Source organism: Pristiophorus japonicus, unplaced genomic scaffold (genome assembly GCF_044704955.1).
Source record: "Pristiophorus japonicus isolate sPriJap1 unplaced genomic scaffold, sPriJap1.hap1 HAP1_SCAFFOLD_337, whole genome shotgun sequence".
NCBI lineage: Eukaryota > Metazoa > Chordata > Chondrichthyes > Pristiophoridae > Pristiophorus > Pristiophorus japonicus.
In genome coordinates this window covers 480,393-757,387 of record NW_027253183.1, presented here as the reverse complement: position 1 = coordinate 757,387, position 276,995 = coordinate 480,393, and the positions used below count along the sequence as shown (strand labels likewise).

At 49.1% G+C, this 276,995-nt stretch overlaps 1 protein-coding gene and 1 long non-coding RNA gene across 3 annotated transcripts; both read right to left on the bottom strand.

Moving 5' to 3' along the window:
- Positions 1 to 40,888: 40,888 nt before the first annotated feature.
- LOC139250030 (uncharacterized) lies at positions 40,889 to 80,071 on the bottom strand. Its single transcript, XR_011591257.1, has 4 exons — positions 79,934 to 80,071; positions 70,551 to 70,594; positions 49,822 to 49,865; positions 40,889 to 41,615 (listed from the first exon to the last, which is right to left on the bottom strand). It is a non-coding gene; the product is annotated as an uncharacterized lncRNA (long non-coding RNA).
- Positions 80,072 to 81,619: 1,548 nt separating this feature from the next.
- LOC139250029 (uncharacterized) lies at positions 81,620 to 180,780 on the bottom strand. Of its 2 annotated transcripts, none has more exons than XM_070872593.1 (4): positions 180,713 to 180,780; positions 120,453 to 120,806; positions 89,502 to 89,846; positions 81,620 to 82,300 (listed from the first exon to the last, which is right to left on the bottom strand). In XM_070872593.1, the coding sequence occupies exons 1-4, from the start codon at positions 180,720 to 180,722 to the stop codon at positions 81,888 to 81,890; spliced, it is 1,122 nt and encodes a 373-aa protein (XP_070728694.1). In that variant the 5' UTR covers positions 180,723 to 180,780; the 3' UTR covers positions 81,620 to 81,887. The 2 variants fall into 2 exon arrangements, with proteins under 2 accessions (XP_070728694.1, XP_070728693.1); XM_070872592.1 differs by lacking the exon at positions 180,713 to 180,780 and adding an exon at positions 133,051 to 133,222.
- Between the last annotated feature and the right edge of the window lie 96,215 nt (positions 180,781 to 276,995).

The following is a 276,995-nucleotide window of genomic DNA, read 5'->3' as shown; positions in this document are numbered from 1 at the left end:
CCTTGTGTTTCACCGGTATGGTGATACGTCCTACCACAAGGATTTGCTCTCCTGAGTAGCCTCACCACTCTATCTTCGACTATTTTCCAATGGAAAATCACTGAACTTGTCGACATATAGCGATTCCGGTATTACGCTCACTGATGCTCCAGTGTCGATTTCCATTGGTATCCTGGTTCCTGCAACGTCGACTTGGATGACGATATTTTGTGAATTTCTGTTAGATACCTTTGTGGTCCTGATGACATGTATCTCCAGAACCTGCTCGTCCTGTTGCTTCTCTTCAATGCTATGTAGTCTCTGGCGATTCCTACTTCCTCGGTCCAGTCACTCGTACTGTCACACAGGTATGTGTTCAGACACAAGTCCATGGCACAAGTATGTTGGCAGGTTGGTAACCTGTCAAAGGGTGTTGGGCAGGAATCACCAATAGCATCTTTTCTGTTTCTGTACGTGTTGCCCAGGAACCAGTCTCAGCTGTGAGCCCGTGACAAAGCTGCCCCCAGGGGCATGGGCCCCACCTGTGAAGAGATCGCAAAGTTTCTCTTTAAGGAATGGACTCAGTCGAGAATATTTTGTGGATTTTATTTTTGGCTGAGGGTATTTGTCCTGAGCTGGGGTCACCCTGTGCAGATAAGAAAAAGCTGTTTTTTGTTAAACTCCAGAGACTGCATGGCAGTTAGCTGTGACAAAAGAACTGTCAGTCATCCATTGACAAGGGGCCGTCGACCAGGAAGGGGGGCCATTGACAAAGGGCTGTCGGCCAGGAAAGGGGGGCCATTGACAAGGGGCCGTCGGCCAGGAAGGGGGGCCATTGACAAGGGGCCGTCGACCAGGAAGGGAGGCCATTGACAAGGGGCCGTCGGCCAGGAAGGGGGGCCATTGACAAAGGGCTGTCGGCCAGGAAAGGGGGCCATTGACAAGGGGCCGTCGGCCAGGAAGGGGGAACATTGACAAAGGGCCGTCGGCCAGGAAGGGAGGCCATTGACAAAGGCCGTCGGCCAGGAAAGGGGGCCATTGACAAGGGGCTGTCGGCCAGGAAGGGGGGCCATTGACAAAGGGCTATCGGCCAGGAAGGGGGGCCATTGACAAAGGGCCGTCGGCCAGGAAGGGGGGCCATTGACAAAGGGCCGTCGGCCAGGAAGGGGGGCCATTGACAAAGGGCCGTCGGCCAGGAAGGGGGGACATTGACAAGGGGCCGTCGGCCAGGAAGGGGGGACATTGACAAAGGGCCGTCGGCCAGGAAGGGGGGCCATTGACAAAGGGCCGTCGGCCAGGAAGGGGGGCCATTGACAAAGGCCATCGGCCAGGAAGGGGGGTCATTGACAAAGCCACTCTAATATGCAAAAGCACTTCTCATCTCCATCTCAGAAGAAGAGCAGAACAATGAATCCACTAGCCTGGCCAGCCAAAGAGGAGCCAGGTCTTTCCCAACACAAAGACTGAGAGAAATGCCCAGACTAAGGGCCAATAGTCCAATACACATGGGTTGGATGGCCCATCACTGACTAAGTGCCCATGCTTAGAAACAAAACGAGTTTAAAGATTGGCGGGAAAGATAGGGGGTAGCATGACTCCAATAGAGACTGGCTCTTTCCACTTTATTTTTAGCTTGTAGCTTGGAGCTTGCAGCTTGTATCTAGAGAGAGCTTTCTCTCTCTCTCTCTCTCTCTCGCTCCACCAAGATCGATGGACCAGAGGAAGAAGTCGCAGTGCTGCAGAAGAAGCCGCCAAGACTGAAAACCAGGCAGTGACTTCCCACAGCTGAGCTGAGCGAGGACACCAACAGTGTGTGTAGTGGTGAGCATGATCGCGTGTGTCCCAAGCTGGTAACCAGAGATCCCAGGTGAGCTGGGTGAGACTAAGGGCTCAGGGTTTTCTCAGAAGTGAAGCTTTTCAGGGCTATTCTGGGGAGGAAGCTTCGACTGGGTAATTTGTTGGTAGGGGTGGAGTTAGAATCCACCAGGGAATTACTGCATGTTACTAGGTCTCACTTTGTGCTGTATGTATGTTGTTTGGAACCTGGATTTTATTCTCCACAGAGACAGTGATTTGTTTTAGTGGAGCATGTTTTTAAACAATGTATGTTAGACCAAATAAAATCAATACGATTTTTCACCGAACTATTCCTGTCCATGATTTATTCCATTTACGCTCTGAATAATAATTCCCGGGTACAGAATTCTCGTCCATCCAGCAATTGGGCTAGTATTGAAACCACTTACACCACCTTATCCACCGGCCTGCTACCAGTGCCACATTAAGGATGTTATAGCAGCGCATTTGGAAAGAGGTGACATGATAGGTCCAAGTCAGGATTTGTGAAAGGGAAATCATGCTTGACAAATCTTCTGGAATTTTTTGAGGATGTTTCCAGTAGAGTGGTCAAGGGAGAACCAGTTGATGTGGTGTATTTGGACTTTCAGAAGGCTTTCGACAAGGTCCCACACAAGAGATTAATGTGCAAAGTTAAAGCACATGGGATTGGGGGTAGTGTGCTGACGTGGATTGAGAACTGGTTGTCAGACAGGAAGCAAAGAGTAGGAGTAAATGGGTACTTTTCAGAATGGCAGGCAGTGACTCGTGGGGTACCGCAAGGTTCTGTGCTGGGGCCCCAGCTGTTTACATTGTACATTAATGATTGAGATGAGGGGATTAAATGTAGTATCTGCAAATTTGCGGATGACACTAAGTTGGGTGGCAGTGTGAGCTGCGAGGAGGATGCTATGAGGCTGCAGAGTGATTTGGATAAGTTAGGTGAGTGGGCAAATGCATGGCAGATGAAGTATAATGTGGATAAATGTGAGGTTATCCACTTTGGTTGTAAAAACAGAGAGACAGACTATTATCTGAATGGTGACAGATTAGGAAAAGGGAAGGTGCAACGAGACCTGGGTGTCATGGTACATCAGTCATTGAAGGTTGGCATGCAGATACAGCAGGCGGTTAAGAAAGCAAATGGCATGTTGGCCTTCATAGCGAAGGGATTTGAGTACAGGGGCAGGGAGGTGTTACTACAGTTGTACAGGGCCTTGGTGAGGCCACACCTGGAGTATTGTGTACAGTTTTGGTCTCCTAACTTGAGGAAGGACATTCTTGCTATTGAGGGAGTGCAGTGAAGGTTCACCAGACTGATTCCAGGGATGGCGGGACTGACATATCAAGAAAGATTGGATCAGCTGGGCTTATATTCACTGGAGTTCAGAAGAATGAGAGGGGATTTCATAGAAACGTTTAAAATTCTAATGGGTTCAGACAGGTTAGATGCAGGAAGAATGTTCCCAATGTTGGGGAAGTCCAGAACCAGGGGTCACAGTCTAAGGATAAGGGGTAAGCCATTTAGGACCGAGATGAGGAGAAACTTCTTCACCCAGAGAGTGGTGAACCTGTGGAATTCTCCACCACAGAAAGTTGTTGAGGCCAATTCACTAAATATATTCAAAAAGGAGTTAGATGTAAGTCCTTACTACTCGGGGGATCAAGGGGTATGGTGAGAAAGCAGGAATGGGGTACTCAAGTTGCATGTTCAGTCATGAACTCATTGAATGGCGGTGCAGGCTAGAAGGGCCGAATGGTCTACTCCTGCACCTATTTTCTATGTTTCTGTTTCTCTTTCACTTGAGGTCATCTTTACCTCCCAAATTGTCTGCAGACATTCACATATGATTAGGCACCATCATTTCATCCTCCCAAAAGTCCCTCTCAGCCTTCCTCCATTGATTCTGAACAGCAATTTACTCTCAACTTCAAATACACTGCTAACACTGACTTCAAATACACTCCTGATCATCCTTTGTGACACACATTCTCACCCTCAGCCTCACAATGCCCTGCAAAGCTAACACAAATTTCTTCTCTTTGCAAGGAGATCATTTCTTTTGCTTTACGCACCACTTTACACAATTACACAAACAAATACTTTGAAAAAGTTCACCTAACAACTGGCACTTTCAATTTGTTCACTGCTGTGCGATGGGTTACTACTTCTGCACCACTCTGCTTGTCAGCATTGTCTTGTTTAAACCTCCACCTGCTTTGTGCAGCACTCACTGCTCCACCTTACAATTTGAAGCAATCACATCACGTAATCTTCCCTTTGTAAATTGATACAGCCATTACACATACTCTCAGTTGTCATCATATTATCGTGCCACAAGTCCATTTCCACCCTTCACTTTTAGTGCTTGAGACCAATTGTTTCAGTCGACCGCAAATACATTGACAAAATCTTTTGACACACAGTGATGCTGCACTTGTGACCAATTGACCTTGTGAGCCAACACTGCCCCCGAGCTTGCAAACCACCCGCTTGGCCAGCTTTCCCTTCAGAGCCTTCACGTAAGACTGTCTTTACTTTGCAATGGACTGCAGGAATTCCCCCGACTACTGGTGGCCATTACTTGACTATTTACCCAGTGTCTCTCAGCCTCACTGTGTTGATTGTGGGCAGCAATTGAATGAGTTATTTAAAAGTTGATCTTGCTGCTAGCAGAGAATGGTTTCGATCCATTGACCTCTGGGTTATGGGCCCAGCACACTTCTGCTGCACCACTCTGCTCAGCTGCTTCAAACTAATATTCCACTGGATCTGCATTTCAAACTATCCCCAGGTGCCACATTTCTCTTTCACTGGAGGTCATCTTTACAATCATAGAATCATCGAATCACAGAAATTTACAGCACGGAAGGAGGCCATTTCGGCCCATGGTGTCCGCACCGATCAACAAGAGGCTATCCAGCCTAATCCCACTTTCCAGCTCTCGGTCCGTAACCCTGCAGGTCACGGCACTTCAAGTGTACATCCAAGTACTTTTTAAATGTGGTCAGAGTTTCTGCCTCTACCACCCTTTCAGGCAGTGAGTTCCAGATCCCCACTACCCTCTGTGTGAAGAAATTTTCCCTCAAATCCTCTCTAAATATTCTACCAATTACTTTAAATTTATGCCATCCGCTTGTTGACCTTTCTGTTAAGGGAAATAGGACCTTCCTATCCACTATATCTCGTCTCCTCATAATTTTATCCAGCTCAATGAGATCTCCCCTCAGTCTCCTCTGTTCCAAGGAAAACAAACCCAGTCTATCCAATCTGTCCTCATAGCTAAGATTCTCCACTCCCAGCAACATCCTCGTAAATTTCCTCTGTACCCTCTCCAGTGCAATCACACCCTTCCTGTAATGTGGTGACCAGAACTGCACGCAGTACTGCAGGTGTGGCCTAACCAGTGTTCTATACAGTTCAAGCATAACCCCCCTGCTCTTATATTCTATGCCTCGGCTAATAAAGGCAAGCATTCCGTATGCCTTCTTAACCAACCACCTTATCCACCTGGCCTGCTTCCAGTGCCACATTTCTCTTTCACTTGAGGTCATCTTTACCTCCCAAATTGTCTGCAGACATTCACATATGATTAGGCACCATCATTTCTGTTGTGTTCAGACTAAATTCACAGGACTGTATCGCAAGGTCAAACTGTTGTGACCTTGGTCTCTTTATTCAGACTCTGGAGTGGAGAAGCAGCATGGTGAATCACCTTTTATACCTGCTTGTCCCAGGGTGCACAGGTGACCTTTTGGTCTCCCACAGGTGAGCCTAGTGGCAAGTCTTACATTTGTGTAAGGGCTACATACATACATAACATCACTCCCCCCCCAAAGTCTTATTGTGCAAGTTATTTGCAAGTTGAGACGATCTGGTGCCCCGTGTCTCCGGGTCGATCGCCTGGGTTGAAGTTCTGACATTGTTCATCCTTGTGGTTGACGGTGAAGTTGATCGTGTTAGTGGGTCACTGGGAGCCAGGTCCTTTCACAGTGGTTCCTGGTTATCTGTTGTTCGCTGTTTGGTCTTGTCCAAATGCTTTACTCGTTAGCCCGGAACATGGTTTCACAATTACACGCTCTGTTTTCATCACACACACTCCATTCAACCCCTTGGCTAATGCAGTATTGGTGGTCCAACTGGGGCCCTGAACATGGTCTACATCACTTATTCTGATGTTGGGTGGAGGGCCGTGAAATCATGGTGCATTCTCTGCTGGTGGCATGTGGAAGGCTCGGTTCTGAGTGATTCTGTCTGGTGATTGTGTAACACCCAGGATAGCCGGGTCTGTCGGGAGACTACCGTGACACGCGTGGTGCTGACCCTGAGGCCTGGCGAGCCCAGGATGGCCGCAATGGCCTTGAGACTTTCGGTCGTGGCGGGAGGCCTAGTGGTCCCAGTGGAGATTGGGCTGTAGTATGGGGACCCCGGACCACCGACTGTGTGTAGCCGCCCTGCCTTACTTTGTAACATTGGGATGGGTCTATTGTCTCTGCGACGGATAGGTTGCCACATCCCGTCTAGCAGTCCACCTTTGGCAGGCGGTAACATGGGATCCTGGCTGGTCCAGGTCCTAAGCTGGTGGGCTGTTACAGTTAACCCCTCGCTTTCTAGCACTTCCACAACTGCGAGTGTGTCTGCAGGCTGCGCTGTTTCCACCCCGGGGGTGGGCAACGGTGGCCAACTGAGAGCATAGGTGCCGCTGTCTGTGCCTGGCCCGTGGCGGATCATGTTACAGTGCACAGACAGTGTTGGACATTCTCCAAACAACACATCGATAATGGTGCCTCTGCTCTCCCAAACTTGTGGGGTGAGCAGCTTGTCTGACTCGAGCACATATTGGGACACTCTTTGGTACGTCTCTTTAGTCCCGTGATCACAGGCTGCTGCTTTGTTTAACTTATTTGCTCCATGTTCAATCGTTTGTTGCTGCACAACACTCCCGACCCCGTGCGGTAACATCTCACTTGCTACGAATACTTTGTTAGATACATATACAACTGGTTGGGGTTCGCCCGCTACTTTGGCTTGTTGTAAGGTACCCCCATACAATGGTACATCATTGGCCACGAAAGACCGCTCGCAAGGCTTACATGGTGCACACAATTTATTGGAGCGTAGTGGGTTCCTGGCCTTCTAAGCGGCCGCCCCTTTACCTTTGCCCCAAACCCAGTCGTCTTCCCTGCTGGGCGACACATCCCTCCGTTCTGTTGCGGCGAACTCCCCCGGTCTGGTCACTCTCTCGTCCCGTGGTCTGGTCACTCTCTCGTCCCGTGGTCTGGTCACTCTCTCGTCCCGTGGTCTGGACACTCTCCCGTCCCGTGGTCTGGACACTCTCCCGTCCCGTGGTCTGGACACTCTCCCGTCCCGTGGTCTGGACACTCTCCCGTCCCGTGGTCTGGTCACTCTCCCATCCCGTGGTCTGGACACTCTCCCGTCCCGTGGTCTGGACACTCTCCCGTCCCGTGGTCTGGTCACTCTCTCGTCCCGTGGTCTGGACACTCTCCCGTCCCGTGGTCTGGTCACTCTCTTGTCCCGTGGTCTGGTCACTCTCTCGTCCCGTGGTCTGGACACTCTCCCGTCCCGTGGTCTGGTCACTCTCTCGTCCCGTGGTCTGGACACTCTCCCGTCCCGTGGTCTGGACACTCTCCCGTCCCGTGGTCTGGACACTCTCCCGTCCCGTGGTCTGGACACTCTCTCGTCCCGTGGTCTGGACACTCTCCCGTCCCGTGGTCTGGACACTCTCCCGTCCCGTGGTCTGGACACTCTCCCGTCCCGTGGTCTGGACACTCTCCCGTCCCGTGGTCTGGACACTCTCCCGTCCCCTGGTCTGGACACTCTCTCGTCCCATGGTCTGGTCACTCTCTCGTCCCGTGGTCTGGACACTCTCTCGTCCCGTGGTCTGGACACTCTCTCGTCCCGTGGTCTGGACACTCTCTCGTCCCGTGGTCTGGACACTCTCTCGTCCCGTGGTCTGGTCACTCTCTCGTCCCGTGGTCTGGACACTCTCTCGTCCCGTGGTCTGGACACTCTCTTGACCCGTGGTCTGGACACTCTCCCGTCCCATGGTCTGGACACTCTCCCGTCCCGTGGTCTGGACACTCTCTCGTCCCGTGGTCTGGACACTCTCTCGTCCCGTGGTCTGGACACTCTCTCGTCCCGTGGTCTGGACACTCTCCCGTCCCGTGGTCTGGACACTCTCTCGTCCCGTGGTCTGGACACTCTCCCGTCCCGTGGTCTGGACACTCTCTCGTCCCGTGGTCTGGACACTCTCTCGTCCCGTGGTCTGGACACTCTCTCGTCCCGTGGTCTGGACACTCTCCCGTCCCCTGGTCTGGACACTCTCCCGTCCCGTGGTCTGGACACTCTCCCGTCCCGTGGTCTGGATACTCTCTCGTCCCGTGGTCTGGACACTCTCTCGTCCCGTGGTCTGGACACTCTCTCGTCCCGTGGTCTGGACACTCTCTCGTCCCGTGGTCTGGACACTCTCACCTCCCGTGGTCTGGACACTCTCTCGTCCCGTGGTCTGGACACTCTCTCGTCCCGTGGTCTGGACACTCTCTCGTCCCGTGGTCTGGACACCCTCTCGTCCCATGGTCTGGACACCCTCTCGTCCCGTGGTCTGGACAATCTCTCGTCCCGTGGTCTGGACACTCTCTCGTCCCGTGGTCTGGACACTCTCTCGTCCCGTGGTCTGGACACCCTCTCGTCCCATGGTCTGGACACCCTCTCGTCCCATGGTCTGGACAATCTCTCGTCCCGTGGTCTGGACACTCTCCCGTCCCATGGTCTGGACACCCTCTCGTCCCATGGTCTGGACACTCTCTCGTCCCCTGGTCTGGACACTCTCTCGTCCCGTGGTCTGGGCGCCCTCTCATCCCGTGGTCTGGACACCCTCTCGTCCCGTGGTCTGGACACCCTCTCGTCCCGTGGTCTGGACACCCTCTCGTCCCGTGGTCTGGACACTCTCTCGTCCCGCGGTCTGGACACTCTCTCGTCCCGCGGCCTGGACACTCACTCGTCCCGCGGTCTGGACACTCTCTCGTCCCGCGGCCTGGACACTCACTCGTCCCGTGATCTGGGCACTCTCTCGTCCCGTGGTCTGGACACTCACTCGTCCCGTGATCTGGGCACTCTCTCGTCCCGTGGTCTGGGCACTCTCTCGTCCCGTGGTCTGGGCGCCCTCTCATCCCGTGGTCTGGACACCCTCTCGTCCCGTGGTCTGGACACCCTCTCGTCCCGTGGTCTGGACACTCTCTCGTCCCGTGGTCTGGACACTCTCTCGTCCCGCGGTCTGGACACTCTCTCGTCCCGCGGCCTGGACACTCACTCGTCCCGTGATCTGGGCACTCTCTCGTCCCGTGGTCTGGACACTCACTCGTCCCGTGATCTGGGCACTCTCTCGTCCCGTGGTCTGGGCACTCTCTCGTCCCGTGATCTGGGCACTCTCTCGTCCCGTGATCTGGGCACTCACTCGTCCCGTGATCTGGGCACTCTCTCGTCCCGTGGTCTGGACACTCACTCGTCCCGTGATCTGGGCACTCTCTCGTCCCGTGATCTGGGCACTCTCTCGTCCCGTGATCTGGGCACTCTCTCGTCCCGTGGTCTGGGCACTCTCTCGTCCCGTGGTCTGGACACTCTCCCGTCCCGTGGTCTGGACACTCTCTCGTCCCGTGATCTGGGCACTCTCTCGTCCCGTGATCTGGGCACTCTCTCGTCCCGTGGTCTGGACACTCACTCGTCCCGTGATCTGGGCACTCTCTCGTCCCGTGGTCTGGACACTCACTCGTCCCGTGATCTGGGCACTCTCTCGTCCCGTGATCTGGGCACTCTCTCGTCCCGTGATCTGGGCACTCTCTCGTCCCGTGGTCTGGGCACTCTCTCGTCCCGTGGTCTGGACACTCTCCCGTCCCGTGGTCTGGACACTCTCTCGTCCCGTGATCTGGGCACTCTCTCGTCCCGTGATCTGGGCACTCTCTCGTCCCGTGGTCTGGACACTCACTCGTCCCGTGATCTGGGCACTCTCTCGTCCCGTGATCTGGGCACTCTCTCGTCCCGTGATCTGGGCACTCTCTCGTCCCGTGATCTGGGCACTCTCTCGTCCCGTGGTCTGGACACTCACTCGTCCCGTGATCTGGGCACTCTCTCGTCCCGTGGTCTGGGCACTCTCTCGTCCCGTGATCTGGGCACTCTCTCGTCCCGTGGTCTGGGCGCTCTCTCGTCCCATGGTCTGGACGGTCTCTCGTCCCGTGGTCTGGGCGCTCTCTCGTCCTGTGGTCTGGACACTCACTCGTCCCGTGATCTGGGCACTCTCTCGTCCCGTGATCTGGGCACTCTCTCGTCCCGTGATCTGGGCACTCTCTCGTCCCGTGGTCTGGGCACTCTCTCGTCCCGTGGTCTGGACACTCTCCCGTCCCGTGGTCTGGACACTCTCTCGTCCCGTGATCTGGGCACTCTCTCGTCCTGTGATCTGGGCACTCTCTCGTCCCGTGGTCTGGACACTCACTCGTCCCGTGATCTGGGCACTCTCTCGTCCCGTGATCTGGGCACTCTCTCGTCCCGTGATCTGGGCACTCTCTCGTCCCGTGATCTGGGCACTCTCTCGTCCCGTGGTCTGGACACTCACTCGTCCCGTGATCTGGGCACTCTCTCGTCCCGTGGTCTGGGCACTCTCTCGTCCCGTGATCTGGGCACTCTCTCGTCCCGTGGTCTGGGCGCTCTCTCGTCCCATGGTCTGGACGGTCTCTCGTCCCGTGGTCTGGGCGCTCTCTCGTCCTGTGGTCTGGACACTCTCTCGTCCCGTGGTCTGGACGCTCTCTCGTCCCGTGGTCTGGACACTCTCTCGTCCCGTGGTGTGGACGCTCTCTCGTCCCGCGGTCTGGACACTCTCTCGTCCCGCGGTCTGGACACTCTCTCGTCCCGTGGTCTGGACGCTCTCTCGTCCCGTGGTCTGGACACCCTCTCGTCCGTGTCGTGATGCCTCCTGCCGTGATCTTCCTCACCAGATATTTTGCCTCTGGTGTCAGGAAGACACACTCGGATTGTTTCGGCCGGAGTCCCACTCCGCATGGTCGACCTGGAGCCTCTTCCATCGTGGCGAAGGGGTCGTCGGCTTCGGGTGGTAGGTACCGCGCCTGTCCCGCTGCTCAGTTGAACTTTACCTCCTCGTGGTTGTGAGGAGCAGTCTGTGACTCAGGGATCTGCGAATGGATCTACACTTCGATGCCTGGTTCAGCTGGAAGTGGGGGTATGCTCGATCTTTGGGAAAGGGAAGCCTCGTTCACCGGAGGAGGTACACAGAGGTCTTCCCAGTTCCATCGGATCTTCCCCGTCCACCTCCTGCCAAGCAGCGTTGGCCCATCACCTGAAACAATCCACAGTGGTAAATCGTGCACTGCTCCCTCATGGAATACTCTTATGTCCACACTACCAATAACTGGTATCAGTTCCTTGGTGTGGGTGCACAGCTTTGCCTGAATCAGGATCAGCTTGGCTCGTTGTGCTCTGTCGCCCCATAGCCTCTCGAAAGCCTTCTGGCTCATGACTGATTGACTCGCCCCCGTGTCTAGTTCCATGGAGACTGGAGTGCCGTTAAGTTCAGCTATTAACATTATCGGAGGGCTTTTGGTGGTGGAGGTATGTATCCCATATACTTCCTCTTCATCCTCAGGTTCAGTTGCCTCTCCTGCTCGTTGGATCGGTCGTCCTCTCCTGACTCTGCCACGTGGTGAGTCAGAGATAGTTTGTACATTCGCTGCAGGTGCCCCATTGTTCCACAGCCCTTGCACACATAGGGCTTGAGTCGGCATTGATGAGCTCTATGGCTGCCCCTGCAGTGCCAACATGGTGCTAATGGATACGCATTCACGCCCCACGGTGGACTCTGAGTTACTCTAGGCCTAGGTCTGGCCTTTGTAATCGGGTGGGCCCTGCCCTGTACAGGTCTGCCTGCTGCAAACATTATTTTGTGCACGGTGCTTGCCGGTGAACTTCGATTCTGTGAAGATATCTGTTTTGTGTTATCGCTCGTGGATATGAAAGCCTGGGCTATCGTGAGGGCCTTGCTCAGATCCAGGGATACAGCAGACAGCAGTTTGTGAAGGGTGACCTTGTGGCCAATTCCAAGCATGAAAAAGTCCCGCAACATTTCCCCCAAGGATCCTGCAAAGTCTCACTGCCCCACATTCTGGCCCTCGGAGCGATGGTGTGTGTAAAAGTGATACCTGGCTTGAGGATGCTCTCCTTTGGCTTGAGGTGTTCCTTCGCCAGCGTACACAGCTCTGTGTAAGATTTGTCTGTTATTTTGACCGGTGCCAGCAAATTTTTCAGGAGGCCACAAACCGAAGACCCACATACGGTGAGGAGAATCACCCTGAGCTTGGTCGCTGTCTCAGCCGTGTCCAGTTCATTGGCCATGAAGTACTGGTCGAGGTGCTCCACAAAGGCTTCCCAATCATCACCCTCAACAAATCTCTCAAGAATAACAATGTCAGGCATTACCGAGTAAAATTTCCTGATCTGTTACTCGTCGCCAATTTGTTATGTTCAGACTAAATTCACAGGACTATATTGCAAGCTCAAACTGTTGTGACCTTGGTCTCTTTATTCAGACTCCAGAGTGAGGAAGCAGCATGGTGAATCACCTTTTATACCTGCTTGCCCCAGGGTGCACAGGTGACCTTTAGGTCTCCCACAAGTGTGCCTCCTAGAGGCAAGTCTTACATTTGGGTAAGGTCTACATACATACATAACAATTTCATCCTCCCAAAAGTCACTCTCAGCCTTCCTCCATTGATTCTGAACAGCAATTTACTCTCAACTTCAAATACACTGCTAACACTGACTTCAAATACACTCCTGATCATCCTTTGTGACACACATTCTCACCCTCAGCCTCACAATGCCCTGCAAAGCTAACACAAATATCTTCTCTTTGCAAGGAGATCATTTCTTTTGCTTTACGCACCACTTTACACAATTACACAAACAAATACTTTGAAAAAGTTCACCTAACAACTGGCACTTTCAATTTGTTCACTGCTGTGCGATGGGTTACTACTTCTGCACCACTCTGCTTGTCAGCATTGTCTTGTTTAAACCTCCACCTGCTTTGTGCAGCACTCACTGCTCCACCTTACAATTTGACGCAATCACATCATAGAAACATAGAAACATAGAAAATAGGTGCAGGAGTAGGCCATTCGGCCCTTCGAGCCTGCACCACCATTCAATATGATCATGGCTGATCATTCCCTCAGTACCCCATTCCTGCTTTCCCTCCATACTCCTTGATCCCTTTAGCCGTAAGGGCCATATCTAACTCCCTTTTGAATATATCTGACAAACTGGCCTCAATCACTTTCTGTTGTAGAGAATTCCACAGGTTCACAACTCTCTGAGTGAAGAAGTTTCTCCTCATCTTGGTCCTAAATGGCTTACCCCTTATCCTTAGACTGTGACCCCTGGTTCTGGACTTCTCCAATATCGAGAACATTCGTCCTGCATCTAACCTGTCCAATCCCGTCAGAATGTTATACGTTTCTATGAGATCCCCTCTCATTCGTCTAAATTTCAATGAATAATAAGCCTCGTCAATCCAGTCTTTCTTCACATGTTATTCCTGCCATCCCAGGAATCAGCCTGGTGAACTTTCGCTGTGTTATGGGCATTAGGCACCTGCTGAATATATCAAAACTTATATAGGTTTAAAGTGGCCGCATATAAAATGGCTGCCCAAGCATGATGGGAACTCAGTTAGTCAAGCAATGAACTGTTGACTGAGGCTGACCGAGCAATGACCTAGTGAGGCCCACTACCGGGAATGCCTTGGATCATCCATTTGAGACAAGATAACTATAACGAACCATTATATTACCTGGTATGGAATGTCTTTAATCAAGGACTTCGCACAGCAGAGCCCCAAGGAACAGAGATAAGGGGGGGCCTACATAACGAGGTTATTAATCAGCCCGAACTGACAAGAACCGAACATACAGCCCCTGAGGTATCAGGGGAATTCTTTTGGGTTAAAGAAACCTATATGTAATCTATAATCGTTATGATTGGATTGTGTCCAGCCGAAGTGGGCTGAGTAACTGCAATGAACTATTGTAAAACATATAAATATCGATGAATTTCTTTGTTCGGTGGAGAGAGGTGCCTGGACTTAGACCAGAGGCTTCCTCCCCGCCGGCGTAAATAAAGGCTGTTTTGGCATTGGAACCGATCCCGAGTGTTGAGTGATTCTTGCGTGAAAACATCCACGCTAACAGTGGCGTCACGAACAGGATTTCCCGGAGTCGCTGGACGCCCTTGGAAAAACCCGGGTGAGTATAAAAAATGTTTAATTATAAAGGGTGTGGGAGGTGGAAGCCGGTTGATCGACACGAGGAGACAGTCTAATATCTCAAACGCCTAGCCTGAGCCTGAATTAAGAGGACTTTAGTCCCACGTGACGGCCAGGAACTAAGTAGGCGTAGGGAACACACTTAGACCGTGGGATCGTGATACCGAGCGACACTTCCCAGACCCAGTAGTGTGATTTGAAAATATACCCCGGAGCACAGTGACCAACGAAAACCAAACCTGTGAACAGAGTCGGACCGACAGGCAAAACGGTGGTAGGTAGTCGCTCAGGAGGCGTGGGGCACTGCGGGAATTGCTTAAACACGTTTTAAGAATTGTATAAGTTTGTGTAACAACAGAACTTGTGACCTGACAGTAGCCAGGAGACGGTCTACTACAAGTTACGCGAGGTAGAAAGCGGACCTCTGAGAGTAGATTCCTAACGGTTCTAGTCCTACCCAAGAATGGCCAATAAAGCAAATAACCTTGAGTGGGGACCAGAAGGGTCCCTTACTCGCCACCTGGCGGAAAAACAAAAGAAACTAATTGAGAATATGATTAAGTCAGGATAGGACCTCTAGGACCCGCCAGCAAATAAGCGGGAATGGTGGGAGAAGGAAAAGAAAGATAAAAATGAAAAGGCTGTGGTCTTGATACTGCGAGCCCACGTAAAATTAACAGAGGAAGTAAATCAATATGTCAGAAATAAAAAAAAACCTGATAGCGATTATCTTAAGTGAAGTATGGATCCAAGAATAGAGCCGGCTAAACAATAAACTTTGTTGAATGAAAAGAGACTTTTGTGAATGTCTGTCTAGGAATAAGATAAAGAACAGAGAAGGGAAACTGTAATGCCTTTTTTAAAAAAAAGAAGCCTGTGTGTGTGTGTCGAGGCTGCAGGCTGGGGAAGTAAGGTCCCATTTTTCCTTTGTGTAAAACCTTGACGCGAAAGCTTCTAGCTCAGTAAAGAGATTTTTACATATGCTGCGTCAGAAGCTAAAGCTTAAAAAAAATGTAATTTATGAGATACTGTATCACAAAATTGAAGTTACAGAGCAAAAGGTTAAAGTTTTTGATCAGCTTCTGAAACAGAACTTAGGCAAAAAAAAACAGTGTTACCATATTTGACATTTTGTAATTCAACAATAAATATAAATTCTGCAAAAGGGGAGCAGAAATTAGGATGGGAACAGTGAAGAATTAATTTTGTTGTGAAGGTTTCAAGTACCACTGGTTAAGAAAAGGCACAACAAAATGCGATACATTTAAAACAAAAAGTTAAATCTGATCTCTTTTTAAAAAAAAATAAAACTAAAAGGTTTGAAAAAAGATGTAACGTACTAAATAAGTGCTGAAAAAAATGTGTTTGCGTGGAAATTCGTAACCTCGTCGCCAGTTGTAGTATATGTAAGCATTCTAATAATGACTCCATGAGTTAAGGGTATAGTACTTGAACTGTAGTGACCTTAGTCCGTTTATTGCAGCTCCTTGAGTGAGGACACAATGAGGCGAACTCCCTTTTATACTTGGTTACCTGCAGTTTGCAGGTGACCCTTAGGTCTCCACCAGCAGCTCCCTCTGGTGGTACAGGTATGGAGTGTACAGTGTGAAGGTACATTCAGTGGTCTAGTGTTACAGTATATACATTAACATACATAACATTCCCCATGACCGATGTCAGTCTAACCGGTCTATAATTCCATGTTTTCTCTTTCCCTCCACTTTTAAAAGGTGGGGTTACATTAGCTACCCTCCAATCCATACGAACTGATCCAGAGTCTATAGAATGTTGGAAAATGACCACCAATGCATCCATTATTCCTAGGGCCACTTCCTTAAGTACTCTGGAATGCAGCCTATCACGTCCTGGGGATTTATCGGCCTTCAATCCCATCAATTTCCCTTGCACAATTTCCTAACTAATAAGGATTTCCTTCAGTTCCTCCTTCTCACTAGACCCTCGGTCCCCTAGTATTTCCGGAAGGTTATTTGTGTAGTGTATGTAGGCACCTGTAGTAATGACTCCACGAGGCAGGGTATGATACTTAAACAGTGTAGACTGTAGTCCTTTATTTGCAGCTCCTGAGTGAGGACAACAAGCTGCAAGTTCCTTTTTATACTGGGTCACCTGCAGTGTGCCGGTAACCCTTATGTCTCCAGCAACAGCACCCTCTGGTGTACAGGTAAGGTGTGTACAGTATAAGGATACATTCTGTGTGGCATAACAGTGTTACAGACATCACACAGTAAACAGGCATGCATACACAACAATACTCCCCCCTAAGCATTTTTCATGTCCTTATTGTCATGACCAGGGGAGGTGATCAGTGGTGGGCTATGGGAGGTTGTGGTGAGGGTTGTGTGGTCGCCAGGTGTGACCCCTGTGCTTGAGATTGGCCTCGTACGTTTCTCCTCCCTCACACACAGACCAAGTGGGTGTCACTGTTGTGGGATCCCTCGGGGGGGTAGCCACGGCAGCAGTGGGTGGTGTGTATACACTGTGATGTGGGTAGTTGTGGGGTGGTGGGCAGGGCCACAAGACTGGGTGGGCTCCTTGTCCACCAATTGGGATGAGGGTCAGGTTATCCCAGGGTTTGCCAGGGAAGCTGGAGGATATTGGCCTCAAGCTCCTGGTGTTGGCCCTGGTGGCCAGGGATTGTAGGGCTGGTCTGGTGCAGGTTGCCATTGGTGGTGGCTGGGCTGCCTATTGACCACTGTCCCTGTAGTGGGTCTGCTCCCACTGCCTGTGTGTGTGTGTCCTGCAAGGGGCATCACATTCATGCCAAAGGTCCAGGCTACATGGTCAGGTAGCTTTCTGGACCTGGGGGTCTCCCATAGGGAGATTCCATTGGCATCGGCATGGTCCCTGTAGGACCCAATGTCCTTTGGCAGTGTCCTACCCGTATACATGATCACACATAGTCGAGCCTGCATTATACATTCTAGCATTTGCATCACTTTTGGGTGTCCTGGTTTCAACAGACATGATTACATTAGGCATTTCACATTCTCTATCATTATTGTTAAGCATAATAAACTTGTTCATAACCTTACTGATACCTGCATTCATCTCATTAGTCACATTAGTTAAACCAGCATCACAATTCATTGTTACATTGCATACATTTTCATACTTGGAACCTTTAATCATATCTTTAGCTTTAAAGTCCATGTACTCAAATAGTTGAAACTTCCCCTTTAAATTTCTTTGGTTACCAGTCTCCTTTAAGGGAGCCTTCAAATCCGATTGGTTGTTCGGTGTCACGTGATGCTCCTCCATCCTCACTCGTGGTATGGCGGCAGCCATTTTGATGACAAATTTTTCTCCTCGAGGTGCTGGTGCCTGCAGGTGGGCTGTGGTGGTCTTTTCTTCCACAGGGCCACTTCGCCTGATGTGGACCAGGTTCATCCAATTCCTGCCCAGCAACGTGGGACCATCGCCAGCTACAATCCACAGGGGGAGTTTGTTCAACACGCCGCCCTGGGAGACCTGGACGTCTATGCTGCCAACGATTTGGATTTTACCTTTGGTATCGGTGAGCAGCTTTGCCTGGACCGGAGACAGTTTTGGTCGATTGGCAGGATTTATCCAAATTTCTTCAAAGGTCATTTGGCTCATCACAGACTGTCTCGCCCCTGTGTCGATCTCCATAGAAACTGGGACCCCGTCAATGTCTACTTTTATCATCCACGGAGAACTTTCAGTGGAGCAGGTCCAGGGGTTGAGCAACTTCACCTCCCTCTGTGTCGGAGCCCCGGTGATCAGCCAACTCTTCAGAGACGCGGTGAGTAAAGCTTTCTCTGCACATCCTTTGAAGGTGCCTTTTCTCTTTGCATGCATAGTCTTTGTAGTGGCACTGGTGGGCCCTGTGGTTTCCTCCACAGCGCCAGCACGGGGCTAGCTGGTTTGCCCCATGTGGTGGACTCAGGGTTGTGGGACTCGGGGCAGCGTTTCTGCCCTTAGAAGTATCAATGTGGTGCACTGCTCGCGTCGGTTTAGAGTCCCTTAGTGCTTCATTTAGGTGGTCGCCAAAGTCGCACGGTGCAGTCAGTCTCCTTAAGTGTTGCAATCTTTCTACAAAAGTGTCCCAATCTTCCCCATCGGTAAATTGCTGAAAGTTGCTGAGATTCGACATGCTGAGCGTGTGGTTCGTGACCTCGTATTCCCGTCGCCAGTTGTAGTGTATGTAGGCACCTTATGTAATGACTCCACGAGGCAGGGTATGATACTTAAACAGTGTAGACTGTCGTCCTTTATTTGCAGCTCCTGAGTGAGGACAACAAGCTGTGTGTTCCTTTTTATACTAGGTCACCTGCAGTGTGCAGGTAACCCTTAGGTCTCCAGCAGCAGCACCCTCTGGTGTACAGGTAAGGTAAGTACAGTATAAGGGTACATTCAGTGTGGCATAACAGTGTTACAGACATCACACAGTAAACAGGGATGCATAAACTACAATTTGTATCTTCCTTAGTGAAGACAGAACCAAAGTATTTGTTCAATTGGTCTGCCATTTTTTTGTTCCTCATTATAAATTCACCTGATTCTGACTGCACGGGACCTACATTTGTCTTCACTAATCTATTTCTCTTCACATATCTATAGAAGCTTTTGCAGTCAGTTTTTATGTTGTAAGGGGAATAGATCGGCGTTTCTACAGATTTACAAACCTCTGAGAGAAGAAATTCCTCATCTTAGTTTTAAATGGGCAGCCCCTTATTCTAAGGTTATGACCTCTATTTGTAATCTCCCCCATCAGTGGAAACATCCTCTCTGCATCCACCTTGTCAAACCCCCTCATAATCTAATACGTTTCGATAAGATCACCTCTCATTCTTCTGAATTCCAATGAGTAGAGGCCCAACCTATTCAACTTTTCCCCCTCATACAAACATAGAAAATAGGTGCAGGAGTAGGCCATTTGGCCCTTCGAGCCTGCACCACCATTCAATAAGATCATGGCTGATCATTCACCTCAGTACCCCTTTCCTGCTTTCTCTCCATACCTCTTGATCCCTTCAGCCATAAGGGCCATATCTAACTTCCTCATGAATATATCCAATGAACTGGCATCAACAACTCTCTGCGGTAGAGAATTCCACAGGTTAACAACTCTCTGAGTGAAGAAGTGTCTCCTCATCTCGGTCCTAAATGGCTTAGCCCTTATCCTTAGACTGTGTACCCTGGTTCAGGACTTCCCCAACATCGGGAACATTCTTCCTGCATCTAACCTGTCCAGTCCCGTCAGAATTTTATATGTTTCTATGAGAGCCCCTCTCTTCCTTCGAAACTCCAATGAATACAGGCCCAGTCGATCCAGTCTCTCCTCATATGTCAGTCCTGCCATCCAGGGAATCAGTCTGGTGAACCTTCGCTGCACTCCCTCAATAGCAAGAATGTCCTTCCTCAGATAAGGAAAAACTTCTTCACTCAGAGAATTGTGAACCTGTAGAATTCTCTACCACAGAAAGTTGTTAAGGCCAGTTCGTTAGATATATTAAAAAGGGAGTTAGATGTGACCCTTACGGCTAAAGGGATCAAGGGGAATGGAGATAAAGCAGGAATGGGATACTGAAGTTGCATGATCAGCCATGATCATATTGAATGGTGGTGCAGGCTCGAAGGGCCGAATGGCACCTATTTTCTGTGTTTCTATCATCCATTGTGAGTGTGCACACATACAGGCCAGCAATCAACAGGCACTTCAGCTCCTGTATCGTGTTGGTGAGAAACAAGTTAAGGTGAAAGAGAGTGTGGCAGATGTAATGTGAGGAGTTAGGGGATCATGTTCTCAATTTCATCACTCGAGTAAGGTCGGTTAGCCTTTTCCTGCATTGGTTGGGGGTCCGTTGGTGAATGGAGGTCCCTGAAACCTCCTCCACAATCTCCCTCCAGGCTTCGGTGAAGACGCTCCGAGTTGCTCTCCCACCACTTTCAGGGAAGAGTAGCCGCCTCCTTCCCTCCACAACTTCCATTTGAGTCTCCAGCTCTGTGTCGCTGAAGCGGCTGGCCCTCCTCAAACCTCCCCTTGCAGCCATCGCCTCAGATTTAAGTCAGAACGAACTCAAGACACAGCTGCAAAACCTGCCCTTTAAGGTTAGCATCAAAGGGCAGGGAGGGGAATGTCGCGCTCCAAACACCACTCCGCTGCCACACCGCTGAAAGCAGCCCTTACCACCAGGCATTACCACTCCGCTCCGTTTCGGGCCCAAAAAGCCCAATTTCCCTCCTAACACCACCCCATCCATTTCGAGGTAAGCGGCGCTCAAATGCAGTGCATGTGACCCGTTTCGGGTGGAGGGAAATTTTGGCCCCTCGGTTTCCCAATATTTCCAGAAGTTTTTTGTGTCTTCTACCGTGAAGACAGAGACAATGTATTTGTTTCATGTCCCTGCCATGTCCTTATTCCCCATTATAAGTTCTCCTCTAAGGGACCCACGTTTACTTTTGCTGCTCCCTTCCTTTTTACATCCCTACAGAAACTTTTACAATCGGTTTTTACATCCTACAGAAACTTTTACAATCTGTTTTTACATCCTACAGAAACTTTTACAATCTGTTTTTACACCCTACAGAAACTTTTACAATCTGTTTTTACATCCGACAGAAACTTTTACAATCTGTTTTTACATCCGACAGAAACTTTTACAATCTGTTTTTACATCCGACAGAAACTTTTACAATCTGTTTTTACATCCTACAGAAACTTTTACAATCTGTTTTTACATCCGACAGAAACTTTTACAATCTGTTTTTACATCCTACAGAAACTTTTACAATCTGTTTTTACATCCTACAGAAACTTTTACAATCTGTTTTTACATCCTACAGAAACTTTTACAATCTGTTTTTACATCCTACAGAAACTTTTACAATCTGTTTTTACACCCTACAGAAACTTTTACAATCTGTTTTTACATCCGACAGAAACTTTTACAATCTGTTTTTACATCCGACAGAAACTTTTACAATCTGTTTTTACATCCTACAGAAACTTTTACAATCTGTTTTTACATCCTACAGAAACTTTTACAATCTGTTTTTACATCCTACAGAAACTTTTAAAATCTGTTTTTACACCCTACAGAAACTTTTACAATCTGTTTTTACACCCTACAGAAACGTTTACAATCTGTTTTTATGTCTCTTGCTATTTTACTCTCATATTCTTTTTTCCCTCTCTTGATCAATTTCTTGGTCATCCTTTGCTGAATTCTAAAATCCTCCCAATCCTCAGTCTTACTGCTCCTTTTGCCAACATTATAAGCCTCTTCATTTAATCTAATAACCTCATATTATCTTTATCTTCTTTTGTTAGCACCGGTTGGATCATTTTTCCCGTGGGGTTTTTATTCCTTAAGCGAATGTATATCTATTGTGAAATATAACATTTTTCTTTAAATGTTTGCCATTGCTTAGCTATTGATATCTTTTAATCTAGTTTCTTTTAATGCAGTTTCCCAACCTACCTTAGCCAATGGTCCTCTCATACCCACGTAGTTTGCTTTGTTCAGATTGAAGACCCTGGTTTTAGATGTGACTGAGTCACTCTCAAACGCAACATAAAATTCTGTCATACTATAAAGATTTGCATTTATATAGCCTTTCATGACCACCAGACAATGAAGTATTTTTTGAAGTGTAGTCATTATTGTAATGTGGGAAATGCGGCAGCCAATTTTCACACAGCAAGCTCCCACAAACAGCAATGTGATAATGACCAGCTAATCTGTTTTTTGTTAAGTTGATTGAGGAATAAATATTGGGCAGGACACCAGGAACAACTTCCCGACTCTTCTTCAAAATAGTGCCATGGGATTTTTTACATCCACCTGAGTGCAGATGGGGCCTCAGTTTAACGTCTCATCCGAAAGATGGCACTTCCGACAGCAGTGAACTGGAGTGTCAGCCTAGAGTTATGTGCTCAAGTGCCATGGAGTAGGGCTTGAACTCAGAACCTTCTGACCCACTGAGCCACAGCTGACACTATGGACATTATGGTGAAAAAGGCCCCTTTACTACAAGGTTATTAATGAACCCTCTCTCATTGCACAGTACTAGATCTAAAATAGCCTGTTCTCTCGTTGGTTCCTCGACATACTGATCTAGAAAACTATCTTGAGTACTTTCCATGAACACGTCCCTCTGTCCTCACCAAACATGCACTTTCCAGCAGGTGTCGCTGGTTAGCACAGGATAATTAAAGATAATCCAGGATAATTAAAGCAGTTACCACAAGTACTCTGGCTGAGATCACTTCATTCAACATGGAGCAAGGATCCAAAGTGAGACCCTTTTCACGTGAAGCCACATCAAAGAGCCACTGGAGCTTTGGGAAGAAACACATTCTGAAATGTGTATGTGAGTGGGAAGGAGGGTCTCAAGTCTACGAAGCAACGTTGGTTTGGAGTTGCGCTCTTCAGGATAAACTGACATGGGGTCAGGGGGTTACGATGCTGCTCGTGTGGAGGATAAGTTCTCCTCCAATTTGCACACCATCCTGACTTGGAAATATATCGCTGTTCCTTCATCGTCGCTGGGTCAAAATCCTGGAACTCCCTCGGGAACAGCACTGTGGGAGAACCTTCACCACATGGACTGCAGCGGTGCAAGAAGGCAGCTCACCACCACCTTCTCGAGGGCAATTTGGGATGGGCAATAAATGCTGGTCTTGCCAGCGACGCCCACATCGCAGAACAAAAATAATCCCTTTTTTCATTTAATCACTCCTGCCTCCCACCCTATCATAGACCTCTCCTTTTGTTCTTTCCTCCCCTCCCTCTTTCCCTGTCTCTGCACTTGTCTAAAACCTGTTACATCTCTAACTTTTTCCAGTTCAAATGAAAGGCCAACAAGCTGAAACATTAACTCTGTTTCTCTCTCCACGGATCCTGCCCGACCTGCTGAGTATTTCCCAGTGTTTTCTGTTGTATTTCAGATTTCCAGCATCCAATATTTTGCTTTGGTTAAAAAAGCATACGAGATCCTGGGCTTTATAAATAGAGGCATAGAGTACAAAAACCAGGAAGTTATGCTGAACATATATAAATCACTAGTCCGGCCCCAGCTGGATTAATGTGTCCAAATCTGGTCACCAGACTTTAGGAAGGACGTGAAGGCTTTGGAGACTGATTGCGAGCTGGATACAGATTCAATAGTAACCTTCAAAAGGGAATTGGATAAATACTTGGAGAACAAATTTCAGGGATTATGGGGAAAGAGCGGGAGTGCGACTAACTGGATTACTCTTCGAAAGCACCAGCACAGCCCGAATGGCCTCTTTCTCGGCTGTACTACTCCAGGATTCTATTTAGAATTATAGATTTGAAGTAATTGGTAAAAGAGCCAGAAGTGAGATGAGGAGAATTATTTTTACACAGGAGTTGTGACCTGACCTGCACGGCCTGAAAGGGAGGTGGAAGCAGATTCAATAACTTTCTGAAGGGAGTTGGATAAATACTTAATGGGGAAAATACAGGGCTATGGGGAAAGAGCAGGAGAGGGGAACTAATTGGATAGCTCTATCAAAGAGCCAGCACAGGCACGGTGGGCCGAATGGTCTCCTTCTGTGCCGTACAGTTCGATGATTTAACGTGTTCCCTACTTTATCAGTTTCCTGTCACATTGTCACGTCTCTTCACTTCATTATTTTACTTCTCAGAAGTCTCACTTTTGCAGATATATTTACTCTATTGATGCGTCTGTAGATTGGGGAGAGAGGGTGTCTGTTGTTGTGGGTTTTTAATGTAAAAGGCTCGGAGTGGTTTGTCTCAACAGACTCTCTCTCCTCCGAACTGAGACCTGAGCCCTTACTCTCAGGCAGCCCAGTTAACCACAAGCACGGTCGGTTACTGGAGAACACGTGATGCCTACTACATTAGGGTGTAAATATCACACTAGGCCTCGTGGAGAGGCTAAACCACTGATCACATTTCTGTACAATTAAAAATTATTCACAAAAGCAAAATCCCACAAGCAGAATACTAAACAGAGCAATAGTTATAGAATTATTTGACAGCAAAGAATGAGGCTTTGAGGCTGATTTTAATCCTTCCCGCCCAGTGAAACTGGGCAGGTGGACAGTTAAGGCATAGAAACATAGACATAGAAAATAGGTGCAGGAGTAGGCCTTTCGGCCCTTCGGGCCTGCACCACCATTCAATAAGATCATGGCTGATCATTCCCTCAGTACCCCTTTCCTGCTTTCTCTCCATACCCCTTGATCCCCTTAGCCGTAAGGCCATATCTAACTCCCTCTTGAATATATCCAATGAACTGGCATCAACAACTCTCTGCGGCAGGGAATTCCACAGGTTAACAACTCTCTGAGTGAAGAAGTTTCTCCTCATCTCAGTCCCAAATGGCCTACCCCTTATCCTAAGACAGTGTTACCTGGTTCTGGGCTTCCCCAACATCGGGAACATTCGTCCCGCATCGAACCTGTCCCGTCCTGTCAGAATCTTATACATTTCTATGAGATCCCCTCTTATCCTTCTAAACTCCAGTGTATAAAGGCCCAGTTGATCCAGTCTCTCCTCATATGTCAGTCCAGCCATCCCTGGAATCAGTCTGGTGAACCTTCGCTGCACTCCCTCAATAGCAAGAACGTCCTTCCTCAGATTAGGAGACCAAAACTGAACACAATATTCCAGGTGAGGCTTCACCAAGGCTCTGTACAACTGCAGTAAGACCTCCCTGCTCCTATACTCAAATCCCCTAGCTATGAAGGTCAACATACCATTTGCCTTCTTCACCGCCTGCTGTACTTGTATGCCAACTTTCAATGACTGATGAACCATGACACCCAGGTCTCGTTGCACCTCTCCTTTTCCTAATCTGCCGCCATTCAGATAATATTCTGTCTTCGCGTTTTTGCCCCCAAAGTAGATAACCTCATATTTATCCACATTATACTGCATCTGCCATGCATTTGCCCACTCACCTAACCTGTCCAAGTTACCCTGCAGCCTCTTAAGAGTCCCCCTCACAGCTCACACCGCCACCCAGTTTAGTGTCATCTGCAAACTTAGAGATTTTACATTCAATTCCTTCATGTAAATCATTAATGTATATTGTAAAGAGCTGGGGTTCCAGCACTGAGCCCTGCGGCACTCCACCAGTCACTGCCTCCCATTCTGAGAAGGACCCGTTTATCCTGACTCTCTGCTTCCTGTCTGCCAACCAGGTCTCTATCCACGTCAGTATATTACCCCCAATACCATGTGCTTTGATTTTGCACACCAATCTCTTGTGTGGGACCTTGTCAAGAGCCTATTGAAAGTCCAAATACACCACATCTACTGGTTCTCCCTTGTCCACTCTACTTGTTCCATCCTCAAAAAATTCCAGAAGATTTGTCAAGCAAGATTTCCCTTTCATAAATCCATGCGGACTTGGACTGATCCTGTCACTGCTTTCCAAATGCATTGCTATTTCATCCTTAATAATTGATTCCAACATTTTCCCCACTACTGATGTCAGGCTAAACGGTCTGCAATTACCCATTTCTCTCTCCCTCCCTTTTTAAAAAGTAGTGTTACATTTGCTACCCTCCAGTCCATAGGAACTGATCCAGAGTTGATAGACTGTTGGAAAATGATCACCAATGCATCCACTATTTCTAGGGCCACTTCCTTAAGTACTCTGGGATGCAGACTACCAGGCTCTGGGGATTTATCAGCCTTCAATCCCATCAATTTCCCTAACACAATTTCCAGCCTAATAAGGATATCCTTCAGTTCCTCCTTCTCACTAGACCCTCGGTCCCCGAGTACTTCTGGAAGGTTATTTGTGTCTTCCTTCGTGAAGACAGAACCAAAGTATTTGTTCATTGGTCTGCCATTTCTTTGTTCCCCATTATAAATTCACTCGAATCCGACTGCAAGGGACCTACGTTTGTCTTCACTAATCTTTTTCTCTTCACATATCTATAGAAGCTTTTGCAGTCAGTTTTTATCTTCCCGGCAAGCTTCCTCTCGTACTCTATTTTCCCCTCTTACTTAAACCCTTTGTCCTCCGCTGCTGAATTCTAAATTTCTCCCAGTCCTCAGGTTTGCTGCTTTTTCTGGCCAGTTTATATGCCTCTTCCTTGGATTTAACACTATCCTTAATTTCCCTTGTTAGCCACGGTTGAGCTACCTTCCCCATTTTATTTTTACTCCAGACAGGGATGTACAATTGCTGAAGTTCATCCATGTGATCTTTAAATGTTTGCCATTGCCTATCCACCGTCAATCCTTTAAGTATCCTTCGCCAGTCTATTCTAGCCGATTCACGCTTCAAACCATCGGGATCGGATGGAATCCCTGCTGAAGCACTGAAGTATGGCGGAGAGGTACTACCGGCGCGAATACATGACCTCATCTCTCTCATCTGGAGGGAGGAGAACATTCCGGGAGATCTCAGGGATGCAGTGATCATGACCATCTTTAAAAAAGAGGACAAATCCGACTGCGGCAACCAGAGGAATCTCTCTGCTATCAGCCACTAGGAAAGTCGTCACTGGAGTCCTCCTCAATCGCTTTCTCCCTGTGGTCGAAGAACTCCTCCTGCAGTCACAGTTCGGATTTCCTCACCTGCGGGGCACAACGGACATGATTTTTGCAGTGCGACAGTTGCAGGGAACAGCAGCAGCCCTTATACATGACCTTCTTCAATCTTACAAAGGCCTTTCGCACTGTCAGCCGTGAGGGTCTATGGAGCATCCTCCTCCGTTTCGGAAACCCCCAAAAATTCATCAACATCCTCCGCCGGCTCCACAAAGACATGCAGGCTGTGATCCTTACCAATGGATCCATTACAGACCCAATCCATGTCCGGACCGGGGTCAAACAGGGCTGCGTCATCGCCCCAACCCTTTTCTCAATCTTCCTCGCTGCCATGCTCCACCTCACAGTCAACAAGCTCCCCGCTGAGTGGAACTAAACTACAGAACCAGTGGGAACCTGTTCAACTTTCGCTGTCTCCAGGCCAGGTCCAAGATCATCCCAACCTCTGTCGTCGAGCTACAGTATGCGGCCGACGCCTGCGTCTGCGCACATACAGAGGCTGAAATCCAGAACATAGTCGACGTATTTACTGAGGCGTACAAAAGCATGGGCCTTACGCTAAACATCCGTAAGACAAAGGTCCTCCACCAGACTAGATACAGCAAGCTAAAAGTAAGGTGTGACCATAGTCCTTTATTACAGGTCTCAGAGTGCCTCTCCAGCCTGTGAGGCCCCCTTATATACAGCTGCTCCCAAGGGATTGTGGGATCCCTTGGGACTCCAGGGGATAAGCCCTCTGGTGGTTAGACATAGTATTTACAGGTTTACATACATAACAACACTCCCCCTGCCCGCCCCCCCCCCCCCCGCCCACCAAAAGTTAATCGTGCAACTATTTACAATCTGAGTCGATCTGGGGCCTTCCTTTCCCTGGTTGATCGTCTTGGTGCAAATGCTGGTTTTGGTGAGTCTTTTGTTGGGCCCTCGCTGGCCTTGCTGGGCTGCTGGAGGTGGTGAGTCCTGCTGGGCTGCTGCTGGTGATGGGTTCTGCATCGTGGTCACCCGCTGTGTCGGTTGCTACTTGTGTGTGTGTTGGAGGGTCGAAAAAGGTGGAGTCTATTGTGGGTTGTTCTGGATAGTCCGTGAATCTGAGTTTGGTTTGGTCCAAGTGTTTCCTGCAGGTGAGTCCATTTGAGAGTTTGACCACAAACACCCTACTCCCCTCTTTGGCCAAAACAATGCCAGGGAGCCACTTGGGACCTTGTCCATAGTTCAACACAAATACAGGATCATTTATCTCAATTTCACAGGAGACATTTGTGCGATCATGATATGTATTCTGTTGAAGCTGCCTGCTCTCTACCTGTTCATGTAGATCAGGGTGTACTAACAAGAACCTTGTCTTAAGTGCCCTTTTCATGAGCAGTTCAGCGGGAGGGAACCCAGTGAGTGAGTGGGGTCTTGTGCGGTAACTCAGCAGGACTCGGGATAAGCGAGTCTGCAGTGAGCCTCCAGTTACCCTTTTCAAGCTCAGCTTGATTGTTTGAACTGCTCGTTCTGCCTGACCGTTGGACGCTGGTTTAAACGGGGCAGATGTGACATGTTTGAGCCCATTGCGGGTCATGAACTCCTTGAACTCGGCACTGGGAAAGCATGGCCCATTGTCACTTACAAGGACATCAGGCAGGCCGTGTGTGGAAAACATGGCCCATAGGCTTTCAATGGTGGCAGCGGACGTGCTTGCCGACATTATCACACATTCAATCCATTTGGAGTACACATTGACAACCACTAAGAACATTTTTCCCAAGAATGGGCCTGCATAGTCGACATGGACTCTGGACCACGGTTTGGAGGGTCAGGACCATAAACTTAGTGGCGCCTCCCTGGGTGCATTGCTTAACTATGAACATGTATTACATTTGTGCACACAGGACTCTAAGTCCGCATCGATCCTGGGCCACCACACGTGGGATCTGGCTATCGCTTTCATCATTACGATGCCTGGGTGGGTGCTGTGGAGATCACTAATGAAAGTGTCCCTGCCCTTTTTTGTCACCACTACCCGATTACCCCAGCAGAGGCAGTCTGCCTGTGTAGACATTTTATCTTTGCGCCGCTGGTACGGCTTTATTTCTTCCTGCATCTCTAACGGGACACTAGACCAACTCCCGTGGAGCACACAGTTTTTTTACTAAGGACAGTAAGGGGTCCTGGCTCATCGAGATTCTAACCTGTCGGGTGGTAACAGGTGATTGCTCACTCTCGAATGCTTCCATTACCATGACTAAATCTGCGGGCTGTGCCATCTCCACCCCTGTGGTGGGCAATGGCAGCCTACTGAGAGCATCGGCACAGTTTTCTGTGCCTGGCCTGTGGCGGATGGTGTAGTTGTATGCGGACAACGTGAGCGCCCATCTCTGGATGCGGGCCGATGCATTCGTATTTATCCCCTTGCTTTTAGAAAAGAGGGATATAAGCAGCTTATGGTCGGTGTCAGATTCAAATTTGAGCCCGAACAGATATTGATGCATTTTCTTTACCCCTTAAACACACGCTAACGTTTCTTTTTCGATCAAACTATAGGCCCTCTCGGCCTTAGACAGACTCCTGGATGCATAAGCAACCGGTTGCAATTTCCCAAATTCATTAGCTTGTTGCAATACACACCCTACCCCGTACGACGACGCATCACATGCTAGTACCAAACGCTAACATGGATCATACAACACAAGCAATTTGTTTGAACATAACAGCTTCCTAGCTTTCTCAAAAGGCATTTTCTTGGCTTTTACCCCATACCCATTCATCTCCTTTACGCAGTAAAGAGTGCAGGGGTTCTAACAATGTGCAAAGACCCAGTAAGAAGTTACCAAATTAGTTCAGGAGTCCCAGAAATGACCGCAGCTCCGTCACGTTCTGTGGTCTCGTTGCGTTCTCGATTGCCTCCGTCTTCGAATCGGTGGGCCTGATGCCGTCCGCCGTGATTCTTCTCCTCAGGATCTCTACTTCAGGCGCCAGGAAAACGCACTTCGAGCGTTTTAGCCTGAGCCCCACACGATTAAGCCGACTAAGAACCTCCTCCAGGTTCTGCAGGTGCTCGACGGTGTCCCGACCTGTAACCAAGATGTCGTCCTGGAAGACCACGGTGCGCAGGACCGACTTCAGCAAGCTTTCCATGTTCCTCTGGAATATCGCCACGGCCGATCGAATCCAAAATGAGCATCTGTTGTAACTAAAGAGACCTTTGTGGGTGTTGATGCAGGTGAGGCCTTTCGATGCTTCCTCCAGCTCCTGCATCATGTAGGCCGAGGTCAAGTCCAGCTTCGTGAACGTTTTTCCTCCCGCCAGCGTCGCAAATTGGTCGTCTGCCTTCAGTAGTGAGTATTGATCCTGCAGTGAGAAACGATTGATAGTTACTTTGTAATCACCACAGATTCTGACGGTGCCATCTCCCTTGAGGACAGGAACATTCGGACTGGCCCACTCATTGAATTCGATCGGCGAGATGATGCCCTCTCATTGCAGCCTGTCCAGTTCGATCTCCAACCTCTCTCTTATCACGTAAGGTACCGCTCTCGCCTTGTGATGGATGGGTCGTGCCCCGGAATCAAATGGATCTGCACTTTTGTTCCTTGGAACTTCCCTATGCCTGGTTCGAACAGCGAGGGGAACTTATTTAGGACCTGGGCACATGAGATGTCCTCAAAGGATGAAAGCGCTCGGACGTCGTCCCAGTTCCAGCGTATCTTCCCCAGCCAGCTCCTGCCGAACAGTGTGGGGCCATCGCCCGGTACCACCCAGAATGATAACTCGTGCACCGCTCCATCGTAGGAAACCTTTCCGGTAGCACTGCCGATTACAGGAATCAGTGCCTTGAGGCCTTGCTGCACCACAACTTATCGAAAGTCTTTTTGCTCATTATGGACTGGCTTGTTCCATGGACACCGGGAGTCCATTTAATTCAACCTTCAGCATTATCGGGGGACACTTTATGGTAAATGTATACACCCCATATACCTCTGCCTCCTCGTTCTGAGGCTCTGGTTCATCGTGGTCCACCGTGGATCTGTCATCCTCTGCAACATGGTGGCTTGCAGGATTAGCAGGGTTTGCAGCTTGCCTGCACATGCGTTGGAGGTACCCATTGTTCCACATCCCTTGGAAACGTACCCTTTGAAGCAGCATGAATGGAAACGATGATCACCCTCGCAGCGCCAACAAGGTGTTAATGGCCTTGCATTCATCACCCTTGATGGTGGACTCAGTCATCTGCGGTCATGCAGTTGCAGGCGTGTAAGTCCAGCCCTGTACATTTCGATTCAAAAACAATGTTACCTTGTTCACAGTACTTGCAGCAGCACTCGTGTGCTGAGAAATGTGTTTGGTATTGTCACTGGTGGCGATAAATGCCTGGGCTATCACGATGGCTTTACTCAAGGTTGGGGTCTCTACAGTTAAAAGTTTGTGAAGTATTACTTCATGGCCAATGCCAAGTACAAAGAAGTCCCTGAACATGTGCTCCAAGTGTCCTTCAAATTTGGAATGTCCTGCAAGGCGCCTTAGCTCGGCGACTTAGCTCGCCACTTCCTGGCCTTCAGACCTCTTGTACGTGTAGAACCGATACCTCGCCATCAGAACGCTTTCCTACCGGTTTAGAAGCTCCTGGACCAGTGTGCACAACTCATCGTACGACTTCTCTGTGGGTTTCGCTGGAGCGAGCAGATTTTTCATGAGGCCCTGCAAACGGTGAGGAGGATCGCCCTTCGTTTGGTAGTGTTCGCTTCTACTTCCAGCTCGTTGGCCACGAAGTATTGGTCGAATCGCTCCACGGAGGTTTCCCAATCATCTCCCTCCGAAAATTTCTCCAGGATGCCCTCGGTTCTCTGCATTGTTGCGGTGGGGTTCGCCGTTTGTATCTCATCGCCAGTTGTTACGTCTTGAATAAAGAGTCAGACTCGATACTGCAAGCTCAAAGTAAGGTGTGACCATAGTCCTTTGTTACAGATCTCAGAGTGCCTCTCCAATCTGTGAGGCCTCCTTCTATACAGGTGCTCCCAAGGGATTGTGGGATCCCTTAGGACTCCAGGGGATAAGCCCTCTGGTGGTTAGACATGGTATTTACAGGTTTATACCTCCTACATGCGCTACTGCGCAAGGCAGACGACTGGGTATGGGGGAATTCACAAGAGGCTGCCTTTAAGAAAGCCAGAAACTTATTGTGTTCTAACAAACTGCTTGTCCTGTATAACCCATGTAAATGATTGGTGTTAGCTTGCGATGTGTCATCATACAGGGTCAGGTGTGTGTTACAACAAGCTCATGAATCGGGAATTTTGCAACCATTTGCGTATGCATCGAGGAGTTTGTCCAAGGCCGAAAGGGCCTACAGCATGGTTGAAAAAGAGGCTCTGGCGTGCATTTAAGGGGTAAAAAAAAATGCACCAGTACTTATTGGCCTCAAGTTCGAGCTTGAAACTGACCACAAGCTGCTCATATCGCTATTCTCGGACAGCAAAGGGATTAATATCAATGCCTCTGCCCGCATCCAAAGATGGGCGCTCACGCTGTCGGCATACAACTATGTAATCTGCCACAGACCGGGCACAGAGAACTGCGCAGATGCTCTCAGTTGGCTACCATTGCCCACCACCGGGGTGGAAATGGCACAGCCAGCGGATTTGCTCATGGTCATGGTCATGACGAGAAGTCCCCCGTTATGGCGCCCCAGATCAGGACCTGGAACATCCAGGATCCTTTACTGTCCTTGGTAAAAAACTGTGTCCTCCATGGGAGCTGGTCCAGTGTCCCAGTGGAGCTGTCCCTGTAGGCGGACTGCCTTTTGAGGGGCAATTGTGTAGTCTTGCCCAAGAAAGGCAGAGACACATTTATTTGCAAACTGCTAAACACCCACCCAGGCATCGTAATGATGAAAGCCATAGACAGATCCCACGTGTGGTGGCCCGGTATCGACTCAGATTTAGAGTCATGCGTGCGCCAGTGCAACACTTGCTCTCAGCTGAGCAATGCACCCAGAGAGGCACCGCTAAGTTTGTGGTCATGGCCCTCCAAACCGTGGTCGAGGATCCATGTAGACTATGCGGGCCCATTCCTAGGCAAAATGTTTTTGGTTGTCGTAGACGCTTACTCAAAATGGATTGTGCAATAATGTCTGTAAGCACATCCACGGCCACCATTGAAAGCCTACGAGCTATGTTTGCCACGCACGGCCTGCCTGATGTCCTAGTCAGCGACAATGGGCCGTGCTTCACCAGTGCTGAATTCAAGGAATTCATGACCCGTAATGGGATCAAACATGTCACACCTGCCCCGTTCTCACCCGCATCCAATGGCCAGGCAGAACGGGCAGTTCAGACCATCAAGCAAAGCTTGAAACACGTGTCAGAAGGCTCCCTGCAGACCCGGTTATCCCGAGTACTGCTCAGCTATGGCACCAGACCCCACTCACTCACCGGAATTCCCCCAGCTGAGCTGCTCATGAAAAGGGTGCTTAAAATAAGCCTCTCTCTTGTCCACCCTGATCATCCAAATGGCTCACTGGCACGGTCACAGCCAAAGAGGGGAGTAGGGTGTTTCAGGTCAAACTGACCAATGGACAAACACACAGAAAACACTTGGACCAAATCAAATTGCGGTTCACCAACAGCTACGTACAACCTGAAGAGGATACCACCAACTGTGACCTTCCAACACACACACACAAGTGGCAACTGACATCACAGTTGACCACAAAACCGAACTCATCATCCCCAGCCGCCCGGCAAGGCCGGCTGCCCAACAGCCCAGTGATGAACTGACCAACCCACCCACACCAGCATTGGTACCGAGACGATCGACAAGGGAGCGTAAAGCCCCAGATAATCTCACCTTGTAAATAAGTGGTGTTGACTTCATGGGGGAGTGATGTTATGTATTTAACGCTTTGTAATCTGCATCACACCTGACCACCAGAGGCCCACCTGTTGGAGTCCCAAGGGACCCCAGCATCCCTTGGGAGCACAGTATATAAGCAGGCCTCCCACGAGGTACCTGTACTCTGGAATCTTAATAAAGGAGCGAAGGTCACACTTGCTCATTACACTCAGTACTCAGTCTGACCATTTATTATGAGTGTAACACTGGCCATTTTTCCACAGTGAGGATTTGGAAAAGTTACATTAAAATATTAGAATTTTACAAAAATGAAGTGTGTTGACAGACGGTTAACGATGGACTGAGATGGAAAGTGACTAACATGCTAATTGGGCTGGATGTTGAAATCGTTTCCCCAAAGCCTGATCAATAAGACATTGCTTGTCCTGTCTCAGTATCTACTCCCTGCTGCTGCTGGGCTTCACTGACAGCCCTTCCCTGCCACTTGTTTTTCTGAAGCTGTTCCTGGGGTTGCTGATGTCATTGGTCAGGCCACATCGATTTTATTGCATTTACAGAAATCACTTACAGCATGTTCAGGTGTTTTGCTAAAATAATTCGACAGTGCTCTTTATGTGGTGCAGAGATTCACAGCCAATCAGTATTTTGCATTTTTAACACAAAATACAAACAATGAGGAAAGCAGAATACAAACAGCGACGAGCACAATTGTCAGGGTGCAGACTGTGGCACTGCTTCACAGTGAGTGATGTGAGGGGGTCTCACCCATTGTGGTGTGGACCACACTATCTACAACACTAAGGGGCTGAAATTGGCCCTTTCTATAAGGCTTCTGGCCGTGTGAAAGTGTCGGCCACGGGTCGGTGCGGAATGGCACCGAGTCTCTGCAGAGGGGCCACCATTTTAAAAATTGTTCTTCCTCGAGTTTGGAGCGGTGTAGGGGACGGTTCCGCCTGTTTTCCTGCCGCGGCGTGCACCCGCTGACCCCTTACCGACCGGCAGTGACCCCTTCCCGGAATTACCCCTCGGGAGCAGCCCCACCGCCGATCGGTGCCCCAACAGCTTTTGCTGTCGGTACATTCTCTGTGACTTGGCCACACAGCTGCCCTTAAAGGGGAGGTGGCACTGCCCGCGATGCAATCTTATTTTTTTGTCAGCCCGACCCGGCAATTGGGTGTCAAGCCACTGGCCCGGCCGAAACCCTCCCTGGTGGCCCAGTGTTTGCACTAAAGTGGCTGCAGAGTTCGCGGGCCCTCCCCTTTAACTGATGGGGGAGGGACATTGTGACACGCCAGCGCGATGACATCATCAGCACGGCACTGAAGGCTTGCAGCATCGGTCACTCTGCCCCGCCCCCATTCCACCCCCTCCAGTGATGGTCACTTCGCTCCGCCCCCACTCCACCCCACCAGTGATGGTCACTCCTTCCCGCTAGTGATGGTCACTCCTCCCTGCCCCCACTCCGCCCCACCAGTGATTGTCACTCTGCCCTGCCCCCACTCCGCCCCGCCAGTGATGGTCACTGCTCCACACCAGTGATGGTCACTCCGCCCCACCAGTGATGGTCACTCCGCCCCACCAGTGATGGTCACTCCGCCCCACCAGTGATGGTCACTCCTACCTTGGGGGTGATATATTAGTATGGATAGAGGATTGGCTAATGAACAGAAAACAGAGAGTTGGGATAAATGTTTCAGTCTCGGGTTGGCAATCAGTAATTAATGGGGTGCTGTCGGGTTCAGTGCTGGGACCCCAACTATTTACAATCTAGTTTAACGACTTGGAAGAAGGGACTGAGTGTAACGTAGCCAAGTTTGCTGATGATACAAAGATGGGACGAAAAGCAATGTGTGAGGAGGACACAAAAAATCTGCAAAAGGACATAGACAGGCTAAGTGAGTGGGCAAACATTTGGCAGATGGATTATAATGTTGGAAAGTGTGAGGTCATGCACTTTGGCAGAAAAAAAATCAAAGAGCAAGTTCTTATTTAAATGGAGTAAGATTGCGAAGTGCTGCAGTACAGCGGGACCTGGGGGAACTTGTGCATGAAATACAAAAGGATAGTATGTAGGTACAGCAAGTGATCAGGAACTCCAATGTAATCTTGGCCTTTATTGCAAAAGGGATGGAGCATAAAAGCAGTGAAGTCTTGCAACAGTTATACAGAGTATTGGTGAGGCCACACCTGGAATACTGCATGCAGTTTTGGTTTCCATATTTACGAACGGTTATACTTGCTTTGGAGGAAATTTAGAGAAGGTTCACTCGGTTGATTCCGGAGGTGAGGGGGTTGACTTATGAGCAAAGGTTGAGTAGGTTGGGCCTCTACTCATTGGAATTCAGAGGTGATCTTATCGAAACGTATAAGATTATGAGGGGGCTTGACAAAGTGAGGATGTTTCTACTGATAGGGGAGACTAGAACTAGAGGGCATGATAGTAGAATAAGGGGCCGCGCATTTAAAACTGAGATGAGAAATTTCTTCTCTGAGGGTTGTGAATCTGTGGAATTCACTGCCTCAGAGAGCTGTGGAAGCTGGGACATTGAATAAATTTAAGACCATGATCGGATCAGCCATGATCGTATTAAATGGCAGAGCAGGCTCGAGGGGCCGTATGGCCAACTCCTGCTCCTATTTCTTATGTTCCCTGCCCCCACTCCGCCCCGCTGGTGATGGTCACTCCTCCCTGCCCCCACTCCGCCCCTCTAGTGATGGTCACTCCTCCCTGCCCCCACTCCGCCCCTCCAGTGATGGTCACTCCTCCTTGCTTCCACTCCGTCCCTCCAGTGATGGTCACTCCTCCCTGCCCCCACTCCGCCCCTCCAGTGATGGTCACTCCTCCCTGCCCCCACTCCATCCCTCTAGTGATGGTCACTCCTCCCTGCCCCCACTCCGCCCCGCTAGTGATGGTCACTCCTCCCTGCCCCCACTCCGCCCCTCCAGTGATGGTCACTCCTCCCTGCCCCCACTCCGCCCCTCCAGTGATGGTCACTCCTCCCTGCCCCCACTCCGCCCCTCCAGTGATGGTCACTCCTCCTTGCTTCCACTCCGTCCCTCCAGTGATGGTCACTCCTCCCTGCCCCCACTCAGCCTCTCCAGTGATTGTCACTCCTCTCTGCCCCCACTCCACCCCTCCAATGACGGTCACTCCTCCCTGCCCCCACTCCATCCCTCTAGTGATGGTCACTCCTCCCTGCCTCCACTCCGCCCCGCTAGTGATGGTCACTCCTCCCTGCCCCCACTCCGCCCCTCCAGTGATGGTCACTCCTCCCTGCCCCCACTCCGCCCCTCCAGTGATGGTCACTCCTCCTTGCTTCCACTCCCACCCTCCAGTGATGGTCACTCCTCCCCGCCCCTCCAGTGATGGTCACTCCTCCCTGCCCCCACTCCGCCCCTCCAGCGACGGTCACTCCTCCCTGCCCCCACTCCACCCCTCCAGTGATGGTCACTCCCCCCTGCCCCCACTCTGCCCCTCCAGTGATGGTCACTCCTCCCTGCCCCCACTCCGCCCCGCTAGTGATGGTCACTCCTCCCTGCCCCCACTCCACCCCTCCAGTGATGGTCACTCCTCCCTGCCCCCACTCTGCCCCTCCAGTGATGGTCACTCCACCCTGCCCCCACTCCGCCCCGCTAGTGATGCCCACTGTGCCCCGATGATGAGGCCACTTGAGCCCCACTCCAAAAGACGGCACCAAGTGCTGAATTTCTCCGGTTTACCCGCCCCGTCCATTGGGGCAGCCAGAACACATTAAAAACAGGACAAGAAAGAAAAGAAAGGCTTATTGGGTTTGGATGAAGACAACTCTTCGGCCCACTTGGACTCATCCCTCCGGAACACCAGCCCTCATGTCCCATCCAGCTGTTCCTTAAATGAATCCAGTGGCCTGGGAAAACATTCCAGCTGTTACATAAGAACATTAGAAATAGGAGCAGGAGTCGGCCATTCGGCCCCTCGAGCCTGCTCCGCCATTTAATATCATGGCTGATCTGATCATGGGCTCAGCTCCACTTCCCCGCCCGCTCCCCATAACCCTTTATATTCCTTTATCGCTCAAAAATCTGTCTATCTCCACCTTAAATATATTCAATAACCCAGCCTCCACAGCTCTCTGGGGCAGAGAATTCCACAGATTTACAACCCTCTGAGAGAAGATCACCTTCTGTGTGAAGAAGCAGATCCCAATGTCTGTCCTAAGGTTACCCTCTTTTCCTGGTGTATCTGAAAGTGTTGTTCCGATGTTTATACAGCTCCTCTAATGGCCTCAGGAAGTTCCAAACTGCTTTACAGCCAATGAAGTAGTTTTGAAGTGTAGTCACTGTTGTAATGTAGGAAACATAGCAGCCAATTTACGCACAGGAAGCTCCCACACACAACAATATGATAATGACCAGATAATCTTTTTAGTGATGTTGGTTGAGGGATAAATATTGGCCAGGACACCGTGGATAACTCTCCTGCTCTTCGAAATAGTGCCATGGGACTGTTTACATACAACGGCCTTATGGTGAGAGATTGTGTAGAATGGGCCGATACTCTCTGGAGTTTAGAACAATGAGAAATGATCTCATTAAAACATAAAAGACTTTGAAGGGGATTAACAGGGCAGATGCTGAGAGGTTGTTTCCCGTGGCTGGAGAGTGTGGAAGTTGGGTCATTGAATATATTTAAGACAGAGATCGACAGTTTCTTCACCGATAAGGGAAGAAGGGGTTATGGGAAGCGGGCGGGGAAGTGGAGCCGAGTCCATGATCAGATCAGCCATGATCTTATTCAATGGCGGAGCAGGCTCGAGGGGCCTACTCCTGCTCCTATTTCTTATGTTCTTCAGAGGACAGACGGGGCCTCCGTTTAACATCTCATCCAAAAGACAGCACCTCTGACTTTGCAGCACTCCCACAGTACTGGGAGTGCCAGCCTCCATTATGTGCTCAAGTCTCTGGAGTGGGGCTTGAACCCACAACCTGCTGACACAGAGGCGAGAGAGCTGCCCATTGATCCACGGCTGACACTGGAAATGTGTCTGATTTGAGGTCGCTCTTTGGAAGCCGATGAGCTGAGCTATCCTTACACTCATTATTTTAACTTTTATTTGCCATTTGATAAATACATCGCTTTAAGCTTTTTATTGTAAATTTAAATAACCTTTCTCCCAGATGCTTTAAACCAGTCTCTGATTGGCTCAAATCCTGCATCAAATTAATGTTTTATTTATTCCGGACACTAAACATCAGCCCATTGAAGTGACCAGATATCGCTATTTGGCAAAACTCAGGTCATTTCTCTCTCCGTTAACACAAGACCTGGGCGATGTGGATATAGGAATTCATTACCGTAAAGCCAATTGAATCACAACCAGACTCGTGCTCCCAGATTCTAGTCAAGAAGCATGTTATTGCTCACTGGCACAGTTAGAGAACATTCAATTTTATTTATTCAATTTTAGTAACAGAGAATCACCCCTGATGGTTTGGTGGGAAAGTGCACTGTGTGGTACTGAGGCAAACAGACCAGGGAGATCCCAGTGGTGTATGTGGGTCTCACTATCTATCCTGAGACAGGGTCCCAGTGGTGTGTGTGGGTCTCTCTATCCTGAGACAGGGTCCCTGTGGTGTGTGTGGGTCTCACTATCTATCCTGAGACAGGGTCCCAGTGGTGTGTGTGGGTCTCTCTATCCTGAAACAGGGTCCCAGTGGTGTGTGTGGGTCTCTCTATCTATCCTGAGACAGGGTCCCAGTGGTGTGTGTGGGTCTCACTATCTATCCTGAGACAGGGTCCCAGTGGTGTATGTGGGTCTCACTATCTATCCTGAGACAGGGTCCCAGTGGTGTGTGTGGGTCTCACTATCTATCCTGAGACAGGGTCCCAGTGGTGTGTGTGGGTCCCACTATCTATCCTGAGACAGGGTCCCAGTGGTGTGTGTGGGTCTCACTATCTATCCTGAGACAGGGTCCCAGTGGTGTGTGTGGGTCTCACTATCTATCCTGAGACAGGGTCCCAGTGGTGTGTGTGGGTCCCACTATCTATCCTGAGACAGGGTCCCAGTGGTGTGTGTGGGTCTCACTATCTATCCTGAGACAGGGTCCCAGTGGTGTGTGTGGGTCTCTCTATCTATCCTGAGACAGGGTCCCAGTGGTGTGTGTGGGTCTCTCTATCTATCCTGAGACAGGGTCCCAGTGGTGTGTGTGGGTCTCTCTATCCTGAGACAGGGTCCCAGTGGTGTATGTGGGTCTCACTATCTATCCTGAGACAGGGTCCCAGTGGTGTATGTGTTTCTCACTATCTATCCTGAGACAGGGTCCCAGTGGTGTGTGTGGGTCTCACTATCCTGAGACAGGGTCCCAGTGGTGTGTGTGGGCCTCACTATCTATCCTGAGACAGGGTCCCAGTGGTGTGTGTGGGTCCCACTATCTATCCTGAGACAGGGTCCCAGTGGTGTGTGTGGGTCTCACTATCTATCCTGAGACAGGGTCCCAGTGGTGTGTGTGGGTCTCACTATCTATCCTGAGACAGGGTCCCAGTGGTGTGTGTGGGTCTCACTATCTATCCTGAGACAGGGTCCCAGTGGTGTGTGTGGGTCTCACTATCTATCCTGAGACAGGGTCCCAGTGGTGTATGTGGGTCCCACTATCTATCCTGAGACAGGGTCCCAGTGGTGTATGTGGGTCTCACTATCTATCCTGAGACAGGGTCCCAGTGGTGTATGTGGGTCTCACTATCTATCCTGAGACAGGGTCCCAGTGGTGTGTGTGGGTCTCACTATCTATCCTGAGACAGGGTCCCAGTGGTGTGTGTGGGTCCCACTATCTATCCTGAGACAGGGTCCCAGTGGTGTGTGTGGGTCTCACTATCTATCCTGAGACAGGGCCCCAGTGGTGTGTGTGGGTCTCACTATCTATCCTGAGACAGGGTCCCAGTGGTGTGTGTGGGTCTCACTATCTATCCTGAGACAGGGTCCCAGTGGTGTGTGTGGGTCTCACTATCTATCCTGAGACAGGGTCCCAGTGGTGTGTGTGGGTCCCACTATCTATCCTGAGACAGGGTCCCAGTGGTGTGTGTGGGTCTCACTATCCTGAGACAGGGTCCCAGTGGTGTGTGTGGGTCTCACTATCTATCCTGAGACAGGGTCCCAGTGGTGTGTGTGGGTCTCACTATCTATCCTGAGACAGGGTCCCAGTGGTGTGTGTGGGTCTCTCTATCTATCCTGAGACAGGGTCCCAGTGGTGTGCGTGGGTCTCACTATCTATCCTGAGACAGGGTCCCAGTGGTGTATGTGGGTCTCACTATCTATCCTGAGACAGGGTCCCAGTGGTGTGCGTGGGTCTCACTATCTATCCTGAGACAGGGTCCCAGTGGTGTATGTGGGTCTCACTATCTATCCTGAGACAGGGTCCCAGTGGAAACACATACATTTACCTCAGTGTAGCTGAGTCAGGGAGCGGGTGAGGATTCCTGTTTCTAACCACAACCTAGTGACCCCTGACAGAAAGTGTGGGCAGTGAGTGAGGATAGAATGATGCCCCAAAGGCTCACGTGTGAAGAATGGTCACCTGGGGCGAGGGAGGGATGGGCCCCGGGACCTATGGGACTTCAGTCCGACAGGGCTCTGCACCTTTGGTGAGGAAATTCGACAATAATTATTGAGCAGAAATACCAATAAACCCCAGTGAACACCTCTCTACCACTCTTTCCTCCTTTAAGACGCTCCTTAAAACCTACCTCTTTAACCAGCTTTTGGTCATCTGCCGCAATTTCTTCTAATGTGGCTCAGTGTCAAATTTATCTGTTTTGTCTTATCACGCGCTGGGAAGTGCCTGGGACGTTTTACTACGTTAAAGGTGCTATATAAATAAAAGCTGTTGTTGTTGTTGAGGTCCTGTGGGATCGGAGGTACCGGCCACAAACACTGTCCTTCACCAAACCACTTGTAGGTGCTAAAGAATGTATTCCCAGTCACTATGGGCGTTTGATGGCAGCATATTCGGTTGTCTCCTCACTGATTATTAATGTCGGGCCCACGGTTTTCTGTCGCAGGAACTGAGTATCGGCGTAATACAGCTCTCCTTCCTCCGACTGAAACACAGTGACATACATAAATACACAGATTACCACACGGAAACAGGCCTCTCCCCCAACCCACGCACTTACTTAAAGCACAAACCCATCAACCCACATCAGAGGCAGAGCCGGGATCCCCTCTCATTTATACATAAGCTGAGGTTCCGTCAGTGTCCTGCTAAAGGCACTGGCCCTCAGTAACGTTCCGGGGGCCTCTGGTACCTGGTCTCAGTGGCCTTTGCTCACGTCTGACCCTCGACATTAACTCGAGGCGGGAGTAGTGAGAGCTGGGGACTGGGCCGTACGGCAGACCATCAGGCCCTTCACACCGTGAGGCCCGGGAGATTCTAACTCTCAGGCCTGCTCTGCACAGGCCCCGTCGCTGTCCTGCCCAAACACGGCGGGAGGGTGAGCTGGCAGGCGGGAGGGGGGGTGGGGATTACTGGCGGGAGGGGGATTACTGGCGGGAGGGGGATTACTGGCGGAGGGTGGGGGGGGGGGAAAGGGGGGGAGGGGGATTACTGGCGGGAGGGAGGGAGGGAGGGGGATTATTGGCGGAGGGAGGGAGGGAGAGGGATTACTGGTGGAGGGATGGAGGAAGGGGGATTACTGGCGGAGGGAGGGAGGGGGGAGGGGGATTATTGGTGGAGGTAGGGAGGGGAATCACTGGCGGAGGGAGTGAGGGAGGGAGATTATTGGCGGAGGGAGGGAGGGAGGGAGATTACTGGCGGAAGGAGGGAGAGGGATTACTGGCGGAGGGAGGGGGAGGGGGATTACTGGTGTAGGGAGGTAGGCAGGGGGATTACTGGCGGAGGGAGGGGGGAGGGGGATTATTGGTGGAGGGAGGGAGGGGAATCACTGGCGGAGGGAGGGAGGGAGGGAGATTACTGGCGGATGGAGGGAGGGAGATTACTGGCGGAAGGAGGGAGAGGGATTACTGGCGGAGGGAGGGGGAGGGGGATTACTGGTGGAGGGAGGTAGGCAGGGGGATTACTGGCGGAGGGAGGGAGGGGGAGGGAGATTATTGGCGGAGGGAGGGGGAGGGGGATTACTGGCGGAGGGAGGGAGGGGGGAGTGAGATTACTGGCGGAGGGAGGGAGGGGGGAGCGGGATTACTGGCGGAGGGATGGAGGGAGGGTGATTACTGACAGGAGGGAGGGAGGGAGGGAGTGGGATTACTGGCGGAGGGAGGGAGGGAGTGAGATTACTGGCGGTGCAAGGGAGGGAGCGGGATTAGTGGCGGAGGGAGGGAGGGGGGGAGGGGGATTACTGGCAGAGGGAGGGAGGGGGAATAGTGGCAGAGGGAGGGAGGGGGATTACTGGCGGAGGGAGAGAGGGAGGGAGCGGGATTACTGGTGGAGGGAGGGAGGGGGATTATTGGTGGAGGGAAGGAGAAGGATTATTGGCAGAGGGAGGGAGGGGGGGGATTATTGGCGGAGAGAGGGAGGGAGGGAGGGAGATTACTGGCGGAGGGAGGGGGATTACTGGCGGAGGGAGGGGTAGGGTGATTACTGGCGGAGGGAGGGAGGGGGAGGGGGATTACTGGCGGAGGGATGGAGGGAGGGTGATTACTGGCAGGAGGGAGTGAGGGAGGGAGCGGGATTACTGGCGGAGGGAGGAAGGGGGGAGGGGGATTTCTGGCGGAGGGAGGGAGGGGGAATACTTACAGAGGGAGGGGAGGGAGGGGGATTACTGGAAGAGGGAGGGAGGGAGGGAGCGGGATTACTGGCGGAGGGAGGGAGGGAGGGGGATTACTGGCAGAGGGAGGGAGGGAGGGAGGGGGATTACTGGCAGGAGGGAGGAAGGGAGTGGGATTACTGGCGGAGGGAGGGAGGGGGGGAGGGGGATTACTGGCGGAGGGAGGGAGGGGGAATACTGACAGAGGGAGGGGAGGGAGGGGGATTACTGGAAGAGGGAGGGAGGGAGGGAGCGGGATTACTGGCGGAGGGAGGGAGGGAGGGGGATTACTGGCAGAGGGAGGGAGGGAGGGTGATTACTGGCGGAGGGAGGGAGAATACTGGCAGGAGGAAGGGAGGGAGTCGGATTACTGGCGGAGAGTGGGAGAGAGGGGGTTTACGGAGGGAGGGAGGGAGGGGGTTTACGGAGGGAGGGAGGGAGGGGAATACGGAGGGAGGGAGGGAGAGAGGGGGGATTACTGGCGGAGGGAGGGAGGTAGGGAGATTACTGGCGGAGGGAGGGAGCGGGGAGGGAGATTACTGGTGGAGGGAGGGAGGGAGGGGATTATTGGCGGAGGGAGGGAGGGAGAGGGATTACTGGTGGAGGGAAGGAGGGAGGGAGGGGGATGACTGGCGGAGGGAGGGAGGGGGATTACTGGTGGAGGGAGGAGGGGAGGGGGATTACTGCCGGAGCGGGGGAGGGGGATTACTGCCGGAGCGGGGGAGGGGGATTACTGGCAGAGGGAGGGAGGGAGGGGGATTACTGGCGGAGGGAGGGAGATTACTGGCAGAGGGAGGGAGGGAGATTACTGGCGGAATGGGGGAGGGGGATTATTGGCGGTGCGGGGGGGAGGGAGATTACTGGCGGAGGGAGGGAGGGAGGGGGATTACTGGCGGAGGGAGGGAGATTACTGGCGGAGGGATGGAGGGAGCGCGTTTACTGGCAGAGGGAGGGAGGGGGTTTACTGGCAGAGGGAGGGAGGGGGATTACTGCCGGAGGTAGGGGGGGAGGGGGATTACTGGCAGAGGGATGGAGGGAGGGGGTTTATTGGCAGAGGGAGGGAGAATACTGGCAGGAGGAAGGTAGGGAGGGGGATTACTGGCGGAGAGAGGGAGGGAGGGGGTTTACGGAGGGAGGGAGGGAGGGGGTTTATGGAGGGAGGGAGGGAGGGGGTATACGGAGGGAGGGAGGGAGGGGGGATTACTGGCGGAGGGAGGGAGGTAGGGAGATTACTGGCGGAGGGAGGGAGCGGGGAGGGAGATTACTGGTGGAGGGAGGGAGGGAGGGGGATTACTGGCGGAGGGAGGGAGGGAGGGGGATTACTGGCGGAGGGAGGGAGGGAGGGGGATTACTGGCGGAGGGAGGGAGAGAGGGGGATTACTGGCGGAAGGAGGGGGAGGGGGATTACTGGCGGAGGGAGGGAGGGAGGGAGATTACTGGCGGAGGGAGGGGGATTATTGGCGGAGAGAGGGGGATTACTGGTGGAGGGAAGGAGGGAGGGAGGGGGATGACTCGCGGAGGGAGGGAGGGGGATTACTGGCGGAGGGACGAGGGGAGGGGGATTACTGGCGGAGAGAGGGTGGAGGGACCTTCCTGTTCCTCCGGCCCCACAAGTCAAATTTATAGCAAGTCCCTTTCTCACTTTAAACCCTTGATTAAATCATCCCTCAACCTTCGAAACCCCAGACAATACAAGCCAAGTTCATGCAACATATCCTCATAATTGCACTGTGACAAAGCACTCAGACCGGTTCCTGCTCTTTTAAAGCTTCCTGTCCGAGGCCTCACTGCAACACGCACAGACTCTGGCTGCTGACTGTCACTGGCACTGAGCCACACACACACACACACACTCCCCCCACACACACACAAACACTCTCCACAAACACATAAACATACACTCCCCACCCACCCACACACACACTCCCCACCCTCACACACATACACACACACACTCCCCACCCACACGCACTCCCCACCCACCCACACACACTCCCCACCCTCACACACATACACACACACACTCCCCACCTACACGCACTCCCCACCCACCCACACACACACTCCCCACCCACATACACACACACACTCCCCACACACACACTCCCCACCCACACACACACTCCCCACCCACACACACACTCCCCACCCACATACACACACACACTCCCCACACACACACTCCCCACCCACACACACACTCCCCACCCACACACACACTCCCCACCCACACACACACTCACCACACACACACACACTCACCACACACACTCCCCACCCACACACACACACACTCCCCACCCACACACACACACACTCCCCACCCACACACACACACTCCCCACCCACACACACACACACTCCCCACACACACTCCCCACCGACACACACACACACTCCCCACCCACACACACACAAACACCCTCCCCACCCACAAACACACACACACCCCACCCACACACACACAAACACCCTCCCCACCCACACACACACACACACACTCCCCACACACACACACACACACCCCACCCACACACACACAAACACCCTCCCCACCCACACACACACACACACACTCCCCACACACACACACTCACCTTCCCCACCCACACACACACTCCCCACCCACACACACACGCGCACTCCCCCCCCCACACATACACACACACACTCCCCCCACACACACACATTCCCCACACACATGCACACACATAAGAACATAAGAACATAAGAATTAGGAACAGGAGTAGGCCATCTAGCCCCTCGAGCCTGCTCCGCCATTCAACAAGATCATGGCTGAGCCAGATCGAGCCAGTTCTATTTCCATGCTAATACATTTCCTCTGACTCCGCGTACCTTTATCTTCTGCAGTCACCTTTTGTGTGGCACCTTATCGAATGCCTTTTGGAAATCTAAATATACCACAACCATCGGTACACCTTTATCCACCATGCTCGTTATATCCTCAAAGAATTCCAGTAAATTAGTTAAACATGATTTCCCCTTCATGAATCCATGCTGTGTCTGCTTGATTGCACTATTCCTATCTAGATGTCCCGCTATTTCTTCCTTAATGATAGTTTCAAGCATTTTTCCCACTACAGATGTTAAACTAATCGGCCTATAGTTTCCTGCCTTTTGTCTGCCCCCTTTTTTAAACAGAGGCGTTACATTAGCTGTTTTCCAATCCGCTGGTACCTCCCCAGAGTCCAGAGAATTTAGGTAGATTATAACGAATGCATCTGCTATAACTTCCGACATCTCTTTTAGACCCTGGGATGCATTTCATCAGGACCAGGGGACTTGTCTACCTTGAGTCCCATTAGCCTGTCCAGCACTACCCCCCTAGTGTTAGCGATTGTCTCAAGGTCCTCCCTTCCCACATTCCCGTGACCAGCAATTTTTGGCATAGTTTTTGTGTCTTCCACTGTGAAGACCGAAACAAAATAATTGTTTAAGGTCTCAGCCATTTCCACATTTCCCATTATTAAATCCCCCTTTTCATCTTCTAAGGGACCAACATTTACTTTAGTCACTCTTTTCCGTTTTATATATCGGTAAAAGCTTTTACTATCTGTTTTTATGTTTTGCGCAAGTTTACCTTCGTAATCTATCTTTCCTTTCTTTATTGCTTTCTTCGTTATTCTTTGCTGTCGTTTAATATTTTCCCAATCTTCTAGTTTCCCACTAACCTTGGCCACCTTATACGCATTGGTGGCCAAGGTTAGTGGGAAACGAGTAGATTGGGAAACACACAAAGGGTTTCACAGAGACAATCCCTTTGAACAAAACCCAGCCTCGTGTCGGGTGCCCACACACACCGATAATCTGCGGCACCTGCTCCTGACCCTTCCAGCAGCTCACCGTCCCTCTGCCTGCACAATAAGGTGCGACTTAACAGGAGAGAGGAGGCCGGGACAGGAGGGCCCACAGACACAACCCCGAGAGCCTTTGGAGGGGAGCCGCTTGGAAATGATTGTGCCTGGGAGCAGAGGGATTGGGACAGGCTGAAGCCGGAGGCTTCGCCCTCACTCAGGGACAGGAGCACCTTACGTTATCCCTTCTCTCCCTACTGACATCCTGACCCACCATCACCCAGGGTCCAGTCACACCCAGCGGGCTCAGAGTATTCCCACCGCAGTAATAGTCACAATGTCATTGGGACCCCGATTGCCATTTCGGGTGGGAGCGGGCAGGAGCCTGGGCTGTGCTCACACCGACCCGACCCGACCCACGGGCCATGGAACGACAGATTTAAATGAGGCCGGTGGCTCACAATCGCAGGGAGGAGGGGGAGCTCGGCACCACTGGAACGGTCACCTGACCATCGCTCCCCCAGTCAGTCACATGACCATCACTCCCTCAGTCAGTCACCTGACCATCACTCCCCCAGTCAGTCACCTGACCATCACTCCCCCAGTCAGTCACCTGACCATCACTCCCTTAGTCAGTCACCTGACCATCGCTCCCTCAGTCAGTCACCTGACCATCGCTCCCTCAGTCAGTCACCTGACCATCGCTCCCCCAGTCAGTCACCTGACCATCACTCCCCCAGTCAGTCACCTGACCATCACTCCCTTAGTCGGTCACCTGACCATCACTCCCCCAGTCGGTCACCTGACCATCACTCCCCCAGTCAGTCACCTGACCATCGCTCCCCCAGTCAGTCACCTGACCATCGCTCCCCCAGTCAGTCACCTGACCATCACTCCCCCAGTCAGTCACCTGACCATCACTCCCCCAGTCAGTCACCTGACCATCACTCCCCCAGTCAGTCACCTGACCATCACTCCCCCAGTCAGTCACCTGACCATCGCTCCCCCAGTCAGTCACCTGACCATCACTCCCCCAGTCAGTCACCTGACCATCACTCCCCCAGTCAGTCACCTGACCATCCCCACCCCCAGTCAGTCACCTGACCATCGCTCCCCCAGTCAGTCACCTGACCATCACTCCCCCAGTCAGTCACCTGATCATCACTCCCCCAGTCAGTCACCTGACCATCACTCCCTCAGTCAGTCACCTGACCATCACTCCCTCAGTCGGTCATCTGACCACTAGTCCCCGGCCCGGGAGTCAAACTAGACCCCAACCTGTGAAAGTCACGTGAGTTCAGGATCAGGCTGGGCCTATTATTAGGGAGGGTCGCTGAGCACTTGGACTATATGAGCTGGTCAGAGAGAGCCAGCATGGATTTGTAAAGCAGAACTCATGTCTAACGAACTTAGTTGAATTTTTTGAGGTGGTAGCTAAGGTGCTCGATAAGGGAGAGTCTGTAGATGTTGTTTATATGGACCCAGGCATTGAAAAAGCTTCCACTTTCGAACGGCTGGAGCTGGTCAGTGACATTATCAGAGTCGCCTATTGACCCAGATGACAGGCTTTGCTACAGCAGGAAATTCAATATTAGTTTTTGTAAATGACAACGAATTCAATGCTTGTTCAGAGTCACACGATCACACTGATGAATTTCTGTTTCCGTGAACAAGGTATGGCAATTCGACCTTATGGCTTTAAAGGGATGCACCACGTGTTACTCAGCTCCACCCGAGCTCCACCTGAGATAGATCAGAATATCTTTAAATGGCGAGAAGCTAGGAACTGTGGAGGAGCGAGAGATTCAAGGGTCCATGCACAGAAATCATAAAACCCAGGGGACTGGTACAAACAATAATTACAAAGGCTGATGGAATGTTGGCCTTTATCTCAGGGGAGCTGGAATACAAAGGGCGGAAGTTATTCTACACTTGGATAAAACTCTGGTTACAACACATCAGGGGCACTGCGTTCAGTTCTAGGCACCACACCCCAGGAAGGATATTGGCCTCGGAGGGGGTGCAGTGGAGATTCACCAGAATGATTCGGGGACTAAAAGGGTTAGATTATGAGGACAGGTTGCACTGACCAGGCTTGTATTCCCGAGTATAGAAGATTAAGGGGTGATGGAATTCAGGTGTTTAAGATGATCCGAGGAATTGATAGGGAAGGTACTGTGGGAAACTATTTCCTCTGGATGGTGGAGTCCGGACATGACCTTAACATTAGAGCTCGGCCGTTCAGGGTGAAATCAGGAAACACTTCTTCACACAGAGGGCAGTGGGAATCTGGAACTTACCCAAAAAAGCTGAGGCTGGGGGGGTCAATTAAACATTTCAAAACTGAGATTGATAGATTTTCGTTAGGCAAGGGTATTAAGGGTTACGGAACCAAGGCGGGTAGCTGGAGTTGAGATACAGATCAGCCCTGGTCTGATTGAATGGCGGAACAGTTCGAGGGGCTGAATGGCCTGCTCCTGTTCCTATGTTCCCTCACTCACTGCCATGGTTACTGGTACTGTCCAAGCTACACATGATAAACAGTTGCTTGGTGTGATATCAGGAGGGGCTGTTGTCATTTGTAAACTGTTTCCCAGCAAGAGTCAGCTCCTTCAGAAGAACACTGGTCATAAGTAAAAGAAACACTCTATAACGTCCAGGGCTGGAGAGGAAGTGATGGTGTATTTAACAGCAGGATATCGGTATAAAAGCTGTTGCTCAGTACTCACCACAGTCGAGGTTGCGGCTGCCTGTTTATTAGTCTGGGTTGCAGCTGAAATATAAGAACCTGTGTGAGTTTATTATAGCTGCCACATGTATGACTGATAATCACAGTGAAACCAGTGTGGTCAAATACTCTTCGACTGTATCCCACTCAGCAACCTGCAGCAAACCATGCAGCATACATGTGGTGATAAGCCACACACTCTGTCAGTGCTCTACACTGTACACCACGGGAGTCAGGTGTGGCTCAGTGGGTAGCACTCTCACCTCGGGGTCAGAAGATGGTGGGTTCAAGCCCCACTCCAGGAACTTGAGCCCATAATCCAGGCTGTCACTCCAGGCTGGACTGGTGCACATTCCCCTGAATGATCCTGTACTTGTGGTCTGACACCACCTGTACAATGATGGATAGAAGCCTTTGCTATAGATGCCCACCTTGGGATAGTCATTATGGGTCTTGTTGGCTGTGTATGTGCCATCGATGAGACCCTGCACTTTACAGAAGCTGCAACAGGTAAAAGTGCTGTGCCCACTCGAGCTGTTGCCTCCTTTCAATGGACAAAGTGACGAAGGTGTTTCCCCTGCAAACCTCGGCTCCCGGGGCCTGCTTGCGGCATCAGCGGACTGAAGTAATACTAATGTTACAAATGTCTCCAGTGGTGGCTTGAAAGGATCTGAACAAAAGCTCAATGTTGTGATGTTCACCCACAATGGCCATGTCTGTCCCTGTGCTCGGCCCACTCTGGATTCCTGGCTTCAGCACGTGGCATAACTCTGTCACAGACTGCTTCGTGAGTGGAGACAGAAAAGACGGGTCTCCTCAGGTATGGCCAAGTAGGTGTGAAAGTGTAGTAGCTGGGCAGAGTCAGAGTGGGTGCCAGACTCGAGATATAAGCACATCTGTGCTTTTCCTCTCTGTGACACCCTCCACCTCCTCGATCTCCAGGCCAGCCGCTGACAGACCCAATGCAACGTCCATGTTTATCACCAAAATGGCCCAAGCAAACATCGTCACCAGCATTCTGTGTGACTGTGTCCATGCTGCATTCTCCCTCCTCGGCCTCTATGCAGCCTTTGACACAGTCGACCCACACAATCATCGTCCAACATCTCTCCTCCAGCTCAGTGCTTCCACTTATCTGCATCAATGGATTCTCTTCTCAAAACTCCCCCAAAGATGGATCCTTGGCCCCCTCCTTTCTCACATCTACATGTTACTCCTCGGCAACATTACCCAGACGTTGTACCTCACTACCACTTCGCTCGAGCCCTCCTCGGTCTCTAAATTGTCAGACTGCTTGTCCCACATCCAGCTCTGGATGAGCAGAAATTTTATCCAATTGAATATTGGGAAGACCAAAGCCATTGTTTTCAGTCCCCGCCACAAACTCCGTTCCCCCCTCTCCTCACCCCCTCCTCTCCTTCCCCCCTCTCACCCCCTTCCTGACCCCTCTCACCCCCTTCCTGACCCCTCTTCCCCCTCTCCTCTCCCTCCCCCTCTCTCCTCTCCCCCTCCTCTCCCTCCCCCCTCTCACCCCCTTCCTGCCCCCTCTCCCCCTCCCTCCCCCCTCTCCTCTCCCCTCTCCCCCTCCTCTCCCTGCCCCCTCTCACCCCTTCCTGCCCCCTCTCCCCCTCCCTCCCCTCTCTCACTCCCCCTCTCCCTCCCCCCTCTCCTCTCCCTCCCCCCTCTCCTCACCCCTTCCCTGCCCCCTCTCCCCCTCCCTCCCCTCTCCCTTTCCCCTCCTCTCCCTCCCCCCTCCCTTCCCCCCTCTCCCTCCCCCTCTCACCCCCTTCCTCTCCCTCCCCCCTCTCACCCCCTTCCTGCCCCCTCTCCCCCTCCCTCCCCCCTCTCCTCTCCCCTCTCCCCCTCCTCTCCCTGCCCCCTCTCCCCCTCCCTCCCCTCTCTCCCTCCCCCCTCTCCCTCCCCTCTCTCCTCTCCCTCCCCGCCTCCTCTCCCCCTCCCTCCCCCTCTCCCTTCCCCCTCCTCTCCCTCCCCCCTCCCTTCCCCCCTCTCCTCCTCCTCTCCCTCCCCCCTCTCACCCCCTTCCTCTCCCTGCCCCCTCTCCCCCCTTCCTGCCCCCTCTCCCCTCCCTCCCCCCTCTCCCCCTCCCTCCCCCCTCTCCATTCCCCCTCTCTCCCTCCCCTTCCCCCCTCCCGCACTCCCCCTCCTCTTCCCCCCTCCATCCCTCTTCACAATTCCTGTCTGAGGCTGAACCAGACTGTCATGTATTCAACTATCATTGTAACCCAAATATAAGCTGACCTAAGTTGTACACCTTGAGAACATTGACCACAAAGGGGTGAACTTGTGGGAGACACTCCTAACCTGGACTTTCAGGTAGAAAAGGGGAAGCTCCACCCACCTTCATCACTTGAGGTCTTGGTAATAAAGGTAACTGGTCACAGAATGACCTTCTCTCAATTATGTGCATTTATACTGTATAGTAAAGATATATCATTGGCGATGAGAAACTGGGATTTAAACCACGCGAGCATGGCCACGAGCAGCACAGATGAGAGGTACTGTGTTGGTGATGATTGGGACGACTTTATTGAGAGACTACAGCAAAGTTTTGTCACTAAGGAATGGCTGGGACAGGATTCGGTCGACAAACGCAGGGCTCATCTCCTGACAGTTTGTGGATCCAGAACGTACTCCCTGATGAAGGACCTTCTAGCGCCAGAGAAGCCGGCGGACAAGACGTTCGAAGAGCTCAGTAAGTTGATCGGGGAACACCTTAAACCGGCGAGCAGCATGCACATGGCGAGACACCGGTTTTACATGCACCGGCGGCGAGAATGGCAAAACGTTCCAGACTTCGTGGCAGATCTCCGGCGACTGGCGAGCCTATGTAAGTTCCCAGATACATGCAGAGCGGAGATGCTGCGAGACTTTTTTATTGAGGGCATCGGTCACACTGGGGTTTTCAGGAAACTGATTGAGACCAAAGACCTGAGCTTGGAAGCGGCGGCTCTGATAGCCCAGACATTTATCTCAGGGGAGGAAGAGACAGGAATGATGTATGACAAAAATCTTGGCTCAAATGCGGCAAACGACCAGGGAATCAACATTGTTAACGCGGCACACAGTTCTCCAGGCAGACAGGAGCAATCGGACATGCCCGAGCATGTAGTCGAACCCAAAGGGGGCATTCAACAGAGACAATGGCTAGCTGAACGGCGATTCCATCGCAATGGACAATGCGGCCAGTAATGGGGCCATCAACACCTGTTAATGGTACGCTTAAGGACAGTTGCAGAGACAGTCAGAGACGATCGACTGGTAATGGACCTTTTGTTTTCAACAACGGGGCCTCCAGCTCATGTTGGAGGTGTGGAGGCAAACACCCAGCCAGAGCTCGCAGGTATCAGCAATATACCTGCAGAAACTGCAACGTCAGCGGTCACTTGGCGCATATGTGCAGGAAGCCTGCAGCCAGGTTGATGTACGAGGAGGACGGGCCCAATGTAAGCCCTACGAGGCCAAATGAATACTGGGGTAAATCGCTGGAAGCTGAAGTTCAGCGAGTTCATGTGGAGCACATATACAGTTCATATACCAGGACGCCACCGATAATGATGAAAGTGCTCCTCAATGGCATCCCAGTATTAATGGAGCTAGACACGGGGGCCAGCCAATCCCTGATGAGTATCAAACAGTTCGAAAGGTTGTGGGTGTCCAAGGGCAGGAGGCCAAAATTATTGCCGATTGACGCACAGCTACGGACATATACAAAGGAGATCATTCCTGTGCTAGGCAGCGCCACGGTAAACGTGACCCACAAAGATTTGGAGAACAGGTTGCCACTCTGGATTGTCCCGGGGGACGGTCCCGCACTACTGGGGAGGAGTTGGCTTGCTGTCATGAACTTGAAATGGGGCGATGTCAATGCAATATCTTCTGTGGAGCGAGTATCATGCTCACAGGTCCTGGACAAATTTGACTCATTATTTCAACCCGGAATCGACACTTTCATGGGGGCCAATGTCGTGATTCACATAAACCCGGACGCCAGGCCAGTACAACACAAGACCAGAGCGGTGCCGTACATGATGCGGGAAAAGATAGAATGCGAATTGGACCGCCTGCTGAGGGAAGGCATCATCTCACCAGTTGAATTCAGTGACTGGGCGAGCCCGATCGTGCCGGTGCTCAAGACGGATGGGTCGGTCAGGATATGTGGCGATTACAAGGCCACCATCAATCGGGTGTCACTCCAAGACCAATACCCGCTACCGAGAGCGGAGGACCTCTTTGCGACGCTATCCGGTGGCAAACTTTTTTCAAAATTGGATCTGACCTCAGCTTACATGACCCAGGAGCTGGCGAGTGAGTTGAAGAAGCTGACCACCATCACGACACACAAGGGGTTGTTTGAGTACAACAGATGTCCGTTCGGGATTCATTCGGCCGCCGCGATCTTTCAGCGAAATATGGAAAGCCTCCTCAAGTCGATTCCAAGGACGGTGGTTTTTCACGACGACATCCTCATCACGGGTCGCAATACTGAAGAACACCTCCACAACCTGGAGGAGGTGCTACGCAGACTGGACCGGGTAGCGCTGTGACTGAAAAAGGCGAAGTGCGCCTTCTTAGCTCCAGAGGTAGAATTCCCGGGGAGGAGGGTAGCAGCAGACGGGATCAGACCTACTGCGTCCAAAACAGAAGCAATCCAGAGAGCACCCAGACCCCGTAACACGACGGAGCTGCTTTCGTTCCTGGGGCTCCTGAACTATTTTGGTAACTTTCTTCTCAAATTGAGCACGCTATTAGAGCCGTTACATGTGCTCCTACGCAAAGGTCGCGATTGGGTCTGGGGGGACAGCCAGGAAAGGGCTTTTGATGGAGCATAACAAATTGCGTGCTCTAACAAACTGTTAACGTTATATGACCCGTGTAAGAAACTTGTTTTAACGTGCGATGTGTCGTCCTATGGTGTCAGGTGTGTGTTGCAGCATGTGAATGCCCAATGGGCAGTTACAGCCGGTAGCTTATGCCTCCAGAAGTCTGTCCCAGGCAGAAAGAGGCTACGGGATGGTAGAAAAGGAAGCGCTAGCATGTGTATATGCAGTAAAAAAAATGCACCAGTACCTGTTTGGCAGCAAATTTGAGCTGAAGACAGATCACAAACCACCAATGTCCCTTTTGGTCGACAACAAGGCCAAAAATGCGAATGCATCGGCCCGCATACAGAGGTGGGCACTCACGTTAGCCGCCTATGACTACACAATTCGGCACAGACCGGGCACTGAAAACTGCGCCGATGCACTGAGCAGGCTCTCACTAGCCACCACTGAGGGGACAACTGAGCATGATGCTGAGATGGTCATGGCTGTTGAAGCTTTCGAAAGCGAAGGCTCACCTGTGACAGCCCGTCAGATCAAAGTCTGGACAAATAAAGACCCGCTACTGTCCTTAGTTAAGAAATGTGTCCTGAATGGGGACTGGGCAGCCACGTACGGGACATGCCCTGAGGAATTTAAACCGTTTGATAGGCGCAAGGATGAACTCTCGATTCAGGCTGTTTGCCTACTGTGGGGAAACCGAGTAGTCATGCCCCAGAAGGGCAGAGAGGTGTTTATCAGAGAACTTCACAATGAGCACCCGGGCATTGTCATGATGAAGGCAATTGCCAGGTCACACGTTTGGTGGCCAGGAATCGATGCAGACCTGGAACTTTGTGTTCGCAAGTGCAACAGGTGTGCTCAGCTGGGCAATGCACCCAGGGAAGCCCCCCTTAGCCCCTGGTCCTGGCCCGCCAAGCCATGGTCATGCATCCATGTGGACTACGCAGGTCCTTTCATGGGAAAAATGTTTTTGGTTGTCGTTGACGCCTACTCCAAATGGATTGAGTGTGCCATTTTAAATTCAAGCACATCCTCTGCCACGGTAGAAAGTCTACGGGCAATGTTCGCCGCCCATGGTCTACCGGATGTCTTGGTCAGCAACAATGGCCCGTGCTTCACAAGCACTGAATTCCAGGACTTCATGGCAGGCAATGGAATTAACCATGTCAGAACGGCACTGTTCAAGCCGGCCTCAAACAGCCAGGCGGAACGAGCAGTGCAGATAATCAAACAGGGGATGCTCAGAATCCAAGGGGGTTCCCTCCAAAGCCGCTTATCATGCCTCCTGTTGGCCAATAGATCCCGACCACACTCGCTCACAGGGATTCCACCCGCAGAGCTGCTAATGAAAAGGACGCTCAAAACCAGGTTATCCCTTATACACCCCACCATGAAAGAAATTGTTGAGAGCAGGCGTCAGTTACAATGTGACTACCATGACAGGAATGTGAGGGCGCGATGTATTGATGTCAATGACCCTGTTTTTGTCCTTGATTATGGTGCAGGTCCCAAATGGCTCGCAGGCACTGTGATTGCCCAAGAGGGGATTAGGGTTTTGGTAGTTAAACTTACCAATGGACAAATCTGCCGCAAACACGTGCATCAAACTAAAAGGAGGTTCAGCAACCTCATAGAAGAAGCAGAGGAAGAACATGACATAGAGTTTACTCCACCACAGGTGACCGAACACCGGAACCAAGTGGAGGAGAGCCCAGTCACTGTGGGCAGTCCGGACAGGCCTGAGGCACCGCAAACAGCAGACACTCAGGCCAGCGCCCAACAACCGGAGCCCCAACTCAGGTGCTCTACAAGGGAGCGTAAACCACCAGAGAGACTTAATCTGTGATCCCAACAAGACTGTGAGGGGGTGGTGATGTCATGTATTCAACTATCATTGTAACCCATGTATAAGCTGACCTAAGTTGTACACCTGAAGAACATTGACCACAAGGGGGTGAACTTACGGGAGACGCTCCTAACCTGGACTTTCAGGTATAAAAGGGGAAGCTCCGCCCACCTTCATCACTTGAGGCTTGGTAATAAAGGTAACTGGTCACAGAGTGACCTTCTCTCAAGTATGGGCCTCGTGTGCAGTTATACTGTATAGTAAGGACATATCACAGACTGTTCGCAACCTTGGTGTCATATTTGGCCCTGAAATGAGCTTTCGACCACATATCCACAGCATAACTAACACCGCCTATTTCCATCTCCGTAACATCACCCGTCTCCACTCTTGCCTCAGCTTATCTGCTGCTGAAGCCCTCATCCATGCCTTTGTTACCTCTAGGATTGACTATTCCAACGCACTCCTGGCTGGCCTCCCACATTCTACCATACGTAAACGAGAGGTGATCCAAAACTTGACTGCCCGTGTCCTAACTCGCACCAAGTCCCTCACACACTCTCCCCCTCACACACACACACACACACACACACACACACACACACACTCTCCCTCTCACACACACACTCTCCCCCTCACACACACACACACACACACTCTCCCCCTCACACACACACACTCTCCCCCTCACACACACACACACTCTCCCCCTCACACACACACACACTCTCCCCCTCACACACACACACTCTCCCCCTCACACACACACACACTCTCCCCCTCACACACACACTCTCCCCCTCACACACACACACACACTCTCCCCCTCACACACACACACACTCCCCCTCACACTCTCCCCCTCACACATACACACTCACTCTCCCCCTCACACACACACACTCTCCCCCTCACACACACACACACACACACACACACACACACTCTCCCCCTCACACACACACACACACTCTCCCTCACACTCTCCCCCTCACACATACACACTCACTCTCCCCCTCACACACACACACTCTCCCCCTCACACACACACACACACTCCCCCTCACACTCTCCCCCTCACACATACACACTCACTCTCCCCCTCACACATACACACTCACTCTCCCCCTCACACACACACACTCTCCCCCTCTCACACACACACACACACACACACACACACTCTCCCCCTCACACACACACACTCTCCCCCTCACACACACACACACACACACACACACACACACACTCTCTCCCCCTCACCCCTGTGCTCACTGACCTACATTGGCTTCTGGTTAATCATGGCCCCGATTTCAAAATTCTAATCCTTATTTTCAAATCCCTCCATAGCCTCATCTCTCCCTCTATCTGTCAAACGTCCCGTGGTTGCATGGATATGAAATTGGTTAAGTGACAGGAAAAAGAGCGCATCAGAGAGTCATAGGGGGACACAATGCCCCCCGCACGCACCCCGTTTTTTACCATCGGTATGTCACGTGTCACCACAACTGTCCCCTTCAACTTCAGTCCACAGGGGCACCAGGGAGGGTCTCGACCGGGCCAGCGGCCCCCATGCTGCCTGTTGGTGGCCCGGCCGAACCCGCGGTATAATTGTCGGGCTGACCTGGCAGTCGGCCGACAAGAAAAACATGGCGGCAGCGGCAGTGGGTCCTCCCCTTTAAGGGAAGCTGCACGGCCGCTGCAAAAGGCCACAGCCTCACCGGGCCACCGGGAAAAGGTTGTTTTGGCACCGCCGAGTGGGCCGAAGATTTTCCCAGGGGAATGTCGCTATCGGGGGGTTGGATCGGCAGTGTGCACGGTGATGATGTGTTTAACACCGATCGGCAGCAGAGGGGTGGTAAGGGTGGGATCGGGGCACCGCCGGGAAAACTCGGGAGAGCAATTGGGCTAGCAGCAGCCATTCCAGCAAAAGTCCCCGGCCACTCCACTCCGCAGTGGGGCCGCTGATTTACGGTGGTAACAGGCCTTCAGGAGAGGGGCGAATTTCAGCCCCATAGAATCATCAAAATTTACAGCACAGAAGGAGGCCATTCGGCCCATCGTGTTGGCGATGGCCGACAAAGAGCTATCGGCCTAATCCCACTTTCCAGCTCTAGGTCCGTAGCCCTGTAGGTTACAGCACTTCAAGTGTACATCCAAGTACTTTTTAAATGTGGTGAGGGTTTCTGCATCGCCCGCCCTTTCAGGCAGTGAGTTCCAGACCTGTTATGTATGCAATAAAGGTTCAAGCTGAGTATTGTTTTACTAAGCAAGGTCCAACCTTGGCTCTGCTTTATTTAGGCCCAAAGTGCCTGACTCGCAAAATGGCTGGCCTTTTATACCTGAGCAGCACCATGAGCGTGCTGCTCAGTGTCCTCCAATAGTGACAATAGAATGTACATACATGACAATACCCACCTCTGAGATCTTATCACAGACTTTCACAGGTTGAGACGGTCCGATGCTTTGTGCTTCCAGGTTGACCGTCTCAGTTCAATTCCAGCCTTGGGTGAGTGTGCGGGGTCTGTTGTGGCTGATGGCTGGATGACTGACTTGTTGGGGGTGGCAGTGGCCCTGTCAGGAATTGCAAGTCCATTTTTATTGAACATGTCTGTGATGGAAATCCCAGGTTCACTGATGACCCTTGAACCCACTGAAGACTGCTGGTAGGTTGGTTGGTCGTCGATGGTTTCTTCGTCCGACTGCTCTGGCTCGTCTGTGTGCCTCAGCTTTGTCTGATCCATGTGGTTCCTGCAAGTTTGCCCATTCTTGAGCTTAATAACAAATACTCTGTTGCCCTCCTTGGCCATGAGCGTGCCAGCGATCCATTTGGGACCCTGACCATAGTTCAACACATATACAGGATCATTAACAGAAATCTCGCGTGACACAGTTGCGCGATCGTGGTAACCTTGTTGACTTTGTCTTCTGTATTCAACATGATTATTTAAATCCAGGTGTACCAGAGATAGCTTGGTCTTAAGATCTCTTTTCATCATGAGTTCAGCAGGCGAGACCCCTGTGAGTGTGTGGGGTCTTGTCCTGTAACCAGCAGTATGCAGGACAAGTGGGTCTGCAGTGACCCTTAGGTTACTCTCCTCATGCTTTGCTTGATAATTTGTACTCCATGTTCAGCTTGCCCGTTGGACACAAGCTTGAACGGTGCTGACTTTACATGTTTTATGCTGTTAAGTTTCACAAACTCCTGAAACTCCTGACTGGTGAAACACGACCCATTGTCGCTCATCACTATGTCAGACAGATCACGTGTCGCGAACATGACATTGAGATTCTCTATGGTTTCCGTGGACGTGCTGGATGACATGATTATGCATTCTATCAACTTCGAATAAGTGTCCACCACCACTAAAAACATCTTGCCCAAAGGGACCTACAAGATCTACATGGATCCTGGACCAAGGTTTGGAATGCCATGACCACAGACTCAGCGGCGATTCCGCTGGTGCTTTGCTGAGCTGCATGCAGATGTTGCACTGATGCATGCATGCTTCCAGCTCAGAATCAATTCCTGGCCACTATACGTGGGACCTGGCGATGGCCTTCATCATCACTCTACCAGGATGTGTGCTGTGTAACTCATGCACAAACTTCTCTCTCCCTTTTTTGGGCATTACAATGCGACTGCCTCACAATATGCAATCTGCTTGAATAGACAGTTCGTCCTTGCGATGAATGTACGGTTTGGCCTCCTCGCACATTTGCTTAGGTATGGCAGACCAATCCCCTTTGAGGATGCAACCCTTTACCACCAATAAAATTGGGAAATGGCTGTTCCAGGTCTTAACTTGTTGAGCCGTGACAGGGGTTCCTTCACTCTCAAAAGCATCCATGATTAACATTAGATCCGCCGGTTGTGGCCTTTCCACCTCCGGTGTGGGCAACGGCAACCGGCTCAAAGCATCGGCACAATTCTCTGTGCCAGGTCTGGGGTGAATGATATAATCATAGGCAGATAATGTCAGCGCCCACCTTTGGATGCAGGATGAAGTGTTGGTATTGATACCTTTGCTCTCGGAAAACAACGAAATGGGCGGCTTGTGATCGATCTCTAATTCGAACCTCAGACCAAACAGGTATTGATGCATCTTTTTAACACCGTACAACACGCTAAAGCTTCTTTTTCGCCCATGCCGTAGGCTCTTTTTGCTTTGGACAAACTTTTGGATGCATATGTGACAGGTTGAAGTTTCCCCGACTCATTGGCTTGTTGGAGTACGCAACCAATTCCATATGACGATGCGTCACAGGCCAAAACTAAACGCTTACATGGGTCATAATGTACCAGCAGCTTGTTCGAGCAAAGCAGATTGGTGGCTTTCTCACAAGCTCTGCCTTGCGATGTGCCCCACACCCAGTTGTTGCCTTTTCTCAATAGCACGTGCAGTGGTTCCAGTACTGTGCTCAATTTAGGTGGGAAGTTACCAAAGTAGTTGAGTAGGCCCAGGAACAAATGCAGCTCCATCACATTCTGCGACTTGGGTACATTCTTGATAGCCTTGGTTTTCACGTCAGTAGGTCTGATGCCATCAACAGCGATTTTCCTCCCGAGGAATTCGACCTCCGGTGTCATGAAGACGCACTTCAAGCATTTCAGTCTGAGTACCACTCTATCCAAATGCAATAGAACCTCTTCCAGGTTGTTCAGATGTTCCTTGGAGTCACGACCGGTGATCAGGATGTCATCTTGGAACACGACGGTTCTGGGAACGGACTTCAGTAGACTTTCCATATTCCTCTAGAATGTTGCTGCAGCCGAGTGAATTCCAAACGGGCACCTGTGGTAAATAAACAGTCCTTTGTGCGTGTTAATGCACCTAAGTCTCTTCGGTGTCTCGACCAACTCCTGCATCATATCGGCCGACGTCAAGTCCAGTTTTGTGAACGACTTCCCTCCAGCTAGCATCGCAAACAAGTCATCAGCCTTTGGTAACGTGTACTGATCTTGTTTCAAAACCCTGTTGATCGCAGCCTTGTAGTCTCCACAGATTCTGACTGTGACATCACTTTTCAGCACAGGAACAATGGGGCTGGCCCATTCATTAAATTTGACCGGTGATATGATCCCTTCACGCCGGAGTCTGTCCAGTTCAATTTCGACCTTCTCCCTCATCAGATACGGCACTGCCCGAGCTTTATGATGGACAGGTATTGCATCTGAGTCCAGGGGGATCTGCACCTTGGCTCCTGTGAAGTTACCGATACCCGGTTCAAACAGCGAGGGGAACTAGCTCAATACTTGGTCACATGTATCTTCCTCCGATGACAACGCCTTTATGTCGTTCCAGTCGCATCTGATTTTCTCCAACCAGCTCCTGCCGAGCAGCTTTGGGCCATTGCCTGGAACAATCCACAGCGGTATCTCGTGAACCGCACCGTTATATGACACATTAATTTGTGCACTGCCAATCACCTTTATCAGTTCTTTGTACGTGTGCAGCTTGGTGTTAACAGGGCTCAGCTTGGGCCTCACAGTCTTAGTATCTCACAGCTTATTACATGCCCTCTCGTTCATGATCGATTGACTCGCCCCCGTGTCCAGTTCCATCGATACCGGTATCCCGTTAAACTTCAGATTAATCAACATTGGTTTACTCTTGGTTATGAAAGAGTACAGTCCATACACTTCCTCCTCTGGCATCTCGGATTGTGTATCCGGATCAGCGCTAGTCTGACTCTCATCCTCCACATGGTGTGTCGCAGCTCACTTGCTCATCTGCGGACACTTGCGCTGGAGATGCCCCACTCTCAGACAACCTTTGCAACTATATTGCTTAAATCGGCACTGCTGGTGCCGATGATTTCCCCCACAACGCTAACACGGAGAAGTCGGATAAATTCCTGCTGGCGGACTTTGGGCAGCCACAGGTTTCGTGAACGCAACCAGATAGGCCCTGCCATGTGCCGCTCTGCCGAACACCGAATCAATCACATTTACAGTACCTGAGGAGGTTTCGTTCTTCACCGATATTTGCTTTAGACTCCTGTCCATCATCGACTGCGTCGGCGGCACTCAGGAGCAGCGTCGAGGAGGTGCGTGGAGAGGCCTATAAAAGGCACAGCAGGGAGTCCGGGGCCCAGCGTCGAGGAGGTGCGTGGAGAGGCCTATAAAAGGCACAGCAGGGAGTCCGGGGCCCAGCGTCGAGGAGGTGCGTGGAGAGGCCTATAAAAGGCACAGCAGGGAGTCCGGGGCCCAGCGTCGAGGAGGTGCGTGGAGAGGCCTATAAAAGGCACAGCAGGGAGTCCGGGGCCCAGCGTCGAGGAGGTGCGTGGAGAGGCCTATAAAAGGCACAGCAGGGAGTCCGGGGCCCAGCGTCGAGGAGGTGCGTGGAGAGGCCTATAAAAGGCGGGACTTGTGCAGCTACAGGGAGAAGGCAAAAAAGAAGTAGAAAGAAATCAAAAGGTGACGTCACAGCCAAGAGGGTAAGTGATTGGCTGGTGATTGGTGAGTAGTTTTTCTTTTTTCTCTTCCATATCAGTCAGTAACTTTTAACATTGTTGTTGCCAATTTAAGTGTATCTAAGGGTTAAGTCATGGCAGGAGAGCTCGGTCGGGTGTTATGCTCCTCCTGTACCATGTGGGAACTCAGGGACGACACCAGTGTCCCTGACGACTATATCTACAGGAAGTGTGTCCACCTCCAGCTCCTGACGGTCCGCGTTGCGGAGTTGGAGCTGAGGGTGGATTCACTCTGGAGCATCCACGATGCTGAGAATGACGTGAGTATCACGTGTAGCGAGTTGGTCGTACCGCAGGGAAAGGGTCCACAGCCAGATAGGGAATGGAAGACCAACAGGAAGAGCAGTGCAAGGAAGGTAGTGCAGGAGTCCCCTGTGGTCATCCCCCTGCAAAACAGATACACTGCTTTGGGTACTGTTGAGGGGGATGACTCATCAGGGGAGGGCAGCAGCAGCCAAGTTCATGGCACCATGGCTGGCTCTGCTGCACAGGAGGGCAGGAAAAAGAGTGGGAGAGCTATAGTGATAGGGGATTCAATGGTGAGGGGAATAGATAGGCGTTTCTGCGGCCGCAACCGAGACTCCAGGATGGTATGTTGCCTCCCTGGTGCAAGGGTCAAGGATGTCTCGGAGCGGGTGCAGGACATTCTAAAAAGGGAGGGAGAACAGCCAGCTATCGTGGTGCACATTGGTACCAACGACATAGGTAAAAAAAGGGATGAGGTCCTACGAAACGAATTTAAGGAGCTAGGAGCTAAATTAAAAAGTAGGACCTCAAAAGTAGTAATCTCGGGATTGCTACCAGTGCCACGTGATAGTCAGAGTAGGAATCGCAGGATAGCGCAGATGAATACGTGGCTTGAGCAGTGGTGCAACAGGGAGGGATTCAAATTCCTGGGGCATTGGAACCGGTTCTGGGGGAGGTGGGACCAGTACAAACCGGACAGTCTGCACCTGGGCAGGACCGGAACCAATGTCCTAGGGGGAGTGTTTGCTAGTGCTGTTGGGGAGGATTTAAACTGATATGGCAGGAGGATGGGAACCAATGCAGGGAGACAGAGGGAAACAAAAAGGAGGCAAAAGCAAAACACAGAAAGGAGATGAGGAAAAGTGGAGGGCAGAGAAACCCAAGGCAAAGAACAAAAAGGGCCACTGTACAGCAAAATTCTAAAAGGACAAAGGGTGTTAAAAGAACAAGCCTGAAGGCTTTGTGTCTTAATGCAAGGAGTATCCGCAATAAAGTGGATGACTTAACTGTGCAAATAGATGTTAACAAAAATGATGTGATTGGGATTACGGAGACGTGGCTCCAGGATGATCAGGGCTGGGAACTCAACATCCAGGGGTATTCAACATTCAGGAAAGATAGAATAAAAGGAAAAGGAGGTGGGGTAGCATTGCTGGTTCAGGAGCAAATTAAGGCAATAGTTCGGAAGGACATTAGCTTGGATGATGTGGAATCTATATGGGTAGAGCTGCAGAATACCAAAGGACAAATAACGTTAGTGGGAGTTGTGTACAGACCTCCAAACAGTAGTAGTGATGTTGGGGAGGGCATCAAACATGAAATTATGGGTGCGTGCAATAAAGGTGCAGCAGTTATAATGGGTGACTTTAATATGCACATAGATTGGGTTAACCAAACTGGAAGCAATACGGGAGAGGAGGATTTCCTGGAGTGCATAAGGGATGGTTTTTTAGACCAATATGTCGAGGTACCAACTAGGGGGGAGGCCATCTTAGACTGGGTGTTGTATAATGAGAGAGGATTAATTAGCAATCTCGTTGTGCGAGGCCCCTTGGGGAAGAGTGACCATAATATGGTGGAATTCTGCATTAGGATGGAGAATGAAACAGTTAATTCAGAGACCATGGTCCAGAACTTAAAGAAGGGTAACTTTGAAGGTATGAGGCGTGAATTGGCTAGGATAGATTGGCGAATGATACTGAAGGGGTTGACTGTGGATGGGCAATGGCAGACATTTAGAGACCGCATGGATGAACTACAACAATTGTACATTTCTGTCTGTCGTAAAAATAAAGAAGGGAAGGTGGCTCAACCGTGGCTATCAAGGGAAATCAGGGATAGTATTAAAGCCAAGGAAGTGGCATACAAATTGGCCAGAAATAGCAGCGAACCCGGGGACTGGGAGAAATTTAGAACTCAGCAGAGGAGGACAAAGGGTTTGCTTAGGGCAGGGAAAATGGAGTACGAGAAGAAGCTTGCAGGGAATATTAAGACGGATTGCAAAAGTTTCTATAGATATGTAAAGAGAAAAAGGTTAGTAAAGACAAACGTAGGACCCCTGCAGTCAGAATCAGGGGAAGTCATAACGGGGAACAAAGAAATGGCGGACCAATTGAACAAGTACTTTGGTTCGGTATTCACTGAGGAGGACACAAACAACCTTCCGGATATAAAAGGGATCGGAGGGTCTAGTAAGGAGGAGGAACTGAGGGAAATCCTTATTAGTCGGGAAATTGTTTTGGGGAAATTGATGGGATTAAATCCCCAGGGCCTGATGGACTGCATCCCAGAGTACTTAAGGAGGTGGCCTTGGAAATAGTGGATGCATTGACAGTCATTTTCCAACATTCCATTGACTCTGGATCAGTTCCTATAGAGTGGAGGGTAGCCAATGTAACCCCACTTTTTAAAAAAGGAGGGAAAGAGAAAACAGGGAATTACAGACCGGTCAGCCTGACATCGGTAGTGGGTAAAATGATGGAATCAATTATTAAGGATGTCATAGCAGCGCATTTGGAAAGAGGTAATATGATAGGTCCAAGTCAGCATGGATTTGGAAAGGGAAATCATGCTTGACAAATCTTCTGGAATTTGTTGAGGATGTTTCCAGTAGAGTGGACAAGGGAGAACCAGTTGATGTGGTATATTTGGACTTTCAGAAGGCTTTCGACAAGGTCCCACACAAGAGATTAATGTGCAACGTTAAAGAACATGGGATTGGGGGTAGTGTGCTGACATGGATTGAGAACTGGTTGTCAGACAGGAAGCAAAGAGTAGGAGTAAATGGGTACTTTTCAGAATGGCAGGCAGTGACTAGTGGGGTACCGCAAGGTTCTGTGCTGGGACCCCAGCTGTTTACACTGTACATTAATGATTTAGACGAGGGGATTAAATGTAGTATCTCCAAATGACACTAAGTTGGGTGGCAGTGTGAGCTGCAAGGAGGATTCTATGAGGCTGCAGAGCGACTTGGATAGGTTAGGTGAGTGGGCAAATGCATGGCAGATGAAGTATAATGTCGATAAATGTGAGGTTATCCACTTTGGTGGTAAAAACAGAGAGACAGACTATTATCTGAATGGTGACAGATTAGGAAAAGGGGAGGTGCAAAGAGACCTGGGTGTCATGGTACATCAGTCATTGAAGGTTGGCATGCAGGTACAGCAGGCGGTTAAGAAAGCAAATGGCATGTTGGCCTTCATAGCGAGGGGATTTGAGTACAAGGGCAGGGAGGTGTTGCTACAATTGTACAGGGCCTTGGTGAGGCCACACCTGGAGTATTGTGTACAGTTTTGGTCTCCTAACCTGAGGAAGGACATTCTTGCTATGGAGTGCAGCGAAGGTTCACCAGACTGATTCCCGGGATGGCGGGACTGACCTATCAAGAAAGACTGGATCAACTGGGCTTGTATTCACTGGAGTTCAGAAGAATGAGAGGGGACCTCATAGAAACATTTAAAATTCTGACGGGGTTAGACAGGTTAGATGCAGGAAGAATGTTCCCAATGTTGGGGAAGTCCAGAACCAGGGGACACAGTCTAAGGATAAGGGGGAAGCCATTTAGGACCGAGATGAGGAGGAATTTCTTCACCCAGAGAGTGGTGAACCTGTGGAATTCTCTACCACAGAAAGTTGTTGAGGCCAATTCACTAAATATATTCAAAAAGGAGTTAGATGAAATCCTTACTACTAGGGGAATCAAGGGGTATGGTGAGAAAGCAGGAATGGGGTACTGAAGTTGCATGTTCAGCCATGAACTCATTGAATGGCGGTGCAGGCTAGAAGGGCCGAATGGCCTACTCCTGCACCTATTTTCTATGTTTCTATCATACATGATTGAGCGATCTGGATGGCCCTTTTTAAATCCAACTCCTCCACTGCCAGAAGTTTGTGCAGGATCACCTCGTGGTTGATACTGAGAACAAAGAAGTCCCGCAGCATGTCTGCCAACACCTTCCTGAACTTACACAGTCCCGCTAGACGTCTCAGGTCAGCAACGAATTCCGCCGTGCTCTGGCCCTCCGATCGAACGTGTGTATAAAACCTGTATCTCGAGATGATGATGCTGTCGTCTGGCTTGAGGTGCTCCCGTACCAATGTACGCAACTACTCGTACGTTTTCTCTGTTGGATCACTAGGCATGAGTAGATTCTTTATCAGACCACAGATCTTTGAACCGTACACAGTGAGGAACACAGCTAGGCGCCGATCTGCATCGTTGACCCACTTCATTTTGTTGGCCATGAAGTACTGGTTCAAATGGCTCACAAAGTCTGCCCAATCTTCTCCCTCCACGACTTGCTCTAAAAATCCAATCGTGTTCATTTTGCAAACAAAGGTTCTTGTATTCTCGTCGCCAAATGTAATGTATGGAATAAAGGTTCAAGCTGAGTACTGTTTAACTAAGCAAGGTACAACCTTGGCTCTGTCTTATTTAGGCTCAAAGTGCCTGACTCTCAAAATGGCTGGCCTTTTATACCTGAGCAGCACCATGAGCGTGCTGCTCAGTGGTCTCCAACAATGACGCCATCTGGTGGCTACAAACAGAATGACTTGGACGTGGGTGCACAGGGCACAATTTCAAAATGTACAGATGACACAATATCTGGAAGTACAGTGAACAGTGAGGAGGATAGTGACAGACCAGGAAGACATAGACAGGCTGGTGAAATGGGCGGACAGGTCGCTGATTAAATTTAACACAGAAAAGTGTGAAGTGATACATTTTGATCAGAAGAATGAGGAGAGGAAATATAAACTAAAGGGTACAATCCTGAAGTGGGTGCATGAACAGAGAGACCTGGGGGTACATGAGCACAAATCGTTGAAGGTGGCAGGATGAGAAAGTGGTTAAAAAAGTATTTGGCATCCTGGGCTTCATAAATAGAGGCATAGAGTACAAAAGCAGGGAAGTTATGGTGAACCTTTATAAAACACTGGTTCGGCCTAAACTGGAGTATTGTGTCCAATTCTGGGCACCACACTTTAGGAAGGATGTGAAGGCCTTAGAGAGGTGCAGAAAATATTTACAAGAATGGTTCCAGGGATGAGGGACTTCAGTTACATGGACAGACTGGAGAAACTGGGGTTGTTCTCCTTGGAGCAGAGAAGATTGAGAGGAGATCTGAGAGAGGTGATCAAAATCATGAGGGGTCCAGACAGAGTAGATAGAGAGAAACTGTTCCCATTGGTGGAAGGGTCGGGAACCAGAGGTCACAGATTTAAGGTGATTGTCAGAAGAACCAATGAGGTAAAACCTTTTGACGCAGCGAGTGGTTATGATCTGGAATGCAGTGCCTGAAAGCTTGGTGGAGGCAGATTCAATCGTAGCTTTCAGAAGGGAATAGGTCAGTCCCCGAAGGGAACAGGTTTACAGGGCTACGGGGAGAGGGCGGGAGAGAGGGACTCACTGAAGTGCTCTTACAGAGAGCCAGTACGGGCTCGACGGGCCGAATGGCCTCCCTCTGTGCTGTAACCATTCCAGGATTCTATTCTATGGTTCTAATTAAATAAATCTGGAATAAAAATCTAGTATCAGTAATGGTGACCATGAAACTACCAGATTCTGGTTCCCCAATGTCCTTTGGGGAATGAAATCTGGCCTATATGTGACTCCAGACCACAGCAATGTGGTTGAGTTCTAACTGCCCTCTGACATGACCGAGCAAGACACACAGTTGTAACAAACTGCGACCAAGAAATATACTCACTGTGGGAGTAGCATCACCTCACGGGCTGCACCTTCCCAAGGGCAATAAATGCTCTTTGTGAACGATTAAAAAATTCATCGGCCATCTCTGGCCACCTGCTGCAGACACTCTCACCCTGACTTTATCACTTCAAGACTCGACTATTGCAGTGCTCTCCTGGTTGGCCTCACATCCTCCGTCCAACATAAACTTTAGCTCATCCATAACTCTGCTTGCCTATCCTACACTGCGTCACTCCCCACATACACTGCGTCACTCCCCACATACACTGCGTCACTCCCCACATACACTGCGTCACTCCCCACATACACTGCGTCACTCCCCACATACACTGTGTCACTCCCCACACACACTCACACTCCCCACACACATACACCCCATATACACACACACACTCCCCGCACACACACACACTCCCCGCACACACACACACACTCCCCGCACACACACACACACTCCCCGCACACACACACCCCATACACACACACACACACTCTCCACACACACACACTCCCCGCACACACACACCCCATACACACACACACACACTCCCCACATACACTGCGTCACTCCCCACATACACTGCGTCACTCCCCACATACACACACACACTGCGTCACTCCCCACACACACTCACACTGCATCACTCCCCACACACACACACACACACAATCCCCACAAACATACACCCCATACACATACACACACTCCCCACACACACACACTCCCCACGCGCGTGCACACTCCCCAAACATACATTTCCCCCCCACGCACACACACACACTCCCCGCACACACACACACTCCCCGCACACACACACCCCATACACACACACACACACTCTCCACACACACACACTCCCCACTCGCGTGCACACTCCCCAAACATACACTCCCCCCCTCCCCCCACACACACACACACACCCACACACACTGTGTCGCTCCCCATACACACTGTGTCACCCCCCACACACACACTCCCCACACACACTGCGTCACTCCCCACGTGTACTACATCATGAGTCCGGTTTGTGTGGTATAAATGCAGCATTAAATGTTCACACATGAAGTAGGTTGATCCTGTGTCCATTGCTTCACCTGGGAGCAGTGAGCTGCAACACATCTACACAGCACCAACTCCAAGGTTAACGTTCCAATGGGGGTAACTGAACTCTGTCTGCTCACCAGTGGGAGTGGGTTTGAAATCGGCCGCGGCTGGAGGGATGGAGATTGTGTCTGTGTGTCCGTCTCCACGTGGCTCTTACAGATCTCAGGACAACACATCCCTCACTGGACACTAAACATCAACATTGCTGAGAGAGGCGGCAAGAATTGAAGTAGAAATTGTTCCAGTGGTGAGCTCTGTTCCAAGTCTGAGGGTGAGGCACATTAGTGATGCCCGACAGAGGGAGCTTTACTCCACAGCTGACTCTCCTATATCTTCACCAGCTTGATGCAGCTATTGAGTGCTTGAAATGGGAAAGTGTTCCATTTTTCAGAGATAACAATAAGTAGAAGATTCATCCGATTGATTTTTAGAAACATCACAAAACAATAAATATTATTCGGACTAATCAGCGGAATGAGTAATGAATTGGGTTTCTTACCACTGACTGTTGCATACACCGTGTTAAGCTCTCCAGCGGGGGGCCTAGGGAGATGGTGCAGAAACAGAAAGTCAATGATTCATTTACAGCATAAATATCAGTGAATGTTTCTGTACAACTTCACACTGGCACTGCTGTGAGCATAAATATCAGTGAATGTTTCAGTACAACAACTTCACACTGGCACTGCTGTGAGCATAAATATCAGTGAATGTTTCTGTACAACAAATTTACTCTGGCACTGCTGTGAGCATAAATATCAGTGAATGTTTCTGTACAACTTCACACTGGCACTGCTGTGAGCATAAATATCAGTGAATGTCTCTGTACAACTTCACACTGGCACTGCTGTGAGCATAAATATCAGTGAATGTTTCTGTACAACAACTTCACACTGGCACTGCTGTGAGCATAAATATCAGTGAATGTTTCTGTACAGCTTCACACTGGCACTGCTGTGAGCATAAATATCAGTGAATGTTTCTGTAGATCAACTTCACACTGGCACTGCTGTGAGCATAAATATCAGTGAATGTTTCTGTACAACTTCACACTGGCACTGCTGTGAGCATAAATATCAGTGAATGTCTCTGTACAACAACTTCACACTGGCACTGCTGTGAGCATAAATATCAGTGAATGTTTCTGTACAACTTCACACTGGCACTGCTGTGAGCATAAATATCAGTGAATGTTTCTGTACAACTTCACACTGGCACTGCTGTGAGCATAAATATCAGTGAATGTCTCTGTACAATTTCATACTGGCACTGCTGTGAGCATAAATATCAGTGAATGTTTCTGTACAACAACTTCACACTGGCACTGCTGTGAGCATAAATATCAGTGAATGTTTCTGTACAACAACTTCACACTGGCACTGCTGTGAGCATAAATATCAGTGAATGTTTCTGTACAACAACTTCACACTGGCACTGCTGTGAGCATAAATATCAGTGAATGTTTCTGTACAACAACTTCACACTGGCACTGCTGTGAGCATAAATATCAGTGAATGTTTCTGTACAACTTCACACTGGCACTGCTGTGAGCATAAATATCAGTGAATGTTTCTGTACAACTTCACACTGGCACTGCTATTAGCATAAATATCAGTGAATGTTTCTGTACAACTTCACACTGGCACTGCTGTGAGCATAAATATCAGTGAATGTTTCTGTACAACTTCACACTGGCACTGCTGTTAGCATAAATATCAGTGAATGTTTCTGTACAACTTCACACTGGCACTGCTGTGAGCATAAATATCAGTGAATGTTTCTGTACAACTTCACACTGGCACTGCTATTAGCATAAATATCAGTGAATGTTTCTGTACAACTTCACACTGGTACTGCTGTGAGCATAAATATCAGTGAATGTTTCTGTACAACTTCACACTGGCACTGCTGGGAGCATAAATATCAGTGAATGTCTCTGTACAACTTCACACTGGCACTGCTGTGAGCATAAATATCAGTGAATGTTTCTGTACAACAACTTCACACTGGCACTGCTGTGAGCATAAATATCAGTGAATGTTTCTGTATAACTTCACACTGGCACTGCTGTGAGCATAAATATCAGTGAATGTTTCTGTACAACTTCACACTGGCACTGCTGTGAGCATAAATATCAGTGAATGTTTCTGTACAACTTCACACTGGCACTGCTGTGAGCATAAATATCAGTGAATGTTTCTGTACAACTTCACACTGGCACTGCTGTGAGCATAAATATCAGTGAATGTTTCTGTACAACAACTTCACACTGGGACTGCTATGAGCATAAATATCAGTGAATGTTTCTGTACAACAACTTCACACTGGCACTGCTGTGAGCATAAATATCAGTGAATGTTTCTGTACAACTTCACACTGGCACTGCTGTGAGCATAAATATCAGTGAATGTTTCTGTACAACTTCACACTGGCACTGCTGTGAGCATAAATATCAGTGAATGTTTCTGTACAACAACTTCACACTGGCACTGCTATGAGCATAAATATCAGTGAATGTCTCTGTACAACTTCACACTGGCACTGCTGTGAGCATAAATATCAGTGAATGTCTCTGTACAACTTCACACTGGCACTGCTGTGAGCATAAATATCAGTGAATGTTTCTGTACAACTTCACACTGGCACTGCTGTGAGCATAAATATCAGTGAATGTTTCTGTACAACTTCACACTGGCACTGCTGTGAGCATAAATATCAGTGAATGTTTCTGTACAACAACTTCACACTGGCACTGCTGTGAGCATAAATATCAGTGAATGTTTCTGTACAACTTCACACTGGCACTGCTGTGAGCATAAATATCAGTGAATGTTTCTGTACAACTTCACACTGGCACTGCTGTGAGCATAAATATCAGTGAATGTCTCTGTACAACTTCACACTGACACTGCTATGAGCATAAATATCAGTGAATGTTTCTGTACAACTTCACACTGGCACTGCTGTGAGCATAAATATCAGTGAATGTTTCTGTACAACTTCACACTGGCACTGCTGTGAGCATAAATATCAGTGAATGTTTCTGTACAACTTCACACTGGCACTGCTGTGAGCGTAAATATCAGTGAATGTTTCTGTACAACTTCACACTGGCACTGCTGTGAGCATAAATATCAGTGAATGTTTCTGTACAACTTCACACTGGCACTGCTGTGAGCATAAATATCAGTGAATGTCTCTGTACAACTTCACACTGGCACTGCTGTGAGCATAAATATCAGTGAATGTTTCTGTACAACTTCACACTGGCACTGCTGTGAGCATAAATATCAGTGAATGTTTCTGTACAACTTCACACTGGCACTGCTGTGAGCATAAATATCAGTGAATGTTTCTGTACAACTTCACACTGGCACTGCTGTGAGCATAAATATCAGTGAATGTTTCTGTACAACTTCACACTGGCACTGCTGTGAGCATAAATATCAGTGAATGTTTCTGTACAACTTCACACTGGCACTGCTGTGAGCATAAATATCAGTGAATGTTTCTGTACAACTTCACACTGGCACTGCTGTGAGCATAAATATCAGTGAATGTTTCTGTACAACTTCACACTGGCACTGCTATGAGCATAAATATCAGTGAATGTTTCTGTACAACTTCACACTGGCACTGCTGTGAGCATAAATATCAGTGAATGTTTCTGTACAACTTCACACTGGCACTGCTGTGAGCATAAATATCAGTGAATGTTTCTGTACAACAACTTCACACTGGCACTGCTGTGAGCATAAATATCAGTGAATGTCTCTGTACAACTTCACACTGGCACTGCTGTGAGCATAAATATCAGTGAATGTTTCTGTACAACTTCACACTGGCACTGCTGTGAGCATAAATATCAGTGAATGTCTCTGTACAACTTCACACTGGCACTGCTGTGAGCATAAATATCAGTGAATGTTTCTGTACAACTTCACACTGGGACTGCTGTGAGCATAAATATCAGTGAATGTTTCTGTACAACAACTTCACACTGGGACTGCTGTGAGCATAAATATCAGTGAATGTTTCTGTACAACTTCACACTGGCACTGCTGTGAGCATAAATATCAGTGAATGTTTCTGTACAACTTCACACTGGCACTGCTGTGAGCATAAATATCAGTGAATGTCTCTGTACAACTTCACACTGGCACTGCTGTGAGCATAAATATCAGTGAATGTCTCTGTACAACTTCACACTGGCACTGCTGTGAGCATAAATATCAGTGAATGTTTCTGTACAACTTCACACTGACACTGCTGTGAGCATAAATATCAGTGAATGTTTCTGCACAACAACTTCACACTGGGACTGCTGTGAGCATAAATATCAGTGAATGTTTCTGTACAACTTCACACTGGCACTGCTGTGAGCATAAATATCAGTGAATGTCTCTGTACAACTTCACACTGGGACTGCTGTGAGCATAAATATCAGTGAATGTCTCTGTACAACTTCACACTGGGACTGCTGTGAGCATAAATATCAGTGAATGTTTCTGTACAACTTCACACTGGCACTGCTGTGAGCATAAATATCAGTGAATGTCTCTGTACAACTTCACACTGGCACTGCTGTGAGCATAAATATCAGTGAATGTTTCTGTACAACTTCACACTGGCACTGCTGTGAGCATAAATATCAGTGAATGTCTCTGTACAACTTCACACTGGGACTGCTGTGAGCATAAATATCAGTGAATGTTTCTGTACAACTTCACACTGGCACTGCTGTGAGCATAAATATCAGTGAATGTTTCTGTACAACTTCACACTGACACTGCTGTGAGCATAAATATCAGTGAATGTTTCTGTACAACTTCACACTGACACTGCTGTGAGCATAAATATCAGTGAATGTTTCTGTACAACTTCACACTGGCACTGCTGTGAGCATAAATATCAGTGAATGTTTCTGTACAACAACTTCACACTGGCACTGCTGTGAGCATAAATATCAGTGAATGTTTCTGTACAACTTCACACTGGGACTGCTGTGAGCAGGAAAGAGCACAGAAGCTTCAAAGAACGTCTCTCTCTTAAAATGAAATTCTGCACAAGTCATGACCGTTTGGTTGATGTTCGATCGACTCCTGATTGAAGTGGGTTATGTTTGTCTCCTATACATAACAACAACAACTTGTATTTATATAGTGCCTTTAACGTAGTGAATGTCCCAAGGTGCTTCACAGGAGTATTATTTGAGATAAAGAATTTGACACTGAGCCACATAAGTAGAAATTGGTGCAGGTGACCAAAAGCTTGTTCAAAGAGTTAGGTTTTAAGGAGCGTCTTGAAGGAGGAAGGAGAGGTAGAGAGGCGGAGAGGTCTAGGCAGGGTGTTCCAGAGCTTGGGGCCCAGGCAACAGAAGGTCAGCGAGCACAGGGGTGATGAGTGAGCAGGACTTGGTGCGAGTTCGGACACGGGCTGCCGAGTTTTGGATTACCTCTAGTTTACGTAGGGTATAATATGGGAGGTCAGCCAAGAGTGCTTTGGAATAGTCAAGTCTAGAGGTAACAAAGGCATGGATGATGGTTTCAGCAGCGGATGAGCTGAGGCAAGGGCGGAGATGGGTGATGTTACGGAGGTGGAAATAGGCGATTGTAGTTATGCTGTGGCTATGTGATCGAAAGCTCATTTCAGGGTCAAATATGACACCAAGATTGCGAACAGTCTGGTTCAACCTCAGGCAGAAGTTGGAGAGAGGGATGGAGTCAGTGGCTAGGGAACGGAGTTTGTGGCAGGGACCGAAAACAATGAACATAAGAACATAAGAAATAGGAGCAGGAGTAGGCCATACAACCCCTCGAGCCTGCTCCGCCATTTGATATGATCATGGCTGATCCGATCATGGACTCAGGTCCACTTCCCTGCCCGTTCCCCATCACCCCTTATGCCCTTATCAGTTAAGAAACTGTCTATCTCTGTCTTAAATATATTCAATGCCCCAGCTTCCACAGCTCTCTGAGGCAGCGAAGTCCACAGATTTACAACCCTCTGAGGGAAGAAATTCCTCCTCATCTCAGTTTTAAATGGGCGGTCCCTTATACTAAGATTATGCCTCCTAGTTCTCGTCTCCCGTATCAGTGGAAACATCCTCTCTGTATCCACCTTGTCATAGAAAAACATAGAAACATAGAAAATAGGTGCAAGAGTAGGCCATTCGGCCCTTCGAGCCTGCACCACCATTCAATGAGTTCATGGCTGAACATGCAACTTCAGTACCCCATTCCTGCTTTCTCGCCATACCTCTTGATCCCCCTAGTAGTAAGGACTACATCTAACTCCTTTTTGAATATATTTAGTGAATTGGCCTCAACAACTTTCTGTGGTAGAGAATTCCACAGGTTCACCACTCTCTGGGTGAAGAAACTTCTCCTCATCTCGGTCCTAAATGGCTTACCCCTTATCCTTAGACTGTGGCTTACCCCTTATTCTTAGACTATGCCTAAGAAAGGCAGAGAGAAATTTGTACATGATCTACATAGCACTCATCCTGGTATTGTCATGATGAAAGCCATTGCCAGGTCTCATGTATGATGACCTGGAATTGACTCTGATCTGGAATCATGTGTGCATCAGTGCAACACTTGTATGCAGCTAATTAAAGCATCAGCGAAATCGCCGCTGAGTCTGTGGTTGTGGCCATCTAAACCATGGTCCAGGATCCACATTGACTTTGCAGGTCTCTTCCTGGGAAAGATGTTTTTAGTTGTGGTGGATGCATATTCCAAGTGGATATGGTGTATAATCATGTCATCCAGTACATCCACAGCTACCATTGAAACATAGAAACATAGAAAATAGGTGCAGGAGTAGGCCATTCGGCCCCTCGAGCCCGTACTGCCATTCAACGAGTTCATGGCCGAACATGCAACTCCAGCACCCAACTCCCGCTCCCCCGCCACACCCCCCAATAGCGAGGACCACATCTAACTCCTTCCCGAACGCATTTAGTGAATTGGCCTCAACAACTTTCCGTGGTAGAGAATTCCACAGGTCCACCACCCCCCGGGCGAAGAAGTTTCCCCCCCATCTCGGCCCCAAATGGCCCACCCCCATCCCTAGACCGTGACCCCCGGTCCCAGACCCCACTAACACCAGGAACATCCCTCCCGCATCCAACCTGTCCAAACCCGCCAGAACCCGAAACATTTCCATGAGATCCCCTCTCACTCCTCCGAACTCCAGCGAATACAAGCCCAGTCGATCCAGCTCCCCCCCCTCACCCAGACACGTCAGTCCCACCATCCCGGGAATCAATCCGGTGAACCCTCGCTGTACCCTCTCAACAGCAAGAGTGTCCCCCCTCAAGTCAGGAGACCAAAACTGCACACAACACTCCAGGCACAGCCTCACCAGGGCCCTGCACAACCGCAGCAACACCTCCCCACCTCTGCACTCAAATCCCCCCGCCATGAAGGCCAACACGCCACCCGCCCTCCCAACCGCCTGCCGTACCTGCATGCCAACCCCCAGTGACCGATGTCCCACGACACCCAGGTCTCGTTGCACCTCCCCTTTTCCTAATCTGTCACCATTCAGATAATAGTCTGTCTCTCTGTTTTTACCACCAAAGTGGATAACCTCACATTTATCCACATTATACTTCATCTGCCATGCATTTGCCCACTTACCTAACCTATCCAAGTTCGCAGCAGCCCACCAAACTGTGCTCCAGCAAATTGTTGGGGATGTTGAGGTGCTGCCCCGGGGGAGTGGCACTGGGTCAGTGGAGCAGGAACCTGCTGTCCTTTCTCAGTATGACAGCTATCCTGATCCCATCACTGCCACTCCGCCATTGCACTTGTCGCTGGCCGTCATCCAGCCAGCCCAGACTGCTGCTGCCCAGCCTGAGGTGGTGGAGTCTACAGCCGAGCCTTCCAGGCCCAGAGCTGGTCGAGGGTGTCCTGCAAGGCCTTCTGTAGTATCTGGCCCTGACACGCAGCAGTCTTCCACCAGCCGTGCCTCAGCGGAGGAACGCTAGACTAGTTAAAGCAAAAAGGGGATAGAAGGAAATGCACAAGGGTGATTAGTAAATATATTATGTTGTTCTGATATAAATTTGGATTGGAATTTTTAATCTTTGCTGTTGTCTCTCATTTCAGTTTTGGGGCTTTGGAATAGAAGGGAAAATGGATGTGGTCATGGGGACGTCCAAAGGAACCGGGAAGTGGGATGGAACTCTGATGAGACGGTCACGGATCTCAGAATCTTATACGTATCGAAACGATCACCTCTCATTCTTCTGAATGCCAATGAGTAGAGGCCCAACCTGTGATGCAGACAGTTTCCATCTGACAGTGCAGAATTAGGTATTAGCAGGCAATAGACTGGGCCGCTGTGATAGTTGAGTTAGTGCAGAGGTCTATGTTGGTAAGGGTGTATTGGGCCAGTGTATTTTGTAGATGGGGTCAGGACTAGAAAAGCATTGGTGCATCTTGGAGATTAATGATCCCGGTGACTGCGTGCATCATGTTGTGTCTTTGATCCCGCTTGTCACAATGATGTCAGGAACCAGAGCTCAGAGGATAGCCTTTGTCTCTCAGGAGCCATGATCCCAGTCTGCCTTCTCCTTGAAAGAGTTTAGGCACAGTGGATGGTCTTAAAATGGAGGGATCAGAACATTCACCGCATGATGAGCTGGTCACTGAACTGCACATTGAGGGGGTTAGAAACCCCCGGAGTTCAGGAAGACCGTGGTGTAATGTGTTGGGTCCAAAGTGGGCATGGATACCAACAACAATGCCTTGGACTTTGGCGAATCCTGTGATGTGGAATAATTCCAATGCAGTGCATCACAACTAATAAAACAAAACTGCACTTTAAAAAATACAATCACCAGCCGCAGCTCTCAAATCCCACGTCCATCATCAAAAACGCTGCTGTGGAAAAGCCAGAAGCCCTTTGCGTACCGACCTGCTGAAAGCACTGGCTCACTTTATGTGGGTGAGCAGAGCACAATGGACATTGCTCCTGGGAAAACTGGGGAATGCTGCTAGCCACCATTAGCATTCATTTCCACAGATTACAAGATGTAAAATGGGCTCCTGCACATTTTCCACACGTGCATTAGAGCGGTCTAACAGGATTCCCCGCACTATTTCCTGGCCCAGGTGCCTTTCCGTTATGACCCACTGACTGGGAAGTATGGCACCAGATATTCCCAGAGTTACCAAGGATGAGGGGGTCTGTGTTACAAGGATAGGCTCGAGCGACTGAGATGGAATTTTCTTCAAACAGGAAGATTGAGGGAGGATTTGATCGAGATGTTCAAAGTGATAAAAGGAGTAGATGAGTTACAGACAGATAGACGCTTTACATTGGCAGTTATATGGAAGACACAAGGCCGTGAGCACATGGACCCCCGGCTGAGCGCACAGCCTGAAGCAGCGCTCCCACCTGGAAAATTCCAGCCGTAAAATTTCAAAGGTGCAGAAGGAGGGAAGGGCATAAAGAGAAAACACAACAACGAGAGCACGGGACAGAGATACAGAAGGACAATAAGAGAAAGGGAGGGAAAGGTTGAGATACAGTCACATGGAGAAAACAGGTGGGACAATGAGAGTGTGTGGCAGCGAGAGAGAGAGAGAGAGCGGGCGATACAGATGGACAGAGAGAGACAGAAGAAGGAGAAGGAGAGAAACACTGAAAGAGAGGGTGTAAAACACAAAACTCCTTTAATCACCTGAGAAGTTGCAGTGTATTTTATAACTGGGTGATTTAATGCTGTTTATGTTTGTATTTATTGACCTGTACAGCAAGAGAAAACCCTCAGTCCCCAGCTAGTCTGCCCCCATTCTTGGGCTGATTCCATCCCCTGCACCAATCAATATCAGACTGAAATGAGACAGGAAATGAAATTGTATTTACCCTTCCGCTTTTAATCTGCTTTGAAAACATGCCCATTTTTTCACGTAGAATACTGCGGCTATGATGATGCAGAGTAAGGCGGCTAATACCAGGGCACAGACTGCAATGCTGATGATGATATTCAGAGACCACTTTTCAGATAACTCTGTAAAATATCAAAAGGTGACGTATAGTTCAATAGCAGTAAGGTGAATCGAGTAAAGACTCGGATTCCTGTCCTTCAGAAAACCAGGTTTAATATAAGCACAACCGAGACAGGCAGCTCCCCCTCGGTATAACATTAAAACCAGGTTTAATATAAGTACAGCCTAGACAGACAGCTCCCCCTGGGTATAACATTAAAACCAGGTTTAATATAAGCACAACCGAGACAGACAGCTCCCCCTCGGTATAACATTAAAACCAGGTTTAATATAAGCACAACCGAGACAGACAGCTCCCCCTCGGTATAACATTAAAACCAGGTTTAATATAAGTACAACCGAGACAGACAGCTCCCCCTCGGTATAACATTAAAACCAGGTTTAATATAAGCACAACCGAGACAGGCAGCTCTCCCTCGGTATAACATTAAAACCAGGTTTAATATAAGCACAACCGTTAAGTTCCCTCAGTAACCTTTTCCTGCTTTCTCTCCATACCCCTTGATCTCTTTAGTCGTAAAGGCCATATCTAACTCCCTCTTGAATATATCCAATGAACTGGCATCAACAACTCTCTTTGGCACGGAATTCCACAGGTTAACTACTCTCTGAGTGAAGAAGTTTCTCTTCATCTCAGTCCTAAATGGCCTACCCCTTATCCTAAGATTATGTCCCCTGGTTCTGGACTTCCCCAACATCGAGAACATTCTTCCCACATCTAACCTGTCCAGTCCCGTCAGAATCTTATACGTCTCTATGAGATCCCCTCTCATCCTTCTAAACTCCAGTGAATTAAGGTCCAGTTGATCCAGTCTCTCCTCATATGTCAGTCCAGCCATCCCTGGAATCAGTCTGGTGAACCTTCGCTGCACTCCCTCAATAGCAAGAATGTCCTTCCTCAGATTAGGAGACCAAAACTGAGCACAATATTCCAGGTGATGCCTCACCAAGGCCCTGTACAACTGCAGTAAGACCTCCCTGCTCCTATACTCAAATCCTCCAGCTATGCACTTGGACTGGGGTAAGGTACTTTGGCTGGGGGAGGGATGTACTTGGTCTGGGGTAAGGTACTTTGACTGGGGGAGGGATATACTTGGACTGGGGTAAGGTACTTTGGCTGGGGGAGGGATATACCTGGACTGGGGTAAGGTACTTTGGCTGGGAGAGGGATATACTTGGTCTGGGGTAAGGTACTTTGACTGGGGGAGGGATATACTTGGACTGGGGTAAGGTACTTTGGCTGGGGGAGGGATGTCCCTGGACTGGGGTAAGGTACTTTGGCTGGGGGAGGGATGTACCTGGACTGGGGTAAGGCCCTTGCTGTCTTCTGGGGAGCTCTGTACTCTGTCGCTTCAGGAAGTCAAAGTGGATCGAATTACAATGTGCAAAGTCAGTGAGACCTTGGGATGGGCGGTTCCAGTTACACATTCCAGTGAAACTTCAGGGTGTGGCTTATCCTCCACAAGGACCAATCATTGACAAAGGGTGGAGCATGGCGGCCATTTCTGCAGTACAAATAAGTGTGCCCATTTCTTTTCCCATGTCTGTTTTCCCCTCTCCCTTCTCTTTTGTTCTGAGTGGCCCACACCCAAAATGTCAACTCCTCCGTTTTCTCCACAAAAAACAGACTTGCCGAGACATTCCGTATGTTCTGTTGTTGTTCCAGAGTTTTGATCCATTCTTACATCGCCACTATTCAACTCTGGCATTTCGCACATCACTAACAACATTCCCACTCTCTGTTCCACAGCACGACAGTAACCACTGTGTCTGACGGTATATTTCCACTGGTCCACCCCACTGTGTGAAGGTTACACATGTTCCCAGTAAGGAGCTGTTACTGTGACCCTGCCAGTGTGAGCTAACATTGACTTATCGGTTACATTGAGCTGGGTCCCTGCTCCATAGATGTAGCTCCACACACTGCAGCTGTAGGCAGCAGTATCACTGAGGGACACATTCACGATGGTCAGAATGTAACTGTTACTGATGATGTTCCTGGAAGGCAGAAAACGGTCGTGGATACCCCGGGACTTGGTAATGGTGCCATTCACAAACTGGCTCATCACCCACTCGCTGTTGTTCCCGGGTCGCTGGCAGTGCCAGTGGACATCAGCGTCACTCACACTGGCATTGTACATGGCACATTGTAACTGCACGGTTTCACCCTCTGGGACCTTGCTGACTGTTGGATGCTGAACAAGGACCGGATCAGCCAATGGATCTGTACATGGGAAATATATGGAGTCTGACACAAAGAAATATATTTCTCCAGCGTTCAAAGTTTAACAATTTATAACATTTGGAGTTAGAAGGTTATGTCCCACTCCAGAGACTTCAGCACATATCTAGACATTCCAGTGCAGTATGGAGTGCAGTAGGCTGATACTCCCAGTGCAGTGCTGAGGGAGTGCTGCACTGTCCGAGGTGCCAGCTTTTGAATGAGTTGTTAAACCGAGGCCCCGTCTGCTCTCTCAAGTGGATGTAAAAGATCCCACGGCACTATTTTGAAGAAGAGCAGGGAAGTTATCCCCAGTGCCCTGGCCATTATCACATTGCTGTTTATGGGAGCTTGCTGTGTGCAAAGTAGCTGCCGTGTTTCCTACATTACAACAGTGTCTACATTTGAACAAGTACTTCATTGGCTGTAAAGTGCTTTGGGACATCATGAGGTCATGAAAAGCACTGTAGAAATTCAAATCTTTCTTTCTCAGAGTCACAATGTCATGGGTTCAAGTCCCACTCCAGAGATCCCAGCACATATCTGGACACTCCAGTGCAGTATGGAGTGTGTGCTGCACTGTTGGAGGTGCTGTTATTGAAATGAGATGTCAAACCAAGATTGGCATCTCAGTTGGATGTAAAAGATCTCACGGCATTATTCGAAGATTAGCAGGGGAGTTCTCCCAGTGTCCAGGCCAACATTTATACCTAAAACACATGATCTGGCTATTTATTTAATCGCTGTTTGTGGGACCTTGTGTGTTTCCTAAATTACAACAGAGACTACACTTCACATGTACTTCATTGGCTTATGTAAAGTGCTTTGGGACATCCCGAGACTGAAAGGCGCTATAGAAGTGCAGGTTCTTTCTCTTAGTGTCTATCCCTGGTGCCTCCAAAAGGCCAATGGAAGGCTGGGACCAGGCATATCCGGGTCCAGGAATAATTTGCAGCCCTCCCATGCACTCCAGGCAGAGTTATAGCAGCAGAGTGGGCGAGAGCTGTGGATAAGAACATAAGAAATTACGGACATTGGAACAGGTTCTGGGGGAGGTGGGACCAGTACAAACCAGGCGGTCTGCACCTAGGCAGGACCGGAACCAATGTCCTCGGGGGAGTGTTTGCTCTTGCTGTTGGGGAGGAGTTAAACTAATATGGCGGGGTATGGGAACCAATGCAGGGAGACAGAGGGAAACAAAAAGGAGACAAAAGCAAAAGACAGAAAGGAGATGAGTAAAAGTGGAGGGCAGAGAAATCCAAGGCAAAAAACAAAAAGGGCCACTGAATATAAAGGGGCTGGAGGAAGGGTCAAAACTAAAAATCATGCTTTAAAAACTAGTATTAAAACAGTCTACCTAAAAGCACGCAGCATTCGAAATAAAGTAAATGAGTTGACGGCACAAAGCATTACAAATGGGTATGATTTGGTGGCCAATACAGAAATGTGGTTGCAAGACCAAGACTGGGAATTAAACATACAGGGGTATCTGGCGATTCGGAAAGATAGACAAGAAGGGAAAGGAGGTGGGGTAGCTCTGTTAATAAAGGATGATATCAGGGCAGTTGTGAGAGACGATATTGGCTCTAATGAACAAAATGTTGAATCATTGTGGGTGGAGATTAGAGATAGTAAGGGGAAAAAGTCACTTATAGGCCCCCAAATAATAACTTCACGGTGGGGCGGGCAATAATCAAGGGAATAATGGAGGCATGTGAAAAAGGAATGGCAGTAATCATGGGGGATTTTAACCTACTGATCGATTGGTCAAATCAAATCGCACGGGGTAGCCTGGAGGAGGAATTCATAGAATGCATATGGGATTGTTTCTGAGAACAGTATGATACAGAACCTACAAGGGAGCAAGCTATCTTAGATCTGGTCCTGTGTAATGAGACAGGAATAATAAATGATCTCCTCATAAAAGATCCTCGCGGAACGAGTGATCACAGTATGATTGAATTTGTAATACAGATTGAGGGTGAGGAAGTAGTGTCTCAAACGAGCGTACTTTGCTTAAACAAAGGGGACTACAGTGGGATGAGAGCAGAGTTGGCTAAAGTAGACTGGAAACACAGACTAAATGGTGGCACAATTGAGGAACAGTGGAGGACTTTTAAGGAGCTCTTTCATAGTGCTCAACAAAAATATATTCCAGTGAAAAAGAAGGGCGGTAAGAGAAGGGATAACCAGCCGTGGATAACCAAGGAAATAAAGGAGAGTATCAAATTAAAAACCAATGCGTATAAGGTGGCCAAGGTTAGTGGGAAACTAGAAGATTGGGAAAATTTTAAACGACAGCAAAGAATGACTAAGAAAGCAATAAAGAAAGGAAAGATAGATTACGAAGGTAAACTTGCGCAAAACATAAAAACGGATAGTAAAAGCTTTTACAGATATATAAAATGGAAAAGAGTGACAAAAGTAAATGCTGGTCCCTTAGAAGATGAGAAGGGGGATTTAATAATGGGAAATGTGGAAATGGCTGAGACTTTAAATAATTATTTTGCTTCGGTCTTCACAGTGGAAGACACAAAAACCATGCCAAAAATTGCTGGTCACGGGAATGTGGGAAGGGAGGCCTTGAGACAATCACTATCACTAGGGGGGTAGTGCTGGACGGGCTAATGGGACTCAAGGTAGACAAGTCCCCTGGTCCTGATAAAATGCATCCCAGGGTATTAAAAGAGATGGCGGAAGTTATAGCAGATGCATTCGTTATAATCTACCAAAATTCTCTGGACTCTGGGGAGGTACCAGCGGATTGGAAAGCAGCTAATGTAACGCCTCTGTTTAAAAAAGGGGGCAGACAAAAGGCAGGTAACTATAGGCTGGTTAGTTTAACATCTGTAGTGGGAAAATGCTTGAAACTATCATTCAGGAAGAAATAGCGGGACATCTAGATAGGAATAGTGCAATCAAGCAGACGCAGCATGGATTCATGAAGGGGAAATCATGTTTAACTAATTTACTGGAATTCTTTGAGGATATAATGAGCATGGTGGATAGAGGTGTACCGATGGATGTGGTGTATTTAGATTTCCAAAAGGCATTCGATAAGGTGCAACACAAAAGGTTACTGTAGAAGATAAAAGTACGCGGAGTGAGATGAAATGTATGAGCATGGATCGAGAATTGGCTGGCTAACAGAAAGCAGAGAGTCGAGATAAATGGGTCCTTTTCAGGTTGGAAATCGGTGTTAGTGGTGTGCCACAGGGATCGGTGCTGGGACCACAACTGTTTACAATATACATAGATGACCTGGAAGAGAGGGCAGAGTGTAGTGCAACAAAATTTGCAGATGACACAAAGATTAGTGGGAAAGCGGTTGTGTCGAGAACACAGAGAGGCTGCAAAGAGATTTGGATAGGTTAAGCGAATGGGCTAAGCTTTGGCAGATGGAATACAATGTCGGAAAGTGTGAGGTCATCCACCTTGGGAACAAAAACAGTAAAAGGGAATATTATTTGAATGGGGAGAAATTACAACATGCTGTGGTGCAGAGGGACCTGGGGGTCCTTGTGCAGCAATCCCAAAAAGTTAGTTTGCAGGTGCAGCAGGTAATCAGGAAGGCGAATGGAATGTTGGCCTTCATTGCGAGAGGGATGGAGTACAAAAGCAGGGAGGTCCTTTTGCAACTGTACAGGGTATTGGTGAGGCCACACCTGGAGTACTGCGTGCAGTTTTGGTCACCTTACTAAAGGAAGGATTTACTAGCTTGAAGCGGGTACAGAGACGATTCACTAGGCTGATTCCGGAGATGAGGGGGTTACCTGATGATGATAGATTGAGTAGACTGGGTCTTTACTCGTTGGAGTTCAGAAGGATGAGGGGTGATCTTATTAGAAACATTTAAAATAATGAAAGGGATAGACAAGATAGAGGCAGAGAGGTTCGGGGAGACTAGAACTAGGGGGCACAGCCTCAAAATACGGGGGAGCAAATTTAAAACCGAGTTGAGAAGGAATTTCTTCTCCCAGAGGGTTGTGAATCTGTGGAATTCTCTGCCCAAGGAAGCAGTTGAGGCTAGCTCATTGAATGTATTCAAGTCACAGATGGATAGATTTTTAACCAATAAGGGAATTAAGGGTTATGGGGAGCGGGCGGGTAAGTGGAGCTGAGTCCACGGCCAGATCAGCCATGATCTTGTTGAATGGCGGAGCAGGCTCGAGGGGCTAGATGGCCTACTCCTGTTCCTAATTCTTATGTTCTTCTGTTCTTATGTAGGAGGAGGAGTAGGCCATTTGGCTCCTCGAGCCTGCTCCGCCATTCAATAAGATCATGGCTAATCCGATCATGGACTCAGCTCAACTTTTCTGCCCATCTCCGGAATCAACCTGGTGAACCTTCTCAGAACAGCCTCCAATGCAAGTCTATCCTTCCGTAAATACGGAGACTAAAACTGCACGCAGTACTCCAGGTGTGGCCTCACCAATACCCTGTGTAGAAGTGTGACGATAGAATTAGATTAGTTCTCACTGGAGCAGGGATATTTCATTGAGAGAGGACATGAAGCAGGTTTTTTAAATGCTGAAAATAGACTGGGATATAGAGGGCATAATTTCAAAGTTTGCAGATGAGGAGGAAAGCAGCAGCCTCCAGGAGGACTGGTGAAATGGGCAGATACATGGCAGATGCAATTTAATGCAGAGAAGTGTGAAGTGATGCATTTTGGAAGGAAAAATGAGGAACGGTAATATGAACTAAATGGTGCAATTATAAAGTGGGTGCAGGAACAGGGAGCCCTGGGGGTTCACATACACAAATCTTCATAGTGGCAGGACAAGTTGATGAGGCTTTAAAAGAGCTAAAAACCCCTGGGTTTATAAATCGAGGTGTAGAGTACAAAAGCAAGGAAGTGATGCTAAACCTCCATACATCACTGGTTAGGCCTCAGCTGGACTATTGTGTCCAATTCTGGGCACCACACTTTAGGAACGATGTCAAGGCCTTGGCGAGGGTGCAGAGGAGATTTACTAGAATGAGACCAGAGATGAGGGACTTCAGTTATGTGGAGAGACTGAAGAAGTTAGGATTGTTCTCCTTAGAGCAGTGAAGTTACAGGGGGATTTAATCGAGGTGTCAAAATTCTGAGGGGTTTTGCTGAAGTAAATGAGGATGAAATGTTTCCAGTGTGGGGAGGATCAGTAACCAGAGCACACAGATTGAAGATAATTAACAAAAGTACCAGGGGGGGAGGGGGGAAAGAGATGAGAATTCCTTTTTACGCAGCGAGTTGCTGTGATCTGGAATGCGCTGCCTGAAAGGGCGGTGGAAGATTCAATAGTAACTTTCAAAATGGAATTGGATAAATACTTGAAAAGGAATAAAATTGCTGGGCTGTGGGGAAACAGCAGAGGCAGTGGGACTAATTGGATCGTTCTTTCAAAGAGCCAGCATGGGCACGATGGGCCGAATGGCCTCTTTCTGTGCTGTAAGATTATATAAAAGCTTGGATAATACAAGTGTAAACTTTATCAAAGTTTGATTCAAACAGAAGGAAGTTGGAGCATAAATCTGGTCAATGGGACTGTGGAGCGAGAACAGCTTGTATTGTGAGACAGCAAGTACCTAAAATATACAGCGCATGGTGTTTGTCTCAATGTTATACCAGTGATGGTCATCCCTGCCCTACTTCAATAACTGCACTTGGTGCGAGGGGGAACACATCCTCTGCCCAGAACATCGCAAATCCCAGCCAAACAATTTTTATAGAATTAACCACAAATCATTATTTCAGGTGAATTTATAAAGAATGAACAAATCCTGTAGGGAGCGGAAAGGAGCAGCATAAAAATCAACTTAGGAATTAAATCGAGGGTAAGGGAGGGATATGTGGGTGGGGGAGGGGAGGGGATGTGCGGGGACATGGGGATGTGGGTGGGGGAGGGGGAAGTGGGTGGGGGAGGAGACGTGGGGGAGGGGGGATGTGGGTGGGGGAGGGGACGTGGGGGAGGGGGGGAAGTGGGTTGGGGAGGGGACGTGGGGGAGCAGGATGTGGGTGGGGGAGAGGGGGCGTTGGTGGGGGAGGGGACCTGAGGGAGGGGGAGGGGACGTGGGGGAGGGGGCAAGGGGGAGGAGATGTGGGGGAGGGGGAAGGGACGTGGGGGAGGGGGAGGGGTGATGTGGATGGGGGAGGGGACGTGGAGGAGGGGGAGGGGTGATGTGGTTGGGGGAGGGGATGTGGGGAGGGGGAGGGGTGATGTGGATGGGGGAGGGGACGTGGGGGAGGGGGAGGGGTGATGTGGTTGGGGGAGGGGACGTGGGGGAGGGGGAGGGATTGATGTAGGAGGGGGAGGGGACGTGGGGGAGGGGGAGGGGTGATGTGGATGGGGAGGGGACGTGGGGAGGGGGAGGGGTGATGTGGTTGGGGGGGGGGACGTGGGGGAGGGGTGATGTGGGTGGGGGAGAGGACGTGGGGGAGGAGGAGGGGTGATGTGTTTGGGGGAGGGGATGTGGGGGAGGGGCAGGGTGATTGGATGGGGGAGGGGACGTGGGGGAGGGGGAGGGGTGATGTGGGTGGGGGGGGGACGTGGGGAAGGGGGAGGGGTGACGTGGGTGGGGGAGGGGACGTGGGGGAGGGGGAGATCAGCACAGCCCGGGTTCAGCTTTCCCGATGTGAAACTTTGAATGGGCCGCGCCGCCCGTTAAAGGGACCACGCATCAAAAAGCAAATGCAGGGTAACACTGATGGGGATATGTGTGGGTGTGAATGGTAACTTGGGCAAGGAGTCAGGGCCTGTGGACTGGACCATCACGAGGAGAAAATAGGCACAGATAAATGTGAGAAATTATTGCAAAACTATCTGCTGCTGAGTTGCACTGTGACGGATTACTGGCACTTTAATGTTTAGTAATGTTGAATTTTAAAAGAATCAAATCGCCTTAGAATTCCTAATCCCTGTCAGTGTAAGTGAAATCACACTTTAGGCGAAACAATATATTTCCATCAAGTTTGGGAAGCTCCTGTGTTCTATTGAGAAGTGAAGTGTGTATAAGAGGGATCCCACAATGCCGTGCTCCCAGTGAGAAGCCACAGTCCCATGGAATGTGGGTCAGATATAGGGCCACAACATCACAGCCCCAATTCTCCAGTCCATGCTCCCAGTGTGTGTGTGCCTCTCGACTGGGAGTGTATTGTTGTAAAATTACCCTCTATGTAGTAACGCTATTATGAATAAAACCAAATGTAACTTATACTTACTGGTTACATTGAGCTGGGTTCCGTTCCCGCTGATATCGCCCCACACTTTACAGTAATAGGCGGCAGTGTCACTGGGCTGCACGTCTGTGACTGTCAGAATGAAGCTGTTATTGGAGGTGTCTCTGGAAGGCTGGAGACGGTCAGTGGAACCTGGGCTCCCTCGTGTGCTGCCACTTGCCTCATGTGTTAAAATCCACTCCGTATCTTGCCCCGGTAGTTGCCGGTACCAGTGGACATCGGTGTCTCTCACTCTGGCGTTCCTCATGGTGCACTGTAACCTCGCCGTGTGACCCTCTGTGACACGTTCCAGGCTCGGAGACTGGGTCAGGACAGGGACAACTGCACCTTTAATGGGAAAATATCAATCACTTAAAAACCGGTCTGAAGGTTGATAAATGTCTGAAGTGTTTCAATGAAAACTGCAGGCAGCTCACCTGAGCTTCAGTAAATTCTAAACAAATGATCATTATATGGCCTGATATGAAAAGCTCCAGGATTTCTTTGCTTCATGCATACAGCTGCCTCTGCCACTTCCTCCCCAACCTCCCCGAGTCTTCCTCCCTGATCCCCATCACTGCAGATTCTCCCCAATCTCCCTCCCATGCCTTCTCTTCACTTATTTCCCAAATGATGCTCACACCCTGGCCCATTGATTTCTTCTCAATACACCTCCTGACTCCTCTTTATCCCTTACTGTCATGTGTCTGACATGTTACTGCTTACACTATTACAAGGTGTGCCACCAGAGGGCACCGCAGTGGGAGACTTGCAGGTTCCCTGTACAGGTGTGCCTGACCTAGTATAAAAGGCAGACCACCAGGTGTGATCCTCACTCTGGAGTTACCAATAAAGGACTAAGGTCACTACAGTTCAAGTACAACACATTGCCTCATGCAATCATTGTCAGCGTATCTAAAGACAACAATTGGCGACGAGATTAGGAACCTTCACGCGAAAATGGCTACCCTTGGTACATTGCAGCAGTTTGCCGATGCTGATGATTGGGATGTCTTTGTGGAGAGGCTCGATCATTTCTTCACAGCAAAGACCTGGCAGGAGAAAACCCGGCCACACTGGCTGATAAGTGCAGAGCTATCCTGCTAACCAGTTGTGGGCCCATCATCTATGACCTCGTCAGGGACTTGCTGGCACCAGCGAAGACAACGACCAAGACGTACAAGGAGCTTGTAACGCTGATCCAAGAGCAACTGAAGCCCAAGGAGAGCATCCTCACAGCCAGACACTGGTTCAGCACCCACCGACGGCCAAGAAATTGCAAAATATGCTGCAGACCTCAGGAGGCTGGTGGCACCGTGTGATTTTGGCGACCACATCACTGAAGCGCTGCGAGACATTTTTGTCATTGGAATCGGCCATGAGAGCCTTCTTCATTAGCTACTGTCTGCGGATACCACAGTCACACTGCAGAAGGCCATCTCTGTGAGCCAGACATTCATGACCTCGACCTGCGTTTCTAGGCAGATGACCCATCCTCAGGACTCAAACCCTGCAAGTACTATGCACAGAGTGGCGTCTTTTAGAGGCTGGACTGTAGAACGTGAACCTTCTCAGGGAAGAGAGAACAGACCCCTGAGGCCCTTAGCTCAGAGTTCGCCGAGGGGCACTAACCGAGTATCTCCATTCTGGCATTGCGGAGGGAATCACAGGGCTCACCAGTGCCGTTTTAAAGACTGTGTGTAAAGGCTGCAGCACAAAGGGCCACCTCAAGCGAATGTGTAAGAGAAATATGACTCACTGTGTCGATGAAGAGTCTGCAGATGGCCATGAATCCAGCGTAGATTATGAAACGATAGGCAGAGAGACAGCTCAGCCCCATGATGAGGTATATAGCACGTTTACCTACACCACCGAAGGTTCCCCATTGAGGATGGAAGTCGAGATAGATGGTGTTCCAGTCTTCATGGAAGTGGACACAGGGGTGAGCCAGTCAGTAATGAATCAAGAAACCTTTGAGAGGTTATGGGACAATCAGGCTGAATGAACCAAGTTGGTCCTGGTTCAGGCAAAGCTGCGCACCTGCACCGATGAACTTATCCCAGTTGTTGGTACTGCGAATGTAAAAGTACTCCATGATGGCGCGGTGCACAAGTTACCTCTGTGGATTGTTGCAGGTGATGGACCAATGCTACTCGGAAGAAGGTGGATGGAGAAGATCCATTGCAAGTGGGAAGACTTCATCCCTCCAGCAATCGACATCCTCCGCGCTCGGAGGCACAGCAAGCCCTCACTTGAGGGTGGACCCGGCATCAGCAAGCAGACCAGCACAGCACCCGAGGCACAGACCGCTCAGCATGTGGAGATGATCCAGCTGAGACAACCCGAACACACCTTCCAGGCTCCAGTGGCAGGACTCCGGAGGAAAAAAATTGGATCCGAAGGCGACTTCCCAGCTTCGGTGGCAGATCCCGGGGAGAAGAGGATCACCGCAGTCGACATCGTGGATGGAGGGAAGATGGCGCCCAAACCACGAGGTGATGCACCGAAGAAAAAGATGGCGACGGCCAGACCACGAGGTGCTGCGCTGATGGAGCAACACGTGGCACCAGAGAAGAGGATTGGGGTAAAGATGGCAAAGCTCTCTTAAAGGAGGCCTGCAACCCACCACACTTAAAGGGACTGTTCCACATTTTCAAACAATGTAAAGTCAACGGTGAGCCAGATGTAAGATGTGAAATTGATGATCAGCGTTGTGTACATGCAATAAACAAAGAAAAGGTGCGTGATCACGATCGGAGCTACAAGTTATTTATAATGAGTAATGAAACGTTGTGCGATGTAGGATTTCAACTGCACTCAACCAATGCAGTGGGCAGACACCAATCGGGAGCACACAGGTCCAGTGAGCTACCCAATGTAGTAGCCTGCGTCCCTGGGGCCAGAGTTGTGCACCATGGCGTGTCACCTCAAATGTAATGCAAACTTGTTTTTCTGGACTTGAATGTATATGAATGCAATGAACCTCCGGCATAATCTATATGTGGGGGGAGAATGAAATGGTCATGGACACACACACAAACAGTAACCACCAGCACTCTACTGCCAACGAAACACCAACCACTCACCCAAAATAGAAACGACCCGCCAAGGGTCAACCAGATAGAGCTAAGCCCAGAGCACAGTCAATGCAGAGGCGATTTGCACTAAAGGCTTGGGGGAGAGCGATGTCATGTACCCTACATGGTTACTGCTTGCACTATTACAAGGTGTGCCACCAGAGGGCACTGCAGTGGGAGACTTGTAGGTTACCTGTACAGGTGTGCCTGGCCCAGTATAAAAGGCAGGCCACCAGGTGTAATCCTCACGCTGGAGTTATCAATAAAGGACTAAGGTCACTACAGTTCAAGTACAACACACTGCCTCGTGGAGTCATTATCAGAGCATCGAAAAAGACATAACATTTACTGTGTAGCTCACACTACTAGTGACTTTCCTCAAACATTCAAAACCAGTCATCAATCCCCTCCTCAAACAAGCCACCCACCCGCCTGTCCTCTCTGCCTGCTGACCCATCTTCACCTAAACTCCAAGCCCAACCCTCTCAATGCTGCCTGTTCCAATCTGTCCAGTCCAATTCCAGCTCACAGCATTGAAGTGGTCCTGCCCAAGGTCACACCTGATACCCTACAACACTGACATCCTTATCCATGCTCCTGTCACCTCTGGTCTTGATGGCTCCAATGCTCTCATTGCTGGCCTCACATCCTCAGTGAACTCGACTGATTTGTCCAAAATACAGTCGCTCATATCCTGTCCCACAGGAAATCCTCCTCACTGTCATCGTACAGAGGCTCCCTGTCCCTCAATGCACTAAATATAAACTCTTGTCCTCAGCTTCAAATCTCTGACTGGCCTTGTCCCACCTCCAACCTTCTGTAACCTCCTCCAGGCCGATAACCCCGGCACTCTTTGCTTCTTTAACTGTGCATTCACTCCTCCTTCCCCTCCCACCATTGGTGGAAAAGCCTTTCGTTGCCTCAGCCCTACTCTCTGGAGCTCCCTCGCTAAACCCCTCTGTAATGCATTTACTTCTTGGGTTCTTTGCTTTAAGAATTCATAGCAACACATTGCTATCAAGAACTAGTTGGTTTATTAACAAAGGTTTAACAATCCCACTACACATTACCAGTTCATCCACGAGGCTCACAACTGCATACCTCATCGTGGATGACCTGGACCCAACTGATTGGGGTTTTATTGAGTTTTGTCAACATCACATGACTGGCTAAGCCACTCACAATGCAACAGCTCTACACTATTTTGAGTAGAAACTTTAAATCAAGTACCTGGAACAGCTCCACAATTATTTTTGTGAACCTATAAATCAAGTGACCCCTTGTTAACGGGGGATACTAAAAGCGGCAAATTAAACAAATTAACTTTTAAACTTTAACGATCAAATTAAAATTTGGTTGCTCGGGGTGATGATGCACTCCAGTCCCTCCGGTGCCCACCTCTCGTGGAAGGCCGTGAGCGTACCGGTGGACACTGCGTGCTCCATCTCCAGGGACACCCTGGCTCGGATGTAACCACGGAAGAGAGGCAGGCAGTCAGGCTGAACGACCCCCTCGACCGCCCGCTGCCTGGACAGGCTGATGGTCTCCTTGGCCATGCCCAGGAGCAGTCCTATGAGGAGGCCCTCCGACCTGCCCGCTCCCCTCTGCACAAGGTGCCCAAAGATCAGGAGTGTAGGACTGAAGTGCAACCAGAATTTGAGGAGCAGCCCCTTCAAATATTGGAACAGGGCCTGCAACCTCACACACTCAATATAAATATGGAACATGGACTCCTCCAGACCGCAAGAAATTACAGGCGGCCTGGGAGTCCGTGAACTGACTTAAAAATCGATTGCACGGGACTGCTCCGTGCAACACCCTCCTGGCCAAATCCCCAATAAATAAAGGGAGGACTCCTGCATAGAGTGCACTCCATTGGGGACCCCCGCCTCATCCGGACGGGAAGATGGTGCACCATTGCATGTCCAGACGGCAGACGAGGATGGCAAGGTAGAGAGTGTGCAGGAGCAGCCCATACAGGAAACCCCTCCGCGCAGAACCGAAAGGCACAGAGGGGATTTCCCGGAAGAGGCTCAAATTGTGAGGCGCCGGCTCCTGAAGGAGGTTTCGAGGCTTGGTGCCGATGAGGAATTCCGTCCGGACGGGGGTCAGTTTGGACGGGATCGCCCCTCGTGCTTGAGCATCCTCGACACACCTAACGGAGTCAGGGCCCAGTGCCGTTTTTAGCGACTCGATGGCATTGGCCACACGCTGGACCAGGGTAGGTGCCGTGCCAGCTCTTCAGGCACCATCCAGCACGCTCCTCGCCATCGAGCAGGTCCCTGACCCTGGTCACCTCGCCAGACACAGCCCTCTCGTCCGCCTGCCACCGAAAACCGCGGTGGTGGAGGTACAGATTCCTGAGCAGCGGCTCCCAAAGGACAGCCGCCACTCCAGACGGGGGAGAGCTGCGCTTGGTGGTGACTCTGTTCCAGACCCTGATGAGTTCCTGGTAAAAGGTGGGCAGCCCCCACATGGTGGTCCTGACACCCCCCAGGCTCACAAACAGGAACTGCGTATCATAATTGAGGCTGTACTGCTGGCGGAAGAAATACATCGCCAGCACACACCACCGAGGAGGGGGCTCAACATACAGCTATCTCTGCAGGGTCTGAAGATGGAAAGTCGCGTGCTGGGTGCTGATGCACACCAATGCCTGCCCTCCTTCAGCAGGAGACTCAGAACCGCAGCAGAGAACCAGTGCTTCCTGTTGTTCCAGAAGAAGTCCACCAGCTTTTTCTGCATCTTGGTGACAAATGCAGGGGGAGGGGTCAAAGTGACCAGCCAGTACCACAGCATAGCGGCCACCAGCTGGTTTATGACTAGCGCTCGACCCCTGTAGGACAGCACTCGGAGCAGTCCTGTCCAGCGCCCTCGGCAAGTGGCAATTTGGCCTCCAGCTCTTGCCAGTTCGCCGGCCAGGCTTCCTCGGCAAGCCTAAGGTAGACTCCCAGATAGAGGAGATGGGTCGTGCTCCAGGCAAAAGTCCTGAGCTCCTCCGGCAGGGAGTCCACCTGCCACTCACCCACCAGGAGTCCGGAACATTTCTCTCAGTTGATCCTGGCGGAGGATGCGGCTGAGTAAATCTCCTGGCACTCACGCATCCTCCGTAGTTCAATAGGATCCTCGACCATGAGGAGCAGATCATCGGCGTAAGCCGAGAGGACGACCTCCACGTCCGACCCTTGCAGAGCCAGTCCCGTCAACCTCTTCCGCAAGAGGCGCAGGAAAGGCTCCACTCATATGGCATATAACTGGCTGGACATGGGGCATCCCTGGCGCACACCTCTCCCAAAGTGAAGGGGTGCCGTCAAAGACCCATTAACCTTAATCAGACACTCCGCGGCCACATACAAAAGTCAGATCCAGGCAACGAAATGCGTCCCGAACCTGTCAGTGTGCATAGTTCCGAACAGATACTCGTGATCCATCCTGTCGAACGCCTTCTCCTGTCGAGGGAAAGGAAGGCGATCGACAGACCAGCCTCCTGGGAATGGTGGACCAGGTCCTGGACCAGATAGATGTTATCGTGGATTGCCCGGCCCGGGACAGTGCAGGACTGGTCGGGTGGATCATGTGGTCTAGCACGGCCCCAAGGCGAGCAGACACAGCCCTGGCAAAAATTTTGTAATCCGTCCTGAGGAGGGAGACCGGGCACCAGTTCTTAAGTTGGCGGAGATCGCCCTTCATAGGCAGCAGGACGATGACTGCCCTGCACCAAGAGAGGGGCATCTCCCCGGTCACCGGACTTTCCCCCAGGACCCGCACGTAGTCGGCCCCAAGGATGCCCTGTGGAACTCCACGGTCAGCCCATCCAGCCCCAGGGACTTTCCCCTCGAGAGCTGGTCGAGGGCACCGGTCAGCTCCGCCAGGCCTAGCGGATTGTCCAGATTCTCGGCACCATCCAGCCCGACCTTCGGCAGGTCTTCCCACAAAACTCTACACGCTTCTTCGCTGGACGGATCCGGGGAGAACAGAGCCCCGTAATAGTCTCAGGCCCTGTTGCTGATGCCCTCCGGATCTGAGACCAGAGATCCGTCGTCGGCCAGCAGCGTGAAGAGCTGCTTACGGACCTCGTCTTTTTTCCAGCGAGTAGAAGGGGGAGCCGTGGTCCAGGTTCTGGAGGAACCAGATACGTGACCTCACGAATGTGCCTCGGGACCCGATGAGCTGCAGGTCCTTCAGCGCGGACTTCTTCGCTTTGTACACGGTCCACAGGGCCGGGTCCTCCACGACTTGACCGAGATGGGACTCCAGGTCGAGCATCTCCTTCTCCAGGCGCCCCACCCTGGCCTCCCGCCTCTTGGTCGACCCCTTCGCGTACTCTTGACAGAAGAGACGGAAGTGAGCCTTGCCCACGTCCCACCATAACCTCAAGGAGGAGAAGCCCCCCTGCTTCCTTCTCCAGTCGGACCAGAACCGACGGAACAAATCCTGGAACCGCTTGTCCCCCAGCAGCAGGTTGTTAAAATGCCAGTACACGGACCCCACCCGCGCACGGAGCGAAGCAAGCTCCGCCCACATCAGGTGGTGGTCCGAGCACGGCACCGGCCGCATGGAAGCTGCCGGAACTCAGGAGACGTACGCCCGGGAAATGTACAGGCAGTCGATTCCGGACCTTCCTCTTCCAGGCCTCACCCAAGTGAAGGTGCTGGAGTCGGGATGGAGATTTCGCCAGACATCCACCAAGTCGAAGGACCCGACCAGATCCCTCAACGTTTCTATCACCGCCAAGCTCTGCAAGGCACCGGAGTGGTCCCTCGCCTCGAGGGTGCAATTAAAATCCCGCCCCGAGGACAATGCAGTCGCCGACGTTGACGGAGCCTAGAAGAGTGGATACTTCTTCGAACAAACGCACTTGCTCACTAAATGGAGCGGCACGTCCCCCAGGCGAACCATGACATGGAGCAAGCGGCCTGGCACAGGCTTCTCGACCCACAAGATCTCCGGCTGAAAATGTGGGGCCAGCAAGATAGCCACCCCACAAGAAGTGGCAGTGAGGTGGCTCATGCGAACCTCTCCTTGCCATTCCAGGAGTCACATGGCCTCATCTCCCGGCACGGTGTGGGTTTCTTGCAGGAAGCACACCAGATATTTCCCCTCCCGAAGGAGCGGAAAATTATTAAATTCTCAGCGTGCCTCTCTGCCGCCATTGATGTTGAGGCTGGCTACGGTTATCTTCATGACAAGAGCATAGTGCACCCTCTAAATAACCTACTGTGGGGAGGGAGCGGAGTCATGAGATGACCTCCACTCCCTCAGCAACCCAGTGAGGAACGTTCTGAGCCGGTGCAGCTGAAGATGACTTTTTTTGGTCAGCTCCTGTCCGCGCCCATGGTTCTGACGGCGGACGGACCTGATGAGCAGCACCGACTTGGACCATTGGTCCAGGGACAGGTGGGCTCTATTGCGGTGACCCTGGCATTGCACCAAAAATTCCCGGAGTTCCTTGGCAGGAATGAGGGTGGACTCAGCGGCGGGCACAAGGAGATCCATTGCCTCACTGCCGATGGACTCCAAATCCTCTCCCGCGTCCACCACCGAGTCCCCATCCTCCTCCGGGAGGTTGCCACCAGCGGCCAGTCCGTCGACCGCACAGGGTACGGTGAACGGCCCGGCCGCACCATCCGGCCCTACCTCTGTCACAATCCCACCCCCAGGATCATTGGCAGAGCAGTCCCCCCTGGGCTCTTCCTGGAATACCGGGTCGGGAAGTGGCAGCGGACAGGGGTCCCCCTCCGCCCCAGGCACCGGGGAGCACGGAGAGACCAGGCCGAAGAACTGCTCCAGGTTCTCCAAGTACCCCGGCTCCAACATCAGGGACAGAGATTGGTGTTCCTCACCCTCCCCACCACCACCCTCTGACCCAGCGGGCGGGGGTTCTTGTGATACTCTTCTGCCGGGTCGAGCAGATCCCGGGGGATGCTGATGTTTGACTGGGCGAGCTCGGACTCTTCGGCCTTGCCCGCCTCAGTCCCCAGGGCACTCGATCCTGCGGCGATACTTTCTTTTTGCTGCCCCGTGGCCTCCGCAACAGACAGTTCTTCTTCCCCATCCCCAGGAGGCTCAGGCTAGACAGCCTTGGCTGTCTCACCCCCCTGAGGGACAGACTCCCCCCGCCTTCGGCACATGTTGGGAGCGCTGGTGGGGGACGCGGGACCGTCGCCAGGCACCAACTTCTCCACGGAGGGATCTTGGTCCTCCTCCCTTTCCGTGGAGCGGTGCCTCCTTTTCTGTCTGGAGGGACGCGGAAGCTGGGAGACCTCCATATCTCCCAAGGCCTCTGCCTCCGCTCCCTCCTTCCGGGTTTCTTGCCCGCGCCCGACCGCAGGTGGCAAGCTCTCCGCAGATGCGGGTATGGTCAAGGGCTTGGGCACAGAATGCCCCGCGCTCGCCGGTGGTAAGTTGGGGCTAAGCGCAGTGATAGGGCTGTTTAGCCCACTGAGGGGACTCGGCTGAAGGTGTTTGTCTTTCTTCCGCGCCTTCCTTCCGCGCGGACGCTCTCCCTCCAACCTGCCAGAGGCCGAGATGGCATTGGCCCCCGACGATGCCCGCGCATCTTTGGTTCCTCACACGGACGGTAACGGGGGGAGGACTGGCGGCGGCACCAGCCGAGACCACTTTAGGTGTTTTGGCGGCCTTGGAGGCGGGGCAGTTCACTGCGGACATGCCCTACCTCTCTTACAGGCATGGCACCACACGCTGTCCAGAAGAAGCGGTAGGCTGTCCCCTCGTGGACCACATTGAATGCACCTTCTGTTACCTCCTCCCGGACCAGCTGAACAAAAAGCTGGCGCCGGACGGAGAACACAAGGGAGGCTGGCCTCCCTGAATCCGAGCGGGATCGGTATTATCCCTGCCCTCACCTCCACCAGTTGACGTAGGTGGGGGAGGAGGAGCTCACCGGGAACAAAGGGCGGAACGTTGGAGATGACAATTCTCTGTGCGGTGGTCTCGAGTCCCACCCACCGTGAGCCCCTTATTCAGGGCCAGGGACACTCCCTGCTCTGACCCCAGGAAGAACATAGCCTTCATGTGCATTTTTGAGGTGGCGAGAATGGCCAAGGGGCTGACTACCCCAGCCATTGCCCTCACGCACTCCACAATCGTCATGTTGGGGTGGGTGTAGCTCTGGACCCCATTCTTTTTGGTCAATAATGTAAAAGGTGGCAGGGCAGCAGGGCAGCAGTGACCACCACGTGCGCATGTTTTTGCTGGCCCCGCCACCGGCGAAGGTGGACTCGCCATATCAGGGTCCCTTTAAAGGCCACACCCACCCCAATGTCACAGGCCTTCAGGGCCTCTTTAATTGAGCAGCGGGAGCTCTTAATTAGGCACACCTCTCCCCTGCGTGTTTAACAATTGGGGAGGGGCCTCTTTCCCTCTGCTGGGTAGTTTTAATTAATAATAGTAATTGCAATTGAGAGTAGGAAAGAGGGGCCTGAGAGAGAGAGAGAGAGAGAGAGAGAGAGAGAGAGAGAGAGAGAGAGAGAGAGAGAGAGAGAGAGAGAGAGAGGGGTGGGAAAGAGGGAAGCTGTGAGGGCAGGGTCACCCCTCAGTGTTGGGTGGGTGCTGGCAGGGGTGCACTCTTCGATGGTAAACAAAGTCTTTATTGATGGTCTTCAGGTGGGGGAAGATGTCTTCACCCAGGATAGCTGGAACTACCCAGGTACCATCCTCCACCAGGTCTTAATGATGTTAATTAAGGGAGTTAATTACCCAGGCAGCTCGAGCTGTCCTGGGCCAGGCAATGGGGAGAGGGGTGTTTTAGTGGTGTGTGGGGCCTAGTTATTCACAAGAACCCCACACCCTTACACACACACAAACCCCCACAATATTCCGGCCTAAATGGTCTCTCCTCCCCCCACCTACAAACGAAAGTATTTTTTGGAGAGTGCAGCCACCTGTCGGTGTTGTAAATGGCTCTGCCTCCTTTCACACAGATGATGGTGTGACAGTTTGTAGTTTGTTCTCTTCCCCTCTCTCCAACTCTGTCGCAGGGGTGTTGAAGCGAGCAGCTCTTGGTCCTCCTCCCTCTCAAGGTGTTAATCCAGCATGCCTCTTCCTCCTCTCCGAGAGACTCTGGTGGCAGGCAGACAGATAGTTGTAGCAGCTCCTTCTCCACAGGCTCCCAACTCACAAGTGGCTGAAACACTCCCACAACAGCTAAATATATTAGCAACTATTTTATAGAAAACAATCAAGTGCCCCCTGATTAAAGGGGGGGGGGGGAATACTCCAAAACATTTATGGTGCCCCCTGTGGGTTTTTTTCCTGAGGGCACCAAAACACAAATTATACAATTGCCCCCTGGCTAAAAGGGAGGGGGCACTAAAACCGACAAACTTAAACAAATTAAACTTTGGACATTAAGATCAAATTAAAATTTGCTGCCGGGGGTGATGATGCACTCCAGTCCCTCCGGCACCCATCGACAACAGCTATACAAACCTGCTCACAGGTTCATACATTACATAACAACATAAGAAATAGGAACAGGAGTAGGCCATACGGCCCCTCGCGCCTGCTCCGCCATTTAATACGATCATGACTGATCCGATCATGGACTCAGATCCACTTCCCTGTCCACTCCCCATAACCCCTTATTCCCTTATCGGTAAAGAAACTGTCTATCTCTGTCGTAAATTTATTCAATGTCCCAGCTTCCACAGCTCTCTGAGGCAGCAAATTCCACAGATTTACAACTCTCTGAGAAAAGAAATTCCTCCTCATCTCAGTTTTAAATGGCGGCCCCTTATTCTAAGATTATGCCCCCTTGTTCTACTCTCACTTATCAGTGGAAACATCCTCTCCGCATCCACTTTGTCAAGCCCTCTCACAGTCTTATACATTTTGATAAGATCACCTCTCATTCTTCTGAATTCCAATGAGTAGCGACCCAACCTTCTCATCCTTTCCTCATAAGTCAACCTACTCATCTCTGGAATCAACCTAGTGAAACTTTTCTGAACTGCCTCCAAAGCAAGTATATCCTTTCGTAAATATGGAAACCAAAACTGCACGCAGTATTCCAGGTGTGGCTTCAGCAATACCCTGTATAACTGTAGCAAGACGTCCCTGCTTCTATACTCCATCCCCTTTGCTATAAAGACCAAGATTCCATTGGCCTTCCTGATCACTTGCTGTACCTGCATTCTACCTTTTGTGTTTCATGCACAAGTACCCCCAGGTCCCGCTGTACTGCAGCACTTTGCAATTTTTCTCCATTTAAATAATAACTTGCTCTTTGATTTCTTTCTGCCAAAGTGCATGACCTCACGCTTTCTCACATTATACTCCATCTGCCAAATTTTTACCCACTCACTTAGCCTGTCGACATCCTTTTGCAGATTTTTGTGTCCTCCTCACACATTGCTTTTCCTCCCATCTTTGTATCGTCAGCAAACTTGGCTCCGTTACACTCGGTCCTTTCTTCCAAGTCATTAATATAGATTATAAATAGTTGGGGTCCCAGCACTGATCCCTGCGGAACCCCACTAGTTACTGATTGCCAACCTGAGAATGAATCATTTATCCCGACTCTCTGTTTTCTGTTAGTTCGCCAATCCTCGATCCATGCTAATATATTACCCCCAACCCCGTGAACTTTGATCTTGTACAGTATCCTTTTACGTGGCACCTTGTCAAATGCCTTCTGGAAGTCCAAATACACCACATCTATTGGTTCCCCTTTATCCACCCTGTTCGTTGCATCCTCAAAGAATTCCAGCAAATTTGTCAAAAGCCCAGCGGGAGATCGAGAGCCAGCGGCAGTTGGTGAGAGGGGAGCAACCTGTCAAAAGCCCAGCGGGAGATCGAGAGCCAGCGGCAGTTGGTGAGAGGGGAGCGACCTGTCAAAAGCCCAGCGGGAGATCGAGAGCCAGCGGCAGTTGGTGAGAGGGGAGCGACCTGTCAAAAGCCCAGCGGGAGATCGAGAGCCAGCGGCAGTTGGTGAGAGGGGAGCGACCTGTCAAAAGCCCAGCGGGAGATCGAGAGCCAGCGGCAGTTGGTGAGAGGGGAGCGACCTGTCAAAAGCCCAGCGGGAGATCGAGAGCCAGCGGCAGTTGGTGAGAGGGGAGCGACCTGTCAAAAGCCCAGCGGGAGATCGAGAGCCAGCGGCAGTTGGTGAGAGGGGAGCGACCTGTCAAAAGCCCAGCGGGAGATCGAGAGCCAGCGGCAGTTGGTGAGAGGGGAGCGACCTGTCAAAAGCCCAGCGGGAGATCGAGAGCCAGCGGCAGTTGGTGAGAGGGAGCGACCTGTCAAAAGCCCAGCGGGAGATCGAGAGCCAGCGTACTGGTGCAGCTACAGCGGGAGAGAAAGCAAAATAGAAGTAGAAAGTAATCAAAAAGTGACGTCACAGCCAATGGGGTAAGTGATTGGCTGGTGATTGGTGAGTAGCTTTTCTTTTATTTTTTATATCAGTAAGTGAACTATAACATTGTTATTACCAATTTAAGGGTATCTAAGGTTAAGACATGGCAGGAGAGCTCGGTCATGTGATATGCTCCTCCTGTACCATGTGGGAACTCGGGGACACTTCCGGTGTCCCTGACGACTACGTGTGTGGGAAGTGTATCCGCCTCGAGCTCTTGACGGTCCGCGTTGCGGAATTGGAGCTGAAGGTGGATTCACTCTGGAGCATCCACGATGCTGAGAATGACGTGAGTATCACGTGTAGTGAGTTGGTCTTACCACAGGAGAAGGGTCCACAGCCAGATAGGGAATGGAAGACCAACAGGAAGAGCAGTGCAAGAAAGATAGTGCAGGAGTCCCCTGTGGTCATCCCCCTGCAAAACAGATACACTGCTTTGAGTACTGTTGGGGAGGATGACTCATCAGGGGAGGGCAGCAGCAGCCAAGTTCATGGCACCGTAGGTGGCTCTGCTGCAAAGGAGGGCAGGAAAAAGAGTGGGAGCGCGATAGTGATAGGGGATTCGATGGTGAGGGGAATAGATAGGCGTTTCTGCGGACGCAACCGAGACTCCAGGATGGTATGTTGCCTCCCTGGTGCAAGGGTCAAGGATGTCTCGGAGCGGGTGCAGGACATTCTGAAATGGGAGGGAGAACAGCCAGTTGTCGTGGTGCACATTGGTACCAACGACATAGGTAAAAAAAGGGATGAGGTGCTACGAAAAGAATTTAAGGAGCTAGGAGCTAAATAAAAAAGTAGGACCTCAAAAGTAGTAATCTCGGGATTGCTACCAGTGCCACGTGCTAGTCAGAGTAGGAATCGCAGGATAGCGCAGATGAATACATGGCTTGAGCAGTGGTGCAGCAGGGAGGGATTCAAATTCTTGGGGCATTGGAACCGGTTCTGGGGGAGGTGGGACCAGTACAAACCGGACGGTCTGCACCTGGGCAGGTCCGGAACCAATGTCCTAGGGGGAGTGTTTGCTAGTGCTGTTGGGGAGGAGTTAAACTAATATTGCAGGGGGATGGGAACCTATACAGGGAGACAGAGGGAGACAAAAAGGAGGCAAAAGCAAAAGACAGAAAGGAGATGAGGAAAAGTGGAGGGCAGAGAAACCCAAGGCAAAGAACAAAAAGGGCCACTGTACAGCAAAATTCTAAAAGGACAAAGGGTGTTAAAAAAGCAAGCCTGAAGGCTTTGTGTCTTAATGCAAGGAGTATCCGCAATAAGGTGGATGAATTAATTGTGCAAATAGATGTTAACAAATATGATGTGATTGGGATTACGGAGACGTGGCTCCAGGATGATCAGGGCTGGGAACTCAACATCCAGGGGTATTCAACATTCAGGAAGGATAGAATAAAAGGAAAAGGAGGTGGGGTAGCATTGCTGGTTAAAGAGGAGATTAATGCAATAGTTAGGAAAGACATTAGCTTGGATGATGTGGAATCTATATGGGTAGAGCTGCAGAACACTAAAGGGCAAAAAACGTTAGTGGGAGTTGTGTACAGACCTCCAAACAGTAGTAGTGATGTTGGGGAGGGCATCAAACAGGAAATTAGGAGTGCATGCAATAAAGGTGCAGCAGTTATAATGGGTGACTTTAATATGCACATAGATTGGGCTAGCCAAACTGGAAGCAATACGGTGGAGGAGGATTTCCTGGAATGCATAAGGGATGGTTTTCTAGACCAATATGTCGAGGAACCAACTAGGGGGGAGGCCATCTTAGACTGGGTGTTGTGTAATGAGAGAGGATTAATTAGCAATCTCATTGTGCGAGGCCCCTTGGGGAAGAGTGACCATAATATGGTGTAATTCTGCATTAGGATGGAGAATGAAACAGTTAATTCAGAGACCATGGTCCAGAACTTAAAGAAGGGTAACTTTGAAGGTATGAGGCATGAATTGGCTAAGATAGATTGGCTAATGATACTTAAGGGGTTGACTGTGGATGGGCAATGGCAGACATTTAGAGAACGCATGGATGAATTACAACAATTGTACATTCCTGTCTGGCGTAAAAATAAAAAAAGGAAGGTGGCTCAACCGTGGCTATCTAGGGAAATCAGGGATAGTATTAAAGCCAAGGAAGTGGCATACAAATTGGCCAGAAATAGCAGCGAACCTGGGGACTGGGAGAAATTTAGAACTCAGCAGAGGAGGACAAAGGGTTTGATTAGGGTAGGGAAAATGGAGTACGAGAAGAAGCTTGCAGGGAACATTAAGGCGGATTGCAAAAGTTTCTATAGGTATGTAAAGAGAAAGAGGTTAGTAAAGACAAACGTAGGTCCCCTGCAGTCAGAATCAGGGGAAGTCATAACGGGGAACAAAGAAATGGCAGACCAATTGAACAAGTACTTTGGTTCAGTATTCACTAAGGAGGACACAAACAACCTTCCGGATATAAAAGTGGTCAGAGGGTCTATTAAGGAGGAGGAACTGAGGGAAATCTTTATTAGTCGGGAAATTGTGTTGGGGAAATTGATGGGATTGAAGGCCGATAAATCCCCAGGGCCTGATGGACTGCATCCCAGAGTACTTAAGGAGGTGGCCTTGGAAATAGCGGATACATTGACAGTCATTTTCCAACATTCCATTGACTCTGGATCAGTTCCTATCGAGTGGAGGGTAGCCAATGTAACCCCACTTTTTAAAAAAGGAGGGAGAGAGAAAGCAGGGAATTATAGACCGGTCAGCCTGACCTCAGTAGTGGGTAAAATGATGGAATCAATTATTAAGGATGTCATAGCAGCGCATTTGGAAAATGGTGACATGATAGGTCCAAGTCAGCATGGATTTGTAAAAGGGAGATCATGCTTGACAAATCTTCTGGAATTTTTTGAGGATGTTTCCAATAAAGTGGACAAAGGAGTACCAGTTGATGTGGTATATTTGGACTTTCAGAAGGCTTTCGACAAGGTCCCACACAGGAGATTAATGTGCAAAGTTAAAGCACATGGGATTGGGGGTAGTGTGCTGACGTGGATTGAGAACTGGTTGTCAGACAGGAAGCAAAGAGTAGGAGTAAATGGGTACTTTTCGGAATGGCAGGCAGTGACTAGTGGGGTACCGCAGGGTTCTGTGCTGGGGCCCCAGCTGTTTACATTGTACATTAATGATTTAGACGAGGGGATTAAATGTAGTATCTCCAAATTTGCGGATGACACTAAGTTGGGTGGCAGTGTGAGCTGCGAGGAGGATGCTATGAGGCTACAGAGTGACTTGGATAGGTTAGGTGAGTGGGCAAATGCGTGGCAGATGAAGTATAATGTGGATAAATGTGAGGTTATCCACTTTGGTGGTAAAAACAGAGAGACAGACTATTATCTGAATGGTGACAGATTAGGAAAAGGGAAGGTGCAACGAGACCTGGGTGTCATGGTACATCAGTCATTGAAGGTTGGCATGCAGGTACAGCAGGCGGTTAAGAAAGCAAATGGCATGTTGGCCTTCATAGCGAGGGGATTTGAGTACAGGGGCAGGGAGGTGTTGCTACAGGTGTACAGGGCCTTGGTGAGGCCACACCTGGAGTATTGTGTACAGTTTTGGTCTCCTAACTTGAGGAAGGACATACTTGCTGTTGAGGGAGTGCAGCGAAGATTCACCAGACTGATTCCCGGGATGGTGGGACTGACCTATCAAGAAAGACTGAATCAACTGGGCTTGTATTCACTGGAGTTCAGAAGAGTGAGAGGGGACCTCATAGAAACGTTTAAAATTCTGACGGGTTTGGACAGGTTGGATGCAGGAAGAATGTTCCCAATGTTGGGGAAGTCCAGAACCAGGGGTCACAGTCTAAGGATAAGGGGTAAGCCATTTAGGACCGAGATAAGGAGAAACTTCTTCACCCAGAGAGTGGTGAACCTGTGGAATTCTCTACCACAGGAAGTAGTTGAGGCCAATTCACTAAATATATTCAAAAGGGAGTTAGATGAAGTCCTTACTACTCGGGGGATCAAGGGGTATGGCGTGAAAGCAGGAAGTGGGTACTGAAGTTTCATGTTCAGCCATGAACTCGTTGAATGGCGGTGCAGGCTAGAAGGGCTGAATGGCCTGCTCCTGCACCTATTTTCCATGTTTCTATGTTTCTATGACTTGCCCTTCATAAATCCATGCTGACTCTGCCTGACCAAATTATGCTTTTCTAAATGTCCTGCTACTGCTTCTTTAATAATGGACACCAACATTTTCCCAACCACAGATGTTAGGATAACTGGTCTATAGTTTCCTGCTTTTTGTCTGCCTCCTTTTTTAAATGGGGGCATTACATTTGCAGTTTTCGAATCTGCTGGGAGCTCCCCAGAATCCAGGGAATTTTGGTAAATTATAACCAATGCATCCACTATCCCTGGCGCTACTTCTCTTAAGACCCCAGGATGTAAGTCATCAGTTCCAGGGGATTTATCCGCCTTTAGTCCCATTATCTTACTGAGTACCACCTCCTTCGTGATTGTGATTGTGTTAAGTTTCTCTCCCCATATAGCCCCTTGTCGATCCACTATTGGGATATTGTTAGTCTGACTAAAAATATTTGTTCTATAAAAATACCGTAAAGACTGACTAAAAATATTTGTTCAGAGTTTTCGCCATCTCCATGTTCCCCATTATTAATTCCCCGGTCTCGTCCTCCAAGGACCAACATTTACTTTAGCCACTCTTTTCCTTTTTATATTCCTATAGAAACTCTTGTTATCTGTTTTTATATTTCGTGCTTGTTTACTTTCATAGTCTATCTTCCCTTTCTTAATCATTTTTTAGTCATTCTTTGCTGGCTTTTAAAAGCTTCCCAATCATCTGTCCTCACACTAGTTTTGGCCACTTTGTATGCCCTTGTTTTTAATTGGATACCGTGCTTTATTTTTTTAGTTTGCCACGGATGGCTGCAGAAACATAGAAACATAGAAAATAGGTGCAGGAGTAGGCCATTCGGCCCTTCGAGCCTGCACCGCCATTCAATGATTTCATGGCTGAACATGCAACTTCAGTACCCCATTCCTGCTTTCTCGCCATACCCCTTGATTCCCCAAGTAGTAAGGACTTCATCTAACTCCTTTTTGAATATATTTAATGAATTGCTCTCAACAACTTTCTGTGGTGGAGAATTCCACAGGTTCACCACTCTCTGGGTGAAGAAGTTTCTCCTCATCTTGGTCCGAAATGGCTTACCCCTTATCCTTAGACTGTGACCCCTAGTTCTGGACTTCCCCAACATTGGGAACATTCTTCCTGCATCTAACCTGTCTAAACCCGTCAGAATTTTAAACGTATTTTTGAGATCCCCTCTCATTATTCTGAACTCCAGTGAATACAAGACCAGTTGATCCAGTCTTTCTTGATAGGTCAGACCCACCATCCCGGGAATCAGTCTGGTGAATCTTCGCTGCACTCCCTCAATAGCAAGAATGTCCTTCCTCAAGTTAGGAGATCAAAACTGTACACAATACTCCAGGTGTGGCCTCACCAAGGCCCCGTACAACTGTAGCAACACCTCCCTGCCCCTGTACTCAAATCCCCTCGTTATGAAGGCCAACATGCCATTTGCCTTCTTAACCGCCTGCTGTACCTGCATGCCAACCTTCATTGACTGATGTACCATGACACCCAGGTCTCGTTGCACCTCCCCTTTTCCTAATCTGTCACCATTCAGATAATAGTCTGTCTCTCTGTTTTTACCACCAAAGTGGATAACCTCACATTTATCCACATTATACTTCATCTGCCATGCATTTGCCCACTCACCTAACCTATCCAAGTCGCTCTGCAGCCTCACAGCATCCTCCTCACAGCTCGCACTGCCACCCAACTTAGTGTCATCCGCAAATTTGGAGATACTACATTTAATCACCTCGTCTAAATCATTAATGTACAGTGTAAACAGCTGGGGCCCCAGCACAGAACCTCGCGGTACTCCACTAGTCACTGCCTGCCATTCTGAAAAGTACCCATTTACTCCTACTCTTTGCTTCCTGTCTGACAACCAGTTCTCAATCCATGTCAGCACACTACCCCCAATTCCATGTGCTTTAACTTTGCACATTAATCTCTTGTGTGGGACCTTGTCCAAAGCCTTCTGAAAGTCCAAACACACCACATCAACTGGTTCTCCCTTGTCCACTCTACTGGAAACATCATCAAAAAATTCTAGAAGATTTGTCAAGCATGATTTCCCTTTCACAAATCCATGCTGACTTGGACCTATCATGTCACCTCTTTCCAAATGCGCTGCTATGACATCCTTAATAATTGATTCCAACAAATTCCCCACTACCGATGTCAGGCTGACCGGTCTATAATTCCCTGTTTTCCCTCTCCCTCCTTTTTTAAAAAGTGGGGTTACATTGGCTACCCTCCACTCCATAGGAAGTGATCCAGAGTCTATGGAATGTTGGAAAATGACTGTCAATGCATCCGCTATTTCCAAGGCCACCTCCTTAAGTACTCTGGAATGCAGACCATCAGGCCCTGGGGATTTATTGGCCTTCAATCCCATCAATTTCCCTAACACAATTTCCCGACTAATAAGAATTTTCCTCAGTTCCTCCTTCTTACTAGACCCTCTGACCCCTTTTATATCCGGAAGGTTGTTTGTGTCCTCCTTCGTGAATACCGAACCAAAGTACTTGTTCAATTGGTCTGCCATTTCTTTGTTCCCAGTTATGACTTCCCCTGATTCTGACTGCAGGGGACCTAAGTTTGTCTTTACTACCCTTTTTCTCTTTACATATCTATAGAAGCTTTTGCAGTCCATTTTAATGTTCCCTGCAAGCTTCCTCTTGTACTCTATTTTCCCTGCCCTAATCAAACGCTTTTCCTTTCTTTTACACCCTTTCCTCCTCACTGGAATATATTTTTCTTGAGAGCTGTGAAATATCTCCTTAAATGTACGTCACTGTTCATCAACCGTTCTACACTTTAATCTATTTTCCCAATTCACTTTAGCCAACTCTGCCCTTATACCTTTGTCGTCTCCTTTAATTAAGCTTAGTACGCTGGTTTAAGATCCAACTTTCTCACCCTCCATCTGAATTTGAAATTCAATCATGTTATGATCACTCATTCCAAGGGGATCCTTTACTAGGAGATTGTTTATTAATCCTGTCTCATTACACAGGACCAGATCTAAGATCGCCTGCCTCCTGATTGGTTCCATCGGCGAGAGGCGACAGTCCGGGGTGCGTGGAGAGACCTACAAAAGGCCGCAAGACAAGGAGTCAGACAGTGTCTGCGAGAGGATACAGTCCGGGGTGTGTGGAGAGACCTACAAAAGGCCGCGAGACAAGGAGTCAGACAGTGACTGCGAGAGGCGACAGTCCGGGGTGTGTGGAGGCCTACAAAAGGCCGCGAGACAAGGAGTCGGGCAGTGTCTGCGAGAGGTGACAGTCCGCGGTGTGTGGAGGCCTACAAAAGGCCACGAGACAAGGAGTCGGACAGTGTCTGTGAGAGGCGACAGTCCGGGGTGTGTGGAGAGGCCTACAAAAGGCCATGAGACAAGGAGTCGGGCAGTGTCTGCGAGAGGCGACAGTCCGGGGTGTGTGGAGAGACCTACAAAAGGCCGCGAGACAAGGAGTCGGGCAGTGTCTGCGAGAGGCGACAGTCCGGGGTGTGTGGAGAGACCTACAAAAGGCCGCGAGACAAGGAGTCAGACAGTGTCTGCGAGAGGAGACAGTCCGGGGTGTGTGGAGAGACCTACAAAAGGCCGCGAGACAAGGAGTCAGACAGTGTCTGTGAGAGGCGACAGTCCGGGGTGTGTGGAGAGGCCTACAAAAGGCCATGAGACAAGGAGTCGGGCAGTGTCTGCGAGAGGCGACAGTCCGGGGTGTGTGGAGAGACCTACAAAAGGCCGCGAGACAAGGAGTCAGACAGTGTCTGCGAGAGGAGACAGTCCGGGGTGTGTGGAGAGACCTACAAAAGGCCGCGAGACAAGGAGTCAGACAGTGTCTGCGAGAGGAGACAGTCCGGGGTGTGTGGAGAGACCTACAAAAGGCCGCGAGACAAGGAGTCAGACAGTGTCTGCGAGAGGAGACAGTCCGCGGTGTGTGGAGGCCTACAAAAGGCCGCAAGACAAGGAGTCGGGCAGTGTCTGCGAGAGGCGACAGTCCGGGGTGCGTGGGGGCCTACAAAAGGCCGCAAGACAAGGAGTCAGACAGTGTCTGCGAGAGGCGACAGTCCGGGGTGTGTGGAGGCCTACAAAAGGCCGCAAGACAAGGAGTCAGACAGTGTCTGCGAGAGGCGACAGTCCGGGGTGTGTGGAGAGACCTACAAAAGGCCATGAGACAAGGAGTTGGACTGAGTCTGCGAGAGGCGACAGTCCGGGGTGCGTGGAGGCCTACAAAAGGCCGCAAGACAAGGAGTCAGACAGTGTCTGCGAGAGGAGACAGTCCGGGGTGTGTGGAGACCTACAAAAGGCTGTGAGACAAGGAGTCGGGCAGTGTCTGCGAGAGGAGACAGTCCGCGGTGTGTGGAGACCTACAAAAGGCTGTGAGACAAGGAGTCGGGCAGTGTCTGCGAGAGGAGACAATCCGGGGTGTGTGGAGAGACCTACAAAAGGCCGCGAGACAAGGAGTCAGACAGTGTCTGCGAGAGGCGACAGTCCGGGGTGTGTGGAGGCCTACAAAAGGCCATGAGACAAGGAGTCAGACAGTGTCTGCGAGAGGAGACAGTCCGGGGTGTGTGGAGAGACCTACAAAAGGCCATGAGACAAGGAGTCAGACAGTGTCTGCGAGAGGAGACAGTCCGGGGTGTGTGGAGGCCTACAAAAGGCCATGAGACAAGGAGTCAGACAGTGTCTGCGAGAGGAGACAGTCCGGGGTGTGTGGAGAGACCTACAAAAGGCCATGAGACAAGGAGTCAGACAGTGTCTGCGAGAGGCTTGTGCAGCTACAGGGAGAGAGCAAAAAAGAAGTAAGAAATAGAAAGGTGACGTCACAGCCAAGGGGGTAAGTGATTGGCTGGTGACTGGTAAGTAGTTTTTCTTTTTTCTCTTCGAGATCAGTGAGTAACTTTTAGCATTGTTGTTGCCAATTTAAGTTAATCTAAGGGTTTAGTCATGGTAGGAGAGCTCGGACACGTGATATGCTCCTCTTGTATTATGTGGGAACTCAGGAACACTTCCCGTGTCCCTGACGACTACGTGTGCGGGAAGTGTATCCGCCTCCAGCTCCTGACGGACCGCGTTGCAGAATTGGAGCTGAGGGTGGATTCACTCTGGAGCATCCACGATGCTGAGAATGACGTGAATAGCACGTTTAGTGAGTTGGTCTTACCGCAGGTAAAGGGTCCACAGACATATAGGGAATGGAAGACCAGCAGGAAGAGCAGTGCAAGGAAGGTAGTGCAGGGATCCGCTGCGGTCATCCCAGTGCAAAACAGATACATCGCTTTGAGTACTGTTGAGGGGGATGACTTATCAGGGGAGGGCAGCAGCAGCCAAGTTCATGGCACCGTGGCTGGCTCTGCTGCATAGAAGAGCAGGAAAAAGATTGGGAGAGCGATAGTGATAGGGGATTCAATTGTAAGGGGAATAGATAGGCGTTTCTGCGGCTGCAAGCGAGACTCCAGGATGATATGTTGCCTCCCTGGTGCAAGGGTCAAGGATGTCTCGGAGCGGGTGCAGGACATTCTGAAAAGGGAGGGCGAACAGCCAGTTGTCGTGGTGCACATTGGGACCAACGATATAGGTAAAAAAAGGGATGAGGTCCGACGAGACGAATTTAAGGAGCTAGGAGCTAAATTAAAAAGTAGGACCTCAAAAGTAGTAATCGCGGGATTGCTACCAGTGCCACGTGCTAGTCAGAGTAGGAATCGCAGGATAGCTCAGATGAATACGTGGCTTGAGCAGTGGTGCAGCAGGGAGGGATTCAAATTCCTGGGGCATTGGAACCGGTTCTGGGGGAGGTGGGACCAGTACAAACCGGACGGTCTGCAGCTAGGCAGGACTGGAATCAATGTCCCAGGAAGAGTGTTTGCGAGTGCTGTTGGGGAGGAGTTAAACTAATATGGCAGGGGGATGGGAACCAATGCAGGGAGACAAAGGGAAACAAAATGGAGACAGAAGCAAAAGACAGAAAGGAGATGAGTAAAAGTGGAGGGCAGAGAAACCCAAGGCAAAAAACAAAAAGGACCACTTTACAGCAAAATTCTAAAGAGTCTAAGTGGGTTAAAAAGGCAAGCCTGAAGGATCTGTGCCTCAATGTGAGGAGTATTCGGAATAAGGTGGACGAATTAACTGTGCAGATAGCAGTTAACGGATACGATGTGGTTGGCTCCAGGATGACCAAGGCTGGGAACTCAACATCCAAGGGTATTCAACATTTAGGAAGGATAGACAGAAAGGAAAAGGAGGCGGGGTAACGTTGCTGGTTAAAGAGGAAATTACTGCAATTGTAAGGAAAGACATTAGCTTGGATGATGTGGAATCGGTATGGGCGGAGCTACGGAATACCAAGGGGCAGAAAACGCTAGTGGGAGTTGTGTACAGACCTCCAAACAGTAGTAGTGATGTTGGGGAGGGCATCAAACAGGAAATTAGGGGTGCATGCAATAAAGGTGCAGCAGTTATCATGCGTGACTTTAATATGCACATAGATTGGGCTAAGCAAACTGGAAACAATACGGTGAAGGAGAATTTCCTGGAGTGCAGAAGGAATGGTTTTCTAGACCAATATGTCGAGGAACCAACTAGTGGGGAGGCCATCTTAGACTGGGTGTTGTGTAATTAGAGAGGATTAATTAGCAATCTCGTTGTGCGAGGCCCTTTGGGGAAGAGTGACCATAACATGGTGGAATTCTACATTAGGATGGAGAATGAAACAGTTAATTCAGAGACCATGGTCCAGAACTTAAAGAAGGGTAACTTTGAAGGTATGAGGCGTGAATTGGCTAGGATAGATTGGCGAATGATACTAAAGGGGTTGACAGTGGATGGGCAATGGCAGACATTTAGAGACCACATGGATGAACTACAACAATTGTACATCCCTGTCTGGTGAAAAAATAAAAAAGGGAAGGTGGCTCAACCGTGGCTATCAAGGGAAATCAGGGATAGTATTAAAGCCAAGGAAGTGGCATACAAATTGACCAGAAATAGCAGCGACCCCGGTGACTGGGAGAAATTTAGAACTCAGCAGAGGAGGACAAAGGGTTTGATTAGGGCAGGGAAAATGGAGTACGAGAAGAAGCTTGCAGGGAACATTAAAATGGACTGCAAAAGCTTCTATAGATATGTAAAGAGAAAAAGGTTAGGAAAGACAAACGCAGGTCCTCTGCAGTCAGAATCAGGGGAAGTCATAACTGGGAACAAAGAAATGGCGGACCAATTGAACAAGTACTTGGGTTCGGTATTCACTAAGGAGGACACAAACAACCTTCCGGATATAAAAGAGGTCAGAGAGTCTCATAAGAAGGAGGAACTGAGGGAAATCCTAATTAGTCAGGAAATTGTGTTAGGGAAACTGATGGGATTGAAGGCCGATAAATCCCCAGGGCCTGATGATCTGCATCCCAGAATACTTAAGGAGGTGGCCTTGGAAATAGTGGATGCATTGACAGTCATTTTCCAACATTCTATAGATTCTGGATCAGTTCCTATGGAGTGGAGGGTAGCCAATGTAACCCCACTTTTTAAAAAAGGAGGGAAGAGAGAAAACAGGGAATTATAGACTGGTCAGCCTGACATCGGTAGTGGGGAATTTGTTGGAATCAATTATTAAGGATGTCATAGCAGCGCATTTGGAAAGAGGTGACATGATAGGTCCAAGTCAGCATGGATTTGTGAAAGGGAAATCATGCTTGACAAATCTTCTGGAATTTTTTGAGGATGTTTCCAGTAGAGTGGACAACTAGTTAATGTGGTGTATTTGGACTTTCAGAAGGCTTTCGAGAAAGTCCCACACAAGAGATTAGTGTGCAAAGTTAAAGCACATGGGATTGGGGGTAGTGTGCTGACATGGATTGAGAACTGGTTGTCAGACAGGAAGCAAAGAGTAGGAGTAAATGGGTACTTTTCAGAATGGCAGGCAGTGACTAGTGGGGTACCGCAAGGTTCTGTGCTGGGGCCCCAGCTGTTTACATTGTACATTAATGATTTAGACAAGGGGATTAAATGTAGTATCTCCAAATTTGCGGATGACACTAAGTTGGGTGGCAGTGTGAGCTGCGAGGAGGATGCTATGAGACTGCAGAGTGACTTGGATAGGTTAGGTAAGCGGGCAAATGCATGGCAGATGAAGTATAAAGTGGATAAATGTGAGGTTATCCACTTTGGTGGTAAAAACAGAGAGACAGACTATTATTTGAATGGTGACAGATTAGGAAAAGGGGAGGTGCAACGAGACCTGGGTGTCATGGTACATCAGTCATTAAAGGCTGGCATGCAGGTACAGCAGGCGGTTAAGAAAGCAAATGGCATGTTGGCCTTCATAGCGAGGGGATTTGAGTACAGGGGCAGGGAGGTATTGCTGCAGTTATACAGGGCCTTGGTGAGGCCACACCTGGAGTATTGTGCACAGTTTTGGTCTCCTAACTTGAGGAAGGACATTCTTGCTATTGAGGGAGTGCAGCGAAGATTCACCAGACTGATTCCTGGGATGGCGGGACTGACATATCAAGAAAGACTGGATCAACTGGGCTTGTATTCACTGGAGGTCAGAAGAATGAGAGAGGATCTCGTAGAAATATTGAAAATTCTGACGGGTTTAAGACAGGTTAGATGCAGGAAGAATGTTCCCAAGAATGTTGGGGAAGTCCAGAACCAGGGGTCACAGTCTAAGCATAAGGGGTAAGCCATTTAGGACCGAGATGAGGAGAAACTTCTTCACCCAGGGAGTGGTGAACCTGTGGAATTCTCTACCACAGGAAGTTGTTGAGGCCAATTCACTGAATATATTCAAAAAGGAGTTAGATGTAGTCCTTACTACTAGGGGGATCAAGGGGTATGGCGAGAAAGCAGGAATGGGGTACTGAAGTTGCATGTTCAGCCATGAACTCATTGAATGGCGCTGCATGCTCGAAGGGCTGAATGGCCTACTCCTGCACCTATTTTCTATGTTTCTATTGCAGACTGCTCAATGAACCCTCCAACTCTCCACTTCTCTCTCCAACTTTAGAAACCGTTACAAAAACCCATCATTTTGACCAGCATTTCCGACACTTCTACCAATTTCTTCCTTGACGGCTTGGTGCCTGTCGCCCTAGTTCCATTGTTGTGAAGCACTTTGAGACAATTATGTGAAAGGAGCTTTGTAAATGCAAGTGTTTGTTGTTTTCCACCTGCACTGCCTTTATGTCGATCTAATTCCCACTGAAATCACTGTCACACTGACTCAATGTCAGACTGGAGGGGCGGTGCTCCGCAGCCAGTGCACAAGCAGCGCGGGATGGGGCAGGCGGTCCGGGTGCAACAGATGCGGCCGGAGAAGACATCTGAAATATTTTCAGGTTGTGTTGAAAGCCTGCGTGGATTCATTATACCCTGAGAAATATGTAAATAGATGTCACTCAGTCCCATGGTGAATCCCCACGTGTCCTCACTTGGTGCCTTTTGCTTGCCCGTTTATAATGGACACTTGTGGTCTTCCCAGCTGCTCACCGCAGAATGTCCACTCGAAGCTGGGACAGAGGGACCGATTTTGGAAAGTTGTTTTTTTCCCCTCCATCTCCTGTACCGCTGTTTCTGCATCGTTGTCCGTGCAATAGTTCTTTTCTGATGTTTCCTTTTTGCACAGCCCTCCAGCCACTGTATTGTTGCTGTCAAGCTGTGAATCTCTTCTCTAACCATACTGCTCTGCACGGAGGCTCACTGGGCCTTGCCAGTGGCTCCTGTGGATTTGGAGGTGGAAGAGGAGTTCAGGGAGGGGGCAGAATGAGTGATGGACTTGTACCTCAGGTGCCTGGCAGCCACTCGGAATTGGCCCTGGCACACCTAGTTGGCCAAGTCCGTGGAGACCTGCATTTGCCCCTTCTGCCACACATGAAAGTCTGTGACACAGTTGGACCTGTTATATTCTTGGGTCTCTTGCTCTGGATCCTTCAGCTTCTAAAGTTTTAGATTCATAGGCGAATCCCCTCGGCCCCAGCAACATCTTCAATGGCTCTGATATACATAGAAGTTACAACATGTGTCACCTGCCCTAATATCTCCTCATGTGGCTCGGTGTCAAATGTTGTCTGATAACGCTCCTGTGAAGCTCCTTGAGACATTTTACTATGTTAAAGGCACTGTATAAATACAAGTTGTTGTAGCTTGGGGAGGACAGAGCCAGATCAGTAATTCCCTCATGTTGGTCCTCTCACCAGTTGCCGCAAGCCCAGTCTGGCAGCAATGTCCCTCAGGACTCGGCCAGCTCGGTCAGTGCTGGTACTCCCGAGTCTTGGTGATGGTCATTGAAGCTGCCTAGCCAGAGTACATTCTGTGCCCTTGCTACCCTCAGTCCTTTCTCCAAGTGGTGCTTATACAAAGTGTGCACTTGCCTTTCAAAGTGGTACCTGGCATTGGACACGAGGAAACAATTTATTTGCATAGACTTTTTTGAGAAGGCAAAAAAGATAATTTCAGGAGACCAGAGCTCTGCCAGGAATCTCGCTGTCAGATAGTCGGAAAATCGTGGGCGGCATCTGCTGAACCTTCCATATATTGTCCCAGTGGGCGAGACTTCCAACATTACTCCTTTACAGTCACACTATAGTCGTACATCGATGTGTTTGTTTAAATCATAAATTGTTAGTTCACAGACCTCAGGCTTCCTACCAGGTTGGCCATGTTCTCTCTCTGGGTCACACCCTCCCAAACCGTCAACAGTCTGTTTGTATTGGGTACATTCCAGACCCACTGCAGTCTGTGTGTATTGGGTACATTCCAGACCCACTGCAGTCTGTGTGTATTGGGTACATTCCAGACCCACTACAGTCTGTGTGTATTGGGTACATTCCAGACCCACTACAGTCTGTGTGTGTTGGACACATTCCAGACACACTACAGTCTGTGTGTATTGGGTACATTCCAGACCCACTGCAGTCTGTGTGTATTGGGTACATTCCAGACCCACTACAGTCTGTGTGCACTGGGTACATTCCAGACCCACTACAGTCTGTGTCTATTGGGTACATTCCAGACTCACTATAGTCTGTGTGTATTGGGTACATTCCAGACCCACTACAGTCTGTGTATTGGGTACATTCCAGACCCACTACAGTCTGTGTGTATTGGGTACATTCCAGACCCACTACAGTCTGTGTGTATTGGGTACATTCCAGACCCACTACAGTCTGTGTGTATTGTGTACATTCCAGACCCACTACAGTCTGTGTGTATTGGGTACATTCCAGACCCACTACAGTCTGTGTGTATTGGGTACATTCCAGAACCACTACAGTCTGTGTGTATTGGGTACATTCCAGAACCACTACAGTCTGTGTGTATTGGGTACATTCCAGACCCACTACAGTCTGTGTGTATTGGGTACATTCCAGACCCACTACAGTCTGTGTGTATTGGGTACATTCCAGACCCACTACAGTCTGTGTGTATTGGGTACATTCCAGAACCACTACAGTCTGTGTGTATTGGGTACATTCCAGACCCACTACAGTCTGTGTGTATTGGGTACATTCCAGACCCACGACAGTCTGTGTGTATTGGGTACATTCCAGACCCACTACAGTCTGTGTGTATTGTGCACATTCCAGACCCACTACAGTCTGTGTGTATTGGGTACATTCCGGGCCCACGGACGAGTTTCTCACGGGACTCTATTATTAAATATTTTCTGGCTTTCAACTCCAAAACGAGACGCAGTACTTTGCCGCCCAGCCATTCTGAAAGCGGATTGCACATTCCTGAATTAATTAACAGGCTGAAGGATGGTGTATTGCAGCTTGGAAAGGGTCGAGGGCTCATTTGTTTGCATTGATGAGTGCAGATTTAGTCACTCAGAGATGCATTGTTTTATATATATACCCTGTCAATATCCTGATTTAACCAGGTATGTCACCATTATTCCTATTACTGCACTTGTTTTATGTGGCGGTCGGAAGAGAGGGCTGTGGCTGGTGAGGTGACCAGGGTCAGGGACCTGCTCGATGGCGGAGGAGCGGGCTGGATGACGCCAGAAACGCTGGCGCGGCGCCTAAATTCTGCCAACGTCCGCCACGCGGCCGATGCCATCGAGTCGCTAAAAACAGCTCTGGGCCCTGACTCCGTTAGGTGCATCGAGGAGGCTCAAGCACGTGGGGAGATCCCGTCCGAACTGACCCCCGTCCGGACGGAATTCCTCATCGGCGCCAAACCCCGGAACCTCCCTCGGGGGCCGGCGCCTCACAACTTGAGCCGCCTCGGGGAAATCCCCTCCGTGCCTTTCAGTTCCGCACGGAGGGGTTTCATGTACGGGCTGCTCCTGCACACTCTCAACTTTGCCATCCTCGCCTGCCGTCCGGACACGCCATGGCGTACCATCTTGCCGTCCGGAGGAGGCGGGGGTCCCCGATGGAGGGCACTCTACGCAGGGGTCCTCCCACTATTCGTCGGGGACTTGGCCTGGAGGGTGGTGCACGGAGCAGTGCCGTGCAACAAATTATTAAGCCGGTTCACGGACTCCCAGGCCGCCTGCAATTTCTGCGGTCTGGAGGAGTCCGTGTTCCATGTTTTTATTGAGTGCACGAGGTAGCAGCCCCTGTTCCATTATTTGAAGGGGCTGCTCCTGAAATTCTGGCTGCACTTCAGTCCCACTCTCCTGATCTTTGGGCACCCTGTGCGGAGGGGAGCGGGTAGGTCCGAAGGCCTCCTCGTAGGACTGCTCCTGGGCACGGCCAAGGGTGCCATTAGCCGGTCCAGGCAGCGGGCGGTCGAGGGGGTCGTTCAACCTGACTGCCTGCCTCTCTTCCGCTCTTACATCCGGTCCAGGGTGTCCTTGGAGATGGAGCACGCGGTGTCCACCGGTACGCTCGCGGCCTTCCGCGAGAGGTGGGCACCGGAGGGACTGGAGTGCATCATCACGCCCGGCAACCAAATTTTAGTTTGATTTTACGTTTTTAAGTTTAATTTGTTTTAATTGCCGGTGCTTTTAGTGTCCCCCTTCCCTTTTATAGGGGGCACTGGGGAAAATTGTGATTTTAGTGCCAAAAAAAAAAAAACGGCCTTGTAAATGTCTGGTGTGTCACCCAGGTCGGGTGGCACGGTTTAATGTGTTTTGTTTTGCAGATAAACTCCAAGGAGTTTACTGCACTTTTCCCTCAACATGTATTTTCCCGTTGAATCCTGTGTGTGAGGTTTTGTCCCACCATGTGCTCACTTAAACAAATTAAAAACAAATGGAGTTTGTCCCAGATTTCACCCTCCATTCTGTACTTAGAATTTCCACTCAGTGTTGTTACTGTAAAAGTGACAACGTTGTACAACATTTACTTACACATGAGATGTTGGTATTGTAACATTATTAGATATCAAACCAATATAATGTAGAATATACTTACTGGTTACATTCAGCCGGTTTCCATTTCCATAGATTGATCCCCAAATACCACAGATATAGACCGCGCTGTCTCTGCGCTCCACGCCTCTGATGGTCAGAATGTAGCTGTTACTGGCAACATCTCTGGAAAGCTGAAACCGCTCAGAGAAACCGCGTGATCGGTAAACCCTGCCACCTACATAATGAGAAAATATTTTGTGTTTCCTATCCTGTGAGAGGTACCAGTGTACAGTATATTTATCCACACGGTCATTCACATTGCTGCTCTCCAAGGTACACCGAAACTTCACCGTCCCACCCTCGGGCACCGTCACAACTTCTGGGGACTGGATAAGAACCGGACTTGCCTTTCGACCTGTGAATAGTAAATAACTGATGATCAGAACAGATGAGGAACAACATAAAGTAATAAGTTGAAACCGAAGTGATTATAAAATCTCCTGTGTGTTTGCGAATGGATATTGGTCTGAAATCCCACTCCTCTGTTTCCCGCGGGCGCTCGACAGAAAATGGTAAAAAAGATGCGCACCGACCTTTTCCTGCTGCGCCCACCAGAGATCCCGGTCCTGAGGCCTACTCTCCCTGCACATCGGAGCGTGTGTCTGTCAGGACGGATGTATGTTGGAGCTGGAGTGACATGGCACTGGGCAGCCAATCCAGGTCAAGTATTTTCTCATTCATAATAATGGGAACTCGGTCAGTAGGAGTTCTCATTATGATTGAGAAACACTCCCCCCCAACATCCAAACACAAGTAAAAAATAGAAAAAACACATCACATATTTAAGATTAATTTAAATTAAAGTTAATAAATGTCTTCGAAAAAAATATTATTTTTCAAACTTTTTTTAAAAAGATTTTTCATTATGGTTTAAAATAAACTTCCCTTAGTGGACAGGGTTTTTAACATTAAAATGTGCTTTTTAAATGTTATTGTTACTTGTTTTTGTATGTTTCAAAGCTGGTTTTCTGCACATGCGCATTGCACACCGAAAACCGGCTTTTGTGATGCCTTCCCCGGTCCGTACACACTCCGTACAGACTCAGGGAGGCCGGGATATCTGCCCCAATGTGTATCATCAGTAATTTGTAGCCGAGTTGTTCAAACATATCCTGAGCTTAGCTGTCCCACATTGCCCTGTACTGACCAACAATCCCACTGTGAACAGGCAGCCCAAAAACACACACACTGCAACTGAACTCAGAACTCCTGCTGTGGATATGTTCTTTGCTGCCTTTACCACGGAGGTTGGTACAACAAGGATCAGAAAATCAGGTAAAAAGTTGCCAGTTTTAGTAATATTGTGCGATACCCAACACAAGATTCTGATGTGGGTTCAGATACAGAAGGCTCTCGGTCCACTTCATCTCATCCTTCCAGAATTCCAATACTACCATCGTCCCATTGCAGCGTCCAGCGGTTTGTAATCCTGTCCCGTGTTCTGGCCTCGCCTGGGAACCTGTTCCAGCTTTTGATCACCGTCTTCAAATAACTGAGTCCTGAACTTGGCCTTTACAATCCTGACTGTGCCCTCCTGCCCTGGTTATATCTGAAAGTATTGTTCTGGGTTTGCTCTACCTACCCCCACAACACGTACTGTCCTTCCCCTGGGGCACGGGTACCTCCTATTGTTTATTTCCAATATTTTTATTCATTTATTCGTGGGCATCGCCGGTAAGGCCAGCATTTATTGCCCATCCCTAATTGCCTTAGAGAAGGAGGTGGTGAGCCGCCTTATACAACTGAGAGCAAGTGCTCTACTCGGAACTCCGACACGGCAAGGGAGCCCCAGGTGGGCAGAGGAAACGTTTCAAGGACACCCTCAAAGCCTCCCTAATAAAATGCAACATCCCCACTGGCACCTGGGAATCCCTGGCCCAAAGACCGTCCTAAGTGGAGGAAGAGCATCCGGGAGGGCGTTGAGCACCTCGAGTCTCGTCGCCGAGAGCGTGCAGAAACCAAGTGCAGGCAGCAGAAGGAGAGTGCGGCAAACCAGTCCCATCCACCCTTTCCTTCAACCACTGTGTGTCCCACCTGTGACAGAGACTGTAATTCCTCTATTAGACTGTTCAGTCACCTGAGAACTCACTTCTCGAGTGGAAGCAAGTCTTCCTCGATTCCGAGGGACTGCCTATGATGATGATGACAACTGAGTGGCTTTTTAGACCATTTCAGAGGGCAGTTAAGGGTCAACCACATTGCACTGGGTCTGGAGTCACATATAGGCCAGACCGGGCAAGGGCGGCAGATTTCCTTCCCTAAAGGCCATTAATGAACCAGATGGGTTTTTATGACAATCCGGTGGTTTCATGGTCACCATTACTGACACTGGATTTTTATTCCAGATTTATTTATTCACTGAATTTAAATTCCCCAGCGGCCGTGGTGGGATTTGAACTCATGTCTCTGGATCATTAATCCAGGCCTCTGGATAACTCATCCAATGATATAACCACTATGCTACCGTTCCCGATATATACGGCACCTTTCATTTATTCTGACTGAACACCATTCATCATTAATCAGCCCAGCTGGGAAGCTTGTTGAGCTCTCTTTGTGAGATCTTGGCTGCGTCCACTGAATCCACCCACCCCCACTCCCCGAGTCCACCCCCCCCGTCCCCCGCTCAATCCACACTCCCCCCACCCCCCGAGTCCACCCCCCCCCGTCCCCGCTCAATCCACACTCCCCCCACCCCCCGAGTCCACCCCCTCCGTCCCCGCTCAATCCACACTCCCCACCCCACCCCCCGAGTCCACCCCACCCCCACCCCCGCTCAATCCACACTCCCCCCCCACCCCCGAGTCCACCTCCCCCCACCCCCGCTCAATCCACACTCCCCCCCCCACCCCCCGAGTCCACCTCCCCCCACCCCCGCTCAATCCACACTCCCCCCCCACCCCCGAGTCCACCTCCCCCCACCCCCGCTCAATCCACACTCCCCCCCCCACCCCCGCTCAATCCACACTCCCCCCCCACCCCCCGAGTCCACCTCCCCCCACCCCCGCTCAATCCACACTCCCCCCCCACCCACTGAGTCCACCCCACCCCCACCCCCGCTCAATCCACACTCCCCCCCCACCCCCGAGTCCACCTCCCCCCACCCCCGCTCAATCCATACTCCCCCCACCCCCCGAGTCCACCTCCCCCCACCCCCGCTCAATCCATACTCCCCCCACCCCCCGAGTCCACCTCCCCCCACCCCCGCTCAATCCACACTCTCCCCACCCACTGAGTCCACCCCCGCTCAATCCACACTCCCCCCCCCACCCCCGAGTCCACCTCCCCCCACCCCCGCTCAATCCACACTCCCCCCACCCCCCGAGTCCACCACACCCCCGCCCCCGCTCAATCCACACCCCCCCCCCACCCCGAGTCCACACCTCCTCCCACCCCCGCTCAATCCACACCCCCCCCCACCCCGAGTCCACCTCCCCCCACCCCCGCTCAATCCACACACTCCCCCCTACCCCCCGAGTCCACTACGCCCCCCGCCCCCGCTCAATGCACACTCTCCCCCCCTCCGCGAATCCACAGTTCCTCCCCCCCGACCCCTGCTGAATCCACAGTCCCCCCCCCATCCAAGGCAAGTCAAAACATCTCCTTTGTGCGGCCACAAATCCCCCTTGCCCCAAACTCCAACCCACTTCCCCCATTTACCTGGAAATTGTCGGGCCGCCAGGGGCCACCGGATCTTCATCTCCAGCAGACACTCTGTGCCCTCTTCCCAGCCTGGAGTGGGCGGCAGTCTTTATACAGACCCGGGAGGTACAGAGATCACTCCCCAAACCCACTCTGGGTTAAAATCGACCGGCGGTATTTATACAGACCCGGGAGGTGCAGAAAGACCACTCCCCAAGACCCACTCTGGGTTAAAATCGACCGGCAGTATTTATACAGACCCGGGAGGTGCAGAGATCACTCCCCAAGACCCACTCTGGGTTAAAATCGACCGACAGTATTTATACAGACCTGGGAGGTGCAGAGACCATTCCCCAAGACCCACTCCGGGTTAAAATCGACCGGCGGTCTTTATACAGACCCGGGAGGTGCAGAGATCACTCCCCAAGACCCACTCCGGGTTAAAATCGACCGGCAGTATTTATAGAGACCTGGGAGGTGCAGAGACCATTCCCCAAGACCCACTCCGGGTTAAAATCGACCGGCGGTCTTTATACAGACCCGGGAGGTGCAGAGATCACTCCCCAAGACCCACTCCGGGTTAAAATCGACCGGCGGTATTTATACAGACCCGGGAGGTGCAGAGATCACTCCCCAAGACTCAGTCCTGGTTAAAATCGACCGGCAGTATTTATACAGACCCGGGAGGTGCAGAGATCACTTCCCAAGACTCAGTCCTGGTTAAAATCGACCGGCAGTATTTATACAGACCCGGGAGGTGCAGAGATCACTCCCCAAGACCCACTCCGGGTTAAAATCGACCAGCAGTATTTATACAGACCCGGGAGGTGTAGAGAGACCACTCCCCTAGACCCACTCCGGGTTAAAGACCCCAGAGAATGACCTGTGAAGTGCTCCGGTGGGGATCTGGAAAAGATTAAAGGGCAGAAGTGATTTGTGCAGAAGACAAAAGGAGACCTAATGGGAGAAATAAAATAAATAAAAGACTTATACGAAACGCAGAGTGTGAGTAGAATGAGAAGAATGAAACACTGGTCATGCTGCTGTTTAACCTGTGGTCAAATCTGATTTTTAATTTGCATTCTGAAAACCTGAGCAATACAGTAAATAAAGGGGAGCAGTTTCAGCAGGAGATCTTTCCATTCCCAATACAATAAATGTGTTATTTAAAGAGAGAATCCCTTCACAGCACAGGGATGTACAACAGTGACTCCCTTCAGTCGGTACCATTGGCTCACTCCATTCCCCCCGAACGTGGCAGCTAACAAACTCCCATTGGAACAGCTATTTCAATTGCTCACTATCTGCAATTTATCTTTTCAAAGTTCCATTATATGTGTCTTCCCTTGTCCACCGCCCCTCCCTTAGTTCCACATTGGCAGCCATTTGACCAATTAGAATGATGGTTTCTGAATCAGGGTCAATCCTCCAATCCATTTGTCTCAATCCTTCCCTCATCTCTTTAAATTTAGCAATTATAAAGTTGTAAACCTGGCTCCTGGCCTTTGGTATAATTGGGTCTCAGATAGAAACATACACAGGATGCGGCCATTCGGCCCATGGTACCTGTGCTGGCCCTTTGCAAGAGCTATTCAATTACTCCCATCCCCTGCTCTCCCCCCATAGCCTTGCAGAATTTTCCTTTTCAAGTATTTATCCAATTTCCTTTTGAAAGTTGTTATTGAATCTGGTTCCACCGCCCTTTCAGGCAGTGCACTCCAGATCATAACAAAGGGGAGGGTTACTGATGGGGGCAAGGTAGTTCATGGTCAAACATGACAGCCCCCTGCCACGCTACTCACTGCTTCCCCACTGCCCCATACCATGCTACTCACTGCTTCCCCACTGCCCCATACCATGCTACTCACTGCTTCCCCACTGCCCCATACCATGCTACTCACTGCCTTCCCCACTGCTCCATAACATGCTACTCACTGCGTTCCCCACTGCCCCATACCATGCTACTCACTGCCTTCCCCACTGCCCCATACCATGCTACTCACTGCCTTCCCCACTGCCCCATACCATGCTACTCACTGCCTTCCCCACTGCCCCATACCATGCTACTCACTGCTTCCCCACTGCCCCATACCATGCTACTCACTGCCTTCCCCACTGCCCCATACCATGCTACTCACTGCTTCCCCACTGCCCCATACCATGCTACTCACTGCCTTCCCCACTGCCCCATTCCATGCTACTCACTGCCTTCCCCACTGCCCCATACCATGCTACTCACTGCCTTCCCCACTGCCCCATACCATGCTACTCACTGCCTTCCCCACTGCCCCATACCATGCTACTCACTGCTTCCCCACTGCCCCATACCATGCTACTCACTGCCTTCCCCACTGCCCCATACCATGCTACTCACTGCCTTCCCCACTGCTCCATAACATGCTACTCACTGCTTGCCGTCAGGGGAGGGGGGATGGTGAAAATGGTCAGGGAAGGGGGAGGGGGAGTGAACACGGTCGGGGGAGGGGGTGAACACTGTCAGGGGAGGGGGAGAGGGTGAACACGATCGAGGGGGTGATGGGGTGAACACGGTCGGGGGAGAGGGTGAACATGGTTGGGGGAGGGGGATGGGGTGAACACGGTCGGGGGAGAACAGTGTCGGGGGAGGGGGTGAACACGGTCGGGGGAGGGGGAGGGGGTGAACACGGTCGGGGGAGAACAGTGTCGGGGGAGGGGGTGAACACGGTCGTGGAAGGGGGAGGGGGTGAACACGGTCGGGGGAGGGGGAGGGGGTGAACACGGTCGGGGGAGAGGGATGGGATGAACATGGTCAGGGGAGGGGGAGGAGGTGTACACTGCCGGGGGAGGGGGAAGGGGGTGAACACGGTCGGGGAGAACAAGGTCGGGGGAGGGGGAGGGGGTGTACACTGCCGGGGGAGGGGGAAGGGGGTGAACACGGTTGGGGATGGGGAGGGGGAGAACACGGTCGGGGGAGGGGGAGGGGAGAACACGGTCGGGGGAGGGGGAGGGGGTGATCACGGTCGGGGGAGGGGGAGGGGAGAACATGGTCGGGGGAGGGGGAGGCGGTGATCACGGTCGGGGGAGGGGGAGGCGGTGATCACGGTCGGGGGAGGGGGAGGGGGAGGCGGTGATCACGGTCGGGGGAGGGGGAGGGGAGAACATGGTCGGGGGAGGGGGAGGGGAGAACACGGTCGGGGAGGGGGAGGCGGTGATCACGGTCGGGGGAGGGGGAGGGGAGAACACGGTCGGGGGAGGGGGAGGGGAGAACATGGTCGGGGGAGGGGGAGTGGGTGAACACGGTCGGGGGAGGGGGAGGGGAGAACACGGTCGGGGGAGGGGGAGGGGGAGGGGGTGAACACGGTCGGGGGAGGGGGAGGGGAGAACATGGTCGGGGGAGGGGGAGGCGGTGAACACGGTTGGGGGAGGGGAAGGGGGTGAACACGGTCGGGGGAGGGGGAGGGGATGAACACGGTCGGGGAGGGGGTGAACACGGTCGGAGGAGGGGGAGGGGGTGAACACGGTCGGGGGAGGGGAGAACACGGTCGGGGGAGGGGAGAACACGATCGGGGGAGGGGGAGGGGGTGAACACGGTCGGGGGAGGGGAGAACACGGTCGGGGGAGGGGGAGGGGGTGAACACGGTCGGGGGAGGGGAGAACACGGTCGGGGGAGGGGGTGAACACGGTTGGGGGAGGGGGTGAACACGGTCGGGGGAGGGGAAGGGGATGAACACTGTCGGGGGAGGGGAGAACACGGTCGGGGGAGGGGAGAACACGGTCGGGTGAGGGGGAGGGGGTGAACACGGTTGGGGGAGGGGGAGGGGATGAACACGGTCGGGGGAGGGGAGAACACGGTCGGGGGAGGGGGTGAACACGGTCGGGGGAGGGGGAGGGGTTGAACATGGTCGGGGGAGGGGGAGGGGGTGAACACGGTCGGGGGAGGGGAGAACACGGTCGGGGGAGGGGAGAACAGGGTCGGGGGAGGGGGTGAACACGGTCGGGGGAGGGGAGGGGATGAACACGGTCGGGGGAGGGGAGAACACGGTCGGGGGAGGGGGAGGGGAGGGGATGAACACGGTCGGAGGAGGGGGAGGGGAGAACACGGTCGGGGGAGGGGGGAGGGGAGGGGGTGAACACGGTCGGGGGAGGGGGAGGGGAGAACACGGTCGGGGGAGGGGGGACGGGAGGGGGTGAACACGGTCGGGGGTCCTCCAGCCCTTCAACCCTCCGGGAACTCTGCACTCTAATTCTGGCCTCTTGTGCATCCCCCACTTCCTTCGCCCCACCATTCTGGTGGCCGTGCCTTCAGCTGTCTGGGCCCGAAGCTGTGGCATTCCCTCCCTAAACCTCTCCGCCTCTACTTCCTTTTGGTCACTCCTTAAACCCGACCTCTTCACCTGGCTTAATATCTGTTTATGTGGCTCGGTGTCAAATTGTGTCTGATACCGTTCCTGAGAAGCACCTTGTGAGGGTTTATTACGTTAAAGGCACTATAAATACAAGTTGTTCTCATTGAATGGGTCGGGCTGCAGCCCACAATTGGATTTGTGCAGCCACAAACACACTCGGCAAACAGCGAGGGGGAGCCCAGCTTCTCCAAGTATTGGCGGACCGGATTAAACACACGGAGAACTGCAAACCCCAAATTCTGGTTCGAAAACGAATGGAGTTGTGAGCATCAGTGAATAAATGGGAGCAGTGGCAACACCAACAAATCAGTAAGTTAGTGGGACAGTGAGAACTGAACCAACTCCAGAGCCATGGACACACGGAAATCAATTCCTGAAGCAGCAGGCACATCAGCAGATGAATGGATTAACAGCAACATTGGTGAATTGAGAGAGAATGGGCTAGCAACAAATCAATAAAGGAAGGGAGCAGCTGGCACTGGTGAACTAATACCCTTCTTACCTTTGCTGCCACTGCTTCCTGCCCCCGAGGCTGTTAACCCACTTTCACTGGTTCACCAGCGGTTTACGTTTCAAAGCACTGTGACCCATCCTCGTGTATTTGCTGACTACAAGGCAAGTTCAAAACACTAAAGGTGGTTTCAGCGAAGAAAGAGGCTTTTACTTTGCTGCAGCACTTGGACAGTTAATATATATTTGTATAATATAATCAGTTTATGTGCTTTCAAAAATTCCTGCGTAAAATCCACTGGTGGCTGTATTTTAATATACATTGCTGTATAGATAGAGACACATAAATAGGTGTATCCCACTCAATGATGTTCACAAACACCCCATACAAGTAAAACACATTCAAAAATATTCTGATTTGTCTTTCTTGGATCCAAAATGGATGACCTCACACTTCCCTGTAATAAACCCCACCTGCCATAGTTTTGCCCACTCACTGAGTCTGTCGATGTATCTTTGTAACTTCCTGTTCACATCTGCACAACTGACTGTGTCTCCTAACTCAGTGCCATCTTGGATGTGTAACTCAATCCCTCCATCCAAATCACTAATAAATATGGTGAAGAGCTGAGTCCCGATCCCTGGGAAACACCACTTGTCACCTCCTGCTAATCAGAGTACTTGTCACTGTCTCCTATCTCTCAACCAATGACCAACACATTTCACTGAGTCCCCTTCAATTCCATGCCTTCTCATGTTTGATAATCTGTCAGGAACCTGATCTTTCTGGAAGTTCATGCAGACCATATCCATAGACACTCCCCTATCCACCATGTGAGTGAGATCCTAAACACATTCAGCTCGATGAACCAGACATGACCTAGTCTTCACAATCCGTGCTGGCTCTCTTTGATCAGCTCAGACTTGTCCACGTGCTCGGTCACTCTGTCCCTGGTGATCTATTCCAGCAACTTCCCCACAACTGACATTAAACTGACAGGTCAATAGTTACTTGGGGGCCAAGTTTTGGCCTGAGTTGCTCCTGTTTTTTTGGAGCAACTGGTTTAGAATAGAGTATCTTAGAAATTGCAATTCTCGGCATTTAGTTTGCTCCAGTTCTAGTCAGTTGGAACAGTTTCAGTTTGGAACAGCTTTTTATTTTCAAAAGGGGGCGTGTCCGGCCACTTTTGAAAGTTTAGGCAGTGAAAACATACTCCAAACTAACTTAGAATAGAGTAAGTGTAGATTTTTGTACGCTCAGAAAAACCTTGTCTACACTTAGAAAATCAGGCGTAGGTTACAAATCAGGCGTAAGGAATGGCAGGGTTTAAAGGGAAGTTTACAAACATTAAACACTTCAGTTTTACAAATAAAGAGCCATCATCAATAATAAATGATAAATACATTAATAAATCAACCAATAAATCAATCAAAACAAAATAAACAAACATTTTTTTTTAATTAAAAAATCAATAAATAAAACATTTTCTACTTGCCGACTGCAGCACCGGGAGTCCTCCAACAGCGTGCTGGGACATCCCCCGCCCCAGTGTGTCTCTATCTCTCTGTCTGTCAGAGTCTGTGTTTCTGACAGTGAGGGGAGGGGGAAGGGGGAGGGGGAGGAGGGGGTGGGGAGGAGGAGGGGGGAAGAGGGGGTGCGGCAGGGAGAAGGGAGGGGAAGGGGGGAAAAGGGGAGGAGAGGGGAGAGAGGGGAGGGGTGGGGAGAGAAGGGAGGGAGAGAAGGGAGTGGGGGAGGGAGGGAGAGAAGGGAGTGGGGGAGGGAGGGAGCGAAGGGAGGGGGGAGGGAGGGAGGGAGAGAAGGGAGTGGGGGAGGGAGGGAGCGAAGTGAGGGGGGAGGGAGGGAGACAAGTGAGGGGGAGGGAGGGAGAGAAGGGAGGGAGGGAGGGAGAGAAGGGAGGGAGAGGGGAGAGGGAGGGAGAGAAGGGAGGGGGAGGGAGGGAGAGAGAGAAGGGAGAAAGGAGAGGGAGGCTGCACGGGCCGGGCCCAAGACTTCGGGCTGGGCCTGTTTTTAGCACCGGATTTCCAGGTAGGCGCCGTCGGGTCCAGGGTCCGTGGTCCGGCGGGGGTCGGGATCGCGGGTCGGGGTGGGTGGGGGCGGAGGTCGGGTCGGCGGGGGGTCGTGTCCGGTCCGGGGGGGGGAGCGGGAGTCGAGTCAGGGGGGAGGGGGAGGTGAAGGTCGGGGGGGGGGGGGTCGGGTCGCGTCCGGGGGGTGGGGGAGCGGGAGTTGAGTCGGGGGGGGGGAGGTGAGAGTCGGGGGGTGGGGGGGGTTGGGTCGGGCCGGGAGGAATCAGGAGCTGGGCGTGGGAGGTGCAGCCTTATCCACGCAGCCCCAGTGAGGCCATTCGGCCAGGGCTAGGGGCTGCGTGCTTCGGGCCCCTCCCACACAGTTTTGGGCACCTGGAGCTACTGCACATGCGCGCCCACTGTAGTGCGCATGTGCAGAGGTCCCGACACTGTTTTCAGAGCAGGGACCTGGCTCCGCCCCCCACAGCTCGTGATGCGCCGCGCCCAGCTCCAGAGGACCTGCAGGGAGCCGGAGAATAGGTAAGTTTTTTTTTAAGGCACACTTTGTGGCGTGAAAAATGGGCGTCCAGTCGGGGCGTGGCCCGAAACTTGGGCCCTTGCTTTCTGCCTCCTCCCTACTTCAAATATGGAGCACCATTTTCAATTTTCCAGACCAAGGACATAATTCCTGATTCTAGAGAACTCTGGAAAACAATGAAACACATCTACAATTTCCTCACTGGTTTCTTTTAATATCCGGGGTGGTAACCAGCAGGTCCTGGAGATCTGTCTCTCTTCAGTCACAATATTTACACAGTGACATTTTTTACATGCATTAACTCCAGTATGTTCTTCTAAATGGATGCAAAGTTTCCATTGCCCAAGTCTGCCATGCCCTTATTATCTATTATAGTCTCGCCTGTATCTGTCTTTATTGGGCCCACATTCCCCTTCAGCTGCTCCCTTTCTCCAAATAAACTGAAACACCCATCAGTGCCTTTGTCACCTCGAGACTTGACTATTCCAACACACTCCACATTCAACCCTACGTAAGCTAGAGGTGATCCAAAACTCGGCTGTCCGTGTCCTAACTCGCACCAAGTCCCACTCACCCATCACCCCTGAGCTCGCTGACCGACATTAGCTTCCGGTTAAGCAATGCCTCGATTTCAAAATTCTCATCCTTGTTTTCAAATCCCTCCATGGCCTCGTTCCTCCCTATCTCTGTAATCTCCTCCAGCCCCACAACCCCTGCCCCCCGCCCACGCAAGATATCTGCGCTCCTCTAATTCTGCCCTCTTGCCCATCCCTGATTATAATCGCTCCACCATTGGTGGCCGTACATTCTGTTGCCTGGGCCCCAAGCTCTGGAACTCCCTGCCTAAACCTCTCTGCCTCTCTTTCCTCCTTCAAGCTAATCCTTAAAACATACCTCTTTGACCAAGCTTTTGATCACCTGCACTAATTTCTGCTTATGCAGCTCGGTGTCAAATTTTATCTCTCATACTCCTGTGAAGCCCCTTGGGAAGTTTCACTACGTTAAAGGTGCTATATAAATACCAGTTGTTGTTGTTGATAACTTCTGCTGTTTGCTTTGATAATCTTCACCAGTTTTTTCTGTATTCCTTTATGCAGCTCTTACTTTCTTTGTATCCCTTTGTTGCTTTATTTCCACATTGCCTTGCATTTGTGTCAGCCTTTGCTTTTAGTATAATACAGTTTCTTACCTCACAGGAGGGGCCAGCCTACTGATAGCTCACCCAACGCCTGTTCTTCACAAGTGAATCTGAACAATACATCGTGGATGGCTTCTCAGCCTGGAAGAGCAGTTGATCCTATTGGTCTCCACACCCCAGCAGTCACACACACAGACCAGGAGTGGGATAACTGGGCACTGTGGCTCAGTGTCACATCTTACCGGGTATTTGTCCACTGAACCATGAGAAATCCCAACATATCTCAATTCTTAAACATAAATATCTGACTGCAAAATACCCGACTCACACCACCCGGCCACAATCCCGAAATCAAACTCAGAAATGTGATCATATGAAACCAAACCCAGGTTGGATGCCCCCACTCTGGGCATTTACTTACCCACTGCGACACAGAGGGTCAGAGTCACGGCTGTGAGCCTCGGGCCAAACATTTCAAATTAATTATTTTTAAAAGATGAAATTCCTGTTCATTCACACACTGTATAATATGCTACCGTCGATGTTTCAGAGATAGCTGATTGTCACTGAACTTCCTTACAGGGTTCTCACAGCTCAAGTACAAACCACATAAAGAGGAACGAATAACAAGAGCAAGTGGGCCGTCCTCTGGAAAAACATATTCACACAAAGAAAGACTTGCATTTATATAGCGCCTTTCACGAGCACCAGATGTCTCAAAGCGCTTTACAACCAATGAAGTACTTTTGGAGTGTAGTCACTGTTGCAATGTGGGAAACGGGGCAGCCAATTTGTGCACAGCAAGCTCCCACAAACAGCAATGTGATAATGACCAGATAGCCCGTTTTTGTTGTTGATTGAGGGATAAATATTGGCGAGGACACAGGGATAACTTCCCTGCTCTTATTTGAAATGGTGCCATGGGAGCTTTTACATCCACCTGAGAGCAGACAGTGTCTCAGTTTGTCTCATCCGAAAAACAGCACCTCCGACAGTGCAGCACTCCCTCAGCACTACACTGGAGTGTCAGCCTAGATCTATGTTCTCAAGTTCCTGGAGTGGGACTTGAACCCACAACATACTGACTCAGAGGTGAGAGAGCGACCCACTGAGCCACAGTTGACACTTACAAACAAGCAGCGAAACTAGTTTGTACCAATCGCTTTTGAATGCAGTATTTCCCGTTCGAGTCGAGAAGCACAGTATGGGCCAGGCTGAGTGGACCCGTGGGTCTATTCCCGTCCAGAATTTTCAAATATTCTTAAAATATCACTAGAAATGTAACACTTGAGAAATCCTCTCAACGGAGCTGAAAATCTGCATCCCTTCCGGCACATTCCTGCAGTAACTCCGATGGACCTTTGGTAAAAAGGCCACAAGTTGGGCCTGGGCCCTGGATACCCAGGTCCTGCCCTTACGTGGGTGAACCTGCTGGGTCTGGTAAGGGGTGAGGCCTCTGCCCGGCCCAAACAGGCCAGCGACGTAGGAGGTGGTGAAGTGAGGGACTCCCAACACTGAGAATTCCGGCATTCCCTGCCTCTCACTCACTGGGCATACCACAGGAGGCCGGAACCAGTGGACCAGACAAAGTGAGGCCAGGAGTACCAGCTTCTTCGAAGGTGAAGGTGGGGCCGGGAGAACAAGGCTGGTCAGGTGTGGTTCAGTGGGTCACTCTCTCACCTCCAGGTCAGAAGGTTGTGAGTTCAAGTCCCACTCCGCACTCCTCAACACATCATCCAGGATCACACTCCAGTGCAGTACTGAGGGAGTGCTGCGGTGCTGGAGGTGCCATCATTCGATGAGACATTAACCGAGGCCTTGTCTTCCCTCTCAGGTGGATGTAAAATATCCCACGGCACTAACCAAAGAATAGGGGCGTTCTCCCCGGAGTCCTGGCTAAGATTTATCCCTCAACCAACATCACTAAAACTGATTATCTGGTCATTATCACATGCTGCTAGTGGGATCTTGCTGTGCACAAATTGGTTGCTGCGTTTCCGATGTTACAACAGTGACTACACTTGTAAATTACTTCATTGTCGGTAAAGTGTGTTGGGACTTCCTGCGGTTGTGAAAGGTCTGTAGAAATGCAAGTCTATCTTTCTTTCGTTATTGGTTCCTCACACTGGTAGCTGTGGGTCCCTGATACACCCGCTTCTCTTGCTGCTATTTAGATTACTGCTTCAAAGTAAACCAGCAAACTGGGGCCAGAGGATACAAACAAAAATTAGAGCAAAGTACATTTAAAACTGAGTATCAGAGGGCTAAATGTTTCAACGCTGTACAGGAACACTGGGATTATTCTAACTGAAATAGGACCATGTGACAAGTTAGGATACTCGAGGGATCAGAAGGGACCATTTTGCCTTTTCTCATCCCACAGAGATCTGGGAATAGATACACAAATCTCTAAACATAGCAACACAATTTGATCAAGGCATAAAGAGTGCAAACAAAGTACGAGGGTTCATTTGTAAAAATAGTATTCAAAAAAGTAGGAAGGTTTTGTTAAATTAGTGCAGAACCTTGCGTCGACCACACTTGGAACTATTGTAGCGGTTCTGGTCTCCATACTACAAAAAGGATATTGAACCACTGGAGAAAGTGCAGGAAAGATTTACAAGCACCTTCTCAGAATTCAGAGGGTGCAACTTTGGGGAAAGATTGAGCAGCCAGCGACTCTTTTCTCTGCAAAAGATGAAGAGGAGACCTGATTGAGGTCTTTAAAACCATGAAGGGTTCGATAGGGTGGGTGTGGAGAGATTGTTTCCACCTTTGAGTGAGTCTAGAATAAAGGGACAGAAATAGGCAAGATAGTCACTAACAGATCAAATCAAGAATTTAGGAGGGATCTGTTGACAGAGAGTGGTGAGAATGTGGAACTCGATGCCACACGGAGCAGTTGAAGCTGGTGGCTTGGTGCATCCATGAGGGAGAAGGGATCGAGGGATACTATGGCAGGGTGGGAAGTGGTAAAGAAAGAAAGACTAGCATTTATATAGCGCCTTTTATGATCACCGGATGTCTCAAAGTGCTTTACAGCCAATTAGGTACTTTTGGAGTGTAGTCACTGTTGTAATGTAGGAAATGCGGCAGCCAATATGCGCACAGCAAGCTCCCAGCAAGTGATAATAACCAGATAATCTGTTTTTTTTGTTATGTTGATTGAGGGATAATTGGCCAAGACACCGAGGATAACTCCTCTGCTCTTCTTCCAAATAGTGCCATGGGATCTTTTACGTCCATTTGAGAGAGCAGACGGGACCTCGGTTTAACGTCTCATCCGAAAGACGGCATCTCCGACAGTGCACCACACTGGAGTGTAAGCCGAGACTTTTTTGTGCTCAAGTCTCTGGAGTGGGACTTGAACCCACAACCTTCTGACTCAGAGGCGAGAGTGCTACCCACATTTTTTTAATATAATTTATTCAACATTAAAAACATTTACAACATCGTGATCATTCCACTGTATCATACAAATCCTTTCCATCACTCGCACAGCCGTTCCTCCAACACACAGTAACATCAGAACCTGAAGTTTAATTTGTCTCCCGTAACATATATTAATCTATAGTACTTTAAAAATGATCATAACCAAACCTTCCGAACTCTTTCTAGGATATCCTCATCCCAAAAAGACAAAACAGGTCAGTGCCTTTAAAACGCTGCAACAACTGCTGCAATTTCTTCTCCCCCCTCAGTCCGTTCACATTAATCGAGACCAATGTATCATGGCTCCTAATAAAAGTGTGCCTGATAATCCCCATCATTTAATCTCTGGCTCTTCCCTTCTCTCAAGCTGCTTCTCAACTTTTGGGGCAGCTGTTGCTTTCTCCTGCAGCCTCCGGCTCCTTTTCACCTCCTGTTTGAACCTTCCCTGCCATTTCAGCCTCTTCCTTACAATCGGTTTAGGCCGAGGAGCTGCCCCTTCTCCCTCCTTCTGCCCCTCACTAACCTTTCCCTTTGCACATAATGGCACCCCACCCCCCACTTCCATATCTCCATCCCCCTGACTCCTCACTCTCGAGCTCTTCTGTAATCTCCCGTCCCTGCTCCCCGTCAGATACATCGGCCCCGAACTTGTGGAAGCTAAGTTCTGCCCAAGTTCCACCCAATGGACCGCTGAGATACCTGACGGTACTTTGGGCCGGAATTTGGTGGAAAAGTCCTGGAAATATCGCTCGGCAGCAAAAAAAACATTTACACCATGAATCTGGGCGGCAGTGGGCGGGACCTCCCAATCTCAGCACCAAATGCAATCCTCGGCAAAGTACCGCCGCGGATTGAGTCGGGCCCAGGGAGGGCGAACAGATAAAATTCAAACTTTCCAAAAAATAAAAAAACACTGGAAAGCCTTCAGGGGACCCCATCCACATGAATCGCAGGAAAATAAAAATAAAAGAAGTTTACTAACCTTTTTTTGCGGGACTTCGTACTTACTGTTGAGCTTAGACCTGCCTCCACGCGGTGATCCTTCCCCCTGCTGCAGCGGACTCCCGCCTGGACCAAACTGGCAGCTCGGCGGGCGGGAGGACACTGACGTGAGTTGCACACCAGCGGACAGTTCCCAGCGGTCTTCCCTGCCCGCCGGCAGGAGGTCTCCACCAAACTGGCTGGGAGGGGAGACCGCCCATTAAACCCAGTGGCAGCGGGCGGTGAGTGCACCAAGTTCGGGCCATTATCTCCCTTCGACAGTCTTCCTGCTATCGTGGTTTCTCCAACAGTGCCGCTCCCTTCGGCCTCAGCTCCACCACTGACCCTTGCTCCCCGTTTCTTCTCTCTCTGGGACAATGGTGCGTCTTCACCTATCTTGCTCCCTTTTGGCTTCTTTGTCTCCCCACTCATTGTCCTGCTGGCCCTTTAAGACTCCTGCCTCTTGCACCCTCTCCTTGTCTTGCCCCCTCCTGCTCCCCAGGATATCTGACTCCCCGCCTTTCTTTGGAGTACTTACACTTACCCCGCTCCCACCTCCGCTCCCCCCACGGACACCCGATTCCTTAGGGTGAGCTGAGCCGTATTATGGCTCGACTCTGCCCTTGACCAATGCTGCCCCTCGCTGTCTTTGTCCTTTTCCACCACACTTGGTATGTTTTCCACCATCTCCGTCCTGTTCTCTGCTCCGCAATTTTCTGCCTCTTCTTGTGCTCTTTTCTCATTCCGTTCGCCGGCAGTGTCCTCCGCCTGCTCTGTTCCTCCAGCCACTCCACTCACACCTCCTGCTCATTCTCCCATCTCCTCGTCACTCAAGGGGCTTCCTTCTGCCTCACACTCAGAGGGTGGGGCCTTTGTGACACACCCCACAGCTCTCTGCCTTGCAACGCCGCGCAATGTGTCCAGATTCACCGCAGTTATAGCAGTACAGGTCTGGACAGCTTCTTCCAAGCTGGTCGTGTCCGAGACAATAACAACAAATCTTCACCTGGTTATCATGCAGTACCCGGAAGTACTGCAGTCCTTCCATTGTCTCAAATTTCATGTTGCAGGGTAATGACATCATCCCCTCTGGGAACCGTATCTTTACATAACAGGTTCCACCTGCTTCCCGCGTTCCTGGAGAGTATCTCCTCTTTATTGCCGAGTAAATTTTAATGTCCCACGACTCCAACTTTTTTATTAGCACATGGTCCTCAATATAAACCGTCAGGTTTAAGAATGAGACCACCACCTCTTCAGAATACAGCAGAGATACATCCAAGAACTTACCACCAACCTTCAAACTCAGTAAAAGTCTTCCCACCTCCTCTCAGCCACTGACCGTCACCTCGAACCCAACATTGGGCTTTGGTCGGCAGGCAAAGCAGCTTCTCTCACCGCAGTCCTCATGTACTGCCTGGATAATGTCCCAAGCTCGTATCTCCTTATCCTCGCACTGCACCACCACCGTGTTTTCTTTTCCCAATCTCCTGGGGTCACGGCCCAAATCTTTGGGTCTTTTATTCTCCCTTCCCCCAACATTTTCTCCCCTGATTAAATGCATCCTGGGAACATTGTTCTCTGAGGGGCCCAGCACTCCGGGTCCCTGCACTCCGGGTCCCTCAGCAGACATCAGTTCATGGGCCAAAATGGCCTTAAAACCCAACAGCAACTTTTTACAAACTCACTCCAACCCCCAGCATTAATCAAACAACCAGCAGTCCCTGCTCACTCCTGGCCCCTCCCACCGAGAGAGTGCTACCCACTGAGCTACAGCTGATGGTAATTCAAGTGGGAGGAGCTTGTGTGGTATCAACACCGGCGCGGACCCATTGCGCCTCAGGGCCTGTGTGCGTTGTAGATTATGTATAATTCATCCCTAATTCTTCCTACGTTCTTAACATTACCACTTATTATAGGAGATCAGGTCAGCATTTACAGGAAATACCCTGGTTGGGCATTTTCCTGTTGTGGTACGGCTTCTAAGAGGTTGTTCATGGCCCGGTTTTGGATGCCAATCACGTGTATGAAAGACCAAAATCTGTTCCTGTTACGGAAGTATCATTAAGGAAGCAGTGAAAGAGGAAGTCAATTCGAAATAAAACCACTGCAGATTATTTTTGGATTGACCATTTTTGAAAGAGCGGCTTTGTTTGTGGGTTTGATGACGTGTGTACATACATTTTAAACTGGGGATAACATTCACCCCTGCTGATGGTCACTTGGGCTGTGCACAGTGACATTTAAGGCAGCCAGTACAATCAGTCTGGTTACAAATGTCACAGATAAGAGAGGACAAGAACAAATGATTTTGAGAGTTCCTCCTTGTTACTGTGTTTTCACAATTTTACGGGAGAGGAAATTGTGAGCTTGTGATCTGGGCACACTTAGACACCTTCTTCCACTTCTGTAATATCGCCCGTCTCTGCCCCTGCCCATCTGCTACTGAAACCCTCCCACGTTCCCTACAGACACAACTATTCCAACACTCTCCTGGCCGGCCTCACATCTTCACCCTTCATAAACTTGAACTCATCCAAAACTCTGCTGCCCTTAGCCTAACTCGTACTAGTCCCATTCACCCATCACCCGCTGACCGACATTAGCTCCCTGTCACCAACACCTCTGTCATGTATTCAACCAGCATTGTAACCCATGTATAATCTGACCTCAGTTGTACACTGTGAGAACAATGACCACTGGGTGGGAGACACTCCTAACCTGGACCTTCAGGTATAAAAGGGGAAGCTCCACCCACTTCCTGCACTTGAGTGCTAAGGAATAAAGGACAGGTCACAGACTGACCTCTCAAGCATGGGCCTCGTATGCATTTATACTGTATAGTAAGGACGTGCCAATAGCAACAAGAAACTGGGATTTAAACCACGCGAGCATGGCCACTAGCAGAACAGACGAGAGGTACTGTGTTAAGGAATGGTTGGGAGAGAGATTCAACATTGTTAAAGCAGCACACTGTTCTCCAGGCAGACAAGGGCAGTCGGGCATGCCCCAACATGTTGTCGAACCCAGAGGGGGAGTTCGACAGAGACAATGGCAAGCTGAACGGCAATTCACGCCATTGCAAGGGACAATGCGGCCAGTAATGGGGCCATCAACACCTGTTAATGGCACAATCAAGGGCAATAACAGGGGCAGTCAGGGACGATCGACTGGCAAGGGACCTTTTGTTCCAAACCACAGCTCATGCTGGGCGTGGAGGCACACACTCAGCCGGAGTTTGCAGAGGTGAGCAGAATACCTGCAGAAATTGCAGAAATGAACGCTGGGGGAAATCGCTGGAAGTTGAAGTTCAGCGAGTTCATGTGGAGCACGTATACAGTTCATACACCAGGACACCACCGATAATGAGGAAAGTGCTCCTCAATGGCATCCCAGTATCAATGGAGTTAGACACGGGGGCCAGCCAGCCCCTGATGGGTATCAAACAGTTCGAAAAGTTGTGGGCGTCCAAGGCCAGGAGGTCAAAATTATCGCCGATTGACGCACAACTACGGACTTACACAAAGCAGATCATTCCGGTGCTAGGCAGCGCCACGGTAGTCGTGACCCACAAAGATTCGGAGAACAGACTGCCACTCTGGATTGTCCCAGGGGACGGTCCCGCACTACTGGGGAGGAGTTGGCTTGCTGTCATGAACTGGAAATGGGACGATGTCAATGCAATTTCCTCTGTGGAGCGAGTATCATGCTCACAGGTCCTGGACAAATTTGACTCAGTATTTCAACCCGGCATTGGCACTTTCATGGGGGCCAAGGTAGTGATTCACATAAACCCGGACGCCAGGCCAGTACACCAGAAGGCCAGAGCGGTGCCGTACGTGATGCGGGAAAAGATAGAACGCGAATTGGACCGCCTGCTGAGGGAAGGCATCATCTCGCCAGTTGAATTCAGTGACTGGGCGAGCCCGATCGTGCCGGTGCTCAAGGCGGATGGGTCGGTCAGGATATTTGGCGATTACAAGGCCACCATCAATCGGGTGTCACTCCAAGACCAGTACCCGCTACCGAGAGCGGAGGACCTCTTTGCGACGCTATCCGGTGGCAAACTTTTTTCAAAATTGGACCTGACCTCAGCTTACATGACCCAGGAGCTGGCGAGTGAGTCGAAGAAGCTGACCACCATCACGACACACAAGGGGTTGTTTGAGTACAACAGATGTCCGTTCGGGATTCGCTCGGCCGCTGCGATCTTCCAACGAAATATGGAAAGCCTCAAGTCGATTCCAGGGACGGTGGTTTTTCAGGACGACATCCTCATTACGGGTTACGATACTGAAGAACACCTCCACAACCTGGAGGAGGTGCTACGCAGACTGGACCGGGTAGGGCTGCGACTGAAAAAGGCGAAGTGCGTCTTCCTAGCTCCAGATGCAGAATTCCTGGGGGTGAGGGTAGCAGCAGACGGGATCAGCCCTACTGCGTCCAAGACGGAAGCGATGCAGAGAGCACCCAGACCCCGTAACACGACGGAGCTGCGTTCGTTCCTGGGGCTCCTGAACTATTTTGGTAACTTTCTTCCCAAATTGAGCAGGCTGCTAGAGCCGCTACACGTGCTCCTACGCAAAGGTCGCAAATGGGTCTGGGGGGACAGCCAGGAAAGGGCTTTTAATAGAGCATGCAATTTGTTCTGTTCCAATAATCTGTTAACGCTATATGACCCATGTAAGAAACCTGTGTTAATGTGCACCACTGCCAGCAACTACAATCCTCAATTCATCTGACCTCACTCGCCTCCACCCACTCTCATTACACATCCTGAGGTGGCACCGTGACCATGTTCCTCAAAGGCATGCCATTCCCACTCCTTATGCATCTGCCTGATTCTCACCTTGCACTGCATCCATCAGATGCACACATTCCTCACAGGTCTGCAGGATGAAGAGTGCGCAGAATGCCAGGGAGAGGGCCAGGACCAGAGGAAGGGGGAGGTGAGCTTGTTAAGGGAGTGAGGATGAGAGGAGGTGCGTGAACTTGTCCGATTGGTGCTGATGAAAGTTATTTTATGTGAGGGTGAGGAGCGATGTGACTGGAGTAGGATTGACAGTACTGAGTGAGGGAGGGTGCATTGGAGGGTGCCAGAGGTGTAGCCCAGCGGGACAACACAGCGGGCCCAGACCAGAGGAGGGCAGCACAGGAGGAATGCTGCCCACCAGTGTGAGTCCACTGCTATTTATCGTTCTCCTGCCCTCTCAGCAGCTGGATAGCAGAGGATCTCACTTCTACATGGGATAACCCCTGCAATGAATCAATTACTCAAAACCACTCTGGCAACTCACATTGCCTGCCATGTGGGCTACTGTTAGTCTTCTTGGACACTTCATTTAAAGCGTCAGTGTACCTCTACATCGCAGCATGTACTCAAAGAAGAGAAATTGGCCTCACCACTCACCTGCCCTTCATATTGTCTGCTCTGCCTCAGATGGCCTACGATAGTTTAGACATACAACCAGGTTCTTCCACCCAATCATTCAGCTTCCTGAAGCAACAAACCTTTTCTCATTGTGATATTATGCAGAACACAGCAAACTCGAATGATTCTGGAGACTAGGATGTATTGATTCTTGGTTACACTGTAGGTCTCCACTGGATTTATCTAGCACCTAAAATGGGATTTGAGAATTAAGAACATAAGAAATAGGAGCAGGAGTAGGCCATTTGGCCCCTCGAGCCTGCTCCGCTATTTAATATGATCATGGCTGATCTGATCTTGGGCTCAGCTCCACTTCTCTGCCCGCTCCCCATAACCCTTCACTCCCTTATCATTCAAAAATCTGTCGATTTCCACCTTAAATATATTCAATGACCCAGCCTCCACAGTTCTCTGGGGCAGAGAATTCCACAGATTTACAACCTTCAGGGAAGAAATTCCTCCTCATCTCAGTTCTAAATGGGCGACCCCTTATTCTTAAATTATGCCCCCAAGTTCGCGATTTCCCCCACGAGTGAAAACATCCTCTCTGCATCAGACTTGTTGAGCCCCCTCAGTATCTTAGATGTTTCAATAAGATCACCTCTCATTCTTCTGAACTCCAATGTGTATAGGCCCAGCCTTTCTTCATGGGTCAACCCCTTCATCTCCGGAATCAACCTAGTGAACCTTCTCTGAACTGCCTCCAATCCAAGTATATCCTTCCTTAAATAAGGAGACCAAAACTAGATGCAGTACTCCAGGTGTGGCCTCACCAACGCCCTGTACAGTTGTAGCAGGACTTCTCTGCTTTTATACTCTATCCCCCTTGAAATAAAGGCCAACATCCCATTTGCCTTCCTGATCACTTGCTGTAACCTGCATACTCACTTTTTGTGTTTCATGCACAAGGATCCCCAGGTCTCTCTGTACTGCAACATTTTGTAATCTCTCTCCATTTAAATCATAATTTGCTTTTGTATTTTTCCTGCCTCACACTTTCCCACATTATACTCCATCGGCCAAATTTTTGCCCACTCACTTAGCCTGTCTATATCCCTTTGCAGATTCTTCATGTCCTCCGCACAACTTGCTTTCCCACCCATCTTTGTATCATCAGCAAACTTGGCTACATTACACTCAGTCTGCTCTGTGACACTTTGTGCAGTGGCATGGGTACTGTGGTGTATCTGTATCTGTTGCCCACCCATTCCCCAGCCTCCAGAAGCCTTACTGGAGCCGTGAGCCATGAATGCAAGGGGCAGCTTTCTGAGGCTCTGGTGGTGGAAAAGTTCAATGACGACTTTCTTGATTTGTAGGGAAGAATCACGCTGACTATGATCACCTCCAATCTAGCCCCTTTTCCATATCCTTCGCGATACCATAATAGGATTCCACTGGGAAGTTCATGTCCCCAATGCAAGGTAGTGATGTGAGCAGAGATTAGTAAAATTAATAGCAAAAGTCCAGACTGAAGCACTGGAGTATTAAAGACGCCAATCTACCGGCAAAGTAATGGCAATCTTCAACAGCTGCACATTACATGGCCTCCTCGATACTCTATCCATCTCAGGAATACCTTCTTGCATCTCGTACTATAACTTACATAGTAAGGAGAAGAACTTGGGGCAGAGCTTTGGGAAAATGGGTCAGGGGAGTAAGCCATTCCCATCAGACAGGTGGGCTCCTGACAGACGATAAAGGGGTCTGGTGCTTTTTTGGGAATATAACTCGGGCAGTTTTGTAGCAACAGGTTTGAGGCTGTCGCCCAAGAACTCAATTTACTCAATCGCCCCAAAATGACGGATAATTCGGAGGAAATTACACAGCATATCACCACAAACTAAATTAAAAGCAGCCACACCCAGAAAGAGGAAAACACCATTTCTATTTACTCAGACTTTCATGGATGTTGCTGCAGTGAGCCCAGTCTGTGGTGCTGTGCTGTATCCAGCACAGGCTGGGCCAAGAACAACTTGCCTTTAACAGTCCCTTACCGCAGAAAAATATTTCATGGCGCTTAACAGAGGTGTGAGGGAAGCAGGTGTCAAGCCAAAGGAGGAGCGATTGGAGAAGATGATCAAAAGCTCCTTCCTATTCTCTCAATTTAGCAAGGTCCACTCCAGGAGCACGGATCCTCTGAGAGCTCACCATCGCTGAATCGATGCACATATCTTCATTCTATTCCACAGTGATTAGTTTTCTTCCCCTCTGTTATATATGTAAACTTGTATATACCTTGTACAACCACCAGAGGGCTCATCCCCTGGAGTCCCAAAGGATCCCACAATCACTTAAGGGGGCCTCACAGGCTGGAGAGGCACGCTGGAGACCTGCAATAAAAGACTACGGTCACACTTTACTTTGAGCTCACAGTAACCAGTCAGACTCTTTATTCATACATAATAACTGGCGACGAGTTACAGATGACAAACCCAATGATGCCAGCAACAGTGGGCACCCTGTAGAAATTCTCGGAGGGAGATGATTGGGAAACCTCCGTGGAGCGACTCGACCAATATTTCGTGGCCAACGAGCTGGAAGGAGAAGCGAACACTGCCAAACGAAGAGCAATTCTCCTCACTGTTTGCGGGGCACCAACGTATGGCCTCATGAAAAATCTGCTTGCTCCAGCGAAACCCACAGAGAAATTGTATGATGATTTATGCACATTGGTCCGGAAGCATCTGAACCCGAATGAAAACGTTCTGATGGCGAGGTACCGGTTCTACACCTACAAAAGGTCTGAAGGCCAGGAAGTAGCGAGTTATGTTGCCGAGCTAAGACGCCTTGCAGGACATTGTGAATTTGAAGGACATTTGGAGCACATGCTCAGAGACTTGAAGTGATACAAGTGATATGAAGTGATACTTCGCAAACTTTTGACTGTGGAGACCCCAACCTTGAGTAAGGCCATAGCGTTAGTCCAGGTGTTCATTGCCACCAGTGACAATACTAAGCAAATCTCTCAGCACACGAGTGCTGCTACAAGTACTGTGAACAAAGTAATGTTGTTTTCAAATCGCAACGTACAGGGCAGGCCCCACATGCCTGCAGCTGCACATCCGCAGATGTCTCTGAGTCCACCATCAAGGGTAATGAATGCAAGGCCATTAACACCTTGTTGGCGCTGCGGAGGTGATCATCGTTTCCATTCATGCCACTTCAAAGGGTACGTTTGTAAGGGCTGTGGAACAATGGGACACCTCCAATGTAAGTGTAGGCAAGTTGCAAACCCTGTTAATCCTGCAAACCACCATGTTGCAGAGGAGGGCAGATCACGACGAACCAGAGCCTCAGACCGAGGAGGCAGAGGTATATGGGGTGTACACTTTTACCACAATGTGTCCCCCGATAATGCTGAAGGTTGAACTAAAGGACTCCCGGTGTCAATGGAGTTGGACACGAGCATGAGCCAGTCCATTATGAGCAAAAAGACTTTAGAAAAATTGTGGTGCAGCAAGGCCTCAAGGCCAGTCTTGACTCCCATTCGCACGAAACTGAGAACTTATCCAAAGGAACTGATTCAAGTAATCGGCAGTGCTACAGTAAAGATCTCCTATGATGGAGTGGTGCACAACCTACCACTTTGGGTTGTACCGGGCGATGGTCCCACGCTGCTCAGCAGGAGCTGGCTGGGAAAGATACGCTGGAACTGGGACGACGTCCGAGTGCTCTTGTCCGCTGATGACACTTCGTGTGCCCAGGTCTTAAACAAGTTCCCTTCGCTGTTCGAACCAGGCATCGGGAAGTTCAAGGAGCAAAAGTGCAGATCCACCTAATTCCGGGGGCGCGACCCATCCATCACAAGGCGAGAGCAGTACCGTACATGATGAAAGGATAGAGATCGAGCTGGACCGGCTGCAAAGAGAGGGCATAATTTCGCCGATTGAATTCAATGATTGGGCCAGTCCGATTGTTCCAATCCTCAAGGAAGACGGCACCGTCAGAATCTGTGGTGATTACAAAGTAACTTTCAATCGTTTCTCCCTGCAGGATCAATACCCACTACCAAAGGCTGATGACCATTTTGCTATGCTGGCAGGAGGAAAGACGTTCATGAAGCTGGAGTTGACCTCAGCCTACATGATGCAGGAGCTGGAGGAATCATCAAAGGGCCTCACCTGCATCAACACGCACAAAGGTCTCTTCATTTACAACAGATGTCCGTTTGGAATTCGATCAGCGGCGGCGATATTCCAGAGAAACATGGAAAGCTTACTGAATTCGGTCCCATGCACAGTGGTTTTCCAGGACGACATCTTGGGTACAGGTCAGGACACAAGTGGGCATCTGCAGAACCTGGAGGTTCTTAGTCGACTCAACCGCATGGGGCTCAGGTTAAAACGCTCAAAGTGCATTTTCCCGGTGCCTGAAGTGGAGTTCCTGGGGAAAAGAATCGCGACAGACGGCATCAGGCCCACCGATTCGAAGACGGAGGCAATCGAGAACGCACTGAGGCCACAGAACGTGACGGAGCTGTGGTCGTGTCTAGGACTCCTGAACTATTTTGGTAACTTCTTACCAGGTCTCAGCACACTGTTAGAACCACTGCACACCTTACTGTATAAAGGAGATGAATGGGTATGGGGAAAAAGCCAAGAAAATGCCTTTGTAAAAGCTAGAAGATTGTTATGCTCAAACAAATTGCTTGTGTCGTATGATCCATGTAAGCGTTTGGTACTAACATGTGATGTGTCGTCGTATGGTGTCGGGTGTGTATTGCAACAAGCTAATGATTTTGGGAAATTGCAACCAGTTGCTTATGCATCCAGAAGTCTGTCTAAGGCTGAGAGCGCCTACAACATGACTGAAAAGGAAACGTTAGCGTGTGTTTATGGGGTAAAGAAAATGCATCAATATCTGTTTGGGCTAAAATTTGAATTGGAAACTGATCATAAGCCACTAATATCCCTGTTTTCCGAGAGTAAGGGGATAAATACGAATGCATGAGCCCGCATCCAGAGATGCGCGCTCACAACTACGCCATCCGCCACAGGCCAGGCACAGAAAATTGTACCGATGCTCTCAGTAGGCTGCCGTTGCCCACCACGGGGTGGAAATGGCTCAGCCCACAGATTTAGTCATGGTTATGGAAGCATTCGAGAGTGAACAATAGTCACAGCCCGACAGATTAGAACCTGGACAAGCCATGACCCCTTACTGTCCCTAGTAAAAAATTGTGTGCTTCACGGGAACTGGTCCAGTGTCCCAGTGGAAATGCAGGAAGAGATAAAGCCGCACCAGCGGCGCAAAGATGAAATGTCTAAACAGGCAGACTGCCTTCTGTGGGGCAATCGGGTAGTGGTCCCCAAAAAAGGCAGACACACTTTCAGCAGTGACTTCCACAGTACCCATCCAGGCATCGTAATGATAAAAGCGATAGCCAGATCCCACGTGTGGTGGCCCGGTATCGATGCGGACTTAAGAGTCCTGTGTGCACAAATGTAACACATGCTCACAGTTAAGCAATGCCCCCAGGGAGGCACCACTAAGTTTATGGTCTTGGCCCTCCAAACCGTGGTCCAGGTTCCATGTCGACTATGCAGGCCCGTTTTTGGGTAAGATGTTCCTTGTGGTTGTAGATGCGTACTCCAAACGGATTGAATGTGAGATACCACTGAAAGCCTGCGGGCCATGTTTGCCACGCACGGACTACCTGATGTCCTTGTGAGCGACAACGGGCCATGTTTTACCAGTGCCGAGTTCAAAGAGTTCATGACCCGTAACAGGATTAAACATGTTACATCTGCCCCGTTCAAACCAGCATCCAATGGTCAGGCAGAGCGAGCAGTGCAAACCATCAGGCAGGGTTTGAAGAGGGTAACTGAAGGCTCACTGCAGACTCGCCTATCCCGAGTCCTGCTTAGCTACCGCACGAGACCCCACTCGCTCACTGGGATCCCACCTGCTGAACTGCTCATGAAAAGACAAGGCTCTCGTTAGTTCACCCTGATCTACATGAACAGGTAGAGAGCAGCCGGCTTCAACAAAGTGCATATCATGACAGCGCAAATGTGTCACGCGAAATTGAAATCAATGATCCTGTGTTTGTATTGAATTATGGACAAGTTTCCAAGTGGCTTCCTGGCACCATTGTGGCCAAAGAGGGGAGCAGGGTGTTTTGGGTCAAACTTTACAATGGACTCATTCACCGGAAACACTTGGACCAAATCAAACTCAGATTCACGGACTATCCCGAGCAATCCACCTTGGACCCTACCTTCTTTGACCCCCAACATACACACCAGCGACGACCGACACCGCGGTTGGCCACGAAGCAGAACCCATCACCCGCAGCAGCCCAGCAGGACTCACCACACCAGGCAGCCCAGCAAGGCCAACTGCACAGCAGCCCAGCGAGGGCCCAACAAACGATTCACCAAAACCAGCATTTGTACCGACACGATCAACCAGGGAAAGTAAGGCCCCAGATCGACTCACCTTGTAAATAGTTACAATGTTGACTATGGGGGGGCGGGAGGGGAGAAAGAGTGTTGTGATATATGTGAACTTGTATATACCTCGTACAACCACCAGAGGGCTCATCTCCTGGAGTCCCAAGGGATCCCACAATCCCTTGGGAGCACAGGTACTTAAGGAAGCCGAACAGGCCGGAGATGCACACTGGAGACCTGCAATAAAAGACTAAGGTCACACTTTACTTTGAGCTCACAGTATCCAGTCAGACTCTTTATAATATCCTCACCCTGAAGTTGTGTCCCACTGTGGGGAATGATTCCACAGGTGGTGACAGCCTTCTGATAGCTCATCCAAATGTCTGTTCTTTATAAATGAGTCAGGACAATACATTCTGGATGACTTCTTGAAGAGCAGCACAGCTGAGTCTATTGATCGTCACACCCAAGCAGTCAGGCGTGGGATAACTGGGCAGTGTGGCTCAGTGTCACATCTTACCGTGTATTTGCCCACTGAACCATGAGAAATCCCAACATATCTCAATTCTTAAACATAAATATCTGACTGCAAAATACCCGACTCACACCACCCGGCCACAATCGGAAAATCAATCTCAGAAATGTGATCATGAAAAACCAAACCCAGGTTGGGTGCCCCCACTCTGGGCATTTACTTACCCACTGCGACACAGAGGGTCAGAGTCACGGCTGTGAGCCTCGGGCCAAACATTTCATCAAATTTATTTTTAAAAGATTGCATTCACACACTGTGTGTTACTGGCAGTGTTTCAGAGATGGCTCAATGTCACTCAACTTCCCTATGTTCTTTGTCGATTACAAACCACAAACAGGAAGGAGTGAGAACAAATCGTGTCCTGAAAATGTAGTCACACATCACAGACAAGCAGCCACGACTTGCAATCGATTTGTTTCTCTTCCCTCCAGTTTCTCTCCTGAAGGAAGGGACTTGCTGGGGCGGAGATTCACGGGCACTGGCAGCCCTTCCACATCTTACCCCCAAATCCATTCTTCCCGTGTGAGATAGATACAGCGGCCGAAAGATTTGTCCACACACTGCCCGTTTTTCGACCGCTAACCAGCTTAACATCCCAATATGGCGGGCAGGAAGCGCACACATTTTAATCTGCAAGTGTGGCACCCGCCATTTTGGTTAAGGTGGACACACTGGCATCAGAACCGCACATCGGTGGCATTTATAGGGCAGATTTAGTTATTTAAATGAGCATTGCAGCACCCGTTCTGGAAAGTCCCTCGCTTCACTCACCGTGTGCAGAACTCACACAGCACAATGTGTCGCTAATTGGTGGGAACCCCCTCACCAGAGCTCTTAAAGGGCTCATTTGCCATTAGCTATTATAGAGACGTGGTTGCAAAGTGACCACAGTTGGGAACTAAATATTTCAGGATACTTAACTTTTAGAAGAGATAGGCCAAATGGAAAAGGAGGAGGAATAGCCCTGATAATAAAAGGATGGTTAAAAAGCCAGTAGAGGGAAAGATCTTAGCTCAGGAAATCAAGAAGTAGAATCAGTTTGGGTGGGGCTAAGAAACAGCAAGGGGCAGAAAACATTTGTGGGAGTTTATAGGCCCCCAAACAGTAATGGTAATGTAGGGCACAATATCAATCAGGAAATTAGAGGTGCATGTTAAGAAGGTAATACAATACTCATGGGGGACTTTAATCTACATATAGACTGGGCAAACCAAATTTGCAGTAATAGCGTAGAGGACAAATTCTTTTTTCTCAACCAGTATGTTGAGGAACCAATTAGAGAACAGGCTATTTTTAGATGTGGTAGTATACAATGAGAAAGGGTTAATTAATAAACTTGTAGTAAAGGGGCCCGGGGGAAGAGTGACCATAATATGATAGAATTTTACATTAAGTTTGAAAGTGATTTAGTTAAACACAAAACTAGGGTCTTAAATCTAAACAAAGTAAACTACATAGGTATGAAGGGTGAGTTGGCTAAGGTAGATTGGAAAACTACATTAAAGGGTACGATGGTAGACAAGCAATGGCTCGTATTTAAAGAATTAATACATAATTTACAACAAACATACATTCCTTTATGGCAATAAAACCCGAGAGGAAAAGTGGTCCAACCGTGGCTAACAAGAGAAGTTAAAGATAGTATTAGATCAAAGGAAGAGGCTGATAATAATGCCAAAAAGTGCAGTAAGCCTGAGGATTGGGAGAATTTTAGAACCCAGCAAAGGAGGACCAAGAAATTGACAAAAAAAGAGAAAGCAGAATATGAAAGTAAATTAGCGAGAGACAAAAACAAACTGTAAAAGCTTCTATAGGTTTGTAAAAAGGAAAAGATTAGCAAAAGTAAATGTGGGTCCCCTACTGGCTGACACAGGAGAAATTATAATGGGGAATAAGGAGATGGCAGAGAAATCAAATAAATACTTTGTGTATGTCTTCAGGGGCGAAGGGTGTTAAAAAGACAAGCTCGAAGGCTCTGTGCCTCAATGCGAGGAGTATTCAGAATAATGTGGACGTATTAACTGCGCAGATAGCAGTTAACAGAAATGATGTAATTGGCATCACAGAGACATGGCTCCAGGGTGACCAAGGCTGGGAACTCAACATCCAGAGGTATTCAACATTTAGGAAGGATAGACAGAAAGGAAAAGGAGGTGTGGTGGCGTTGCTGGTTAAAGAGGAAATTAATGCAATAGTAAAGAAGGACGTTAGCTTGGATGATGTGGAATCTGTATGAGTGGAGCTATGGAATACCAAAGGGCAGAAAACGCTAGTGGGAGTTGTGTACAGACCACCAAACAGTAGTAGTGAGGTTGGGGACAGCATCAAACAAGAAATTAGGGATGCATGCAATAAAGGTACAGCAGTTATCATGGGTGACTTTAATCTACATATAGATTGGGCTAACCAAGCTGGTAGCAATGCGATGGAGGAGGATTTCCTAGGGTGTATTAGGGATGGCTTTCTAGATCAATATGTCGAGGAAGCAACTAGAGGGCTGGCCATCCCAGACTGGGTGATGTGTAATGAGAAAGGAGTAACTAACAATCTTGTTGTGCGAGGCCCCTTGGGGAAGAGTGACCATAATATGGTAGAATTTTTTTATTAAGATGGAAAGTGACACAGTTAATTCAGAGACTAGGGTCCTGAACTTAAGGAAAGGTAACTTCGATGGTATGAGACGTGAATTGGCTAGAATAGACTGGCAAATGATACTTAAAGGGTTGACGGTGCATAGCCAATGGCAAACATTTAAAGATCACATGGATGAACTTCAATAATTGTACATCACTGTCTGGAGTAAAAATAAAACAGGGAAGGTGGCTCAACCGTGGCTAACAAGGTAATTAAGGATAGTGTTAAATCCAAGGAAGAGGCATATAAATTGGCCAGAAAAAGCAGCAAACCTGAGGATTGGGAGAATTATAATACAGCAGAAGAGGACAAAGGGTTTAATTAGGAGGGGGAAAATAGAATATGAGAGGAAGCTTTCTGGGAACATAAAAACTGACTGCAAAAGCTTCTATAGATATGTGAAAACAAACATAGGTCCCTTGCAGTCAGAATCAGGTGAATTTATAACAGGGAACAAAGAATGGCGGACCAGTTAAACAAATACTTTGGTTCTGTCTTCACGAAGGAAGACACAAATAACCTTCCGGAAATAGCAGGAGACCGAGGGTCTAGTGAGAAGGAGGAACAGAAGGATATCCTTATTCAGCGGGAAATTGTGTTAGGGAAATTGATGGGATTGAAGGCCGATAAATCCCCGGGGCCTGATAGTCTGCATCCCAGAGTACTTAATGAAGTAGCCCTAGAAATAGTGGATGCATTCGTGATCATTTTCCAACAGTCTATCGACTCTGGATCGGTTCCAATGGACTGCAGGCAGCTAATGTAACACCACTTTTTAAGAAAGGAGGGAGAGAGAAAATGGCTAATTATAGACCGGTTGGCCTGACATCAATAGTGGGGAAAATGTTGGAATCAATTATTAAAGATGAAATAGCAAATTTGGAAAGCAGTGACGGGATTGGTCCAAGTCAGCATGGATTTATGAAAGGGAAATCCTGCTTGATAAATCTTCTAGAATTTTTTGAGGATGTAACTAGTACAGTGGACAAGGGAGAACTAGTGGATGTGGTGTATTTGGACTTTCAAAAGGCTTTTGACAAGGTCCCACACAAGAGATTGATGTGTAAAATTAAAGCACATGGTATTGGGGGTAATGTACTGACATGGATAGAGAATTGGTTGGCAGACAGGAAGCAGAGAGTGGGGATAAATGACAGGCAGTGACTAGTGGGGTGCCGCAGGGCTCAGTGCTGGGACCCCAGCTATTTACAATACATATTAATGATTTGGATGAGGGAATTGAGTGTAATATCTCCAGGTTTGCAGATGACACTAAGCTGGGTGGTGGTGTGAACTGTGAGGAGGACACTAAAAGGCTGCAGGGTGACTTGGACAGGTTAGGTGAGTGAGCAAACGCATGGCAGATGCAGTATAATGTGGATAAATGTGAGGTTATCCACTTTGGTGGCAAAAACACGAAGGCAGAATATTATCTGAATGGTGGCAGATTAGGAAAAGGGGAGGTGCAACGAGACCTGGGTGTCATGGTACATCAATCATTAAAAGTTGGCATGCCAGTACAGCAGGCGGTGAAGAAAGCAAATGGTATGATGGCCTTCATAGCTAGGGGATTTGAGTATAAGAGCAGTGAGGTCTTACTGCAGTTATATAGTGCCTTGGTGAGGCCTCATCTGGAATATTGTGTTCAGTTTTGGTCTCCTAATCTGAGGAAGGACTTTCTTGCTTTTGAGAGAGTGCAGTGAAGGTTCACCAGACTGATTCCCAGGATGGCAGGACTGACATGAGAAGAGACTGGATCAACTGGGCCTGTATTCACTGGAGTTTAGAAGGATGAGAGGGGATCTCATAGAAACATATAAAATTCTGATGGGACTGGACAAGTTAGATGTAGGAAGAATGTTCCCGATGTTGGGGAAGTCCTGAACCAGGGGACATAGTCTAAGGATAAGGGGTAAGTCATTTAGGATTGAGATGAGAAATTTCTTCACTCAAGAGTTGTTAACCTGCAGAATTCCCTACCGCAGAGAGTTGTTAATGCCAGTTCATTGGATATATTCAAGAGAGAGTTAGATCTGGCCGTTACGGCTAAAGAGATCAAGGGGTATGGAGAGAATGCAGGAAAGGGGTTCTGAGGTGAATGATCAGCCATGATCTTATTAAATAGTGGTGCAGGCTCGAAGGGCTGAATGGCCTAATCCTGCACCTATTTTCTATGTTTCTAAGAAGGCACGAAAAGACTCCCGGAAATAGTGGATTAGCAAGGGTTTAGCAAGAATGAGGAATTGAAAAAAATTTGTATTAGTAAAAAAAATTGTACTGGGGAAATTAATCGGACTGAAAGCCAATAATGGGGTCTGGGGTACTGAAGTTGCATGATCATATTGAATGGTGGTGCAGGCTTGAAGGGCCAAAAGGCCTACTCCTGCACCTATTTTCTATCCCCTGGACCTGATGTCCTACATCCTCGGGTTTTGAAAGAGTTGGCTATCGAGATAGTGGATGCATTGGTTGTCATCTTCCAAATACGATAGGTTCTAGAACGGTTCCAGAAGGTAGCTAAAGTAACCCCGCTATTTACGAAAGGAGGAAGAGAGAAAACGGGGAACTATAGGCCAGTTAACCTGACATCAGTCGTAGGGAAAATGCTAAAATCTATTAAGAATGTGGTAACAGGGCACTTTGAAAGTAATAATAGGATTGGGCAGAGTCAACACAGATTTATGAAAGGGAAATCATGTTTGTCAAATCTGTTAAGAGTTTTTTTGAGGATGTAACGAGCAGGATGGTTAAGGGGGCAATCAGTGGATGTGGTGTATTTGGATTTTCAGAAGCCATTCAATAAGGTGCCACACAAGAGGTTATTGACCAACATTAGGGCTCATGGGATTGGGGGTAATATACTAGCATGGATTGAGGATTGGTTAATGCACAGAAAACAGAGAGCAGGAATAAATGGGTCTGGTTCTCCTAATCTGGAACCGTTCTGGGGGAGGTGGGACCAGTACAAACCGGACGGTCTGCACCTGGGCAGGACCGGAACTAATGTCCTAGGGGGAGTGTTTGCTAGTGCTGTTGGGGAGGATTTAAACTGATATGGCAGGAGGATGGGAACCAATGCAGGGAGACAGAGGGAAACAAAAAGGAGGCAAAAGAAAAACAGAGAAAGGAGATGAGGAAAAGTGGAGGACAGAGAAACCCAAGGCAAAGAACAAAAAGGGCCATTGTACAGCAAAATTCTAAAAGGACAAAGGGTGTTAAAAAAACAAGCCTGAAGGCTTTGTGTCTTAATGCAAGGAGTATCCGCAATAAGGTGGATGAATTAACTGTGCAAGTAGATGTTAACAAATATGATGTGATTGGGATTACAGAGACGTGGCTCCAGGATGATCAGGGCTGGGAACTCAACATCCAGGGGTATTCAACATTCAGGAAAGATAGAATAAAAGGAAAAGGAGGTGGGGTAGCATTGATGGTTAAGGAGGAAATTAAGGCAATAGTTCGGAAGGACATCAGCTTGGATGATGTGGAATCTATACGGGTAGAGCTGCAGAACACCAAAGGGCAAAAAACGTTAGTGGGAGTTGTGTACAGACCTCCAAACAGTAGCAGTAATGTTGGGGAGGGCATCAAACATGAAATTAGGGGTGCGTGCAATAAAGGTGCAGCAGTTATAATGGGTGACTTTAATATGCACATAGATTGGGCTAACCAAACTGGAAGCAATATGGTGGAGGAGGATTTCCTGGAGTGCATAAGGGATGGTTTTTTAGACCAATATGTCGAGGAACCAACTAGGGGGGAGGCCATCTTAGACTGGGTGTTGTGTAATGAGAGAGGATTAATTAGCAATCTCGTTGTGCGAGGCCCCTTGGGGAAGAGTGACCATAATATGGTGGAATTCTGCATTAGGATGGAGAATGAAACAGTTAATTCAGAGACCATGGTCCAGAACTTAAAGAAGGGTAACTTTGAAGGTATGAGACGTGAATTGGCTAGGATAGATTGGCGAATGATACTGAAGGGGTTGACTGTGGATGGGCAATGGCAGACATTTAGAGACCGCATGGACGAACTACAACAATTGTACATTCCTGTCTGGCGTAAAAATAAAAAAGGGAAGGTGGCTCAACCATGGCTATCAAGGGAAATCAGGGATAGTATTAAAGCCAAGGAAGTGGCATACAAATTGGCCAGAAATAGCAGCGAACCCGGGGACTGGGAGAAATTTAGAACTCAGCAGAGGAGGACAAAGGGTTTGATTAGGGTAGGGAAAATGGAGTGCGAGAAGAAGCTTGCAGGGAACATTAAGACGGATTGCAAAAGTTTCTATAGATATGTAAAGAGAAAAAGGTTAGTAAAGACAAATGTAGGTCCCCTGCAGTCAGAATCAGGGGAAGTCATAACGGGGAACAAAGAAATGGCGGACCAATTGAACAAGTACTTTGGTTCGGTATTCACTGAGGAGGACACAAAAAACCTTCTGGATATAGAAGGGGTCGGATGGTCTAGTAAGGAGGAGGAACTGAGGGAAATCCTTATTAGTCAGGAAATTGTGTTGTGGAAATTGATGGGATTGAAGGCCGATAAATCCCCAGGGCCTGATGGACTGCATCCCAGAGTACTTAAGGAGGTGGCGTTGGAAATAGTGGATGCATTGAAAGTCATTTTCCAACATTCCATTGACTCTGGATCAGTTCCTATGGAGTGGAGGGTAGCCAATGTCACCCCACTTTTTAAAAAAGGAGGGAGATAACAGGGAATTATAGACCGGTCAGCCTGACATCGGTAGTGGGTAAAATGATGGAATCAATTATTAAGGATGTCATAGCAGTGCATTTGGAAAGAGGTGATATGATAGGTCCAAGTCAGCATGGATTTGTGAAAGGGAAATCATGCTTGACAAATCTTCTGGAATTTTTTGAGAATGTTTCCAGTAGAGTGGACAAGGGAGAACCAGTTGATGTGGTATATTTGGACTTTCAGAAGGCTTTCGACAAGGTCCCACACAAGAGATTAATGTGCAACGTTAAAGAACATGGGATTGGGGGTAGTGTGCTGACATGGATTGAGAACTGGTTGTCAGACAAGAAGCAAAGAGTAGGAGTAAATGGGGACTTTTCAGAATGGCAGGCAGTGACTACTGGGGCCCCAGCTGTTTACACTGTACATTAATGATTTAGACGAGGGGATTAAATGTAGTATCTCCAAATTTGCGGATGACACTAAGTTGGGTGGCAGTGTGAGCTGCGAGGGGGATGCTATGAGGCTGCAGAGCGACTTGGATAGGTTAGGTGAGTGGGCAAATGCATGGCAGATGAAGTATAATGTGGATAAATGTGAGGTTATCCACTTTGGTGGTAAAAACAGAGAGACAGACTATTATCTGAATGGTGTCAGATTAGGAAAAAGGGAGGTGCAAAGAGACCTGGGTGTCATAGTACATCAGTCATTGAAGGTTGGCATGCAGGTACAGCAGGCGGTTAAGAAAGCAAATAGCATGTTGGCCTTCATAGCGAGGGGATTTGAGTACAGGGGCAGGGAGGTGTTGCTACAGTTGTACAGGGCCTTGGTGAGGCCACACCTGGATTATTGTGTACAGTTTTGGTCTCCTAACTTGAGGAAGGACATTCTTGCTATTGAGGGAGTGCAGCGAAGGTTCACCAGACTGATTCCCGGGATGGCGGGACTGACCTATCAAGAAAGACTGGATCAACTGGGCTTGTATTCACTGGAGTTCAGAAGAATGAGAGGGGACCTCATAGAAATGTTTACAATTCTGACGGGGTTAGACAGGTTAGATGCAGGAAGAATGTTCCCAATGTTGGGGAAGTCCAGAACCAGGGCACACAGTCTAAGGATAAGGGGTAAGCCATTTAGGACCGAGATGAGGAGGAATTTCTTCACCCAGAGAGTGGTGAACCTGTGGAATTCTCTACCACAGAAAGTTGTTGAGGCCAATTCACTAAATATATTCAAAAAGGAGTTAGATGAAGTCCTTACTACTCGGGGGATCAAGGAGTATGGTGAGAAAGCAGGAATGGCGTACTGAAGTTGCATGTTCAGCCATGAACTCATTGAATGGCGGTTCAGGCTAGAAGGGCCGAATGGTCTACTCCTGCACCTATTTTCTATGTTTCTATTTTCGGGTTGGTAGATTGTCACTAGTGGGGTGCCGCAAGGATTGGTGCTTGCTCCTCAGCTATTCACAATCTATATCAATATCAATGATTTGGATGAGGCAACCAAATGTAATATATCCAAATTTCCTGATGATACAAAGCTAGGTGGGAATGTAAGTTGTGATGAGGATGCAACGAGACTTTAAGTGAATATAGACAGGCTAAGTGGGTGGGCAAGAACATGGCAAATGGAATATAATATGGAGAAATGTGAAGTTATCCACTTTGGTAGGAACAATGGAAAAGCAGAGTATTTTTTTTTAAATAGTGAGAGATTAGGAAATGTTGGTTTTCAAAGGGACCTGGGTGTCCTTGTACATGAATCACAAAGTTAACATGCAGGTACAGCAAGCAATTAAGAAAGCAAATGATATGTTGGCCTTTATTGCATGAGGATTTGAATATAAGAGTAAAGCGGTCTTACTGCAATTATATAGGGCCCTAGTGAGACCGCACCTGGAGTATTGTGTACTGCTTGGTCTCCTTACCTAACGATATACTTGAGGGAGTGCAACGAAGGTTACCAGACTGATTCCTGGGATGGGGTGATTGTCCTATGGGGAGAGATTGAGTAGACTAGCCCTATATTCTCTAGAGTGTAGAAGAATAAGAGGTGGTCTCATTGAAATTCTTACAGGGCTTGACAGGGTAGATGCAAGGAGAATGTTTCCTCTGTGCTCACAGTCTCAGAAGAGGGGGTCGGCCATTTAGGACTGAGATGAGGAGAAAGTTCTTCACTCAGAGGTTGGGGAATATTTGGAATTCTCTACCCCAGAGGGCTGTGGAGGCTCAGTCTTTGAGTATGTTCAAGACAGAGATCGATAGATTTGTGAATATTGCGGGAATCAAGGGATATGCAGGAAAGTGGAGTTGTGGTAGAAGATCAGCCAAGATCTCAATGAATGGCGGAGTAGGCTCAAGGGGCCGAATGCCTACTCCTGCTCCGAATTCTTATGTTCATGCAGAACTTACAGGTCAGTTGCTGGTTTCTCATTACAGGTTGGAACTTCTGGACATTTTTGTGAGTTTTACCACTCTAGAACATTCAATGGCCTCAATATTTTATTGTCAGGTGCTGCGTGAACACTGAAGGCCCCAATACGGGGGCAGGAAGCGCAGACACATTTCCGACTGGAATTTTGCCACCCGCCATATTGGGAAAGGAGTCAGGAGCTGCGCCACTGGCAAATTTAAAATGAATGTCAGGTGCACGCAAATCTTTACCCGTGGTGTTCCCTGTGATGGACTTTAAATTTTCAGCTATCCCAGCAAGTGCCCCACCATGTGCTGGTCTCACTCAGAAAATCGTGGTGCTAACCGGCAGGAAACGCCCCTGCCAGGGGGGATTTAAAGGGACCATGCTGAACTCACAGGCGAGTTTGTCTTTTTAGGCTGATGGTTCAACTCCCCAGGATTGTTTGTTGCGTTTTAGCACTCTGCAAATTAGACTTTATCGGCTTCGGCGCAGATTTAGCTGTTGTCAGATTGCTGGTATTTGTGAGGCAGATAGCTTGCCTGTACCCACGGGTTAGGCTCATAGGGCTGCCTTTGGGGTTGGAAGTTGAGTGGGAGCAGCAGGACAGGCATCCCAGAGCAGGAGCAGCAGCCAGAAGAGGGAGGAGGAGGAGGAAGAGCGGGGGACTGTGTAAGAGGCCATATCCTCAGAGTATTCAGGGAGCACTTCCCCGACCTTAACTACACGCAGGAGCAATGTATGAGGTGCCTTTGCTGTACTAAGGAGGCTGTGGCTAAGCTCTGTCACCAGCTCGAGCCACACACCAGGGCATGGACAGCACTGCCTGTGACTGCCACGCTCACCATCGCCCTCAATTTCTATGCTATGGGCTCCTTTCAGTCTGCAACAGGTGACACTAGAAACATCTCAGAGTGCAGTCAACAGATGTATCAGTGAGGTCACTTCAGCTCTATCTGCCAAAATTAACTGCATTTCCTTTCCGATGGACAGAGTGAGATGTTTCCCCAGTGGCTGCAGCTTGGGAGGTGTGAGGTTACTGAGCTTCCATTGAGGACACTTCAGATGGCTGTGGTGGGTGACTTCAACCAGCTGTGTTGAGAGAGCCTGGCTGAAGCCCGCAGAATTACAGCGTGGGCTAGAGCAGTTTGAGCCGACTGGCTGTGTGACACCAACAAGGTCATTGTTTCCCCTGCCAGCTGCTTTGTCAGACAGGCTGCCATCCTGAGAGAGGACAGCCGGTGCCTCTCCCATGGAGCCATGGCCATGCTCTTGGGCTGGAGCCTCAGCTCTGCTCTGCTCGAGAACGCAGTACAGATGTGACGTGATGCTCTGTGAGTTCCCGTCAACAGTGAGCCCCAAAGCCAAGATGGCAGCCATCCAAGCTTGTACTGCTATCCAAACTGTCAGCAGAGGCACTATCATGGCAGAGCTGACCATGTTGGACAGAATAGTCTCCACACTCTGCACAAAGCTTTGAGACAAGTTGGAGCTGGACTGCTCCATGATCCGTGACATTGTGCACATGCTCTCTGGCAGGCTGCCCAGTGACACTAGCCGAGATGCCCATGAGCCTTCTTTGCTAGTCTGGGCCCTCGAGGTCTGCATCTGAGTCCTTTGTAGCAGAACTAAATGCGACCACGCCCCTGGCGAGCTGACAGCTGTGACGTCCTACCCCCAGCCCTATTGACTAGAATAGACTGGCGAGTGATACTTAAAGGGTTGACAGTGGATAGGCAATGGCAAACATTCAAAGATCACATGGATGAACTTCAACAATTGTACATCTGGAGTAAAAATAAAACGGGGAAGGTGGCTCAACCGTGGCTAACAAGGGAAATTAAGGATAGTGTTAAATCCAAGGAAGAGGCATATAAATTGGCCAGAAAAAGCAGCAAACCTGAGGACTGGGAGAATTTTATAATACAGCAGAGGAGGACAAAGGGTTTAATTACGAGGGGGAAAATAGAGTATGAGAGGAAGTTTGCTGGGAACATAAACACTGACTGCAAAAGCTTCTTTATTTATGTGAAGATAAAAGATTATGAAAACAAACGTAGGTCCCTTGCAGTCAGATTCAGGTGAATTTATAACAGGGAACAAATAATGGCAGACCAGTTGAACAAATACTTTGGTTCTGTCTTCACGAAGGAAGACACAAATAACCTTCCGGAAATACTGGGGGACCGAGGACCTAGTGAGAAAGAGGAACTGAAGGATATCCTTATTAGGCGGGAAATTGTGTTCGGGAAATTGATGGGATTAAAGGCCGATAAATCCCCGGGGCCTGATAGTCTGCATCTCAGAGTACTTAAGGAAGTAGCCCTAGAAATAGTGGATGCATTCATGATCATTTTCCAACAGTCTATCGACTCTGGATCAGTTCCTATGGACTGGAGGGTTGCTAATGTAACACCACTTCAAGGAGGGAAAGAGAAAACAGATAATTATAGACCAGTTAGCCTGACATCAGTAGGGGGGAAAATGTTGGAATCAATTATTAAAGATGAAATAACAGCGCATTTGGAAAGCAGTGACGGGATCGGTCCAAGTCAGCATGGATTTATGAAAGGGAAATCATGCTTGACAAATCTTCTAGAATTTTTTGAGGATGTAACTGGTACAGTAGACAAGGGAGAACCAGTGGATGTGGTGTATTTGGACTTTCATAAGGCTCTTGACAAGGTCCCACACAAGAGATTGGTGTGCAAAATTAAAGTACATTGTATTGGGGGTAATGTATTGACGTGGATAGAGAACTGGTTGGCAGACAGGAAGCAGAGAGTTGGGATAAACGGGTCCTTTTCAGAATGGCAGGCAGTGACGAGTGGGGTGCCGCAGGGTTCAGTGCTGGGACCCCAGCTATTTACAATATACATTAATGATTTAGATGAAGGAATTGAGTGTAATATCTCCAAGTTTGCAGATGACACTAAGCTGGGTGTGAGCTGTGAGGAGGACGCCAAGAGGCTGCAGGATGATTTGGACAGGTTAGGTGAGTGGGCAAATGCATGGCAGATGCAGTCTAATGTGGATAAATGTGAGGTTATCTACTTTGGTGGCAAAAACACGAAGGCAGAATATTATCTGAATGGCGGCAGATTAGGAAAAGGAGAGGTGCAATGAGACCTGGGTGTCATGGTACATCAGTCATTGAAAGTTGGCATGCAGGTACAGCAGGCAGTGACTTTTAGATCGGTTTAATTGGCAGCGAACTACTAAGTAGCTGTTTGGTGTTTAAGTAAATTTTAGTAAGTGAATAATTTAAGGGTTAAGTCATGGCAGGAGAGCTCAGACCCGTGTCATGCTCATCCTGTGCTATGTGGGAAGTGTCCCTGACTACTGTATGTGTGCGAAAAGTGTCCAGCTGCAGCTCCTGACAGACCACATGATGGCATTGGAGCTGCGGATGGACTCACTCTGGAGCATACGCGATGCTGAGAATGTTATGGATAGCACATTTAGTGAGTTGGTCACACCGCAGGTAAGAGTTAGGACTGATAGTGAATGGGTGACCAAGAGACAAGGCAAGAGCAGGAAGGTAGTGCAGGAGTCCCCTGCGGTCATCTCCCTCCAAAACAGATATACCGTTTTGGATACTGTTGGGGGAGATGACTTACCAGGGGAAGGCACCAGCAGCCAGGTTCATGGCACCATGGGTGGCTCTGCTGCACAGAAGGGTTGGAAAAAGAGTGGGAGAGCTATAGTGATAGGGAACTCTATTGTAAAGGGAATAGATGGGAGTTTCTGCGGCCGCAACCGAGACTCCAAGATGGTATGTTGCCTCCCTGGTGCAAGGGTCAAGAATGTCTCGGAGTGGCTGCAGAGCATTCTAGAGAGGGAGGGTGAACAGCCAGTTGTCGTGGTACATATCGGTACCAACGATATAGGTAAGAAGCGGGAAGAGGGCCTACAAGCTGAATTTAGGGAGCTAGGAGTTAAATTAAAAAGTAGGACCTCAAAGGTAGTAATCTCTGGATTGCTACCAGTGCCACGTGCTAATCAGAGTAGAGGAAGCAGGATAGTTAGAATACATGGCTTGAGCAGTGGTGCAAGAGGAAGGGATTCAAATTCCTGGGATATTGGAACAGTTCTGGGGGAAGTGGGACCTGTACAAAAGGGACGGTCTGCACTTGGGCAAGACTGGAACTGATGTCCTGGGGGTAACATTTGCTAATGCAGTTCGGGAGTGTTTAAACTAATATGGCACGGGGATGGGAACCTATGCAGCAAGACAGGGCGAAGTAATATGGTATCAGAAACAGATGGTAGAAAGGTAACAAGCAATAGTGGAACGCCGAGTAAACAAAGGCAAGAGACAAAAAGGGCCACACTACATCATAATTCTAAAAGGACAAAGGGTGTTAAAAAAACAAGCCTGAAGGCTTTGTGTTTTAATGCAAGGAGTATCTGTAATAAGGTGGATGAATTAACTGTGCAAATAGATGTTAACAGATATGATGTGATTGGGATTACGGAGACGTGGCTCCAGGATGATCAGGGCTGGGAACTCAACATCCAAGGGTATTCAACATTCACGAAGGATAGAATAAAAGGAAAAGGAGGTGGGGTAGCATTGCTGGTTAAAGAGGAGATTAATACAATAGTTAGGAAGGACATTAGCTTGGATGATGTGGAATCTGTATGGGTAGAGCTGCAGAACACCAAAGGGCAAAACAAGTTAGTGGGAGTTGTGTACAGACCTCCAAACAGTAGTAATGTTGGGGAGGGCATCAAACAGGAAATTAGGCGTGCATGCAATAAAGGTGCAGCAGTTATCATGGGTGACTTTAATATGCATATAGATTGAGCTAACCAAACTGGAAGCAATACGGTGCAAGAGGATTTCCTGGAGTGCATAAGGGATGGTTTTCTAGACCAATATGTCGAGTAACCAACCAGGGGGGAGGCCATCTTAGACTGGGTGTTGTGTAATGAGAGAGGATTAATTAGCAATCTCGTTGTGCGAGGCCCCTTGGGGAAGAGTGACCATAATATGGTGGAATTCTACATTAGGATGAAGAATGAAAGAGTTAATTCAGAGACCATGGTCCAGAACTTAAAGAAGGGTAGCGTTGAAGGTATGAGGCGTGAATTGGCTAGGATAGATTGGCGAATTATACTTAAGGGGTTGACTGTGGATGGGCAATGGCAAACATTTAGAGACCACGTGGATGAACTACAACAATTGTACATCCCTGTCTGGTGTAAAAATAAAAAAGGGAAGGTGGCTCAACCGTGGCTATCAAGGGAAATCAGGGATAGTATTAAAGCCAAGGAAGTGGCATACAAATTGGCCAGAAATAGCAGCGAACCCGGGGACTGGGAGAAATTTAGAACTCAGCAGAGGAGGACAAAGGGTTTGATTAGGGCAGGGAATATAGAGTATGAGAGGAAGCTTGCAGGGAACATTAAGACGGATTGCAAAAGCTTCGACAGATATGTAAAGAGAAAAAGGTTAGTAAAGACAAACGTAGGTCCCCTGCAGTCAGAATCAGGGGAAGTCATAACGGGGAACAAAGAAATGGCAGATCAATTGAACAAGTACTTTGGTTTGGTATTCACTAAGGAGGACACAAACAACTTTCCGGATATAAAAGGGGTCAGAGGGTCTAGTAAGAAGGAGGAACTGAGGGGAATCCTTATTAGTTGGGAAATTGTGCTGGGGAAATTGATGGGATTGAAGGCCGATAAATCCCCAGGGCCTGATGGTCTGCATCCCAGAGTACATAAGGAGGTGGCCTTGGAAATAGCGGCTGCATTGAGAGTCATTTTCCAACATTCCATACACTCTGGATCAGTTCCTATGGAGTGGAGGGTAGCAAATGTAACCCCACTTTTTAAAAAAGGAGGGAGAGAAAACGGAATTATAGACCAGTTAGCCTGACATCGGTAGTGGGTAAAATGATGGAATCAATTATTAAGGATGTCATAGCAGCGCATTTGGAAAAAGGTGACAAGATAGGTCCAAGTCAGCATGGATTTGTGAAAGGGAAATCATGCTTGACAAATCTTCTGGAATTTTTTTGATGATGTTTCCAGTAGAGTGGACAAGGGAGAACCAGTTGATGTGGTGTATTTGGACTTTCAGAAGGCTTTCGACAAGGTCCCACACAAGAGATTAATGTGCAAAGTTAAAGCACATGGGACTGGGGGTAGTGTGGATTGAGAATTGTTTGGCAGACAGGAAGCAAAGAGTAGGAGTAAATGGGTACTTTTCAGAATGGCAGGCAGTGACTCGTGGGGTACCGCAAGGTTCTGTGCTGGGGCCCCAGCTGTTTACATTGTACATTAATGATTTGGAAGAGGGGATTAAATGTAGTATCTCCAAATTTGCGGATGACACTAAGTTGGGTGGCAGTGTGAGCTGCGAGGAGGATGCTATGAGGCTTGGATAGGTTAGGTGAGTGGGCAAATGCATGGCAGGTCAAGTATAATGTGGATAAATGTGAGGTTATCCACTTTGGTGGTAAAAACAGAGAGACAGACTATTATCTGAATGATGACAGATTAGGAAAAGGGGAGGTACAACGAGACCTGGGTGTCATGGTACATCAGTCATTGAAGGTTGGCATGCAGGTACAGCAGGCAGTTAAGAAAGCAAATGGCATGTTGGCCTTCATAGCGAGGGGATTTGAGTACAGGGGCAGGGAGGTGTTGCTACAGTTCTACAGGGCCTTGGTGAGGCCACACCTGGAATATTGTGTTCAGTTTTGGTCTCCTAACTTGAGGAAGGACATTCTTGCTATTGAGGGAGTGCAGCGAAGGTTCACCAGACTGATTCCCGGGATGGCAGGACTGACATATGAGGAGAGATTGGATCGACTGGGCCTGTATTCACTGGATTTTAGAAGGATGAGAGGGAATCTCATAGAAACATATAACATTCTGAGGGGGCGGGACAGGTTAGATGCAGGAAGCATATTCCCAATGTTGGGGAAGTCCAGAACCAGGGGACATAGTCTCAGGATAAGGGGCAAGTCATTTTGGACTGAGATGAGGAGAAACTTCTTCACTCAGAGAGTTGTTAACCTGTGGAAATGCCTACTGCAGAGATTTGTTGATGCCAGTTCATTGGATATATTCAAGAGGGAGTTAGATATGGCCCTTATGGCTAAAGGGATCAAGGGGTATGGAGAGAAAGCAGGAAAGGGGTACTGAGGTGAATGATCAGCCATGATCTTATTGAATGGTGGTGCAGGTTCAAAGGGCCAAATGGCCTCCTCCTGCACCTATTTTCTATGTTTCTAGACGCTGAGCATTTGTGCCCTGTGTGTCACCGCGTGTAGACATCTACTCTAATCAAGCCTATAAGATCCGCATGATACCAGTATCTGAGTTGGTGCCTGTGACTGCATCTTCCGGAAGGCTGGCCTCCTCTGCCTATACTCCTCTTCTCCATTATCATGACCTAAAATGGAGAGAGAGAAACAAGGGTTAGCCTGTGGTGAGAATGGAGTGCCGAGAGAGAGAAGTGCTGAAAGTATCTGAAGCTTGCAGTGAGAGTGGTGAGAGAGGTCAGAAGGGACAGAGAGAATGAGGTGTGAAGACACCCTGTGCAACGTCACCTCCAGTTGCCCCAACCTCTGCCAGTTGCCTCGACATCAACTCTCTCCCGCCCCTGATGGCAAGCACGTTTTCTTCAAGGGCGGGGAAGGAGAGTGTGCAGGTGGACTGTGCCTCCTCCGGTGACAGTTGCTGTCTTGAGTTGTGTGTGACCACCTTCTGCAAGAAAACAGTGTCATGTTAGTGAGAGACTTGAGGAACATGTGGTGGTCATGGTGGAATAGCTGATAATGAGTGTGTGAGATGTGAGTTGTGGGCAAGTCAGGGTTGTACCCGTGATGAGTGTCTGAGTATGAGAAGGAGAAGCAGTGAAGTATGGTTTAGTGAGTGTAGGAGAATGAAGGGAACTTATGGAAGGGACTTGGGTGCTGTGAGGTGGTGCAGCTGTGAGCAGGGATGAGATCAGTGTTCGTATCTTAACAACTCCAGGTAGATCATTAAATGTCTTCCGGCATTGTAGCCACGATCTGGGTGCAATATTCCTGCCATTGACATGCTCTGCAATTCCTTCGCGCTGCCTCCACAGTAGATGCCCGGAGAGGCTCCTGGCCGGAGGTGGACCTGGAGGGGCACCTGGCCAGGGGTGGACCTGGAGGGGCACCTGGCCAGGGGTGGACCTGGAGGGGCACCTGGCCAGGGGTGGACCTGGAGGGGCACCTGGCCAGGGGTGGACCTGGAGGGGCTCCTGGCCAGGGGTGGACCTGGAGGGGCTCCTGGCCAGGGGTGGACCTGGAGGGGCTCCTGGCCAGGGGTGGACCTGGAGGGCCAAGATTTCCCTCAGTTCCTCCTCCTTACTAGACCCTCTGACCCCTTTTATATCCGGAAGGTTGTTTGTGTCCTCCTTAGTGAATACTGAACCAAAGTACTTGTTCAATTGGTCTGCCATTTCTTTGTTCCCCGTTATGACTTCCCCTGATTCTGACTGCAGGGGACCTACGTTTGTCTTTACTAACCTTTTTCTCTTTACATACCTATAGAAACTTTTGCAATCCGTCTTAATATTCCCTGCAAGCTTCTTCTCGCACTCCATTTTCCCTGCCCTAATCAAACCCTTTGTCCTCCTCTGCTGCACCACTGCTCAAGCCACGTATTCATCTGCGCTATCCTGCGATTCCTACTCTGACTAGCACGTGGCACTGGTAGCAATCCCGAGATTACTACTTTTGAGGTCCTACTTTTTAATTTAGCTCCTAGCTCCTTAAATTCATTTCGTAGGACCTCATCCCTTTTTTTACCAATGTGCACCACGACAACTGGCTGTTCTCCCTCCCATTTCAGAATGTCCTGCACCCGCTCCGAGACATCCTTGACCCTTGCACCAGGGAGGCAACATACCATCCTGAAGTCTCGGTTGCGGCCGCAGAAACGCCTATCTATTCCCCTCACCATTGAATCCCCTATCACTATCGCGCTCCCACGCTTTTTCCTGCCCACCTGTGCAGCAGAGCCAGCCACGGTGCCATGAATTTGGCTGCTGCTGCCCTCCCCTGATGAGTCATCCCCCCCAACAGTACTCAAAGCGGTGTATCTGTTTTGCAGGGGGATGACCACAGGGGACCCCTGCACTACCTTCCTTGCACTGCTCTTCCTGCTGGTCTTCCATTCCCTATCTGGCTGTGGACCCTTCTCCTGCGGTAAGACCAACTCACTACACGTGATACTCACGTCATTCTCAGAATCGTGGATGGTCCAGAGTGAATCCACCCTCAGCTCCAATTCCGCAACGCGGACCGTCAGGAGCTCGAGGCGGATACACTTCTCACACACGTAGTCGTCAGGGACACCGGAAGTGTCCCTGAGTTCCCACATGGTACAGGAGGAGCATATCACGTGATCGAGCTCTCCTGCCATGCCTTAACCCTTAGATACCCTTAAATTGGTAATAACAATGTTACAGTTCACTTACTGATATAAAAATAAAAAGAAAAGCTACTCACCAATCACTAGCAAATCACTTACCCCATTGGCTGTGACGTCACCTTTTGATCCCTTTCTACTTCTATTTTGCTTTCTCTCCCGCAGTAGCTGCACAAGTACGCCTTTATAGGCCGCTCCAACACTGCTCCCACCTCTCACCAACTGCCGCTGGCTCTCGATCTCCCGCTGGGCCTTTTATAGGCCGCTCCCCTCTCAGCAACTGCCGCTGGCTCTCGATCTCCCGCTGGGCCTTTTATAGGCCGCTCCCGCCTCTCACCAACTGCCGCTGGCTCTCGATCTCCCGCTGGGCCTTTTATAGGCCGCTCCCGCCTCTCACCAACTGGGCCAGAGGTGGGTCTGGAGGGGCTCCTGGCCAGAGGTGGGTCTGGAGGGGCTCCTGGCCAGAGGTGGGTCTGGAGGGGCTCCTGGCCAGAGGTGGGTCTGGAGGGGCTCCTGGCCAGAGGTGGGTCTGGAGGGGCTCCTGGCCAGAGGTGGGTCTGGAGGGGCTCCTGGCCAGAGGTGGGTCTGGAGGGGCTCCTGGCCAGAGGTGGGTCTGGAGGGGCTCCTGCCCAGAGGTGGGTCTGGAGGGGCTCCTGCCCAGAGGTGGGTCTGGAGGGGCTCCTGCCCAGAGGTGGGTCTGGAGGGGCTCCTGGCCAGAGGTGGGTCTGGAGGGGCTCCTGGCCAGAGGTGGGTCTGGAGGGGCTCCTGGCCAGAGGTGGGTCTGGAGGGGCTCCTGGCCAGAGGTGGACCTGGAGGGGCTCCTGGCCAGAGGTGGACCTGGAGGGGCACCTGGCCAGAGGTGGACCTGGAGGGGCTCCTGGCCAGAGGTGGACCTGGAGGGGCTCCTGGCCAGAGGTGGACCTGGAGGGGCTCCTGGCCAGAGGTGGACCTGGAGGGGCTCCTGGCCAGAGGTGGACCTGGAGGGGCTCCTGGCCAGAGGTGGACCTGGAGGGGCTCCTGGCCAGAGGTGGACCTGGAGGGGCTCCTGGCCAGAGGTGGACCTGGAGGGGCTCCTGGCCAGAGGTGGACCTGGAGGGGCTCCTGGCCAGAGGTGGACCTGGAGGGGCTCCTGGCCAGAGGTGGACCTGGAGGGGCTCCTGGCCAGAGGTGGACCTGGAGGGGCTCCTGGCCAGAGGTGGACCTGGAGGGGCTCCTGGCCAGAGGTGGACCTGGAGGGGCTCCTGGCCAGAGGTGGACCTGGAGGGGCTCCTGGCCAGAGGTGGATCTGGAGGGGTACCTGCCCAGAGGTGGGTCTGGAGGGGTACCTGCCCAGAGGTGGATCTGGAGGGGTACCTGCCCAGAGGTGGATCTGGAGGGGCTCATGGCCAGAGGTGGATCTGGAGGGGTACCTGCCCAGAGGTGGATCTGGAGGGGCTCATGGCCAGAGGTGGATCTGGAGGGGTACCTGCCCAGAGGTGGGTCTGGAGGGGCTCATGGCCAGAGGTGGATCTGGAGGGGCTCATGGCCAGAGGTGGATCTGGAGGGGCTCATGGCCAGAGGTGGACCTGGAGGGGCTCCTGGCCAGAGGTGGATCTGGAGGGGTACCTGCCCAGAGGTGGATCTCGTTCCTCCTGTCCATTAGTTGCCCCCCCACCCCACCACCGCACTACAGGACGAGCAGCCAATGAATAGTACGAGTGGTGCTGCATGCACAACTGCATCAGTAAAATGATCAGGCAGGACAAATATCACAAGCTCTTTAATGTCAGTAAGTCCTGTTGCAGAAATGTTGGTGAAGAAGAAAAACTGTTAGTTGAATATTTTGGGTTCCTGATTTTAGTATGAAAACCCACCTATGAACCCGATGATCAATCTCTTGATGTGATGTTTGTAGTTTGAACAACTGGATGAAATCACCTCTGTGACAACTACCTATCTGTGCCCAAATTGTCAGCCGTGTTTTCTACATTACAACAGTGACGACACCTCAAAAGTACTTCCCTGGCTGTAAAGGGCTTTGGGACTAAAGGTCATGAAAGGCGCTATATTAACATAAGTTCTTTCTTTACTCGGCTGACCCTGTGGCTCGTTGGGTCGGGGAGAGAGAGAGATTAAAGGAAGGAAGTTAATGAATGCTGTAACAACACAGGATATACATTAGAACGGGTCAGGTTCCTTCCGTGGACTCCAAGCACCTGTGACACCGCACTGCTCCATTTCATCCCCTCCCCCCAAACTTAATATTAATCATATCCCTTTCCTGCTTATTCCATGGCAAAGAAAAATCTCCAGGTGCTCTGTACAAATACAAGTTGTTTTATTGATTTTGTTATTGCCACTTTGCCAGCTGCTTTATTATTCCTGTACATTTTGTAAACTTTATGCATTTTAATAGATTAACTTGCAGAGATTATTGTGGTCCAATAGTTGTGGTACTACCAAATCAGAGCCCAAATCTCAGCATGGGAAATTGTGAAATAAAATGTTTTAAATCTGGGTAATTTATGGGCTGGCACCAGACAAAGGACCATGAAAGCTGCTGGATTGTCATTAAAAAGCCAACTGATACAATAATGTCCTTCAGGGATGGACGTGCTACCTCTAACTGTTCTGACCTACACGTGACTCCAGTCCCACACGACATTGCTGACTCAATGCAACCGGCAACTAAGGCTGGGCATTGAATATTCCTCATCAGTACCACACATACCCCAGAACAAATAGATAAACCAGTTATATAGCAGTTTCCAGAAAAGCACTTCACAGCCAATGAAATCATTTTGACTTATAGCCACTTATTTATGAAAACACAGCAGCCAATTTGTGCACAGCAAGCTCCCACAAACAGCAATGAGATAAACGTTCAGATAATTTGTTTTAGTAATGTTGGCTGAGTGACAAATATTGTCCGGGACAGCGGGAGGTCCAAATCGCGGTGGGACAGCGGGAGGTCCAAATCGTGTCACAGCACCTTTTATATCCCATGAACAGACAAAGCCTCAATTTAATGTCTCAATCAACAGGCATCACACCTGATACCACACTCACTCGGTACTGTATTGAACTACCAGCTTACTCCTCACGAACCGATATAGAGGCCCTGATATCTACACGGAGGCTGAACATGGACAGAAAACGCGGTAAGAGCAGGACACTTGGGTCCAGCTGAACTTAACGGCGAGACCCCATTACATTGGCCTGGAAATCCCGGCCTCCCCAGGTCCGTACGGAGTGTGTACGGACCCGGGAATGCATCGCAAACGTCGGTTTTCAGCGCACAATGCGCATGCGCTGAAAAACGGGTTTTCCGATCTGTCAAGGCTTGACAGATCATCCGCATCTCGGGAGCGAGGACATTTGCTTGGGCAAGACTGTGGGATTTACCCATATCTTGCCCAGCAAATGTCCTCAAAACTCTTGCACCTGATAAAAGCAGGTGCATAGCCTACTGTTACAGGCATAAGAGTTTTAAAGCACAAAAATATAATAACAAAACACATTTTATTGTTAAAAACCCTGCCCACCAAGGTAAGTTTATTTTTAACCCTAATTACAAAACTTTTTTAAAAAAATCGGAAAAATCTTTTTTTTCTAATGCATTTTTAAGTTTAATTTCAATTAATTTTAATTATGTGAGGTGTGTTTTTAAATTTTTTATTATGGTGTTTATTGTGTTTGTTTTTTCTCATTAATAGCAATGAGAACTGGTAGATACGGAGTTCTCATTGCTATTAATGAGCAAGTTGTGGAATATTGTACCTGATTGGGTGAGCAGTCACATGTGACTGCACCTTCTGTGAGGGAACCTGGAGGACGGGAGCACCTTTTGCAGCACGGGATGAGAAGGCTTCCCTAACGCAATCCCACAATCCCATGCTCCTCCGGGACCACCAGGTACATTCGTAGAAATTTTTCAGGTCGGACGCCTCCACCCGCAATTTCTGGCCCAATGTAATTCCATGTCCTGCCCGGCAGCTGGACACATGGACAGCCTGGTCAGCGGTAGGGAGGGAACAGCAGCGGCAACACTTGGTCGGTCCACGGCAACCCGGAGGGAGAGAGATGGACAGGTTGTGATCTGGAGGGGCTGAGAGAGGCCACAGGCAACCCGTGCAGCAACAGTACATTTTAAATCAGGCTCCCAATTGCACTGTGGGAGCCTGATTTAAATACCTTAATAAAGTGTCCTGCCGCTCCAGGGCAGGATGCTTGGAGACCACAATAACCCTCCCCTTCTTGCGTGGTATGTTGGGGACGTGTTTCCAGTATTTAACTCTTGAACACACCTCTCCTGCTCAACGTGGAAGGCAAAAATATCAAAGTCTGGCTCAGATTTCACCCTCTATTCTGTACGCATAACTCCGTATTGTTACTGGAAAAGAAACAGTTTGTGTAACATAAATAAGATGCTTGTATGGTAACATAGTTGGGAATAAAAGCAATATAATGTAAAAGGTACTTACCGGTTACATTCAGCCGGGTTCCATTTCCATAGATTGTTCCCCAAATACCACAAATATAGACAGTGCTGTCTCTGTGCTGCACGCCTCTGATGGTCAGAATGTAGCTGTTAATGGAAACATCTCTGGAAAGCTCAAACTGTTTAAAGAAGCCATTGTTTTGTTAAACCTCGCCAGCTACAGAAAGAGTCAATAAAGGTTTGCTTTTCCCAATTGATGGGTGGTACCAGTGTACAGTATATTTATCCACACGGTCATTCACATTGCTGCTCTCCAGGGCACAGCGAAACTACACCATCCCATCTTCGAGCATCGTCACAACTTCTGGGGACTGGATAAGAACCGGACTTGCCTTTAGACCCGTGAATAGTAAATAACTGATGATCAGAACAGATGAGGAACCACAAGATATAATCAGTGCTCAACAGGTCGAGGGCAGGTCGAGACAGGGGCCCGGTTTGTGAGCAAATAGCAGAGAGGGGTTGGGGACTGGAACAGTGGGTTAGAGGCAGGCCTGAAGGCAAAACGTCACAAAGCATTTTAATCAACAGCAGGGCTTTTTTATTGGGAGTTTGAAATATTTAAAATTTTTATGCCAGTTACGTTTTCAATTGTAAAAGTATTTTAAGTGAGTTGATCGGTTTACTACTTGTACTTTTTTATTGTTAAAACTGCTGTTTCCCGTAGTTATGAAGTTACGTGAATGTTACTAAAAGGACTTTGGAGAAAACAAAATTTGATGCTCGTGTTCCCAGCAAAACCGCTACTCTCTCCCTCCCTGGTGATTCTCCGGTACAGCTCCCACCTTCCCTTCATTAAGTCGAATGAGGTGAGGGGAGGGGTCAGCAGCTGGATGGCCTCCCAGATTCTCAACTATGGAAGTGTTGCTGGCTGAAGTGTGGACCACTAAGGGGCACAATGGACATATATGTTAGAGGGATCATCAAATGAGGCCATATGGGTCGAACTGAAAAGTTAAAAAGGGACGATCATACGGCTGGGAGTGTATTATCGACCCCCAAACAGTGGGAGGGAGATAGAGGAGCAAATATGTAGGCAAATTACTGTGAAGTCCAAAAACCAAAGGGTAGTAATAGTCGGGGATTTTAACTATCCAAATATTGATTGGGACAAATTTAGTGTGAAGGCTATAGAGGGTGCGGAATTCTTGAAATGCATTCAAGAGAACTTTTTTTAGTCAGTCTGTAGCAAGCCCAACACGAGAGGGGGCTGACTTGGATTTAGTTTTGGGGAATGAAGCTGGGCAGGTTGAAGGGGGGAGAGCACCAGTGCCAGTGACCATAATTCAGTCAGATTCAAGTTGGTTACGGATAAGGACAAGGATAGGCCTGGAATAAAAGTTCCAAATTGGGGAAAAGCTAATTTTGTTAAGTTAAGGAGTGATTTGGCCAAAGTGGACTGGAAACAGCTACTTGTGGGTAAATCAGTATCGGAACAGTGGGAGTCATTTAAGGAGGAGATCTGGATGGCTCAGGCCAAATATGTGCCCTTAAAGAAAAAGGCTGGGAAAAATAATTCTCGAACCCCCTGAATGTCTAGGGACTTACAGGGGAGGATTAAGAAAAAAAGGGATGCTTATGTCATATACCAACGGCTAAATACTTTAGAATCTTTAGAGGAATATAGAAAGAGGCAAAATTAAAAAGGATATTAGGAATGCTAAGAGAGAGCATGAGAAATTCTTGGCTGGTAAAATTAAGGAAAACCCCAAGATCTTCTATAAATATATTAAGAGTAAGAGGGTAACTAAAGAAAGAGTAGGGTCTATTAGAGACCATGAGGGTGATCTTTGTGTGGAGGCGGAAGATGTTGATAAGGTTCTTAACGAATACTTTGCATCTGTTTTCACAAAGGAAAGGGGTAATGCAGATACTGCTATCGAGGAGGAGTGTGATATTCTGGATGAAATAAATGGAGTGAGAGGGGAAGTATTAAAGGATTTAGCAGCTTTGAAAGTAGATAAGTCCCCAGGCCCGGATGAAATGCATCCCAGGCTGTTGAGCGAAGTAAAGGAGGAAATAGCAGGGGCCTTGACCATCATTTTCCAGTCGTCTTTGGATCTGGGCATGGTGGCGGAGGATTGGAGGACTGGTAATGTAGTACCCTTGTTTAAGGGAAAAAGGGATAGGCCGAGTAATTACAGGCCTGTCGGCCTAACCTCAGTGGAGGGAAAATTATTGGGAGAAGATCCTGAAAGACAGGATAAATCTGTATTTGGAAAGGCAAGAATTAATTAGGGACAGTTAGCACGGATTTGTTAAGGGAAGATCGTGTATTACTAACCCAATTGAATTTTTTGAGGAGGTAACCAAGAGGGTCGATGAGGGTAGTGCGTACGATGTAGTATATATGGACTTTAGCAAAGCTTTTGATAAGGTCCCACATGGTAGACTAGTCATGAAGGTTAAAGCCCATGGGATACAGTGGCAAGTTGGATCCAAAATTGGCTTGGAGGTAGGAAGCAAAGGGTAATGGTTGATGGATGCTTTTGTGAGTGGAAGGTTGTTTCCAGTGGGGTTCCGCAGGGCTCAGTAGTGGGACCGTTGCTTTTTGTGGTATATATCAATGATTTAGATTTGAATATAGTGAGTATGATTAAGAAGTTTGCAGACGACACGAATATTGGCTGTGTGGTTGATAATGAAGAGGAAAGTCATGGGCTGCAGGAGGATATCAATCTACGGGTCAGGTAGGCAGAGCAGTGGCAAATGGAATTCAATTCAGAGAAGTGTGAGGTGATGCACTTTGGGAGGGCTAATAAGCAAAGGGTATACACATTAAGTGGTAGGTCACTTAATAGTGTGGATGAACAAAGGGACCTTGGAGTGTTTGTCCACAAATCCCTGAAAGTAGCAGGCCAGGTGGATAAGGTGGTTAAGAAGACATACAGAATGCTTGCCTTTATTGCCCGAGGCATAGAATATAAGAGCAGCGAGGTTATGCTTAAATTGTATAATACTTTGGTTAGGCCACAGCTGGAGTAGTGTGCGCAGTTCTGGTCACCGTATTATAGGAAGAACGTGATTGTACTAGAGAGGGTGCAGAGGAGATTTACTAGGATGCTGCCTGGAATGGAGAATCTTAGTTATGAGGACAGATTGCATAGACTGGGTTTGGTCTCATTGGAACAAAGGAGGTTGAGAGGAAACATCATCGAGGGGTACAAAATATTGAGGGGCCTGGACATAGTGGATAGTAAGGGCCGATTTCCATTGGTGGAGGGGTCTATTACGAGGGGGCATAGGTTTAAGGTGGATGGTGGAAGGTTTAGAGGGGATTTGAGGGGGGCTTTTTTACGCAGAGGGTTGAGAGGATCAGTAACTCGCTGCCTGGAAGGGTGGTGGATGCAGAAACCCTCACCACTTTTAAGAGATGGTTGGATGGGCACTTAAAGTGCAGTAACCTGCAGGGTTACGGACCTCGAGCTGGTAATTGGGATTAGACTGAAGTATACTGGTAGAAAGCCCCAAGGTAAAAGCACGGTAACAAATTGACCATAAAGTATTAAGACGACTGGCTTGTAACAAAACCCAGTCACGTTAACACCAGATTGAGGCCTTGGGAATTGTACAACAAGATGTTGTAGCTATCTGTACAAGATATGGTGAAATGTAATTTTCTAAGAATGCAGACACACAATGATTTAGTTCGAAGAATGCTGAGCTGCAGACTTTGCCTGTACGATAAGCTTGTGAGAATAAAGTATAAAAGACTGTAGCAGATGATTCCCCGGCGGAGTCGGATCCAAGAGCAATCTTGGAAGGTTCTCTCCAGGCCTGCGAATAAAGACCGTTGTGAACCACCTACCGAAGTCTGACGTCTCTACCCGAGTGTCGATCTTGTCTATCACTTGGTCTGCTCCTCGGTCACCACAGACTGGATGACCTTTTGTTGGACGGAGCAGATATAATGGTCAGTACTGCAGGGAATCGAATACGGCCAGGGTGATCTCCTGGACTAGTTTCGATCGCCTGGATGGGTCGGAGAGGAATTTTCCCAGATTTTTTTCTCCCTAAATTGGCCTGGGTTTTTAAATCTGGTTTTTGCCTCTCCCAGGAGATCACATGGCTCCGGTTGGGTTGGAGTGTGGAATGTTTCAGTATAAGGGTAGTGAGGCGGACTGGTTGCTCTTTGCCTTTGTCATTGTTCACAAGTTTATATGTAACCTTTAGGGCTGCTGACCATGGGCCGTGCGGCTCTCTGTCGGCCGGCGCGGACGCGATGGGCCAAAATGGCCTCGTTCTGTGCTGTAAATTTTTATGTTTCTACTTACCTGAACGTGGAACTGGGAAAGGAGCAGGAATCCTTCTCCTGGTGCCACATTAACAGATACACGAGCCGCAGTAAGCCGCTCTCCCCCCCGGCAAGCCGCCTCTGTGATCACCGCCACTTGCTCTCCAGACCTCCCTTGATCACCGCCCATCTTGCTCCAACCACCCGATCATCACCGCTCCACCTCTCCTGTGATAACCACCATCACCCCCTCCACGATCACCAGGTGTACCTCCCCAACCCTGTTATCACCATCACCCCCACCCTGATCATCACTGCTCCTGCTCCCCACCTCCCCCCATGAACACCTCCACTCCCATCACCCCGAGACCCAGTATCGAACCCTGCACCCACCACGCGCCCCAAAACGGGTACGCCTGAATTTCTAGGCCTCTCAGACTGCAGACCGGTTATCAGCATGTAGGGAAGAATCACACTGACTGAGCACCTTCAATCTGGCTTCTTTTCGATAACTCCTCACTAGCATAAGAATAAAATTCCCACCATCATTATTCCTGCTCATTTATTTTGGGTGAGCGACACCTTGAAATGGCTGTGCGGCCCATTCAAATTTCCGTGCACGTGCCGTTTTTCCATTTGAAAGCAGCCACTAATGGCAAAAGTCCTGATTAGTACTTCACTGATTCAAAGACACCAATAGGCAAGCAAAATAATGGCAACTCTCAACAGCTGTACATTACATGGCCTTGTCAATGCTCTATCCGCCTCAGGAATACCTTCTTACCTCCTGTACGGTCACTTATAGTGGTGAGACGTACTTGGGGCAGAGGTTTGGGAAAATGGATCGGGGGAGCAGCCATTCCCATTAGACAGGTGGGCTCCTGACAGACTTCAAAGGAGTCTGGTGCTTTTTTGGGAATATAATTCAGGGGCACTTTTGTTGCAGTAGACTTGAGGCAGTCGCCCGAGAACTCAATTTACTCTGTTTATCGCCCTAAATTAGCTGATTATTTGGAGGAAATCATACAGCGTATCACCACAAAGGAAATTAAAAGCTGCGACACCCAGAAAGAGGAAAACACCATTTCTAGATTCCCCGATACGGAGAAACATCCTCTCTGCATCGACCCTGTCGAGCCCCCTCAGAATCTTATACGTTTCAATAAGATTACCTTTAATTCTTCTAAACTCCAAAGAGTCCAGGCCCAAACTGCTCAACCTTACTACACAAGATAACCCCTTCATCTCGGGAATCAATCTGGTGCACCTTCTCTGAACAGCCTCCAATCCTTAAATACGGAGACCAAAACTGTACGCAGTACTCCAGGTGTGGCTTCACCAACGCCCTGTGCCCTTCCAGAAGGACTTCCATACGTCATCGCTGGTTGCTCAGCGGCCCGAGCCACTAGCCGCGGGGGCAGCGTGCCATGATAGTGCCGCCACAAACTCCGGGCAATTTCCTGGGAGCCGATATCGCCCAGTGCGCCCCCCACCCCCGGCCAAAAAGTATTTCACGCTCAGTTAGCAACCCCCGGGGCTCCCACGGGCGGGAAAAAGGGGAAATTCCGACGGCCAATTCCTGTTCATTCACACACTGTCTCCTGTTACCGTCCATGGTCCACAGGTGGCTCAATGTCACTTCACTTCCCCACATTGTTGTCACAGCTCCAATACAAGCGATCATATTGGGAGCTGGGTTGAAAGGATTGGCCCCACGTTCTCAGCCAGGACTGAGAGCCTGTGTGCTGCAGGAGGGAAGAGGGAGTTGTCCCATAGAAACAAAGAAAATAGGTGCAGGAGTAGGCCATTCGGCCCTTCGAGCCTGCACCACCATTAGATCATAGTTGATCATTCCCTCAGTACCCCTTTCCTGCTTTCTCTCCATACCCCTTGATCCCTTTAGCCATAAGGGCCACATCTAAATTCCTCTTGAATATATCCAACGAACTGGCATCAACAACTCTCTGCGGTAGAGAATTCCACAGGTTAACAACTCTGAGTGAAGAAGTTTCTCCTCATCTTAGTCCTAAATGGTCTACCCCTTATCCTAAGACTGTGTCCCCTGGTTCTGGACTTCCCCAACATCGGGAACATTCTTGCCGCATCTAACCTGTTCTGTCAGAATCTTATGTTTCTATGAAATCCCCTCTCATCCTTCTAAACTCCAGTGAATAGAGGCCCAGTCGATCCAGTCTCTCCTCAGATGTCAGTCCTGCCATCCCAGGAATCAGTCTGGTGAACCTTCGCTGCACTCCGTCTGTAAAGTCCTTACTCTACAGCATGAAACCACACGAGGCACATTCTGGGGACAAGGTCACTCTGACCGTAACTCTTTATTCACAGGACTCCAAAGACGCTGACCCTGCGTGGGACCTCCCTCTTTATACCTGTGTGTTCAGGTAAGGAGTGTCTCCCACTAGTTCACCCCTTGTGGTCAAGGTGTGCATCTAGGTTGAGTGTATCCAGTAATACAGTGGTGTTACATTCTGGTTACATACATGACACCCTCAATAGCAAGAACGTCCCTTCTTCAGAATACAAGATCAAAACTGAACACAATATTCCAGGTGAGGCCTCACCAAGGCCCTGTACAACTGCCCCTATACTCAAATCCCCTAGCTATGAAGGCCAACATGCCATTTGCCTTCTTCACCGCCTGCTGTACCTGCATGCCAACTTTCAATGACTGATGCACCATGACACCCAGGTCTCGTGCCGGAGGCGGGTGGGGAGAGGCTGAGGGCCGGGGCCGGCCTGCAGTGAGCGGGGGGGCGGGCGGGGAGAGGCTGAGGGCCGGGGCCGGCCTGCAGTGAGCGGGGGGGGCGGGCGGGGAGAGGCTGAGGGCCGGGGCCGGCCTGCAGTGAGCGGGGGGCGGGCGGGGAGAGGCTGAGGGCCGGGGCCGGGGCCGGCCTGCAGTGAGCGGGGGGGCGGGCGGGGAGAGGCTGAGGGCCGGGGCCGGGGCCGGCCTGCAGTGAGCGGGGGGGCGGGCGGGGAGAGGCTGAGGGCCGGGAAGGGCCTGTAGTGAGCGGGGGGCGGGTGGGGAGAGGCTGAGGGCCGGGAAGGGCCTGCAGTGAGCGGGGGGCGGGCGGGGAGAGGCTGAGGGCCGGGGCCGGGGCCGGCCTGCAGTGAGCGGGGGGCGGACCCGGGCGGGGGATGGATGGATGGGGTTAGGGGGGAGTGGGCTCCAGGGGCCGAGGTGGTGCGGGGGGGGGGGAGTGTGTGGCGGCAGTGGGCTGGAGGAGGCAGTGAGCGGGGCGGGGCGGGGATAAACTCCCTCCAACACTCCCCAGTCAGGGCAGTAACTGCGGCCAATGGCAATGAACCATGACACTGCAGGCCCTCAGCCTCTGCCCCTCGGCCCCGGCCCCGGCCCCGGCCCCCAGCCTCTCCCCGCCCGCCCGGGCCCGGGCTCAGCCTCCGCTCACCGGCCGCCATCGCCTCCAACCGCGGCGCCGCTCCGCTGTTCCCGCCTCATCCACTCGCCATTCTGATTGGTCCCCAGCGCCGAGCGGGGCGGGGCCGGTGGGCGGGGCCCCCGCGCGGGGCGGGGACGGTTGGGCGCGCGGGAAGTTTGAACCGGATGACCCAAATATACAAACAAACCATTTGTGGTCAATCACAGCATGAGAAGGAATAGAAGCGGGAAATCAAATCAATGAGTTGTGTGCAGCAACAATCCTGAAAGGAAGTGTGAGCTTGGACAGATAAACAAGGGCAAGGAGCAGCTTTAAATACGGCCAAAAGATAAAGTCTGTCAATGCTGGGAGTGTGGGGCTTACTGAGGGAATGAGAAACAATGGTGGCACGGATTTAACAGCACTGACAAACCTGGCTGGGAATTGTGCAGGAGTGCAACATAAACACATCAGATTGCAATGTTTTCAGGAGGGGCAGAACAGGAGCAAGAGTGCAAGACAGGGTGAAGGAGGGAATAGATTCTGCAGGGAGCTGATGTGCACAAAAAATAAGTTCAGACAAAAAAAAGACAACAGCAGAAAAGAACCGAGATATAAGGAAAGTTGCGGGGGACCTCTCTACTCTTTACACCTTTAAGACTCTCCATAAAACCTACCTCTTTGACCGAGCTTGTGGAGCGCCTTGGGACATTTTACATTAAAGGCACTATATAAATACAAGTTGTTGTTGTTAAGGAGCATCTTGAAGGAGGAACGAGGTAGAGAGGCGGAGAGGTTTAGGCAGGGAGTTCCAGAGCTTGGGGCCAGGCAACAGAAGGCACGGCCACCAATGGTGGAGCGATTATAATCCGGGATGCTCAGGAGGGCAGAATTAGAGGAGCGCAGACATCTCGAGGGGTTGTGGGGCTGGAGGAGATTACAGAGAAAGGGAGGGGCGAGGCCGTGGAGGGATTTGAAAACAAGGATGAGAATTTTCAAATTGAGGCGTTGCTTAACTGGGAGCCAATGTAGGTCAGTGAGCTCAGGGGTGATGGGTGAGTGGGACTTGGTGCAAGTTAGGACATGGGCTGCCGAGTTTTGGATGACCTCAAGTTTGTGTAGGATAGAATGTTTGAATATTCAAGAATAAAGGTAAAAAGACATGGATGAGGGTTTCAGCAGCGGATGAGCTGAGGCAGGTCGGAGACGATCGATGTTACAGAGTTGGAACTAGGTGGTCTTAGTTAAGCTGCAGATAAATGTTTGGAAGCTGATTTCCGGGTCAAATATGGCACCAAGGTTGTGAACAGCTTGGTTCAGCCTCAGACAGGACAGGGATGGAGTAAGTGGCTGGGGAACGGAGTTGGTGACGGGGACTGAAAACAATGGCTTTGGTTGTCCCAATATTTCATTGGAGAACATTTCTGCTCATCCAGTACGATATGTTGGATAGGCAGTCTGACAATTTAGAGACCGTGACGGGGTGGAGAGACGTGGTAGTGAGGTGAAGCTGGGAGACGTCAGTGTATGTGTGGAAACTGGCGCTGTATTTTTGAATGATGTTGCCAATGTAGATGATAAATAGGAGGGGGCCAAGGATAGATCCTTGTGGGGGGGAACCAGAGTTAACGGTGCAGGAGTAGGAAGAGAAACTATTCTCTGGCAACGGTTAGATAGATAAGATTGAAACCAGGTGAGTGCAGTCTCACCCAGCTGGTCAACGGTGGAGAGGGTTTGGAGGAGGATGGATTGGTAAATCATGTCAAAGTCTGCAGACAAGTCAAGAAGAACAACACAAAGACATTACGGTTACAATGTACAACGTCACAGGAGATTGGCTAATTTTTAAAAAGAACCTTGTCTTGTGCAATGAGGATTGGGCGGATTCTACACTGGGTGTCAGCTCACAACAGCAGTTTTACGCAAGTTGAAAATCTTACGTATTTGATTCAATGTATATTTTAACGTATGTGTTGATGTTAGATGAAGAAACCAGATGTGAATTGGTTTGCCTGGGCCTATCATAGCTACTGCTGACTGCACATCTTAATTTGTAGTTTTTGGAGCTTCGTGTTTTGGTGTTTTTCATTCCTGCTTGTTACTTGCTGATTCTCACGTTCTCCACCTGTGCAGTTGTGATCTGTTGGTGGTTGATGAATATGAAATTTAATCCTATCGGCTGGGAGAACTTTGCATATGAGAAGGTGTGACAGCCAAAGTGTGACACAGGAAATGTGACAGTCAAACAGGAAATGCATCCTGTGCACCATTTTTAATAGGTTGCCAGTGGATGTCCTGTGTTACTCACAATAAGTCAGAGAATGCTCTGTTTTATGGAGCAATGTACATGAACCTTTCGTTAACTTCAAATAGCGATTCATTTTAAAGTGGCTCTTCTCCCTACGACTGACGGTAGTTTCAAGCTGGTGACCATGTAGATGGCAAATGCCCTGGTTACTGGTCGTTTATTTCAGTCTAGTTTTAAATAGTATCCATGAGCTGAGCATTGAGAGATTGTACAGGGAGGTGCCACAGTAACCAACAGGAAGCTTACTTCATTGTAGAAAGAGACAGAACATGGGCATTTTAAAACAGGTCACTTATTAACGTTGGGTGGGGCCGAAATTGCCCCTTCCGATAAAGCCTCTTGCTGCCTGAAAGCAGCGGCTATGGGGCGGCGCGGAATGGCCGGGGACTCACGGCGGACTGGCCGATGTTCGTGGCATTGCCCTCAAAGGTTTTTGCTGCATTGTGAAGATCCGCCCCGCTCCAGCAGATGCGTCGTTAACGATGTCATCCGAGCACGCACCGCATCGGACCCGCCCCGGAAGGTAAATTCATTCAAAAAGTCTTCCAGCCGCCTGTCGATGCCAACGACAGTTTTTTGGGTCGGTACACAGTGCTAACTCAAGACCACCAGCAGCCTTTAAAAGTGTGTTGCATGTAGCAGCATTCTGCACTGACCCTCCCACTCCAGATATTGGGTGAAATGGAGAGAAGGCAGGGTGCACAGGAGGCAGATGCTTGCCAGCAGCAGGCTGCAGAGGGTGAGGAGCAGCAAGAGCATGAAGGAGAAGGCAATGAGGCAGCTGCCATCGGAAGACGTGAACATAGACATGGCGGGGAGAAGGCCCTATCGTCCAAGGGTGTACAGACAGCAGTTCTCATACATGGACCTGACGGATGACCAGTGTCTCCGGAGACTTCGATTCCTGTGCAATCTCCTGCAGCCAGACCTCCAGCCTCGAACAAAGTTGAGGACAGCGCTGACCGTTGCATCCAAGGTGACCATAGCACTCCATTTCTATGCGACTTGATCATTCCAAGCTGCTACAGTAGACATCTCGAACATTTCACATTTCACCGCGCGTCGCTCCATCATTAAGTGACAGATGCTCTCTATAAGAGAAGGAGGGACTAGTTATCCTTCCCGATGAGCAGGGACAAACAGTTGGTGTGGAGACCAGATTCGGGAGGTGTGTGGGCTTCCCCAGGGTTCAGGGTGCCATTGACTGCACCCACGTCGCAATGAGGGCACCACAGAACAATCCCGAGATCTTCAGAAACTGCAAGGGATTCCACTCCCTCAATGTGCAGCTGGTGTGTGACACCCCACCACAAAATCATGGCAGCTGATGCCCGGTATCCTGGCAGCAGCCTCGTTGCTTTCATCCAGCGCCAGAGCGGTGCGCCTGACGTGTTTGTTGGACCAAGCCAAGGTTGCGGCTGGGTCCTTGGAGACAAGGGCTACCCACTGTGCACTTGGCTGCTGACTCCCCTTCACAACCCCAGGACTGCTGTGCAGCAAGCCGGCAATGACTCTCATTCAGCCACCAGCTGCTTCATTGAGCAGTGCATCAGAATCCTTAAACAGAGGTTCCATTGCCTGGATCACTCTTCCAGTACTCGCCTGAGCGGGTCTCCCTATTCGTGGTCGTCTGATGCATGCTTCATAACCTGGCAATCATGAGGGCACAACCATTGGAGGACGAGGCACCAGTATCAGCTGAGGAGGAGGACCAGGAGGAGGAGGACCAGTACCAGTACCAGGAGGAGGAGGAGGCACAGGAGCACGATGCACAGAAGGAGGAGGAGGTGCAGGAGGAGGACCAGGATGCGGGTCGCTGGCCAAACTGGAGGCAGCGTCGCCATCCAAACCCTGCAAGGGAAGTGCAAAGCCGTCTCATTGTTGCTCGTTTCTGATGAGTTCATGCGCACTTCACCCTTCACCTGTGCATCTCCATGGCCAACCCAATGAGCCCTCTCACACATCATTACCCACAGTGAAATGAGACACCTGCACAGATATTGAAACACAAAATAAAGATTTATTACACAAGAAAGAATGGTGCAAAAAAACATACACCATCAATTATCATCCTTGTGCATTTGCTTATTCTTACACAAACCTATTCTTGAACTATGCCCCAGTGTCTCGCCTGTGGCTGCATCATGCGTCTGGGAAGGCTGCTGTGTTTCAGGTGTAGAAGCTGCAGATGTCCTTCTAGGACGCCCTCGACCAGCTCTTTCCCTGGAAGTGCCAGCTGCAGACTGCACCGCACTCTCCTCGGTGCATTCAGTCGGGATTGGCTGGGGCGATTCCATGCTTGATGGCAATGGCGGACTGAGAGGTCTCAGCTCAGGACTACTGAGAGAGCACATCAGAATCCTGGTCCGAGGAGCCTGCTCCACTCCCCCGGGGCAGCACCTCACCATCCCCACCAATCAGCTGGAGCACAGGTCAGTGGTGTGGCACGACACCGGAAGTTCCCCGTGGACCGTGGTGGACCCAGCCGCGATGGCAACAGTCAGATCTCGCTTGGCATCCAGCTGAGACTGCATGAGAGCAGATACAGTCTCAATGCCACCAGAGACTACAGCAGTAAGATGCTCCGTAAGACAGCAGCATGAGCCTGGAGCAGCTGAGGGAGAGTTAAACATCAGCGTCTCCGGGACAACGGAGGCAGCGCGAGCCTGGTGCACCTGTTCGGCATGTGGCGTGGGTAATGGTGGCGGCCACTCTGACTTCTCCCACAATCCTTCGAGAAGCTAAAATGGAGCAGGACCCCAGCGTGTTTCATCCCATTCCCTCATCACACCTCAGATCTCCCACCACCTCTCCTGAAGGCACTGCTCAGTGCCGAGCTTACAGCTCACACCCCACTATAGGCAATTAGGCCCATACAGTAGTGCCTGGTCTCCAATCGTCTCAGACCACCTTGCCACTGGACCAAGACCTTGCTCTGCTAAGCCCGTGTGGTAGCCGGTGTTCGGTGGCCACCCCACCGTAAAAAAACTCACGCACATGTATCTTCCACCCTTCAAATGAAGTTTGGGACTTGGAACGTCCGGCCCCTCATGGACAACCCCAACAGCGACAGACTGGAATGCCGCACCGCCATCGATGCCCGGGAACTTAGAGGCTTCGATATCGACAGTGCCGCCCGAAGCAGATCCGGTGAGTAGGGGAAGGCCAGATCAAAGAACAAGGTGGAGGTTACACCTTCTTCTGGGAAGGCAAATGGTCTACAGGGCTGTAGTGATACCCGCCCTCCTATATGCTCAGGAGACGTGGACCATATACAGTAGAGACCTCAAATCGCTGGAGAAATACCACCAACGATGTCTCCGCAAGATCCTGCAAATCTCCTGGGAGGACAGACGCACCAACATCAGTGTTGTCAATCAGGCCAGCATCGAAACACTGACCACATTCGACCAGCTCCATTGGGCAGGCCACATTGTCCGCATGTCCGACACAAGACTCCCAAAGCAAGCGCTGTACTCGGAACTCCGACACAGCAAGCGAGCCCCAGGTGGACAGAGGAAACATTTCAAGGGCACCCTCAAAGCCTCCTTGATAAAGTGCAACATCCCCACTGACACCTGGGAATCCCTGGGCAAAGATTGCCTTAAGTGGAGGAAGAGCATCCGGAAGGGCGTTGAGCACCTCGAGTCTCGTCACCGAGAGTGTGCAGAAAACAAGCGCAGGCAGCGGAAGGAGCGTGCGGCAAACCAGTCCCACCCACCCTTTCCCTCAATGACTGTCTGTCCCACCTGTGACAGAGACTGTAATTCCCCTATTGGACTGTTCAATCACCTGAGAACTCACTTCTAGAGTGGAAGCAAGTCTTCCTCGATTTTGAGGGACTGCCTATGATGATGATATTGCCTGTTTTGAACAAAATTAAAAACAGTTATCTGCAGTAATCTCGTGTAAAATGTGACAATTCAGACATTGAGTTTATCCCGGGCATATCTGAGCCATACAGACTGGTAGGTCTCAGGATTGTGTGAATCAGAATCGTGGAAATTCATGGCACAGGAGGCAATTCGACCCATCGTGTCTGTGCCGGAGGACTAAGAGCTATCCAGCCTAATCCCACTTTCCAGTTCTTGGTCTGTATCCTTGTAGGGTATGGCACTTCAAGTGCATATCCAAGTACTTTTTAAATGTGATGAGGGTTTTTGCCTCTCCCAGCCTTTTAGGCAGTGAATTCCAGAGCCCCACTGCTCTCTCAGTGGAAAAAGTTATCAACTCCCCTCTAGTCCTTCCAATCACCTTAAATCTATACCCCCTGGTTGTTGACCCCTCTGCTAAGGAAAATACAGGCAACTCTCGATTATCCGGGTCCCACGGGGATTGAGCTATTTCGGGTAAACGATTTTTCCGTTATGGCGAGTTGACATTTATAAGTTAAAACTTGAATGAATCAATACAAACAGTAACAAAAGATAGACATTACCAGCATGCATGTACAGGTTCTGTGCCTGGAACCCGGTGCCAGCACCATCCCCGTTCCCAACGTCAGCGGCGGCCGCGAGAGACAGCGGCTGCAGCAGCGCGCACACACCTCAGCAAAGCAAAGGCAGAGGAGGGTGATTTTTATGGTGAGTGAGAGAGTGTGTGTGAGAGAGAAAATGTGCGAGATTGTGTGTGCGAGAGAGAATGAGCAAATATAAATGAGCACAGTGTTTGGAAGGCGATTTTTCCAAATTATTTGGAGCTGTCTTTTCACTTGTTAGCCACAGAATTTTAAATCCCGATACAACGGTTTCCCGTTGGATCCGTGTACGGATAATCGAGAGTTGCCTGTAGGTCATTCCTATCCACTCTTATCTTGGCCCCTCATCATTTTATACACCTCAATAAGTCTCCCCTCAGCCACCTCTGTTCCAAAGAAAACAACACCAACCTATCCAATCTTTCTTCATAGCTAAAATTCACCAGTCATGAAAAAATTCTCGTAAATTTCCTCTGCACACTCTCTAGTGCAATTACATCTTTCCTGTAATGTGGTGACCAGAACAGTATGCTGTGCTCTAGCTGTGGCCTATCAAGTGTTTTAATGCAGTTCTAGCATAAGCTCCCTGCTCATATATTCTATGCCTCAGCTGAGAAAGGAAAGTATCCCGTATGCCTTCTTAATCACCGTATCTACCTGTCCTGTTACCTTCAGGGATCTGTGGACATGCATTTCAAGAACCCTCTATTCCTCTACACTTCTCCGTATTCTACCATTTATTGTGTATTCCCTTGCCTTGTTAACCCTCCCCAAATGGAATATCTCACACTTCTTCGGATTGAATTCCATTTGCCATCTTTCTGCCCACTTGTCCAGTCCATTGGCATCTTCCTGCAGTATGCCTCAGTGCCAACCACACGGCCAATTTTTGTATCATCTTCAAACTTCTTAATCATACCTCCTATATTGGAATCTAAATCATTGACGCATACCACAAAAAGCAAGGGACCTACTACTGAGCCCTGCGGAACCCCATTGGAAACAGCCTTCCAGTCACCAAAACACCCGTCGACCATTACCTTTTGCTTCCTGCAACTGAGACAATTTTGGATCCAACTTGCCACTTCCCCTTGGATCAGATGGACTTTTACTTTCCTGACCAGTCTGCCAGGTTGGACCTTGTCAAATGCCTTGCTTAAAATCCATGTAGACAAACGCACTACCCTCATCAACCATCCTTGTTACCTCCTCAAAAATAATCAAGTTAGTCAGACATGACCTTCCTTTAACAAATCCATGCTGATTGTCCTTGATTAATTCATGCCTTGCTAAATGATGATTAAGACTGTGCCTCACAAATGTTTCCAACAATTTTCCCATCACCGAGGTTAGGCTGACTGGCCTGTAATTACTTGCTCTATCCCGTTCTCCTTTTTTAAACAATAGTACAACATTAGCAGTCCTCCAGTCCTCCAGCATCACGCCTGTAGCCTGAGAGGATTGGAAAATGATGGTCAGAGCCTCTGCTATTTTCTTCCTTGCTTCTCCTAACAGTCTGGGATACATTACATCCGGGTCTGGCGATTTATCTACTTTCAAGGATGTTAAACCCCTTAATATTTCCTCTCTCACTACGGTTATTTCATCTAATATTTCACACTCCTCCCCCTTAACTACAATGTTTGCATTGTCCCTCCTTTTTGTGAAGACAGATGCAAAGTATTCATTAAGAACCATACCCATATCCTCCATCACAATCTTCCTTTTTTGGTCTCCCACAGACTCTACTCTTTCTTTAGTTATCCTCATGCTCTTTATATAGTTATAAAACATTCTTGATTTTACTTGCCAATATTTTTTCATATCTTTGCATTCCTCATTTTTTAATTTTACCCCTGCACTTTCTATACTCCTCTAGGCTTTCTGCAGTATTTAGCTCTTGGTATCCAACATACACTTCCCTTTTTTGCCTTATCCCACTGTATGTCCCTTGACATCCATGGAGTTCTAGATTTGGGAGTCCCACCACTGCTCCAACACTGATTTACCTTCGTTGCTGTTTGAAGTCCACTTTTGCTAAGTCACATCTCGGCTTAGTAAAATTGGCCTTTCCCCAACTGAGAACTTTTACTCTTGGTTTATCTTTCTCCTTTCCATAACTACACTAAATCTAACTGAATTATGATCACTAACACCAAAATGCTCTCCCACTGATACCCCTACCATCTGTCCAGCATCATTCCATAAGTCCAGAACCGCCCCTCTCTTGTTGGGCTTGCTACGACTGACTAAAAACGTTCTGCTGAATGCATTTTATGAATTCTGTACCCTCTGTACGTTTTACACTGATTCTATCCCAGTTAATGTTAGGGTAGTTGAAATCCCCTACTATTTCTGCCCTATTGTTTTTGCACTTCTCAGAAATGTGCTTATATTTGCTCTTCTCTCTTCCTCTGATGATTTGGGGGTCTATAGTACACTCCCAGCAGTGTGATTGCCCCTTTTTTGTTCTTCAGTTCAACCCATAAGGCCTCATTTGATGATCTTTCTAACGTATTATCCCTCCTCACAGCTGTAATTGTTTCCAATATTTCGACTGCCCCTTCCATTTTTTATCCCCCTCTCTATCTCATCTGAAAACCCTGTAACCAGGAATGTTTTGCTGCCATTCGTGGCAAGTAGAATCAGGGACAACCCAAAGATGTTTTATAAATATATTAAGAGCATGAGGATAACTAGAAAAAGAGTGGGGCCTATTAGATACCATAAAGTAAATCTGTGTGTGGAGGCAGAAGATGTGGGTATGATTCTTAATGAATACTTTGCATCTGTTTTCACAAAAGAGAGGGGCGATGAAGACTTTGCAATGAGGGAGGAGGAGTGTGAAATATTAGATGAGATAAACATAGTGAGAGAGGAAGTATTAAGGGGCTTAACAACTTTGAAAGTGGATAAATCCCCAGGCCCGGATGAAATGTATCCCTGTTAAGAGAAGCAAAAGAAGAAATAGCAGAGGCTCTGACCATCATTTTCCAATCCTCTCTGGCTACAGGTGTGGTACCAGAGGACTGGGAGGACTACTGATGTTGTACCTTTGTTTAAAAAGGGAGAAATGGATAGACCAAGTAATTACAGGCCAGTCAGTCTTACCTCAGTGGTGGGAAAAATCCTGAGGGACATGATAAATCTTCATTTGGAAAGACATGGATTAATCAAGGATAGTCAGCACAAATTGGTTAAGGGAAGGTCATGTCTGACTAACTTGATTGAATTTTTTGAGGAGGTAACAAGGAGGGTCAAAGAGGACGGTGTGTATGATATAGTGTATATGGATTTTAGCAACGTTTTTCATACGATCCCACATGACAGACTGGTCACGAAAGTAAAAGCCCATGGGATCCAGGGCAAAGTGGCAAGTTGTATCCAAAATTGGCTCATGGGCAGGAAGCAATGGGTAATGGTTGATGGGTGTTTTTGTGCCTGGAAGGCTGTTTCCAGTAGGGGTCCGCAGGGCTTAGTGCTGGATCCCTTGCTTTTTGTGGTATATATCAATGACTTGGTCTTGAATGTTGGGGGTATGATTAAGAGGTTTGTAGATGACACTAAAATAGGCTGTGTGGTTGATAATGAAGAAGCAAGCTGCGGATTGCAAGGCGATATCAATGTACTGGTCAGGCGGTTGGAACAGTGGAAAATGGATTCAATCCGGATAAGTGTGAGGTAATGCATTTGGGGAGGTCTAACAAGGCAAGGGAATACACAGTAACTGGTACGACACTGAAAAGTGTAGAGGAACAAAGGGACCTTGGAATGCAGGTCCACAGATCCCTAAAGGTAGTAGGCCAGGTAGATAAGGTGGTTAAGAAGGCAGAGAGAATACTTGCCTTTGTTAGTCGAGGCATGGAATACAAGAGCTAGGAGGTTATGCTTGAACTGTAAAAGCACAGGTTAGGCCGCAGCTGGAGTACTGTGTGCAGTTCTGTCACCCCATTACAGGAAAGGAGGGTAGCTAATGTAACACCATTTTTTAAAAAAGGAGAGAGAAAATGGGTAATTATAGACCGGTTAGCCTGACATCAGTAGTGGGGAAAATGTTGGAATCAATTATTAAAGATGAAACAGCAGCACATTTGGAAAGTAGTGACAGGATCGGGCCAAGTCAGCATGGATTTATGAAAGGGAAATCATGCTTGACAAATCTTCTGGAATTTTTTGAGGATGTAACTAGTAGAGTGGAGAAGGGAGAACTAGTGGATGTGGTGTATTTGGACTTTCAAAAGGCTTTTGACAAGGTCCCACACAAGAGATTGATGTGCAAAATTAGAGCAAATGGTATTGGGGTAATGTATTAACGTGGATAGAGAACTGGTTGGCAGACATGAAGCAGAGAGTCGGGATAAACGGATCCTTTTCTGAACAGGCAGGCAGTGACTAATGGGGTGCTGCAGGGTTCAGTGCTGGGACCCCAGCTATTTACAATATACATAAATGATTAACATGAAGGAATTGAGAGTAATATCTTCAAGTTTGCAGATGACACTAAGCTGGGTGGCGGTGTGAGCTGTGAGGAGGATGCTAAGAGGCTGCAGGGTGACTTGGACAGGTTAGGTGAGTGGGAAAATGCATGGCAGATGCAGTATAATGTGGATAAATGTGAGGTTAGCCACTTTGGTGGCAAAAACATGACAGCAGAATATTATCTGAATGGCGGCAGATTAGGAAAAGGTGCAACGAGACTTGGGTGTCATGGTACATCAGTCATTGAAAGTTGGCATGCAGGTACAGCAGGTGGTGAAGAAGGCAAATGGCATGTTGGCTTTCATAGCGAGGGGATTTGAGTATAGGAGCAGGGAGGTCTTACTGCAGTTGTACAGGGCCTTGTTGAGGCCTCACCTGGAATATTGTGTTCAGTTTTCGTCTCCTAATCTGAGGAAGGATGTTCTTGCTATTGAGGGAGTGCAGCGAAGATTCACCAGGCTGATTCCCGGGATGGCAGGACTGACATGAGGAGAGACTGGATCGACTGGGCCTCTATTCACTGAAGTTTAGAAAGATGAGAGGAGATCTCATAGAAACATATAAAATTCTGACGGGACTGGACAGGTTAGATGCAGGAAGAATGTTCCCGATGCTGGGGGAGTCCAGAACCAGGGGTCACAGTAAGGATAAGGGGTAAGCCATTTAGGACCGAGATGAGGAGAAATCTGTTCACTCAGAGAGTTGTTAACCTGTGGAATTCTCTACCACACAGAGTTGTTGATGCCAGTTCGTTAGATATATTCAAGAGGGAGTTGGCCCTTACGGCTAAAGGGATCAAGGGATATGGAGAGAAAGCAGGAAAGGGGTACTGAGGTGAATGATCAGCCATGATCTTTTTGAATGGTGATGCAGGCTGGAAGGGCCAAGTGGCCTACTCCTGCACCTATTTTCCATGTTTCTATGAAAGATGTGATTGCACTGGAAAGGGTGCAGAGGAGATTTACAAGAATGTTGCCTGGGCTGGAGAATTTTAGCTTTGAGGAAAAATTGGAGATGCTGGGTCTGTTTTCTTTGGAACAGAGGAGGCTGAGGGGAGACCTGATTGAGGTGTATAAAATTATGAGGGGCCTAGATAGAATAGATAGGAAGGACCTGTTTCCCTTTGCAGAGGGGTTAACAACCAGGGGACATAGATTTAAAGTAATTGGGAGGAGGTTTAGAGGAGATATTAGGGGAAATGTCTTTACCCAGAGGGTAGTGGGAATCTGAAACTCTCTGCCTGAAAGAGTGGTAGAGGCAGGAACCCTCACCACATTTAAAAAATACTTGTATGTGCACTTAAAGTGCCGTAACCTACAGGGCTACGTTCCAAGAGCTGGAAAGTGGGGTTAGGCTGGATAGCTCTTGGTCGGCCGGTGCGGACACGATGGGCCAAAATAACCTCCTTCCATGCTGTAAATTTCTATGATTCTATACGTAGCTTTCCCTTGATTATTATGGTCTGTTTTCCCAGAATTAATGTGACATAGCTCTTGTTGGAAAACATCAGAGCCAATAATTTACTTAACCCTTGAAACCAATGGAAAATGTTGAATCAGAAAATGAAATGTGCTGGCTACTTTTAACCTGGTTACAATACTCAGTGTGAACAAAGGAGAGGATTTGTGTGTGTGCGGCTGTGGGTGTTAATGATTTAGTAAAAGCTGTTCATCACCACACAACATTCAATCCATCACCGTACTGGGCTACTGATGGCCCGTTACCACACTGGGCCCATTGCTCTCGGTCTATTCCAGGCAGTGTTGCTGCTATGGATCCATTTTAGGTGAAGGTTTCCCACAGTTTCACCATTTATACAAAAAGTGACAGATATCACACGCTTTGCCTCTACCCTTGCCAAGTGTGAGAGAAACATACCTTTAAGCTCACTGTATATGGACTGATCCGATTCCTTCAATGCCTAACAGGGAACAGAGCAATGATAGAAACATAGAAACATAGAAAACAGGTGCAGGAGTAGGCCATTCGGCCCTTCGAGCCTGTACCACCATTCAATAAGATCTTGGCTGATCATTCACCTCAGTACCCCTTTCCTGCTTTCTCTCCATATCCCTTGACCCCCTTTAGCAGTTAGGGCCATATCTAACTCCCTCTTGAATATATCTAACGAACTGGCATCAACAACTCTGTGTGGTAGAGAATTCCACAGGTTAACAACTCTCTGAGTGAAGAAGTTTCTCCTCATCTCGGTCCTAAATGGCTTACCCCTTATCCTTAGACTGTGACCCCTGGTTCTGAACTTCCCCAACATTGGGAACATTCTTCCTGCATCTAACCTGACTAGTCCCGTCAGAATTTTATATGCCTCTATGAGATTCTCCCCTCATTCTTCTGGATCCCGGGAATCAGTCTGGTGACCCTTCGCTGCACTCCCTCAATAGCAAGCACGTTCCTCAAATTAGGAGACCAAAACTGCACACAATACTCAAGGTGTGGTCTCACCAAGGTCCTGTAGAACTGCAGCAAGACCTCTCTGCTCCTATACTCAAATCCCCTTGCTATGAAGGCCAGCATGCCATTTGCTTTCTTTGCTGTCTGCTGTACCTGCATGCCTAACTTCAAAGACTGATGTACCATGATACCCAGGTCTCATTGTACCTCCTCTTTTACTAATCTGTCACCATTCAAATAATAATCTACCTTCCTGTTTTTGCCACCAAAGTGGATAACCTCACATTTATCCACATTATACTGCATTTGCCCATTCACCTAACCTGTCCAAGTCCCCTGCAGCCTCTTAGCATCCTCTTCGCAGCTCGCTCTGCCACCCATCTTAGTGTCATCTGCAAACATGGAGATATTACATTCAATTCCTTCGTCAAAGTCATTAATGTATATTGTAAATAGCTGGGGTCCCAGCATTGAACCCTGCAGCACCCCACTAGTCACTGCCTGCCATTCTGAAAAGGACCCGTTTATTCCCACTCTTTGCATCCTGTCGGCCAACATCTCTATCCACGTCAATATATTACCCCCAATACCATGTGCCTTAATTTTGCACACTAGTCTATTGTGTGGGACATTGTCAAAAGCCTTTTGAAAGTCCAAATACATCACATCCACTTATTCTCCCTTATCCACTCTACTAGTTATATCCTCAAAAAGCTCGAGAAGATTTGTCAAGCTTGATTTCCCGTTCATAAATCCATACTGACTTGGTTCGATCCTGTCACTGCTTTCCAAATGCGCTGCTATTTCATCTTTAATAATTGATTCCAGCATTTTCCCCACCACCGATGTCAGGCTAACCGGTCTATAATTCCCTGTTTTCTCTCCCTCCTTCTTTAAAAAGTGGTGTTACATTAGCTACCCTCCAATCCATAGGAACTGAATCAGAGTCCATGGAATGTTGGAAAATGACCACCAATGCATCTTCTATTTCTAGAGCCACTTCCTTAAGTACTCTGGAGTGCAGACTATCAGGACCTGGGGATTTATCGGCCTTCAGTCCCTTCAATTTCCCTAACACCATTTCCTGACTAATAAGGATTTCCCTCAGTTCCCCCTTCTCGCTAGACCCTCTGTCCCATAGTATTTTCGGGAGGTTATTTGTGTCTTCCTTAGTGAAGACAGAACCAAAGTATTTTTTCAATTGGTCTGCCATTTCCTTGTTCCCCATTATGGATTCCCCTGATTCTGACTGCAAGAGACCTACATTAGTCTTCACTAATATTTTTCTCTTCACATATCTGTAGATGCCTCTGCAGTCAGTTTTTATGTTCCCTGCAAGCTTACTCTCATACCCTATTTTCCCCCTCCTAATTAAACCCTTAGTCCTCCTCTGCTGAATACTAAATTTCTCCCAGTCCTCAGGTTTGCTGCTTTTTCTGGCCAATTTATATGCTTCTTCCTTGGATTTAACACTTTCCCTAATTTCCCTTGTTAGCCACGGCTGAGCCACCTTCCCTTTATTTTTACGCCACACTGTGATGTACAATTGTTGTAGTTCATCCATGTGATCTTTAAATGTCTGCCATTGCCTATCCACCGTCAACCCTTTAAGCATCAGTTGCCAGTCTATCCTAGTCAATTCACGTCTCATACCGTCGAAGTTTCCTTTCCTTAAGTTCAGAACCCTAGTCTCTGAATTAACTGTGTCACTCTCCATCTTAATGAAGAATTCTACCATATTATGGTCACTCTTCCCCAAGGGGCCTCGCACGACCAGATTGCTAATTAATCCTCTCTCATTACACAAGACCCAGTCTAGGATGGCCTGCTCTCTTGTTGGTTCCTCGACATATTGTTCTAGAAAACCGTCCCTTATACACTCCAGGAAATCCTCCTCCACAGTATTGCTACCAGTTTGGTTAGCCCAATCAATATGTAGATTAAATTCACCCATGATAACTGCTGTAACCTTATTGCACGCGTCCCTAATTTCCTGTTTGATGCCATCCCCAACCCCCATACTATTGTTTGATGGCCTGTACACAACTCCCACGAACGTTTTCTGCCCTTTGGTTCTTCGCAGCTCTACCATATAGATTCCACATCATCCACGTTAATGTCCTTCCTTACGATTGCGTTAATCTCCTCTTTAACCAGTAACGCTACCCCACCTCCTTTTCCTTCCTGTCTATCCTTCCTGAATATTGAATACCCCTGGATATTGAGTTCCCAGCCTTGGTCACCCTGGAGTATGTCTCCGTAATCTCAATTACATCATATCCATTAACATCTATCTGCGCAGTTAATTCGTCCACCTTATTGCATTAAGTTTACCAGCGGTTTTTGTGATATTAATCAGATACTGATCAATAAATCCATGTGTAAGAGGTTATTCCTTCTATTCAGGTTAATATAATGTAAACTGTATTTACTGGTTACATTGAGCTGGGTTCCGTTCCCGCTGATATCGCCCCACACTTTACAGTAATAGGCGACAGTGTCACTGGGCTGCACTTCTGTGACTGTCAGAATGAAGCTGTCATTGGAGGTGTCTCTGGAAGGCTGGAGATGGTCAGTGGAACCTGGGCTCCCGCGTGTGCTGCCACTTGCCTCATGTGTTAAAACCCACTCCATATCTTGCCCCAGGAGTTGCCGGTACCAGTGGACATCGGTGTCACTCACTCTGGCGTTCCACATGGTGCATTGTAACCGTGCCGTGTGACCCTCTGTGACAAGTTCCAGGCTCGGAGACTGGGTCAGGACAGGGACAACTGCACCTTTAATGGTAAAATATCAATCACTTAAAAACCGGTCTGAAGGTTACAAAGTGTCCCCGGTATTTAAAGGGCCAGTCCAGGCAGTACAAGTTAGACGGAGATCAAAGATTGCAATCCTGGAGCAGTGCGGTTAGTCAGTTACTGATTCCGATCCAAAATGTGGAAAACCTGTGTTGTGAACCCTGTCTTTTATTTGAACAAGTTCACCAATATAAGAGAAGGTTCTTTTTCTTTTCATTCACCGGCTGGCGTTGGCACGGGTACAATGGGCCGAATCAGTGTCCTTCGGTGCTGTCTGATTCTATCATGGAAACTGGTAAAGGGAGACCTGGGGAGGGAACAACAACTGGTATTGATATAGCGCCTTTAATGCAGTAAAAGGTCCCAAGGTGCTTCACAGGAGTGTTATTAGACATAAGATGGTTCCTTCAAGCTGCGAGGAACCATCAGCGGAAGGTCGGGGCTTTAAAAGGAGGAGCAGCATGGCGGCATACCACTGCAAGGTACAGCGTGAGCCAGTCAGGGAGGGCAACGACTGTGAAGAGGGCGACTGGAATGGACATCCTCATAATGCAGGTCGGTGATTGGAGCGTGGGCAGGTACAGCAGGAGCGATGAGGTCGGTGCGAAGTAGTGGCGAGGGATTGCAGACCAACGTGATCGGGGCCCAGGAGAGGCATGAGTTCGGGGACCAGAAGAGGCGAGGGCCCAGGGGCACACGGGCCAGCCCACACTGCAATATGTGTGCACAGTAGATCCGTGCAGCAGAGCTGGTTTCCAGTCGTCAAGGTTAATCCTTGCCACTGGACCAAGACCTAGCTCTGTCAAGCCCGTGTGGTGGTTGGTGTGCAACGGTCACCACACGTTAAAAAAATCCACACTCTGGCATCATCCATCCTTCAATCTGCAGTTCGGGACTTGGAATAGCCAGTCCTTCATTGAAACACATGTGAACTCATCCCTTTTTGGTGGAAGCAAGTCATACTCGATACAAGGGACCGCCGAAGAGAAGATAAGACAAAAAATTTGATACCAAGACACATGACACAAATGGTCAAAGAAGTAGGTTTTAAGGGGCGTCTTACAGGAGAAAAGAGGGTCGAGAGGATTAGCAAGGAATTCCAGAGCATAGGGAGCTGGAGGCACGGCCGCCAGTGGTTGAGTAATTATAGTCGGGGGTGCTGAACAGGCCAGAATTAGTGGAGCGCAGACATCTCTTTGGCGGGGGGTCATGGGGCTGGAGGAGATTACAGAGAGTGTGAAGGTCGAGGCCATGGAGGGATTTGAAAACCAGGATGAGCATTTTTAAAATCGAGGCATTGCTTAACCGGGAGCCAATGTAGGTCAGCGAGCACAGGGGAGATGGGTTTACAGGACTTGGAAAGTTTACAGCACACAAGCGACCTATTCGGCCCATCGTGTCCGTGCCGGACGACAAAGCTATCCAGCCTAATCCCACTTTCCAGCTCTTGGTCCATAGCCTTGTATGTTACGGCATTTCAAGTGCATATCCAAGTACTTTTTAAATGTGGTGAAGGTTTCTGTCTCTACCACCCTGTCAGGCAGTGAGGGGATAAGGGGTTATGGGGAGCGGGTGGGGAAGTGGAGCTGAGTCCATAATCAGATCAGCCATGATCTTATTGAATGGCGGAGCAGGCTCAAGGGGCCATATGGCCTACACCTGTTCCTATTTCTTATGTTCTTATAGACCCCCACCACCCTCTGGGTGAAAAAAAATTCTCCTCAAATCCCCTCTAAACCTCGTACCAATTACTTTAAATCTATGCCCCCTGGTTGGTGACCCCTCTGCTGATGGAAATAGGTCATTCCTATCCACTCTATCTCAGCCCCACATAATTTTATACACCTCAATTAGGTCTCTCCTCAGCCTCCTATGTTCCAAAGAAAACAACCCCAGCCTATCCAATCATTCATTATGGCTAAAATTCTCCAGTCCAGGCAAAATCCTCGTAAATCTCCTCTATACCCTCTCTAGTGCAATCACATCTTTTCCTGTAATGTGGTGACCAGAACTGCAGACAGTACTCTAGCTGTGGCTTAGCTAGTGTTTTATACCATCAAAGCATAACCTCCCGGCTCTTATATTCTATGCCTTGGCTAATAAAGGCAAGTATCCCGTATGCCTTCTTATCCACCTTATATACCTGTCCTGCTACCTTCAGGGATCTGTAGACACAAGAACATAAGACATTTGAGCCGTTGTAGGCCATATGGCCCCTCGAGCCTGCTCCACCTTTCAATAAGATCATGGCTGATCTGATCTTGGCCTCCACTCCACTTTCCTTCCTGTTCCCCATAACCCTTGACTCCCATATAGTTCAAGAATCTGTCTATCTCAGCCTTGAATATCTTCACTGACAGCCTCCACATCTCTCTGGGGTAGAGAATTCCAAAGATTCATGACCCTCAGTGAAGAAATTACTCCTCATCTCCATCTTAAATGGACGATCCCTTATTCTGAAACTATGTGCCCTAGTTCTAGATTCCCCCATGAGGAGAAACATCCTCTCAGCATCTGCTCTGTCAAGCCCCCTCAGAATCTTATATGTTTCAATAAGATCACCTCTCATTCTTCTAAAGTCCAAAGAGTACAGGCCCAACCTGCTCAACCTTTCCTCATAACATGCCTTCATCCCAGTAATCAACCAAGTGAACCTTCTCTGAACTGCCTCCAATGCAACTATATCCCTCCTTAAATAAGGAGACCAAAATAGCACGCAGTACTCCAAGTTTGGTCTCACCAATGCCCTGTACAGTTGCTGCAAGACTTCCCTACATTTATACTCCATCCCCCTTGCCATAAAGGCCAACATTCCATTTGCCCTCCTAATTACTTGCTACTTGAATGTTAACTTTTTGTGTTACAAGTACAAGGACCCCCAGATCCCCCCGTACCACAGAATTCTGCAGTCTCTCTCCATTCAAATAATATTTTGCTTTTCTGTTCTTCCTATCAAATTGGATAACCTTACACTTTCCCACATTATACTCCATCTGCCAAATGTTTTCTCACTCAGTTAACCTATCTATATCCCTTTGCAGACTCTGAGTCCTCCTCACAACTTGATTTCCCACCTATCATTGTATTGTCGGCAAATTTGGCTGTAATACTCTGTCCCTTCACCCAAGTCACTACGATAGATTAAAATAGATTGTAAATAGTTGAGGCTCCAGCACTGATCGCTGTGGCACCCCACTAGTTACAGTTTGCCAACCTGAAAATGGCCCATTTATCTCGACTCTCTGTTTTCTGTTAGTTAGTTAATCCTCTACATGCTTATATATTACCCCCCAACACCATGAGCTCTTATCTTGTGTAATAACCTTTTATGTCGCATCTTATCGAATGCCTTTTCGAAATCCAAGTACACAATATCCACTGGTTCTCCTTTACACACCCTGCTTGTTACATCCTCAAAGAACAATAATAAATTTGTCAAAAATGATTTCCCTTTCATAAAACCATGTTGAATCTGCATGATTGTATTATTACTTTTGTATTAATTCTTGGGGGTCACGAGACACCAGAGGGCACCATCGTCGGAGGTCATCAGGCTGTATGCATGTGGCATGTGTGCTTGGTCACCTGTATATAAGCTGGGTGTCTTTGTCACGGTGGCACTCTTGGGCTGGAATAATGATGGATCAAGTTGCACCTGAGTGAGTTTCCAGTAACCAGACTCTTGCGTCATTACAATTGGCGACGAGGTAATTTAAGAACCTTCGCATGCACAATGAGCACTGTTGGAATCCTGGAGAGATTCGTGGAGGGCGAGGATTGGGTGGATTTTGTCGACCGCCTGGATCAATATTTTGTGGCCAATGGCATGGAGGCAGAGGCCTACGCAGTTAAGTGCAGGGCAGTTCTCCTCACCGTTTGTGGTCTGAAAATTTACGGCTTCATGAAGAATCTTCTCTCGTCTGTACATCCGGTGGAAAAGGTACAAGGAATTGTGTACATTGGTGGGTAACCATCTGAAACCAAAAGAGGGGATCATCATATCACACTACCGTTTCTACACACATGTTCATGCTGAGAGCCAGGACGTGTTGGGATTTGTCGCCGACCTGTGACGTCTTGCTGAGCCGTGTAAGTTCGGGAACAAACAGTAGTAACAAGGTTGGGGATGGCATCAAACAGAAAATTAGGGATGTGTGTAATAAGGGTCCAGCAGTTATCATGGGTGACTTTAATCTGCATATTGATTGGGCTAACCAAACTGGTAGCAATACTGTGGAGGAGGATTTCCTGGAGTGTATAAGGGATGGTTTTCAAGACCAATATGTCGAGGAACCAACTAGAGAGCAGGCCATCCTAGACTGTGTAACGAGAGAGGATTAATTAGCAATCTAGTCGTGTGAGGCCCCTTGGGGAAGAGTGACCATAATATGGTAGAATTCTTCATTAAGATGGAGAGTGACACAGTTAATTCAGAGACTAGGGTCCTGAACTTAAAGAAAAGAAACTTCGACGGTATGAGACGTGAATTGGCTGGGATAGACTGGCGACTGATACTTAAAGGGTTGATGGTGGATAGGCAATGGCATACATTTAAAGATCACATGGATGAACTACAACAATTGTACATCCCTGTGTGGCATAATAATAAAAAAAGGGAAGGTGGCTCAACCGTGGCTAACAAGGGAAATTAGGGAAAATGTTAAATTCAAGGAAGAGCTCTATAAATTGGCCAGAAAAAGCAGCAAACCTGAGGACTGGGAGAAATTTAGAATTCAGCAGAGAAGGGCCAAGGGTTTAATTAGGAGGGGGAAACTAGAGTATGAGAGTAAGCTTGCAGGGAACATAAACCCTGCAAAAACTTCTACAGATATGTGAAGAGAAAAATATTAATGAAGACTAATGTAGCTCCCTTGCAGTCAGAATCAGGGGAATTCATAATGGGGAACAAGGAAATGGCAGACCAATTGAACAAATACTTTTGTTCTGTCTTCACTAAGGAAGACACAAATAACCTCCCGAAAATACTAGGGGACTGAGGGTCTAGCGAGAAGGGGGAACTGAGGGAAATCCTTAATAGTCAGGAAATGGTGTTAGGGAAATTGAAGGGCCTGAAGGCCGATAAATCCCCAGGGCCTGATAGTCTGCACCCCAGAGTACTTAAGGAAGTGGCCCTAGAAATAGTAGATGCATTGGTGGTCATTATCCAACATTCCATGCACTCTGGTTCAGTTCCTATGGATTGGAGGGTAGCTAATGTAATGCCACTTTTTTAAAAAGGAGGGAGAGAGAAAACAGGGAATTGTAGACCGGTTAGCCTGACATCGGTAGTGGGGAAAATGCTGGAATCAATTATTAAAGATGAAATAGCAGCGCATTTGGAAAGCAGTGACAGGATCGGGCCAAGTCAGCATGGATTTATGAAAGGGAAATCAAGCTTGACAAATCTTTGAGAGTTTTTTGAGGATGTAACTTGTAGATTGGATAAGGGAAAACCAGTGTATATGGTGTATTTGGATTTTCAAAAGGCTTTTGACACGAAATTAGTGTGCAAAATTAAGGCACATGGAATCGGGGGTAATGTATTGACATAGATAGCGAACTGGTTGGCAGACAGGAAGCAAAGAGTGGGAATAAATGGGTCCTTTTCAGAATGGTAGGTAGTGACTAGTGGGTGCCGCAGGGTTCAGTGCTATGGCCCCAGCTATTTTCAATATACATTAATGATTTAGACGAAGGAATTGAATGTAATATCTCCAAGTTTGCAGATGACAGGAAGCTGGGTGGCAGTGTGAGCTGCGAGGAGGATGCTAAGACGCTGCAGGGGGACTTGGACAGGTTGGGTGAATGGGCAAATGCAGTATAATGTGGATATGTGTGAGGTTATCCACTTTGGTGGCAAAAACAGGAAGGCAGATTATTATCTGAATGGTGACAGATTAGTAAAAGGGGAGTTGCATCGAGACCTGGGTGTCGTGGTACATCAGTCATTGAAGGTAGGCATGCAGGTACAGCAGGCAGTAAAGAAATCAAATGGCATGCTGGCCTTCATAATGAGGGTATTTGAGTATAGGAGCAGGGAGGTCTTACTTCAGACCACACCTTGAGTATTGTGTGCAGTTTTGGTCTCCTAATCTGAGGAAGGACACCCTTGCCACTGAGGGAATGCAGCGAAGGTTCACCAGACTGATTCCCGGAATGGCAGGACTGACATATGAAGAAAGACTGGATCAACTAGGCTTATATTCACTGGAATTTAGAAGAATGAGAGGGGATCTCAGAGAAGCAGATAAAACTCTGATGGGATTGGACAGGTTAGATGTTGGGGAAGTCCAGAACCAGGGTCACAGTCTAAGGATGAGGGGTAAGCCATTTAGGACCAACATGAAGGAAACTTCTTCACTCAGAGAATTGTGAACCTGTGGAGTTCTCTACCGCAGTAGTTGAGGCCAGTTCGTTAGATATATTCAAATGGGAGTTAAATGTGGCCCTTACAACTAAAGGAATCAAGGAGTATGGAGAGAAAGCAGGAATGGGGTACTGAAGTTGCATGATCAGCCATGATCATATTGAATGGGGTGCAGGCTCGAAGGGCCGAATGGCCTACTCCTGCACCTACTTTCTATGTTTCTAAGACATGCGGCGTGATGTCTCAGTGATAGGCATCAGCCATGATGCGATGCTCAGGAAGCTGTTGGCTGCAGATACGCTGGATTTGAAAAAGGCCATCGCGACTGCCCAGGTATGCATGACAACAGATGAGAATTTGAGGCAGATATCATCGATGAGTCGGAGTTCCATGGCAAGTACTGTACACAAGATGGCATTGTCTTCGGGCAGAGTTGCTTCCCTGAAACCTGCCGCTGCTCAGAGTCCGCCAACTGGTTCGATCCAGATTTCACCCTGTTGGTGATGTGGGGGCAATTATCGGCCTCATCAGTGTCGGTTTATGCAATGGATGTTTAAAAGTGGGGCACCTTCACAGGATGTGTCCACAACGGAGCAAGCATGGTGCGGCTCACCACGTGGTGGATGAAGATCAGTTCAGTGATGGCCCGGATACACAACCCGAGGAGGAAGTGAATGGACTGTATTCGTTCCTGAGCAAGAGCCAGCCGAATAGTGGTTAATGTGAAGCTGCATGGCGTGCGTGTATCAATGGAGCTGGACACGGGTGTGAGCCAGTCGATAATGAGCCAAAGGACATTCGACAAGCTGTGGGACACTAAGGCTGCGAAACCAAAGCTGAGTCCAGTCAATGCCAGGTTGTGTACTTGCACTAAGGAACTCATACCTGTGCTTGGCAATGCAGCAATCGAGGTGTCATATGATGGTGTGGTTCACGAGCTACCATTATGGATCATCCCAGGTCATTATCCAACGCTGTTCGGCAGGAATTCACTCGAGAAAATCAAGCTGAATTGGAATGATGTCAAGATGTTGTCCTGGGTAGATGATACTTAGTGTGCTCAAGTATTGAAAAAGTTTCCTTCTTTGTTTGAACCGGGCATTGGTAATTTTACAGATTCACCTGGACTCGAATGCAAGGCCTGCCTATCACAAAGCTCGGTCTGTTCCGTACATGATGAGGGAGAAGGTTGAAATCGAGCTTGACAGACTCCAGCATGAAGGGATCATATCACCGGTCAAGTTTAACGAGTGGGCCAGTCCCATTATTCCTGTGTTGAAGAGTGATGGCATTGTCAGGATTTGTGGAGACAACAAGGTTACGATTAACCGATTTTCAAAACAGGATCAGTATCCATTACCGAGGACCGATGACCTGTTCGCCATGCTAGCTGGTGGAAAGTCGTCCACGAAACTGGATCTGACATCGGCCTATATGACCCAGGAACTTGTCACCACTTCGAAGAAACTCACCTGCATCAACACCCATAAAGGACTGTTCGTCTACAACAGGTGTCCTTTTGGGATTTGTTCAGTTGCAGCCATATTTCAGAGGACTGTGGAGAGTTTACTGAAGTCCGTTCCTAGGAAAGATGTTTCTTGTTGTAGTAGATGCATATTCTAAGTTGTTATTTCGTCTTCCAGCACATCGACAGCTAACATTGAGAGCCTTCGTATCATGTTTGCTACTCATGGTTTGCCTGACATTGTTGTGAGCGACAATGGATCTTGCTTCTCAAGTCTTGAGTTCCAGGAGTTCATGAAACTCAATGACATCAGACATGTGAGATCAGCTCCTTCAAGCCTGCTTCTAATGGTCTAGCAGAGCGTGCCATTCAAATGATCAAGCAAAGTATGAAACATGTAACTCAGGGCTCACTGCAGAGACGGTTGACATGTATATTGCTCAGTTACAGGTCAAGACTTCATACACTTACTGGGGTTCCTCCTGCTGAACTACTGATGAAGAGAAATCTCAAGACCAGGCTTTTTCTTCATCCTGATTTGAATGATCATGTTGAAAACAGACGTCAAAGTCAGCAATGGTGTCATGATCGTGTTGCCATGTCACGTGACATCTCGGTCAACGATCCAGTTTATGTACTGAACTATGGTCAAGGTCCAAAGTGGATCGCCAGCACTGTTACAGCCAAGGAGGGTAACAGAGTGTTTATTGTCATGCTCAAAAATGGGCAAACATGCAGGAAACACCTTGACCAGGTTAAACTGCGGCACACGGATGAGTTCCTACGAAACGAAGTTAAGGAGCTCGGAGCTAAATTAAAAAGTAGGACCTCAAAAGTAGTAATCTCGGGATTGCTACCAGTGCCACGTGATAGTCAGAGTAGGAATCGCAGGATAGCGCAGATGAATACGTGGCTTGAGCAGTGGTGCAGCAGGGAGGGATTCAAATTCCTGGGTCATTGGAACCGGTTCTGGGGGAGGTGGGACCAGTACAAACCGGACGGTCTGCACCTGGGCAGGACCGGAACCAATGTCCTAGGGGGAGTGTTTGCTAGTGCTGTTGGGGAGGATTGAAACTAATATGGCAGGGGGATGGGAACCAATGCAGGGAGACAGAGGGAAACAAAAAGGAGGCAAAAGCAAAAGACAGAAAGGAAAAGTGGAGGGCAGAGAAACCCAAGGCAAAGAACAAAAAGGGCCACTGTACAGCAAAATTCTAAAAGGACAAAGGGTGTTAAAAAAAACAAGCCTGAAGGCTTTGTGTCTTAATGCAAGGAGTATCCGCAATAAGGTGGATGAATTAACTGTGCAAATAGATGTTAACAAATATGATGTGATTGGGATTACGGAGACGTGGCTCCAGGATGATCAGGGCTGGGAACTCAACATCCAGGGGTATTCAACATTCAGGAAAGATAGAATAAAAGGAAAAGGAGGTGAGGTAGCATTGCTGGTTAAGGAGCAAATTAAGGCAATAGTTCGGAAGGACATTAGCTTGGATGATGTGGAATCTATATGGGTAGAGCTGCAGAATACCAAAGGGCAAAAAACGTTAGCGGGAGTTGTGTACAGACCTCCAAACAGTAGTAGTGATGTTGGGGAGGGCATCAAACATGAAATTAGGGGTGCGTGCAATAAAGGTGCAGCAGTTATAATGGGTGACTTTAATATGCACATAGATTGGGTTAACCAAGCTGGAAGCAATACGGTGGAGGAGGATTTCCTGGAGTGCATAAGGGATGGTTTTCTAGACCAATATGTCGAGGAACCAACTAGGGGGGAGGCCATCTTAGACTGGGTGTTGTGTAATGAGAGAGGATTAATTAGCAATCTCGTTGTGCGAGGCCCCTTGGGGAAGAGTGACCATAATATGGTGGAATTCTGCATTAGGATGGCGAATGAAAGAGTTAATTCAGAGACCATGGTCCAGAACTTAAAGAAGGGTAACTTTGAAGGTATGAGGCGTGAGTTGGCTAGGATAGATTGGCGAATGATACTGAAGGGGTTGACTGTGGATGGGCAATGGCAGACATTTAGAGACCGCATGGATGAACTACAACAATTGTACATTCCTGTCTGGCGTAAAAATAAAAAAGGGAAGGTGGCTCAACCGTGGCTATCAAGGGAAATCAGGGATAGCATTAAAGCCAAGGAAGTGGCATACAAATTGGCCAGAAATAGCAGCGAACCCGGGGACTGGGAGAAATTTAGAACTCAGCAGAGGAGGACAAAGGGTTTGATTAGGGCAGGGAAAATGGAGTACGAGAAGAAGCTTGCAGGGAACATTAAGACGGATTGCAAAAGTTTCTATAGATATGTAAAGAGAAAAAGGTTAGTAAAGACAAACGTAGGTCCCCTGCAGTCAGAATCAGGGGAAGTCATAACGGGAAACAAAGAAATGGCGGACCAATTGAACAAGTACTTTGGTTCGGTATTCACTGAGGAGGACACAAACAACCTTCCGGATATAAAAGGGGTCGGAGGGTCTAGTAAGGAGGAAGAACTGAGGGAAATCCTTATTAGTCGGGAAACTGTGTTGGGGACATTGATGGGATTGAAGGCCGATATATCTCCAGGGCCTGATGGACTGCAGCCCAGAGTACTTAAGGAGGTGGCCTTGGAAATAGTGGATGCATTGACAATCATTTTCCAACATTCCATTGACTCTGGATCAGTTACTATGGAGTGGAGGGTAGCCAATGTCACCCCACTTTTTAAAAAAGGAGGGAGAGAGAAAACAGGGAATTATAGACCGGTCAGCCTGACATCGGTAGTGGTAAAATGATGGAATCAATTATTAAGGATGTCATAGCAGTGCATTTGGAAAGAGGTAATATGATAGGTCCAAGTCAGCATGGATTTGTGAAAGGGAAATCATGCTTGACAAATCTTCTGGAATTTTTTGAGGATGTTTCCAGTAGAGTGGACAAGGGAGAACCAGTTGATGTGGTATATTTGGACTTTCAGAAGGCTTTCGACAAGGTCCCACACAAGAGATTAATGTGCAAAGTTAAAGCACATGGGATTGGGGGTAGTGTGCTGACATGGATTGAGAACTGGTTGTCAGACAGGAAGCAAAGAGTAGGAGTAAATGGGGACTTTTCAGAATGGCAGGCAGTGACTAGTGAGGTACCGCAAGGTTCTGTGCTGGGGCCCCAGCTGTTTACATTGTACATTAATGATTTAGACGAGGGGATTAAATGTAGTATCTCCAAATTTGCGGATGACACTAAGTTGGGTGGCAGTGTGAGCTGCGAGGAGGATGCTATGAGGCTGCAGAGCGACTTGGATAGGTTAGGTGAGTGGGCAAATGCATGGCAGATGAAATATAATGTTGATAAATGTGAGGTTATCCACTTTGGTGGTAAAAACAGAGAGACAGACTATTATCTGAATGGTGACAGATTAGGAAAAGGGGAGGTGCAAAGAGACCTGGGTGTCATGGTACATCAGTCATTGAAGGTTGGCATGCAGGTACAGCAGGCTGTTAAGAAAGCAAATGGCATGTTGGCCTTCATAGCGAGGGGATTTGTGTACAGGGGCAGGGAGGTGTTGCTACAATTGTACAGGGCCTTGGTGAGGCCACACCTGGAGTATTGTGTACAGTTTTGGTCTCCTAACCTGAGGAAGAACATTCTTGCTATTGAGGGAGTGCAGCGAAGGTTCACCAGACTGATTCCCGGGATGGCGGGACTGACCTATCAAGAAAGACTGGATCAACTGGGCTTGTATTCACTGGAGTTCAGAAGAATGAGAGGGGACCTCATAGAAACGTTTAAAATTCTGACGGGGTGAGACAGGTTAGATGCAGGAAGAATGTTCCCAATGTTGGGGAAGTCCAGAACCAGGGGACACAGTCTAAGGATAAGGGGGAAGCCATTTAGGACCGAGACGAGGAGGAATTTCTTCTCCCAGAGAGTGGTGAACCTGTGGAATTCTCTACCACAGAAAGTTGTTGAGGCCAATTCACTAAATATATTCAAAAAGGAGTTAGATGAAGTCCTTACTACTAGGGGAATCAAGGGGTATGGTGAGAAAGCAGGAATGGGGTACTGAAGTTTCATGTTCAGCCATGAACTCATTGAATGGCGGTGCAGGCTTGAAGGGCCGAATGGCCTACTCCTGCACCTATTTTCTATGTTTCTATGTTGCTATGAACTGGAAGCGAGTGAGGAAGATGCAGTCAGTGACCAACCAACCATTGTTCACTCATCAGAGGACTCTGCTGACATTACTGACTCTGAACCTTCAGTCTCTGATGTGGTCATGACCACTCCCATCAGCTCGGCTACTCAGCCCTCAGTCTCAACGGACTCAGAACGCTCGCCCAGAGACAAAGTTGAACTGAGACGATCAACTCGTGAGAGGAAAGCCCCAGACCATCTTAATTTGTAAAAAAAAAACTTGTTAAGATTTTAAAAAGGAAATGTTGTTATGTATTAATACTTGAGGGTCACCAGACACCAGAGGGCGCCGCGGTCAGAGGTCATTGGGCTGTACACATGTGGCATGTGTGCTTGGTCACCTGTATATAAGCTGGGTGTCTTTGTCACGCTGGCACTCTTGGGCTGGAATAAAGAAGGATCAGGTTGCACCTGAGTGAGTTTACAGTAAACAGACTTGAGTCATTACAATTTTCTAAATGTCCTGCTACTACTTCCTTAATAATAGATTCCAGCATTTTCTCAATGACAGATGTTAGGCTTACTGACCTATAATTTCCTGCTATCTGTCTCCCTCCTTTCTTAAAAAGGGGTGTTCCATTTGCAGTTTTCCAATCCTTGGGACCTTTCCAGAATCTAGGGAATTTTGAAACATTACAACCAATGCATCCACTATCTCTGCAGCCACTTCTTTTAAGACCCAAGGATGCAGGCCATCAGGTCCAGGGGACTTGTCAGTCTTTAGTCCCATTAGTTTGCCTATTACTTTTTCTGTAGTGATGATAATTGTTTTTATTTCCTCCCGACCCTTTGCCCTTGATTTTCTATTAGTAGGATGCTTTTCATGTCTTCTACCGTAAAGACAGATACAAATATTTGTTCAAAGTCTCTGCCATTTCCTTGTTTCCCATTATTATTTCCCCAGTCTCACCCTCTAAGGGACCAATATTTACTTCAGCTACTCCCTTCCTTTTTATATACGTGGCGTGGTGACCCCGACCAGCGAGGAAATACCAGCAGCAGGTCGGGGCCATAAAAGGCGAGCAGCGAGCGACCCTGGGAGCAGCGTGGTGACATGCCACTTCAGGGAGCAGTGCGAGCTGGTGCAAGAGGGCAACAGCAGTGCAGCGGGCAACTGGATTGGACATCACCAAGGTCCAGGTCGGTGATTGGAACGTGGGCAGGTACAGCAGCAGCGGCGAGTTTGGGACGCAGGAGCGGTGAGTTATCGTGGAGTGATGTGATCGAGGCCCAGGAGAGGCGTGAGTTCGGGGCCCAGCAGAGGCGAGGGCCCTGGGGCAGCAACTTCTTCACTCAGAGAATTGTTAACCTGTGGAATCCTCGACCGCAGAAAGCTGTTGAGGCCAGTTCATTAGATATATTCAAAAGGGAGTTAGATATGGCCCTTACGGCCGAAATGGCTTTCCCCTTATTCTTCGACAGTGACTGGTTCTGGAACTCCCCAGCAATGGGAACATTCTTTCTGCCTCTAACCTGTCCAATCCCGTCAGAATTTTATATGTTTCTATGAGATCCCCTCTCATTCTTCTAAACTCCAGTGGATACAAGCCCAGTTGATCCAGTCTCTCCTCATAGGTCAATAAGGGGTATGGAGAGAAAGCAGGAAAGGGGTACTGAGGTTGAATGATCAGCCATGATCTTGTTGAATGTCGGTGCAGGCTCGAAGGGCCGAATGGCCTGCTCCTGCACCTAATTTCTATGTTTCTATGTTTCTACGTTTAACATGTAGTTCGGGACCAGGAATATCAGGTCTTTCATTGAAACACCTGTGAACTCATCCTTTTTTAGTGTGGAAGTGGGTCATCCTCGATACGAGGGACCGCCTAAGAGAGATATACTTGTAGAAGCTCTTACCGTCTGTTTTTATATTATTTGCTAGTTTACTCTCATAATCTATTTTATCCTTCTTTATTCATTTTTTAGTTATCCTTTGGTGGTTTCTAACATTTTGCCAATCTTCGAGCCTACCACTAATCTTTGCAACATATCTGCCTTTTCTTTCAAATTGATACCATCCTTAACTTCCTTAGTTAGCCACGGATGGTTCATCCTTCTCATTGAGTCTTTCTCAATGGAATATATCTTTGTCGAGAATTATGAAATATCTCCTTAAATGTGTGCCACTGCTTATCTACTGTCATACCTTTTAATCTAATTTCCCACTCCACATTAACCAATTCTGACTTCATACCTTTGTAATTGCCTTTATTTAGGCTTAAGATATAGTTTCAGATCCAAGTTTCAAACTGAATGTGAAATTTTATCATGTTATGCTCACTCTTCCCGAGAGGATCCTTTACTGTGAGGCAATCAATTAATCCTGTCTCATTGCACCTTACCAGATCTAAAATAGCTTGTTCCCTGGTTGGTTCTACAATGTATGGTTCTAAGAAACTGTCACGAATACACCCTATGAACTAGTTGTCACAGCTACCTTTGCCAATTTGATTTGTTGAATCTATATGAAGATTAAAATTGCCCACGATTATTGCAGTACCTCTCTTAAAAGCCCCATTATTTCTTAATTTATACTCTGTCCTGCACTCCAAGGTCCCTCTGTTCCTCTACACTTCTCATTGTCCTACCATTTATTGTATATTCCCTTGCCTTGTTAGCCCTTCCCAAATGCATTACCTCACACTTCTCCGGATTGAATTCCATTTGCCACTGTTCTGCCCACGCGACCAGTACATTGATATCTTTCCTACAGTCTACAGCTTTCTTCTTCATTATCAACCTTACAAAAAATGGTAGTATCATCTACAAACTTCTTAATCATACCCTCTATATTCAAGTCTAAATCATTGATATATACCACAAAAAGCAAGGGAACTTGTACTGAGCCCTGTGGAACCCCACTGGAAATAGCCTTGCAGACACAAAAGCACCCATCGACCATTACCCTTTGCTTCCTTCCTCCAAGCCAATTTTGGATCCAACTTGTCACTTTGCCCTGTATCTCATGGGCTTTACCCTTCATGACCAGTCTACTATGTGGGACCTTATCAAAAGCCTTGGTAAAACCCATATATACTACATCGTACGCACTACCCTCATCAAACCTCCTTGTTACCTCCACATAAATTCAGTCAAGTTAGTCAGACACTATCTTCCCTCAAAAAATCCATGTTGACTGTCCTTGATTAATCTGTGTATTTCGAAATGAAGATTTATCCTAGCCCTCAGAATGTTTTCCCATAATTCTCCCACCACCGACTTTAGGCTGATAGGCCTGCAATTCTCGGTCTATCCCTTTCTCATTTTTTAAACAACAGTATAATGGGCAGGGGGAGAGAGAGAGAGAGAGAGACAGTGAACAGGCGGGGAGAAAGAGAGAGGCCACGATTGGGCAGGTGAGAGAGAAAGGCCATGATCGGGCAGGGAGAGAGAGAGGCCATGATTGGGTGGAAGAGAGAGAGAGACCACGATCGGGTGGGGGGGAGAGAGAGAAAGGCCATGATTGGGCGGGAGAGAGATAGAGACCATGAACAGGTGGGGAGAGAGAGAGGGCTCGATTGGGTGGGGAGAGAGAGAGAGAGGCCATGATCGGGCGAGGGGGAGAGAGAGAGAGGCCACGATTGGGCAGGGGAGAGAGAGAGGCCACGATCGGGCAGGGAGAGAGAGAGGCTACAATCGGGCAGGGAGAGAGAGAGGCTACGATCGGGTGGGGGAGAGAGAGAGGCCACGATCGGGCAGGGAGAGAGAGAGGCTACGATCGGGCAGGGAGAGAGAGAGGCCACGATTGGGCAGGGGAGAGAGAGAGGCTACGATCGGGCAGGGAGAGAGAGAGAGGCCACGATTGGGCAGGGGAGAGAGAGAGGCCACGATCGGGCAGGGAGAGAGAGAGGCCACGATTGGGCAGAGGAGAGAGAGAGGCCACGATCGGGCAGGGACAGAGAGAGAGGCCACGATCGGGCAGGGAGAGAGAGAGGCCACGATTGGGCAGGGAGAGAGAGAGGCCACGATTGGGCAGGGGAGAGAGAGAGGCCACGATCGGGCAGGGAGAGAGAGAGGCCACGATCGGGCAGGGAGAGAGAGAGGCCACGATTGGGCAGGGAGAGAGAGAGGCCACGATTGGGCAGGGGAGAGAGAGAGGCCACGATCGGGCAGGGAGAGAGAGAGGCCACGATCGGGCAGGGGAGAGAGAGAGGCTACAATCGGGCAGGGAGAGAGAGAGGCCACGATTGGGCAGGGGAGAGAGAGAGGCTACGATCGGGCAGGGAGAGAGAGAGGCTACAATCGGGCAGGGAGAGAGAGAGGCTACGATCGGGCAGGGAGAGAAAGAGGCCATGATTGGGCGAGGGAGAGGGGGGAGAGAGAGAGAGAGAGACCATGATCGGGTGGGGGGAGGTGCGGGAGGGGAGGGAGAGAGAGGGCATGATTGGGGGAGGGGGAAGCGAAAGGAGAGAGTGCGCTATCTGGAGGACTTGGGCATGTTGGGGACAATTTTCCCATAATTAACACTAACACCCAACCCTCCGATGCTCTCCCGCACTGCGTGGGGGGGGCAGAGGGTGGCAGGGGGTTAATATCAGGGTCGATTTCATGGTTTAGAGCTCTCTAAATTATTCCTATTACTGCACTTTTCCCTCAACATGTATTTTACCGTTGAATCCTGTGTGTGAGATTTTGTCCCACCATGTGCTCACAATTATTTGTTCTGTTAAAAACAAATTGAGTTTGGCCCAGATTTCACCCTCCATTCTGTAGTTAAAACTCAGTGTTACTGTAAAAGGAACAGCTTGTATAACATTTAAACAAGATGCTTGTACATAACATTATTAGGTATAAAACCAATATAACATAGAAGGTACTTACTGGTTACTTTCAGCCGGGTTCCATTTCCATAGATTGTTCCCCAAAATACCACAGATATAGACCGCGCTGTCTCTGGGCTCCACGCCTCTGATGGTCAGAATGTAGCTGTTACTGGCATCATCTCTGGAGAGCTGAAACTGCTCAGAGAAACCGTGTGATTGGTCAACCCTGCCATCTGCACAATGAGTAAATATTTTGTGTTTCCTATCCTGTGAGAGGTACCAGTGTACAGTATATTTATCCACATTCACATTGCTGCTCTCCAGGGTACACCAAAACTTCACCGTCCCACCCTCGGGCACCGTCACAACTTCTGGGGACTGGATAAGAACCGGACTTGCCTTTAGACCTGTGAATAGTAAATAACTGATGATCAGAACTGATGAGGAACAACAAAAAGTAATAACTTGAAATGGAAGTGGCGATGAGGTCACGACGCGTGTGTGTAACCCCGCTCTACCCTTCACTTAAGGTGAGAGCATTCAGCATTCAGAAACATCGGTCCACTGGGCCACCAGGGAGGGGCCAGGCCACTGACCCTGTTGCCGGCCCGGCTGAACCCGGGGCAATAATTTGCCGGCCGATCGGGAAGTCGGCCGGCAAAGATAAAAACATGGTGGGCGCGGCAGTGGGCCCTCCCCTTGAAGGGCCGCCACGCTGTCGTGCTGCACACAGGCAGAACAAGGTGCACCAACAGAAAAAGCTGTCGGGGGCACCATGCAGCGGCTCGTGGATTTTTTAAAGTAACTTTGGGGCAGATTGCAATGGAGGTGCGGGATAGCGGCGGTGCGTGCTTTGATGACGCGCTTGTGGCTGAATTTGGGTCGGGGTGGCCAATGGACTGCAACATGGCGGCCACTCGATTTCACCACGTGACCGTCGCAAAACGGCGGTAACCGGCCTTATACGGACCCTGAATTTCAGCTCGTTGTTTTAAACATATCCTGAGCTTAGCTCTTTAACATCACACTGTACTGGCCAACAGTGTCAGCCTAGCTTCTTGTGCTCAAGTCTCTGGAGAGGGACTTGACCTGAGCCATGGCTGACACACAGCAGGGAGGGGTCGAGGGGGTGGAACATTGGGTTGGAGGCAGGCCTGAAGGGCAAAAGGTGTGCTGGTGTTGGGTGGGTATCAACAGGGCTCCACGTGAGCGACAGGGCGAGCTCGGCCAGGAGCAGTGCAGCTTCCTCCAGTTAGAGGCCGACCACAAAGCCCCAGGCAGAAAATCATCACAGAGCAGTTTAGTCAGGGGGTGGGCCATTTTATTGGGAGGTTAAAATATTCCTGCATTTTTCTATCAGTTACGTTTTAACTTGTGTTGTTTACCTGTGTGTAACCAGAGGGCTCAGGGGAACATGTTTTGCAAAAGTATTTTGAGTGGTTTGATTGGTTCACCTACCGTTCTTTTCTGTTGCTGGATCTCGTGTCCTGTGTGCTGTAGTTATGAAGTTCTGATTGGTTGTATCTGAAAGGATTTTGAAAAAGAGGTGTGATTTGATTGCTTCAGATTGTGTCATGTCCTGAATCACCGACCCCGATATTAACGCAGAGACGGGAACAGAGCGCGTGGGGCGGGAACATAAGAACATAAGAACATAAGAATTAGGAATAGCAGTAGGCCATTTAGCCCCTCGCGCCTGCTCCGCCATTCAATAAGATCATGGCTGATCTGGCCGTGGACTCAGCTCCACTTACCCGCCCGCTCCCCGTAACCCTAAATTCCCTTATTGGTTAAAAATCTATCTATCTGTGACTTGAATACATTCAGTGAGCTAGCCTCAACTGCTTCCTTGGGCAGAGAATTCCACAGATTCACAACCCACTGGGAGAAGAAATTCCTTCTCAACTCGGTTTTAAATTGGCTCCCCCGTATTTTGAGGCTGTGCCCCCTAGTTCTAATCTCCCCCACCAGTGGAAACAACCTCTCTGCCTCTATCTTGTCTATCCCTTTCATTATTTTAAATGTTTCGATAAGATCACCCATCATCCTTCTGAACTCCAAGGAGTAAAGACCCAGTCCACTCAATCTATCATCATAAGGTAACTCCCTCATCTCCGAAATCAGCCAAGTGAATCATCTCTGTACCCCCTCCAAAGCCAGTGACCAAAACTGCACGCAGTACTCCAGGTGTGGCCTTATCAATACCCTATACAGTTGCAGCAGGACCTCCCTGATTTTATACTCCATCCCTCTCGCAATGAAGGCCAACATTCCATTCACCTTCCTGATTACCTGCTGCACATGCAAACTAACTTTTTGGGATTCATGCACAAGGACCCCCAGGTCCCTCTGCACCTCAGCATGTTGTAATTTCTCCCCATTCAAATAATATTCCCTTTTACTGTTTTTTTTTCCCAAGGTGGATGACCTCACACTTTCCGACATTGTATTCCATCTGCCAAACCTTCGCCCATTCGCTTAACCTATCCAAATCTCTTTGCAGCCTCTCTGTGTCCTCCACCCAACCCACTTTCCCACTAATCTTTGTGTCATCTGCAAATTTTGTTACACTACACTCTGTCCCCTCTTCCAGGTCATCTATGTATATTGTAAACAGTTGTGGTCCCAGCACCGATCCCTGTGGCACACCACTAACCACCGATTTCCAACCCCAAAAGGACCCATTGATCCCGACTCTCTGCTTTGTGTTAGCCAGCCAATTCTATATCCATGCTAATACATTTCCTCTGACTCCGCGTTCCTCTATCTTCTGCAGTAACCTTTTGTGTGGCACCTTATCGAATGCCTTTTGGAAATCTAAATACACCACATCCATCGGTACACCTCTATCCAACATGCTCGTTATATCCTCAAAGAATTCCAGTAAATTAGTTAAACATGATTTCCCCTTCATGAATCCATGTTGTGTCTGCTTGATTGCACTATTCCTATCTAGATGTCCCGCTATTTCTTTCTTAATGATAGTTTCAAGCATTTTCCCCACTACAGATGTTAAACTAACCGGCCTATAGTTACCTGCCTTTTGTCTGCCCCCTTTTTTAAACAGAGGCGTTACATTAGCTGCTTTCCAATTCGCTGGTACCTCCCCAGAGTCCAGAGAATTTTGGTAGATTATAACGAATGTATCTGCTATAATTCCGCCATCTCTTTTAATACCCTGGGATGCATTTCATCAGGACCAGGGGACTTGTCTACCTTGAGTCCCATTAGCCTGTTCAGCACTACCCCCCTAGTGTTAGTGATTGTCTCAAGGTCCTCCCTTCCCACATTCCTGTGACCAGCAATTTTTGGCATTGTTTTTGTGTCTTCCACTGTGAAGACCGAAGCAAAATAATTGTTTAAGGTCTCAGCCATTTCCACATTTCCCATTATTAAATCCCCCTTCTCATCTTCTAAGGGACCAACATTTACTTTAGTCACTCTTTTCCATTTTATATATCTGTAAAAGCTTTTACTGTCTGTTTTTATGTTTTGCACAAGTTTACCTTCATAATCTATCTTTCCTTTCTTTATTGTTTTTTAGTCATGCTTTGCTGTTGTTAAAAATTTTCACAATCTTCTAGTTTCCCACTAACCTTGGCCACCTTATACGCATTGGTCTTTGATTTGATACTCTCCTTTATTTCTTCGGTTATCCATGGCTTGTTATCCCTTCTCTTACCGCCCTTCTTTTTCACTGGAATATATTTTTGTTGCGCACTATGAAAGAACTCCTTAAAAGTCCTCCACTGTTCCTCAATTGTGCCACCGTTTAGTCTGTGTTTCCAGTCTACTTTAGCCAACTCTGCCCTCATCCCACTGTAGTCCCCTTTGTTGAAGCATAGTACGCTTGTATCTGGGATATAACGGGCGACGGTCCCGGAGCATCGCCAGACCAGGAAATCTGGCTGATTTTAATTGCCGGGCCTCATTTGTATATAGCTCCCGGGTTCATCATCTTCTCTGTGCATCGGCGGAAGTGACACAGACCCGCGTGATGCAATTTCCTGGCGCCAATTCCAAGGTTCAGCTCAGCACGGAAATGGAGGAAGAGGTTCGCGCTTTCTACACAGAGGACTGAAGAAGAGGAGCTGTGAGAGGCTGCGGAAAGTGGGAAGGTTGCCGCTATGCCCCCATTTCACAGAAGCTTCCTCTGATGTTCTGCTGGGCGCTGTCAGAGCCAGGAGGGACGGGCTAGTTCCCACCAGCAGGAAAAGGAAAGCTGCTGTCACAGCTCAAGGTGTGAGTAGAGGCGGCAGAAGTCAGGAGCAGGAGTGTGACCAGGAGGTTGTGGATTCAGTGCTGTTAATGGTTCAATGACTTGACTAGGTCAGGGAAGGTCAGTCGATGGTTATCTGCACCCGAATCCTCCAATGCACCCTCGCACACCTCCTCTCATCCTCACTCCCTTCACAAGTTCATCACCCTCTTCCTCACTCCACCACTGTCAGTAACCGCAATTCTCATCTCATCTGACCTAAATCACCTCCACCCACTCTCATTACACATCCTGAGGTGGCACCGTGACCATGTTCCTCAAAGGCATGCCATTCCCACTCCTTATGCATCTGCGTGATTCTCACCTTCACCATATGCAGTGCATCCATCGGATGCCACTCACAGGGCTGCAGGATGAAGAGAGCGCAGAATGCCAGGGAAAGGGCCAGGACCAGAGGAGGGCTGCAGGAAATTGTTAAGAGGAGGCGCTGGTGATCCGTGGCATCTCAAGCACTGTGAGCATTGGAGATGGAGAGGTTGGCGGAGCAGGGCGACTGCTTTAATCTTTCATACCTGCACCTCCCACAAAGCAACATCACCCACAGTGGGCTTCACAACATCATCACCTGATCAAGTGCTTCATGGGCATATCAACAATTACAAAGTACCATCTCCAAATATTATCTCTTCCTTCTCGCCCCAGTGCCATCACATGAAGAACCCGAGCCACTGCCCAGGGAAGATGAAGATTCCTCGAGGACTTTATACCTGCGGAGGATGTACCATCACAGGTTACATGCATTGCAGGCACCAGTGCAGATACCAGCACCTCGGTGATTCTCACTGCACAAATCAACATGAGCAGAGTACTGCATACTGAATGCATACTGAACATGGATATTAAATGTATACAGACATTTAAGTCGAGAAGTTGAGAACGTGGGAATTATATATGGACAGTATAAGCTAACAAAGAATTCATGGAGGAATAGCCATGACATCTCAGACTCGAGACTGCGAAATGTTACAACACTAACACATATTGAAACAAAACACACAGCTTGCAGAAAAACCTCAAGGTCTTATTAAATCATGTTATTAACCTGAAACATTTACAGAAGGCCTTTGTTTAAAATCAGACCATACTTAGGTCGGCTTATGAGTGGACAAAGGGAAAGAGGGATCAAAAGGGATAGGCTGAACTAGGATGTCACTCTAGCCCTATCTTGTTATCTTTTACCGAAAATGTATAACCGTCGTCCCTTTACAATGTAACGTCACTTTGTCCGTAGGAAGTGAGTGCGTTCTATCAGAGTTGCATTCCTTCTGTCTGATAAGGTCCCCAATCGGGATTTGCTTTTTAAATAAAAGCTTGCCTTGTTTAAAGCACAATCGGTATTCGACTCAGTGATTTCACTGAACCAGATTGAGGGAAAAGAATCCAAAAATCAACATTTGGTGTCAGAAGTGGGATCTCAACGGACGACTGCTGAAAACTTGCGAATTAAGAGCCAGACTAGCCTTGGACGAGACGAGGGGAAAGTGGCCACTGGAATAAGTATACTTTCAATACTGCTCCAGTTTCCCCCGGTTTCAAAAGTCTGAGGAAAGTTTAGCCACTCGCTGGTTCTCAGGTAGTGTCTGAACGAGATCCAGGACAATCTGGTGAATACCTTTCAAACTTAGAATAGGGATAGAGATAGGGAAATTGCGCGGTGACGCAAACCAAGCGGCGACTCGGAAAGATAGGTTAGAAGAGGTAAGTCTGCCTGGGTTCAAGGCCCAGAGCCTGCCTGGGTTCGAGGCCCAGTGTCTGTGTGGGTTCGAGGCCCAAGTAAAACCGCGCGGCAACGCGGAGAGAGAGAGAGAATCGCGCGAACCGCGTAGGGAAACGCGGAGGTTAGGGAATTACGTAAAATTAAGCCGCGGGACTGCGCGGGACTGTGTAAATTTTAAATTGTACTTACGCCAGGTACGGCGTCAATCTTGTACATCACTTGGTCCACCTAGACTCTGGGTAAGATAACTGAAACCACCACGGGGCGACGTGGAGACAATCAGGACTAATTAGAACCCTGATCCAACGTGCGGTGACACAGGATGGGTAATTTAGATAAAACTACGAATTCCCTGAAAGGTCATGGATCCAAAAATAGAGCCGGCCAAAACAATTAATAGGAAAGAAGAGAGACTCTTGTGAACGTCTGTTTTAAATGAGAAATGCTTGTGTGATTTTTACTGTGGAAAAGAAAGCCGGGGAGTTGTGGTTTGTTTTAGCTCCACCCACTTTTTCAAACAGAATGAAAGTTTTTTTAACCCTTCGTAGTGTTGTCCTGTATGTGGGAAGTTTAAGAGTGTGAGCCTTATTGAATTACGTATATTCGGATGATAAGTTATGAAGCCAGGAAATGCACAAAGGATAGGTTTGTTGAGTAAAAAAAGAAAAAATACATGGTCCCGGTGGTTAAAAAAGGATTTGACATGCTCACTTACTTGTCGAAAGAAAACATGCAATGATTGATTACATTACAAAGTTTGAATCGGGATTTTGAGATATTCAGAGAAGGCACAGCAAAACAACTGAGATGGATTCAAAAGGATTAAAAAAAAAAATATGATATTAAATCTGCAGTTTAGAAGAAATAGTATAACACGACCTTGAGGCTGGAACAATTGAGATAACGAAAAGCAGTCCACAGCCTACATGCCAGACTTCCCTCTAGTTATGGAAAAGATGAAAAAAAAGACGTAACGTACTAAATAGGTGCTGAAAAAAAATGTTCTGAGATTTTAAATTATGAGAAAAGTTCTATTGCAGTCTAAAAAAAAATGCATCACTCCTGTCGAGTTGGCAGAAAAACTCCATTAAATTAAGGCTTTCATTGACAGAAGGAGGACATATTAAAAACTGTAGATGTCTTAAAGAAAGAGTGCACACACGAGAAATGTACTCAGAGTTCCACTGGGACCTCTGAGAAAGGTATCGATAGACTACGTAGTTAAAATGGTTGGCTTTGCATTCACTGAGGCTGATGACGAAATTGAATTTCAGTAAACAAATAGTTATTAAAAATGTGTGGTCTCGTTTTAAATCAATTAAAAATATATCTTTGGTGAGTACTTGAATAAGAAGTAAAAAAATATTGGAGTTTAATCAAATGCTGCCTTTCCTGATGAAAAGATTTTTTTTTCAGATGGTTACGTGAAGTCACGTAATGACATCAGGTCTTCTTACAAACCTGTAAAGGAGTTAACCCTTTCCATTGACAGCCGTTTCACACTGAACATTATCAATTTGGATTTCTGAATAGAAAAAAGACTCACCTAACAGAGGAATGGTGCAATAGTCAGAATAAAAATAAAAACAGAACTAGCTTATGTAATAATACTTGCCTGATACAATAAAGAAATAGATACTCAAACAAAACAAATTGAAGAGTTAAAAGGCTAAGATAAATAAGCTGAAAGGGATCCACAAACCCAACTTAACCCTGACCTCCGATTTCACGGAGTGACCTGACATGCATGGATATAATGCAGAATCAAGGGACCTGTAGGCCCTGGTAAAGCCAACCTTGAGCCCAACTGAGCAAGCCCGATTTCTAACTCACCTAGGACGTGCTACTCATGATGCATTGTTGGTTGCTCACCCTAACGATGTCCAGGATCGCCTAAACACTAATGCTCTCACCACGACCCTTCAGAAGCCCATCAGTATGGCCGCAGTATTAGAAACTAAACCCAAACGAGAACAAACTGCCGATGAATTCATGGAAAGATTTATTTAAATATACGGAAGTCAATCAGGAGATAATGCCTTCAGGGCAGGAGAGGATTCTCCTCAATTCTGCGCTATCCTACTTCAGTGCCTGCCCTATTTGGTTGCTCACGCTCTCCGGACAAATAATATGAATTGGACAGATAACAGTAAAGACCAGATGGAGAGGGCGGTTAAATATTATTGGCAGGAAAAGAAAGGAGAGGGGGGAGGTGCGCCCCCAACCCGGGTCAAGACTGAATACGTGACTAGAAAGGAAGAGCCGCCTCGGGTGGAAGGACCAAAACCCGACCTAAGGGGATACCAGATGGAACCGCAGTGTTGCGTGCAGGGTTGGTGGATAAACAGGGATACGGTTATATCAAACACCCAAATGGCCCGAGCCCTGCTAATTACGGACTGCCCTACGGGGCCTGGTATGGAAAGAGGTTGGGGCTGGGAGATGGATGCTTTATTTTTGGGCAAGAAGGACATTGGAATAGAAATTGTCCCTCCCGTCAGCACGAAAAAGGAAGAGGAGGAAGAGGAGGGGGGCAAGGGGGGAGAGGACGGGGATCTTGCACTAACTTCTCCCAGAACAACCCCTTTGGCCAACCATCCCCCGATTATTCGTATTGACTACGTAGCTTGGTTGTGCAGGGACCCTCCCCGGATGATGAACCGATGATATTGTTAAAAATTCGGAATGAGTGGCAACCCTTCTTGATAGATACGGGAGCCTTCATTTCTTCTGTACAATCAAAGCTGAAACTCCCGGCCTTCACTGAAACACAGGGACTGTCAGGATTCCTGGGACAAGTCTCTCCATTCCCGATGTCAGAACCGGTTAAAATGGGTTACCAGGAAGAATCGGTGGAACATCGATTTGTTATCACAACCAATCTGGACTGTAACTTGATGGCTAGAGACCTCCTCTGCAAATTCCAGTTGCATTTGGAGTGTGGAGATGATGGGATTATGGTAAAACAAGGAACCCTTAAGCGGCAGAATTATACCACTAGAACCCCTCAGTGGTGGTCTCTGGACCTGCCGCAGGCACCCTATCACGTGACCCTAGCATACGATCCCAGTGGAAAGAATCAGGATCTGCAGAACTTTGATCAGGATCACGAAGAGGAAGTGAAGGAAATTCTATTAAGGGCTAGAGTGACTGGACCGGAAGGGAAGGCAGATTTTGTGGAAATGGACAGCCCCCAACGGTGGCACCACATATTACTCGTGAAGTATTACCTCCCCACCACGCTAAAGATTTGGGAGTTATGGTGCGCTCGGCTATAGACGAGGCTGACCCTACCAGCCGGGATGTGCAAACTGTAAAACATGGCCTAACAGTCCAATTCCACGGGGACCCCGAGAAGGTCTTAACGACTCTGCAGCATCATACTGGCTCTGACATACCTGACTATGTGGATCCTCATGTGTGGGCAGAGGACCACTCCCAAGTGGGTTATACTCCCATTGATCCGATTGAGATCCCAGTGCAGGGCAATGTGGACTGGCCCTCTATCCGACAGTACCCACTGAAATCACAGGCAATACCGAGTATTCACCGAGCTCTGGAGGCTAGCCGAGTCGAACCAATTTGCCAGTTTCCAGTCCCTAGCACGGCTAAACAAATGCGCCAGTGGTTGGGGATGATCAATTACTGCAGATCCTGGATCCCTAATGTTGCCCTGATGACTAAGCACCTCACCCCGTATACAAATAAGGAAGGCAGCTTTGAAATAGAAACCGCAGACGTCCAAGCCTTTAAGGAACTAAAGACAGCCCTGCTGCAAGCTCCGGCTTTGGTCTGGCCCCTCTATGACCGGCCCTTTCAACTGTATTGTACAATCCTGAAAGACTGTGCTACCGTTGTCTTAACACCTCTCACTCCGTAGCTGCCCTCCTGGGCCAGCTGCAGACTCAACACCTTAACATGGCCAGGCAAAGCAGATATGAGATCTACCTACTAAACAACCCAAGCTGACCTTTCGGCACTGTACTGCAATTAATCCGGCCTGTTTTCTTACTGAGCCGCCCCAAGATGAGGAAGAACCCAGTCATGATTGTTTATCTTTAATTCAAGAGGCCACATCAGTCAGGGGAGATTTAGTTGATGTACCAATGGAAGATCCAGACTGTATTATGTATGTTGACGGAAGTTCTTCTATTAGTCCAGAAGGTACACGAATCTCAGGATACGCCATAGTAAACCAGGAGAATCAGGTCTTGAAATCTGCCGCCTTTGAAACCGCCTATTCTGCCCAACAAGCTGAACTATTCACCCTCACCCGAGCCTGTATCTTGGCCAAAGACCTCAAAGTCAATATCTATACCGACTCTAGGTATGCCTTTGGGGTGGCCCATGATTTCGGACAATTATGGAAAAATAGGGGATTCCTAACCTCACAGGGGAATGAGATATTCCATAAGCAACTAGTATCTGATTTGTTGCAAGCCCTCATGCTCACCAAGCACATTGCCGTTGTTAAATGTACCGCCCACACCACCGGAAAATCCCCGGTTGATATCGGGAACCACTGTGCTGACAAAGAAGCTAAACAGGCCTCTCGTGACCAACAGATGGTAGTGTCCAAAATGATGAGTCAGACTAAAAAATCCTGCGAAGGATAAATTAGCCTCGGAAAAACCAATGCCAACCATCCAAGATGTTATTAAAGCACAGGAGGACGCTCCTGAAAAAGAAAAACTGTTGTGGAAAAATTATGGATGTACTTATGACAATGTTTCTAAACTCTGGACCACTCCCGCGGAACAGACTTGTATGTCTGATGAGTTGGCTCTATGGGTTATTGAATGTATGCATTTTTGCTACTCATTGTGGAGCAAGGACCACGAGTGACACACTTTTGGCTACTTGGTGGCATCCTAGACTCCAGGCGCTCGCCCAGAACATCAGTAGTCGTTGCCTGGTTTGCCAGCAACATAATCCAGGGAAGGGAGTCCCCTGTGATTGGGGTAAAATGCCCCTACCCGAAGGTTCCTTTGAGACATTTCAGTTGGACTACATTGAGTTGCAAAAAGTTCAGTGTTACAAATATGTGTTAGTAATAGTAGATGTGTTTAGCAGGTGGATTGAAGCCTACCCTACCCTGGACAATAAGGCTCAAACTGTTGTTAAGGTGTTAATGAGGGAAATTGTTCCTAGATATGGTATCTCAGCTCGACTGATGACCACCTATGTTCTTTCTCTGACTCAGGCTCTGCGACTAGCTCACAACCAGGTTCGAGAGGCTCACCTCGATCTCCCAGTTTTACCCAAATCGTCCCTCATGGTACCTGGGAAGTATGTCCTGATTAAGAGGTGGATTCGGAAGGGATTGGAGCCACAATGGGAGGGGCCTTTTCAGGTGTTACTCGCTACCCCCACTGCAGCCAAGGTTGAGGGGAGAAGTGCCTGGGTTTACCTGCACCACTGCAAGCTCACCACCCCCTAACGAACCTATTTTACTGGTTATTCTAACTCCTTTTTCTGTTCCAGACTTCCTCTTCTCCATAGCTGAACAAGGCCGTTGACATCTTAATTGTAACGTGGACCAGTTTGAACTTTTACCCGTAGTGATAGACAGCCAGCTACACCGACGGTGACCTAAGAAGAGAGACGGGAGAACCGAACTCTTTTAATCAGCAAAATAATTGGACTATTTATCTGAATCCTGAGCCATAAGATGAAACTGTGTCTGTATGCCACAGTCTGTATAATATGACAGTTTCGGCGCATGGGAGGGGAGACAGAGAAGAGAGCTCCATGTAAACACCTTTTTGTACATGTCTTATGTTTATGCGCAAAATGGGAACTTTTCTTGATGCTGGGTGTGCTCACATATCCCTATACATTCCAAAGGGGGTATTCCTTTACGCCCCGTTCCACTGACCCTAACTGAGACTGTCAAGTGGCTTCTGAGCCAGACTAGCATGAGCGGAGGGGGGCCATGCAAATACGAGAGAGGAAAGGCGGGTCAAAAGAGGGATCACAGAGATCAGGAGGCGTATTATACCGTTACCACATGAACGACCACGGGGAGGTCACCAAGTGGGAGAGTGCTGGAGACCCCATTAGTCAGATGTCCCAGGGATGGTACCAACCAATCTACGACTGTGGAAAGGAACCCCCATTCTTAGCTCTGACCAATACCTCGGGGATTGGGAGGCCAACCGGGGACATATGTCGAACCCGAAATGACACCAGTAACAAGGGACATATCATAGGGTACAGCAAATGCCCACACAATCTCAACATCACCACAGGTGCACGAGTCACCATCCTCTCTCACCTTCCGAATAAAACAGGTGGAGGTTTGTGGGCCCAGTCCTGGGACCCGGAAGCAATATATCAGAAAGCAGCTTTTAACGGCACGTATTTCGTGTGCGGTCATAAGGCATATCCTTGGTTGCTCAGGCGATGGACAGGGTCCTGTTATCTGAGATATGTGGTGCCATTTGTGCGGCAAGTACGTACCCTGGTGGAAGCACATGCCTCCAGCCGATACAAGCGAGCCATCACCCCCGTCGACAAGTTCTTTGGGGTCATGATGTTCCCAATCAGGATAGGACATCTCACGGATGAAGTACAGAACCTAGAGATGATATTGGAACAGATAGCTAACAATACTGCTGAAGCTCTGGAGGGCATCACAGCTGAAATGGTAGCAATAAGGACCGTAGCATTACAAAACCGAATGGCCCTCGATTACCTGTTAGCTGAGAAAGGGGGAACGTGTGCCCTGATAGGATCTGAATGTTGCACTTACATTCCCGATAGTTCAGAAAACATAACCAATCTCGCTGATCACATAAGAAGGGAGGTGAAGAAGTTATCCACACCAGCAGAAGGATCTAACTGGTTTGATGGGCTATCAGATGGATCTTGGAGATCCTATCTAATGCATGGGGCAATTATTCTTATCGTAGTAATAATTACCTGTTGTTTGATTGTTGGTTGCCTTAACCTTTGTTGTAAAGTAATGATGGCAAGGTTAGTAAACCCTCTTGTGGTCAAGGGCTCCCGAGTTATGATCCAACGAACTAAAGAACTAATCGACACTAACAACAATATGATTCAGGAAATAGAGTGTGAACGGATGAATGCAATACTCCTAGAATGATCCTAAGTGTTAGCATGGAATGATAAAAGGGGGAAATGTGAATGTTTAAAAATGTATAAAGTCGAGAAGTTGATAACATGGGAATTATATATGGACAGTATAAGCTAACAAAGAATTCATGGAGGAATAGCCATGACATCTCAGACTCGAGACTGCGAAATGTTACAACACTAACACATATTGAAACAAAACCCACAGCTTGCAGAAAAACCTCAAGGTCTTATTAAATCATGTTATTAACCTGAAACCTGAAACATTAACAGAAGGTCTTTGTTTAAAATCAGACCATACTTAGGTCGGCTTATGAGTGGACAAAGGGAAAGAGGGATCAAAAGGGATAGGCTGAACTAGGATGTCACTCTAGCCCTATCTTGTTATCTTTTGCCGAAAATGTATAACCGTCGTCCCTTTACAATGTAACGTCACTTTGTCCGTAGGAAGTGAGTGCGTTCTATCAGAGTTGCATTCCTTCTGTCTGATAAGGTCCCCGATCGGGATTTGCTTTTTAAATAAAAGCTTGCTCTGTTTAAAGCACAATCGGTATTCGACTCAGTGATTTCATTGAACCAGATTGAGGGAAAAGAATCCAGAAATCAACACACGTATCATACTCGAGGGCACACAGGTGGACAGGCTGTGCCTGTCCTAGTCACGGTTTTGGTTGGGAGGGGGCAGATGGGATTTCGGTACCAATGGCGGTGGCTTACCTTTCCAGGGCCATCTAACATGGCTCGGAGCGCAGTTAAAAAGGTCTCAAACGAGTGGGGAGGGACTGGCTTATCTGTCCCGGTCTTTTGGGCAGGGGCTGGAGAATTCTTTCCTGCGCTATTCTTCCAAGGATTTCTTCAATCCTTTCTCCAGTGCCCACTCTTTCCACACCCAAAGCAGGTACGTTTTGTATCGGAGGGGTTGCCCCCTTGTGGTGCCATTCCCTCTTGTCTTGGTTAGATCAGATTTCGTGAACCTTTCCCTTTTGTGGGGGCTCTTCTGTCCCTCTGCCGTTTCTGTAAGCTAGGGTCAGCTGCCTAAGCACTCTCTATTCTGTGGCTTGGGGGTCTCTGGGGTCGAACCAGGCCTCAGCCTTGGTTCTTATTCTGGGTAAACTGTTAGATACTAGGCTTCGGAGCCAGTGGGCTAACTCGCCCGGGTTTAAGTGATTTCAGTTGAGGTCCCCTCCACAGGCCACAGTCGGTCTGCGAAAGCCTGTGGGGTTTCCCCTGTGAGCTGCACCGTTTACTCTGGAGAAGGGACTCACTTCATGCAGCCCAGAGCTTCTAAAATGTCTTTCTGGATGGCAGCAAGTGTTTTCTGTCCTCTTTTGCTCTCAGTAGAGAGGGACTGGTACAGTTTGCTGTCGAGAGATAGGAGAAGCATCTTTGCCATCTCGGCCTCATCGCACCCATTAATATCCCCTGCCTGTTCCACCTCCACAAAGTGAACTGAGGGGTCTCCCTTTGGAGTGAGCTTTCCCAGGTGGCTTATCATAGCCCTAAGCTGGTGGGCTGTGTGGGGGACCTCAAACTGACTTTCCAGGGTCCTGGACTCCCGGCAAGGGTGGGCGGGCCAAACCTATGTTGCCGGACCGGGCACATTGGCCCTGGTTCTGGCTCTTCCTGTTCTGGCTCGCCTCCCTCTCCTCCCTGCTGCCAGACCGAGCTGAAACTCGGTGCCACAGGTGCTGGTGGTTCACTATCCCTGTTCACCCTGCAACTCGTTCGCCCCTCCTGCTGCTTCACCGGTGTAGTCACCGGTGCTACAGGTAGTGGCCAGGTCGTTTCTTCCTTCTCTTCCAGGTTTACCTGGGGCGTACCCGGGCTTATTAAACATACCATGCCTTTTGCTTTGGACAGAGCAAGGGTTAAACTCTTGATTTGCTGCTGGCAGGGACTGTGGTCTCCAGATTCAAACCCATTAGTGCTAGCTACTTTATACGCTGCTTGCACATCTTTTAAATTTTCCTGGAGCTCTTTTACTTGTAGGGTGAGGCGAGTGCTTTCCTCCCTCAGTGACTTTTCATTACTTTTGGCCTCGGTAACCTGAAATTGAAAATAGTCCTGACTGTTCTTAAACCTTTCCATTAGCTGGGTCTTTTCCTGTTTTAGCTTACGGAGTTCTCCCCATAACCTTTCTTCTGCCATAGCCCTTTCCTGATAGTTCTCTGCACATTCCCATAACTCTGCCTGTAGTGTCTCATTGGTTTTATCCAGGAGTTGGACCTGTCGCTGCAGACAGACCAATCAGATTGCCTTCTCTACTGATTCTTTGTGATCCTTGCTTGCTGTCCACTGGGCTGCAGCGTCGGCTGGACGCTCAGCGCACAACAGACCAAGCACCCATTCCTTAGTGACATTCACTTTCTTGTACACATAGGAGGAAATCCTCTCTTCCATCTTGGTTCTTTCCCCCAAACCAGCACGCTCCGCATCACAGCCCTTGTACCAGAGTCCTGCCGCGGTCGCCATTTTGTAAGGAGTGGTCCCGGGCTTCAGGTTCACCTCTGACCTACTTGAGCGGTTCGAATGGCTCCCACTCCCTTGGGTTCTACACTCTGGGATTATTTGGGGAATGTGACAAAATGCAAAGTACAACTGGTTTGGTGCAAAGAACTTTGACTTTATTACAGACAAGAAAGTACAAGGTCAGCCTTATAATCACTGTAATAAAGAACAATACATTACACATTCATAGAAACATAGAAACATAGAAAATAGGTGCAGGAGCCGGCCATTCAGCCCTTCTAGCCTGCACTGCCATTCAATGAGTTCATGGCTGAACATGAAACTTCAGTACCCACTTCCTGCTTTCTCGCCATACCCCTTGATCCCCCGAGTAGTAAGGACTTCATCTAACTCCGTTTTTGAATATATTTAGTGAATTGGCCTCAACTACTTTCTGTGGTAGAGAATTCCACAGGTTCACCACTCTCTGGGTGAAGAAGTTTCTCCTCATCTCGGTCCTAAATGGCTTACCCCTTATCCTCAGACTGTGACCCCTGGTTCTGGACTTCCCCAACATTGGGAACATTCTTCCTGCATCTAACCTGTCTAAACCCGTCAGAATTTTAAACGTTTCTATGAGGTCCCCTCTCATTCTTCTGAACTCCAGTGAATACAAGCCCAGTTGATCCAGTCTTTCTTGATAGGTCAGTCCCACCATCCCGGGAATCAGTCTGGTGAATCTTCGCTGCACTCCCTCAATAGCAAGAATGTCCTTCCTCAAGTTAGGAGACCAAAACTGTACACAATACTCCAGGTGTGGCCTCACCAAGGCCCTGTACAACTGCAGCAACACCTCCCTGCCCCTGTACTCAAATCCCCTCGCTATGAAGGCCAACATGCCATTTGCTTTCTTAACCACCTGCTGTACCTGCATGCCAACCTTCAATGACTGATGTACCATGACACCCAGGTCTCGTTGCACCTTCCCTTTTCCAAATCTGTCACCATTCAGATAATAGTCTGTCTCTCTGTTTTTACCACCAAAGTGGATAACCTCACATTTATCCACATTATACTTCATCTGCCATTCATTTGCCCACTCACCTAATCTATCCAAGTCACTCTGCAGCCTCATAGCATCCTCCTCGCAGCTCACACTGCCACCCAACTTAGTGTCATCCGCAAATTTGGAGATACTACATTGAATCCCCTCGTCTGAATCATTAATGTACAATGTAAACAGCTGGGGCCCCAGCACAGAACCTTGCGGTACTCCACTAGTCACTGCCTGCCATTCTGAAAAGTACCCATTTACTCCTACTCTTTGCTTCCTGTCTGACAACCAGTTCTCAATCCACGTCAGCACACTACCCCCAATCCCATGTGCTTTAACTTTGCACATTAATCTCTTGTGTGGGACCTTGTCGAAAGCCTTCTGAAAGTCCAAATATACCACATCAACTGGTTCTCCTTTGTCCACTTTACTGGAAACATCCTCAAAAAATTCCAGCAGTTTTATCAAGCATGATTTCCCTTTCACAAATCCATGCTGACTTGGACCTATCATGTCACCATTTTCCAAATGCGCTGCTATGACATCCTTAATAATTGATTCCACCATTTTACCCACTACTGAGGTCAGGCTGACCGGTCTATAATTCCCTGTTTTCTCTCTCCCTCCTTTTTTAAAAAGTGGGGTTACATTGGCTACCCTCCACTCGATAGGAACTGATCCAGAGTCAATGGAATGTTGGAAAATGACTGTCAATGCATCCGCTATTTCCAAGGCCACCTCCTTAAGTACTCTGGGATGCAGTCCATCAGGCCCTGGGGATTTATCGGCCTTCAATCCCATCAATTTCCCCAACACAATTTCCCGACTAATAAAGATTTCCCTCAGTTCCTCCTCCTTAATAGACCCTCTGACCCCTTTTATATCCGGAAGGTTGTTTGTGTCCTCCTTAGTGAATACCGAACCAAAGTACTTGTTCAATTGGTCCGCCATATCTTTGTTCCCCGTTATGACTTCCCTTGATTCTGACTGCAGGGGACCTACGTTTGTCTTTACTAACCTTTTTCTCTTTACATACCGATAGAAACTTTTGCAATCCGCCTTAATGTTCCCTGCAAGCTTCTTCTCGTACTCCATTTTCCCTGCCCTAATCAAACCCTTTGTCCTCCTCTGCTGAGTTCTAAATTTCTCCCAGTCCTCGGGTTCGCTGCTATTTCTGGCCAATTTGTATGCCACTTCCTTGGCTTTAATACTATCCCTGATTTCCCTAGATAGCCACGGTTGAGCCACCTTCCCTTTTTTATTTTTACCCCAGACAGGAATGTACAATTGTTTAATTCATCCATGCGGTCTCTAAATGTCTGCCATTGCCCATCCACAGTCAACCCCTTAAGTATCATTCGCCAATCTATCCTAGCCAATTCACGCCTCATACCTTCAAAGTTACCCTTCTTTAAGTTCTGGACCATGGTCTCTGAATTAACTGTTTCATTCTCCAGCCTAATGCAGAATTCCACCATATTATGGTCACTCTTCCCCAAGGGGCCTCGCACAATGAGATTGCTAATTAATCCTCTCTCATTACACAACACCCAGTCTAAGATGGCCTCCCCCCTAGTTGGTTCCTCGACATATTGGTCTAGAAAACCATCCCTTATGCACTCCAGGAAATCCTCCTCCACCGTATTGCTTCCAGTTTGGCTAGCCCAATCTATGTGCATATTAAAGTCACCCATTATAACTGCTACACCTTTATTGCATGCACCCCTAATTTCCTGTTTGATGCCCTCCCCAACATCACTACTACTGTAGGTCTGTACACAACTCCCACTAACGTTTTTTGCCCTTTGGTGTTCTGCAGCTCTACCCATATAGATTCCACATCATCCAAGCTAATGTCTTTCCTAACTATTGCATTAATCTCCTCTTTAACCAGCAATGCTACCCCACCTCCTTTTCCTTTTATTCTATCCTTCCTGAATGTTGAATACCCCTGGATGTTGAGTTCCCAGCCCTGATCATCCTGGAGCTACGTCTCCGTAATCCCAATCACATCATATTTGTGAACGTCTTTTTGCACAGTTAATTCATCCACCTTATTGCGGATACTCCTTGCATTAAGACACAAAGCCTTCAGGCTTGTTTTTTTTAACATCCTTTGTCCTTTTAGAATTTTGCTGTACAGTGGCCCTTTTCGTTCTTTGCCTTAGGTTTCTCTGCCCTCCACTTTTCCTCATCTTTCTGTCTTTTGCTTTTGCCTCCTTTTGTCTCCCTCTGTCTCCCTGCATTGGTTCCCATCCCCCTGCCATATTAGTTTAACTCCTCCCCAACAGCACTAGCAAACACTCCCCCTAGGACATTGGTTCCGGTCCTGCCCAGGTGCAGACCGTCCGGTTTGTACTGTTCCCACCTCCCCCAGAACCGGTTCCAATGCCCCAGGAATTTGAATCCCTCCCTTCTGCACCACTGCTCAAGCCACATATTCATCTGCGCTATCCTGCGATTCCTACTCTGACTAGCACGTGGCACTGGTAGCAATCCCGAGATTACTACTTTTGAGGTCCTACTTTTTAATTTAGCTCCTAGCTCCTTAAATTCATTTCGTAGGACCTCATCCCTTTTTTTTACCTATGTCGTTGGTACCAATGTGCACCACGACAACTGGCTGTTCTCCCTCCCATTTCAGAATGTCCATTCAAAGGTGGTTACAGTAAAAATTACACCTCCCACCTCCCAGTACCTAAGCCTAGCTAGGTTAGACTCCAGGGCAGGCAGGGACTATGCTTACCAATCCTTTCTGGTCAGTTAGCGGTAGTTCGCGATTTTGGTGTTCGTTGAGTTCTGTAGGTTCTGCTTGCCGTACCCCGAACATCGGAGAGGACTTCTGACTGCACAATCTTCAGTTGGGCTAAGTACGCTGATGTGGAAAGGCACGTTTTGGATTTGTGGGGTAAGTACCCATTTTCTATCATTAGAAGTAGGTTTTTACAGTACTTTAGGTAATGTTTTATCCATTGGTAGCTCAGGAACAGCTTGTAGATTGGAAACTTTCGATTCTTCGGTTTCTTCCCATTGGAGTTTTGTTTCGAGTTTGGTCGATCTCGGTGGCTTTTATTGGTACCACGTTGGCTGTGGTCAGTTGCTGCCACGATGGTGATCTTCTTCCTTCCCTTTTGGACTTCAGGACTTCGAGGCTGGAGAAGTTAGTTTTCAACTGTTGCGTTGCTCTCTCTCCCTTCTTGATGGTACAGTCGTAGTATGGTATACACGCATAGCATACTCAGTGTCTCCTGAGGTAGTAGCAACCTAGCCTCTGTTAAAACAGGGGCCAGTTATATGGTTTGAGCTGTCCTAATCTGCATGCCAAATAAGTCCAGAATTCTTTGTTTGAATTTGGCAGGCTTGACATTACTTTGTAATATTTTGGCGGGCTCGTTAAAAGTTTGCATGTCTTGGGTGGGTTGCTGTTCGAAATCTGTTTCCTGATGGAAAATATTGGCTTGGTAATCGAAATGTCCTTTTGTGCTTGGTTTTTGCATACAGGCTGTAGTGGGCCCTTTTGTTTTTATGCGTGCCGAAGATGGCTTTTCTCAGTTCGGTTGGATTGCTGGCCATCGCTGAATTAGTGTTGTAATATTAATCTCTCTTCTGGAGAAGGGTTTTCGAATATCTATTTCTCCAGACACTTTATGTTAGCCCCAACACCCAGACAGTTCCAATAATCAAGTTGGCTCCTTCAGTTCTTTGAGGCCTGCCCACAGACTTGAATTTGTCTTGTAAAAGTCCAAAATTCGATTAAAGTTCGTGGTTTCTTCCATAAGCACTTTAGGATTTCAACTTTCCAGTAGATAGTCCCAAATTAAATTTCCTTTCCAATGAGCCCAAACACTGGTCGGGGGGTGGGGGGGCGTTGGGGGGAGTGGGGGGCGGGGGAGGGGGGGTGGTGGGGCGGGGGAGGGGGGGGCGGTTTCCAGTGAATTTTGACCTTTCACCCCACTGGTCACTGCCTGCCATTCTAAAAAGGACCCGTTTATCCCGACTCTCTGCTTCCTGTCTGCCAACCAGTTCTCTATCCACGTCAATACATTACCCCCAATACCACGTGCTTTAATTTTGTACACCAATCTCTTGTGTGGGACCTTGTCAAAAGCCTTTTGCAAGTCCAAATATTTTCTCTGAACGTAGATGTTATAACCATGCATCCATTGTGGATAGAAACCGTATTAGCATGTAACTTTAGAATTTGTTGTCTTTCCGTAATAGTACCTAGTCTATTGGTTTATGCCATGCAGAGGAAGATATCCACGAATCAGGCGGACCAGAGGCACACCGGAGGAGGCCCTGCTGATATACAGACCCTGACTGACTTGGCAGAATGTGCTGCAGCACTAGTGGGCAGTCACAGTCGCTCTGCCACCCGCGGTGGTGCAGGTCCCGTTGTTGCACAGCGTGACTAATGTGTAAAGCAGTGGTAAACCAGAGTCATTTAAAGTCATTTAATGGCATTTCATTATAATATAATAATAATGCCATGTTATGCATGCAGCTTCTGTAGTACTCTCAGTTAAAGAACATAAGAACATAAGAAATAGGAGCAGGAGTGGGCCATACGGCCCCTCGAGCCTGCTCTGCCATTCAATACGATCATGGCTGATCTGATCATGGACTCAGCTCCACTTCCCTTCTCGCTCCCCATAACCCTTTACTCCCTTATCGCTCAAAAGTCTGTCTATCTCTGCCTTAAATATATTCAATGACCCAGCCTCCACAGCTCTCTGGGGCATAGATGTACAACCATAATGATGTAATCATATGTAACGTCTCTTGTTCACATTTATTGCAGTAATGTTGCTCCTTGTACATATGCCAGTACAGCGCAAGCATTCTCCTGTCTACCCTTCTGTTCTAATAACCTCAATGATGATTTGCAGGCCCCGAGACTCCCGAGGTGCGAAGGGAGGCCCCTCCACGGACGCCTGTGCCATTGCAGGTGGTCATCACCACGGGTCCAGAGGAGACTACTGAGGAGGAGGAAGATGACCAATTGTCATGTGTTGTACCTGCGGCCACGTCTTCATGGGCGGATGAAGTAGCGGGGCCAAGCGGCTTGCAGCAGGCCACTCCAAGGTGCACAGTGCCCACGCTGACCCCACGGAGGTTGATTCGGCGAGATAGGCATGCACTGCGACAGGCAGATCCTACTGAGGACCTGGTGACACTGTCCAGGGACAGTGTCCATATCGGTCGACAGCTCCTCCAGGCGATTGGTGGGTTGACCAGAAACACTGCCGCAATGTCCACACGAATATCGGAGGGCATGGAGCGGATAGTTTTGGTGGTCCCATCTGCAATTGTTGTCCTCTCCTGACAGCTAGGTTCTACAACATGCAGCACACCACAATAAGCTCCGCGACCTGCTCAGGGTGGTATTGTAGGTTACCTCCTGAGTGGTCCAGGAATCTGAAGCGCTGTTTAAGCACTCCAATTGTCTTTCTAACGACATTGCATGTCGCTATATGGCTTTCATTGTAGCACTTCTTGGCTTCCGTCTGGGCCTTACGCAGGGGGGTCATGAGCCAGCTGGCAAGGTCATATCCTTTATCCCCCAGCATCCAACCGTGACCTTGTGGCTGACTCTTAAACAGGTCAGAGACAGTGCTCCCATGCAAGATGTGTGCATCATGGATGCTGCCTGGATAATTGCATTTATTGCCAGGATTATTTGCTTGTGGTTGACAACGAGCTGCACGTTCAGGGAGTGGAATCCTTTTCGCTTCCAAAGTACCTCTACATCCTGAAAAGGTGCTCGCAGGGCGATGTGTGTACAGTCTATTGCTCCCTGCACTTTGAGGAAGTTTGCTATTTGCGAGAAACCCAAAGCCCTCTCAATCTGTGCCTTCCTGGCCATAGGGAAGTTTATAAAGTCCATCCTGAGTGCGTAAAGGGCTTCAGTCACCTTTCGAATGGAGCAGTGTGTGTCGGGCGTGCTGATAGGTACCGCAAATGTCGCCAGCTGAGGTTTGAAAGGAGCCCGATGCGTAGAAGGAAAGTGCCGCAGTAACCTTAACCTCAACAGGCAGTGCAGTCCTGATGGTGCTGGTAGACTGCAGATCTCCCTTGATGAGCTGGCATATCTCACTGATGTCCTCCTTTCGGAATCGCAGCCTCCTAACGCACATGTTATCGGACAAGTTCAGCTATGATCACTTTTCCCTGTAAATGCGTTGGGTGTAAGGTCTCCTCCTCTGCACCAGTCTGCCAACTCTTTGATTGGACACATATTGCTCTTCAATATACCTTCTCCCATCGTCAGTCTGCAGCATGTGATTAGTGACCAATACTGGCTGAGAAATTACAGGCCCATCACTATCAATCACTAGAAATGCCCTTCATTTGTCCTCAACAGATACAAATGTGATTAGATGATTGGCAAGGGTCAAAAAGGCCCTTAAAATCACTCAGAGATTGATTCTCCTCACAAACACTTGAAGCAGCCTTTCAGTACAGATCCTCCGACTGTCGAAAAGGCGTCGGTAGTGTCGAGTATTGCCGAGTATTGCCGAGTACTGCCGAGTACTGCCGAGTACTGCCGAGTACTGCCGAGTATTGCCGAGTATTGCCGAGTATTGCAGAGTACTGCCGAGTATTGCCGAGTACTGCCGAGTATTGCCGAGTACTGCCGAGTATTGCCGAGTACTGCCGAGTACTGCCGAGTATTGCCGAGTACTGCCGAGTATTGCCGAGTATTGCCGAGTACTGCCGAGTATTGCCGAGTACTGCCGAGTATTGCAGAGTACTGCCGAGTACTGCCGAGTATTGCCGAGTACTGCAGAGTACTGCCGAGTATTGCCGAGCATTGCCGAGTACTGCAGAGTATTGCAGAGTACTGCCGAGTATTGCCGAGTACTGCCGAGTACTGCCGAGTATTGCCGAGTATTGCCGAGTACTGCCGAGTATTGCCGAGTACTGCAGAGTACTGCCGAGTATTGCAGAGTATTGCAGAGTACTGCCGAGTATTGCCGAGTATTGCCGAGTACTGCCGAGTACTGCCGAGTATTGCCGAGTACTGCCGAGTATTGCCGAGTATTGCAGAGTACTGCCGAGTACTGCCGAGTACTGCCGAGTATTGCCGAGTACTGCAGAGTACTGCCGAGTATTGCCGAGTATTGCCGAGTACTGCAGAGTACTGCCGAGTATTGCCGAGTACTGCCGAGTATTGCCAAGTATTGCAGAGTATTGCCGGGTACTGCCGAGTATTGCCGAGTACTGCCGAGTATTGCCGAGTATTGCAGAGTATTGCAGAGTATTGCCGAGTATTGCCGAGTACTGCAGAGTACTGCCGAGTATTGCAGAGTACTGCCGAGTATTGCCGAGTACTGCCGAGTATTTCCGAGTACTGCCGAGTATTGCCGAGTACTGCCGAGTATTGCCGAGTACTGCCGAGTATTGCCGAGTACTGCCGAGTATTGCCGAGTACTGCCGAGTATTTCCGAGTACTGCCGAGTATTGCTGAGTATTGCCGTGTACTGCCGAGTATTGCCGAGTACTGCAGAGTACTGCCGAGAATTGCAGAGTACTGCCGAGTATTGCCAAGTATTGCCGAGTACTGCCGAGTATTGCCGAGTATTGCCGAGTACTGCCGAGTATTGCCAAGTACTGCCGAGTATTTCAGAGTACTGCCGAGTATTGCAGAGTACTGCAGAGTATTGCCGAGTACTGCAGAGTACTGCCGAGTATTGCAGAGTACTGCCAAGTATTGCCAAGTATTGCCGAGTACTGCCGAGTACTGCCGAGTATTGCCGAGTACTGCCGAGTATTGCCGAGTACTGCCGAGTACTGCCGAGTACTGCCGAGTATTGCCGAGTATTGCCGAGTATTGCCGAGTACTACCGAGTATTGCCGAGTACTGCCGAGTACTGGCGAGTACTGCAGAGTACTGCCGAGTACTGCCGAGTATTGCAGAGTACTGCCGAGTATTGCAGAGTACTGGCGAGTATTGCCGAGTACTGCCGAGTATTGCCGAGTACTGCCGAGTACTGCCGAGTATTGCCGAGTACTGCCGAGTATTGCAGAGTACTGCCGAGTACTGCTGAGTCCTGCCGAGTACTGCCGAGTATTGCCAAGTACTGCCGAGTACTGCCGAGTACTGCCGAGTATTGCCGTGTACTGCCGAATACTGCCGATATTGCCGAGTACTGCCGAGTACTGCAGAGTACTGCTGAATATTGCAGAGTACTGCCGAGTACTGCAGAGTACTGCCGAGTATTGCCGAGTACTGCCGAGTATTGCCGAGTACTGCCGAGTATTTCAGAGTACTGCCGAGTATTGCAGAGTACTGCAGAGTATTGCCGAGTACTGCAGAGTACTGCCGAGTATGGCAGAGTACTGCCGAGTATTGCCAAGTATTGCCGAGTACTGCCGAGTACTGCCGAGTATTGCCAAGTATTGCCGAGTACTGCCGAGTACTGCCGAGTACTGCCGAGTATTGCCGAGTACTGCCGAGTATTGCCGAGTACTACCGAGTATTGCCGAGTACTGCCGAGTACTGCCGAGTACTGCAGAGTACTGCTGAATATTGCAGAGTACTGCCGAGTACTGCCGAGTATTGCCGAGTACTGCCGAGTATTGCAGAGTACTGCCGAGTACTGCCAAGTATTGCCGAGTACTGCCGAGTACTGCGGAGTATTGCCGAGTACTACCGAGTATTGCCGAGTACTGCCGAGTACTGCAGAGTACTGCAGGGTACTGCCGAATATTGCAGAGTACTTCCTAGTACTGCAGAGTACTGCCGAGTATTGCCGAGTACTGCCGAGTATTGCCGAGTACTGCCGAGTACTGCCGAGTATTGCCGAGTACTGCCGAGTATTGCCGAGTACTGCCGAGTACTGCCGAGTATTGCCGAGTACTGCCGAGTACTGCCGAGTATTGCCGAGTACTACCGAGTATTGCCGAGTACTGCCGAGTACTGCAGAGTACTGCAGGGTACTGCCGAATATTGCAGAGTACTTCCGAGTACTGCAGAGTACTGCCGAGTATTGCCGAGTACTGCCGAGTACTGCCGAGTATTGCAGAGTACTGCCGAGTATTGCCGAGTACTGCCGAGTATTGCCGAGTATTGCCGAGTACTGCCGAGTATTGCCGAGTACTGCCGAGTATTGCAGAGTACTGCCGAGTACTGCCGAGTACTGCCGAGTACTGCCGAGTACTGCCGAGTATTGCCGTGTACTGCCGAGTACTGCCGAGTATTGCCGAGTACTGCCGAGTACTGCCGAGTATTGCCGAGTACTGCCGAGTATTGCCGAGTACTGCCGAGTATTGCCGAGTATTGCCGAGTACTGCCGAGTATTGCCGAGTACTGCCGAGTATTGCAGAGTACTGCCGAGTACTGCCGAGTATTGCCGAGTACTACCGAGTATTGCCGAGTACTGCCGAGTACTGCAGAGTACTGCAGGGTACTGCCGAATATTGCAGAGTACTTCCGAGTACTGCAGAGTACTGCCGAGTATTGCCGAGTACTGCCGAGTACTGCCGAGTATTGCAGAGTACTGCCGAGTATTGCCGAGTACTGCCGAGTATTGCCGAGTATTGCCGAGTACTGCCGAGTATTGCCGAGTACTGCCGAGTATTGCAGAGTACTGCCGAGTACTGCCGAGTACTGCCGAGTACTGCCGAGTACTGCCGAGTATTGCCGTGTACTGCCGAGTACTGCCGAGTATTGCCGAGTACTGCCGAGTACTGCCGAGTATTGCCGAGTACTGCCGAGTATTGCCGAGTACTGCCGAGTATTTCAGAGTACTGCCGAGTATTGCAGAGTACTGCAGAGTATTGCCGAGTACTGCAGAGTACTGCCGAGTATGGCAGAGTACTGCCGAGTATTGCCAAGTATTGCCGAGTACTGCCGAGTACTGCCGAGTATTGCCAAGTATTGCCGAGTACTGCCGAGTACTGCCGAGTACTGCCGAGTATTGCCGAGTACTGCCGAGTATTGCCGAGTACTACCGAGTATTGCCGAGTACTGCCGAGTACTGCCGAGTACTGCAGAGTACTGCTGAATATTGCAGAGTACTGCCGAGTACTGCCGAGTATTGCCGAGTACTGCCGAGTATTGCAGAGTACTGCCGAGTACTGCCAAGTATTGCCGAGTACTGCCGAGTACTGCGGAGTATTGCCGAGTACTACCGAGTATTGCCGAGTACTGCCGAGTACTGCAGAGTACTGCAGGGTACTGCCGAATATTGCAGAGTACTTCCTAGTACTGCAGAGTACTGCCGAGTATTGCCGAGTACTGCCGAGTATTGCCGAGTACTGCCGAGTACTGCCGAGTATTGCCGAGTACTGCCGAGTATTGCCGAGTACTGCCGAGTACTGCCGAGTATTGCCGAGTACTGCCGAGTACTGCCGAGTATTGCCGAGTACTACCGAGTATTGCCGAGTACTGCCGAGTACTGCAGAGTACTGCAGGGTACTGCCGAATATTGCAGAGTACTTCCGAGTACTGCAGAGTACTGCCGAGTATTGCCGAGTACTGCCGAGTACTGCCGAATATTGCAGAGTACTGCCGAGTATTGCCGAGTACTGCCGAGTATTGCCGAGTATTGCCGAGTACTGCCGAGTATTGCCGAGTACTGCCGAGTATTGCAGAGTACTGCCGAGTACTGCCGAGTACTGCCGAGTACTGCCGAGTACTGCCGAGTATTGCCGTGTACTGCCGAGTACTGCCGAGTATTGCCGAGTACTGCCGAGTACTGCCGAGTATTGCCGAGTACTGCGGAGTACTGCCGAGTACTGCAGGATACTGCCGAGTATTGCAGAGTACTGCCGAGTGCTGCAGAGTACTGCCGAGTATTGCCGAGTACTGCCGAATACTGCCGAGTATTTCCGAGTATTGCCGAGTAATGCCGAGTACTGCCGAGTATTGCCGAGTACTGCCGAGTATTGCCGAGTACTGCCGACTACTGCCGAGTATTGCCGAGTACTGCCGAGTACTGCCGAGTATTTCTGAGTACTGCCGAGTATTGCCGAGTATTGCCGAGTACTGCCGAGTACTGCCGAATACTGCCGAGTATTTCCGAGTACTGCCGAGTATTGCCGAGTACTGCCGAGTACTGCCGAATACTGCCGAGTATTGCCGAGTACTGCCGAGTATTTCCGAGTACTGCCGAGTATTTCCAAGTACTGCCGAGTATTGCCGAGTATTGCCGAGTACTGCCGAGTACTGCCGAATACTGCCGAGTATTGCCGAGTACTGCCGAGTATTTCCGAGTACTGCCGATTATTTCCAAGTACTGCCGAGTATTGCCGAGTATTGCCGAGTACTGCCGAGTATTGCCGAGTATTGCCGAGTACTGCCGAGTATTGCCAAGTATTGCCGAGTACTGCCGAGTATTGCCGAGTACTGCCGAGTATTGCCGAGTACTGCCGAGTACTGGCGAGTACTGCCGAGTATTGCCGAGTACTGCCGAGTAGCACCGACTTAAGGTCAGGTGAGTGCAGCTTTTTTTCAGCGACTTTTCGACCAGCGACCATTTCGGCGAAGTGTGGGCGAAATGCCGGAAGTTGCGGTGGCGATAAATGGGCGATAATCGGGCACAAGTTTCCAGTTTCAGCACTATTCTCGGCCTGGCACGCAGATGACGTCATATATTTTTTAAACTTAAGCCGGGCGATGCAGCACATTCATGTGTGCCAAAAGTTTGGCCGGCGATAAATGGGCGATAATCGGGTGCTAGTTTCTACTTTCTGGCAAAAATGGGCAATAGCCTGTATCTCAGCATTAAATGGGCGATAAATGGGTGATAAATGGGCGATAAATGGGTGATCAATGGGCGTAAATGGGCGATAAGTGGGCGATAAATGGGGGATAAATTGAGCGATGATGTGCCGATAGTCTAGTCCCATCGATTCTAGAACGGTTCCCATGGACTGGAATGTTGCTAATGTTACGCCACTATTTACGAAAGGAAGGAGAGAGAAAACGGGGAACTACAGACCAGTTAGCCTGACATCAGTAATAGGGAAAATGCTCGAATCTATTATTAAGGGCACTGAGAAAATAATAATAGGATTGGGCAGAGTCAACATCGATTTATAAAAGGGAAAACGTGTTTGACAAATCTGTTTTGAGTTTTTTGAGGTGGTAACTAGCAGAATAGATCGGGGGAATCAGTGAATGTGGTCTAGTTTGGATATTCAGAAGGCATTCGATAAGGTGCCACACCAGAGATTATTAAACAAAGGAGGGTTGATGGGATTAGGGGTAATATACTAGCATGGATTGAGGATTGTTTAAAGGGTTGGGAAAATGTTGTTAAAGAATCAGTAGCAGGACATTTGGAAAAACATAATGCAGTCAGGCAGAGTCAGCATGGATTTATGAAGGAGAGGTCATGTTTGCCAAATTTGCTGGAATTCTTTGAGGATCTAATGAACAGGGTGGATAAAGGGGAACCTGTGGATGTGGTGTATTTGGATTTCCAGAAGACATTTGACAAGGTGCCACATAAAAGGTTACTGCACAAGATAAAAGTTAACGGGGTTGGGGGTGATATATTAGCATGGATAGAGGATTGGCTAACGAACAAAAAACATCGAGTCGGAATAAATGGTTCATTCTCTGGTTGGCAATCAGTAACTAGTGGGGTGCTGCAGGGATCAGTGCTGGGACCCCACCTATTTACAATCTATATTAATGACTTGGAAGAAGGGACCGAGTGTAACGGAGCCAAGTTTGCGGGTGAAACAAAGATGGGAGGAAAAGCAATGAGTGAGGAGGAAAAAAAAAATCTGCAAAAGGACATAGACAGGCTAAGTGAGTGGGCAAACATTTGGCAGATGGAGTATAATGTTGGAAAGTGTGAGGTCATGCACTTTGGCAGAAAAAAAATCAAAGAGCAAGTTATTATTTAAATGGAGAAAGATTGCAAAGTGCCGCAGTACAGTGAGACCTGGGGGTCCTGGTGCATGAAATACAAAAGGATAGTATGCAGGTACAGCAAGTGATCAGGAAGGTCAATGGAATCTTGGCCTTTATTGCAAAGGGGATGGAGTATAAAAGCAGGGAAGTCTTGCTACAGTTATACAGGGTATTGGTGAGGCCACACCTGGAATACTGCGTACAGTTTTGCTTTCCATATTTACGAAAGGATGTACTTGCTTTGGAGGCAGTTCAGAGAAGGATCACTAGGTTGATTCCGGAGATGAGGGGGCTGACTTATGAGGAAAGGCTGAGGAGGTTAGGCCTCTATTCATTGGAATTCAGAAGAATGAGAGGGGATCTTATCGAAGCGTTTAAGATTATGAGGGGGCTTGACAAGGTGGATGCAGAGAGGATGTTTCTGCTGATGGGGGAGACTAGAACTAGGGGGCATGATCTTAGAATAAGGGGCCGCCCATTTAAAAATGAGATGAGGAGGAATTTCTTCTCTCAGAGGGTTGTAAATCTTTGGAATTCACTGCCTCAGTCTGCTTTTGGATGCTGGATCATTTAATGGATTTGACAGAAAGAGACAGTTTTTAACTGATAAGGGGTTAAGGGGTTATGGGGAGTGGGCAGGGAAGTGGATCTGAGTCCATGATCCGATCAGCCATGATCGTATTAAATAGCGGAGCAACTCGAGGGGCCTTATGGCCTACTCCTGCTCCTATTTCTTATGTTCTTATGTTCTTATGACTGTTGCACCACCGTTGCTCTGAGCGTCCAGCACTCCAAACCCAAGAAACACAAAAGCTGTTTCAGAAGGTCATTGGAGTGCTAGAGTCATCTTCCACCCAGAAATGTGGGCATGGAGAAGGCAAACAAGTTTATCATTGTCCATCGCCCGAGCAGTACATTTGGATGTGGTCAGCAATTCCATACAATACATTTGGATGCTGGGTTATAACCAAGTGTAAAGCTGTTATTGTATTCTAGTGCATCTAGTCATTTTAATCTCAAGCCCAGGGGTTTTTGACCAACACAGTTACATCAAGGTAACTGGACGGGTCAAACCGTGACATCACAGGGCAAGCCTGACCCTACCCTGTGCATCACAGTGAGATCAGGCATCACAATAGGTTTGTAACCTGGGGCTACCTGAGACACAAGCAGCTTCAGTGAAGGAAAGCACTGACTGAGACTAACTGGCTGATCTCTCTAGCAGTGAATGTGGCCGGATACAATATCTCACCATTTTTGCTTTTTGAAGAGAACACGATGAAAACATCATCAACCAGCAGATTAGAGAGAAGGTTGTGGGCTTTGAAAGGTTGGGATTAACCTATTGATCTTGTATCATCATTTGTGAAAGTCAGAATGAGCAACATAACGAGTTTAATAGATACAGTAATACTGGTGCACAATAGCTTGTTAGAACAGTACATTTTGTTGTTATTTGATCTTCTTTGGGGTTGTTAATAGTTAGTCTGGAGCCTGTTGCCTGCTCACAGATGGTTACTGAGTCCCACTCTCAGCTCCCTCACTAACCAGACTCTCCCAGCCCTTGCGTTTGGTGCTCACTCCATGTTCTGTAAATGTAGACAACTACTTATCATTGGTAGACCTCTCGGGGCATTGCTCGGGACAGTCTGCAGGGTGAGCAACAGTCACACATGTAACTGGGCCCCACTGAGAGAAGGGGGCACGGAGAAGGCAAACAATCCCATCACTGCCCATTGCCCGCACACCCGACTCTCTGGGTCATAACCAAGTGCAAAGCGGTTATTGTATTCCAGCACATCCAACCTAAGGCCCAAGGCTTTTTGGCCAAACACCATTGTATCAAAGTGAGGCCCTTTCACTGGACGGGTCAAACTGTGACATCACAGGGCAAGCCTGACCCTACCCTGTGCATCACGTGATCACTGACATCACGATAGGTTTGTAAACAGGGGCAACATGAGGCAGAAGAGGTTGCACAAGCAGTTTCAGTGAAGGAAAGAGAGCTGTACTGACTGTGACTAACTGGCTGATTTCTCTAGGAATGAATGTGGCCGGCTAGAAGATCTGGTGAAGGGAGCGTGAACAATGGAATCATCACTAACCAGCTGACAGTCGGAAGGGTGTTGCTATGGAAGGTTTGTTTATTCCAGCTCGAACTAGCAGGCATAATCTTAGAATAAGGGGCCGCCCATTTAAAACTGAGATGAGGAGGAATTACTTCTCTCAGAGGGTTGTAAACCTGTAGAATTCACAGACTCAGAGTGCTTTGGATGCTGGGCCATTGAATGGATTTAAGACAGAGATCGACTGTTTCTTAACTGATAAGGGGTTAAGGGGTTATGGGGAGCGGGCAGGGAAATGGACCTGAGTCCATGATCGTATTAAATGGTGGAGCAGGCTCGAGGGGCCGAATGGCCTGCTCCTGCTCCTATTTCTTATGTTCTTATGTTCTTATGACTGCTGCACCACCATTGATCTGAGCGTCCAGCACTCCAAACCCAAGAAACACAAACGCTGTTTCAGAAGGACATTGGAGTGCTAGAGTCATCCTCCACCCAGAGATGTGGGCATGGAGAAGGCAAACAAGTTTATCATTGTCCATCGCCCGAGCACCCACATCTCTGGGTCATAACCAAGTGTAAAGCTATTTTCGCATTCTAGTGCATCTAGACCTTGTAATCTAAAGCCTAGGGTTTTTTGGCCAAACGCAGTTACATCAAGGTGAAGACCTTTCACTGGACGGGTCAAACTGTGACATCACAGGGCAAGCCTGACCCTACCTTGTGCATCACGTGATCACTGACATCACGATAGGTTTGTAAACAGGGGCAACATGAGGCAGAGAGGCTGCACAAGCAGTTTCAGTGAAGGAAAGGGAGCTGTACTGACTGTGACTAACTGGCTGATCTCTCTAGGAGTGAATGTGGCCGGCTAGAAGACCTGGTGAAGGGAGCGTGAACAATGGAATCATCACTAACCAGCTGACAGTCAGAAGGGTGTTGCTGTAGAAGGTTTGTTTAATCCAGCTTGTATAATTCCCTGTGAAAAGTCAGAGTGTGTAACAGTATAACCCACTGCAGTGACCATGCAGACATCAATGTTCAAACCCTGGGAACTGAAACCAGATCAGTACTCGCTCGTTGTTCTGATCAACTGGGATAATCTGTGGGACAAGGAGTCGATGGGAAACTCTTGTCCCAGCTGTTACTGGTGCCCTCTGACCTTGTCAATCCCTGGGTCCTTGTCAAGGACCTGCTCCCAGGTCAGCTGGCTCAGGTACTGCCACCAATAGCCCTCCGATTGTCAGAGAAGTTCCTTGTCCCAATGATCCTGGTTCACCTGATGGCATTGCCGCCATTCTGGACCATCTCTCGGATTCTGAAGAAGGTGTAAATTCCCCAACTCCACAACCTTTAATACTCAGGTGGCAGCAGAATCTGTGGCCAGTGACATTACATGGAAAGAAACACGTTGATAGTTTTGCCCCCAGAATCTGCATTAAACATTTACAGCTTCAATGGTTTACTGTACAATGCTCGTTCTAAAGTACCTGTCGTTGTCTTGTTGTGATCCAGTGATTTAAAAACAAATCTGTCATTTGTTCTTCTGCTAGAGGTACACGGTTGGCGTCAGGATGAGAGAGAGAAAATGGGCGGTTTCATCAAAGTACCTCCAGACTAAAGTTGTGAGTAACAAAACCACAAAGACAAGTGGATCAGACACACAAGAGAGAGCACATCGTGACAGAAATCAAATCAATGCCAGCAGAGAAGCCACAGGAGCGGGCGGTGTAACTGAAATTATCCCGATGCCCTCCCTCTGTGTCCCATCCATTTCTCAGTACCAACTCCACACCTTTCAATTTGTGTTTCATTTAACGGCCAGTATCCCCCCTTCCCCAGAGACCCATCTAGTCCTCATGTCCCTGCACCGGCAACAAGCACCAACCCTGCTCCAACTCCAGGCTCAGTTCGGCAATGCTTGGGGTGAACTGCACTGGCACTGGGTAAAGCCCAGTCTGTGCCATCATCTCCAACCAGTGCCATCCAGGGGTCCACCTCGGGACTTAACAGGAAAGTCTCAAGCATGGACGCTCTGGTTGTTGCCCCGAGACTTCCCAGAATTCAGAGGGAGCCCTCCCCTGGCACCAGCTGGCTCGGAGGAGTCCGTGACTGCTGGTACCAGGATCTCTCCCAATTCCTATGGGGCATCGAGGTTCCAAGGGCTCTCACTCCAAGGGAGGATATGTGTGCCTCAGTGGTACCTCCCCCACGAGGCGGGGGCTCATGTCTGCAGGGTCTAACTCAATCGGCCTTTGTATTCATGAGCCTGTAACTAATCGCTTCCGAAGGCAGGAAGCCTCCAGGTAGCTTCCTCGGGCTGAACCGGCAGGAAGGCTGATCGTGAGGCCCTCATCTCTGTTCCCAGAGCCTCACTATCAACCTTCCCTGTCTCTTCAGCCCGAGGCAGCTTCCCAGAGCCATCCCACCTTCGGATGCCAAGCTGGGAGCCTGAGTCAGACCAGCACCTCCAGTCTTTTGGGCTTTTTCATGTATTTAACACAAGGGTGACGAATCTGAAACTGTGGGTTCCAGAAGTCTCTTCACTTGGGGGTTTGTGTCTTTACTTGGGGTTTACTCAGGCTGTTGCTGTATTCATCCGACCAATTTCCAGGGCACTTCGGGTGGACTGCTGCAGCAGAACCTTCATCGTTCCCAGAATTGATGGCATGAATCGCAGAATTGATGGAACGAATCCCAAAACCGCTCACCCTCAAGCAGCAGGTTTTAAAAATGCCAATGCGCAGACCCCACACCCATTCACGGAGCGGAGCGAGCTCTGCCCACACCAGGTGGTGCTCCGAGCATGGCTCCAGCTGTATGGAAGCTGCCAGAATGTGGGTGATGTAAGCCCGGGAAATGTAAAGATACTTGTTTCTAAACCTTCCTCCTCTCGATGTTGTAGCCCACCCCATCTATAGGCCCCTTCCACTCACCATCACCAATCCTTTCTTATATTTAAGGAGGGAGATGAAACATGTCCAGGGAACTATAGATCAGTCAGCTTAACATTAGTCGTAGGAAAAATAATGCAATCCCTACTAAAGGAGAAAATAGAAGCACATCTAGAAACCAAAAATATAATAATGGATAGCAGCCTGGATTTCAAAAGGAAATGTCTTGCTTGACCAGCCTCATTGAAAAGGTAACAGAGAGAGTAGATAAGGGCAATGCAGTAGATGTCATTTATCTAGATTTTCAAAAAGCCTTCAATAAGGTACCACAAAATAGACTAAAATATAAGGTCAGAGAAGGTGGAGTCAGGAGACAAGTAACAGAATGGATAGCTAGCTGGCCTCAAGACAGAAAGCAGAGAGGAGGGGTAAAGGGTAGCTATTGACAGTGGCAGAATGTGGGGAGTGGTGTTCTACAAGGATCAGTGCTGGGACCAATGTTGTTCACAATTTATATTAATGATTTAGACTTTGGAATCAAAGACACAATTTCTAAATTTGCCGATGACACTAAATTGGAGGGTAGTCAATACTGAGGAGGACCGCAACAAATTATAAAGGAGGACATTAATAAACTTGCAGAATGGGCATCTACTTGGCAAATGAATTTCAAACAGAAAAATGTGAGGTATTACATTTTGGTGGGAAGAATAAGGAGGTCACTTATTGTTTGGATCGTGCGAGTCTGGGTGGGGTCGAGGAACAAAGGGATCTCGGAGTACAAATACACCAATTGATGAAAGTTATGACACAGACTAACAAGGCCATAAAATAAGCAAACCAGGCACTGGGGTTTATTTCTAGAGGGACAGAATTGAAAAGTAGCGAAGTTATGCTAAACTTGTATCAAACCTTGGTTAGACCACACTTGGAGCACTGCGTACAATTCTGGTCACCATATTACAGATAGGATATAGAGGCACTGGAACGGGTGCAGAGAAGACTTACAAGGATGATATTGAAATGCGAGGGTAAACCTATCAGAAAGTGATGAACAGGCTGGGTCTCTTTTTGCTTGATAAAAGAAGGCTGAGGGGTAACCAATAGAGATCTTTAAAATGATGAAAGGTTTTGATCGAGTAGTTACAGAGAGAATGTTTTCACTCGAGGACCTCAATATAAGATAGTCACCCACAAATCAATTAGGAATTCAGAAGAAACTTCTTTACCCAGAGAATGGTGAGATGTGGAGTAGTTGAGGCAAATAGTATCAATGTATTTAAGGGGAGGCTAGATGAGATATGTGTACACACTAGGTCCATGCAGCAGAGCTGGTTTCTAATCGTCTTGGTCAACCCTTGCCATTGGACCAAGACCTCGCTCTGTCAAGCCCATGTGGTGGCTGGTGTGCAACGGCCACCAGATTTTAAAAACATCCAAGCACAGGCATCTTCCAACCTTGAGGATGTAGTTCGGGGTCTTCATTGAAACACCTGTGAACTCATCCTTTTTTGGCGTGGAAGCAAGTCATCCTCATTTCGAGGGACTGCCTATGATAATTGATTGAGAAGTATAGAAGGGAGAAGTGAATCGAGGGTTATCCTGATAGTTAGATGAGTGGAGACAGGGGGAGACTCGAGTGGAGTATAAACGCCAGCATGGACTGGTTTAGCCGAATGGCCTGTTTCTGTGCTGTATTCCTATGTAATCATTCACCTCCATTAGCCTTTACAAGGTTTTATCCGGACCGCAATGTCCTTTGCACCATGATCGCCTATCATTCCAGATTAGGACCTGGAATGCAGGGAGGTAACCTTCGATACCCGTTCCAGCTCCACCTCCCCAAGCAGTGATCAGCAGCCTCGGGTGTGAATGGTACAATAGGACATTGTAGACTTTCAGACTCGGTGAGGGGCAAGTCAGCATGTCTACACTCAGACTGTATGACAGTAGTCCGGTATTTCTACAGTCTGGGACCCACTCCTGGGTCCCTCTGTCAAGTTGACGTGTTGCTTCCCATTGGTGCTTGAATGACGGGGTGACACTCTTGCTGCCACATTTGTCCTAGGTAGAGGTCATCATCATAGGCAGTCCCTCGAAATAGAGGAAGACTTGCTTCCACTCCTCAAGTGAGTTATTTGGTGGCTGAATAGTCCAATACGAGAGCCACAGACTCTGTCACAGGTGGGACAGATAGTCGTTGAGGGTAAGGGAGGGTGGGACTGGTTTGCCGCATGCTCTTTCCGCCGTCTGTGCTTGATTTCCGCACGCTCTCAGCGTTGAGACTCGAAGTGTTCAACACCCTCCCGATGCACTTTCTCCACTTAGGACGGACTTTGGCCAGGGACTCCGAGGTGTCAGTGATGATGTCGCACTTTATCAGTGAGGCTATGAGGGTGTCCTTGCAATGGTTCCGCTGCCCACCTTTGGCTCATTTGCCGTGAAGGAGCTCAGCATCGATCACTTGCCTTGGGAGTCTCGTGTCTGACATGCGAACTTTGTGGCCTGCCCAGCCAAGCTGACCGAGTGTGGTCAGTGCTTCAATGCTGGGGGGATGTTAGCCTGGATGAGGACGCTAATGTTGGTGTGCCTGTCCTCCGAGGGGATTTGTAGGATCTTGCGGAGACATCGTTGGTGATATATCTCCAGCGAATTGAGGTGTCTTCTGTACATCGTCCATGCCCCTAAGCCATACAGGAGGTTGGGTATTACTACAGCCCTGTAGACCTTGAGCTTGGTGCTAGATTTGAGGGCCTGGTCTTTGAACAGTTTTTTTCTCAGGCAGCCGAGGGTTGCACTGGCTCACTGGAGGGAGTGTTGTATCTCTGCATCACTGTCTGCTTTTGTTGACAAGAGGCTCTCGAGGTATGGGAAATGATGCACGTTGTTGAGGGCCGTGGATCTTGATGACTGGGGGGCAGTGCTGTGCGGTGAGGACAGGCTGATGGAGGAACTTTATCTTACGGATGTTTAGCGTAAGGCCCATGCTTTCGTATGCCTCAGTAAATACGTCGACTCTATTCTGGAGTTCAGCCTCAGAATGTGCGCAGACACAGGAGGCCAGGCTCCAGCTCACAGTCAACAAGCTCCCCGCTGGAGTGGAACTAAACTACAGAACCAGTGGGAAGCTGTTTAACCCACGCTGCCTCCAGGCCAGGACCAAGATCACCCCAACTTCTGTCGTTGAGCTACAGTACGCGGATGCCGCCTGCATCTGCACACATTCTGAGGCTGAACTTCAGGTTACAGTCGACGTATTTACTGAGGCATACGAAAGCATGGGCCCTACGCTAAATATCCATAAGACAAAGGTCCTCCACCAGCCTGTCCTTGCCACAAAGCACTGCCCCAAGTCATCAAGATCCACGGCGCGGCCCTCAACAACGTGGACCATGTCCCTTACCTCAGGAACCTCTTATCAACAAAAGCAGACAGTGATGCGGAGATTCAACACCGCCTCCAATGCGCCAGTGCAGCCTTCGGCCACCTGAGGAAAAGAGTGTTTGAAGACCAGGCCCTCAAATCTATCAGTAAGCTCATGGTCTACAGGGCTGTAGTAATACCCGCCCTCCTGTATGGGTCAGGGGCATGGACGATGTACAGAAGAGACCTCAAGTCACTGGAGATATATCATCAATGATGTCTCCGCAAGATCCTTCATATCCCGTGGGAGGACAGACGCACCAACATCAGTGTCCTTGCCTAGGCTAACATCCCCAGCTTGGGCAGGTCACTTAGTTCGCATGCCAGACACGATGCTACCAAAGCAATGCTACCAATGTGGCGCACCTTCATGGCAACGAGCCAAAGGTGGGCAGTGGAAATGTTACAAGGACACCCTCAAAGCCTCCCTGGTGAAGTGTGACATCACCACCGACACCTGGGAGACCCTGTCCGAAGACCGTCCTAGGTGGCGAAAGTGCATTCGGGAGGGTGTTGAGTTCTTCGAATCTCAACGCTGCGAGTGTGAAGAGGTCAGGTGCAGGCAGCGGAAGGGGCGTGTGGTAAATCAGTGCCACCCCACCCTTTCCACGACGAATGTCTGTCCCACCTGTGACAGGGTCTGTGGTTCTCGTGTTGGACTGTTCAGCCACTAAAGAACTCACTTTAGTAGTGGAAGCAAGTCTTCCTCGATTCCGAGAGACTGCCTATGATGATTGATTGAGATAAGCATTTCAGGGAGAAGTGAACAGAGAGTTATCCTGATCGTTAAATGAGGGGAGACAGTGGGGAGGCTCGAGTGGACCATAAACGCTAGCATGGACTGGTTGAGCCGAATGGCCTGTTTCTGTGCTGTAATCGATGTAATCATTTACCTCCATAAGACTTTACAATGCTTTATCCAGACCGTAATGTCCTTTGTACCATCTAGTCCATCATTCCCGATTCGGACCTGGAATGCAGGGCAGTAACCTTCGAAACCCGTTCCAGCTCCACGTCCCCAAACAGTGATCAGCAGCCTCGGGATGTGAATGGTCCAATAGGACAGTGTCGACTTTCAGTCTCAGTGCCGGGCAAGTCAGCATGTCTGCGGGCAGACTGTATGACAGTAGTCCGGTATTTCTACAGTCTGGGACCCCCTCCTGGGTCCCTTTGTCAAGTTGACGTGTTACTTCCCATTGGTGCTTGAACGACGGGGTGACATTCTTGCTGCCACATTTGGCCGGGGTGGACATCATCATCATAGGCAGTCCCTCGGAATAGAGGAAGACTTGCTTCCACTCCTGAAATGAGTACTTTGGTGGCTGAGTAGTCCAATAAGAGAGCCACTGACTCTGGCACAGGTGGGACAGATAGTCGTTGAGGGGAAGGCTGGGTGGGACTGGTTTGCCACATGCTCTTTCCGCTGTCTGCGCTTGATTTCCGCACGCTCTTGGCGTTGAGACTCGAGGTGCTCATCACCCTCCCGATGCACTTTCTTCACTTAGGGCGGTCTTTGGCCAGGGACTCTCGGTGTCAGTGATGGTGTCGCACTCTATCAGGGAGGCTTTGAGGGTGTCATTGCACCGTTTCCGCTGCTCACCTTTGGCTCATTTGCCGTGAAGGAGCTCTGCACAGTTCACTTGCTGAAGGAATCTCGTGTCTGACATGCGAACTATGTGGCCTGCCCAGCGAAGCTGACCGAGTGTGGTCGGTGCTTCAGTGCTGGGAATGATAGCCTGGACGTGGTCGCTAATGTTGGTGCGCCTGTCCTCCGAGGGGATTTGTAGGATCTTACAAAGACATCGTTGGTGCTATATCTCCAGCGAATTGAGGTGCCTTCTGTACATCGTCCATGCCCCTGAGCCATACAGGAGGGTATTACTACAGCCCTATAGAGCATGAGCTTGGTGGTAGATAAAGGTCCTCCACCAGCCTGTCCTTGCCGCAAAGCACTGTCCCCCAGTCATCAAGTTCCGTGGCGTGGCCCCCGACAACCTGGACCATTTCCCTTACCTCAGGAGCCTCTTATCAACAAAAGCAGATGTTGATGCGGAGATTCAACACCGCCTCCAGTGCGCCAGTGCAGCCTTCGGCCACCTGAGGAAAAGAGTGTTCGAAGTCCAGGCCTTGAAATCTACCACTAAGCTCATGGTCTACATGGCTGTAGTAATACCCGCCCTCCTGTATGGCTCAGGGGCATGGACGATGTAGAGAAGACACCTCAAGTCACTGGAGATATATCATCAATGATGTCTCCGCAAGATTCTTCGTATCCCGTGGGAGGACAGACGCACCAACATCAGTGTCCTTGCCTAGGCTAACATCCCCAGCTTGGGCAGGTCACTTAGTTCGCATGCCAGACACGATGCTCCCAAAGCAAGCGCTCTATGCAGCACACCTTCATGGCAAACGAGCCAAAGGTGGGCAGTGCAGACGTTACAAGGACACCCTCAAAGCCTCCCTGGTGAGTGTGACATCATCACCGACACCTGGGAGACCCTGGCCGAAGACCGCCTTAGGTGGAGAAAGTGCATTCGGGAGGGTGTTGAGTTCTTCGAATCTCAACGCTGCGAGTGTGAAGAGGTCAGGTGCAGGCAGCGGAAGGGGCGTGTGGTAAATCAGTGCCACCCCACCCTTTCCACGACGAATGTCTGTCCCACCTGTGACAGGGTAGTGGTTCTCGTGTTGGACTGTTCAGCCACTAAAGAACTCACTTTAGTAGTGGAAGCAAGTCTTCCTCGATTCCGAGAGACTGTCTCTGATGATTGATTGGTCACTTTTCCCTGAAATGCTTATCTCAGAGGGTTATCCTGATAGTTAAATGAGGGGAGACAGGGGGGAGGCTCGAGTGGACCATAAACGCTAGCATGGACTGGTTGAGCCGAATGGCCTGTTTCTGTGCTGTAATCGATGTAATCATTCACCTCCATAAGACTTTACAATGCTTTATCCAGACCGTAATGTCCTTTGTACCATCTAGTCCATCATTCCCGATTAGGACCTGGAATGCAGGGCAGTAACCTTCGAAACCCGTTCCAGCTCCACGTCCCCAAACAGTGATCAGCAGCCTCGGGATGTGAATGGTCCAATAGGACAGTGTAGACTTTCAGTCTCAGTGCCGGGCAAGTCAGCATGTCTACAGACAGACTGTATGACAATAGTCTGGTATTTCTACAGTCTGGGACTCCCTTCTGGGTCCCTCTGTCAAGTTGACGTGTTACTTCCCATTGGTGCTTGAACAACGGGGTGACACTCTTGCTGCCACATTTGGCCAGGGTGGACATCATCATCATAGGCAGTCCCTTGGAATAGAGGAAGACTTGCTTCCACTCCTGAAGTGAGTACTTTGGTGGCTGAGTAGTCCAATAAGAGAGCCTTTGACTCTGTCACAGGTGGGACAGATAGTCGTTGAGGGGAAGGCTGGGTGGGACTGGTTTGCCACATGCTCTTTCCGCTGTCTGCGCTTGATTTCCGCACGCTCTTGGCGTTGAGACTCGAGGTGCTCATCACCCTCCCGATGCACTTTCTTCACTTAAGACGGTCTTTGGCCAGGGACTCTCGGTGTCAGTGATGGTGACGCACTCTATCAGGGAGGCTTTGAGGGTGTCATTGCACCGTTTCCGCTGATCACCTTTGGCTCATTTGCCGTGAAGGAGCTCCGCATAGTTCACTTGCTGAAGGAATCTCGTGTCTGACATGCGAACTATGTGGCCTGCCCAGCGAAGCTGACCGAGTGTGGTCGGTGCTTCAGTGCTGGGAATGATAGCCTGGACGTGGTCGCTAATGTTGGTGCGTCTGTCCTCCGAGGGGATGAGTAGGATCTTGCGAAGACATCGTTGGTGCTATATTTCCAGCGAATTGAAGTGCCTTCTGTACATCGTCCATGCCCCTGAGCCATACAGGAGGGTATTACTACAGCCCTATAGAGCATGAGCTTGGTGGTAGATAAAGGTCCTCCACCAGCCTGTCCTTGCCGCAAAGCACTGTCCCCCAGTCATCAAGTTCCATGGCGTGGCCCCCGACAACCTGGACCATTTCCCTTACCTCAGGAGCCTCTTATCAACAAAAGCAGATGTTGATGCGGAGATTCAACACCGCCTCCAGTGCGCCAGTGCAGCCTTCGGCCAACTGAGGAAAAGAGTGTTCGAAGTCCAGGCCCTGAAATCTACCACTAAGCTCATGGTCTACAGGGCTGCCGTAATACCCGCCCTCCTGTATGGCTCCGGGGCATGGACGATGTACAGAAAATACCTCAAGTCACAGGAGATATATCATCAATGATGTCTCCGCAAGATTCTTCATATCCTGTGGGAGGACAGACGCACCAACATCAGTGTCCTTGCCTAGGTTAACATCCCCAGCTTGGGCAGGTCACTTAGTTCGCATGCCAGACACGATGCTCCCAAAGCAAGCGCTCTATGCGGCACACCTTCATGGCAAATGAGCCAAAGGTGGGCAGTGGAGACGTTACAAGGACACCCTCAAAGCCTCCCTGGTGAAGTGAGACATCATCACCGACACCTGGGAGACCCTGGCCGAAGACCGTCTAGGTGGCGAAAGTGCATTCGGGAGGGTGTTGAGTTCTTCGAATCTCAACGCTGCGAGTGTGAAGAGGTCAGGTGCAGGCAGCGGAAGGGGCGTGTGGTAAATCAGTACCACCCCACCCTTTCCACGACGAATGTCTGTCCCACCTGTGACAGGGTCTGTGGTTCTCGTGTTGGACTGTTCAGCCACTAAAGAACTCACTTTAGTAGTGGAAGCAAGTCTTCCTCGATTCCGAGAGACTGCCTCTGATGATTGATTGAGATAAGCATTTCAGGGAGAAGTGAACAGAGAGTTATCCTGATCGTTAAATGAGGGGAGACAGTGGGGAGGCTCGAGTGGACCATAAACGCTAGCATGGACTGGTTGAGCCAAATGGCTGTAATCGATGTAATCATTCACCTCCATAAGACTTTACAATGCTTTATCCAGACCGTAATGTCCTTTGTACCATCTAGTCCATCATTCCCGATTAGGACCTGGAATGCAGGTCAGTAACCTTCGAAACCCGTTCCAGCTCCACGTCCCCAAACAGTGATCAGCAGCCTCGGGATGTGAATGGTCCAATAGGACAGTGTACACTTTCAGTCTCAGTGCCGGGCAAGTCAGCATGTCTACAGACAGACTGTATGACAGTAGTCCGGTATTTCTACAGTCTGGGACCCCCTCCTGGGTCCCTCTGTCAAGTTGACGTGTTACTTCCCATTGGTGCTTGAACAACGGGGTGACACTCTTGCTGCCACATTTGACCAGGGTGGACATCATCATCATAGGCAGTCCCTCGGAATAGAGGAAGACGTTCGTCCACTCCTGAAATGAGTACTTTGCTGGCTGAGTAGTCCAATAAGAGAGCCACTGCCTCTGTCACAGGTGGGACAGATAGTCGTTGAGGGGAAGGCTGGGTGGGACTGGTTTGCCACATGCTCTTTCCGCTGTCTGCGCTTGATTTCCGCACGCTCTTGGCGTTGAGACTCGAGGTGCTCATCACCCTCCCGATGCACTTTCTTCACTTAGGGCGGTCTTTGGCCAGGGACTCTCGGTGTCAGTGATGGTGTCGTACTCTATCAGGGAGGCTTTGAGGGTGTCATTGCACCGTTTCCGCTGCTCACCTTTGGCTCATTTGCCGTGAAGGAGCTCTGCATAGTTCACTTGCTGAAGGAATCTCGTGTCTGACATACGAACTATGTGGCCTGCCCAGCGAAGCTGACCGAGTGTGGTCAGTGCTTCAGTGCTGGAAATGATAGCCTGGGCGTGGTCGCTAATGTTGGTGCGCCTGTCCTCCGAGGGGGATTAGTAGGATCTTGCGAAGACATCGTTGGTGCTATATTTCCAGCGAATTGAAGTGCTTTCTGTACATCGTCCATGCCCCTGAGCCATACAGGAGGGTATTACTACAGCCCTATAGAGCATGAGCTTGGTGGTAGATAAAGGTCCTCCACCAGCCTGTCCTTGCCGCAAAGCACTGTCCCCCAGTCATCAAGTTCCATGGCGTGGCCCCCGACAACCTGGACCATTTCCCTTACCTCAGGAGCCTCTTATCAACAAAAGCAGATGTTGATGCGGAGATTCAACACCGCCTCCAGTGCGCCAGTGCAGCCTTCGGCCACCTGAGGAAAAGAGTGTTCGAAGTCCAGGCCCTGAAATCTACCACTAAGCTCATGGTCTACAGGGCTGTAGTAATACCCGCCCTCCTGTATGGGTCAGGGGCATGGACGATGTACAGAAGACACCTCAAGTCGCTGGAGATATATCATCAATGATGTCTCCGCAAGATCCTTCATATCCCGTGGGAGGACAGACGCACCAACATCAGTGTCCTTGCCCAGGCCAACATCCCCAGCATTGAAGCACTGACCACACTCGATCAGCTTCGCTGGGCAGGCCACTTAGTTTGCATGGCAGACACGAGACTCCCAAAGCAAGCGCTCTATGCGGCGCTCCTTCATGGTAAACGAGCCAAAGGTGGGCAGCGGAAACGTTACAAAGACACCCTCAGAGCCTCCCTGGTGAAGTGTGACATCACCACTGACACCTGGGAGATCCTGGCTGAAGGCCACCTTAGGTGGAGAAAGTGCATTCGGGAGGGTGTTGAGTTCTTCGAGTCTCAACGCTGCTAGCGTGAAGAGGTCAGGTGCAGGCAGCGGAAGGAGCGTGTGGTAAATCAGTGCCACCCCCCTTCCCCCGACAAATATCTGTTCCACCTGTGACAGGGTCTGTGGTTCTCGTGTTGGACTGTTCAGCCACTAAAGAACTCACTTTAGTAGTGGAAGCAAGTCTTCCTCGATTCCGAGGGACTACCTATGATGATGATTATGGGGCCTTGGAAGTTTGGACCGTAGTTGGTCTTGACTGCGATGAAGAATCCTCGCATATCGTGACTATCGGCCAGCTGCTGTATCTCCTGTGCTTTCTCCATCCACCACCTTTTTGTTAGGTCCCGGGTTTTTTGTTGGACCTCAGCCTTGAGCCGTCTGTAATGTTACTTTGCTGCTCCCATGTTGGGTTGTTGTTTGAGGCTCAGAAATGCTCTGCTCTTGCGATCTATTAGTTCTTGGATCACCTGATCATTCTCATCAAACCAGTCCTGGTGTTTTCTGGTTGAGTGACCAAGTGGTCACAGGCACTGGTTCTGGAGGCCTGGAGGGCAGACCAAGCACTGTGGGCATTCAGTATCTCAGGGTTATCAAGGCATGCCAGGTTAGCTGTGAGGTGCTGGCTGTATAGGTCCATCTTTGCTGGGTCTTTAAGTGCCCCTGCATTGACTTTTTTGTGGCACTGCTTCTGCTGTCCCCTTCGCTTTGGGGCTTTTAAATGTCGATGATGGATCGGATTAGGCGCTGGTCCATCCAGCAGTCGTCAGCTCCTGTCATGGCGCGGGTGATGTGCACATACTTGCAATCCCTGGCTCGGGTGATGACAGTCGAGCAGGTGCCAGTGTTTGGAGCGAGGGTGTTGCCACGATGCCTTGTATTTGTCCCTCTGGCGGAACAGGATGTTGATGATGAGAAGTTCATGTTCTGGACATTTTGTCAGGAGTAGGGTACCGCTGGCTTTCTCTATCCCCTCGCTGCCAATCCCAGAGGGCTGTGTCTTTGCTGACCCTGGTGTGAAGTCACCTCGGAGGATCAGTTTGTCGCCCGCGGGGACACGGGACAGGGATGTTTCGAGGTTGGAATAAAAACCCTCTTTGGTCTCATCCGTTGCATCGAGTGTAGGGGCCTACGCAATGATGACCGTGGTGCATCGGTTCCGGGATAGGGTGAGTCGAAGAGTCATGAGGCGTTCGTTAACCCCACAAGGGGAGTCTTTGAGGTGGCCGACCAGCTCACTTTTGATGGCGAAACCGACTCTGTGAAGGCGGCGTTCTTCCTCTGGTTTTCCGTTCCAGAAAAAGGTGTAACCTCCACCTTGTTCCTTGAGCTGGGCTTCCTCTGCCCGCCGGGTCTCGCTTAGGATGGCTATGTCGATGTCAAAGCGCCTAAGTTCCCGGGCGACTATGGCGGTGAGGCGTTCTGGCCTGTCGCTGTTGGAGTTCTCCATGAGGGTCCTGACGTTTCAGGTCCCGAACTTCATGTTAACAAAGTGAAAGATGCCTGTGTGTGAGTTCTTTTAATGTGGGGTGGTCGTTGCACACGGGCTTAGCTGAGCAAGGTCTTGGTCCAGTGGCAAAGGGGTCCAAGACGACTGGAGACCAGGCACTGCTGTATGAGCCGAATTGCCGACAGCGAGATGTTGGCGGCAAGCTCGGTGCTGAGTAGCGCCCTTGATTGTAGGTGTCCCGAGGCTTGGTTGGGGGCAGGCATTAGGAAGGTCAGTTGTCCGCTGGAGTTCCGAGGGATGTTTTAAAAAGTTTCTTCCAAAGTTTAAAAAATAAGTTTTCCAAAATTATGTAAAACTTTCTCCAGAGGTTTTAAACTAATTTCTCCAAGTTGTTTAAAAGTTTAAAAGTTTTCCCAAATTGTTTTAAAAGTTTCTCAAGTTGATTAAAAGTTTAAAAGTTTATTAAAAGCTTCTTAAAAGTTTAAGATGTAAGTCAGTAGTAGGTTACTCCCTTGGCACTGCTCCATGGGCACTGCCAGCCCTCTGCAGCTGCACAAAGCCCTGGGCAGACCACACCCGGAGTACTGCGGGGAAGTAGCGGCCCAGTCGTCCCCAAAGGGGGCCCGAATGCCCGGACTCCACCGGGGACAGGCCCAGACGTCACTGGGGAGAGGCCTGGATGCCACTGGGGGTCCGAGCGCAAGCTGGGTGTATTGAGCAGTAGTTTTGGGTAGTTCCGGCCCTGGAGTCCCTTCGGTCGGGGTCGACAATACTACAGTCAGCACAGTCAGCCGCTCTGTGGTTCACCCTGACAAATGGATGATCCACACTGAGATAGTCCAGAATATCTTCAGCACTTTGAGGCTTACCAGATCGATGGACTTGCTCGTATCACCGGACAATCGCCAATCTGCTCGAGGACCTCAGGCAGTCAGGCGGAGGCTGGACAGTCTTTCGTTCTTTAGTTTCTAGATTCTGTTGCTCAGGGGTTGCCTGATCTCCAGGATGCTACAGAAAATTGCAGCAGATGGTGATTCTGGTTAACCCTTTCCTTGCCTCACAAACCGTGTTTCTCATACACCCGCGTGTTGAATATTGCCGGTCTGACTTCAGAAGCTCACAGGAGTCATTTCCAGATTAAAGACAAGCCTACTTTTTTTTAGGGAATCGTTATTTTTCATTCCAACATGCTCCACATACTGTTGGACACTGACCAACTGGTAATCAGGGTGAGAAGGGTGGGCCCTGTAAGGGAACAGACTCTGCAACTCCCAGGACAAATTGATCAAAGTCAGTGTTATTCACAGACACCAGTGCCAGATCGAAACAGCAAACTGCATCAGCAGGATCTGGATTTGGATCTTGCCAGCTTCTGATTGGTAGCCTGGCTGTTGAGATGGCATGCCCATCAGAGTAGGGTGTACCCATGGGTAATAATCACTTTATCACGTCTGTCTGGTCACTTAAGCCTCCTTTCTCATCCTCCTCGTCTACTTGGATGGTTGCCAGCAGTGCGTGGAGAATGCCCAAATGAAGATCAGCTCCTTTGTAAGCTGTTCCCTTGTAAGCTCCTCTTTATTCTTCAAGTGACGGCATTTTCAAGCTACCTGGTTGTCTCTTGTGTCTTTTGGGGAGGGAAGTGAATGCATTCTCCTCATTCTGGGTTGTCTTTGGGTGTCAACAAACTGAGTTCTGGAGTGTGCTAAAGTTAACACAGCATGGGAGCCGCGTAAATTGTGCCGATGCACCCCGATAATTAGGTCCCCATCCCCAACCGCCTCACCCCCCTTGAACCCTCCCATTTGGCCCATTAATGTTTAGGAGCTGATGTTTCATCCATTCATTGCTGCTGGCTCTGTAACTCAATTCCAATCCACTGAGCATGGCAGGGCCCAAAGGAATGGCAAATGAAAGGTGTCACAGTTAGCGCTTTCAAAAACAGATTGGCGACATTGTTTGTGCAAGCCGGAATGACATCAAAGTGAAAGCTCGGGACAAGCCGCTGACGGGTTTCAAGTCATCATCGAATGTTGTCTGCTGGTACAGAGCATCTCAGTTGTGTGGGACAGGCTGGATGGAGCAACAGGTCTTTTCCTGTCCTCATTTATGTTTCAAGTCACGTTATTTCAACAACTTAAATGTGAGAAGTTTAACATCTGGAAACAAAGGTGCAATGAAGATTAACGAACTTACTCTGTGTTTCCTGATTTACATAAGAACATAAGAATTAGGAACAGGAGTAGGCCCTCGAGCCTGCTCCGCCATTCAACAAGATCATGGCTGATCTGGCCGTGGACTCAGCTCCACTTACCCGCCCGCTCCCCGTAACCCTTAATTCCCTTATTGGTTAAAAATCTATCTATCTGTGACTTGAATACATTCAATGAGCTAGCCTCAACTGCTTCCTTGGGCAGAGAATTCCAAGATTCACAACCCTCTGGGAGAAGAAATTCCTTCTCAAATCGGTTTTAAATTGGCTCCCCCATATTTTGAGGCTGTGCCCCCTCGTTCTAGTCTCCCCGACCAGTGGAAACAACCTCTCTGCCTCTATCTTATCTATCCCTTTCATTATTTTAAATGTTTCCATAAGATCACCCCTCGTCCTTCTGAACTCCAACGAGTAAAGACCCAGTCTACTCAATCTATCTTCATAAGGTAACCCCCTCATCTCCGGAATCAGCCTAGTGAATCGTCTCTGTACCCACTCCAAAGCTAGTATATCCTTCCTTAAGTAAGATGACCAAAACTGCACACATTACTCCAGGTGCGGCCTCACCAATACCCTATAGAGTTGCAGCAGGACCTCCCTGCTTTTGTACTCCATCCCTCTCGCAATGAAGGCCAACATTCCATTCGCCTTCCTGATTACCTGCTGCACCTGCAAATTAACTTTTTGTGATTCATGCACAAGGACCCCCAGGTCCCTCTGCACCGCAGCATGTTGCAATTTCTCCCCATTCAAATAATTTTTTCCAAGGTGGATGACCTCACACTTTCCTACATTGTATTCCATCTGCCAAACCTTAGCCCATTCGCTTAACCTATCTAAATTTCTTTGCAGCCTCTCTGTGTCCTCTACACAACCCACTTTCCCACTAATCTTTGTGTCATCTGCAAATTTTGTTACACTGCACTCTGTCCCCTCTTCCAGGTCATCTATGTATATTGTAAACAGTTGTTGTCCCAGCACCGATCCCTGTGGCACACCACTAACCACCGATTTCCAACCCAAAAAGGACCCATTTTTCCCGATTCTCTGCTTTCTGTTAACCAGCCAATTCTCTCTCCATGCTAATACATTTCCTCTGACTCCGCGTACCTTTATCTTCTCCAGTAAGCTTTTGTGTGGCAACTTATCAAATGCCTTTTGGAAATCTAAATACACCACATCCATCGGTACACCTTTATCCACCATGCTCGTTATATCCTCAAAGAATTCCAGTAAATTAGTTAAACATGATTTCCCCTTCATGAATCCATGCTGTGTCTGCTTGATTGCACTATTCCTATCTAGATGTCCCGCTATTTCTTTCTTAATGATAGCTTCAAGCATTTTCCCCACTACAGATGTTAAACTAACTGGCCTATAGTTACCTGCCTTTTGTCTGCCCCCTTTTTTAATAAGAGGCGTTACATTAGCTGCTCTCCAATCCGCTGGTACCTCCCCAGAGTCCAGAGAATTTGGGGAGATTATAACGAATGCATCTGCTATAACTTCCGCCATCTCTTTTAATACCCTGAGATGCATTTCATCAGGACATGGGGACTTGCCTACCTTGAGTCCCATTAGCCTGTCCAGCACTAACCCCTAGTGTTAGTGATTGTCTCGAGGTGCTCCCTTCCCACATTCCCATGACCAGCAATTTTTGGCATGGTTTTTGTGTCTTCCACTGTGAAGACCAAAGCAAAATAATTGTTTAAGGTCTCAGCCATTTCCACATTTCCCATTATTAAATCCCCCTTCTCATCTTCTAAGGGACTAACATTTACTTTAGTCACTCTTTTCCGTTTTATATATCGGTAAAAGCTTTTACTATCTGTTTTTATGTTTTGCGCAAGTTTACTTTTGTAATCTATCTTTCCTTTCTTTACACCTTTGTGCACAGATCATAGCAAGGAACAAAGGGGGAGGGTTGAGTTCTTCGATGGGGAGTTTTTGCAGACTGTGGATTGTCCTTGGGCTGAGCTACTGACTGGGTGAACTCTCTGAGCCACACACCAGGCAGGGCCCAGAGACAATCCTCAGTCTGCACATACAAACCTACAAAAGGACCATCAGTAGATAAAGACTCTCAGACAGCATAACCTCGCCTGCTCCTGTCCCACCTCCAGTAACGCTATCTCTTGGAACAAACAAAGGAATGTGGCCAATTCAGGAAAAAAATCTCTGGGCAATTGCTCTACAACTCCCTGAGGCTCCAGGGAGAGCATTGCTGCTCCAGTAACATCACAATCTAAAGTGGCCTCTCACTCCCCATAACTGCCAGTGTCCGCTCAGAAACTTTTCAACTTCCCCTGTAAAATAAATGAGTGTAGTGCCCCAACACTCACCCTCTGTTACTCACCACATGCTGCACACGTTTGCTCCAGAGGGTGATGACTCTGTGACAAGCCATGGACTCATACAGCACGGAAGGAGGCCATTCAGCCCATTATGTCTATGCTGGACCTTTGCACGAGCCACACAAAAGTCCCATTCCCCTGCTCCCTCCCCACAGTCCCACAAATGGCTCCCAACCACCCGCTGCCCTCCCAGCACACATCTAATTCTCTCCTTGTTCCCTTCCCACAGCCCTGTAAGTGGCTCCCACACCCCCTGCCCTCTCAGCTGGAAGTGGTTTCCCTTCGGTGTTTTCGAAGCATCCCCACTTTACAATAGTTCTAACGCTGGGAATTATTACTGTACCGAACAGATGGATGAGTCAGGGATGGGTACCTTGGTCCGAGTACTGGCAATGCTTTTATTAAAGTTAAAACACACACTTGCACCCAGTACAAACACACCCTGGTAGTGAAATAAAAACAAACGCAGTACAACACACAGTCTGGCCTGTCTAAACCTACTGCGAAGTACCCACGTCTAAAACACCTCCCCTGAAAATCCCTAAGATATTGGTTGGGAGAACGCACGATACCCCCTCACACCGTGACTGTGATCTTAAAAGATGTGTGTGCAGAAATGATGCTCACCGATTCGCTGGCTTCCTCACTGCTTCTTCCGATGAAAAGGTGTCTCTTCTGGTTTCTTCTCTCCATCCCACATGGAGGGTTGGATTCTTGTCGAGGCGAAACAGCGATGCAAGAGAGAGAGAGAGTGACCACACGGCCTCTTTTATATCCCAGTACTGTCTGTCCTTTCAGGCTGAATAAAGTTTGTTTCAAGGCAAGACTTCCTGTGGGTGTGTCTTCTGCTTTTAGCTCAATAAAGTTTCTCCCTTTGTTTCGAGGTTTCCTGTTTTTCCAGTGATGGGTTTTGCTTCCGAGCAGTCTGGGGCTTAATGGCTTTCTATTGTTCTGGTATCTCATCCAGGTAATGTCTCCATCACTGATCAGTTCACTTCACCAGTTCACATTGCTTAAGAAAACACAGTCCATTTGCTCATCATCTACAATAAATTGCCTTAGCGTGGCCATTGTCTTCCCAGAACCCCTGCCCATCATTCTAAGTCCATCATAGCCGCACCTGGGCCCCTTCCAGCTTTTTCTGTGGTGAGAAAAACATTAAAACGCAAATCCTTGGGGATTAAAACGCAATGTCCAGATCCTTGGGGATTCGTTGCTTACAGTCCTTACAGTCTCCCCTATGATATTTCAAGAGTCTTCGAGAACATATCAACGTCCGCTGGTGACCAAGCCTCGTGGTTCCCAACCAATCCTATCCCTTTTTACTTTTAAAACACCCCGAATATACATCCCTGAAATACAACCGTGCATCGCACTGTTACCATGGAGATACAGAACGTTACATTCACGGTTCATTAACTGCAGCCTCCCATCGACTCCGGAGCATCTGACTTGTCTTTTTACAAGAAATACACAACAGGTATATCACAATCAAACACTGTACAATGACGAGATCATGTGAGCATATCTGGATCCACGGAGGAACCTCCACACTTATACCAAGGTCCCACCAGGACGGGGCATTTATCCCTTTAATTCTTTCCCCTGTGTTCCGGTTCGTCTGTTCCAGCGTGAAATAATGTTTTTGGGGTTAGCTCGATGACCTTTAATAACGTTGTTAGGTGTCCCGGCTCAAAAGGAATCTGATACCCGAACTGGGTAATGTACTGTTGCAGGTTCGGGATCGTGTTGTTTACCGTAATGTGTACCGTGGATGGTTCTGGGATCGGAATAATACCTTCCTGTGCCACTTGAACTTCGGCGTGGGGTTTGAAGCAGAAAGTGCTGTCATTGCCGGACACCAAGTGTCCCGGTGCATTCGATACCGGTCCACACTCGTGGTTACACAGTATGTCCCGTCGCCCACATGTGCTACCTGAGGTGGGACGTGGCTCTAGGGCCTCACCTCCATGGGGCAATTGATGAGCTCGTGCCTCTTGGATTCAAACCCACACTCTGGCCGATCGAATGCGTTCAAATGCTGGGGACACAATATGACGTGTGCACCCCTGCTCTGGCACCCCTTGAATCAGAGTATTTCGTTGAAGTCGACCCCAGCCACCCTGGCCTCCTTCCCTCGTGGAAGTAGGCTGTCATCCCATCCGTGTCCCCTGTCCGACCCCCCTGTGTGAGGGTGGGTCTGTTCCCCCAGTACATCCGTAGAGGAAGGACAACTCGGTGTCCCCCCTCCTGCTGTACCCTGTTCCGGCCAAGCTCCAAAGAACGATTACCAGGGTTGTCTCCATCTTTCTCTCGGCTTCCTGTGAAGATACAAAGAAACAACAACCTTTTTGTGAGAGGGTATACCTCCACAGGTCTGGCTTCATCAAAAGACACTTTGTAAAACAGGAAACTGAGAGGGACACTATATACACCGCCACCCGTCTCTGGGTGGCCCCGCTAGGTCTCTACGACCTGGGCCTTTTATGGTTCCTTGGTGGTGTGTAAGGAGGCGACCACAGCGTTCTCGGCCGTGGGATCTTGCTATTCCTCCTAACCACCACCACCACGGGCTCTTCACTGTCCCAAACTATGGGAGGAAGGCCTGCGTCCACCATGCTGTTTATAGCGCCTTGGTGCTTCTTTCTGTTTCTCGCTCTTTCCCCCGGGTTAAACAACTTGCACTGGTTCACATGGAACCACTTTGTGCGCTTCGGAAGCTTAACGGCGTACACCATGGGACTGGCCTTATCTACGATGCTGTAGGGTCCCATGTACAAAGGCTCACACGTGCCCACCTGAACGTAATTGTGGACCATGACCTGATCCCCGACCTTCCATCGTGGGTTCTCCGGGACTCGAGCACCAACTGATTGTCCAGTGCTGCTTCCCCATGTTGCTAGCAGCTTGACAATGAATCTGTTTCAAGTGTTCGAACAGATCCTTGACAAACTTGTCCCGGTTTAGCTCTCTCACCTGCCCCGCTGTGAGAACCAGCGCCAGAACATGGGTGGGGGGGCACATGACCCGACCAGTCATCAGCTCATATGGGGAATACCCTGTGCTTCTGGAGAGGCTGGCTCGGACCCCCATCAGGTCAAACGGCAGGACTTCAAACCACTTTTTCGGGGACTGTCCTGTTTCCTTCTGCAGCCTTTCTTTGGTGGTCCGATTAAGTCGCTCCACAACCCCCGATGACTGTGGGTTGTGAGCCACATGCCATTTCCCTTCTATCCCGAGCCATTTCAAGATAGCCTGCATGACCTGGCCTGTGAAGTGGCTCCCTTGGTCGGACTCCACGATCTGTGGCAGTCCACACCTAGAGAACACTTCCCTCACCAAGATCCTTGCCGGCGCCAACGCCGTGGCTGATCAGCTAGGGAAGACTTCAACCCACTTCGAGAAAACTTCCACTAGGACCAAACAGTACTTGTAACCACCCTTTGCGGTGGGCAATGGTCCGATGTAATCGACCTGTACTGACTGCCGTGGTCTCTCTGCCCTTCTCGTGTGTCCCATGGGAACCTTTCCTTTCTGGGGATCGAGGTTGTTTGCTGAGCACACCACCAGTCTGCGCAGAAATCGCTGACATCCTCCCTCAATTGTGGCCACCACCCTGCCTGTTCTACCCTCTGCCAGGTAGTCTCCAGCCCTGGGTGTCCCGCTCTTGGGCCCCCGTGGGCTATCTGGAGGAATTCCCTCTGGTGCTGTTCTGGAACCACCCACTGATCTCCCCTGAAAAGCATTCCCTCCTTTAAAGTAATGGCCACTACCCCGAACGGGCCTTCTACCTTTTCTCCCCTAGCCAGCTGCTCCAGGACAACTTTGAGGACGGGATCCTGTGTCTGGACTTTCCTCAAGTCCGGATCCAATGCTACCCCTTCACTCCCTTGTGTTCCCCCTTTGTCCCGGATCGCTGCTACTGGGCTGGACCCATATGGGTCCCAAAACTCTCCTGTTTTGGCTCCCTCCTTGGCTAACCCGTCAGCCTTTTGCTTGCCTTCCCCTCTGGGCTCTGTCTTGGAATGGGCCTTTACTTTATGAGTGGTCTCGAAGATCCTTTGTAACAGTGGTTTGGTTGCTAAGAGCTTCCCGTCTGCGGATGTGAAACCGCGACGAGACCAGATGGCCAAGTGTTCGGTGCACGAATTGCATGTGAACGTGGAATCCGAGCAGATGGTGTATGGGGTCGGGAACTCGCCGGCGTGGGTAACGACAGACACCACTGCCGACAGTTCGACGTGCTGGGCTCTCAGGGTGCTCGGGAGTTTAATGGCCCTTGCAATGCCTGCCGTCAGGTCATAAATCCCACACCCGGTGAAACACTCCCCTGCTACCACCGAACTGGATCTGTCGACATATATTTCACGGCCCGTGGGGTGTAACCCGGCCTGAAATCCTATGTCTACGTCCCATATTCCCTCTACCATACACTTATGGGCCGTCCCTGCATCGATCATGTTAGCTGCCAGCTTGGGCTCACACAGGCCTTACACTCTCAGATGCATTTGTGAGAGCGATAAAGTCCAGCGAGCAATGTGAGCACTGCTCACCGTGCCGTCCTTTATCCTCCCATCTAATAACGTCTGAGTCGGGGGTACCTGCCCTGGGAGTGTTTGATGGGACAGTGTAGAGGGAGCTTTACTCTGCAGCTAACCCGTGCTATACCTGCCCTGGGAGTGTTTGATGGGACAGTGTAGAGGGAGCTTTACTCTGCAACTAACCCCCTGTACCTGCCCTGGGAGTGTTTAATGGGACAGTGTAGAGGGAGCTTTACTCTGTATCTAACCCGTGCTATACCTGCCCTGGGAGTGTTTGATGGGACAGTGTAGAGGGAGCTTTACTCTGCAACTAACCCCCTGTACCTGCCCTGGGAGTGTTTAATGGGACAGTGTAGAGGGAGCTTTACTCTGTATCTAACCCCCTGTACATGCCCTGGGAGTGTTTAATGGGACAGTGTAGAGGGAGCTTTACTCTGCAACTAACCCCCTGTACCTGCCCTGGGAGTGTTTAATGGGACAGTGTAGAGGGAGCTTTACTCTGTATCTAACCCGTGCTGTACCTGCCCTGGGAGTGTTTGATGGGACAGTGTAGAGGGAGCTTTACTCTGTATCTAATCCGTGCTGTACCTGCCCTGGGAGTGTTTGATGGGACAGTGTAGAGGTAGCTTTACTCTGTATCTAACCCATGCTATACCTGCCCTGGGTCTGTTTGATGGGACAGTGTCGAAGTAGCTTTTCTCTGTATCTAAACCCCTGTACATGCCCTGGGAGTGTTTCATGGGACAGAGTACATGGGATGCCATTGAGGAGCACTTTCATCATTATCGATGGCATTCTGGTATATGAACTGTATATGTGCTCCTCAATGGCATCCCATGTACTTCAGCTTCCAGCGATTTACCCCAGTATTCATTTGGCCTCGTAGGGCTTACATCGGGCCCGTCCTCCTCGTACATCACCTGGCTGCAGGCTTCCTGCACATACGCACCAAGTGACCGCTGACGTTGCAGTTTCTGCAGGTGTATTGCTGATACCTGCAAGCTCTGGCTGGGTGTTTGCCTCCACACCTCCAGCATGAGCTGGAGGCCCCGTTGTTGGAAACAAAAGGTCCATTACCAGTCGATCGTCTCTGGCTGTCTTTGTAACTGTCCTTAAGCGCACCATTAACAGGTGTTAATGGCCCCATTACTGCCACATTGTCCATTGCGATGGAATCGCCGTTCAGCTAGTCATTGTCTCTGTTGAATTCCCCCTTTGAGTTCGACTACATGCTGGGGCATGTCCAATTGCCCCTGCCTGCCTGGAGAACTGTGTGCCGCGTTAACAATGTTGACTCCCTGGTCGTTTGCCACAATTGAGCCAAGATTTTTGCCATAAATCATTCTGGTCTCTTCCTCCCCTGAGATAATTGTCTGGGCTATCAGAGCTGCCGCTTCCAAGGTCAAGTCTTTGGTGTCAATCAGTTTCCTGAAAATCCCAGCGTGCCCGATGCCCTCAATAAAAAAGTCTCGCAGCATCTCCGCTCTGCATACATCTGGGAACTTACATAGGCTCGCCAGTCGCCAGAGATCTGCCACGAAGTCTGGAACGTTTTGCCATTCTCGCCACCGGTGTGTGTAAAACCGGTGTCTCGCCATGTGCATGCTGCTCGCCGCTTTAAGGTGTTCCCTGATCAACTTACTGAGCTCTACATGACATAGAGTTTACTCCACCACAGGTGACCGAACACCGGAACCAAGTGGAGGAGAGCCCAGTCACTGTGGGCAGTCCAGACAGGCCTGAGGCACCACAAACAGACACTCAGGCCAGCGCCCAACAACCGGAGCCCCAACTCAGGCGCTCTACAAGGGAATGTAAACCACCAGAGAGACTTAACCTGTGATCCCAATAAGACTTTGCTGGGGAGGTGATGTCATGTATTCAACTATCATTGTAACCCATGTACAAGTTGACCTAAGTTGTACACCTTGAGAACATTGGCCACAAGGGGGTGAACTTATGGGAGACACTCCTAACCTGGACTTTCAGGTATAAAAGGGGAAGCTCCACCCACCTTCCTCACTCGAGGTCTTGGTAATAAAGGTAACTGGTCACAGAGTGACCTTCTCTCAAGTATGGGCCTCGTGTGCATTTATATTGTATAGTAAGGACATATCACATACTGTGCAGAAAGAGACCATGTAGGGTGCCCCAGATGTCTATATCGATGGGTCCTCATATTACATTGAAGGATCCCCCACACCGGGTATGCTGTGGTATTGCCAGAAAGAACCATCCAGCGAAGATGCAATAAACAGTCCTCACAATATGCAGAAATCGCTGCACTTCTAACCGCTGTGAAGGAAACCACAGATAGACCCGTGACTATTTGGTCTGATATGCCTATTTATAAACACCATGCTCTCCCTGCCCCTCTCCTACAAAAACGACTATTGTACGATAGACGGTAAGGTCCTGGTCCATGGGCCCTGGTTATGCCTGCTCTGGTCATATCTTAAACAGCGATCCCAGCCCTGCTTCATAGGAAAGGTAGCAGTCCATAGAAAATGGGGTCTACATAGTGAGGCAAATTCCAGAGCAGACAGAGCCCCCAAGGGCGCTGCGATTGATGGGGAGATAGAGGATATAATTATTGAGCCCTGCAATTCTGTTAGCAAGGGCTCCCCACAGATCACCTAGATCTGAAATCCCTGCAGCAGCAATACTGGTCATATGCTGTTGTAAACACTTGGCATGAGGAAGGCAGACCCCTTCCTCAACCAACAGCCTGGGCCCCCAATACCAGACTAGCCACTGCCCCTGACTCAGATGAGCAGTTGCTGATGTTCCAAAGAAAGCCAAACGCCTGCCCATGGTGTGTGTTCCACCAGAGATGGGTCAGGAACTGCTCCCCCTCTTTCACTCCCACCCCACAGCAGGGCACTATTCGGCCCTGGTAACCTTCTACGAGGTAGCACCCACAGCTTGGTGGCCTTCCATGAGGGAAACAATCGACCAATACGTGGCATGATGCCTACCGTGTCTACAACACAATCCTCCCACATACACTAACTGAGCCTTGCTTCAAAGTGTACCCCCACCTCAAGGGCCATGGACTCACCTCCAGATAGACTTCATTGGGCCACTTCCACAGGCACAAGGCAATTTTCAGCATGCCCTAGTGGTGGTGGATCAATTCACTAAATAGATCAAAACATTCCCCTGCTGCTCCAACACCACAATCACAGCAGCCTAAACACTATTGAATCATGTGTTTTGTAGGTGGGGAGTACCAGTACAAGTGACAGCGATCGAGGTTCACACTTTACCCACCTGCAGGAAATGTTGGGGATAAAACATGTTGTGTATGCATGCCTGTTTACTGTGTGATGTCTGTAACACTGTTATGGCACACTGAATGTACCCTTATACTGTACACACCATACCTGTACACTAGAGGGTGCTGCTGCTGGAGACCTGAGGGTTACCTGCACGGTGCAGGTAACCCAGTATAAAAAGGAACTCACAGCTTGTTATCCTCACTCAGGAGCTGCAAATAAAGGACTACAGGTCTACATAGTTTAAGTATCATACCCTGCCTCGTGCAGTCATTACTAAAGGTGCCTACATACACTACAACAGGCAACGGGAATACGGGATCACGAACTACACGCTCAACATGTCTAACCTCAGCAACTTCCAGCAATTTACGGAGGGGAAGATTGGGATGCTTTTGTAGAAAGTTTGGAACATTTCTTTACAGCCAACGACCTGGTCGTGGACACACCGACTACATTACCGAACAAACGCAGGGCCATCCTGCTTAGCAATTGTGGGCCCACCATCTACGGTCTCAGCAGGGACTTACTAGCCCCGGAGAAGACAACCACCAAGAGCTATGAGGAACTTGTAACAATCATACAGGAACAACTAAAACCGAAAGAAAGCATCCTCACAGCCAGGCACCGGTTCTACACTTACCGGCGACCTGAGGGCCAAGAAATTGCCAAGTATGCTGCACACTTAAGAAGACTAGCTGCACCGTGTGAGTTTGCCGACCACCTTAATGAAGCACTAAGGGACATATTTGTCATCGGAATCGGCCACGAAGGCCTCCTACACAAATTGCTCTCGGCTGACATCACGGTCACCCTGCAGAAAGCAATCCAAGTGAGCCAGGCCTACATGGTTTCGGCCAGCGACTCCAGGCGAATACTGACCCAGGACTCTAAACCGGCGAGTGCAGTGCACCGCATGGATACTTCTAAAGGCAGAAATGCTGCCCTGAGTCCCGCAACCCTGAGTCCACCACATGGGGCAAACCAGATGGCCCCGTGCTGGCGTTGTGGTGGAAACCACAGGGCCCACCAGTGCCGCTACAAAGACTATGCATGCAAAGGCTGCAAAGAGAAAGGGCACCTTCAGAGAATGTGCAGAAAAGGCTTTACTCACCGCGTCTCTGATGAGCTGGCTGATCAACCGGGCTCCAACACAGATGAAGAGGAAGTTGCTCAAACCCTGGAAGAAGAGTATGGAATCTTTACCTGCTCCACTGAAAGTTCTCCATGGACAATGGAAGTGGACATCGACGGTGTCCCAGTCTCCATCGAAATCAACACAGAGACGAGCCAGTCTGTGATGAGCCAAATGACCTTTGAAAAAATTTGGATGAATCCCACCACTCAACCAAAACTGTCTCCTGTCCAGGCGAAGCTGCTCACTTATACCAAAGGTAAAATCCAAATCGTTGGCAGTGTAAGCGTCCAGGTCTCCCAGAGTGGCGTGTTGAACAAACTCCCCCTGTGGATTTTAGCCGGCGATAGTCCCACGCTGCTGGGCAGGAATTGGTTGAACCGGTCCACATCAGGCGAAGTGGCCCTGTGGAAGAAAAGACCACCACAGCCCACCTGCAGGAAAACCAGGAAATGGTTGCAAAACCAGCACCACGAGGACAAAAACTTGTCATCAAAATGGCCGCGGCCATGCCACGAGGAGCATTGGAGGAGCATCACGTGACACCGAGCGGCCAATCGGATTTGAAGGCTCCCTTAAAGGAGACCGGTAACCAAATAAATTTAAAGGGGAAGTTTCAACTATTTGAGTACACGGACTTTAAAGCTAAAGCTGCGATTAAAGGGTGCAAGTATGAAAATGTATGTGATGTAACAATGAATTGTGATGCTGGTTTAACTAATATGACTAATGAGATGAATGCAGGTGTCAGTAAGGTTAAGAACAAGTTTATTACGCTTAACAATAATGATAGAGAATGTGAAATGCCTAATGTAACCATGTCTGTTGAAACCAGGACTCCCAAAAGTGATGCAAATGTTAGAATGCATAATGCAGGCTCGACTATGTGTGATCAGAGCCAAGGTGTCATGTATACCGGTAGGACACTGCCAAAGGACATTGGGTCCTACAGGGACCATGCCGATGCCAATGGAATCCCCCTGTGGGAGACCCCCAGGTCCAGCAGGCTACCTGACCATGTAGCCTGGACCTTTGGAATTAATGTGATGCCCCTTGCAGGACACACACACAGTCAGTGGGAGCAGACCCACTACAGGGACAGTGGTCAATGGGCAGCCCAGCCATCACCAATGGCAACCTGCACCAGACCAGCCCTACAACCCCTGGCCACCAGGGCCAACACCAGGACATGAGGCCAAAACCCTCCAGCTTCCCTGGCAAACCCTGGGATGACCTGACCCTCATCCCAATTGGTGGACAAGGAGCCTACTCAGTCTTGTGGCCCTGCCCACCACCCCACAACTACCCACATCACAGTGTATACACACCACCCACTGCTGTCGTGACTACCCCCTCGAGGGATCCCACAACAGTGACACCCACTTGGTCTGTGTGTGAGGGAGGGGAAACGTACGAGGCCAGCCTCAAGCACAGGGGTCACACCTGGTAACCACACAACCCTCACCACAACCTCCCATAGCCCACCGCTGATCACCTCCCCTGGTCATGACAATAAGGATATGAAAAATGCTTAGGGGGGAGTATTGTTGTGTATGCATGCCTGTTTACTGTGTGATGTCTGTAACACTGTTATGCCACACTGAATGTACCCTTATACTGTACACACCTTACCTGTACACCAGAGGGTGCTGCTGCTGGAGACTTAAGGGTTACCTGCACACTGCACACTGCAGGTAACCCAGTATAAAAAGGAACTTACAGCTTGTTGCCCTCACTCAGGGCAAATAAAGGACTACAGGTCGACACAGTTTAAGTGTCATACCCTGCCTCGTGGAGTCATTACTAAAGGTGCCTACATACAGTACAAAACACAAATTACATATTGCTCTCCACCCCCAGTCGTCCAGAGGGGTTGAAAGGGGGAACAGGACCCTCAAGTTAATGTTAAAAACATTGTGCACGGACCACCCCACTCAATGGGCTAACATGCTGTCAATGTGCTTAATGGCAATGAGGTCCACATCTCATCGAACAACAGGGGTCTTCCCATATCAGGCCATGATGGGGAGGCTCATGAGAACACCAGGCCAGCTAACACTAACAGGGATGAGTCCCCTGACAATGAAAACATGTAGTTCCAAGTGGCTGGAACAAGTGGTAGATCACACCAATCAGATCGATCGATTTGTGGCCACCAAATTGGGGAAAAAGACAAATTAAAAGGTACTTTGCCAAGAAAGTACGTCCCTTTGACTACGAGGTGGGAGACTCAATAATGATTCCAAATGATGGGAAAAAGAAGCTGCCTTTGAGCCCAGGTGGTGGGGACCACATAACATTATAGACCGATCGAACCCCGCGGTTTATCTGATTCAGTTACCCGGGAGCAAGGGCGTTAAGTACAAGAAGTGGTTTCACGTTAATCAGTTAAAAGCTGCCAAAGAGTAATTACTGCACTGATCTTGTTTCCCACGGACCATGATACGGATCCTCACCATTGTCAGGCCTGAAGCCGAGAGAAGATGGAGAAGTGGGAGCTGCAGCATGACTCACGAACATCATCGATGTGCTTCGAGAAGCGACGGAGCACTGAAGGTACGGGAAGGGGAGAGTCTCCGCTGGAGATGTTATCGCACTATAGTAAATGCCCTACACCTTACGTGGTGGGGACCAAGACAAGCCATCCACTTTTCTTCCTCTCCCCCTCAATGTTTACGATATATAAGGGGTCAATAAGGATATTTCCCCCTCAAGGTGGGGAGTTTGTAAGAATAAAAGTCTTTACTAATGATTAAAATTGATTATATGTATGTATAAATGTTACAAGTGTAGATTAACGGAAAGGCCTGTTTGTGTTGAGATAAAATGGAAGCCCACAGATTGCCAGCGTGGGCTAAGTTTTGTACGAAACAAAATGAAAGCCCCCAGAGCTGCCGCATGGGTTTTGTGTATTGGAAAGCCATTTAAGCTAATCAGAGATGGCTGAGTCAGTCCAGACAGCCACATGTGTGAGGAGAGCCAATAAGAAGCTGCCCTGGAACCAACGTCCAATCAGGAGATTTTCTGAACAATGGCCTTGAGGAATATAAAAATGCAAGCCAGGAACTTTTCTCTCTTCTCTTCTCTCCCTGCTGGACACACGGCAAAAGACCTCCTGTTGAAGACCACCAATTAGCATGCCATGTGTTCAAACCAGCCAGCAAAAGTGGTGCAACGTATATCGCTTTTTATTATAACCTCATTATATCTTTGTTGTAACTAAGGTAGATCTATAGGACATTTGACGAGTGCTGTTAAATGCATGTGTGTGTTTTCAATAAACTGTGCCAATTGTTCTGAAAGAATCGTCTCACTGTTAAATGTAAGCCCAGAGAGATTCAGAAATCCTACAGCCCTGCCTTACTTTGCAACGTAGGGATGGGTCTCTCGTCTGCGACAGATAGGTTACCACATCCCGTCTAGCAGTACAACTTTGGCAGGTATTAACGTGGGATCCTGGTTGGTCCAGGATCAGCTTGGCTCGTTGTGCTCTGTCGCCCCACAGCCTCTCGAAAGCCTTCTGGCTCATAACTGATTGACTCGCCCCCGTGTCTAGTTCCATGGAGACTGGAGTGCCGTTAAGTTCAACTTTTAACATTATCGGAGGGCTTTTGCTGGT

Bases quoted from the DNA above. Each gene is read 5' to 3' on its own strand.
- LOC139250029 (XM_070872592.1), bottom strand. From the start codon at position 133,102: ATGTTTGGCCCGAGGCTCACAGCCGTGACTCTGACCCTCTGTGTCGCA. The intron at 120,807-133,050 runs GTAAGTAAATGC...TACTATTCACAG, and splicing joins GACCCTCTGTGTCGCAGTGG to GTCGAAAGGCAAGTCCGGTT. The intron at 82,301-89,501 runs GTAAGTATAAGT...TCCCATGTACAG, and splicing joins AACCCAGCTCAATGTAACCA to ATCCATTGGCTGATCCGGTC.